Below are 288,358 nucleotides of genomic sequence, written 5' to 3'. Positions count from 1 at the left end.
TTTGTATATTTGTTAAAATATCTTTGAAGTAAATGTTCCTTTGTTTAAAATAATCTGTTAGGGGCAACTAGGTGGGTGGTGGAAAGAGCACCAGCCCTGAAGACACAAGGACCTGAGTTCAAATCCAGACTCAGACGCTTAATAAATTATCTAGCTGTGTGACTTTGAGCAAGTCACTTAACTTCATTGCCTTGCAAATTCCTCCCCCCTCCAAAAGGTAATTTGTTAAATGTTTAAATAGAACATCATTGATGGAGCTAATGGCAGAGACATTAAGCACACCCAAACACCCTTAAGGTTTCCAGTGAACCCTGAGGGAGGGTATTGCAAAAAAAGGAAGGAAGGATAGATGGAAGAAGGAAAGAAGAAAGAAAGGAAGGAAGGAAGAAAGAAGCATCATTGAAACATTTTCAAAAATGAATGCACAAGGGGAGAGAAGGGGAGGGAAGGAAGGAGAGAATTGGAGTTTAAAGTTTTAAAAAATGTTAAAAATTTTACATTTAATTGGGAGAAAATAAAATATTAAAAAAAAACCAAAGTAAAAAAAAGAGAAAGGGATGATTTCAGAGAAACCTGGGAAGACTTATATGATATGATGAAAAGTGAAGTGAGCAAACTAGAACTGTTTATTACAACAACATCAAACAACTTTTTTAAACATAAAAACTCAGATCAGTGGAATGAGCAGTCATGATTCTGGAAGCCCACCAATAAAATATGCCCCTCTCTCTCTGGGGATGACTTCAAGGGACAGAATAAGACATTCATTTTTGGTCATGGATAATGTGCAATTGGTAGAGGGAATTTCTTCATTTTATAAATCCCTACACCAGGGGCAGCTAGGTGGCGTAGTGGATAAAGCACCAGCCCTGGAGTCAGGAGTACCTGGGTTCAAATCCGGTCTCAGACACTTAATAATTACCTAGCTGTGTGGCCTTAGGCAAGCCACTTAAGCCTGGTTGCCTTGCAAAAAAAAAAAAAAAAAACAAAAACCTAAAATAAAAAAAAATGAATGCACAGAAAGTAATAGAAGGAGTTTTGAAGGAAATACAGACTAGCAGAGCAACTCTGGAAGTAATATATTAAATTTTTGTTTTTCAGTTGTAGTCATATCTGACTCTTTGTGACTCTTGGGGTTTTCTTGGCAGAAATAATCAGTAGTTTGGCATTTCCTCCTCCAGTTCATTTGATAGATGAGGAAACTGAGACAAGAACTTGCCCAGGGTCACATAGTCAGTAAGTATGTACTGTGTATTTAAAAGGAAAAGCAAACCTTAATAATAGATTCACTTTTTCATGTATACTGTTCATTGTCACCCCAGCTTTGTATGTGGAAATGCTCATTTTATTTGGTGTTTGTTAAGTTTAGAACAAAATTTTGAAGAATCTATTATTTTGGGTTTTTTTTTCTGCAAGGCAATGGGGTTAAATGACTTATCTAAGTACAAACAGCTAGGCAATTAGGCAGAATTTGAACTCAAGTCCTGACTCCTGGGTTGGTCCACTGTACCACCTAGCTGCCCCAAAGAATCTATTTTAAAGATGAAGATGTTAAATCTCTAGAAGAATAAAGATCTTTTCACAGTTTAGTATATGATGGGAAATAATGTAAAATAAAGGTGAAAAAAGTTAGAGGAAAATTGTGAAGGACCTCAAAAGCTAGGTTTTTTGGCATTTTAATCTTAGAATCAATAGGGAGTCATTTAAGATGCTTGAGCTGGGGAATGACATGGTCAGACTTGTGTCTTAGGAACATTACATGGGCATCCTTGGGAGGATTTAGAAGGGGAGAGATTAGAGGTAGGTAGACTAATTAGGAATATAATTGACCAAGCAATATGTGGTGAAGGTGTGAATGAGAGATGATTTGGAAGTCAAATTGACAGGGTTTATGAGAAGTGATCACAAATCTGAATGACTGGGAAAATAACAGTGCCTTCATGAGAAATAAGGACATGTGGGGAAGGGAAAGCAGATTTGTGAGGACAAGATGAATTCAATTTTGGACATTTTGAGTTAGGATAAGATCACCTTTCTCATGCCAATGTCCTTGGGAATGTAAATGCCCCATCACCACTGGTTCCCCTTCTTAGCAATAAATCACGGAAATCAGTCTTGAGGAAGGCAGTGTTACTTTATTTCTGGCATGAGATTTTATCAGGATGGATTTTTTCCACTAGGTATCCCAAGTGGTATTAGAGAGTGTTTAGATTTAGAGTTAGGAGACCTAAATTTGCATCCTGGCTCCTGCACACTAGAGGTGATCTTTGAGAAGGACCTCTAGAAGATGAAAAGGAAAGAAAAATAGGAAAGAAATGCTGGAGAGACAGAGAGAAAGATAGAGATAGAGACAGAGATGGAGAGACTAGGAACAGAGATGAAGATCAAGATAACCCAGTTCCATGGAGAGAGGCCTAGACACCAATGTAGCCTCCCATGAGAGAAGAAGCTGATGTCTAGAGGAGCAGCAACCTAGACCCACCCCTTTGTTGATATTTTATTTTGGACTCTATAGGTTCCTGATAACAATGAGGACAAAATGTTATCTTGACTATTTATGGGCTCAAGTATAAACTTTTTTATTTTTTTGTTGAGTAAAATTAATCATGTCCTATAAGCAATGTATTGTTAACCTGTATGCTATATTGAATTATTGTAATAACCTAGAAGTAAGTTGCCCTGACTTGTCTTTTCCCTCCTCCAATTTGTTTTCTGAACAATTGCTAAAGTACAGATCATACCATGTCACTCAATAAACTCTAGTAGTTCCCTATTACCTCTAGGAACAAATACAAACTCCCTTCTTTTGTCATCTAAGAGCTTTCATAGACTGAATCCAACCTATCTTTCTAATCTCATTAATCACCTTCATACATTCTATGGTCCAGCCAAATTGACTTTTTTTGTTGTTTCTCACTTAACAGTTCATTTCCTTTCTCCATGACTTTATACAAGCTTTTCTGGAGGCTGCACTCCTTCCTTGCGCCTACCTCTTAGAATTTCTAGTATCCTTCATAACTAATCCACCAATACCTGTAGCATGAGGTATTTCCTGATTTTCTCAGTTGCTAGTATCTTCCTCTTGAAATGACTATATATTTCTTTTGTAAATAAAACCAAGTCCCTATTATACCAAACACTAACCATGAAATGGTCACATTATTGAAATTCACACTGCATATACAACCAATGGACTGGAACCAATGACCATATTTTACATGTAATTAGAACATGAATAGTTTAAGTTTCAATAACGTGACTACTTCACTATCAGAACCTAGCTGTGTTTTTATGTAGGCATATTTTCCCTCCTGATAGAATGCAAGCTTCCTGAGAACAGGGATTGATTTCACTTTGGTTTTGCATCTCTAATTCCTAGCACAGAGATGGTACACAGTAGGTGCTTGGTAAAGTTTTGTTAGTTGATTGATTTATGAGACCCGAAGATTCTTTTCCTTTTTGAGTTGACGTAGACATAAGCCAAATTCTGATACCCCTAAAGGAAATGCAGGGTGGGAGAGAATAAGCCATATAATTATTTCTTGAGAAATCTCTAAGATTGAACCTTTTCCTGCTGAGCCTAGAACTGCAATTCTAGGCCCAAAGTTACTATATAATACTTAGACTAGTGTCCTCAGAGAATTGTAATGGGAAAAAAAAGATTTTGTAAAGTTTGAGATACTATATAAATGTTAATTATTATTATTATCCCAGCGGAATTGTATTTTCCATAGAATATAAGCTGCTTTGAGGGTAGCTACAATTTCATTTTTGTCTATGGTTCAGTTGTTTTTCAGTCATGACCAACTCTTTGAGACTCCCTTTGAGGTTTTCTTGGAAAAGATATTGGAGTGGCTTGCCAATTTTTTTTTCCTGCTCATTTTAAGAGTTAGGGAAACTGAGATAAGCAGGGTGAAGTGACTTGTCCAAGGTCATACAGCTAATAAGTGTCTGAGACCAATTTGAACTTAGAATCTTCTGACTCCAGATATGCCATTTTATTCACTGAACCAGTCAGCTATTCCCAACAATTAGTTTTGTCTTTATATCTATTCCCTAGCACAGTGTCTGGTACATGATCAACAATGACCAGATCTTTGTTGAATTAAACTGACTCTCAGTTTCCTTTCTTACTAAGTCTCTAATAAGATAATACAGGGATAGTGATTTGAATTGTGATTTCTTTGGTGTAGGGATTCATTATTTATTTATTTATTTTTAGTTTAGTGTTTTTTGTTTTGTTTTTTTTTTGCTAGGCAATGGGGTTAAGTGGCTTGCCCAAGGCCACACGGCTAGGTAATTATTAAGTGTCTGAGACCGGATTTGAACTCAGGTACTCCTGACTCCAGGGCTGGTGCTCTATCCACTGTGTCACCTAGCCGCCCCTGGTGTAGGGATTTATAAAATGAAGAAATTCCCTCTACCAATTCAGGTCAGCACTTTGAGATTTATAGTCCCAGGGAGTTTCCTGGACTCAAGGGTGTCAAATATTTATAGAAACTGTCCCATGTTAATTTAGAAATCTACAAATTAACATTTGGTTGTATTCCATTTTTGTATATTTAGTTAGACATTTCCCAATTATGTTTTAATCGAGCTCAGGCCTCATTCTAAAGTTTTGTTGGCCTTGAGATTGATCCTTGTGTCTTACAGCATTGAGAAGTCATGTCATTTCCCCGTACAATGTATTTCACACAATCAGTGTATGTCAGAGATGAGATTGGAACCCAGCTCTTCTTGGTTCTAAGATGAGCTTTCTAATCATTATGCTGTACTGTCTTTATATTGAGATAATGAATGAGACAATGCTTTTTTAAAAAAATTGATATTTTATTTTAATTTTTCAATTGCATGCTATGCTAGTTTTATAACATTCATCCATTTGTAAATTTATAAGTTACACATTTTTCTGCCACTCTCCCTTCCCTCCCCACTTCCCTTGGTGAACAGTCTGTAAAAGTTGCACATTTATATTTATGTTTAAGATATTTACATATTAATCATTTGGCAATATTAATCATTTAATAAGAGGAATTAGAACCAAGGGGAAAGAAAGAAAACCATGAGATAGAAAGGAGAAACATAAGAGAAGTTTTAAACAAGTGAACATAGTATACATTCAATCTTCTGTGGTTCCCCTCCCCACCTCCAATGTGGATGGCATTATCTATAACAGGTCTCCCAGAGTTGTCTTCAATCTCAGAACTGCTAAGAGGAGCTGCAGCCATCATAGTTGATCGACTCACAAAGTTGGTGTTAATGTGTACAATGGAAAAAATAATTTTGTGAGTAGCAGAGTCACGTGCAGAAGTATTGTACCAATATAACCATAGAAATATTTACAGAGCACATGAAAATACAGATATTTGGGGTTGAGAATGAAACATCTGCTAGGATCAGGGTCTCCCACAATCGAATAATTCCTCCATGTGCCCCAGGTAGGTTACACTCCTTATAAATTACAAACTGTCCTATACAAGTGAAGGAACTTTCTTGATACCTCATTCATTTTTATAAATTCAGGGGCCTCTGAGGAAGCTACTGTTTCTCTCTGGGGTCTGCTTCAGAGGAGTGTTCTCCTCTGCTTTCCTCAGGTGAAGTATATTTGTTTCTTTTTCTTTTTTATTCCTGTTCATCCTGGGAGGCTTTGCTAGTGCTGGGAGATCAATTAGCCTATGTACTCCTTGCTTGCAGAGCTCAATTCTGTCACTCCAGTCTATAAACATCGAGTTAGCTAAATATTTGGTTCCTGTTCAGCTATTTTGCCTGTTTTGTCACAATATCATCCTCCCCTTTGGGCTTCTCAAAACACTCTTGAGAAAGAAACAACACACAAGCACAACATACACAATGCTTACAACACATGACCCAGTAGATAACAGTTGTGACTAGGTTGGTGCAATTGGGGTTTTTCTCTAGACCCCAGTTTAGAGAGTGTTTCCCAAAAGTCAACATGCCAGGGTTATTTTTTAGGGGGAGGGAAGTTAACTACAGGTCTATTCATAGAAGGCTGACAGAAATAACTAAAGGAGCCAGAACACTGCTTAGCCATATGCACATGGATTTACTTCTTCCATCCACCATTTCTTCCCCACATACTTGGTGAGGAAAGACAAAGATCTGATTACCTATCATTTGCATGGGCCAAATTGGTGATGCCCTAAGTGCTAGATACTTCATGAGACAATATTTTACCATACCTAGGACTGGGTCTCACCCATTTTCTGAGTGGAGAGAGAAATGGATGTCTCAGTTTTTGCTTATATAAGAACATTGAGGGAATGAAGGAAAGAGGCAGGAGAGGGTTGTACCTCCCCTTTACAATGTCTTCTATCTCTGCAGTCCCTGGATAGGCCAAGCTAGACTTAACTAATATATGTAGAATGGGGCTAAAGCCTGGAAAGTTTTACTGGCCACATATATTCATATAAATATAGGAATGCAGTGATGCAGGGAAAAGGCAGTCAGTGATCTTTCGTTGGGCTAAATTTGGTTCCCGTGTCTTTCCTACCCTGCCATTCATTTATACGAAGAGCAAAAAAAGTTTTGGAATTAAAAACCTGAGGGGTGTGTGTATCTCAAACCCTGAGTGTCCTTGGTTGTTTTTTAGAAGAGCAGCCATGAAAAATGAGTTTTTAACCAGGGACCATGAACTTAAAATCTTTTTTTGATGTTAATATTATTGATGTTCTTTGTAAATTTATGTATTTTATTCTATATATATTTAAAAACATTATTCTGGAATGGATTCATAGCTTTCATCAGATTATTAAAGGGGTTCATGACACACAAAAAGCTCAAGAACCTCTATAATAAACAAATTCTAACAGGGTGCAGTTTAGCAACTAGAAATTAAACAAGAAGTTACAAGGAATTTCTAGTCCTAAATCAGAATGAAACTTAAGGGAGATGCTGCTTTTGGTGAATAGGAAATAAAGATCAAGAGATAGAATTAAGTCTGAGGTTAAGACAAAATTGTCTGAGGTTTCTAGTTAACTGGGTCAATTCTGCCCTGTTCCAAAGAGGTTGGTGTCTGGGGCATTATTCCAGATAATGCTCAGAGAAACAGGCAGACTTCATTATGGAACAAAAGTAAACTAATTAAAACTAGTGAAAACTGGTTTAAAATTAGTTACTATATGCGCCAGAGCTTCTATCTTAAACAAAATAAAATTTAAAAAAGTCTTGCATTAGAAAAGCTTTTGGACTTCAAGTTAAAATAACAATGGTGCCCATACCTGTTTTTTTTTTTTTTGAGAAAGAAGTCCTCAGTTGAAGACATTAGATGAGGACAGAAATTGGAAGGGAAGAACAGCATCACAATTTCATGCCATTAAACTTACCTTTGGCTGAAGCCAAAAGGTTCAGAAATATCTGGCAAAAACTTTACTTCATCCTCAAATGCCTGACAAAGATTATGTATTTGGTAAAGATTGGACCATAAACCCTACAAACTTTACAGGCACAATGAAATAGAGTTGGTAAAAGTCATTAACAGATTCTACATCTACATCTTGCATGAGTTCCTTCTCTATATATTCTTATATGTGACTCTCTAAATGTATTCCCTACATGTATTCACTCTTTCCAATGACATGTGTATTTAAGCAACCCTGGTCTTATTGAGGAAAATATTTTGTTGTTAATTTCCTTACTACCCTATCTAAGTATATGTTTGCTTTTTTTTTGGTTATGAATTAATTTTGTCCTCTATATGGAGGGTAAGGAGAGGTAAACACATTGATAGGGGCTCATGAGCCATTTGTAATAAATGGATACAGATTCATTGATAAATCTAATAGCCTATTTGGTAGACCTTGAACTTAAAATATTTTTTTGATGTTAATATAATTGATGTTCTTTATAAATCTATGTATTTTACTCTATATATTTAAAAACATTATTCTGAGAAGGAGTTTGTAGCTTTCATCAGATTATTAAAGGGGGTTCATGACATACAAAAAGCTTAAGAACCTTTGTAATAAACAAATTCTGACAATTCAGCAACTAGAAATTAAACAAGAAGTCACAAGGAACTTCTACACTGGAACCTAGTTAACAAGAATAATTGAAGTAGGAAGTTACCAGGTCCTTTGGAGTCCTGATCCCAACCAGCCTTGCAATGTTCCAGTGCATCCATCTCTTCTAACCTTTCAACTAAGGGTGGTTTTCTTTCTTTAAGCACAAAATTTACTAGTTATCGATTTGCACTTAGACTTTGCTCCTTCCTAATGATTCTCTACCTTCAAACACTGGCCCTCCCCCACCCCAATATCCCCTTAGGTTCTGAAATTTCTCAGCCACTCCAGCTCTAGCTCAGAGGAGCTAGCCTCTGCCTTAGAGCTTTTAATGAGCCTTGTCTCTCATCAGATTCAATCCCCTCATTTCACTAAGAAGGAAACTGAGGCTCAGAGCTAGTGGCAGAGTTGAGATTTGAATCTAACTCTCCTGGCTCTCATTCCATTGTCTTTCCAGTTATACCTTGCTGCCTCATGTTGATCAGCCTCTGAAAACATCCACTCATCACTTGTACTGGAGCCTGGTCCTTAGACTGTCCTCCCCTCTTCTCAAAGAGCTGGATGACAACATCCTATCATCTGATTGGCTGCAAGGTTGTCATGCCAGCACAAGTGCCCATTGGGATGAATGGGTCAGGAATGAAATCTGTTTTGTCTGATTGATCAATAAACATTTCAGAATATTTGACCTTCTCTCCCTGCCCTCCCCAACCCTCCACTCCCCAGACTCAAATATTGCTCCCAAGCATCGATTGAGCTGTTGCTATTTATTCTTCCGTCCTGGAGCCGTGTTCACCCCATTGGGCTGAAGGGCCTTGACATCCCAAGCAGCTGCCTCTCAGGCTGTGGGCACTCCATAAATATTGAATCAATCAATCTGACAACAGGGAGTGTTACACACCCAGTCTGTCTGGCTCAAGAGAGTCTGGGGCTAGGCCTGCCTATATTATAAATCTGAATCAGAAATGACCTTGGTCAGGTCTACACTGCTTTCCATAAAGGGCCAGGGTCTGGATACCCAATTTCACAGCTTCATCCAAGAAGGAGTCAGTAACCACAGCTTCTCTGAACAGGACCTAGGCCTGTGGTTTTTCTCATTTTCCCTTTCCAATTCTGTTTTATGTATTATCTTCTTTCATTAGATTGTAAATTCCTTGAGGGCAGAGACTGTCTTTCTTTTCGATTGTATTTGTAGTCCCAGCATTTAGCTCAAGGTTGTATAGAGAAAGTGCTTAATAAATGATTATTGCTACTGCGCTATTGCTATCTCAGTATTTGGAGTTAACTCTTAGAAGAGCTAATTATTAAATTTTCTGTGTGTGAGCAACTACACCCTGAATATCAACAAATGCTATAAATCAGGACTTGATTTACTATTTGGTTGATTATCTAGACTTAAGAAAAGGATAGAGAAAATGTTAATTACGAAGATTAAACTTGCTGGCATTTCACTGCTGCTATCTATCCATCTATCCATCTATCTATCTCTATCTATCTATCTGTCTGTCTGTCTGTCTATTTATCTATCTATCTATCTTTCATCAAATTACCTGACTTAGAGATTTGCTTACACTCCATGAGAACAGGGTCACATCTTTACTAAATTCTGTAATGAGACTTATCCTGATTCTCCTATTTGCAAGTGTCCTATCCCCTTCTGTGTATTAACTTTGTTTTATATATATGTGTGTGTGTGTGTGTGTGTGTGTGTGTGTGTGTGTGTATCATTACACAGTAATAAGACAATATTAAATTCTTGTTGATTAACCTATTATGCACAGCTGATACCTAATAAAAGAGGAATTTCCAACATTTTTCAGTCCCCATACACTTTGGATTTCAGTAAATCTTCCCATACCTCCTACTCAATATGAAAAGGATAAATTTTAGAGTTTGCCATGCATTTGGACAGAAGAAAAGTAATTAATTCTCTATGCTTTTTTTTTAGGTTTTTTTGCAAGGAAAATGGGGTTAAGTGGCTTGCCCAAGGCCACACAGCTAGGTAATTATTAAGTGCCTGAGACTGGATTTGAACTCAGGTACTCCTGACTCCAGGACCGGTGCTCTATCCACTGTGCCACCTAGCTGCCCCCTAGCTGCCCCCTAGCTGCCCCCTAGCTGCCCCCTTCCCTATGCTTTCTTGACAAGCTTCTTTTTCCCCCTAGGGGTAATGGATCCCAGGTTGGGAACTCTTGTAAAAAATGCTTATTGAAATGAGGATTGAATTGAGAGAAGATTGCAATTGCACCATGAAGGCCCTGCTGCCCCCAAATCTCTCTCCACTGGCCTGGTACTAATGCTTCAGCTGCTATTAAGTCAAGTTTCTGTCCTCTTTTAGAAGAGATTATATAGAAAGGATGGTCCTGGTTCATTGAAGTATAGACAACAGAAGTGGAGGAGGGAATCTTTCAAGTCTTCCCCTTCACAAACTGGGTGTTTGGAGGTTCTGACAGAGTTATAACAAGGATAGGGCAATCAGAACTTTGTCCTAAGGTGTGAAGTTTAGAGGGAGGGCATTGACAACACTTATAATCCATCCATCAGCTGCTTAAAAACAATAAAGATGGGGGCAGCCAGGTGGATAGAGCACCAGCCTTGTAGTAAGGAGAACCTGAGTTCAAGTCCGGCCTCAGACACTTAATACTTATTTAGTTGTGTGAACTTGGGTAAGTCACTTAACCCCATTGCCTTGCAAAAACAAAAGAAAAGCAAAACAAGAAACAACAGAAGTTGATATCTAGTTAGTGAGAACAGTCAAAATTAGATTCCTGAGAGTTCCTCCTTTATCCCCTGTGCTCTCCATCATCTTTAGAGGTTTTTCCTACAGTGGTATCACAAAAGCATCTACAATTCTTAACCTTTCTTCACCCCCCCATGGGACAATTTCTGTCCACCCTAACTGAGGATTCACTCCAGGTGCAAAATCCTTAGGAATCAGAAATGGAGGACACCTTTGTGATCATTCTAGTCCAATCTTCTCATTTTTTCAGGTGACACTAAGGCTCAGTGAGACAAAATTACTTGTCTGATATTGCACAGTAAGGTTAAAGAGGTAGGATTCAAATGCATAGCATGACGTAGTTAAGAGAGAGAGATAGAGACAGAATCAGAGGGAAAGAGAGAGACAGAAAGAATAAGAGTTCTGGAGTCAGGACTGTCCCTCAATTATTCCCTAAGTACCCGTGGGCAAGTTCACCTGCCCCAGCCTCAGTTTTCTTAACTATAAAATGATGGAGTTGGCTAGAGGGCACAGTGGATAGAGCACCAGCCCTGGAGTTAGGAGAACCTGAGTTCAAATTTAACCTGATATGTACTAGATGTGTAACCTTGGACAAGTCATTTAACTCCCTTGCCTCACACAAAAACCCCAAAAATAAATAAATAAATTGATGGAGTTGGACTAGTATCCTCCAATGTCCCTGTGAGTTCTAAATCTATGATTCCATCATCTCTTGGCTCCCAATTCTTTGCTTTTTTTCTCTCTCTACCAATATGCCCTTCAGTTCAGTTCCAACCATCTTAAGGAACCATTATTTCCCAGCCTCAGGCATCCATTGAGATTAGGGGCCTGGGTGGCTTGGCGGGAAGGATGAATTAGCTTGTCTGGTCTGCCAGCAGCTGGTTAGAGATTCTCAGAAACTCAGAGTTACTATGGTGATGCAGTATGGAGGAACACCAGCCAGGGAAGGGAGGTGGGATGATAGGTGATGGATGTTTGTTTCAGGCCCTGTTCCCATAGCAACAGGTATCATTTTCAGTGACAACCAGCTTCCAAGGAGTGGTGTGCACTGCTTCTAAGTTATTAATCAGGTTCAAACACAAAGGAGGGCATCACACTAGCAAGCATTCACACAGTTTCTATATTAGCAAGGAGGAAAGTCTCGTTTCTCATGAATTCATTCATTCAACAAACATTTACTGAGCACCTATTATGAGCCAGGAGAAGGCGCTGTGTTGGGTTCTGGGGATAAAAGACAAGAATGATATTATACTAGAACTCAAAGATCTAGTATAGGACTCTCCAACCTTCTCTACCCCAGCTGAAATTGAGATTCCTCCTCTGCTCTGCCTTATCCTATAAGGTGAGCCTTTTACCTTCTCTTTCAGGAACCAAGACTCCATGCCACTGGCTCTTGCCCCATTTCTGGAACCCCTTTAGAATTCTCCTATGAGAACATAATGAAAGGATGAGAACCGTCTTAATTTTTTGAATTTGCATTAGCCTAGTGGTACTTAATAATCACCTAATAAGGTGATACAGTGGATGGAGCACTGGCCTTGGAGAAAAGAGGGTAAGGAATTCAAATCCAGCCTTAGATACTTGACACTATTAGCTATGTCGCCTTGGGCAAATCACTTAACCCTGATTGCCTCACATCCTGGACCATCTCCAGGCTTCCTGGCCACTGGACCCAGATGGCTCTGGAGGAGAAAGTAGGGCTGGCAACTTTGCAGAGCAGCCCCTCACTTAAATTCAATTCATGTGCTTGTTATGACATCACCTCCCTTGAGATCATGGTCTTCTTCAAAAACAAAGGAAAAATATCATCTATCTAAAGTTAGCAGTTTGCAAAATGCTTTGAATGTAGTATTTCATCTGATTGTCACAATAGATACTATGATGCCCATTTTATAATTGAGGAAACTGAGGCAGGCAGATGTTAAGTGACTTGTCCAGGGTAACAGAGCTGGTAAATGTCTGAGGTTGTTTTGAATTCTGATCTTTCTGATTCCAGGTCCAGTGCTCTATGCCACAATCCTGTGACTCGGTAACTTGCCTAGGGGCATATAGCTAGCAAGTGACTGAGACAAGTCTTCTTAACTCCAAGATCAGTGCTCTATCTACCATGTTGCCTTGCTGCCTCCAGAAGACCTGTTTTCAAGTCCTGCCTCTGCCATGGACTAGCTGCAAGTCTTTGGTCAAGACATTCTATTTCTCTGGTGCTTTTCCATAAATGAGGAGAAATAGATTGGGGTGTCTCCAAGTTTTCTTCATTCATGGGTCTCCTCTACAGGATAGTCCAATAGAGGTATCAAGCCTTGATTAGTGGAAAGAGTCCTGATTTTGACATCAGGATATATCTATATCTATATCAATGTTAATATAGACATATACAAATAGAAAGATGGACAGTCAGACAGACAGACAGACAGACAGATAGATAGATAGATAGATAGATAGATAGATAGATAGATAGATAGAATCAGGATAGATAGAATTAAGAGTAGGCAAGGAACTTAGAGATGATGTCTAGTTTCACAAATGAAACAAATATGGATTTTAATCCAAGCTCCCACTCTGACTAGTTATATATTCATTTAAACTTTCTGAGTCTTGGCTTCCTCATCTGTAAAATGGACATAAAACTAATAGTTGCACTGTCTGTCTCTGAGAATTACCATGAGGAAACCATTTCTTTAAACTTTAAAGCTCAATTTAAAGGTAAGTTATCACTGCTATGAGGAGAGAAGTTTTTTGACATTGAAAATATTTGCATTTGCAAAAAGATTATGAGAAAGTATTCTTGGGAGAAGAATATTCTTGGCAGTCTCTCCTGCCTATTGTGTATATACTGGGCAGATGCTTACCTAGTCCTGGATCTATAGTCAGGGCATCCCTAAAATATTGGAGTTCTAACTATTGCTTACAAAAATCAAGAAAAGAATGTCCCAGGTTGGGGACTACCATCTCACAACTTTAAATTGGCAAAAAATGAGAGGCCTCAAGGCATAGTGGAAAGAACTAGGAGGCCTGTGATCTATTTAGCATGAGTTCCATTGCTGTCTAGTTATGTGACCTTGGGTAGATCATTTCCCTGTTTTGGGTTTCAGTTGCTTCTCTGATAAAATGGCAGGAAAGGGATAGGGGAGGGTGGCATATAGTTAGAGTATATAATCTCTAAGGACCTTTGCAGCTCTAACATTCAACGAGAAGTCCATGACATCAAACTATTACATTTTCAGGTTGGATATTTGGGCCATGTTTCTTCTGAATAGAGACTGAATTCAGTTCTGTTATATATTATATAGTCAGTCCACATAAGTTGCTTTAAAGATGATGGGACTACTGGTGACCACACAGAAAACCCAGTTTCTAAACCTTTTAGGAGGAGGAGCTTCTACGCTTCTCAACTTGTAATATACCCTTTTCTTCTTTCTTCTGACTCCAAGTTATTCTATAACTTATTCTGGTTGAAAACAGATCAGCAGTTTGGAGGCTGCATATCTTCTTTCCCTGAGTTGTTAGTAGATCACAGCCAGAAGAGATGAAGGGACTGCAGGTGTCTCTCCTCCCCTTCCTGCCCTCCTCACTTCCCTTAGGGTGTCTTCATGGCCTCTCCTTCTGCTGGGCTTAAAGCCCTGGTCTCTGTAAGTAGTACTAAATTTATTGTCCCTTCAGTTCACACTTAGTCTCCTGGAACTTCTCATTCAGTGAAGAAGAGGCCTAGAGAGTAGAAATAATGAAAATGAGTTACAGAATGAAGCCAAGGAAAGAAATATCTTGGGTAATGGATTCTCTCCAAGGCTGGGATTTTACCTGCATCTTCTGTTTTTTTTTCTCCTCCTACCCTTGTTGTTAGATGACTTTGCTAGCTACCCATCCATCCTCTGAGACCTAGATCACTTGCCTGCCCACTATTTATTTATTTATTGCTTTAAAAATTAAAATATCTTAATTTTGTTAGATATTTTCCAATTATATGTACATTTTTATCATTTTATTATTATAATCATTTTAAAGTTTTGAGTTCCAGATTCTCTTCCTCCCTTCTATTCTTTTCCTCCTTAAATTTTTTCATATTTTATATTTTTCTAATTACATGTAAATATTTTATCATTATTTTTTAAAACTTTGAGTTCCAAATTCTCCATCTTCCTTTCTCCCCATCCTTTAGAAAGTGAACAATTTGATGTAGATTATACATGTGCAGTCATGCAAAACATAAATCCATATTATCTATGTTGCAAGAGAAAACACAGACTAGGGAAAAAACCAAAGGAAATAAAGGAAAAAATATGCTATGCAATTTTAAGTTTTAGTAGCTCTTTTCTAAGTTCTGCCATGACAGAAAGGCTTTTGGGTCAGTCCTGGAGACTAATATGCCTGCTTTTTTAGGATCAGTTTTCTAAATAGAGAGTGATTCATCACTACAGATTGGCCACCAGCTAATGAATTCTTTGATTACAGAAACTCATGATCCAAGAATACAAAATGGACCCCAGTCCTGAATGTCACCCTTCCATTTCTGGGTAGAGTGATAGAAAAGGTAGGGTCAGTTTGGTGGCCCAATGGATAGAGCATTGTTCCTGGAGTCAGGAGGAGCTAAGTTCAAATCTAGCCTCAGACACTTGATGCTAACTGGTTTTGAAATCCTGGGCAAGTAACTTAACTCTGATTGTCTTGCAAGAAAAAAAGAAAAGGGAGGGCAGGATATTTCTAGACTGTGAGATCTTTGTCCAATGATCAACCAATGGCCATAATTCTGAAAGAATTTACTAGTGTCAATATTGATATTTTCACTATAAAAGTAGAACATAAAAAGAGGCTGAATTGAAATGGAATGGCCAAAAAAATGGTATGGTTATTTTTATTGTGAGCACAAAAGCAAAAAGAAAACATCAGCTCATGGCATACTCTATCATCATGTATTACAGCACTGATGATATGCACTTATAAAAGGACCACCATGAAGATAATTGCAGCTTCTGGGTCAACATCTGTTGTAGAAGATAAGGAGGGAGAGAAATTCTATAAAGAACTCAGTGAGAGATTTCAATGCCTAGACACATGCCATAAGGGGGTCAGTGACAAAGAAGATCCCATACATACCAAAATATTTATAGTGGCACTTTCTGTGATTAAAAGGAAAAAGAACTGGAAATGAAGCAGATATTTATGAATTTGGGAATGGTTAAACAAACTATGGTAAGTAAATATAAGGATTATTATTATGTTCTAAGAAACAATGAGCATAATGAACACAGAGAGGCACAGGAAGACTTATTTGAACTGATTAAGTCAGAATAACCAAGAAATCAATATATGCAATCATTACAAGACTATAAATGACAAAAACAATGATCTCAAAACAATCAAAAGCTAATTCTGTAAAACTGCTAAGAACAAGCATGGTCCCAAAGAGGAAATATGAGAAGACCCCAACTCCTTAGAAGAGGTATGGAAGAATGAGTACAAAACAATGCTTATAACATGACCCTTTGTTGTGTTCATTTCAAATAATCCTAATTAAGAATGGATCTCTGGAAGAGGTGGAAATGGGAAGGAATACAATAGGATGAAGTACAGATGATGAAGTTTGCTGTGTATGGGTTCTTCTTTCCATATAGATGATGGAAAAAATAAGTTATATCAATAATTCTTTAAATTAAAAAAGAACTCCAATTCATTCTTCAAATGAAACTAACATCTATTTTAGTATTTAGGAACAAAGGCAAAGATGGGCATAAAAGAACACAGTGAAAAATATATATTGGAAAAAATGGTTCAGGATTGAGAAATAGAAGAGTTTAAAGGATAGTAGATTACAGAGCAACCTCCTTTTACATATTGTTTGCCCAGGTTCTGGATAATGGATGATGATCTCAAGATTTTCCAGTCACCAATGGAGTGAAACAAGGATGTGTCCTTGCTTCCATACTTTTCAGCATGATGTTTTCAACCATGTTATCAAATGCCTTCACTGAGCATGACCATGGCCTCAAGGTCAGCTACCACACTGATGGCAAATTCTTCAACTTAAAAAGGCTACAAGCCAAGTCCAAAGTAGAGGGAATGTTGGTACAGATGACTGTACACTCAATGCAGTCTCTGAAGCTGGGATGCTACAAAATATGGATTGATTCTCTGCTGCTTGTGCTAATTTTGGTCTAACAATTAACACCAAGAAAACACAGGTGCTCCATCAACTAGCACCATCACACCATTCATATATAGAGCCATCAATTATACCAAATGGAGAAGTTTTGCATACTGTGGACAAATTTGCTTATCTTGGCAGTGTTCTTTCCAAGGAGGTACACATTGACAATGAGGTTGACACACATTGCCAGAGCTAGCTCAGTATTTCAGAGGGTCCAAAAGAAAGTGTGGAAGAGAAGAGGTAATAACTAACTACCAAATTGAAGATTCACAGAGTTATTGTGCTGACCTCATTGCTATAAGCCTGTGAAATTTGGACAGTCTATCAGTGCCATGTCAAGGAACTGAATCACTTCCATTTAAATTGTCTTAGGAAGATTCTGAAGATCACCTAGCAGAAGAAGATACCAGACATCAAGGACTTTTCTTGAGCTAAACTGCCTAGCATTCCAATATTACTACAGAGAGTGCACCTACTACAGGATGGTCATGGTGTTAGAATGGCAGAAGTATACTTGTCAGAAAGACTATTCTATAGAGAACTCACACAGGGCAAGCACTCACAAGAGGGTCAGAAGAAGTGACACCAGGATACCCTGAAGGTCTCTCTTAAGAACTTTGGAACTCATTGTACAGCATGGGAGACACTGGCCCAGGACCACCCAGTATGGCATGCACTCATTAGAGGGGATGCTCGCTCCATGAGAAGGGCAGAAATGAAGCAACTCAGAGGAAATGTGACATATATAAGTTTAGAATACCCACTTCAGTGTTCACATGGACTATTTGTTCCTGACCTGTAGGAGATCATTCTGAGCTCTTATTGGTCTAATCAGCCACAGTCAGACACACTGTAATTTGTCTCAAACATAGTGATGTCATTTTGGTCTTCTTCAATAATGAAGGACAAGAGATAACTTAAATATCATGAGAACTTGTTTTGTAATGAATCAAAAAATACTAAATATGATGAGCACTGATCACATAAAATGGAATTGATTATATTCTCACAGAGAGGAAGTGGCTTATTTCTCATGAAGGAGTTATTTCTGAATTAAGTATGAGCAGTCAGTTCATCAATTTGTTAGAAGAAAGGTCAGAATCAATGAGAATGAGAAGATGTGGTATGCTAGTCAAAGAATTTTAACCTGGCCATTTATATAAGAAATGGATAAAACAAAAGATATCCACATAGGCTATCATGACTTCCTAAGAAAACTTAACCAATTTAAATCAGTTGCCAAATTGAAGAAGTCATGAGTTATAGAAACCAACTTATCCAACAAACTCTTAATCTGATTAAGCAGAAAGATGACTGGCAAAGGTAACCTAGATGAATCTAAAGGATCTAAAAGTTCTTCTTTTTTCCAACAATGCTTTTTTTCTGATTATATGCAAAGATAGCTTTCACCATAAATCCTTTTGCAAGCTTTTTGAGTTCCACATTTTTCTATCACCCTATCTTCCCTTCCTCCTTCCCATGGCAGTGAATAATCTAATATAGGTTGTACATGCCCAATTATGTTTAACATATTTCCATATAAGTCATGTTGTGAAAGAATAATTAGAACTAAGGGGGGAAAACATGAGAAGGAAGTTTTAAAACCTAAAAGAAGTTCTAAAAAATTGGTATGCTTTGCTCTGCATGGTATGCTTTGCTCTGCATTCAGACTCCAGAGTTGTTTCCTCTGGATGGGGCTGGCAGTTTTCATAACAGATTTCTCAGGATTGTCTTTAAAATCTAAAAGTTCTAAAAGATCTAAATATGACTCTAGAGTCAGGAAGATCTGAGTTCAAATCCAACCTCAGTCATTTACTGGCTATCTGACCATTGTCAAGTCATTTAATCTCTGCCTCAGTTTTGTTATCTGTAAAATGGGGATACTAATAGCACCTACCTCCCAGGGTTGTTGTGAGAATAAAGTAAAATAATATTTGTACAGTGCTTAGCACTGTGCCTTAGACACATAATAGGTGCTTATTCCTCCTACCAAATGACAAAACTGAAATACAGGAGATTAAGTAATTTGTCTAAGGTCAAACAGGAACTATATATCATAGAGACACTTAGAACCCAAGTCCTTCAGACTCCAGAGAAATTATATTTTCCTTGTATCATGTGGCTAGCTTCTTAGAGACTCTCCTCCAACCAATATCTACCACACATTACTTCAACAAGCCTTTATTAATTATCTATTGTGTATAAAGTTCTGTAGAATACAAAAACAGTAAGTCACATATTAATTACTCTCAAGAAGAGGCATATTTTCCCAGGAGAATATGTAACATGTACAACATGTATAAATAAATGCAAAGGAAGGACAGTTGTACCTTCAACATCAATGGAAAGTTGGGAAAAGTAATGATTTTAGGGGGGGAAATATAATAAGTTCCATTTTAGACATAGTGAATTTGAGATTCTGATGTGACATCAAATTAGACATATTCATCAGGTGATTGGGAATTGGAGGGATATGAGAACTGGATATGGAGATTTGGGGAGTCATCCTCCTAGAAAAGATAAATTAAACCAATGAAAGCTGATAAGATCTTCAAGAGAAATAGTATGGAGAAGATGGGGTTCAAGACAGCTGAGGAGGAGTGAAGGTACAGATTGTACATATGCTAAAACTTTATTTTTCCTTCTAAAAATAATTTTAACCTTAGATTTAATAACTATCAATAAAACACAAGTAACACAAAAATATGGAGTATGTATATTTTCACCTAAAATATGACAAGAACCAAATGTATCAACAAACAAAAATTTTTTACGAAGTGTTCATTTTCCAATTATGTATAAACAAGCTATATCCAGGATAGACTGAAGTTAACAATAATAATAATAATATTTGTCCTTCATTTTCAAAGAAAAACAACAGCATCAAGGAAGTGATGCCATGACAAGCATGTGATTTGACTTTGAGTGGGGGGGTGGGGGCTGTGCTAAGTCACCAGCTTCACTTTCTCCTCCAAAGTCATCTGAGTCCAGTGGCCAAATATGAATCAGGACAACTGGAGATAGCTCTGGATATCAAAGTTAAGTGACTTACCCAAGGTCATACAGCTAGTAAGAGACTGGAGTTACAGAAGACTGGAAAAGTACAAACAGGCCAGGTTATAAAGAGTCTTAGACAGAATTTATATTTGTCTTTCTTTTGGAACAGCTAGGTAATACACTGGATAAAGCACTAGGAAGACCTGAGTTCAAATCACAAACTTAATAGCAGTGTGATCTTGAGCAAATCATTTAACCTTTTTGCCTCAGTTCCTTCATCTATAAAATGGGAATAATAGTAGTGCCTACCTCTCAGAATTGTTGGAAGGATCAAATGAGATAATAATTGTATAGGACTTGCTTTTATAAAGTAAGTGCTATATAAATGTTAGTTATTAATAGATATTATGATACTGGGGATGATAGGGAGTTTATTTTATAGCATATGCATGATGCAGTCTATTCTGTACCTGACAGCTGAGGAGAGGAATGACTGGAATGGGAGAAACAAGGCAGAGTAATGGCAATGTTAGATGAGAAAAGATGATAGATATTATATGGGTAAAATGGACAAATTTTGACAACAGACAAAATATAGAAGATGCGGAGTGAAGTTGAGGATGACACCTAGATTGGGAGCTTGGGTATTGTTTTTGAAAAAATTCCAGTTTTGTTATTAGTATTGCTGTTGGTATTAATTCAGTCTTTTCCCCGCCCTGACTTTTTGGTCCCTACTTTTTTTTTATTCCTTATCAGTTCACCTTGTGTTAGAGCTCATAATTTTCTTGCTCATTTGATCTATTAAAATATATTTTTAAAAAATTACTGGTCATTTTGTTTCTTTTTTGCTTTTCTTGTTGTTGTTTTGGCTCAACATACTGAAAAGATAATCTCAATGATGAGCTCCTTATTCTGCCATCTTTCTATTTTTTTTTTTGCCTCTGGGCTTGGAACAGGACTAACAGGTGGTGATGGGATGATTGACAAGAGCATAAGAAGAATATAATAAATATAGTAGACATTTTATATATCACTTAAAATTTTACCCATAATACAAAACTGCACTATTTGATTCTCATAACTACCAAATTACTGAGGTAATTTTATTATTTCCATTTTCCAGAGAAGAAAACAGAGTCTTAGGAAAAGAAGTTAATTTTCACAGAATTAGAAAATGACAGAAGAGGGATTTGGGTCCATGTCTTCTGACACCAACTCCATTTCTCTTTCTATGACATCCCCTTATCCTTCCAAGGATAATATTCTTCTACTTCACTCCTCTCTGAAACCTGTCTTCTAGACTCTCATGGGATCATAGATCTAGAACTGGGAGGAACCTCAGAAGCCATTTAGCTTATCCTTCCCCCCTCCCCCATTTAATAGAGGAGGAAAATGAAGTCTGGGAAGGTTAAGGGATTTTTCTAAGATTACACAAGGAATAAACTTTAGAGCAGGAGTCAGAGTCCATTCCAGGTTCTTCCAGAACTGGTTGGTACAAAGGAATAGTCCCTCCTTCATTCCTTGAAGCATCAGGAAAGAAAAGGTTTCCTTTGAAACATCCTACAGAAAAAGCATCTGGCAGAGGGCCTTGCCCCAGAGGAACTATTTCAAAGAGGAAGGACCTTCCATAAACAAACTGGAAGTTTAGGAGTCTAAGTGCTAAGACTCCAGGACGATTGTCTGGGCTCTTCTGGCTAATGTGACTTGAGAACCCATCATAGGCTTCTAGGTCCAGAAGAGACCTTTAAGCAAATCTACAAGCCTGGCCAAAGTTCCAGATGACAAAGTCCAAGAATAGCAAGGTATCACATCTAGGGACATGCTGCAGGTCCAGAAGTGAGGGAAAGCACAAGTGATACCAGGGTAGTCTGGACAATGGCACATCAGGGATCTGGGAGGCAAGAACATAGGCATGTGCTTCTGATCCCTATATAAACTGCTCAGAGGAAGAACTGGAGTGATTGAGGGCTGATCAACATGGAAATTTCTTAGGGGGCACCTAAGAGGAGGAGGAGGGTTTCTGCCATCCAAGCAGTAGGTGGATGCAGAGATTGTGGGTGGATCCATTAGCCACCACTGGGAGGGGAGAAGGCTCCATAGAGTTTTTGTTTTGAGTTAGAGGGCTCAGTTACTATCTGGGTGACCCTTGAGAAAGAAAGGGAAGAAAATAAGCATTTATATAGAACCCACTCTGAGCTTGACATTGAGATAGTTGTTTTTCACAAAAATTATCTCATTTGATTCTCAAGAAAGTATTATTATCATTCCCATTTTATAGTTGAAAAAAGTGAGGTCAAGTGATGCCCCCAAGATGACATTCCTGAGTGTCTGAGGTTGGATTTGAATTCAAGTCTTTGTTTTTTTCTGATTCTAGGTCCAACTTTCTATCCATTGTAACACTAGCTGCCTCTAACATTTTAGGACCTCAGTTTCCTCATGTGTAAAGTAATGATTTGGTTTTGATGAATTGAGGCACCATAACACAGTAGAAAGAGCACTGACTTTGAAGTCAAAGAACTTGAGCTTAAATCTAGCTTTGGACACCTACAACTTATGTGATCTTGAGTAAGTCACTTGAAATCAGAGCCCCTGAGTTCAAATCTAGCTTCTGAAACTACCCTGTGTGACCTTGGACAACTTATTTGGAGTTAAAAGATCAGAGCTCAAATCCAGTCTCTGACACAAGCTATGTGACCTTGGGCAACATACTTGGAGTCAGAAGATCTGAATTCAAATCTAGCTTCTGATACAACCTTACTTGGAGTCAGAGCACTTGAGTTTCAAATTAACCTCTGACCCTGTGTGACCTTTGACAAATCCACTTAAAGTTTGTTGGATCTTAATTTTCTAATCTTTCAAATAAGAGACTTAGACTTAATGACCTCTCTGGTCTGTTCAACCTCCAGATTGATGATTTCTTCCAGATCTGAAATTCTATGAATGTCTATAGGAGAGAGATAAGTACAGCCTGCAAATTGTGGGGGCAGGAGGAGGTGGCCCCCATGGTGCTTTTTTCTTGGAACTTTTCCCCTTTTGTGGTGATTATGCTGGGAGTGGGGGTGTTTATGGGTGTCTATGACAGTGCCGGCTTCCAGCTCATGCCTCCCCAGAGCCCACACACTGCGTGTACAAGGAGATGGAACAAGAGATGAGGAAGATGTGGAGGCAGGGACATCCTCAACCTGCCTTTCTGAACTATAGCTACCCTGCCTACCCAATTTGGTCCTAGTTTCCAGGGCCTAAAGATGATCCAGATGCCCTGGGTAATTCTCCCTGGGGCTCTAGAAGGTTGCCACTGTTCCAACTCTGGGGAAAAGATCATTCAAGGCAGCATCACATCACGGGGAGCATCAGTGGCCTCACCAGATAACCTCTGACCCTTTCCCACCCCCAGTCAAAGGGGAGACAGCTGTGGGCTCTGAAAATGGCCACAAGTTCAGTGAGTTAGCCTGACATGGTGAAAGCAGCCCACACAAGGTATCCCAAAAGTCCAGTGCCATTCTAAGTCCTGATAGGCTTCACAATACACTAAAACTCTTGACTAATTTACTTGGAGTCTGAGGACCTGTATTCAAATCCAGCCTTAGTCTCTACGTCTCTACCCCAAGAAGCATTAAACTGTATTAAGACTTTTGGGATACTCTATATTTACAGCTGAGTTTAGATCATTTCTTGGCTACTTATTATTTGGTTGGTTGGTGGGGGGGGGATTTTGGGCAATATGCCTTTCTTGCCTGAACCTCCAAGTCCCTTTTAGTTCTAGCCTTCTATGACTCTGTGATCCTATGCACTTATCTGGTTCTGCTGCACTTATCTGGGGGGGGGGGTTGTTCAAGTCACTCTAAGAATCAGCAAAAGACTAGGCACTATTTTACTAAGGGGACTGCTTGGGTGGATGGATCTAACTTGCTTTAAGGCAGCCCCTTCAGTATTATCCAGTGTCTACAGTGAGTGACCTGCTGCTCTTGCCCTTTACCTCCCTTTGTGAGGTAAAACCATGAAAGTAGTTATGAACTGACCAAGGTGGACATATGCTTGGTCAAGTGTTCGTGACCAAGGGAGGCCAAGGAAGCCTTTGGTTAGCACTGACAGTCCCTAAAGGTCTTTATGAATTCTATAGGTTTTAGAGTCATAGGAATCACACAGGTCTGCTGAGTCAGAACCATTGTGTCCCCAATTAAATCAACGAATTAATAACTCAATTTACACACACACACACACACACACACAGTGTATGTCCCAACCTAGTAAAGGTTATAGCTTTCCCATTTTAAAACTGCATTAGGGCTTTTGGGATACCCTATATGTAATATCACTGCAATGTACACATGCAAACATACATACACATGTGAATGTATTCACCTTGTACAACACATGTATGTATATGTAAAATGCATGTTGACATGTGTTTATACAAATACAAGGTTATGCAGATTTGGGAACAGAGGAAGAGAAAGGCACCAGCAAAGGAGACATCAGGAAAGATCTCCTGGATGAAGTAGTGTTTGGGTTTAATTGGGAAGAAAATTGGGGTGGAGGCATATTCAACCATTCAGCAAATATTTATTAAGCATCAACTGTATCTTAGGGGCTCTCAGGAACAATGGATAGCATTTACAAAGGCAACAGAGAAATAGAATTTATATTCTATAAGGGGCAAGGTACAACATGTATCAAACAACTAAATGAAAGTATTTTAAAAAATAATGCAATTCCCAGTGTACAGAATCCTTTCAGAGCCTTCTCCCACATGCTGCACATGGTGCCACCTGCACTCTCTGATGTGGAGAAGCTGGCATATATCCTGTCTTTAGATTGACGTCATGGAAGGCAGTCATGACAACAGAAGCAGCAACAATAACATTCATTGTTTGTTTTGAGGTGTAGCATAGTCTCTCTCCACTGGTACAGAAGGAATAATGGTATGCAATGGAGCCCAGAGGGGGTGTAGTTGGCACCATGTGTAGCTTATGGGAAATGCCTCTTGGATGTACCCGCTCTTTGAAAGCCAAGAGAAGCAGCTGAGATGAGTATAACTGATCATACTATGACTTCCAATGGAGTTGAGGGGAGCTAGATGGTAGAAAGGGTATTTATTGATGGGTCTCATCAGTCAGGGATCAGTCAGGATTATTAATTTAGTCAGTGTCTGGGATTAAGAGGTAGTTTTTGGTCCAAGTTTAGGAGTCAATCTATTGACATAGAATGAATTGACAATAATTTGGATCAAACATGGGACTGTTGGCTTCATTAGGGGGAAGGGAACAGTCATTTATTAAACGCACTGCATTTTAACTACTGTGCTAAATGCTTTACATTATTTCATTTGATCTGCACAACAACAGTAGCTTACTTCCCCAGAAGCACTATAATTATCTCCACTTTACAGTTGAGGAAACTGAGGCAACCAGTATTTAAGTGACTTGCCCAAGGTCACTCAGGTAAGTGTCTGAAGTTGGAATTGAACTCAGGTCTTTCTGACTCCAAGACCAGAACTTTATCAATTGGATTATCTCTTTTTTTTTTTAGTTTTTGCAAGGCAGTGGGGTTAAGTGGCTTGCCCAAGTCCACACAGCTAGGTAATTATTAAGTGTCCGGATTTGAACCCAGGTACTCCTGACTCCAAGGCTGGTGCTTTATCCACTGCTCCCCTTAGCCGCCCCTGATTATTTCTTTATCCTTTTGCCCTTTTAAGTATGTCAATCATCATCTCCAGAAATGTATTACATGTGTTACATGTGTTCTATAACCTGAGAAGGGCCATAAATTTGGTAGGCATGCAAGCTTGTTGAGTTCCATTACACCTCAGATGTGAGTGAATATTCTCCAAAATTAGGAGTGGAAATCAGGGAGGGCAGGATGCCTCTGGTCTTTCTCCATCAAGCTTTAAAGGACAAAACCAATGAAATTTCAGAGTTACCATCCAAGATGAGAAGGAAATTACTTTGATAGTCAAGGAAGAGATCTTATATATGAAATTTGATCCTTTCCCTCATACTCCAAGAGGAGCTTGTGACTCAGGACTGAGGCACCAGTTTCTTGTCACCTGGAATCAGCACTGGACACTGGCAGGGTAGGAGGGTTCAGAAGCACAAATAACAATAGGGAAGACCTCAGTTTCTTCCTCTGTAAACTGAATTAGTTGAACAAGATGATCTCTTGAGTCCATTTCAGCTCTGACATTCAATATTCTAGATCATATATTCTGAGCTTCATTTCCATATCACTTGAGTTTCAAAATGGATATCCCTGGGTCACTCCCATTCTCATGCTGTTACAAAATCCACTCTCACCCTTATCTCTATTTCACAGAATCTCTCTTTTCCTTTAAAAAGTATTTCAAAGTAATACTTAGACGGAGTGGGTATAAATTGATTAGGATTTGATGATACTTATAACTCTTAAAAATTGTATTTGTTAGGACAAATGAAGGGAGTATACTTAGCTAGAGAGTCTGGGTATAAGACAGGTATAAAACAATTAAGATATGAAAAAAGGATTATAATGGGAGAATAAGGGAAGATTAACAAAGGGTAAACAAAATTACAGGTAGAGGCACAAAGGGCCTATTATAGTAGAGTGAAAGAAGGGAGAGGGTGAGCATTAAATAAATCTTATTCTTAACAGATTTGGCCCATTGAGGGATTATACATTCCCCATTGAGTTTAGAAAGTTATTTTACCCTACAAGGAAGTAGGAGGGGAAAGGAGAAAGAAAGGGAAGGAGAGACTGATAGAAGGGAGGGGAAAAAGGAGGGGAAAAGAAGAAAAAAGGGAGGGGGAATTGATAGAAGGGAGGGCAGATTGAGGGAGGTGAAGGTCAGGAACAAAACACCAGTGAGGAGTGGTAAGGTGAAAGGAGAGAGAGAAAAGTACAAAGGGGGAAAATAGGATTAGAATAGATACAAAAGAAACAGTAGTAATCTACTGTTTGATGAACTCAAAGACTCCAGCTTCTGGGATAAGAACTCACTATTTGACAAAAACTGCTGTGAAAAATGGAAAAATAGTATGGCAAAAACTAGGTATAAACTAACATCTCACACCTTATACCAAGAAAAAGTAGAAATGGATACAGGAATGAAATATAAAGGGTAATACCATAAACCAATTAGGAGAACAAGGAATAGTTTCTCTGTCATATTTATGGAGAGGGGAGGAATTTATACCCAAACAAGAGAACATTATAAATTTCAAAATGGATAATGTTGACTACATTAAATTAAAAAGATTTTGCACAAATAAAAACCAATGAAGCCAAGATTAGAAGGAACAAGGAAAGCTGGAAAACAATTTTCATAGCTAGTATTTCTGATAAAGGACTCATTTCTAAAAAAAGAATATAGAGAATTTAGTCAAATTTATGAGTACAAGCAATTCTCCAATTGATAAATAGTCAAAGGATATGAATAGGTAGTTTTCAGATGAAGAAATTAAAGCTATCTACAATCATATAAAATGCTTTAAATCATTATTTGAGAAATGCAAATTAAAACAGCACTCATTCCTATTAGATTGGTTAAAATGACAAAAAAGGAAAATGATCAATGTTGAGAAGATGTGGGGAAACTGGGACACTAATGCACTATTGGTGAAGTTGTTAATTGATTCTGGAAAGAATTGGAATGATACCCAAAGGGCAATAAAACTTTGCATACCCAGCAATACCACTACTAGATCTAGATTCCAAAGAGTTTATTAAAAAGAGGAAAAGGCCCATATGTACAAAAATATTTATAGTAGTTCTTTTTTGTAATGACAAAGAATTGGAAACGTATGGGATGTCCATCAATTGAGGAATGACTGAACAAATTATGGTATATGAATTTGATGGAGTATTATTGTTCTGTAAGAAATCATGACTTCAGAAAAGCCTGGAATGATTTGCATGAACTGATGCTGAATAAAGAGCAGAACCAGGAAAGAGCAGAACCAGGAAAACATTGTACACATTAACAGCAACATTGTGAGATGTTCAATTATGAGGGACTCAGCTCCTCTCTGCAGTTCAGTGATCAAGGACAATGCTAAAAGACTTCTGTTAGAAAATATCATCCATATCCAGAGGAAAAAACTATAGAGTCTGAATGTAGAACAAAACACACTATTGTCCACTTTTTAAAACTTCTTTTATGTCCTTTCTCTCTCATGTTTTTTACTCTTTAGTTCTAATTCTTCTTGTACAACATGATTAATATGGAAATATGTAAAACATGATTGTATATGTACATCCTATTTCAGATTGCTCACTATCATGTAAAGAGGGAGAGGGAAGGGAGGAAGGAGTGTGGAACTCAAAAACTTACAAAAAGCTAAATGTTGAAAACTATCTTTGCATGTAATTGGAAAAAATAACAACAAAAAAGAAGCAGCTTAAGTACCATCATTTCATGAAACATCTTAAACTCATCTCATTTTCTTTTTGCTGAGATCTCCCTTCTTTCAAAGGGAAGCTCTCCCTTAACTGAAGGGGATGAATGGAGTGTTCTGGAAGTATTAGCACTTTGATAGCTTTCTAAGTTCTTTTCAGGGCTGATCATTAGTCTTTGGTGTCCACCTTTTCCCAGCTCTCACATCTGGCTCCAAGAAGTTATAGCATGCACAATGGCCACATTCCATTTCTTTTGATAGACTAAACCAGGTTGAGGATAGCCAACAGGTCTTAAGCCATAAATGAGGATATCTGTTCCAAGAATGTAGACTTCTTCCAGTGAAATGGGCAGATGACAACAATTTGTTCCAATGAACATGAAGGTGGATGAAGCAGATGTTGTAGGGTTTCTGGAGTTTGGTCAGATATCAGATGCCAAAGTCATCCACTGAATCCTGGGCTATTGTCAGTCAATGCCCACTTTTGTCTTGCCACTAGATTTCAGTGGCTCTAGAAGAAAGAGTGAGGTTGATTACTACACAACTCTGCCTCACTTAAATCCATTTCATGAGAAAAATCAAGCCATCATCCTGAGATGTCACTGGTCTTCTTTGAAAACAAAGGATGAACAATAATTTCTATTTAAGGTATCACCATCCTTCTAGTCTCCTACCAGCTGCTCACTCCTTCCCTCCCCCCCCCCCAATCAATCAATCAATCAACATTTATTAAGAAATTGCCACTTCTACCTTCACAACACTTTTGGCATCCAACCTCTTTGAAATTCCTCCTCATGAAACTACTAACTTGGTTTAGGCCCTCATCATCTCTCACATGGATTATTTCAACATTATTCTAATTGGTTTTTCTGTCTCATTTCTTCTGATTCCAAACTATCTTACCCAATGCTATCAAAGAAATTTTTCTTAAAAACAACTCAGACCTATGTATCTCTACTCAATCAATGATAGCAGTTTTACTTAATGTTTAAATCCCTACACAATCTGGCCCCAATATATCCTTTCTAGCCCTAGAGGACACAACTCTCCCTCACCATTTCTTCAATCTAGTCAGATTGGTGTTCTTCACACATAGCACTATCTTCAGTTCCCATGACCCTTCCTATATGCCTTTGACTCATAGCATTTTTCCCATTAAAAAGTAACAAGTAGCACCTTCTTCCTAAAACTTTTTCTTATTCTCCCAAATGTTAGTTCCCTCCTCACCAACTAATCTTGTATTTGATTATTTTGAATTTGTATTTATTCACTTTACCTTCATTCTGTTTACATTTTTTTTCTTTCCTTTGTATTCTTCATTAGAATGTAAACATCTTGAAGTTAAGGATCCTTTCATTCTCTGCCTTGTGTAGATGTTTAAAATACCTTCTTGTTGATTGATTGATAAAGGTAGACTACAAAGAATGAACTTCTCCAGTATGGAGACTGTGGGCTATTCCCTGCCCCTGGAGAAAACAAAGAATGAATGGCATCATCACTGAGGCATTGGTGGGTTAAACCATAATCATCTACATATTCTCTAACGACAACTGGAGGGATAACTAAAATAATGATAATGATGATAATCAATGAAAAATCCCTGAAACATTGTCATCTACAAACATTTGGACATAACATTGACCCATAAAAAGTTAAGAACCATGTTTTTAAAAATGCTATTCATTTCATTAAATGTTTCTCAATCACATTTAAAATAATTTAACATCATTTTTTAAAAAATTGAATTTTAAATTTTCTCCCTCCTGCTTGGCCCTCCCCCAGCACTAGAGAAATCAAGCAATATGAAATTGATTATATATATGAAGTCATGCAAAACAGATTTCCATATTAGCTATGTTGGGAAAGAAAACATGCAACCCCCCCCCACCCCACCATCACCATCCAGAGTTCTGTGGTTCTTTCCCTGGAGGTGAATCATACTTTTCATCATGGGTCCTTTGGAGTTGTGTTGGTCAAAATAGCTAAGTCTTTCACACTTGATCATCATCACAATATTACTCTTTTTAATTTTTTAAATTTTAAAAAATTTTTTAGGTTTTTGCAAGGCAATGGGGTTAATACTTGCCCAAGGCCACATAGCCAGGTAATTTATTAAGTGTCTGAGGCTGGATCTGAACTCAGGTACTCCTGACTCCAGGGCCATTGCTCTATCCACTGCACCACTTAGTTGCCCCCACAATATTACTCTTAGTGTGTACAGTGTTTTCCTGGTTCTGCTTAAATCACTGTATCAATTTGTACAAGTATTCCCATACTTCTCTGAATTCTTTATAGTCATCATTTCTTTCAACTAAATAAAATTTCACATATAAAAATACTATGACTTGTGAATAGTATCAATAAATCTAGTGCACTCTTCTCTGTCATCATTCTTCTAAGTTTCTGTCACCAGGAACCCCTACTTTTGGACATATTTGCATCCTAAAAACTTCTCTGACATTGTTCTTTTGGTACTCCTACCTGTCTAACTATATCTTCTTATTCTCCTTTGCTTATCCATCCCTCACCCCTACCCCCAACCATGGATTTCCTTCAAGGTTCTGTCCTGAGCTGGGTTCTCATCTTCTCTCTCTTTAATTTTCTCTTATTGATATCATCTGTTCCCTTGGTTTCAATTATCATCCCTCTACAAATGACTATGAATATATATATCTAACCCTAATCTCTCTCCTTAATTCCAGGCTCACATCATCAACAATCTGCGTGATATTTCCACCTGGTTATGTTATGTCACTGGCATCTCCAGTTTCTCATGTCCAAAATGAAATTACTCCTTCTCCACTGCTCTCTCCCTACTGCCCTCAATCCTGTTCTTCATCTTAAATTTTTTCTGTTTCTATTAAGTTCATCATTGCCCTTACACTCTGAGGTTATGGGATCTGAATGAATGTTTGAGATTTTGAAATACTTTTTCTTCATTCCGCCATCTATCTAATTGACAAATCTTTTTCCCTCCCCTGAATCCTTCACGCTGTCTTTTTTCTTTCTGTCTATATGATTAACATTCTAGTTTAGACCTCATCATCTCTCCCATGGACATTGCAGCAAACTCCTAACAAACTCATTTGCAGTCTCTCCCTCTCCAATCCATCCTCACACCTGCAAGATCTTAGATCCATGACAGCATATGGGGGGCTAAGTTTATGTAACATCTCTGTTATCTGCAAAGAATATAACCTTTGTCCAAGCCACTGAAGGTCCTTGGGTCTCAGTTTTCTTAAGGGTAAAATGAAAGGGTTAGACTCAATGGCCCTAAGATTCCTTTTAGCTTCAGAGTTGTCATCCTATGTTGAGAAGTCAGACACATATGCTTTTCCTCCTTGGAATGGAGCAAGAGTCTTCTCCTGTCTGTGTCTCAGTTTCTTTATCTGTAAAATGCAGGTATTAAATATTATGAGTTCTTAAGTCTCTCCCAGGTTTCTAAAATGATATTTATGATATTGGACCCTTATTGGGAAGGAAGGGAAATGTTCTAAGGTTTGTGGTGAGAAGTGATGAAGACTGGCTTTTTGTGGGAAAATATTAACTCCTCTAGCCCTTCCCAGACACCTCTAGGTCTGAGGATGGGGGGTAGGAGAGGGACAACATGTTTCAGCATCACAGGGGGCCTGTTTCACTCTTGTTGGAACATGAGTATAGAGCTGGCTTTCAAAGCCATTAAGGGCATGAATTATTCAGTGTGAACTCTCCTGTTCTTTGGGAAACAGGTGTTCTGGTAGTGGAGTCTGATTTATTTAACAGGAAAGTCAGCCTCCAGACCCAATTCCTCACAGGGTATCCTGATAAAAGCCAGCCACAAAAATTCCTGTAGGGGCAGTCCATGCCAAATCTTTCTCTGCCTAGTCTTCCTTATCCAAATGGTCTTAGACCACCCTGGGACCCAGGGAGAGCTGGAAGCAGCCTCAGGGGTCCTTGAGATCCTTCATCTTAGGAATCAAAAGCCCAAGGACATAGGGAGGCAGCCAGCCTGCTCAAGGGACCCACTGAGTGCTGAGTGGGGCACTTCTGAGCAGAGATACTGGCACCCCCAAGGAGAAAATAAACTCAGTCCTCTCAGCATCCTCAACAGCTTGGGCAGAAGAGTATTTCCCAAAGTCCAAATGCTGAACCTTGTTCCTGGAAGAGTTTGAGATGGGGGGAGGAGAGATATGATGTCCTAATTCTTTTAGGGGGAACTATTGTTTTTTTCCCTGGCTGAACATGTAAAAACTGCTTCTGGAATGTCTTTAGTACTTTCTCTTACCAGTACTTCATTTCCCCTATCTCTCCCCTTTCTTTATCTTTCCCTTTTCTCTCTTCCTCCTTCTTTTCCTTCGCTCACTTTTCTGATCTCCTTCTCCTTCCTTCCTTTTCTTCTCCCTGATCTCTCCTTCCCTCCCTTCCTTATTCTCTTCCCTTCCCTTCCCTTCCCTTCCCTTCCCTTCCCTTCCCTTCCCTTCCCTTCCCTTCCCTTCCCTTCCCTTCCCTTCCCTTCCCTTCCCTTCCCTTCCCTTCCCTTCCCTTCCCTTCCCTTCCCTTCCCTTCCCTTCCCTTCCCTTCCCTTCTCTTCTCTTCTCTTCTCTTCTCTTCTCTTCTCTTCTCTTCTCTTCTCTTCTCTTCTCTTCTCTCCACTTTATTCTTTTGCTGTTCTCCCTTTCTTTCTTTGTGCTTTCTTATCCTGTTTTCTTTCCATTTGTTCTTCCATAAAAGCCCAGAACTTTAGGATTAGGAAGATCCTGACATTCATAGAATATCTGAATTGGAATATTCTTTAGAAGCTTTGTGCTTTCAATCCTATGATCTAGTCCAGGTTTTCAAGCAATTGAGGGAAAATGGGGTAGAGTGTAGGACCTGGAATCAATGGGAAGCAAGGGAGCAACATTCACCTCACCTACTTCAGTGTGTGGGTTCAATGGCTAAGCTAAGAGAAAATTGAAGGACCTTTGAAAGATGCCAAGAATAACTATGCTGACCTGACCCAGTCTGGGCTGTGATTTGTAGGAGAGGGAGCTAGCACAAGTCTAGAGAGTGTAGTGGCAGAAGGCTAGGAACCCTGTTGGCTATGGGTACTTGTAGGTGAATGGAGATCCTGGTTTTAGTTCCAGGGCAAAGAGAATAGCTGTAGCTTGTAGTCACTAGAAGGAACACAGGGAGCAAAAACATTTGTAGGACAGTGTGACTGGGGGCCCTAGCTGTGACTTAATGGAAAGAACAGAGCTCAAAAAAATCACAGTGAGAAGGACTTGAGGCTTGGGCCATCATTCCCTAAGTTCCCTGAGTTCAAATCCAGCCTCAGCTATTTACTAGGTGTATGACCTTAGATAAGGAATGGTAGCTATTATTAGTAGTATTAAATGACTGGTTATACTAGAGTTCAGGTTCCTTTAACTATAGGTTCAATGTTGTTGTTTTTTAAATTACATCACACCATTTCTTTTTTCAACACCCCCCCCCCTTCCTTGTTCTTTTTTTCTTGTTTCTCTTCTCTCACATTTTTCTCTTCTTTTCTGTTTATAATCTAAGCTCTGAGAGTAGGATCTTGGATGAGTCACTCCCTGGCCCCAGTTTTGCTGTCTGTAAATTGGAGTTGGACCAAAGGCTCCCTAAGATCCTTTCCAAGCTTTTTGGTGTTTGGAAAATATAATTTGAGGTGAACAGAAAATTATATGGCAAAAGAGAAGAGCATTTCATATCACCTTTGGAAATCAGTTAGGATTAGCAATGGTGCACCTTGGCAATGACCACCAGCTCCTTCCTCCTTTGGAGTCTACTGTCCTGAAAACTTAATTTCTTTTTTTCATGAAAAGAGAGAGAGAGAGAGAGAGAGAGAGAGAGAGAGAGAGGCATGGCCAATATGGGAATATATTTTGATGGACTATGCATGGTTGTGATCAGAGTTGTCTTTTATATTTTTTAAATTTGCTAAATAGAGAGGATTTGAGGAAGATGACAGAGTAGGTCAGAAAAATTTCAGTTCTGCAAATTTCTTCTACACAAATAAGAGACAGAATATCACCTCAGAGTGATCATAGAACAGCAAAAATAAACAGGGAGTTAGAGTAAAGCTATCGTCCTTTTAAGACAACTTGAGAGGACCTTAGGAAGGACCTGGGCAGAGGTTTGGCTCAAGTGAAGTGCAAAGACTTCCAAGAACAATACAAGAAAATCAAGAAAATCATGAAAAGAAAATCAAACAATCAGAAAAAAAAGAGATTCAAAAACTTAAGAAGAAAATAATTAAAAAAACTAGAATTAGGCAAGGGGAAGCTAATGACATTATAAGCCATCAAGAAAGATTGCAGAACCAACAAATTACAAGTTCTGGGGGCAGCTGGGTTGAGAGGCAGTCAGCCTCAGAAACATTCACCTCACCTACTTCAGTGTGTGGGTTCAATGGCTAAGCTAAGAGAAAATTGAAGGACCTTTGAAAGATGCCAAGAATAACTATGCTGACCTGACCCAGTCTGGGCTGTGATTTGTAGGAGAGGGAGCTAGCACAAGTCTAGAGAGTGTAGTGGTAGAGGGCTAGGAACCCTGTTGGCTATGGGTACTTGTAGGAGAATTGAGATCCTGGTTTTAGTTCCAGGGCAAAGAGAATAGCTGTAGCTTGTAGTCAATAGAAGGAACACAGGGAGCAAGAACATTTGTAGGACAGTGTGACTGGGGGCCCTAGCTGTGACTTAATGGAAAGAACAGAGCTCAAAAAAATAACAGTGAGAAGGACTTGAGGATTGGGCCATCATTCCCTAAACCCTCACAATAGAAGATGTTATTAATAACTGCTAAAAACAAAATAAAAATGGGTAAATAAAGGAGAAAGAACTCAATTATAACTACCATGGGAATAGACAAATCTGGGCTCATATTTAGGGGAACATAATGAAGATTTTTTAAAAATGACTCCTTTTTTAGGGATGGAAATTTGGGGAAATCCAGAAGGATTTGCATGAACTGATGCTGAACAAGATGAGCAGAACCAGAACATTGTACTCCCTAACAGCAACATGGAGGTGATGATCATACTTAATGGACCTGCTCATTCCATCAGTGCAACAATTAGGCACAATTTTGGGATATCTGTGATGGAGAATACCATCTGTAACCAGAGAAAGAATTGTGGAGTTTGAACAAAGACCAAAGACTGTTACCTTTGATTTTAAAAAAAAAGTTATCTTATATAATTTTGCTATCTTTTATACTATTTTTTCCTTAAGGATATGATTTCTCTCTCATCACATTCAACTTAGATCAATGTATACCATGGAAACAATGTAAAGATTAGCAGACTGCCTTCTGTGGGGGGGGGGTGAGAGAGGGAAGCAAGATTGGGGGAAATTGTAAAATTCAAAATAAATACATAAATTTAAAGCAGAAAAAACACTCCTTTTTCAATGAGAAATGTCAAATTGTTCCAAGTCCAAAAAGAATTCTTAGAAGAACTTAAAAGGGACTTTAAAAATCAAATAATAGAGATCAAGAAAAAAAATTTTTAAAAAAAGAGCAATCCAAGAAAATCATGAAAAGGTCAACCATTTGGAAAAAGAAATCCAAAAATTTAAGGAAGAAAATAATTCCTTGAAAACTAGAATTAAGCAAAAGACATCAATAAATAATAAGACAAAATCAAAAGAATGAAAAATTAGAAGAGAATCTGAAATATCTCATCAGAAAAACAACTAATGTAGAGAACAGATAGAGAAGAGATAACATAAGAATAGATAGATTACCAGTAAGACACAATCAAAAAAGAATCTTGGTACAATATGTCAAGAAATTATCAAGGAAAAATGTCCAAAAGTTCTATAACAAGAAAGCAAAGCAGAAATAAGAAAAAAAAAACTCCAATTACTACTTGAAAGGGATTCTAGGAGGAAAATTTCCAGGAATATCATAGTGAAACCAAGTCTCAAAGATCTCAGATTAAGGAGAAAGTAAAGGCAAACAACAGCAAAACCAATTTAAATATTGTGGAGCTACAATGAAGGACTGTAAGCTTTGGCATACTATATTTTGTAGAGCAAAAGAGTTATGATCAAAGGTAACTTATTCAGAAAAGTTAAATATAATTCTGAATTTTAAAAATGAACATTTAGCAAACTGAAGCTAGGTTTGTTTACACCCTTGTTGTAAATCAATTAACCAAAACTAAAGGAGTGGGAGTCAAGATAGTGGATTAGAGGCAACCCAGCTGAATTCTCTCAACATTTCTCTCCAAACAACTTTAAAATAACACCTCAAATATAATTTTGGAGCAACAGAGCTTATAAAAAGTCAGCTTGAAACATTTTTCTGACTAAAGAAAACTCAGGAGATTGTCAGGAAAAGTCTGTGATGCAGGGGTGGAAGCCTGTTTAGAGTTCACAAACTGCAGAGGCAGCAACAGTGGCTGTTGCTCTCATGTCAGAGTTGGTAAGGGGATTGGACAAATGGTTAGAAAGAGATTACAGGGGGCGGCTAGGTGGCATAGTGGATAGAGCACCAGTCCTGGAGTCAGGAGTACCTGGGTTCAAATGCAGCCTCAGACACTTAATAATTACCTAGCTGTGTGGCCTTGGGCAAGCCACTTAACCCCATTTGCCTTGCAAAAACAAACTAAAAGAAATAGATTGGCCTTGGAGTCAGGAGGATGGAATTTTGAATTCCAACTCAGACACTTGATACTTCCTAGTTGTGTAACCTTTGGCAAGTCACTTAACACTGATTTCCTCACATCCAAGGCCATCTTCAGTCATCTTGATTTCTATTTGACTACTGGACCCAGATAGCTATTGTGAAGAAATTGAAGCTGGTGACTTAGCAATACCTTACCTCAATCAAATTCAGGTCATGTGCTTGTCATGGCATCACCTCTCTGATTGAAAATGAAGGAAAAACATCATGGAAAAAAGGAGTATAATCTGTTAAGAGAAAAAATAGATATTTAATGAAATAGAGGAAGTTCAAGCTTTCCTGATGAAAAGATCAAAGAATAGAAAATTTAGCAGTCAAACATAAACTCAAGAGAAACATAAAAAGGTAAAATGTTAAAGAATAATTATAAGGTCCTCAGTACAGTTAAACTGTTTATGCTCCTATATGGGAAGATGATATATGAAACAGAGTGCTTGGATGTGAATTGATTATGATCTACAAAAAATGAAGGTGTAAGAAAGAGAGATGCACTGGGAGAAGGGGTAAGGGAGAGGTCGAAGGGGAACATTTTTCTTACATAAAAGAGGCAATGAAAATCTTTTATCTTGAAGGGGAAAATAGGATTGAGGCAATCAGCTGTGCAAAGAAATCTATCTTATCTTGGGGGCAGCTAGTGGTGCCTTGAATAGAGCAAGGCCCTGGAGTCAGGAGGACCTGAGTTCAAATATGGCCTCAGACACTTATTAATTACTAGCTGTGTGACTTTGGGCAAGTCACTTAACCCCATTGTCTTTCAAAAAACCTTAAAAAAAAGAAATCTATCTTAATAGGGAAATGCAAGGAAAAGGGGATAAGAAAATGGAATGGGGATGGATAAAAGTGAGAGAAGATTAAGGGAAGCAGTGTTTAGAAATAAAAGACTTTTGGGGAGGGAAGGGACAGGATAAAAGAAAAAAAGCAAGAAAATGGGAGGGAGGGAAATACATTGTTAGTAATTATAACTGTGAATGAATGGAAGTGGATAGCAGAATGGATAAGAAACAAGACTTCAACAAAATGCTGTTTATAAGAGATGAAATTGAAACAGAAGTTAAAATAAAATATTCTAATATGTTTTTGATTGAATTAAAAAAAGACAGGGGTAGCAACCTCAGATTGTGGTTTTTTAAAATGAATTATAAAGTTAATATTAAAAGTCAGTAGAACCAAAATGTTTTTGAAACTAGATATATTTGTATAAAAAGAATTGAATAAAAAAAACTTACTAGCTGTGTGATCCCAGGCAAGTCTCTTAAACACAAAGAAAAGAAGCAGCTAGATGATACACTGGAGTTAGGAGGACTGGAGTTCAAATCCAGTCTCAAATACTTCATACTAGTTCTGTGACTTTGGGCAAGTTACTTAATGCAGATTGCCTTGTGCTCCCCGCCCCCAAATGTAAAAATAGACCTAAGTAAAAGGGATGATCAGGGAAACTACATTTTGCTAAAAGAAGTAATATCAAAAAATGTTAAAGCAGTTTTCTCTGGTAAAAACCTCATTTCTAAGATATATATTGAGTAGAGAATTGAGTCAAATTTATTTATTTATTGGTTTAGTTTTTGCAAGGGAATGGGGTAAAGTGACTTACTCAAGGTCACACAACTAGGCAATTATTAAGTGTCTGAGGTTGGATTTGAACTCAGGTCCTACTGACTTGAGCTGGTGCTGTATCCACTTCACCAACTAGCTGCCCCTTTGAGTCAAATTTATAAAAATAAGAGCCATTGCTCAATTGATAAATGGCTAAAGGAATAATCAGACAGTTTTTAGAAAATGAAATCAAAGCTATCTGTGGTCATGGAAAAATCCTCTGGGGGCGGCTAGGTGGCATAGTGGATAAAGCACCAGCCTTGGAGTCAGGAGTACCTGGGTTCAAATCCGATCTCAAACACTTAATAATTAATTAGCTGTGTGGCCTTGGGCAAGCCACTTAACCCCATTTGCCTTGCAAAAACCTAAAAAAAATCCTCTAAATCCTATTGATAGGAGAAAGCAAATTAAAACAACTTTGAGGTACTCTCACACCTATCAGAAATGACAAATGCTGGAATGGATAGGGAAATGAATTATTGGTAAAGTGGTAAACTTATAGAGCCTTCCTTGAGAATATTTGAAACTATGCCCACAGGTCTATAAAATTGTGCATATCCTTTGACCCAGCAATACTGTTATTTAATCTCTACCCCAAAAGAGGTTAAAGATAAAAGGGAAAAGACCAATATTTTAAAAATATTTGTAGCAGCTCTTTTTGTAGTGTTAAAGAATTGGACACCATCAACTGGGAAATGGCTCAACAAGTTGTGACATATTGTGGGAAATGAAAAGGGGGCTTGTTTCAGAAAAACATAGATGAAAAGTGAAGTGAGATGAAATAGGAGATCATAGTACACAGTAGAAAGACTTGGTTTTCCTTATCAACACAACGATCCATGACAATTCTGAAAAACTTTTGAAGAAAAAAAATGCTACCTACCTCCAGAGAGAGAATAGATGAATTCTGAGTATATATTGAAGTGTAATTTTCTCACTTCTTTTTGCTTTTTTAAAAAAAATATGGCTAGTATAGACATTTTGCATGATTTCACATTTATAATTTACATCAGATTGCTTGCTTTTTCAGTGGGTGAGGGAGGAACGGTGGGAGGGAGAGAATTTGGAATTCAAAACTTAAAAAAGAAAAGAATGTTAATAATAAAAAATTAAATTTTTAAGAGTTGGAGGAAACTCTTTGGAGTTAAGAATTAAATTCTGAAAAAAGAGAGGATAACTGCATTTTGGGAGATTTGGGGAAAGTGGGTCCAAGGAGTAGTGTTTTACCTGAGCTTGGTAACAAAACAAGGGTCACTAGAGAATACAGACTCCTCCAGGAGCAAATGAAAAAGTATTTGTACTGACATCTGAACTGTTCTTAGTGAATTGACAATTGTGTTCCAAATTAGGGCATTTCTAAGTGATGCTTAGCTTCTAAGTTGGAAAAAACTGGACTCTATCTCTGATGGGTACCTAAAATGATCTGGATTAAAGTCATTGAAGTAGACAGGCCTGAGAGTGTTGTTGCTAATATTTTATTATAATAACATTCATTTCTTTGGAAGTCAATTATACAGCATCATATCACAATAGAGAATTTACAAGATTTTAAGAAATATCAGTTCTGAACAGCCAAAGTTAATGCCAGAAAAATCCATTCACTGGTGAATCGCTTTCACAAGAGAAATTCTCAGACTATTCTCAGGACTATTTTAATTTTGATCTATGGGGTGGCTAGGTGGTGCAGTGGATAAAGCACTGGCCCTGGAGTCAGGAGTACCTGGGTTCAAGTCTGGTCTCGGACATTTAGTAATTACCTAGCTGTGTGGCCTTCCAAAGCCACTTAACCCCATTTGCCTTGCAAAAACCTAAAAAAAAAATTTTTTTTTTGGTCTACAAACAGTTCTAACCAATTTGGTTTTATCTTGTTTCCCAGGTATATTATAAGTGGCAAATTAGATGAGAAGGTACATTTTTACATTGAAAGCAAAGAAAGTTTTGTTGCTCTACAGTCATTTCAATAATGTCTAACTCTTCATGATGTCATTTGGGGTTTTCTTGACAAAGATACTGGAGTGGCTTGCCATTTCTTTTCCAGCTCATTTTACAATTGAGGAAACTGAGGCCAGTGGGGTTAAGAGAATTGCCCAGGGTCACAGTAAAGGAATCCAGGTCTGATGTTCTATTCACTGGTCTACCTAATTGCCCAAAGCAATAGTAGAGGATTGGAACCCATTTCACCAGTACCTCGCATCTGTTCCAGAACTGTCTAGAGAATGGTCTCAGAACACTGAGAGTTGCAAAAATTCCCCAGGGTGACATCAAGAATATTTGTCAGAGGCATTACTTGAACCAGTTTCTATCTATCTAACCTGCTATCTAACCATTATGCCGTGAAAATAAGGGAGGAAAGAAAAACTTCATTAAAAATAGACACAGTAATATAAAAGCACAGGATTCAGCAGGATCCAGTATGGTGTACCAGATACGAAGCACAAGATCTGAGTTCAAGCTCTGACATTGCCATTTACTTTCTGTGGGACCTTGAATAGGCCTTTTTTCTTCTCTAGGCTTTAGCTACCTTATCTGTAAAACAATTATACCTGCAAAACAGGTATACTGTAAGATTGACTAACATAAATACCTCCCAAGGTAATTGTGAGCACAGCACTTTATAGAAAGAGTAAAGCTTCTAATATTAACAGCTCTGAGATTCAGTTTTTCACTTATAAAATGGAGATAAAAGCACTTGTGCTACCTCTACACAGGCAATTAGGTATGTAGTAGATAGAACATGAATCAGGAAGACTCATCTTCCTGAATTCAAATAGGACTTTAGACATTTACTAGCTATGTTACCTGGACAAGTCACTTTGCTCTGTTTCCCTCAGTTTCCTCATCTGTAAAGGCAGCTAGGTGGCACAGTGGATGGGGCATTGGCCTTGGATTTAGGAGGATGGGAGTTGGAAATCAACCAACACTTGCCACTTATTAGTGGTATGACCTTGGGCAAGTCACTTAACCCCTACTGCTTCTCATCCAGGGCCATTTCCAGTCATCTTGATTCATATGTGGCTGGACCCAGATGGCTCTGGAAGAGAATGTGACACTGGTGACTTAGCACAGCTCCCCTCACTCAAATCCAATTCATGTTTGTCATGGAATCCACCTCCCTGATGTTGAAGTCTTTTTTGAAAATGAAGAACAAACATATATAAAATGAGCTGGAGAAGGAAATGGCAAACTATTCCTGTATTTTTGCCAAAGAAACCACAATTGGGGTCAGACATTACTGAAAACAACTTCCTATTTATCCTTAAAGCACTAACATAAAATATCAACTATTATGTGAGACAAATAGACCTAAAAATTTCAACAGGTTCTGAGGACATCAACGATTGGTTGGTTTTTGTCTTTATTGAAGAAGACCAAAACAACATCACTATGTTTGAGACAAATTATAGTGTGTCTGACTGTAGTTGATCAGACCAATAGGAGCTTGGAATGCTCTACCACAGGTTGGCCACAGAAAGTCCATGTGAACACGTGGAGTGGTCTTTGAGCTGCTTCAATTGTGTCTTCCTCATAGAGTGCAGCACCCTCACTGATGAGGGCAGGCCATGCTGGGTAGTTCTGTGCCAGTGTCTCCATGCTGTACAATCAGTTCTAAAGTTCTTCAATGAGACCTTCAGGGTGTCTCAGTATCACTTCTTCTGACCACCTTGTGAGCACTTGCCCTGTGTGAGTTCTCCATAAAAGTTTTTTTGGCAAGCGTATATCTGGCATTCTAACAACAACATTCATATAGTGAGAAATGCCCTGAATTTGGAGTCATATGATCATAAGGTCAAAGATTTAAGGTTGAAAGAAATCTTGGGGCCATTTAACCCCATTTCCCTCAGAGAAAGACCAAAGTGATTTCTCCAAGGTTATTGAGGTTATGAATGACCAACATGGAATTTGGGTTCTTTTTATTAATATTTTATTTGTTTTCCAATTATATACAATAGTAATTTTTACCTATCATTTTTTGTAAGGTTTTGAATTTTACAATTTTCCCCCACTCTCCCTTCCCTCCTCCCATCCCCCCACAGAAGGCAGTCTGATAATCTTTAATTGTTTCCATGCTATGCCTTGATCAAAATTGAATGTGTTGAGAGAGAAATCATATCCTTGAGGAGAAAATAAAATATTAGAGATTGCAAAATTATGTAGTATATAAGACACTTATTTTAAAAAAATTGAAGGTCTATTGACTTTGGTCATTGTTTAAACTCCACAGTTCTTTCTCTGGATACAGATGGTATTCTCTGTCACAGGTACTCTAAAATTGTCCCTAATTATTACATTGATGAAATGAGCAAGTCCATTAAGGTTGATCATCACCCCCATGTTGCTGTTAGGTATACAGTGCTCTTCTGGTTCCCCTCATCTCGCTCAACGCAACATGGAACTTGAACTCAGTACCTCTGACTCCACAGTACCACACTTCCTGTCAGAGAGTTGTATCAAAGAAATAGTTTTGTCACTTATACTTGTGTGAATTTGAATAATTAATTTGACCTCTATGGCCCCAGTTTTTCTATACAAGGAAGATGGTAGAATTAGGTCATTTAGAATGTTCTTTTCAGTCCCAAATCCCATGATTCTTTGAGAAAGCACACTATAAATATAATAATTAATGTTCATAATGTCATAATTATGACAGTCATGGGAAAATGTGAAATTATATTCTATATCCTCCATTTAAGGAAGAATGGAAGGCAAGAATGTAAATAGATAAATTTTCTCCTGGGGCAAATTCATTGTGGAGGAGGTGGCACAGAGGATGTTAGTGGGTATGATGGATCAAAAAATAGTATGATAGGATTGAGGAGGGCCAAAAAATGCTTAAAAAGCAACACTGCTGGAGGGTGGGGGTAACAGCCTATTCCCCAGGAGTTCTGAAAGGGGTTGACCTCACAGCTACAAGGAGGACAAACCTTAGCACCATAACTGAAATTGTCTTGGGGAGGGAGGTTGGAAGTGTGCCTTGCTAGGGAGAAATCAACCCACTATGTTGTCATGTTGCTCACCCTGTCCTAGTTCTAACTTTAATAGAAAGGTATTATTACTACCTCTTGTATTTACTACCTGTACAACCTTGGGCAAATCACTTAACCACTCTAGAACTCAGTCTCCTTATCTGTAAAAATAAATGCAAAAGGACTCCGGAGGTACGATTCAAGTTTTACCTTATTTTTGTTATTATTGTTCAATTTTGTTCAACTCTTTGTGATCCTTTACTGCAGGAGTTTGCCATTTCCTTCTCTTTTTTTTTACAGATAAGGAAATTGAGGCAAATAGGGTGAAGTGACTGCCCAAGATCACATAGCTAGTAAGTGTCTGAGGACATATTTGAACTCCAGGAAGAGTCATTCTGAGGCCAGAACCAGTACTCTATCCATCACACTGCCTAACTGCATAGATACTTACTACCTTAGATACTTAACTAATTGTGTGACCCTGGGCAAGTCTGAGCTCATCTGTAAAAAGAGAATAGACCCTGTGGTCTATCATGATATAAAATGCTTGCTCTATAAGCCTTTGCATTCATTAGAAAGATTTCCATTCTGAAGGCTTAAAAATTTTAAAGCTGCTGAAATGTTTCCATTAATGGGGGAATTGACCTTATGCAAAAATCCCTTTCTAGTTTGATGTTGCAAGAAATATGAGGCATTACCTAACTGAGCTGGGGATAGTGCTGGGTCATTGATCTAGGGAAAAACCCCAAACTCTTGAGTGGGGACAGCAAGTATAAGAGAGAAGAAAGGGAGCCTCTTCTTTGGTCTAGATATCCTTCTGGGTCATTCTCCTGGTGATTCCAGCATTACTTTCCATGCTCCAGTGGTGTACCAAGAGAAGAAAAAATAATAATAGCAATCATTGTTCTGTTGTTTAGTCGTGTCCAACTCTTTGTAATCCCATGGACCAGAGCCTGCCAATATGATCCATGGAGTTTTTCTTGGGAAAGATAGTGGAGTGGTTTGCTATTTCCTTCTCCAATTATAGCAATAGCTAACATTTATATGATACCTTAAGAATAGCAAATCATTTTATGTATTTTAATTGATTTGATTTGATTTGTTCTTCATAGCAACCCCATAAGCTTACTAAGGAAACTGTTGCTGAGAGATGATGTGACTTACCCAGAGACATACAGCTAGAGAATATCTGAGGCAGGATTCAAACTCAGGTCTTCCTGTAAGTCATTCACTCATTCTCTTAAATCTCAACTAAAATCCCACTGTCTACAGAAGATTTTCCCCAACTCCTCTTTATTCCAGTGCCTTCCCTCTATTAATTGTCTTATTTATCCTGTTCATAGATTGATGTATATGTGTGTGTGTGTATACATGTGAGAAATATATTTATATATAAAACATCTGTATGCATATTGTCTCTCCCATTAGATTATAAGCCCCTTGAAGGCAGGGACTTGTTTCACTTCTTTTTATATCTGCAGTGCTTAGTAGAGTGCCTGGTTCATATTAGGCACTTTAAATGTTTACTGACTGATTGATTCAATCAATATTTATTGAGCAACTATTCTGTACTAGAGCTATGAGGATGCTGTGTCTCAGTGTAAACACAAAAATAAAAAGGTCACAACTTCTGCCTTCAAGAAGTTTTCAGTCTAATATGTAGCAGAGCCTATGGCAGATTAACTCATTTAATAAATATTTCTATTGAACTCAGTTCAGGGCAAGGCAGACAGCCTATTGCCTTTCTTCTTGTATTTTTTCCAATAGAGATGTTTTCACTGAGTTATCTATACTCCTTAGAGGGAATCCCTTGGGATAGGGGAGTCATTGTCTCCCACTCTATGAGCCCATATAAAGGTATGGTATAATAAGCTCCCTGTGGATTTTCAGGGGAAATGGTCCCAAGATGGGATTTTCCTCTCCTTCCCAGAGAAGGAGAGAAGGCCTATAATGAACGAGCCCTGTCCACGTTCACAAATAATTAACCCAAAGAAGAGATTTCTCAAGCTCTGGGCCAGCCACGGGGATGTTTTATTCATGGGACTGGCCACAGTTTGATCAATTATGGGAGCTGCTCCCGTGCTGTGCCTGCCTGCCGAAAGCTGCCCAGGCCTTCATCATCTTGACATGGAAGGTTTATTTTGGGATCCCTGAGTCCTGTAGCTTTGTTCCTTTTCCCCTCACTGCTGCTTCTGTCTCCAGCTTACCAGGGCTCCTTGGGGAGCCCCCCTCAACTGTTACCTTCTGACTTTGGCATGAGATCATTTGATTGGGTCCCCCTTGGTGGGCTTTGGCCATTTGCTTCATCATCATGGTCACCCTGGATGGATCTGCCTCTCAAATCCTCAGCCTGCCATAGTGCTTACAATATTGGACCTGGAGTCAGGACAATGAATTCAAATCTTCCAACAGTTACACATTAGCAGTGTGACACTGGGCAAGCTATTTAATATCTCTCATTCTCAGGTTTCTCATTAATAAAATAAGGAGATTCAAATCCAAATGGTGTGACTCTAAATCAAATGTTCTTTCCCCTATACTTTTTGCATAGTGTTTGAAAATAATTTTATTTAAGGAATAGTTGAATGAATGAGGGAATGTATAGGGTAAAAAAGAGAAGGTTTAAGGGAATGACCTTAGCAAATAGCTTTGCCTTCTTGGGCCTCAGTTTCCTTATCTGTAAAATGAGGAAATGTTAGATTAAATAGCCACTAAGTTTCTGTCAAGGCTAGTTCTATGCTCTTATGATGAGAGTTATCTTTAATATTTAAAGGCCTGCCACATAGAAGGCAGAATGGATTTGTTCTGTGACTCCAGAGAACAGAACTAAGTGCCAATTGCTAGAAGTTACTGGGAATATATTTTCTGCTTGAGAAAAAACAATAACTCTAAAATAATTAGAGCTGCCCAACAATGGAATGAGCTTGTCTTTGTGTGATCATAACAATTTATGTTTCTTGAATGCCTTCTGTTTTACAAAACACTTTCCTTACAACAGCCCAGGGAAGAAGTTTATAATCCCATTTTAAATTTAGACAGGTCAAGTGAATAGTCGCACAGTGAATTTCAGAGTCATGATTTCGACTCAGTTGTTCTGATAGCAATTCTGGCAATTCAAGTACTCTACCATGTTGTCTCTCTCAGTTCCTTGCCAGGTGGTCGTCTAGCAGAGGATAGTCGGCTCCTCTGTCTCTATCAGAATACTGTATAAAGGTAGTATATCAGGTAGATGGTTCCACAAAACAGTTTCTTTCAAATTTTCAATGGATTTGTGGTCTTCAGCTACCTGTGATTGGACAGTAGCAGATAGGGCAATGAAACAGGGTTTTACTCATAGATATTGACTGGCTCAGCAGGTTCCTATACTGGAAGCTGGGATTATTCCCTTGAAATACAGCAAGCAAAATCAATATTTACATATAGATAGAGTGGACAATGGCTTTCAGAACGTCATTTGAGAAAAATTAGGAAGGCCAAAAGTTGTTATAACCACAGACTTATCATTATTGTCTGAAGTTCTATTAAAATTCTAATTCTTTGTGTTAAATCTATGTTCTCTGTTTTTTTTTTAAAGTAAGTTCCCCAGGGAGGGGAACACATTAAGCTGTCTTCATCTAATGGGACTCGACTTATTAGGAACAGCTGTCTCGGAGTAGGTCCCTGCCCACTGAGACATAGTAAGTCAGCTTCAAAACAGAGGAGGAGGGAAAGATGGGTCTGGGGCTAGGGCTGCTTAATTTGGGGAAAAAACGCTTGGTTCCTAGCCCCAGAAAAGCCAGGAGGAAGTGGTGAGAACTCTTGCATATCCAGGCAGAGTTCCAGAAGTGAGGGAGAAGAGCATCAAGGCCCAACTTTTTGTAAGTCCAACTTTTTTGAGAAATTATCTCTGCAAAGTTATCAACAAGGTAGAGATTGGGATAGTAGTACCACAGTAGAGATCTACTCAGTAGACTGATAGAACAGGATTAGTCCCTGGCTAGGCCAAATGTCTTCCCTTTGCTTCCCAATCATCATAGAATCCCAGAATTTTAAAACTAGAGGGAACTTGAGAACATGGAACTTGGGAGCTTTAGAACATGGATCATAGGAATAACTAGAGGGGTTTGGGCCAGGGGGAGGAATGCAAAGTTTTAAGGGAGCTTAAAGCATAGAACATAGACTGTTATAATTGCAAAGTAATACAGAATAAAATGTGGAATGTCAGAGATGAGAGGAATCTAGAACATAGAAGGTCACAGAAGAAACTTTTGGACATAGCGGATGGATTATTAGATCTGGATAGGACTTCAGGACATAGAACAAAGGATATGTTAGAGCTGGAACCGTGAGAGAACTTTATAGAAAATGTTAATATTAGAAGGAACCTTAGACTATAGGGCTCAGAAATTCAAGAAGAGTCCTTAGGATCTATAATATAGAATGTTAGAGCTAGCAGAAACCTCAGAGATCAATCTAATCCAGCCCCCTAATTTACATAAGGGAAACTAAAGGACAGAAAGAAGTGATTTACTCAGTTTCAGACAGTAAATGAATAGAGGTTAAAGTCTCAAAGGATGATAAGATTTAGAGTTGGAAAGAACCTTAGAAATCATCTTTTATAGAAAAGAAAAATGAGACTTAGCAAGGTCAGGTGACTTATCCAGGGTCACATAGAACAGAATCAGGAGATTTAGGATACAGAACCAGCTTATCCAGTTTCAGATCTGATAAACTCCATTAAAACATACTGTCTTTCTTCCCTGCCAATCTAGGGCAGTTTTTCCTGGATGGTGATGGTGTTCAGTGGTTTCAATCCAACCCCTCATGATTTCATTTGGAATTTCTTGGTTGATATTGTAGTGATTTGCCATTTTCTTCTCTAGCTCATTCTATACATAAAGGCAAACAGGGTTAAGTGACTTATTCAAGGTCACACAGCTTCTAAGTGTCTGAGATCAGGTTTGAATTCATGAAGATGTCTTCCTGATTCCAAGCTATGTCCTCTGCCCATTATACCACTTAGTTTATCTGGGTGCCCAGCTGTAATTTCATCCACCCCCACCCCCCCCCAGTCATCAAGGGTTCCAGTGCCCTAGCCATTTCTCCTTTAGAGGCACCCTGAGCTAAGAAAACAGTGCCAGACTAATGACCTGCCTCTGGCAGCTCCTAAGGCAACAAATCATCCCCCCTCCTGCAAACAAGCTGGGCAACAACAGATTCATTTAATGAAGACCTAAGGATGGCATTAATAAGCTAGGATGATCTATCTTGTCTATGCAGGAGAAATCAGGCTTCCCAGTCTGCCTCTCTTTCCCCTCTTCTTCCCATCCTCCCAATATGGAGCACACAAGTAATTTCATTAAACATCCTAGAACTGAATGGCATTTTAGCAATCATCTCTGTCCATGACAAAGCATGTGACCTTTCCCTTCATGGAGAGGTAAGTGATGGACTCAAACACGGAGTAGGGGATTTGTTTTGTTTGACTATGCATTTGTTACATGGACTAGGTATTTCTTTTTTTTTTTTTTCAATGGGAGTAGGGTGGGGTATAAGGAGGTAAAAGGGAATAAGAATGGGGGCACAGAAAAGAAAAGAAAGGTACAGAAAAGCATTTTTTTTTTTTAATGCTGAGAAGAGAATCAGTGGAGGGCCAAAAAAGAATCACAAATAAGCAGGGTGACTTTCATAGCTACAGGTTGAAATCTTACACACTGAAAATAAAAGAACACTTATACTATTCAGTCATGTTTGACTCTTAGTGACCCCATTTGGGGTTTTCTTGCTAAAGATATTGGAATGGAAACAGAGTGAAATGACTTGCCCAGGGTCATACAGCTAGTAGATGTCTAAAGTTGGATTTGAACTCAGTCTCCCTGACTATCTACTTGACCATCCAGCTGCCCCCAAAATAAAACTAAGTTGCACATAAATTTCATGTACAACCCTCTTTTTTCTTTTTTAATATATATGTGTGTGTGTGTGTGTGTGTGTGTGTGTGTGTGTGTGTGTGTGTGTGTGTATGCCTATTTTATCTACCATTTTATCTAGTTTTCATTAAGGTCATCATTTTAAAACATAAAATAGAAAGAGGCAGACAGAAGGAAAAAGAGGAAGGTAGGAATAAAGGAGGGGAAGGAGAAAGAAAGAAAGAAAGAAAGAAAGAAAGAAAGAAAGAAAGAAAGAAAGAAAGAAAGAAAGAAAGAAAGAAAGAAAGGAAGAAAGGAAGAAAGAAAGGAAGAATAAATATTTTTAAAATTTAAGTTAAAAAAGAAATATGACTTCTATCATTGTTATCAAATTCAGATAGAAATAGATCCCTACAGGCCACATTTTGACTTAGAAAATACAAGTTAACATTGTTTATGTTGTATTGCATTTTAATTTATTTTGTTAAACATTTCCCAATTACATTTTAGTCTGAGAATTTGTGGGCTGCTGGTAGCTGGAGGTGGGTTTGATATCTTTATTCTAGTCTAATGGGGGAAATGATTTGCCCAATTTCCAAAGTAAATTAGTGGCAAAACTTATACTAGAAACCAGACCTACCTCCAACTCCCATTTCAAAGCATTTCATACCAGTACCACAATTAGTTTTATTTCCGTGATCCAGGTCAGATGTAGACAGGACTAGTTCTGGAACAAATAGATATGACTTCTCTGGGGCATCCTTCATCTTTCTTCACTGTGATCCCCAGTCATTCAGAATTTTCCTGCTGACTCTTTGCTCCTCAGAGCCTCACCACTCTTTGCTTTTCCAACTAGTCTGTGAAGAATAATGTCTTAGAATTCTGTTTCTAGGATTGGAAAAGACACTGTTCATTCTGCTATAACATGAAGCCAAGAGAATTTGTTCCATAATTCTCAGAATGATCTTTTCGGATTTACTCTGTCTTTACTGGTACCTTCTTCTTCCAAATACTAACTAGTATTCTGTCCTCTTCCTGATCCTACCCTTGGGAAATGTTTTAGAATCATAAAACCATATAGTAGTTGAAGAGAGGAACTTGTCTGAATACTTTATTTTATAGAGTGGGACACTCAGGTATAAGGAGGAGAAGGCTCATGTCCAAGGTCAGGTGCAGAGTCAGAGCTAAAGGACCTAGGACCCCAATGCCCATTCTACTACTCTGTAGCTGAACTCAGTCTGGTATCTGCTAGTTCTATATAAGTATTGTCCTTAGATAGGATGCTTTTCATATACATGGGCAGATTAGTAATTTAAATTTATCATCAGTTTTAGAGTGACAAGCTTTTCCCCTTGTTAAAGGCATTCCAGGTATTAGTGAGGAAGGGATTGTTGAGTAGAGACCTTCTTAGCATATAAGGCAGACCTGCTTCATTTACGCCTAAAGCTGTCAGCTCTGAAGAAGCTTCTTTTCTTAGCCCCAGTCCTATAGGAAAAGATATGAGATACCGAGGTATCAACAAATATTTATTAAGCTTCTACAAAGAGCAAGGCACGAAGTAAGCTAAGGCATACTAAGGTATTATGGTAAATAATAGTTTGATTTTCTACTCGCTCTCTTTTTAACAAGGGATGAAACTCTAAGGGTAATGATTTCAAGAACAAGCAAGAGGGTGGGGCAGGTGCGCAGGGAACCCCTCCTTGTTTTCCTTGAATCACATACACTGCATAGGCAAACCCAATTTTGTTGGTGAATGGTTCTGTCTTCTGGTCAAGGGATCTACCACCCTCCTGCTCATTATACATTTCCACCGGAGTCTTGCCCGGGGAAATAGGAATGAGGAGAAAGTAGGATATATTTCCTTCTAGATTTAGATTAAGATGAGGTAGAGAGAGCCTGTCACAAGATCATAGGGTTTTAGAATTCCATGGGACTTTGAGAATAGTTCTTATCTAAGTCTTTCAATTTAAAGAGAAATTGAGACACAAAGAAAACATAAATAATATGCCCACCATTACAAAGCTAACAACTAGCAGAATTGTTTTTTGATCTTTTGATTCTAAATCTAATTTTATTTTGTTCCTCCCCCCTTCTCTGGATTCAGTTGATTGTGACTTCTGTGTTTCTTCTGACTAGGGCCACAAGGATCCCATGGTTCATTCTCCTTATCCTCTGAAGAGCTGAGGTTTTATGTTCAAAGGTCAACCGGGGTCTTCTCTTATTTCTTGTTGCGGTTTCCTTCTTGCGGAAGTTGAGAGGAGGTAATAAGCATTTATAGAGTGCCTACTATATGCCAGATACTGTGCTAAGCATTTTCTACAAATCTATTTTATTCTTCATAACAACCCTGAGAAATGGATGCTATTATTACATTCATTTTACACTTGAGGAAACTGAGGCAAACTGAGGTTAAATGACTTGTCCAGAGTCACATAACTATTGAATGTCTGAAGCTGGTTTGAACTCAGGGAAATGAGTCTGTGCCCACCTTGCTGACTCTGGGGAAGATTGATGTCTTTAACAGGTGTCCCATCCCCTCACCCACAGATCTCCTGTGGCCCTCTCTCAGACAAATGATGTGTCTAAGACTTCTTCCTTCCAACTGACCCTCCCTCCTTTCCCTTAGACTGTCATCTCCTCTCCAGTTACCTCTGCACCTGTTATGTTGATGAGTCCCTGCCTTGGGCATCAGGACTCACTGAGTGACCCAGAGGGTTCACCCACTCAGTTCTTCTGTTACCCTAGGCAGGCCAAGTTCATCTCCTGCCTGCTCCTTTAAGTCTGGGGCTGTCAGTAACTAAATCTGAGTGGAGTCAGAGACTATTAAAGTGGAAAGAAAGAGTCCTTAGGAATTCTTTGAGACTTAGGAATCATTGGAGACCTGGATAACAGACGTCTCTGCTTCCCTCAACCTGACTACGTACCTCTTGTAATCAATTATGAGCTCTGTGTTTGTCCAGCCTAAACTTGACCCTAAGCTCTGGTGACTGGTTGGCACTCTTCTGAGGACTTAGCAGTCATTTAATTAACCAGACCACAGATCTGTCCTACTCACTGTTCAACCCTGTGTGAGTGTATGTGGGGTACAGAGAATTAACAATAACAATGACAATAAATAACAGTAACAAGAATGATTCAAATTTATGTGGAACATTCAGGTTTAAAAAGGACCTTCTGCATAGCAATTAGGGAACTAGATAGAACAAGTGTTTCTATGACTATTTAACAGAGGAAGAAACTGAAGTCCAGAAATTTAGAATCAGCTAGCAAGAGCTATTGTTTTGTATTTAATCTCTTCATACTTATTCTTCTATATGCACTTCTATATGTCCTTGTTATCTCTCCCTCCTCCAACTTAGAGTTTAAGCTCTTTGTGAGTTATTTGTTGAATTTGTATCCCAGTAGTACTGAGCACATTTCCTGGTATATACATCTGGTATGAGGGTGTATTGTATGGGGGTATTTAGGTTTTTACCCATGTAGATTACCTATGTCCATATGAGTTTGAGGGAGGCAAGGATAAGCCTCTCTCACATCTCCTCCCTACCTCACAAGTTTCTCCAAGAGAGACTTTGATTCCTGCAGGAGGGAAGCAAGAGGTTAGAACCATAGGCTGTTCTCCTGAGAGGGTAGAAGTACCAGACTAAAATTAAATTTATGTGACCCCTTAAATATTATTATTCTTGGGCAAGTGTGTCCAACCTGTGGCCCATGGGGTCACATGCAGCCCTCAAAATGATTCATGCTACATCATTATATTTTGTTATTATACTCATTGGTCACATTGGTTACATTGTAGTCCTAAATAAATATTAAATTCTATATGTGGTTTCTGACAAGTTTTTGTTGAATGATAATGGCTTAGAAGAACTAAAAGTTTAGATACCCATGGTCTAGGGGAAGTAATTTTTAGATTTGAGCTAAACTCCTGGTTGTTATTCATCAACAAAAAAGGAAGATCATCAGTTATATTATGCTATGTGATATTATGCTATATGATGCTATGACATGCAAGTGAATTGGATTTAAGTTGGAGGGGGGCTGATATAGTTAAGTTTTGAACTCTCCTTCCAAATGATGCCAGTTCCACAATGAACATATTTAGTAAACATCAAATAAACTCTTTTATCCAAGTTGATAACTAGTAGAAATCAGAGAAAGTATACATAAGAGAACATAATCTAGACTATTAGATTAAATGAGTTCACCTTTTGGGAGTGAGACAGCTCAACTCAAGCAAGGGAAAGTTTCAGATCTCACCCAAGGGGAAATTCCTTGAAGTCTCTAGTGTAGCAAATTGGGGATAGAGACGTGTTTGAAATTCTATATATCAGTTTTTCCCAAAAATCTTTCTCTCCCTTTAGTGATCTGAAGAGAGGTTGTAATGATCTATCTTCCCTCTTAAACCTGTAAACCAGAAGAACCAGGATCTCTCTTCTCTCAAGCTGCTTAATGCTCATAATGAGTTATTGAGTAATCAGTCTCCATTGATGAGGAGTGTCATTGTAATTGACCCTTTGAGCCAAAGGTAACACTGGCAAATATTAGGCACATGCTTGTTGATTGACTGATTGAAGAAACAAGGTCAGGACTTCAGGGAACTTACAGTCTAGTTGGAGAAATAAGACTCATATACTTACATATATATAAACAATAAAAAATTAAACTCAATTTAAAAGACATCAAATAATCATTCTATGCAAGTCATCATGTTTGACTTTAGTCAAGGAAAGATGGAAGATGATATAGTACATCTTTTTTTAAATGACTTTCAAAAAATTATTATTTTATTTTTTCCCCAGTTACAAGTAAAAATAAATTTTGACATTTTTTTTTGAAACTTTGAGTTCCAGATTCAAAGAACATCATCTGCAAGGAAAAGAGGGCTGATACTGATGAAGAGCATTTAGGGTTGAATCCTTTCCTACTACTTGAGTGACCTAGCCCCTTCTTTTACGTGTCGTGATCATAAGTCTCTAAGTCTCAATTTCTTCAACTATAAATGGAGGGAGTGATACTAGATCTCTAAGGCCCTTCCAGTCCTAAATCTATGATCCTATATAATAATTATGTTAAATTGTGTGATACAGAGCTATAGTAATCCAGAGAAAAGAGATAACCAGGACTGGAATCAACTTCCAAGAGTAAATGAGACTTGAGCTAGAATTTGAAAGGAAGGTAGAATTTTGGATAGATGGAGAGAAGGGAGATAGATAAAGGGTATTCCAGTCTATGGGAATAGTATAAGTAAAAACCTGGAGGCAGCAATAAACAAAGCATGTGAAGACAGTGAAAAGATCAGTTTGGTGGGACTAGACAGTGTATGTTGAGAGATAATTGAAAATTTTAGAGTTATAAAGGACTTTATAGATCAACAAGATCAACCTCTCATTTCATATATGAAGAAATAGTCACAGAGAGTGAATGGCAGAGTCAGAATATCAACCCATTTTCTTTTTTTTATCTTTTTTTTTTAGGTTTTTGCAAGGCAAATGGGGTTAAGTGATTTGCCCAAGGCCACACAGCTAGGTAATTATTGTCTGAGACCAGGACTTGAACCCAGGTACTCCTGACTCCAGGGCCAGTGCTTTATCCACTATGCCACCTAGCCGGCCCTTGGAAGCAGTGAAGGAAGACTTCAGCAGAGGTGCTAATTATATATCAACATATCAACAAAGAAATCATAAAAATCTTCAGACTATATTAATAGTAAATTGCCATCTCTAAACTATGCCTCCTCCATTTTGGTCATCATTCCCATCACCTCCTCATAAGTACTGCCCTTGTAAATACCTTGGGCTCTTATAGACCAAATTTTCTTCTTATCTTGCCTTGAACTAATTCTACATATCTTATAGCCAACTCCTGCTCATAACATTCTGGCCTTCCCTTCTATGAATGTGTCTTCCTTCATTAGAATGGAATCTCCTTGAGGTCAGGGAATATCTTGTTTGCTTATATCTGTACTCCCAACACTTGACCCAATTTGTGAGACATCTAGTTAGTATTTAATATCTATCTGTCTATCTATCTATCTATCTATCTATCTATCTATCTATCTATCTATCTATCTATTTATCTACTTATCTAATCTTTCTGAATATCTGCCAGTCTATCCATCCCTCTATGAATCTATCCATCTATTGATTCATCATATCCATCTCTGTCTATCTGATTACCATCTATCTATGTATCTATCTCTCTATCTCTATCTATCCATATTTGCAAAAGAGTCTTTTGATAAAAAATATATGAAGCTGTTTAAAGTTCTGAAATCTATAATACATTTATATTAGCACATTAAAAGATCTAGGAAAAGTTGTATTTCTTAAGTTCTTTGAAACCAAGAACTAGCAATTGTGCAACAAGAAAGCATTAGAGGCATTCCCACTAAAAGCAGATATAAAACAGGGCCACCCAACACCACCTCTCTTGTTTGGACCAGTTTTAGATATCAAGGGAACAAGCTTTAGTAAAGAAGAGATTAAAATGTCACTATTTGCAGATGACCTGAGTTTATATTTAGAAACCCAAGAGAAAAGGAAAGAAAAAAATGATTCTTGTGATATAATTATTAAAACAGATCTATGTAGACCTTTAATGGGAAAGTTTATTACTATTTGAGTTACTTTATATATAGTTCTTGGAAGTAACTGTGAGAACCACACATCACCATTAGTTTCTTCCTGTCCTTCTGTAGGTACAGGTGGCATCTCAGAATACATTCTCAGACAAAGAATCTGTGGGTTTAGTGGAGGTCATTCTCTCTTGGTTGTGACTGCCAACTCTTCCATTAATTGACCAGCTCAGAGTTTATCTCCTGTTCCTTCTGGGTCTACAAAGATAACTCTGCTCTCCTGAACACCAAAATCTTAAGAACTCTTCCCCCAGCATCAAAACTCAAACTGCCAGTCCAGGAAGAAACCTATAAACTAAAGAAGCAACATGGTAAGTCAGGAAGATCTGGGTTCAAATCTTGCTACAGTTACCAGCTGTAATCCTGGAAAAATCATTTGATCTCTCTAGGCCTCAGTTTACTCAACTGGAAAATTGAAAGTTGGTGGTGGAATAAATGACCTCTAAGGTCCTTCTCATCTTTATATGATGGTTGTATGACTTTTAGGAATATTTATTCAAGGGAGGTGGAACCAAGACTGCGACAAGAGCAGATCGTGTCTTAGGCGCTCTCTCATAAATCTTCGAAAATAAGGACTAAATTTTCGAGAGACAGAACCCAAAGAGGGACCTAGTGAGGCAGTTCTCCTATTCAAGGTAACCTGGAAAAGAGCAGAAAGGCTCTGCTCCCCAGGGTTGGAGGGGCAGCCGCCAAAGGGGTGGCTGGCCAGAGGGAAAGAACTTCAGCCACCTGGAGGCAGCCCCAGGGCGCTGGGAGCTGCAGCTCACAGCAGCAGGGGAGTTTCCTGACCTACACCCGGGAGAGTTTCCTGATCTACACCCTGGGGAGCATCGAGCACAAATTGGGGGAACAGCAGGGGGACCTCTGACAGAGCACTCGTGAAGTCCAGCCCTCAGAGCACACAGCGAGCACATGGGTCTTTTGGCAGCCCAGATCCAGGAACAGAAGCAGGCAGAGCTGGTAAGCAGGAACCCCCAGGGCATGAGTCCATTGAGCTGAGGGAGAGGAGTGAAGAGAGACTGCCCAGCTCTATCCTCTGCCCCTGGAACAGGACTCTGGGGCTCTGGAACAGGACTCTGGGGCTCTGGAACAGGACTCTGGGGATCTGAACACATTCAGATCCTGATCACAGTCTAGCCCCCCCCCCCCCAGTAGAACAGCAAGGGCCCCCTCCACTTCAGCCCCATAGCAGAGGGGGGCGCATATGGTCATTCACAGACCAGGAGGGAGGACAGAGCCTCACACACTGAGACTCTTGTGGGAGTTTCCCAGGAAGCACCCCCCAAACAGGCTTAGGCTGGGAAAATGAGCAAGCAGAGAAAAAAGAGGAATACCATTGAGAAATACATTATCTACGATCCCAAGAAGGATCAATATACTCAGTCTGAAGATGAGGAAACACAAGCTCCTGCATCTAAAGACCCCAAGAAAAACAGAAATTGGGATCAGGCTATGACAGAGCTCAAAAAAAGACTTTGAAAATCAAATGAGGGAGTTAGAAGAAAAACTGGGAAAAGAAATGAGAGAAATGCAGGAAAAGCATGAAAATGAAGTCAGCAGCCTAGTCAAAGAAATCCAAAAAAATGCTGAAGAAAATAGCATGCTAAAAACCAGCTTAGGTCAAATGGATAAAAAAGTTCAAAAAGTTATTAAGGAGAAGAATGCTTTAAAAAGCAAAATTGGCCAGATGGAAAAAGAGATAAGAAAACTCTCTGAGGAAAACAAATCCTTCAGACAAAGAATAGAACTCAGGGAGATTGATGAATTTATGAGAAATCAGGACTCAATATTTCAAAACCAAAAAAATGAAAAATTAGAAGAAAATGTGAAACATCTCAATGAAAAAACAACTGATATGGAAAACAGATTTAGGAAAGATAATTTAAAAATTATTGCAATACCTGAAAGTCATGATCAGGAAAAAGAGCCTTGACATCATTTTCAAAGAATTACTACAGGAAAATTGCCCTGATATCTTAGAAGCAGAGGGCAAAAATAGAAAAAGAAAGAATCCACTGATCCCCCCAAGAAAGAGATCCCCAAAAACCAACCCCTAGGAATATTATAGCCAAGTTCCAGAACTCCCAAGTCAAAGAGAAAATATTACAAGCAGCCAGGACACAATTCCAATATCATGGAGATGCAGTCAGGATCACAGAGGACTTAGCAGCAACTACATTAAAAGCTCATAGGGCTTGGAATATAATATACTGGAAGGCAAAACAGCTTGGAATGCAACTGACAATCAACTACCCAGCAAAAATGAATGTCCTCTTCCAGGGAAAAAGATGGACTTTCAATGAACCAGGAGAATTTCAAATGTTCCTGTTGGAATGGCCAGAGCTGAACAGAAGGTTTGATCTTCAAATACAGGACTCAGGTGAAGCATAGAGATTGGAGGAGAAGGGGAAAATATGAGGGACTTAATGATGATGAACTGCATGTAATCCTGCATAGAAAAATGACACTGATAATACTTATATGAACTTTCTCAGTTAATAGAGCAGGTAGAAGGAGATTTTATAGTTGAAGCGCAGGAGAAAGCTGAATTTGAAGATAAAATATGGTGTAAAAATGGAGTCAATAGAAAAAAGGGAAATGTAATGGGAGAAAGAAAAAGGAGAGGGGGAATAGGCCAAGATATTTCATATAGTAAGATTTTTCTTTATTACAATGAGCTATTGCAATGATATGGAAGGGGGAAGGCAAGGGGGAATGAGGGAATCTTTGCTCTCATCAGAGGTGGCTAAGAGAGGAAACAGCATATATACTCAATGGGGTATAGGCATCTTGAGTAAGAAGGAGGTGGGGGGATGGGGGAAGGGGGAGGATATGAGTGATGGAGGAGGGGATGGACCATGGGGGGAAGAGTGGTCAGATATAACACATTTTCTTTTTTACTTCTTGCAAGGGGCTGGGATTTGATGGCCTGTCTGGGACAGATGGATGCTGGGCCTAAGGGATGGTAGGGGCGCTCAGAGCCTCTTGGCCCCAGGACCAGGGATCTGTCTGCTGTGCCACTAAGCTACCCTACAGCAGAGTCAGAGTGAAAGGAGAGAGAAAATATAGTGCATGGTAGTGGAGAAATACGAAAGGAGGGAGTTGCGATCAGCAATGGCAATGGTGGAAAAATATGGAAGTAACTTTTGCCATGGACTTATCATAAAGAATGTGATCCACCCGCGACAGAGTTGTTGGTGTTGGTTTTTGGCTTTTTTTTTTTAGATTTTTGCAAGGCAAATGGGGTTAAGTGGCTTGCCCAAGGCCACACAGCTAGGTAATTATTAAATGTCTGAGACCAGATTTGAACCCAGGTACTCCTGACTCCAAGGCTGGTGCTTTATCCACTACGCCACCTAGCTGCCCCTGAATTGTTGGTGTTGGAACAAAGACTGAAGCATATTTTTTACTATTATTATTATTTGGGGGGGGGTGCAAATGGGGCTGGGTGGCCTGCCTAGGGCCGCATAGCAGGGTGATTGTTGGGTGTCTGAGGCCAGATTTGGACCCGGGTGCTCCTGGCTCAAGGGCCAATGCTCTGCCCACCACCCAGCCACCCCTACTATTATTACTATTTTATTTTATTTTGGGTCTTTTTTTTCCTTTTTTTTTTTTGGTTTTTGCAGGGCAGTGGGGTTGGGGTGGCTTGCATGTCACACAGCTGGGTGATTGTTGGGTGTGTGGGGCCGGATATGGGCCCGGGTGCTCATGGCTCCAGGGCTGGTGCTCTGTCCATTGCGCCACCTGGCCATACCTACAATTATTACTATTATTTTTTTAATTTTAATTTTTTTCTCTCCCCTTTATTGCTCAAGTGAGTCTATATTTTTTTGGGGGAGGGGGTATTTTGTTTACTCTTAAACAAGAATATTTTATTAATGTATAAAAAACATCATTTGTACAAAATGAGAATAAATAAATATTAAATATTAAAAAGGAATATTTATTCAAGAAAAATAAATACTAGACAAAATCTGTAAAATTTGGTGATGAATGCAACCATGAAAGAATTCTCCCAGCCCATCAGAGACCCATCTCTGGAGTGATTCAAGCTTCGACTCTGCTTTTTAGCTAATCCTGTGACCTTGGGTGATCACTTACTGTCACTAGCTTATGTTTCTTCCTCCTTCCTCTGTCTTCCTGATGGAACCCTTAGACTATCAGAAGTATCAAACTCATAGTTCTTGGAAACTGTCCTGCAAAACTCTCTGAGTGATGCCCAGATCACATTAAAATAGAATTGGGAAATGTTTAACAAAATAAATAAAAACATATTGTAACATAGATAAGGTTAATGTGTAGTTTTCTAAGTCAAAATGCATCACTAGGCATACATTTCTATTTGTGTTTGACACTATAAATCTAGATGGTCTCTTAAGATTCCTTCTAATTATACTGATCCATGATTTTGAGAATCTTCACTCTGCATAATTTTAATGTTTATGTAATTGTGACAATACCTGTTAGAGGTAATTAAGCTTAACTTGGACTTTTTCCCAGTCTTATTTTCAGTAAACATAAGACAAAGAAATAGCTGTTACTTGAAGGTTCAGCATTTACCAATACAGTGAGTTCTGTACTACATATAATAGCATGTATCCATCATTTTTTAGCTCAAAGGGTGAGAGGATAGACATCTCTAGCATTTTCTTCCTGCCCCCCTCCCCCTTTAAGAGAAAGACTTTAATGCCTGCCAAGATGGGAAGCAGGAGATTGGAGCCAGAAGCTTGACCACTCTGCTTTCCTCAAAGAGGAATGGGATAAAATTATTCCTTTATTATTATTTTAGGGGATTTATTCAGATTTGAGTTAAGCTTTTGATTGTTGTTTATTATTGAGGGAAGCAGGATCTCAAGTTATATATCTAACACTTCCCATCAGATATGGTTGTGCAGTGAATACATAAAATAAGTAGCAAAGAAAACTCATTTATACGAATTGATAACAAAACAGAAATCAGAGAAGGTATACCTAGGAGAATATATATCAGACAATACAGAGAGAAGAAATTCTATTGGGAGCATGAAAACTCAACTCAACAAAGGGAGGAATGTTGGATCTCACCCAAGGGGAAATTCTCTAGTGTGGCAGACTGGGAATAGGGACATGGTGGAGATTGTCAGCTCTTCTCATATTGGCTTCTTCCTAGAGTCTTTTCCTTTAGCAGCTGAAGCAGGGTTGGCATCTTTCTTTTTCTCTGTGGTGCTCTCTCAAAGTTAGAAACCAAAAGCCCCCAAAGTAATTCTAGAGCCCAAAAAGCATCTCAAGAAAATTTGAAGAACCTTAAGCAATTAGAACTTAACTCTGTTCTCCCCTTCCACAACCTCGACCAGCCCCCTTACACAGGCACAGGGAAATCATCTCCACCATGTGACTTGGGTTACAATTAAAATAGCCCTCATAGAATCTAGGAACTTGAATATATGGTGCTTTCCCAAGGGGAAACACCAGTTTCCCTTACAAGTACTCTGGAACACAAGGCTTCAATACTTAGAACACAATTATTTGCACAGTAAGAACACAAACTTAGGTACATTTGAATTGAAAAAAGTAGGGACTCTCCCTTTTAGAGAGTGGTCTTCTCTTATGATCTAGAAAAATGCCTGTAGCTTATAGTACTTCACAGTTTGAGGTCACAGTAAGGACAGAGGACTGAACTGACTCTCCATCAGTGGTATTTAATGGTCTATTATTTGCTTAATTTCCAGTCTTTCTCTTAGGAGTGGGTTCTCTCTTCCTGGAAAGATTCCTTACTTGTAGGGAGAGATGACAGAGGCAACAACTGTAGAATTAATTCTGTTAAGGAGCAAATTATTTTTCTTGAGTCTCAGTTTTTGTTGCTGTAAAACAAATGTATCTGATTAGTTGATTTTAAGGGTCTTTTTAGCTTTAAAATCTTGCTTCTTCTATGACAATCTGGGAAAAGAGTAAAGCAATTCTGTCTTTATCTTTCTCCCTCTAAAGAAGGTCTGAAATGCTCTCCTGTTGTATATATGCACAACCCTGGGCCCAGGATCATTTTTTTTTTATTCAATTTTTTTTTCCTCAAAAGGAAAAGGTCCATTTCCTGCCTAGCAGGGCAGAGCTGGAGGTCTACAGGGGCCGCTGCCTGTCCACTGTAGTGGTGGCTGCTGGCTAAAACCTGTAATTGCTGTTTCCCATAAGGGCTCTTAGAGATAGCAGGTGCCAGCAGGGCTAGCCTCTGCTCTTCATTTCTCTCTTTCAGCTGCTCTGGGGGAGGGAAGGGAGGAGAGAGAGTGAGAAAACTGGTGATACCCTCCTCCTGGGCAGGGAATGAGCTGCCTAGGATCACCTTTGTCTCTCCTTTACCTCTCCATGACTCTGGGCAGCTAGGTCTGGATAAATGAGCATGGGACTGGATTCCTGGGGATGGTGGCCTTTGTTAAACTGCTGGATTAAAGATTGTACATCTGGAGGTAACCATCAATATCAGATTCTATTCCTAATTTATACAGTCTGGCTGTATGCTCACTCCCTAAGGGGCTAGAAGAATGTTTAATGATCATAATAACTCTTTTGCTGGGACAGGGCTTTATACTTTTCCAAGAGCACTCACATTCATTATCTCATTGCATCCTGAGGAAGCTAGGGAACACATTGCCCAAAGTGGAACCAGGACCAGAGTTCAGATTCAGCCTCAAATACTTACTAACTGTATGACCCTGGGCAAGTCACTTAACCTCTACTGCCTTTGTTTCCTTGCCTGCAAAATGAGGATAATAGTAAAAACCACCTCTCAGAGTTGTGAGATCAAAGGATATTTGTAAAGTTCTGGCACATAGTAGGCACTCAATAAATGCTCATTCCTTTCCTTACCAAGTCTTTGTGACATAGGTTAGGAAGGAAGTATTTTCCTCATTCAACAAATAAAGGAACAGATTTATAAAGAAGGAAAAGGACCTGTTCAAGGTCACATAGCAAATTCCAGCCAGTCCTAGAACCCTTTTTTCCCTTTTCCTTTTTTTGCCTGTTTTCAACATTCATTTTTACAAGATTTTGAGTTCCAAAATCCCTGTTTCTTTAATTCCAATTCAGTGTCCTTTCCACTATACTATTCTAAGGAGTGTTGGAGAGCAAGAGAAGGATGGGATACACAGATGATTCCTTAAAGTGAGGACAGTTTATTTCCCTATCACTCAAGTTCTATTTTCTCAGAAGAATCTGAGGAAAAATCATATAGGATGGAAGAAGGAGGATCTGAATAGAGAAGGGGAAAGAAAACCCTTGAAGAGGGTGAGGGGAAACTATGTAGGATTTCTTTGAAAAAATAAAAATAAAAAAAGGAAAAAGCCCTCAATTCAGTCTTTTGCAAAGGTCTTTTTTTCTCTGGTTTTCCCCTTCTCTCCCATCATCTGTTCAAGTGGATTATCATAGGATCTTTTACATCACTGCTCCCCTCCCAGGCCATGGGTTACTAAGGCCCCAGAGCATGGGAAATGAATGACTTTCAGATTTGGAAATGTAGGTAATCATCAACCAGAATCCAGAAGGAACAGGAAATCTTGCTTTTTAGGTAACCCCTTGAATTGATGATGTCCTAAAGTCTTGTTTAGTTCCAAGTCTGATGATCTTACTTTGTTGATTAAAAAACAGAGCCTTCCTTAATTGTGGATCAGTAAGTAGGAAGGAGAAAACAAGACCTTCAGAAGAGTCAATATTGGCTTCCCTATCCCAGAAAATTTTGAACCAGCAAATTTAACAAGATAAGGAGTGATTCTTCTTTAATTTGACTTTAAATTTTTTTTATTTATTTAAGGCAATGGGGTTAGGTGACTTGCTCAAGGTCACATAGCTAGGGGATTATTAAGTATCTGAGTTCAAATTTGAACTCAGGTCCTTCTGACTCCAGGGCCAGTGCCTAGCTGCCCCCAATCTGACTTTTTGCATCACTCTGAGAGGTGATGGTTTCTCTTCTCAGCCTATAGAGGACAAATGCATAAAAGCAGAATGTTTTCTGTCTTCTGTCAAAGTCAGCTCTTTTATAAACTAGCTTCATTATTTTTGGGGAAAATTTATAAAGCCCCTTATATGTTTATGTAATCATCAAATCATGTAAGTAAATGTGCTTAGCTAACAGCCATTTTTATTGTTTGTTCCACTGGTTAATAATAATATGATAGCTAACTATCTAAGGCACTTTAAAGCCTTTTAAAGCACTTTGCAAATATAACTTCATTGAATCCTTGCCCCCAAACCCATGAGATATGATGAGAAAAGTTAAGAAATAGAAAGATTTGAAGAAGTGTCCAAAGCACAAAGCTCATTTGGGGTCAGTTGCAAAATTCAAACCCAAGTCTAGCATTTTCTTTCCTAGGCCCATTGTCCCGCTTCTTTTAAATAATTGAGAGTGAGCCTCTAAGCTCCTACCCAGGAGTGGGATGCCTAAGTCTCAGATAACACAAGCTCTCTGGAGATTGGAGAATACCGACTGACCTTCCAATTAAGGAAGTGAAGTCTACCTCCTGTCCCAAGACCGGATGAAACCTGGAATCTCTATTGGGCCTCTTGCTTTTCCAAGACGAGTGGCTTCCTGTCAGAAGGAGCTCAAGAGGATCAGAAAGGGAGTGGATGACCGGAGGAGAACAGAGCCAGGGCTGATCATTGAAGCCTAATAATACCATGGGAAGGTAATACAGGGATCAGGAAAAGGGCAGAACCCGGATGATCCTTAAGGTTTGTTCCTGTTCTCAACTTCTATGACTTTAACTTCTAAGGAGGGGCCATGGACTCTGAGAGCAGTGCCAGCATGTTGTGGTGACATGGTGGCTCTCGACTAATAGAATTCTTTACCATTTTCGGGGTGTGGATCACCCTTGGCAGTTGGGCTGCTGAAGTCTATGAATTCCCCTTTTTTCCTGGTCTCCAGGATGGTTCTTTTATTTCCTGAACCCCCTAGATCTTAGAGTGTGAAAGCTGAGCATGCCTCAACCAAATCAAGGGAATACTTCCACTCAAGAGAGAATAAATACATGAAATCAGACCTTCCAGGTCTGTGCCAAGCATTGAGTATTCAAAGATGAACAGCAACATAGTCTTTGCCTTCCATAGGCTCACTATCCAATTGGGGTTGGAGACTAGAAGGAAGGCCATGTGCATGTGTATATGCATCAGTTTGACATGGAGATAAAATAAAGTATTACCAAAGAAAGGTATACACAAAATATTCAATGAATTCCCTTTTCAAAGGAACATTCTAAAATTCTACCTCAGACACTTACTAGCTGTGTGACTGTGGGCAAATTACTTTACCATTCTCTGCCTCAGTTTCTTTATCTACAAAAGAGGGATACCTCCCAGGGTTATATCTTCAAATAAAATTGTAAAGCACTTTGCAAATCTTAAGGAACTATATAACTACCTGTTATTGTTGTTCAGCATGGGAGATATTGGCACAGATTGGGCCAGCATGTAGTGCCCTCATCACAGAGGGTATTGTATGAGGAAGACAATAGTGAAGTAGCTCAAAGGAAACATGAGATACTTAAATTTAGAGAACCCACCCCAGGTACTCAAATGAACTATTTGTGCCTGACCTGTGGTAGAGTATTTCGAGACCCTCTTGGTCTGATCAACCACAGGTGGACACACTGCAACTTGTGTCTAACAGTGATGTCATTTGGTCTTCTTCAATAACAAGGATAAAAACCAATTATTATTAAGTGTATAAGATATATTTAGAAAGGAAATCAACAATATTAAAATAAATTCACAGGTAAGTGACATAGTAGATAGAGCACTGGCCCTGGAGTCAGGAGGATTTGAGTTCAAATTCAACTTCAGACATTTGATACTACTTGTGTGATCCTGGGCAAATTACTTAATCCTGATTGCATCACAAAAAAACAAGCAAAACCAAAATTAATTCACAGATCTTAGACTCAGAACCCTTTTTGCAGTCTAGAGTCAGAGAGCCTGGACTCACATCCTCTGTCTGATACTTATTACTTGTGAGCCTTTGGAAAAATCACTAAACAACCTTGGGCCTCAGTTTCTTATCTGTAAAAGAAGTGGTTGAACTACATGGCCCTGGAGGTCATCTCTCTGCTCCTATGATCATACTATATGAACCTCTGACCTCTGAAGTCCCTTCCAAGTGTAAGAATATGTGATTTTTGTGAATAAGGGAAGACTCAGTCCTACAGGCTATGATTTCCAAGAAGGTCTTCTTTCAACAGCTCATTGTGGGTGGGGGAAGATCCTAGGCTCTCCTAGGCTATGCTAGTGGTCCATAAGCTCTATCAGGTCCTACCTAGACAACAGGAAAGCCTTGGAGTATGGACCTAGGGACTGTGTGTGTGTGTGTGTGTGTGTGTGTGTGTGTGTGGTGTGGTGTGGTGTGGTGTGTACGTGTACGTGTGTATGTATACAATTGTACAGTAATAGCTGGTATCGTGGCCTAGTGTTCAGAGAGCCATCCTTGAAATCAGTAATACTCATGTTCAAGACCTGTCTCTGATACAGTCTGGTTGTGTAATACTGGGCAAATAACTTAATCTTCTAATTCTAAAATTCTAAATTGCAGAGAAGGTGCCAGATCTAGTTTCCTCACCTGGAAATTCCTTATGTTTGTTTGTTCTCATATAGTTTAAATATCTCTTGCAAATGGGCTTGCACTATGAATTTGCTAATTAGTATTTGCCTATGAATGGCATATAGTTAAATAAACCATCCTCCAAACCTGAGGCAAGGTATTCTGGAACCAGCTTGGCCTGGTTCAGAAGAATGGGTTATTAAATTTTCAATATCAGCATTTTATATGTCAGAAGTAGATAAGGCTTCAAATTAGGGTCTGGTTTATTGTTTTGTTGATTGTCTAGTTTTAAGAAATTGGAGAAAATGTTAATAAAGCTGATTAAATTTAAAAGCATGTGGGACACATATTTTTCTTCCTAAAAAAGCTGGTTAAATATTTTCCAGCACACAGATGGATGTATGCATATATCTATATGGGTCTCTGTTTACAAATATACATAAATAGAGGGTGCCATAGTACACAGGGTGCCAGACCTAGAGTCAGAAACACTCATCTTCCTGAGTTCAAATTCAGTCTCAGACACATATTAGTTGTGTGACCCTGGGCAAGTCACTTTACTTTTTTTTTACCTCAGTTTCCTCATCTGTTATATGAGTATCCGGTGTCTTTGCCAAGAAAACCCCAAATAGGGTCATGAAGAGTTGGGCATGATTGTAACAACTGAACAACAAAATAGTAGAGAACCCTATGAATGGTGAGTGGATATAAAGTAGAGTTTAACAACAAAAATTTATTAACTTCAAAGGCTGCCTAATCTCTGATGTAGATACTAATGAGCTGTGTGCCCCTTGGCAAACTATTTTGAACCTGTAAAATGAGGTCAAGATGGTCTCTAAAGTCTCCCTCAGGGCTAATTTTTAGGATTCTATGAAGTTATGGACAATTTGAAGAGGATCAGGAGAGACATGAGCTTGGACAATAGAGGGAAAGTTTGGACATTATTTTGTATTTTTTTTTTAGACTGTCTAATCAGGACTCTCCGAGGTTGGTGATTTCCTTCTAGAAAACTTTAAAACTCTCCAAATAATTCCTGGAAATGATCATATATATTTCACTGCTTTTTTCAGACCTAGGGAAAGGAACAGGGTGCAGATCTAAAAGGGGGGAAGTAAAACCTAAAAAGAGGTATACTGGAGGTCTACGGGGCAGAAGCATGGGAGGGAAGAAAACTTGGGGCCACTTGGGCTTGGAGAGATGTCTGTCCTAGGGAAGAGGTTAGAAAGCATGAAAAGAGCCCCAAGGAACCAGGGCAAAATTGTGAAAGTAGGAACCTGTCTTCATACCTTCACTTCATCTGTCTTCCTTTTATGTACAACTTTTGTGCTTTTGCTTCTCAATCTCCTGCAGGTGGCCATGGGCACTCAAGATCCTCCTATTCCTAAACTTTTCCAATTAGGCCATGATCCCAAGAAAGGTTCAGCTCTGTCACTGAAGCCTTAATCATTGTAAGGCAATGGTCGGGGAGGAGGAAGTTTTAAGGACAAACTTGGGAAGGGACTGGAGGCGGGGAAGAGAGCATGCTGTGGGAAAGACTATAAAACTGGGAAAAAATAAAAAAATAAAAAAACTGGGAAAAACTGAACTAGTATACTTGTTATTGACCCTCTGCTTCAAAACTGGCAATCACTGGCCCTAACTTGGTAGTGATAAAGTCAGTGGAAGAACCCTTGGATTCAGAGTCATGAGATCTGTGATCAAACCCCATTCTGTGATTTATTACCTATGTGTCTAGATAAATCACTTAATGCCACTAAGTCTCAGTTTTCTTTTTTTTTTATTTTTTTCCAGAATAGTCATGTTGCAAAAGAAAATATAGGCATTCCTTCCTCCAAAAAACCTCAAGAAAAATTTTTTAAAAATGAAAAAGTATGCTTCAATTTGTTTTCAGATACCATCAATTCTTTCTCTGGGGATGAATAGCATTTTTCATAAATCCTTAAGAGTTGTCTTGGTCCATTATATTGCTGAGAATAACTAAGTCATTCATAGCTAATCATCTTACAATATTGCTGCTACTTTGCATTCAAATACATTCTACTTTGCATCAGCTTATTTAAGTTTTTCCAGGTTTTTTTGAGAGCATCCTGCTCATCATTTCTTTTTTAAATTTAGTATTTTTCCCAATTACATGTAAAAACAATTTTTAATATTCATTTTTGAAACTCTGAGTTCCAAATTCTCTCCCTTCTCCCTGCCCCACCCCATTCCTTCATCAAGAAAGCAAGTAATTTGATATAGGCTAAAAATGTTCAGTTATGGAAAACATCTCCGTAATAGTAATGTTGCTAAAGAAAACAGAGGCAACTAGTTGGCCAAGTGAATAGAGCACCAGCCCTGGAGTCAAGAGGACCTGAATTCAAATGTGACTTCAGACACTTAATATTTACTTGGCTGTGTGACCTTGAGCAAGTCACTTAACCCCTTTGCCTTGCAAAAAAAAAAAAAAAAGAAAAGAAAACAGACCCTGCAAAAAAAAAAGAAACATCTAGAAAAATAAAGTAAATCTGTATTCAGATGCCATCAGCTCTTTCTCTGGGGATGGATAACATTTTTCATCATAAGTCCTTCAGAGTTTTTTCTTGGATCATTGTATTGCTAAGAAAAGCTAGGTCATTTACAACTGATTATCCTACAGTATTGCTGTCACTTTGTACACAGTACATTTCACTTTGCATCAGCTCATGCAAGCCTTTCCAGGTTTTTCTGAGAGCATCTTGTTCATCTTTATAACAGAAAAGCATTTCATCATAATCACATCATAATTTCAATATTGTTCAGTCAATCCCCAACTGATGGGCATCCCCTCAATTTCCATTTCCTTGCCCCTAGAAAAGACAGGCTCAGCTTTCTAATCTACAAAATGAAGGAAATGAACTACATAATTCCTAAGGTCCTTTTCAGTTCTAAATCTATGATCCACCTCCACCTCATCTAAATCATCTCCCAGAGGGTAAGAATAACAAAGGGAAAATGGGGAAAAGGGAGAAAAGGAGGAGAAGGCAAGGGGACTGCTGATTGGGGAGGGAATCAAAGCTACTCTCTCACCCAAAGGAGAGCCCAGAAGGTCACTTTCCTTTACTCTTCACTCTGCCAAAGCCCGGAGGCAGAGGATAGAAAATTAAGAAAACGTGAGTCCTAATCCAACCTTACAAACATACTAACTCTAGGCAAGTCATTTAACTTCTGTCTGTCTCAGTTTTCTCATCTGTTAAATGCGAAGTCTAATAGTACCTAGCTCTGAGGGATGCTAGGATCATGTAAAGTGCTCTGTAACCCTTAAAACTCTATATAAACATCAGTTAATTATTATTTCCCTTCTGTGTTTCATTTTTATGTATGTTACTATGGGGCAGCTGGGTGGCACAATGGATAGAGCACCAGGTCTGAATTCAAATGTGGCCTCAAACACTTATTAACTGTTTCACCCTGGACAAGTCACTTTACCCTGTTTGCCTCAATTTCTTCATTTGTGAAATGAGCTGGAAAAGGAAATGACAAACCACTCCAGTATCTTCGACAAGAAAACTCCAAATGGGGTTGTGAAGAGTTGGATACGTCTGAAAGGACTGAACAAGATAATAGGAAACCCTATGAGTGGTGAGGGAATATAAAGTAGGGTCAGTGGCAAAATCTTCTTAGCTTCAAACTGCCTAATCCTGATGCAGATACTAATTAGCTCTGGGCCCCTTGGCAAACTATTTTGGACCTCAGTTTTGTCTTCTATAAAATGAGCTGAGAAGAAAATGGCAAAACACTCTAATATCTTTGTTTTTGCTTGGCAATGGGGTTAAGTGACTTGCCCAAGGTCACACAGCTAGTTAATTATTAAGTGTCTGAGGCGGAATTTGAACTCAGGTCCTCCAGACTCCAGGGCCAGTGGTCTGTCCACTGCACCACCTTGCCACCCTACTCTAATATCTTTGCCAAGAAATCCCAGTTTCTCAGGAATGACTAATAGAAAATACAATGTCTTATTGGTGATCTTAGCCTACTTTCCCCAGAATTCTTGGGGAAAGACATGCTGTTGTGGAAAGTATATCAAAGGTGATATGGGTTCTATGTCTGGCTCTTCCACTTATTAACTATGTGACTTTGGACAAGTCAGTTCTTCCTCTCAATATCAGTTTCCTCATTCACAAAAATGAGCACAATCATGACACTAAATCATAAAATTGTTGAAAGGACAGTAGTCTTATTTCAAAATGTCATAGTTATAAAAAATATGAATCATCATTATCATTTCCTACATTCTAAGGCCTCTCCCAATGTTATGTTCTAAGGCCTTTTCTTCTTAACTCTTAGCTTCTGATCTAAGGGCCCTTTGGTCTGATATTTTATGAAAAGAAGGTGATTTTGTAGAGTCGACTTAGCCACCTCTGTCAAACCTCAAGAAGGTTTCTCCCCAGGAGAATGGAACTGAAAAGAGCTGAAGACCACTCTGGGTTTTTAAAAGTGACTTTGTATTAAATTATGTATAGAGTTTTGTTTGCTGCAGGGGGAAAATTTGCATATTCAGCTATCTTTGATGGGCTGAGATACTGCTACTGATTTTTTTCCCATGATTCTACAATTGGAAGTTTTTGACTACAAGGGACTTTTGGGATAGGCAGCAAAGCTGGGTCCCATATCTCCCTTCCAAACACCAAAGGAAGGAGGTGGGAGCCTGGGTCCACCTTTTAGGAAGACAAGGCACAGATGAGGGGATTAGGAGAGCCAAAAAGCCCCCCCCCCCATACAAAATTTTCACTTGTCAGGAAACTGATACTTGGTATTTTCATTTGGCAATTTTGTGTAGTAGAGAGAATATTGGGCTTGGAGAAAGAAAAACTTGAATTCCAGGCTTGCTTCTCAAATTTGTTTTCAGAGAATTCTTACACAAGTCCCTTGTGTAAGTACTACACTAGATAGAGAGTTTGAATTATAATACTTGTTTTGCTATTCGTTTACTCATTGTGTACTGAGTCTCAGTTTCTTCATTTGTCTCTGAGTCTCAGTTTCTTCATTTATAAGATGAGGATAGTTATAACTATATAAGAGGATAATTGGAAAGTTCAGATGAGGTAAACTGGAAAAGTCACTGGAGATAGCAGTTTTAATAGTAAGTCAGGGAAGGTTCCCATTCTAGTCTACTATCAGTTATTGATACCTAAGGATTTTAAGGACCTTAGAGATCATCTAACCTAACTCTCTCATTTTGTAGAAAAGGAAATTGAGGAAACCCAAAGGAGAAATAACTTATTAAAGATTGTACAGGAGGGGCGGCTAGGTGGCGTAGTGGATAAAGCACCTGCCCAGGAGTCAGGAGTACCTGGGTTCAAATCCTGTCTCAGACACTTAATAATTACCTAGCTGTGTAGCCTTGGGCAAGTCACTTAACCCCATTGCCTTGCAAAAACCTAAAAAAAAAAAGATTGTACAGGATATAAATACACAAATTAAACAATGGAGTACATATAAAGATGCTAAAATGCATGCAGAAAAGAAATGATAAATAAGTATATATAAAATTATTTTACATATTTATGCCTATGTGTCTAATGGTAGCCATCTCTAGGATGAGGGTGGGGGAGGGAAGAAAAAAAAGAAATTTACCTGATATATGTTGTATATTTGGAGGAAACAGAAGGTCATACATGGTAGATTTGTAGTTTCATGTGCAATCATCTTTTTTAAGTTTACTGTGTCATGGAAATACTTGTTTGTTTTCTGAAATTGAAAATAAAATAAACATTTTTAAAAAACCACACAATATCCTGGTCCATCCAGAGTTCTTTCCATTATATCTGTTTAAGGTAGGGTTGTTGGAAGTGATGCTAATCAATGTTCAACAAAGAGATCTCCCAAAAAGTGTGCAGAAATTCTTTAAGTTTAATCTCCATTATTAGCATTTCCCCATACTTTCTTAAGTCTAGACAGCAACAAAACAATAAACCAATCACTGATATGGGCATTTCTATTCTTATGTTGAAAATTTAACAATTTGCTCTCCTGAACCTGTCTGAGCTGGGTCCAACACATCCCAAGAGCATAAACTGGAAGTATGACTGGGAAGAAAGAAAAACGAAGAGGACTCTGGTGTCTTGGAGGTGCTCTAGAACCTAGCTTCCCTCTCTCTTTCTCTTCGTTTGTCCTCACGAAGCCAAAGTTTAATGTGGATAATTGATTACCTTTACCAGGGATCTTAACTTTCTAGGAAATAGAGAGATCCTTGTTCTGAGAGAAGCTTAGATGAATGCTCTCTCCCCAGAAAAGGCAGGTGATTTGCCCTAGGTTACACAATGAGTAAACGAATAGCAAAACAAGTATTATAATTCAAACTCTCTATCTAGTGTAGTAGAAAGAGAAAGGAATTTGGTTTGGGGGTCCAGAGTTTGAATCTCATTTCTATTATGTATTACCTCTGTGATCTTGAAGAAACCAATTTGCTGGTTCTGTTTCCTCATAAGTAAAGGAGCAGAGTGGTCTAAATGAACATTAAAGTTCTTTCTGTCTCCACTCAACTCCTTTCAGGTAGGAAGGACCTGCTGTTAAAATTAGGCAACTAGGTGGCACAGTAGAGAGTTGGGCCTAGAGTCAGGAAGACCTGAGTTCAAATCCAGCCTCCAGTGCTTATAGTTATGACTGAACAATTCACTTAACCTCTGCCTGCCTCACTTTCCTCAACTGTCTAATGGGATAATAATTATACCTACCTTCCAGATTGTTATGAGGATCAGATGAAATAATATTTGTAAAGTATTTAGCATAGTACTTAGCACAAAATAAGCTCTATATAAATGCTAGCTCTTAGCATTGTCTCTATTTTGCAGATGAAGAAACAAGTTCAAAGAGTTTAAAGTGGTTTGCTCAATGTTACATGGTAACAGATCTGTCTTTGGAATTATAACCCACATTTTTATGGGATGCTTTAAAATTTATAAAGGGCTTTCCTCATGGCAGTTTTCAATATTAGGTAGAGTAAGAATTATCATCCCTACCTTACAGATACTGAAAGTGAGGCTCCCAGAGTTTTAAATGGTTTGCCCAAGGCACATAGCTAGTAAGGATTCATATTCAGGTCTTCAGAGTCAGAATTTGAATTCAGGTCTTCTACTTCATAAACCAATATCTTTGAACTAAACACTGCTTCCCCTTAGGGAGAAGGTCAAAGTTTGAGCTCAAGACCTAAGCTCTGCTGGAATTGGAGAATGCAGACCCTAAGCACCAGGCATGAAGGAAGATTTCTGGCTATTATCTACAGAAGGGAGGGAGGTCCCACTAGGACTTTATTGGGTCATAGAATTAGAGTTGAAAGGGATGCTAGAGGTCATCTAGTTCACTTGCTTTATTTTTCCAGGTAATTTTCCAGATAATTTGCCAGATTTTTCCAAAAACTGAACTTAGAGACAAGAATTGATTTATTCAAGACCATGTGGGTTATTTTCCTGAGTCCCCAAGTTCAAAGTTCTTTCCACCATTTCATGTGGGGCCTCCTCACTCTGTGCTTCAGCTTTTCTCCACTGTAGAAAGACAAGCTTAGACTAACTCCACAAGGCCCTCCCAGTTCTGACAGTAGATGATTCTCCCTTCCCCCTCTACAAACAGATAGGATTTCCTGAGAGGGGCTGAGCTTCCATCCAACAGAGCCTCTTTCCCCACTTAGCCACTCCCCTGGGGAGGGCCTGAGTACCTCCCAAATACTCAGAAGTCCATTCCTATTGACCTCCATGAGTAGAGTAAACTGCCTAAAGAGGGAGGGTAGGGGATCTCAGGAGCTTTCAGGAGATCACTGAAAGGCATTTATCAGTTCTCCCCAAAGCCCTGAGAGTGATTTCCAGGGTCCTGTGGCCTTGTAGAAACCATTATGAGCAATTAGGGCTGCAAATGAGTTTCCCAGATGCACTCAGGGTCTTCTCTCTACCCCACCTCATCCCCCCGCCCCCAATTAAGAGACATAGATTGTCAAAACTGGAAGTGGCCTTTGAACTGGAGTCCAAATCTTTACTCCAGTAAAGATTTAATTTCACAGAACAGGAAACTGAGGCCCAGAAAAATGGAACAACTTGCTCAGGTTAATGCAACTAGTGAGCCACATAAACTCAAGGCTGCTGACTCAAAGCTTAGTTTACTTTCTACTATATTCTGCCTAAGCTTGGATAGAGCCAACTTTATTTTAGAGTGCTGAGTATGTCTATGTGGAAAGATGGTGAGCTATAAAGCCTATTGGATGTGGGGCTGTCAAATCATAGAACTTAGAACTAGTTATTTGTTGACTAAAAAGAGCCTTAGCAGGCATGTAATTGAATGTCTTCATTTAAAAAAATTACATTTTGAGTTTAAATACAAAAAAGACAAAAAAGAACATTTCCATGTAGAACATAAAAAGAGGATTCAATATAAAACCATGAATTTCCATTTCAGACTGTTAATTTTTTGAAAACTATGTAATAAAGACTTCACATTGTTTTCATAATTATCTTGCTTATTTGTACTTCCAAGTTTTGTTTTCTGATGTGCACTTTAAAAAATTTTTCTCCTTCTCTCCCCACCTCATCCTAGAGAAGACTATGATTAAATACAAATATACTTCACAATATGTACATGCATGCGTGTGTGTGTGTGTGTGTGTGTGTGTGTGTGTGTGTGTAAAACCATACTATGCATACTTCTACCTATCAATTCTTTCTCTGGAGGTGGACAGCATCTTCCTTCCTATGTCATAGTTGCTTTGAGTATTCATGATACTCAAGATGTATTACTCATTCAAAGTTGTTCTTAGGACAATATTTCTGCTACTATGTACAAGGCACTCTTGATTCTGCTCATTTAGCTATTTAATATTTCAAGCAAATCTTTCAGTGTTTTTCTGAACTCAGCCAGCTCCTCATTTCTTACAGCCTAGTAGTATAACATCATAATCATATACCACAACTTGTCCAACCATTCCCAAACATCTTCATTTTTACAAAAGGGCAATGAGCTCAGACAAGTTCTATGATTTGTTCAATATAATTCAAGTTTTAGATGGAAGAACTACAAAACCACTATAATTCCAGTAGTTTTTCTTCTCCCCCCATAACACTGCATTGCTCCTGCATTCAGAAGATCTGGGTGTGGTCTTGATTGCTACATATTAATTCTATAATCTACTTTCTTGACACTACCATCCACTGGGTTGGCTACCTAACTTTAAAACTTGACAAGCATGTCATTCAAATGTTCATTAAAGTCATTGATAAAATGACTGAACAGCTCATAGCCCAAGAAGAGATCCCTGAGGCAGTTCACTAAAGACTTGCTTCCAAGCTGATTTTGACTCATTTGTGTCTTCTTGGATCTGGTCATTCAACCAATTTCAAATTGATCTAATATCTGTTATCTAGGACAAGGACAGCATAAAAAAACTATCAAATTACTTGCTAAAGCATATTCCTGGTCTAATAGTCTAGTTAATCTGTTGAAAGAGAAAAAAGAGGTTAGTCTTGCAGGATCTGTTTGTAGATTCCATTATAGTTTGCAGATTTCATTCTCTTCCCTGTTAGAACATTTGGTTTTCTCCAGGTTTGCAGAACTTCTACCATTGTACAAAATTTTTCATAGGTCATCACCAGAGCATTAAAATTAACAGTTGCTATTCTTTCAATACCTGTAGGATATAGTTTGTCTGGGATGGATGACTTGAACTCATCAAGAGCAAGTAGGTGTCACCAGATCATCTTTTTATAGATTTTGATTTTTGACTGCTTACTAACCACTTGGTTAGTCTAAAAGTCATTCTCTTTGGAAAAAAAAAACAGAAGTGAAATCGGGCTTGAGTAGTTCAAGTTTCTTGATTTTGTGCATCTGTGTGCCACTGTGTATACAAATACAGAGAATGAATCAATCCCTATTCCCAAGCAGGTTACGTTGTAAGGTACATCTATATGGAATATTAATACAGCAAATGACAAGAATTTATTAAATTCTACAAGCCAGAACTTGTGGGAGATACAAAGACAGAGGGTGAAACTATCCCTATTTAAAAGGAGGTTTCATCATTGAAAAGCTAATTGATACAAAGTAAAATAAGTAAAGATAAGAAAACCATATACACAGTGACTACAATAATATAAATAGAAAGAATAGCAGATGTGCAACAATAAAAAATTAATGTTACAAAATTACAAAAAACAAGCATGACCCCAAAGAAAACATAAGAAGACAACTCCATTCCTTTGTAGAAGTTGAAGGGAAATGGTGGTGGTGGGGGGAATAGGAGTGGGGAGTCCACAGCTATGAAACATGGCTTACATTGTTAGATGTTTTTCTTTGTATTACTTGCTTTTGTTGATTTTCCCCTTCTTTCTTTTTCTTTCTTTCTTTCTTTCTCTCTCTCTCTTTCTTTCTTTCTTTCTTTCTTTCTTTCTTTCTTTCTTTCTTTCAAAAGAACTGACATAAGGGATGGTTTTCTGGGAGAAAGGGAGGTATATAGGGAAAACTATGATATCAAACAAAAAATTGATAATTTTTTAAAAGAAACTTACATTATAAAGGGAGAGACATCCAATATCACAACCACATAATTCAGTACTTCAATCAAATTTTTTGTTTCCTCTTTTACCCCAATATAGCTTTTATTAAAAAAAAAACCATGCTCTCCCCCTCCCCCCCCACACACTTTCTTTTTCTATAGCATTCATTGTCAGTCTCAGTTCATTCTGAGTTTTGACCCTTTGACCCTCTTGGACACAGTTCTTGAATTCCTGCTCAGTTACTTGTCCTTGCTGTCATCATTTGGGCATCTCTTTGAAATCAGAAGAAATTGTTAATGAATTTCCAATGAACTCTTCCAACTCTTCTCCATTTTCCCTCCTCAATGATCCCTCAATCTCCTGAATTTTTTTCTCAAGAGCTTCCCTTCTCTCTTGGGCCAGCTTCCCCCACTTAAAATGAATCATTAGATCATTGCTGGTTTGCCTTTATCCATTTCCCAATCTACTTGAACTCAAGGGTCCTTATCAGACTCTGCATGGAGTTGTTATCATTCACTTTGTAATCACACTTCCTTTGGGCCCCAGTTAATGTTCCTTTGAAGGATGAGACAATTATTAAAGTAAGTCACAAATTCTCCAACTGTTCTTGCTTCTGGCAGATAGAAATCACCAGAAGATGCCCCGTTAGTTACAACCCCCACCCTCCTCACTGTGATATTATTCTCCCTTGTTAGATTTATGATCTATTTCTCAAACTCATCTAATTTCTCCTCATTTTCAGGTGTTCTCTAGCATATTCCGGTAATAATAATTCTTCTGCTTCTATTTCTACTCATTATTATCCAGTTGCTCCACACACAAGTTTCTGAATTTCTATGTCAGTAAAGGTAAACTGGTAAATGTTGAACAACTGGTTCTCTGGAAGAGAAACATGCACTTTGAAGTTTTGTCTGCATTATTAACATTTTCCCTATTACTTTCTTAGGTCTAGATAATCAATAAAACAATAAATCAAGCCCTGTTTTGCAGTGTTAACCTATTTTCAAGATATAAAGGCTGAACAATGAAAATTTAATACCAACTCTTTTTTTTCCTTTTTTTGGCAATCAGTATCTTTTACATTTGAATTCAAGTCTTCCTGATTACAGGACCAGTGCTCTATCCACTGTGCAACTTAGTTGTGCCTAACAATCAGTTCTTGAGAGATGGCTCTGGCAGGCTCCAGTATACCCCTTTATACTAGTATACATTTTTAATGTATGATACCATTTTACTCCCGTGCATTTAATAGAGTTAGAAAGAACCTTAGAGGCCATTGCAACCTCTTCATTTTACCGATGAGAATACTGAGGCCAAGAATAAAGTGACTTGTTCATGATTTCATACCTAGTAAGTATCTGAGGTAAGATTAAAATTCAGATCTGCCTACTTCCAAATCCACTGCACTGCCAGCTGCCTGATGTGTATCTTTTGAAGAAGGTAGCAGTGAATTCTAGTCTTGAATACAATCCCAGTAAGTTTTAGTGATACTTCTAAACAGGATATACAGCTAAATATTTAATGACCAGCTCTCTAATTGTTTCTGGGGGTGATAAGTTCTCAAATACTTTTAAGTTTAATCAGTATTATATATTTATTTTATCAATCACTTGCTTAAGTCTATAAATAATTAGCACACCAGCAAATCAAGCCCCAATTTGTAAGTGCTTACACTAAAAATTTAACAATCAGTTCTTGGGTTCAAGCTGACTTCAACATACTTCTGAGTATGAGGTCAAATTTTTTCCTTTACATTAGGATTTTTAGTTTCATTCTTTTTATTACTTAAATTCTTCATTTGTTGATAGAAGTTTCAGGCCATTGTGAGCTATCTTCTCATTGTCTTCCACAAATTATTGATTCCTTTTTTTTTTTTAAATTTTGCTATTTTTCCTTTTAGATTCTATGGAACATACTTTGACTTACCAGATTTGTCAAATGTATATACAGAAATTTTCTTCTCTTCATCCTTTTTTTTCAATTTAAGACTCCAGGTAAATGTTCTTGCTAGGAACCCTACATCAACAGGCTACCATTTTAACATTTTAAACTCTGGTCCAGAAATCCAAATCCTGTTCTCAGATACCATCTTCTTAGTTATATTTATCAAATTTGTTTCACTAGACATCAAGATCTTTTCTCTAATTCATTGTTTTTTCGATTATACCATGAGATGCGACAAGACCTAGGTTCAAATCCAACCCCAGACTTTTATTGACTATTTGTTTGACCCTGAGCAAATCACTTAAACTGTGTTTCATCTGTAAAGTAAGAATAATATTTATACCCAGGTATTTGTGAAGATCAAATGAAATAATATTGGTAAGAGACTCTGCAAACCTTAAAGCACTATAAAACTATGTATTACTATTATTATCATTATTATTGGAGAATAGTGGGAAAGGAAGGGAATATGCATTTATTAAGGACCTATTTTGTGTGAAGCACAAAAAGGCTAAGCACTTAAGAAATATTATCTCATTGATCCTCACAATGACCCTAAGAAGTAGGTGTTATTTTTATCTCCATTTTACAATATAAGAAAATGGGGCAAACAGAAAGAATTTAAGGAACTAACCCAAAGGCACACAGCTAGAATGTATCTGAGTCTGGATTTGAACTCAGATCTTCCATATTCCAGTTATAGTCCATATTATCCATATTCCATATTCCACTTATCCACTACTTCACTTATCCATCTCAGTGGAACAACCTAGGGAGTCACAAGAACTAGGTTCAGATGACTGAGTTGATCCAGCAACTGAATCAATTGGATGATCTTGGGTAAGTCATTTCCGTTCTATGTTCTCATTTTCCTCATCTGTAAAGCAAGGTGGTGGAATCAGAAAATTCTATGACTCTAATGATCAATGACTCTTTTGGGAACTGCCCAAAGAGCTCCCCACCACTGTAGGGAGTATTTGCCTTTTCATAGGGTATCTTGAAGATCCAAAAAGCCTGCTAAACTTAAAGGGGAAAAAAATCATTAGTGTTGGAATTTTAGGCATTGTGATAAACCTGGGGGAAGAGGCATTTTTTAACCCTGGAGAGAACAGGGAAGGGCTCCTCTGAGTCTTTTGTGTACCATATCATATAGGTCTCTACATACTAAAGCTTATGTACAAGGCAGGTCAGCCCCAGCCCCAGGAGGGGGCTTGTATTACAGATACATTACAGCCAAGGAAGTATCTCTCTCCTCCTTCTCTCCAGCTCCTCCCCTCCATTTCAGATTTTAAATTGTTTGTGTATTTTTTTTCCCTTAACATGGGAGCTCATTATAAAATAATTGAGTGCTTGTAACAGTTTTCTCCTTGAGGGTTCCAATTAAGACATCACTTTACTCTCTTCCCTTTAAGACAGTCTTTTATTTCTCGTACGGATCGTTCCAAGGCCTGCTAAAAATACTTTGCTCAGTGGCTGGTATCTCTGCTATTGCTTTTTCCTTTCTCATCTTCCCCCTCTGAAATGCACCCTCTCCTGGCAGACTGATTTGAAGACCCTGGAAAGAGAGGAAGAAGGTTAAGATTTGCTTGGTGCCTCCTGTTTGGTTATATTAGGGACTAAACAGACTGGTAGGCTGGCCTGGAAACCTAAATACCCTGGGGGATGTCAGCTTCATAGGAAAATATGTTTCAGGTTTCAAACAACCAACTTATCAAGAAAGTTGTGAAACATACATTTTCATATGTTGGGAAATGCTAGTATATAGCAAGGGGATGGTGAGACTCTCTTATCTAATGAGGATGCTTAGAAGCCTTTAGAAAGGGATTATCTTGGGCGGCTAGGTAGGGCAGTGGACAGAGCACTGGCCCTGGAGTCAGGAGTACCTGGGTTCAAATCCGGTCTCAGACAATTAATAATTACCTAGCTGTGTGGCCTTGGGCAAGCCACTTAACCCCATTGCCTAGCAAAAACTTAAAAAAATAAAAGGATTATCTTGATTTGGAGAGACTTAGGATAAAGGAAGTGCCTTGAAAAATAATAACAACACATATTCCAATAGTCCTTTTAAATTTTATGAAGTATTTTTGTCATAATGTTAGAGATAAAGAAAATAGTTATTATCTTATTCCCCTTTTACATAATAAAGAAACTGAGGTTCACAGATTGAATGGGAAATAAGTACCACAATGAAGACTTGAAATCAAGCTTTTCTATTCCAATACCAATGTGCTTTTCATCACACCACATTGTACATGCACATAAAAGAGTCTCAAAAAAGTATATGCTGACTGAATGAATAAACATATGGGCACATGGGATGAGGAGGGAGAGAAATAGAAACAAATAATAAATAACTCAATTTTCCTTGTCAATGATGAGAGAAAATATAGTAGATCTTGGTCAAGGGATCATAGATTTAAAGTTTGAAAGGAACTTAGCAAACCTGCTTGAAAAAGCAAGAAAAATAAGACTATTCCAGGGTTCAAAGTATTCCCAAAATTATAACTCATGAGCCCCCAGTGGTGAACTGACCTTTACTAGTAAGCCAATTGATACAATTAGCTAGGAGGAAAGGCATTTCCTGAAATGGCATAACATAGTAGTAGCAAAACAAAACACTTCTCTCCCCATAAACCCAAGATGAACTCTCCTGCAATTACTTTCAATGGCAAAAGGAGGCACACATATTGAGTATATTACTAGAGAAACACACATAGGGAATACATGGTACCAAAGAAAATAATACCTTCAGAGACCCAATGATCTTTGTTTTTTTATGTAGCCTTCATGTTGCTCCTCCTGGATTCAGCATTGTAATGGGCAGATCACTCAGCTGGGTCCCTTTTGCCTATTCTTAGTAGTTCAGTTCCTGATTAACATGTAACAGAGTTAATTCTTTCAACTGCCCACAGATGACTTCTCTCATTCTGGGTCTGAAGAAGCAGTGAGGTATGGATGATCAGTTCTAGGGATCATTTGAGAGCTTTAAAATAGATCAGAAAAGGAAGGACCAGATTTGGTGAGTCCTAATACTAGAACCCTTCCCTGCAGCTTGCTCTCAATGCTGTTTTTATCCACCTTATACTCTCAAATTGATTGAAGGTTTTCTTCCCAAACAGTCCTTACTCTTTTACACTAACCCACCAAAATCTAAAAAGAGTGAAAGTTTTATAAGATGCTAAAAGGAATCTGCCAGTTGATTACAGCATGCAAACTCTTCAAAGTTTCACACATTTGACAAACTGTAAATATAACTACTAAAAATATGAAAGGGTAAAACCTTTTTATCTCATTTTCTGTTACCCCCCCACCTTAGATCCTATACTTACATTAAGAGGTTTTGAATTTATCGAGGGTCTCCTAAATTTCCCTGCACATAGATATTGAAACACAGACTCAGAGATGAAACTTTGGTCACATATTTAGTCAGTAATAGTGCCAGGATTTCACTTCAAGTTTTCTGACTTTAAATACAGTGATTTTTTTTCCTATTATATTGCTTATTTGCCTACTTTGCATATGGCAGGCATGGATAATAAACAACAGGTGATTCAATTTTTTCCCCTTTGGTTTCAAGACCATGTTCAGATTAGAAAAAAAGAAAGGAGATTAGAAAGACTGTGGTTTATCTTTTGTAAATGTTTTGTGACTCGGAGTTACTTGACAGTGCAATAGAGGGTGTCTCACATTAGTGCAGACTTGATCAGCTTGCCTTCAGATAACTTCATGGAGGATTCTTAGGGAGCAGATAACATCTTTCCAGTGAAGAATCCTAAGGAACTACTTCCTGAAAGTGCAAGGGAAGTTCAAAGGTTCTACTAAGTTAACCCATGTGGTAAAGGGGAGGCTCTTTAATTGACTTTGGAGGCCTGTCATCTTCAGAGACTTCCATGCCCCTCTTCACCTCATTGTTTTTAGCTGAGTTCTGCAGTGTGATGGCATCTGGTGGAGACATTATTCTGTAAGGAAGGTGACAGGGCCTCATCAGCTTTTTCATTCATTCATTTCCATTCTGATATATAGGGGATAGAATCTGTGAACTGGTTTAGAGCTTGAGTTACAGAAATTCAGGTTTTGAAATCCAGGTCAGTTATTATAGCCAGACCAGAATCAATGCCTCAAGGAACAAGCAGTGATCTTTGGACATGACATTCAGTACTGCAAGGCCAATGAATGAACTTATTTGGTAATGATGCCATTTTTGGACATGACATTGGTAGGAACTAGTGCTATGTAGAACTAGATCTAAATTTTGATCCTAACCCTACACTTCCCAAACAGCAAAGATGGTATAGGTGGGGATTATGCCTTGAGGTATAGGGAGAAATACTTGTATATTTGTTCTTGTTATATCTGTGAAATAAATATTCCTTTGTAGGGATGGCTAGGTGGTACAGTGGATAGAGCACCAGCCCTGGAGTCAGGAGTACCTGAGTTCAGATCCAGCCTCAGACACTTAATAATTACCTAGCTGTGTGGCCTTGGGCAAGCCACTTAACCCCATTAGCCTTGCAAAAACCTAAAAAAAAAATAGTAAATAGAATTTCAAAATCAAAAGGAATTTAAATATCCCACTTTCCTCCTAACTTAACTGCAATTGTCATCAATATCAAACATAAGATCTAAGGACCTCAACATTTACTGTCAAAACATAAATATTCCTTTGTAAAAGCCAGTCAATGCTATGTGATATAGTTAAAACTATAGTCACTGGACCTAAAATGGGGTAAACACAGTGAATGGTGGCTTGAACCAATGGCAGAGAAAAGAGATACTCTAAAATTCCTCAGGGTACCTGAGAATTATGAGGTGGGGAATGTAGTCTATTTGGCTCTAGGAGAAAAAAATCAGAGAATATATGTTGCATCAACATTCTCTAAGATATGGAACCTATCTGCCATTCAGGATATGACTGAGCAAAAACACTCTAGAATAGTGGAAACCAGCTGAGAATTATAATTCACCAGAGCCTTAGTGTGGCTGATTTTTTCTTGAAGCATCTTAAGGGAAGAGATTTTATCTCTTGCTTTATTAATCAGAGTGATAGATAAGAATTCTTACAAATGGATCTTCAGTTTGGAGGAAGTAAAATACAAAGAATACAGAGAATAGTCAGACCACAGGCTTGATCATGATGGGAGAAGAGACAGTCTGCATTCTCCCCAAGGAAATCTTGTTAATTCTTTCTCTGGGGTAGGGACCCATCCTGGGGAGAAGGTAAGGGACACCATGCTTATGAGATCATGAGGAGACTGGACCGGGGTGGCCCTACTATCACCAGGTCCATGTTAAACAAACTAGTGGAATTTTGAAGTGAGCTATCTTTCCCCAATTCTTTCCACCTTTTGGAGAAAAGCCTGTTTCACAAGTTGTTTGTCCTTCATTCTTGAAGAGGACTATAATATCAGGAAGATGATATCATATCTTGTAAGTGAATTGAACTTTAGTGCAAATTCAACAACCTCACTTTTTTCTCTGGAGCCATTTGGATGCAATGGTCTTATATGGATCGGGACATGTGGAGATGTCCATCCCCCCAAAACAACAATTAAATACTAGATGCCCTATCACAATCTCTAGATTTCGGGTGGTTACCACAAAAAAAAGGATGTTCTAACAGAGTAGGATGGGAATAACTGGCTCAAGGATCCTGGGAGAGTGGGCATTTTACAGAAAAGCCTCAGTGTCATTTGGTGTAGAGGCAGGAGGTTGGATGCAATGGCTCTTCTGGTCCCTTTCAGATCACAAATATAGGCACTATTGTTTGGGGCCTCCCATTGGTATTGAGACTGGGGAAGTGACTGATGGGGCTGCTCTAAAAGAATTGTGAAGCATTCTGCTTGCCTTTGTTGTTCCTTCCAGTCATGTTTCTTTGCTGTCCTTCAGATAACCAATGTCTTTGTGCTATTCCTTGACTGCCCCAAAAAATCAGTCATCAAGACTTTACTGATGCCTACAATTTCACAGAAAGAATGATAGATTTGGACTCAGACAACTTGGGTTTGAATTTTATCTCTGCCATTTGGCACCTGTATAACTTTGGGGAAAGGCCCTTAATCTCTTTGTATCTCAATTTCCTCATCTGTGAAATGAAGGGGTTGAACTAGATAACCTCTGAGTTGTCCTTTCCTGAGTATCCTCTGAGGTCAGCCCTTTTCAGCTCTAAATCTAGGACTCAATGTCATTTTCCCCATTAGACTATATACACCTAGAGGACAGGACCTCTGTTGAAGCTATTGTATATTATCTCCAGTTACTAGCACAGTGCCTTTTGAATATTGTTAAGTGGTTTTTCAATTGTGTGTGATCCTTTAACTCCCCTTTTAGAGTTTTCCTGGCAGGGATACTGGAATGGTTTGCTATTTCCTTTTTCATGTCATTTTATAGATGAGGAAACTTAGACAAGTGGAGTGAAATGACTTGCCCAGGGTCACACAGCTAGGAAACATTTAAGGCCAGATTTAAACTCACCAAGAAGAGTCTAACTGATTCCAAGCCCAGTACTCTATCCACCACCCTACCTAGCTGCCCCACCTTTTTTGAATTGAGAATAAAATCATTGAATCATACCTTATTAAAATTGGAAAGGACTTTAGAGTTCATCTGGTTCATGGATTCTTAACCCATAGACCATTAACTTGTTTTTAAAAATATTTTGATTACTGTATTTCATTATGTTTTCCTTTGTATTCTCACATATTTTCTGAATTAAAAAAATATTCTGAGAATGAGCACATAGGTTTTACCAGAATGTCAAAAGTACACACTCAAAAAGGTTAAGAATTGATCTATTCCAAGCTCTCTCATTAAGTTAAGTAACCAAAGTCCTATAACCATTAAATGCTAGGTCTATCTTCTGGTCCAGGTCAGTAAATAAGCATTTACTAAATACCTACCATGTGCCAGGCCCTGCAGTAAGTGCTGGGGATACAAAGAAATGCAAAAAGAAATCCCTGCTCTCAGGTGCTCAGTTTGATGGAGGAAGACAACATGCAAATATCTGCATAAAATGAAATAAATAGGAAATAATCAACAGAGGATCAATACAGCTAGGTAGGATACCTGAATCTAGACTTGACTTTAGTTCTATTTTCTTAAATTCAGTGCCCTTTTTGCACCATTTGACAAGGTGAAGTTGGGTAAGGGGTGGTTAGCATGAAATAGAGATAAGGACATTCAAAGTCAAGGTGTTAGATCATCAAGATATATGCTCAAAGGTGCCAAGAATAAAGGCAGGGGATATGCAGAAAGGATTTCTGTAAGCCAAGTCTTATCCTCCCAAAAGTTAGGCATGTGGAAGGGTGGCTAGGTGGCGCAGCATTGGCCCTGAAGTCAAGAGGACCTGAGTTCAAATGTGGCCTCAGACACTTAATAATTACCTAGCTGTGTTTCCTTGGGACCTTGGGCAAGTCACTTAACTCCATTGCCTTGTAAAAAAATGAGTTAGGCATGTGGGGATTTCAAACTCCAACACCACTGTAGGGAAAATGTTTGGAGGCAGAGGAGTCTCCCAAATCATTGGTTGAGCTTGGGGTTCCAATCACCAAAAGCCAAAAGAATATTTCTTCTCTAGATTTGTATGACAACCTGTTCAATAATGACTACATTGTCAAGACAGTTTGAAAGACTTGAGAAATCTGCTCATGATAATGAACAACCAGGATTCCTGAGTACCAATGACCAAACATGCTACCCACCTCTCAACAGAGAGATGAACTCAAGGTGCAGAATGAGACATAAAATTTTTGGACATGAGCAATATAGAGATTAACTTTCTTGACTATGCATATTTGTTACAAGGATTTGCTTTTTGCTTTTCTTTCCTTTTTCAAGGAGGGGGAGAAGGGAATGAGAGGAAAGAAACGAAAGAAAGAAAGAAAGAAAGGAAGAAAGAAAGAAAGAAAGAAAGAAAGAAAGAAAGAAAGAAAGAAAGAAAGAAGAACAGAGGGAGGGAGGGAGGGAGGGAGGAAGGAAGGAAGGAAGGAAGGAAGGAAGGAAGGAAGGAAGGAAGGAAGGAAGGAGAGAGTCTTATTGAGAGGAGGAAGGGAGGGAGAATGGAAGAACAATCCTTCTCTTCAGCCTGCTATGACTTGTCTCCACCATTTCTAGGCTCTCTTCCCCCATCTCTCTCCTTTCACCCAAGAAGTGAGCCTTGACAATACACATCTCCCCATTCTGACATTTGGATAGCTAGTCCCTGGGGATCTGAGTTTCTCTCACTACCTTCCTCCCTCACTCCCATCTCATGCAACTGGCTTTGCAGCTAGGTCTCCTGGGGAGGGAAGAGTTGGGATGATAAAAGAGTTAGGACTGAAACATCCTGGGTCCCATGTGGCTCATCTGCAATAGATTGTGGGCTTGTTAACTGTTGAGGGTGCCTGAGGGTCTCTATCCCTTCTAGCATCTCACAGGCAGGTCAGTAAGATGCTGAGTAGAATGGACTAGTAAGAGACAGAATTAGCCCATTGCTGTTTCTGGTAATGACTCCCGTTATAGACTCATTTCCCCCCACCCCCTCCCCTATTCCCTCAATCAGAAAACTCTCCTCAGTTCTAGGTCCCCAAGAGAGAGTTTTCCCATTGCTGCTGGTCAGGGAAAGATTTGTTGTGGAGGGGGCTCTTTATTCGTATGGATTGTCCCTCACACCCAGGTTATGAGCTTCTTTGAGGAGAAAGCTGGATCTTCAGATTGTGGCAAAATTCCAATTGTCAATCAGGGGCTTGGGACTTCTTGGGACCCTTTCCTGGAAATCAAACATCTTTCTTCCTCCAACTCTGCCTCATTTTTTGCCCTCAGCACCTTGGAAGGCAAGAGAATCAATTTTTTTTCAAGTATAAGGCAAATTAGTCCACAAACTTTATATTTGTACTATTATAGACATGCAGTATAATTATAGAGTACAGCTTTATTCAGGTTAGGAGATGAGATTGAGTTAAAATTCAATCTCAGATAATTATAAATTATATCATACAATTTATGGACAAGATATTTAGCTTTCTTAGTCCTCAGTTTCCTTATAGATCTATAGTTTCCTCATCTGTAAAATGAGTGAGTTTCATTAAACAAGGTGTCTTTTAAACTTTTTTATTTTAAAATAAATTGTTATTAATATATTTCTTTTACAGTACCTAAATTTCTTTCTCTTTCTCCCCCTAACCATTTTACTAAAATAGTCAGTCTATAATCTATGATCAGAGGTGGCTAAATGCTGCTGTGCATAGAGTGCTGGTCTTGAATTCAAATCTTACCTCAGGCAAAGGTATAGATAGAGTACCTGGCTGGAATTAGGAAGACTTGACTTCAAATGTGGCCTTAGATACTTGCTTACTTAGTGTCTCTCATTGGTAAAATGAGCTAGAGGAAGGAAGAAATGACAAACTACTCCAATGTCTTTACCAAGAAAATTCCAAATAGGGTCATGAAGAGTCAGACATGACTAAAAAATGACTGAACAACAATGATACTAATAATTGGCATTTACATAGCACTTTAAGGCTTGCAAGATGCTTTTAATCCATTATTTCATTTGAGTGTCATAACTCAGATTATAGAGTGTGGGGAAGTTCCATTTTAACTATCAAACTGTAGTATAACCAGGGCTTGGGGGGTCAATCTAAAAAATAACAAGCTGTCATGTATGGAGAACTTTAACATTTGCACAGAATTTTAACATGCATTAATCTATCTCTTTTGAGCCTTCCTCCCTTCCTTCCTTCCTCCTTCTCTCATTCCTTTTTCTCTTTCTCCCTCCCTTCCTCACCTCTCTCTTTCCCCTTTCCTTCTCTCTTTCTTTCTTTTCTTCCTTCCTTCCTTCCTTCCTTCCTTCCTTCCTTCCTTCCTTCCTTTCTTTCTTTCTTTCTTTCTTTCTTTCTTTCTTTCTTTCTTTTTTCTTTCTTTCTTCTTCTTCCTTTCCTTTCTTTCTCTTTCTTTCTTTCTTTCTTTCTTTCTTTCTTTCTTTCTTTCTTTCTTTCTTTCTTTCTTTCTTTCTTTCTTCTTTTCCTCTTCCCTCCCTTTCTTTCTTTCTTAGATCTGCCTATTTCTCCCAGATTAGAAGTATAGTAGTCACTTATAAATCCTATCCTATTGTTGATTGACACAGAAGCTTTGACCAGCTCTTTTCTCCATCATGGACCTGTTCCCTCTCTCCTAGGTAGCCTGCTCCCATGAGCTCATCATTTTGGTGCCAGTCTTCATGAAGACACATGATTAACTTTAGTCCTGCTACACTCAGAATTTTAGAACCCAATTGATTTGTCCTTCCTTTGTGTAAAGAATTATAGGATGTATTACCATGACCAGTCAACTTTACACATGATTTTTAATAAAAATATGCAATGCTAATGCCAGAATTTTTCTTATTTCTTTAACAGAAACATATTTGTTTTGTAAACTGTCACACTGAAGCATAGAGTAATGGAGTAAGGAAGGTCTGGGTTCAAGTCTCATCTCTGACACATACCATTTGTGTGCCCCTGGACAAGTCTCACTACCTTTTAGTACCTGAACTGTGTATGTGTAAACACACACACATACACATGTATATACATATGTGTGAGTATGTTATATATATATATATGAATATACATGTTTGTGTATATTTAGATATATAGAGATATGTATGCATATATATATCACTAGATATTTTTCAATTGCATGTAACAAATTTTTAAACATTTTTTAAAAAGTTCTTCCCTTCCCTTCTTTACCTCTGTGAGAAGGTAAACAACTTGATATTAATTATAAATGTAAAGTTATACAAAACAATTTCCATTTTAGCCATATTACAAAAAAAGATGGAAAAATAAAAAATGTAAAAAAAAGAAATCTTTATTCAATCTATCAGGTCTTTCTCTAGAGGTATATAGCATTTTTCATCATGAATCCTTTGGAATTGCTATGGATCTTTGTAAGAAAAGGGTTCTTAACCTGGAGTCCAAGAACTTTTTTTTTGGCAAAGCAATGGGGTTAAATGACTTGCCCAAGGTCACACAGCTAAGTAATTATTAAGTGTCTGTGGTCAAATTTGAACTCAGGTCCTTCATGATTCCAGGGTGATGCTCTATCCACTGTGCCACCTAGCTGCCCCTATGTTTTCTTCTAATATTCTGATAACTGTATTTTAGTATGCTATTATCCCTTCCATGTTACAACTTTCCCCATTGCAGTTTCGATAGATTGTATAAGAAATTAAATGGGAACTTTTTTGAGAGTTTTTCTGAAATTGTAGACAACAGGTGAAGACCAGAAGAGGACAGAAAAAGTATAAAGACTCAGAAATGCATAAAATATATGTCTATGCATAATATATATCAGATTACCTGCTTTCATGGGGAGAGTGGAAAAAAGGGAGAGAGGTAGAAAATTGTGGAATCAAAACCTTATAAAAAATGAATGTTGAAAGCGATCTTTGCATGTGATTGGAAAAAAAATAAAATAATATTTTACAAATAAGTTTAAAAAATAAAATATATGTCTAGTATTATATAATATCAACATATTTTATCCTTTAGTAATGTAACACCTTCTCTGGTACAAAGGGAAGGCCAAAATATTTTATATGAATTTTCTAGATTGCAGGGGCACCTGCAAATGTGAAAGGGATAACTGTAATCAGTTTGCTTTGTAAAGTTATATATTTTATTTTATACATCTAGGGGCGTTATTCTGAGAACAGCTATTGATGACATAAAGAACATCAACTCTGGCTATAAGATTATAAATTGCAGGTTAGTTTCCCCAAATGTACTGATAGAGGGTTTCCTGACAGGGGTTTCCCAGACCAAAGAAAATCATAATCAACTTGCTTGTGCTAAAGTGAAATTGTTAAGTATTGGGTAGATGAACAAAGGAAAAAATATTTCAGTGCTTGTTGTAGTCCCAACACTGAGCTAAAAATTGTTGTTCAATGTTTTTTTTTTTTTTGATCATTACTCCATTTGTTCTTTTGGATTTGTTTGGGGATTTTTTGGACAAAGATACTAGAATGGTATGCCATTTCCTTCTCCAGCTCATTTTACAGATGATGAAACAGAGGTAAGCAGTTAAGAGGTTTACCCAGGGTGACACAACCAGTGAGTATCTGAGGACAAATTTGAACTCAAATTGATGAATCTTTTCTAAATGCAGGTCCAGTACTCTATGCACTGAGTCTCTGAGCTAGATAGTAAGCATCAGGAATCCAAAAAATATGTGAGACAGTCCCTACCCTCAAGGAATTTGTATTTTAAAATAAGGAAACAACACAAATGGGGGAATGGTGGCCTGGAAAGAGAACGTTTTGATATCTGAGGAGTCATAGAAATAATGACCTGATTCATAAGATAGCCCACTAATATATCCTTTTCAGAAGCAATAATGATAGCAATGGTGGACAACATTACACACAGTTGCAAATCTTGTTTTGGGTCTCTCAGATGCCTTAATTTGTCTCTGTCTAGAAATCTAAAGATCTAAATTTATGTCCTGGGCAGATAGGTGGTACAATGAATTGAGCATCAGATCTGGAGTCAGGAAGATTCATCTTTCTGAGTTCAAATCTGACCTCAGATATTCCCTCAATATGTGATCTCAGGCAAGTCACTTAACCCTCTTTGCCTCAGTTTTCTCATCTGTAAAATGAAATGGAGAAGAAAATGACAAACCACTTCAATATCTTTGCCAAGAAAATCCCAAAATGGGGTCACAGATTCAAACATGACTGAACAACATGATTTTTGTCCTGGTGCTACAGCTGACCATATGATTTTGCAAAAGTCAGTAGCTCTCCTTGGGTCTCTATTTCTTCATCTATAAAATGGAGAATATAATCTTGGTCCCACAGGGATAGATAGGAAGAGATGAGACCTCTGGGAAAAAGAGGATACTCTAAATTTAAACCCAAGTCAATACTAAAAGCATCTTTAATAGACTTCAGGGACCAAGAAGATAGTCTGACTTCATAGAGGTCAAGACTGGCCAGCAACAGATCCCTTTAGGATTTATCTCATGTTTCTTTCTCCATATGCATACTCTTAATCTGTTGAAGAACTAGTTCTTCAGCTAGAGACTTGAGAACTCATTATTCTTGGATCACAAAAGTTGAGGCCCATTGGCATAGGAAGAAGTGAATTGAAGGACAAAATCTATAGTCATGAGAAACAAGGCAAGACTGGGAAAGTAGGGTTGGATTCAGTGAAAGGAATAATCCCAGGCTTAATAACCTATTGAAACTGGTGACTGGGATACTGAGTCAGAAATCAAAGCCTGGAGAATAAAGAGATCAATAGTCAAGACAAAGTATTGAGATAAAAGCAAATAACTTTGGAACTGAAAGAGGAAGGGACCAAAGGCAAGGTATGAGGACCTTAGAACCAAGGAACTCTTTCCTTAAATAGGAAGTCTCATATTAATTTTTAAAAATCAATGAAAAATATCTGATATCTTACAGAACTTTAAGGTTTATAGAGAGATTTTACATTCATTGATGTTTGCCAGAACCCCGTAAGAGGGACTGAACTGCTCTGTAGTCCTTTCCAGTTTTAGATCAATGACCCCTTGACAGTAATCCTTGGGAGAGATACCATTTAATCCCCATTTTTGAGCCAAGGTAATGGACTCAGAAGTTAAGTAACTTCCCTAGGGATGATAAGGTCAGCTCATTCTGAACTCTAGGTCCTGAGCCCTCATCAAAATAACCTGATGCCTCTGCAAAGGTAGGAGGTCCATGGGTATGTAACACTGCCTATATTTTCAGCTGTGTTCTTTTCATTGATCAGGTTTTCTGTTTTCATCTTTTCATTTTTTTGCCTTGAAAAAATATTTGTTTTATGGGAGGGGAGGGGGAGAATGGGGAAGGATACTGGGAGAAATTCTAGATGGTACAGTAGTTAGAGCTCAGACTAATCTTCCTGAGTTCAAATATAGTTCAAATATAGCTGTAGACATCCCTAGCTGTGTGACAAGTCACTTAACCCACTTTGCCTCAGTTTCTCATCTGTAAAATGAGTTGGAGAAAGAATTGACAAGCAACTACAGGATCTTTGCCAAGAAAACCCCAGATGAGGTCACAAAGAATTGGACATGAGTGAAATGACTGAATGACCTCAAAAAAGAAAAGATGTGAATAAAAATTTATCTTTCCAAAAGAAAAAAAGTCTAGTTTTGGGAGATAGAGCACTTGTAAGGAAAGTCCTCCAATAGATCTTCAAAGTAACCAAGGATTCTAAGAGTCTGGGCAAGGAGATGGGAAATTCCAGGTATATGGGATAGAAGTACAAAGCCATGGAGATGGGAGATGGAGTATCATGTGTGAGGAACAGCAGATGATCATCTTCTCATAGCAAGTACAAAACTTTAAATGTATTTTATAGTTGGGAGTTATTATTAAGATTATTATTCCCTTCCCACAAAATACACTGAAGCACAGCTCCATTTCTTTACCATTCCTTCTTTTCCTCTAAAAGTACCTTCCTCCTTCACTCACCATCCCTCTGAATCCTTTGTGTGTTCAGTTGTTTTTCAGATGTGTCCAACTCTTTGTGATGCTACTTGGGGTTTTCTTGGCAAAGATAATAGAATGGTTTGTCATTTCCTATTCCAGATCATTTTACAGATGAGAAAATTAAGACAAACAGGGTGAAGTGATTTGTCCAGGGTCACTATAGCTAGGAAGGTTCTGAGGCCACATTTGAACTCATGTTTTTCTAATTTCAGGGCAAAGACTCTAACCACTGTACTATCTAGCTGACCCTTCAAATGTGATGTTTGTAAAATGCTTTACAGATCTTAAAGTAGTATACTTTATTGTTATTATTATTATCTAATAATAGGGAGAGCCAATATTTTCTCCATTTCACAGGTAAGGAACCTAAGCCTTGGTGGGATAAAATGATTTGACCATGATCACATGACTTGGAAGGGGCTAATCTGGAAGCAGACCCCCTTTTCTTGTGACTATTAAATCCATATTCTTTCCACCACTAAGAACTTCCTCTGAAAGAGGTAATTGTTACAAGATCATTGACCTAAAACCAGGAGGGACAGGGTGGGATGGAGTGGAGGGGAGAAGGGGGAACATTTAGTCCAGCCCCTCTCATTTAACAGATTAGGAAACTGAGACCTAGGTGGATAACTTAGCCAAGATGAGACAATTTCTAGAGGCCTTCAGAATAAAGTAATCTTGTCTCCTAAACCTTGTAGTTATTGGTCCTTCATTCTTAATATTTAATTTGTAAAGTTGTCCTCTGTTCCTGAGGACACCTCTTGAAGAGGTGATGTCTTGACTCCTAAGTCAATCAAAGCAAGGATTTCTTTTGCAAAATCTAGCTAAATTTGACTTACAAGTCATGGATTTAAATGAGACAGGGCTGCCGTCAGCCTCACTCCTTCCAGGAGGTGAGACATAAATCAAGATGACTGGTGATGGCCATAGATGCAGTGGAAGAACTTGACCTTTTTAAATTAAAGTCTTTCCCAGGTCTCAGTTTGTCTAAGATAACACCCATTTAGTAATAATTGAGGCCCAAAATGGTCTACTTTGCCTTCACAAAAGAATCAGTTTGGGAGGAGACTCTCTGAGTTTCTGACCAGATCCAAAATAGTTGTTTTTAATACTCACTCAGAGTCTCAATTCTTACCTAGCCTTTAATTACTTAATGGGAGTTATCTCAGACATACTGAGACCTAGGAAAGACATTAACTTAGAAAGGTTAGGATTTCCTAAATCAACAAACATAGACTCCATATATCTAGGCTTTGTATCTATACTTGCTTATCCACATACCCTAAGCAATCCTTACTGTCAAAAAGTGGGATTTGAACCCAGGTCCCCTGACTTAAAGGTCAGCGTTCTTTCTACTGCCTCACTATGTAATATATATATAAATTATACACATGTATGTGTTTATATGTATGTGCTTTTGTTTTGTTTGGCAAGTATTAGATTGATTTAGCTCCTTTCCCAGAATTCCCCGGTGTGTTCCTTGGACCCCAGAGCCCAGAGATGCAACCGCCCTAGAGACACTTTTTTTCAGGCTTTCCTCCACCCCCTCACTCCGGTTCTTTCCAGTCTCCTCCTCTAGCCTAAAGGCTGTCCGGGAGCAGCCAGCCCCAGTGACAGTCTTGCTATGGAAGGAAGGAAGACCTCCTCTCCATTCTGGCCAAAGTCAGAGCTAATTATTAGGGCTGTGGGAATGGGGCTCGCCTGGGGCCTTGTGCATAAAGATGAAGTTGATGGGGAGGGAGCGCTGGGGAGAGATAAAAAGTCCAAATGAAAGTGACTCTCAAGGCTTGAAAGCTCAGCTATCCCAGTGGGTCCCCCAGGGGCCTAAGCCCTCCAGCTAGAAGGCACTGCCTGGGTTTTGTAGCTAATGGCTTTGGGAGGGATGAATAGGTCTCAGATTTCATAATCACCCCAGGGGGACTTGGAGAAAACTAGGGCCCTCTTCAGATAGAGCAAGAGTAACTATATAGGATTAACCTTAGAAATGCCACATCATGGCCACCAAGGGAGGGGCCTAGGTGAACTTAAATGGACTCCCACCTCAGTCTCAGTAACTGGCATTGATTCATAGAAGGTAAGGAATGGAAATGTTATTTTACAGATAAGGAAACTGAGGACTGGAGACGGTCACTTGCCCAAGGTCATGTGAGAGTGAAAATTTTGTTGATGCCATGGACATTTGGAGGGAGCAGATTGCTGCAGGAATAGAGAAGTCAGGGAGAAAAAAAAAAAGAAAGGTGTTGTTAGGGCAAGACCCAGCCAGCACTTATTGCCTAGAATATTTACCCTGAGCAGAAAGAGGTAATTCCTCACACTCAACCAAATCCATTAGCAAACAGTTATCTGGAAACAAGACAGGGGGGTTACTTATCCTTCCAAGATTCCTGAGACTGAGAATAATGAGTTTCAGTAGCTTCCTCTGTAAAATATGGATTATAAATCTTGTCTTGAAGTAGGGAGTTAATCCAGAAGATCTCTTGGGTTCCCTTTCATTTTAATGGGGTTTTTTGGGGGTTTTTTTTGTTTTTTGTTTTTTTTGCAAGGCAATGGGGTTAAGTGGCTTGCCCAAGGCCACATGGCTAGGTAATTATTAAGTGTTTTAGGCTGGATTTGAACTCAGGTACTCCTGACTCCAGGGCTGGTGCTTTATTCACTGCGCCACCTAGCCGCCCTGTTCCCTTTCATTTAATTTTTTTTTTATTTAAGGCAATGATATTAAGTGATTTGCCTAAGGTCACACAGCTAGACAATTATTAAGTGCCTGAGTCCACATTTGAATTCAAGTCCTCTTGGATTCAGGGCCACTGCTCTATCCACTGCACCACCTAGCTGCCACCCCACTTCCATTTTAAAGATGATGCTATGGATTATAAAGAGGAGGGATGGTTAAAAGATATACAAGATACTTTAGGTAAAGACAATTGGTGGCCCAGTTTAAAGTCCTGGACTTGGAGTCAAGAAGACTCATCTTCATGAGTTCAAATCCAGTCTCAGATACTTATTAGCCATGTGATTCTGGGCAAGTTACTTTAACCTCTTTTTGCTGCAGTTAGCTCAACTATAAAATAAGCTTGTTGTAAGGACCAAATGAGATAATATTTGTAAAATGAGCAGTATAATATTTGGAATGCAGTTGGGACTATGAAAATGCCTATTCCTTTCCCCTCCAAGCCTGAAGGAGACTCAACAACCAGACCATCTTTCACAAATCAAAGTATGAAGACTTGTACACTATAAGTGGTTAATAAATATTTTAGAGGAATGAATAGATGATATCAGCTATCATTGTGGTAGCAAATCACTTAACTTCTGTCTGCCTTAGTTCTCTCAACTATAAAGATGACTAAAATGGCTCCCAGGGTTATAGCAAGGATCAACTGAAATCATATTTGTAAAGCACTTTGTAAACCTTAAAGAGTTTTATAATTGCTAACTATTCGTTATGACTATTGATAATGGAGACTTGTCATTTCTTCAGGATAATGTTGTTCAATTGTTTGGTGATTTCAGACTCTTTGTGATCACGGCAAGCCAGGCTTCTCTCCTCTACTATCTCCCAAAGTTTGTCCAAGTTCATGCTCACTGTTCCCATGACACTATTTAACCATCTCATCCCCTGCTGTTCCCTTTTCCTTTTGTCTTCAATGTTTCCCAACATCAGGGTCTTTTCCAGTATGTCCCATCTTCTCATTATATGGCCAAAGTAAACAATCAGTTATTCATTCCATATTTGATTCCAATCACTGCTTCTACATTTTCCTCAGGAGACAAGTTAGAGGACTTGCTACCTTTTATTGTGATTCACAACAGTGAAAGGCTTAGTGAAATCAATAAAGCTGAACTCCAAAATGAAGAAATTCCCTCTAGCAGTGCAGGTTGGCACCCTCTCTCTGAAACATAGTTTTAGAGAATTTATCCTGAGCACTGATAGTAAAATGAGCTACTTAGGGTCACACAGTCAGTATATATCAGAGGCAGGACTAGACCCAGGTCTGGCTGAAGCAAATTATCTCCAACTATAACTCCAGACTATCTCTCATAATTGACATTGATATCATTTTAGATATTACAAAGAACTTTACATGCTTAATATACATAAATAGCTATTCTTTTCATTCTCCCTTAGCAAATAAGACTCAGAGAAATTAGTTCATTTATTCATGGTCTCATATCTAAAGTCAGGGTCAGGATATGAATTTAATCTCAGATCACTCCCAAGTTCAGTTAGGTGAAGTAATAAAGTGCCGAAACTGAAGTCAAATCTAGCCTTAGACACTTACTACTGTATGACCCTGGGCAAATCAGCTTAACCCTATTTACCTCAATTTTCACATCTACAAAATGAGCTGGAGAAGGAAATGGCAAGCCACTCCATTATCTTTTTTTTTTTTCAAGGAAATAGAGTTAAATGACTTGCCCAAGGTCACACAGCTAGGTAATTATTAAGTGTTTGAGGCTGGATTTGAACTCAGGTCCTCTTGACTCCAGGGCTGGCACTCTATCCACTACACCACCTAGCTGCCCCCTACTCCATTATCTTTGCCAAGAAAAAAACCCCAAAGGGATCATGAAGAATCAGGCATAACTGAAAGATTGAACAATAACAAAAACTCCCAAGTTCAGCCTTCTTTCCACTGTACCTACCACTTCTCCTTTTTTAAGTTTTGATGAGCCTCAAACATTATTTTCAGTAACCATGCAATGACTGCCCATTCTTTAGAATGCAAATGGATTTGTTTTCCTGATTCAAACATATTATTAGAGGGAAATGTCCTCATGTAGTCAAACTTAAAGATCCTTATTCTCCTTCTTTCTCTTTGCTCAAATTCACCTATTTTGGAAGAAATTCTTCTTTCTCTTAGAGGCTGATTGAAAAAGGATCAAACAGTCACAGAATGTCAGAGCTGAAAGGGGCCTCCAAACATAAATTATTAGAGAGATAGGGGCATCAGAAATCATTGGAGCAGGACTTTTGAGCTAGATAGGACCTTCGAGGCTCTGCTCCAACACTTTCATGGTACAGATTAAAAAACTGAGACCTAGAGTACAGTTTAGTAATTTGCCCAAGGACACACAGGTTAAGCAAGTAAAAGACTTAGTCTCTGAATCCATTTTATGAAGAAGGAAGCTGAAGCCTAGAGACCTGCCCAAGATCACAAGGCAATTCCACAAAATAGCTGGGATCACACCTCACCACCATCCTAATTTGTCATTCTTCATCAGTTCTTTCTCCCTTACATCCCCAATACAAAGGAAATTCTATGTTCTCTCCTGGGCTTCTGACAAGCAGAAGAAAAAAAGAGGGAATAGAAAAGCACAGTCCCCTCTGTTCTTTGCCTTTGCCCACTCCATTGAGATTGGCACAGCCAGCCAAGATCCCAGTGGCTTACACATGGCCAGGTCACAGAAATAGAATCATAGAATCATAGGCCTCGGAGAGCTGCTAGTCCAAGCAGAACCCAGATAAAACTTTTGTGTGCCCAAGGCAAAGTTTGACAATTGTCAAACCCCTCCCTGCTAAATTTGAAATTCCCAACTACCCCCTGGGTACTGTTGGCCCCTGAAGCTTAGAACTTTTACTGAGACATAGGTGACATCACACTGCCATGGAGGGAATTTCCTGGAGATAAAAATGTATGCATTTTTAAAAATTATTTGAAAAAATGTCCTCGGTGGCACCCCCTGGTGTTATGCCTTACTTGGCTCACCTGTGTTGTTTGCCTGTCTATCATAAAGAGAAATTTTCTGGCACTGATAAGTATGTAGTGGAAATGGGCCTGGTTTGGAGAAAAGGGTCAAGATTCAAATCTTGGCTCTGTTGCTTAATACCAGTATTCCCTGGGGCAAGGCACTTTGTAACCTCTCTAGGCCTTGATTCCTCATCTATAAAATTAGGGGTGGGCCTGGGTGGCCTTCCAACTCTAAATCTATAACCCTATAATCTTTGGAGTTGTCATGGGGTCTAGTACACTCCCCTCAAGTTATAGCTGAGAACTGAATGAGTTGTATTGGACATGCCTAGTTTCTCATTTCATGGCCTACTATGTCTCCTCTCTCATTGCAGTTTCCCTTTCTCTAATTTAAGACCAGTAGGTGACACAATGGACAGAGAATCAGATCAAGAATCTGGAAGACCTGGATTAAAATCTAGCCTTAGAGGTTTACCAGCTCTGTGACCCTAGGCAAGTTACTTAATGGGAATAATAGTAGTACCTATATCCTAAGGTTGCTGTGAGGATCAAATGAGATAATATTTGTAACACAATGTTAGTAACACATTGACTCTTTTTTCCTTCCTTTTTTCCTCACTCTTTTCTTCTTTCCCTTTCTTCCCTTTCTTTTTTCTTTTTCCCCCTATTCTTTTTTCTTTCCCTCCTTCCCTTCTTCTCTTTCTTCCTTCCCTTCCTTTCTTCTTCCTTCCTTCTTTCCCTCCTTTCCCTCCTTTGTCTCCTTTCTCTCCTTCCTTCCTTCCTTCCCCTCTATTCCTTCCTCCTCCCTCTCTTCCCCCCCCCCAACCTCCCCTCCTTCCTTCCTACATCCTCTTAATCAACCGGTTGGGTTTTTTTAAGATTTTTTTTTTTTTGCAAGGCAGTGGGGTTAAGTGGCTTGCCCAAGGCCACATAGCTAGGTCATTATTAAGTGTCTGAGGTCAGATTTGAACTCAGGTTCTCCTGACTCCAGGGCCAGTGCTCTATCCACTACGCTACCTAGCTACCCTCAACCAATTGTGCAATCAATCCATACTTATTAAGCATCTGTGATATTCCAGCCTATGTGATAGGTGCCAGGAGCAAAAGCAAAAATGTAATCTCTGCTCTCAAGTTGCTTACAGTTTATCAAAATCTGTCCTCCTTTACACTGTAGCATAAATGGAAAGCCTCCTGGATTAGAGTCATAGACATAATACAAGCTGGAAAAGACCTTAAAATTCAAGTCCAAAACCATTTCCCTCTGTCTCCTAGACTCTCTCACTTTCTGTCTTATCTCAAACAAGTGAGAAAAACCAAAGGCCATAGAAGTGAGGTGACTTATTCAAGGACACATCTGTGATAGAATCAAGTTGAGAACCAAGGTTCACTGGCTCCAAATCCAATACTCTTACCTCCCTGTCTTCCAACTGAGACTAGAATTCTTGTCCTGTCTCAAACACCAAGGAGCATTTTGATCTTAGACATATCCTTTTCCTTCTACAATCCTAAGTTTCCTCATCTGTGAAATGATGGACATCTCTAATGTCCTTTCTACCTTTAAAGTTTCATGGTTTTTATAATAATAATAATAATAATAATAATAATAATAATAATAATATAGCAGCTAGCAATTTTGTAGCACAGCTAGGTGGTGTAATTAATAAAGCATGGGACCTGGGGTCAGGAAAATCTGAGTTTAAATCTGTCTTCTGATACCTGTAAAATGGGGACATATTAAAGGGAAAAAATGGCAAATCACTCCAGTATCTTTGCCAAGAACACCCTAGAAGAGATCACAAAGGGGGTGGCTAGGTGGCATAGTGGGATAGAGCACTGGCCCTGGAGTCAGGAGGTCCTGAGTTCAAACCTGACCTCAGACATATACTTTTAAAAAACTTACTTAGCTGTGTGACTTAACCCTGTTTCCTTGCAAAACTAAAAACAAAACAAAACAAATTAACAACATAAGAGAAAGAAACTCAGATAAATGGGACAACTTTGAAAGTTACATGTTGTGGATAACCTATATCAAATTGCTAGCCTTCTCAATGGGGCTGTGGGATAGGAAAGAAGGAAGGGAGAGAGTTTGGAATTCAAATGTTTAGACTCAAATATTAAAAATTGTTTTTACATGTAATTGGGGAAAAATAAAAATAAAATACTAAATTAAAAAAGAAAGTTATATGTTGAATATACTCTTTATTTAAAATGGAAAGCAAACTCTACATACCAAAGATTCACCCTTCTCTAGATATACCCCTTTCTATTATACAATGTCTATGGTAAAGCTCATTTGATTGATTGTGTATTTAGTTCATAATTTTAAAAATCAAATAAAAGAATAAAGTGGAACACAGTTGAATGAGATGTTATTGTATAGGATGGAGTCAACTGACATGATAATGAAGTAGACTAGAAGAGAAGGAGATGGTGTCAGGGTAGAATGGAGTTGAGATGAATGGAATGGAAATTTCCAGGCTCTCCTCTTTTGAGTGATTCTTCATCCCTAACTTCTAATAGCCAAGTGCTTCAGCTTCTGCTACATCCTCTGTTTGAGGGAATAATGGGAGAGACCTGGTTGTCCCTTTGTAGGCATCCTACCCTGAGATAATCCTTCCCTGTTGAGATGCCTTTTGATGGTCCTATAGAATCCAATCTCTCCAGAGTGGCTTGGATCCCTCCCTTTCCCAAAGGAGGCCCGGTTCTCCTGCACCAGCCACCCCCACCATCCTCCCAGCTGTCATAACCACAGTCCCAATCTGACAGGAGCCCAGAACAAATTTTTGCAGAGCATCTGTGAGAGCTCCCTGGGGATTGGCACCTGGCATGTGGGCACAATGCTGTACCTAGAAAAAGGAAGTCTAAGTGACGTGTGACAGGATCTGTTCTCCCACCCTCCCCCATCTCCATCACCTAACCTGGGGCACTGTAGTTCCTGTTGAGTGACTATGGACTGCTCAGCATTTTGGCAGGCTTGTTCAACCATCAATTTGGAGAGCTATTTATTCTCCTCCCTGCTCTTCTATCATCACCTAAAGGTGCAAGAGAGATCAAGGTCAAAGTGGAAGCAACCATTTCAATGCCACCAAAGTTGGAGAAGGGTCCACTGTTAGTGCCCACACTAGACAACCTCTGGGAGTGGAGCCAGGGTAGGTGTTCTTCACTGGCTCTGGATGTTGACAACTGAGAGTCAATTATTCTTTTTGGGACAGTTTACAATGACTAGTCAGTTCAACTGGGAATATCATCTTGGCTATTCCTGGGATTTCACATTGTCTTCTTCACACAATAAGGGCCTTGTCCCAGGCTTTTTGCTTTTGTCCCTCTGCCTCCTCCCTTAGAGAACTCCACAGTTCTCACAGCCTCAACTCCCAACTCTGGGCTGATGACTCCTAAAGGGCTATCTCTAGTTTTGTCCTTTCTTTTGAACTCTATTCCCTAACTCCAGCTTCCTTGCTAAATCTGTCCACCTGAATCAATCAGTCAGTAAGTATTTATACTTACCAAGATAGCCAAGGGTGCCATTTTCATCTTTTCCATTTTATTCTTTAACTGCTAGTTAGTAAACATTGATCTGGGAAGAGGATCATTTAGAGCAAGGGGGGACCCTAGTGGTCACCTAGTCTAACTCATTTTACAGATGAGGAAACTAAGGTACAGGGAGGTGGTGACCTGCCTTAATGGTAAGTCTCAGAACCAAGGATTCAAATCTAGATCTTGCAACTCTAGCTCAAAACTTTCTTCACTCCTTCATGTTATTTCTTCATTTGTGAAGCAAGAGGAGAATATTTGTGTTGAACCAAGTGGTTCTTTTAGAACAGAATTGGAGCTCTGGTGTTTCTGACTCAAAGATCAATTCTATTTAGCTAGTCCTCTACATTTGCCTCTCATAAAGGATGAGGGAGAGTTAGATAAGGAGGATATAAAGAGAGTTCTTCAGTGAGGTTTTGTTTTGGATACCAGCTTTGTACTGGATATATATAATTGGACTCATGGATCACTAAAATCCCTCATTTCCTTCCCTATTGCAGGTAAGTGGTGGTCAGTGAAGTGCCTGGTCCAAAATGAGGGAAATGATTAACTTCAGAGGGAGATCAAATTGTAGAGTTTTGAAAATTGTATTTCACAGTGGACTTGTATTTAGGAAGTCTTAAATCTGAACCTTAGATACTTATTAATCTCTGTCAACCTCAGTTTCCTCATCTATAAAAGGAGGAAGATGGACTCAATGACTTCAAAGGTCCCTTCTGGATTCAAATCTATGATCCTATGATCATATTTGGCATATAGTAAGTAATAAATAAAAGATTTTTGATTCATTATCTTATATTTGCACAATGCATTAAGATTTGCTTTAGGATTTATGGAACATTATTTTCATTTACAGATTAACCCCTTCCCCCAAAAAAAAAACACAAACCCGAAACTCAGTGAGACAAAAGTAATTTGTCCAAGGTGACACAATAATCATTAAAGATAAGATTTGATCCTGGGTCTCCTTGACTTCACACTTTCCATTATGCTGCATTGTCAATTTTTTGTAGCTGTCTGGAACACATCAGTGAAGATTCTGACAAAGGTCTCTGAGCCACGTGTTGGCATGTGTTCTAGACTGTTGGTCACATGCTTGTACCCTACCTCTGAACTTTGGGTATTGAGCAGGGCAAGCTTATTCCTGTTCAATGCCTGGATCTTTAATCATTTGTTGTTGTTCAGTCATTTCAGTTGTGTCTGACTCTTCATGATCCCATTTGAGGTTTTCTTGGCAAAGATAATGGAGGGGTTTGCCATTTCCTTCTCCAGCTCATTTTACAGATGAGGAAACTGAGGCAAAGAGGGTTAAGTGACTTGCCCAGGGTCACATGACTAGTGAGTGTGTCTGAAGCCAGATTGGACTCATGAAGAAGAGTCTTCCTGATTCCAGGTCTGGTGCTCTGTCCACTGTAACACTTAAAGGACCCATCTTGAATTATAGGATCATAGATTTAGACTTGAAAGGGACCTTAGAGACCATCCAGTTCAACTGCATGGTCATTTTACAGATGAGGAAACTGAGACTTAGAGAAGTTAATCAAATTCTGCTTTGTTATTTCGCTGTGACAAAATCTTGGTGTCTGACCCTGACCTGAGCTGGTGACTGATTCTGCCCTAAACTTCTCTAGAATTTGAAGCCAAGGAAATCTGGGTTCAGTTCCCAACTGTGCCAGGAACTTCCTTTGTGATCTTAGGCAACCAAGTCTAGGTTTCTATGCTTCAGTGTTCCTCTCTTGTTTTACCTTCATCAGAGAGATTTATGAGGATGCAATGAGTTAATGGATTTAAAAGCACTTTGAAAAAAGAATAATTCTATATGAATACAAAGACTTATTATTAGACAATTGGGAGTGCCTAATGGTACTATGGGGTTAGGTTAGGACACTTTTTAATCATTCATTCAACAATCAGTTATTGAGAAGCAACTAGGAGCCCAGTCCTGTGCCAGTCTCTGTATAGGACATAAGGAATTAAAAGACACGCTCAAAGAATGAATGAGCTGCTTGTATAGTCTAGTTAGGGAGGAAATACAGATCTATTTATTCATCTACTCATCCCCATTCATTCAACAAATACCTTTTCAGCAGCTGCTCTGTAGGTAATAAGAGGATTCTGGGGGCCGGGCAGCCAGGTGGCACAGTAAATAGAGCACCAGCCCTGGAGTCAGGAGTACCTGAGTTCAAATTTGACCTCAGACATTTAATAATTGCCTAGCTGTATGACCTTGGGCAAGTCATTTAAACCCATTGCCTTAAATAAACAAAATTTTTAAAAATACCTAAAAAAATAAGGACTCTAGTTTTTAAAGCTAGTTGGGACCTTACAGTTCAACATCATCATCTTACAGGGAAGGAAAATGAGGCCAGAAATAACTTGCACAAGGCCATACATAGAATATTATACTCAGAAGGGTCCTTAAATTCCCTTTTTTATGGGTAAGAAAACTAAGACTATTCTACTAAGATCATCTTTCATTCTGTTATCTCATACCAATTCTTTCCCTCTTAATAGCTCACATTATAGTACAGTGGATTTGGAGTCAAAAAAATCTGAATTTGAATCGCAATTCAGTCATTAGGGCAGTTAAATAGTTGTTGTAGGGCATTTTCATTTTCAAAGAGGACTAATGATATCAGGAGGGTGATATCTTTATTTGCAAATGAATTGGATTTAAGTGAGTCAGGGTGGTGGAAAGTCTCTCCTCCAGACTCAACTGAGTTCAGTGGTAAGGCAGAGGTCAAGAAGACTGGCGATGACTCCAGATGCACTGGGAGATAGTGGTCTTTTTAAGCTAAGATCTTTCCCAGGTCTCATTGTATCTGAGGCAACCTCCATTCAGGAGTTAAAGTCAAAAAAATTGAGGCAAAAGATGGCCTACTTTGCTTCATGAAAGAATCAGTCTGGAGGGGAAGACTCCCAGAATTTTTGGCCATAATAGAAACAATTGCTATTTTCACTGACTCTGTACTATCAAACCACAAACTGAGTAAGTGAGGCTTGAGCTGGGGGCCTATTATTAGCCAAGCAATGGGAGCCAAAGTGATTTGTGATTAAGGTAAAGTCAAACAGCTCTATTTGAATCTCAAGGAACTCATCTTTCTGAATTCAAATCTAGCCTAAGATTTAAAGATGTTTTTCTCCAAGGTGAGCTCTCTATCCACTGCATCACCTAGCTGCTGCTACTTTTGTCCAATGAAAGCTTAGTGCTCGAAAGGTGCACTATGAAGTATGTGAAGATGATGTAAAATAAACCAGGAAATATGGAGATTATAAAGGGCTTTAAATGCCTAACAAAGAAGTTTGCATTTTATTCTAAAGGTAATAATGAATCCCAGAAGCTTATTGAGCAGCTGAGGAGCAGTGCTTTATCTATCTATTTATTTATTAGTTTTTGCAAGGCAATGAATGGGGTTAAGTGGCTTGCCCAAGGCCACACAACCAGGTAATTATTAAGTGTCTGAGGTGGATTTGAACTCAGGTACTTCTGACTCCAGGGCCAGTGCTCTATCCACTGCACCACCTAGCTGCCCCATGGAGCAGTGTTTTAAGCATGACTGATGACTGTATGGAGAATATATTGGAGAAAGGATGTAAGTAAGACTTGTGGCTGGAAGACCAAGCATTGTTATTGTAATAGTCCAGAAGAGAGGCAAAGAAAATCTGATATAGGGTGGTAATAATGTAAAAAGAGGGAAGGGATTAGAAGGGAAAGATGCTGTGGTGGTAGAATTGATGATAAGATGTGGCAAGTGAGAAGTGCAGGATATCTCTCCTACATCAGTCATATAAATGGGTCTAGAGAAAGGGGGGATAGGATATCTTGAGGACATAGTAAAAACTCTAATCCTAATGACTGGGATGATAAGATCAGTTTATTTATAGTGGAAAAAGCTCTTGGATTATGGTATTTTGATATTCAATCATTTCCAACCTTGTATGACACTTCAAGGATTTTCTTGGAAGAGATACTAGAATAGTTTGCCATTTACTTCTTCAGCTCATTTTACGGATGAAAACATAGTGAAACCTTGCCCAAAGCCACACAGCTAGTGAGTGTCTTCCTGACTCCAGGTCTGGTACTCTATCCACTGTGCCACCTAGTTGCCCCATTTGTAGTTGCTATAAAGGAAAAGGACCCATTTATACCAAAAGAAAAAATTCTAGCAGATTTTTTTGTGATGACTAGGAATTGGAAAAAGGGGGTACTTATCAATTGAAACATTGCTGAACAAGTTTATAAATATGGTGGAATACTATTGTACTGTAAAGAATTAATGATGGGAATGGTTTCAGGAAGACTTATGAACAGATGCAAAATGAAGTGAACAGAACCAGAAGAACAATTTATACAGTAACAGCTATATTGTAAAGAAAATCAACTTGGAAAAACTTTGTATCTCTGAACAGCACAATGATGGATCACAATTCCCAAGGATTATCATGAGTAATGCTAAAAATACTGCCAGCTAGAGAACCAAATGCAGATGAAGAACATTTTTTTCTTTTTCTCTTTCTTTTCTTTTTTTTTTTGGGGGGGGGAGGAATGACTGATAAAAAAATTTGCATGACTATATTTGTAATGGCTTTTTCTTTCTTTTCCTTTTGAGGGGGCATGGCTATTGAAAAATTTTATTTTGTATGATTTTATATATATATGTATGTATGTATGTATGTATGTATGTATGTATGTATTTGTGATGGGCTTTATTTCCCTTGCTTTCTCAATGGGTGAGTAAGAGGGAGGAGGGAAAAAAGAGAATTTGGAACTAAAAATAAAATTAAATTGAATTTAAAAAAAAAACCCTTTGACACTCCAGAAGGCTAGAGACCTCAATTTAAGCTATTTATTAACCATGTGACCTTATATATGTCAGAGTACTTGGACCTCAATTTTTTTCCTATGTAAAATTAGGAGGTTGGGCTATCTTATGATCTCCAAGGTCCTGTGTCTGTATTCTCTATTCTAAGGTCTGTTCTAGCGCTGACATTCTTAACTCTAACATTCTACGCTCTATGTTCTCTATCCCAGTCTTAATGTTGGGTTGTTTCATTCCAAGGAGCTGATGGAGACATCATGATGGACTATGAGTCCCATACCTGAGCCAGCCATCTCACTGTGCTCATAGTCATTTTCCTATTTTTCTCAGTTATCCCCCTAACCCCATCTTTCATGCCCACACAGACTCCTTTCCCCTGACTCTCTCCCTTTACCCCAGTGCTCTGGGTTTAGCACATTTCCTTTCTAGAATACAAAGGGAGAAAGTTCTGGGGGAAGAGGATGTATACAAACAAAGTCACAACTTCCCAGCAGGAAGCCCCGCTCACAGCAGGGAAAATGAGCTAGTTTATTCAGGGGGCTCCCCTCTTAAATTCCTGTAGCTGAAAAGGCAAGTTATTCTGCTCTCTTGCCCCCTTCCAGAATTAAGAGACATGCCACCCCCCCATTGCTAGAGTTTGCTCATTTCCTCCCTCCTGTGGGGCTTGGCATCTATGACTCCTGTGGCCAAGGTGAAACCCCCATGAACTTGAACAGTTAATGGAGGGAAGAGAAGGCTTGGGAGAAGGAGGACTGGAGCTCTCTATTCCCTGTTCCTTGCCTATGCTATGGAAAAATTACCCAAACTCTCCTTTCCTTAGTTTTCCTGTCAGATTAGTGGGAGTGGGAAAACTTCCTGAGGATGAAGCAAAGCTGGGGCCAGGGGTCTACAGAAACTGGAGAGATGAAAGTCTCTAATATCGAAAGTGGGAAGGAAGTAGTGAAAAGGGTCCCAGATACCAGTGGAGAAGTTGTTTTCCCTAGGGGTCTCTGGGAGGCTTTTAGGACCCTGCCTGCTGCACTTAGAATGCTGACAGTTCAGGGACTGATTTTCTAGAAGACAGAAGAGCAGAATTCTCAAATGTTGGCTCTAGAAGAGATTTTCAGGATCACCAAGTGCCATTCCTTAATTTTACAGATGGGGAAACTGAGGTTCAGGCAGTTAAAATGATTTGCTTAATATCACTCCACTAATAAATGGAGAAGTTGGAATGCAAGTGTAGCCCTTGACTCAAGTTCAATGCTATCTTTGCTCTGTTAGTCTTTCTAGAACCTAGATGTTAGAGTTCCCTGGGATAGCTTTGATTAGTTGGCAACACATGTCTCAGAAGTTTCTTATGTACCTGAAAGAAGAGATCAAGGCAGGTAGTAATGCCAATAGATGCCAGCATTATTTTCCTTCCCCAATATCCCAGTTCTTTTGGAGAAGGCATTTGGGGTTAGGTACTTGCCCTGGGTCACACAACTAGTAAGTATTGAGGCCAGATTGGAGCATTCGTCCTGATTTCAGGGCAGGTGCTCTATCCACTGCACCACCTAGCTACCATATTTTTTTCTTTTGGAGATAATCAAGGTTAAGTGACTTGCTCTTTAAGTGTCACATTAAGTGTCACACGGCTAGTAAGCCAATTCCTTTTAAGTGAATCTTAGCATCCTTCCCCCAGCTCATACACAAATCCTCTCTCCCCACTCCTTTTTTCTAGGGGCTGATTCTGAGCCCATCCCTCAAGCCAAAGATTTTCAATAGCTCTTGCTTACAGATGTCAACAAAACCCCTTGTACAACAAGTGGGGGATGGGAATGGGGGGAGGGGGGAGGAACAGGGTGCCTGAGGTCAACTGAGGATATCAGGCCAAACAAGGAGAGGAAGATGAAGTTTGATGGGGAAATAATGAGACTGTTTATTTGGAGTTATTTCTCTCCCTTCCCTCTCATCCAGTATTTTCCCCAATCAGGCTTAGAGTAGGGGGGATGAGATGTGGCAAAAGACAGGAAGGGAGGGCTCCCCCAATAACATGGCCTCCCAACAATTTGCTGACCTGCTTCTCCTAGGTCTTCTGCCCTCAGGGATTATGTGGTCACAAAAGCTGAAATTCCCCATCTACCTACCCCTGGCTGACTCCTTTTTCAATCTAAGCCCCTGGGCTCAGGCTCAGATCGCAGAGAGAATTACAAGGACAATGGGCTCCATGAGAGGAACGATATTAGTTTGGGGCTCTTTGGCCTAACCAGGGGCTCTGCCCTGTTCTCCTCATCCTTTAACTGGCCTAGACCTATGATACATTGATAAACTCAAAGAATGCGTCCCTTTCTCTCCATTCCCACTACTCGGATTTAGACCTACCCAGGTCACCTCCTACAGGGATTATTACAATTTTAGAGAGAATAAGAATTAATTCACTGTTTTTGTCTTTGTATCCCTGGATACCAGAGACATTTTTGAATGCTAATTGATCGATTAATCCCAGGTTAAGAACCTTGATCTAGTCTAACCTCTTTATAGATGAAAAAACGGAAACCTAAGGTCATGTAGCTAAGGAATGGCAGAGCTGGGGCAGCTAGATGGGCACAGTGGATAGAGCACCAGCCCTAGAGTCAGGAGGATCTGAGTTCAGGCACTGAGTGACCTTGGACAAGCCACTTAACCCCAATGAATGAATGAATGAATGAATGAATGAAAGCAAGAAAGCAAGACAGGAAGAGAAAGAGGAAGGAAGAGAGGAAGAAAAAAGAAAAGTGACAGATTAAGAATCTGAACCCAGTCCTCTGACTTCTAACCCCAAAATCTCTGCATTGTACTACACTGGCCCTCAACAGATTCCTTAGCTTCATATTTCACTAAGACTTTTGAGAAACTCTATAAAAGAACACTTTCTTAAGGAGCACCCTGTGATTTACATATATATATACTAATATCATCCTTATTGGAGACAAATCTCTTGTCTCCAAGTATATGACAATCCTTGCCTCTCCCACCTTATCAGAGCTAGATAGGACCATAGCTTTATTCTATTAACCCCTTTCATTTAAAATAAAAATCTTTATTTATGCCTTTTCTTACACTATAGTTGTTCTCTAATATATGCCCCCTCCACTGACCCTTCACTTGAAACAAAGAAAAATGGTTACTCAAAACTGATTGACCAAATAAAATAAAATAAAAATCTGACAACTATACAGTTTTCCAACTCATAGCTTTTTCCCTCTTTGAAAAGATGGAGTTCATTTCATCATCTGTTCCCTAAGTCCAAGATTGCACTTAGCAATCAGTCTGAATTTAGTTGCCTTTTAGGCTTATTTAAATTTGCATTATAATAGTCACAGTTTAGAATTTTTTTTCCTGGTTCTGCTCATTTTGCATCAGTTCACACTGTCTTCCCTTGTTTCTCTGAACTCATTTCATTGTTTGTTTTTTAATTGCTCAAGGCTATACCATAACCTTCATATGCTATAATTTCTTCAGCTATTTCCTGGGTGATGGTCTATCGCTTTTTTTTTTTTTTGCTGCTGCTGCCACAAAAAGTTTTCTATGAATATTTTGCTATATGTAGGACCTTTCTATGATTAATCTCACTTGGGTGCAAGTTCAGTGATGGGTTTGCTAGGCCAACAGTAAACTAATGTTTATTATCGTTTTCAAACTTCCCTATTGAAGTCTCTAATATTTTTCTATTCACCCAGGTTCTCCTGGAGTTAACAGAAACTCCTCATCTTCCCCACCCTCCATACACATATGTAACCAATTACCAAATCTTACAATTTTATTGGCAGCTAGGTGGCACAATTAATAGAGCAATGGGTATGGAGTTAGGAAGTCTTGAGCATAAATTTGACCTGACACTAGCTGAGTTTGCAGACCAGACTTGTTAAAAGTCCCTGGGCAGTTGCTACCGTTGCTACTGCTGTTGCTGTTGATTCTTTGTTCTTAAAGAAAACCAATGAAATCACATGAATTGCACGTGAATTGGATTTAAGCGAGTCAGAGCTGAGCAAGTGATTGAACCTCTGGCTGCCTGTTTCCTCAGCTATAAAATGGGTATAATAATGTCCCCTTCCTCCAAAGGTTATTGTAAGGATGAAATGAGACAATAATTGTAAACACAACATAGAACTTTATCACACATTAATACTTATTCTATTTTTCCCATCCTTTTTCTCTTGGACTTCATTTCTGACATCAACCTACTTCTTTACATTCATGTAACCAATAGTTCAGGCCCTCATCTCCTCTCACCTTGTCTATTATAAAAACCTCCTGATAGGTCTCTCTGTCTCAAGTCCCTCCCCACCCCAACACATCATCACAGTTGCTGAAGTTATTTTCCTAAAGCACAGTTCTTTTTTGTTTGTTTGTTTGTTTGTTGTAAGGCAATAGAGTTAAGTGACTTGCCCAAGGTCATATAGCTAGATTATTACGTTTCTGAGGTTGAATTTGAACTCAGATCCTCCTGATTCCAATACTGGTGCTCTATCTGCTGTGCCACCTAGCTGCCCCAAGCACAGTTCTGATCATGTCAAATTCTTGCTCAGTAAACTCCAGTGGCTCCCTATTACTTCTAGAATTAAAACCAAATTCCTTAGTTTAGTGTTTAAAGTCTTTACAATCTGGCTCCAACATAGCTTTCTAAGCTTAATTATAGACATAATTCCCTTCTCTGTACTATTCAGTCCAGTCAAACTGGTTTCTTGCTATTCCTCAAAAATAGCATTTTGTTTCTATCTCTATGTACAAGCCACCCCGCCCCCCCATTCCTAGAATGCACTGCCTCTTTACCTTTATCCCTTAGAAGTCAGGTTCAAAATTATCTACTGTAGGAGATCTTACCTGATTCCTCCTCCCCTCCCCGCAGTGACTGCTGGTGCCTCTTCTCAAACTGGGAGACAGAGTTGAGGAAGACAAGGAGACAGTGAATGCAAAGGTATAGAGATGGGGTGATTTGCTTGAGGAATTAGTGTGGAAGAGGGTAAAGTATAAAAAGACCAGAAAGATGGGAAATGGTTTCTTTATGAAAGAGGGGTTGGATTCGATGAAATACCCATTAAGCTTTGAATCTCTAGTCCTTTTTTTGACTAACATAGTTGGAACAAGGAGAGAGCAAGGAAAAGTAGTGCTCAGATGCTAAGGGGCCCACTCCAAACACTATGGCATATAAGACATCAAAGGGAAGAAATTCATCAGGGTAGTCTGTAAAAAATAATAGCTAATATTTAGATAACTCCTGCTATGGACCAGACACTAATGTTAAGCACCTTAAAATATTATCTCACAATTTGATCCTCACAACAAAACCTTGGGAAATGGCTGCTGTTATTATCTTCTTTTTTACATATTGGGAAACTGAGGCAAACAGAGGTTAGGTGATTTGCATAGGATCATACAACTAGTGTCAGAGGCTGAATCTGAACTCATGTCTTCCTGACTCTCAAGCCCACTGCACCACTAGTTGCCCATATAAATAATCAGAGAAGACTTCAGGGAAGAGAGGGAAGTTGGACAGGAAGTAGTGATGAATTTAGTATTAGAAAATCTAGGTTCAAATTCTGGGCTTCAACACTAGCTATATAGGCTAGTCATGGCTAATATCATCACTCTTTTGGGCCTCAACTTTCCTGAGGAAATGAGACAATGGTACCAACCTCCTAAGATTTCTGGGAAGAAAATGCTTTTGAAACCCAAAATGCATTATAGAAATGTGAATAATTGGACTCAGAGGATTCTGGAGAGCCCTGGGGCACCATCTTCCCTACCTTCCCATTAAGTCCTGGAGTAGATGACCTCAAAGAGGACTTCCAAATCTGTGAAAGAGAAGCTTCCTGAATGGACCTAGCAGGACTACCGGGTTCCTTTTATGATTACCATTCAGGACTGTACTGGAGCAAGCTTGAACTGGTTTCCAAGAACCAATAGTTAAATTTTCATTTTAGGCAATTATACCTCAGAAATCCATAAATGCTATAAATAAGCCTTACTTTATTGTTTTGTGAATTGTCTGGACATTGCTGTTATTGCTCAATTGAGTCTGACTATGATATGGGAGTGGTTCATTATTTTCTTCTCCAATGTGCCCCCCCCCACTTTCAGAGAAGGAACTGAGGCAAACAGGGTTAAGTGACTTGCCCAAGGTCATATAGCAAGTGTGAATTTGAACTCAGATTTTCCTGTCACCAGGTCCCATGGTCTATTCACTGCACCGCTAGCTGCCTCTTGTCTAGATTCAAGAAACTAATAAAGAAAATGTTAATAATATAGGTCAGATTTTAAAGTATGTTGTGTTCCATACATTACTTTTCAAAAGTCAGTTGTTAAGCACTTATCAGCACATCCCCTATGCCCATCCTATTTTCTGGGTATGAAAATCATATTGAATTTGGAGTTGGAACTCCTAGATTTGAATTCTTCTGCCCTACTCTACTATGATCCTAGACAAATCACCTAACCTCTGGACTTCAGTTTAATTACCTGTGAATGAGGAGCTTATACTAGATGATCTCTAAGGACCCTGCCATTTTAGCATCTAGGATTCTATGATACTCGGAGAACCAGGACATCAGTCACATCATGCCTTTCTTTCAGCTGCAGAATTACAGCTAATTGTGGGCTACTAGCTGTTTGTTCTCTCATAATTTGGGGTCAAGTGATTAATTGAGCCTGGAATAACCACTTGTGGACCCAAATAGAGTAATTGTGACAAGATGTACACTCCCCCCAAGTCTTATCACCCCCACTGGGCCCCAATGCAGGGATTCCTCAGCTTGGGGACTTTGGGGTCCCCAAAGCAGCAGGAGGGACTTTCATTTCAAGATTTTTATAGTTTTTCAAAAGTCTTCCAGCAGCTCTGTGAGGAGGAAAACCACAGTGTGATTAAGCATTAAAATAAACAACAAGAATCAGAGCACCAATCATCTTTTGCATTTCATTGCCATGGTCAGAATGCCATCTTTGGCTGGGCAGTATCAAGGATTATTAATTGAAGGTAGGGGGAAGGGTAGGGTGGAAAGTGCCATTGGGGAAGGGGGAACTTCTTGGAGACAGTATTCCTTTTCTCCTTCAAACTGGAAGACTCCCCCAAATTTTGCAGTCTGAATCATCAAAGGGTAGATGGCTTCCCTATGTGGAAGCTGTCTGGCAGCCCCAAGCCCAGGAATTGCTGATCAAAGGCCATTTTTCTCCTGCTGGCCGAATTTCTCATTACCTGGACATCACTGAAATTCATGTCTGATGGGCCTGGGCTGTTCTCTTATTCTCCTTTTCTGACTCATTTTCATTCTTTTTCTTCCTTCCTCAATATTCTTTTTTCCTCCTCTCCATTTTCCACATCTTTCCCCTCTTCTCTTCCTCTGATCCTATCTTCTTTCCTTTTTGTGGAGTGTTTCTGCCTTTGCTCTATTATTCCCCCCCCCTTTCCTCTAGGAATGGTAGCTTAGAATCATCTATCAATTTAAGCCTTACAAAGTGCTTTGCATACATTACCTCATCTGAGCTTCACAATGACCTAGTAATAAGTACTAAAGGTATCATTATCAATTTGAATCACGGCATTCATTATGCTCCTACTGGATATTAGACATTCTCCTTGGCACCTGACTAAACAATTCTTGCCCTCCAGGAGCTAAGGGAATTGAGGGGATTAAGATAGCAAGGGGAAGCTAGGTGGAACAATGGATATAAGGCTGAGTCTAGAGACAGGAAGAATGATCTTCCTGAGTTTGAATCTGCCCTCAGGCACTTCCTAGCCCTGTGATCCTAGGCAAGTCACTTAACCCCTTTCCTCAATTGTAAAATGAATTGGGGAAAGAAAGGGGCAAATCTCTCTAATATCTTAGTTAAGATACTACCGAATGGAACCATAAAGAACAAAAGGACTGAAAAACACAAAACCACACTTAACTTCATCTTGTTACTCAATTCTGGAGCTAGCTCAGGTCCCTTTCTATTCCATTATAAGTCTACTACAATTTCTGTAGGGAAAAACTTTATTCCATTGTTTGAACCTTAGCCAGCATGGCTGAGAAGCTGGACTATTCTTCCTGTGGGTTCCTTAACTCAGGATTTGGGTTACGCTGACCAGTACCCCAGTCAGATCCAAAGATTAAGGAGTTTTCTCACAATTATGTGTTTCAAGCAACCCATATATCTTATCTGAAAAGTGGCCCCTTCTGCTCAGTTATTGTTTCCATGTTCCTTTGATTGTATAGAGATATTTGGGAGGGGAGAGAGGGAAACCTTCCTTTCCTGATTTTAGGGAATTGCATCTATTTGCTCTCTCCCTCCTAAATTGAAAAAAAATCACTAATCTTTCCTCCAATTAGAAATCAGATTACTGAAGTTTATCATGATTGTACACTGATAACTTTTGTCAGATTACTCTCTGACAAAGGAAGGGGGAAGGGAGGGAGGTAGAAAAATGTGGAACTCAAAACCTTATTAAAAATGGATGTTGAGGGGGTGGCTAGGTGGCTCAGTGGATAGAGCACCCGCCCTGGAGTCAGGAGTACCTGGGTTCAAATCTAGTCTCAGACACTTAATAATTACCTAGCTGTGTGGCCTTGGGCAAGCCACTTAACCGCATTTGCCTTGCAAAAACCTAAAAAAAAAAATGGATGTTGAAAACTGTCTTTGCATGTAATTGGAAAAAATAAATAAAGTAGCATTCAAAAAATCAGATTACCTAATTTTATTGTTAGTCCTGGTTAATTGTTTTCTTTAATTAATTCTCCTATTTTGGTTCAAAACTGTATATGAGACTGTTTCTTCCCCTTTATTCAGGATCCAGGATCAAAACTGAAAAAGCCTACTAATTCTAATTTGTTGGGCAATTGTCATGCATTGTTTAATAAATCAATATGTAGAAGTTTAAGCTTATGTCTCCTGTCATTTCATCTTTCACCCACCACAGAACTTACATTCTAGTGCAGTGGAGAAGGAATAGTGCGTGTGCAGATCAATATAAGGTATATACAGTACAAGGTACTTTGGGGGGAGAGAGTATTCAACACTGGGAAGCCTTCTGTAAGACCTCATTTGTGCTATGGTTTGGATGAAAATAGGGAAATAAAGAGGGAGATTATTTTAGACCTCTAGAATAGGTTTTTCAAAGGCATGGAGGTGGGAGATGGATTCTTTAGTACAGGAACAAATAGACCAGTTTAGGTCATGAGTGGGCAGTAATCATCCTGGAAAAATAAGTTAGATTTAAATTGTGAAAATCTTTAAGTGCCAGAAATAAGAGATTATATTTTATCCTGGAGTTTGTAGTTCATTTCCATGGAGAGAAAACTGAAGCTCAATCATGGTCATCCAGCTGATTAGCAGAGTCTCTCCAGATTCTAAGTCCAATGCTTTTTCTTTCTTTCTTTTTTTTTTTTTTTTGCAAGGTAATGGGGTTAAGTTATTTGCTCAAAGTTACACAGCTAAGTAATCACCAAATGTCTGAGGTCAAATTTGAATTCAGGTCCTCCTGACTCCAGGGCTGGTGTTGTATCCACTGCACCACCTAGCCTGCCCCTACCTAGTGCTTTTTATGTTACATCAGACTGTCTCTCTTTTCTTTCTTTCTCCCTCCACTAATTGCCTTCCCAGGCACCTTCAGGGTTTCAAATTCCTGAAGGAGAAACTGTGGCCTTTTTTCCTTTGGTTCCCCACCTTTCTTACTATAACAAGGCAAGTGATGGCAATTGATTTATTGATGATTTTCTTACTTTTAAGAGGTCTGAGAGTTCAAAGAGATCATACATTCTTGGCCTCAGTTTCTTCAAACTAGGGAAACATTTGGCCCCTCTATGGCAACCTCCATGCTCATACCTTTTCAGCTACCAAGGGCTTTGTTCTTAGTCAGAGATACCTGGCTGTAACTGACAATTGCTTTGCTTCCTACCTCAATGGGGTTTTCTTGCTTAAGCCTTACTTTACCACAGGAAATTATCAGTTGCGTGAATCTGCTCGTTTCCTCATCTGTACAAGCCTCAGTTTCCTCATCTGTAAAGTAAAGGTGGGATTAGATTAGTTCTAGTTCAGCACTAAATTTATGACTGATGATTACTGATTTTGAGAGTATGTAGATGAAGGTCAGTTGCCTACCCTGCTCCTGCCCCTTTCAGGGATTTCAGGTCTCAGGGCAAATAGAGGAATTTTGGGTTGGAGCCTTTTGGGGCCTGTGACTAAGGCTAGGAATAAACATTGTCATCATATTGGAAATAGAACAACTCTCTGGGATGATTGCAGGGCCCCCTAGAAGGAGGGTATTTGTTCCTTCAGTCAATATATGAAATTATATTTTTAATTTCTCTATCTCCTTTCTCATAGATGAGATACCCTTAGGATCCATCTCCCCATGGAATTTTCAAGTTCCAAGGTACAAGCCTGTGCATTCTCTATTGTAGTTTCATTCCATCCTGGAAATTGGAAATTATTTATGCTTCATCTGATCTCAGAGCACTTTATGCTAATGTGCATTATATTTATTTTAAGTTCATCTAAGACAGTTACTGTCTTTGAAGCAACCTTCCCAGTCCTACCCTCAACTTATCTAGATCCTTTGCAACCACCCTATTCTGTGTCAATGTTCCAATACAGAGATTACCAACTATAAAAAGCCAAAGCCACCATTTAAAAAAATTAATTAAGAGGAACTAGGAATATTAATTAATTGATTGATTGATTATGAGGAACTAGGAATATTATCTTTTGGGCCAAATCAAATCAGCTGAACAAAAGCAGGCAGCAGATTAGTTTGCCAACCTCTTCTCTAATTTATCTTTAGTTCACTCCTTACCATACTCCCTATAGGCTGTCTTCCCACAAACTCCCAAGTCCTCACCTTATTCCTTCTCACACCCTTTTCTCTGGGCTGGTGATGATCCAGCTTCTTGCCTTACTTAGAAGATTGAGGCCATCTATCTGGAGTCCTCTCCTATCCCTTCCTCCATTCCTCAAGGCCTCTCTCTTCTTCTTCTTTCCCACCCCCAGCATCCTCTCTTCATTCTCTTTCCACTCTCAGAGACAAGAGAATGCTCCTCTTTGTCAAAGTTAACCCCTGCACCTGTGCCCTGGGCCCCACTGCTTCCCATCTCCTCTGAGACCTTGCCTCATTAATCATTGTCTCTCTCTCTCTCTCATCTTTAGCCTTTCCGTCTCTACTGGCTACTACCATACCCAGATCTCTCCTGTTCCACAATAATGTTTTCATGACTCCATTAACCCTTCAAGGTACTGTCTAATCCAAAAATCCAACAAGCATTTATTAAGAGCCTGCTTGCTATATGCCAGACACCTCTGGATATAAAGAAGCAATTTAAATCATCCCTGCCCTATATCATTCCATCTCTCCCTTGTTAAACCTTTTGAAAGAGTTATCTGGACTCCCTCTCTTCACTGCCTTGCCACTCACTCACCTCCCACAGAAGAAGCCACACAGAATCACTAAATTTTAGGGATGTAGGAAACCTAAGGGATCATCCAGTCCAATCCCCTCCTTTTAAACCTAAGGAAACAGACTTTGGATGTTAAAGGACTTAACTGATGTTGAGCCCTTAGTAAATGGCAAAGATCAGTCTTCTGATCTCTTGCAAACTTATTTCTACTTCCCCTATTTAACTGAATCTACTCTCTAATCATCTTTTAATTGCTGAAACCATTGGCCCTTCTTCCCCCTCCCCTTCACTCAGTTTTCCTGAGTGAATAAAATAAAAAAGTATTTATTAAGGTTAAGTAATTGTGGTATTCACCAGGGATGCCCTTGAGGAGTTTATTTTCTAACAGGAGCAGACACAGAGTCCTTTTTGAGCTGTAAATTACAAGAATGATGAGTGAAGTCATAGAGCAGTTGGTTGATGTACCTTTTTTCCATAGAGACAAGATAGGTAGCATGCAGTGGATAGAATATTGAGTCTGAAATCAGGAAGATCTGAATTCAAATCTAGACTCAGTCAGTTGTGTGACCTTGACAATTAACTTGATCTATATCTTCTTCAGTTTCCTCTTTTTGCAAAATGGGGATAATAGTTATAGTAATGAAATACCATTTGTAAGTGTTTGATACAATGTCTGGCTCAGACTAGGTACCTAATAAATGCTTATTTCCTTTCTTAATTAGCAATATTGATTTTTTATTGTTCCAGACCTGGAGGGTATAAGCCCGTGATAGGTTAGGGGAGAATATGAAGCTTGACTGGGGCAGGCTAGATTGAATGGTTTATGTGACTCACTGATCAGGACAGCCCTGGGGCAGGAGTTCTAGAGTTGGGATAGCTAAGTCTCTCAGGAGGGCACTGCAGCAGGGTTGTTGGTAAGATGGCCTTGACCTTTCAGTAGCATTTAGCACAGTACTCTTCTTGATAATTTCTCTTCCCATCTTTAACACCACATGTCATGATTCATAAAGAACCTCTCACCCCCTAAATGTGGGTATGCCTCAAGGCTTTATCCTAGGTCTGCTTTTCTTCTCTCTATACACTCCCTTTATGATTTAAGCCACTCTGATGATTTCAATTATGGCCTCCGTGTAGATGATTCTCATATTCAGTCCCAGCCCCACTTCCCACCTGGAGCTGTGGTACCTTTCCATTTTCAACTGCATATATCCATTGTTTTTTTTTAATCACACAGAAAACCACATATGAAATCTGTGATTTCATTGACCAAGGAACTCCCTGTACAGAAACTCCTTTCACAAATGTTACATAGCAACTAGTCTAACTTGGTAGGTAGGTAAGTATTATGACATTATCTAAGACACATGGAAGCTGTGACTTATCAGGAGTCAGCTTTGCAGTGTCAGAGGCAGGATCTGAACCCAAATCTTCTTAAATCCTAGCTCAGCATTCTATTTATAGCTCATACTCCTCCTTCTACAAATTAATCTGTTTAGTTTTGGAACTCTGTCCAAGAAAAAAACAATCACTCCTGATGAGTGGATGTGTGAATAAAAATCCACCTTCTTCACTATGTCTATTTAGCCATGAACCATTCTTCACATCTCATCAGCCTTCCATCAGGAAACCAAACTCTACCCAGCATGGGCATCAATCAAACAAATATTTATTAAGAACCTGCTAAGTAGCAATGTGGTCTGCCCTCCATCAAATCCAAACCCTTCCCCCACCCCTCTTGCTCTGGGAATCTTAATTAAATCAATGCTATCATTACTATCAGTCACCAATTTCTAAGAAGCACAAATCAATTTCCCTTTACTCAAAATCCCTGTAACTCCTAGACTAAAACTCCCCCTTCTAGCCACTGTCTCCCTATTTGTGTTATTTCCCCCATCAGAATGTTAGCTTCCTCAGGGAAGGGATTGTCTCACTTTTGTCTTTTGTATTCCTATTACCTAGCACAGCACCTGGCCTTAATAAATGCTCATTCATTAATTAACTATACCAAACTCTCTCTTAGAATTTTTGATCTTTACTTATGATCTAATCAGATGTGGGAAACTCTCAGGTGAGAAACCCAATGTGGAAACTCTCTTCACAGATGCTGATGAACACCTCAGTCATAACTTGCTGTAATAGAAACTGTCCACATCATTGAGAAGATGAGTTGCTTATCATCTCATAGACAGCATCGGGATGTGAGCTTAGGCTGATTCCTATATCATTAGGACTGATACCATGGCTGACTCTCTATCCATCTAGTCATGCTGCCAGTAGGCTTTGTATTTTCCCTAGCAGTTCCTCAAGGGTTACTTAATCCTTCCTCTCTTTCCATAACTCCTAGATGTAGGCTGGCATGGGATGACTTCGCTGTCCGTGGTGCTGTCTGTCCTCAAGCACATGTAAACAGGTCTAATCAATATGCCCTAAAGTATATATATGTGTGTGTGTGTGTGTGTGTGTGTGTGTGTGTGTGTGTGTGTGTGTATATATATATATATATATATATATATATATATATATATATATATATATATATATATGTTGCACCTGGGAAGTTGTTTTGAGACTCAAACTATGACCTCTGCAGCAGTGTTAATTCCACCAGGCAGAGAAATTTCAGGTGTTCTAAGGAAGAAGTGTAGTGTTATGGGAAAAGGTTAGATCGCATTTATGTCAAGCGTTAAGGTTTACAAAGGACTTTACATATAACTTCTCCTTTGATCTTCATACAATTATTGTTCCCATTATACAGCTGAGAAAACTGAGGATAAGAAGTTAAGTAATTTGTCCAGGATCATACAACCAGTAAATATATGAGGGGGTCTGTATTCAGGTCTTTCTGCATGCAAGTCCAGCAATTTAAAAACTGCATACACCAGCTAGCTGCACATTCTATGAGAATGTGAGAACTCTGCCATAGCTCATGTGACCTTGATCAAACCTAACTTCTCTGGATCCCAGTTTCCCCTTCTATAAGAAAAGGGCATTGTACTAGATTTCTCATAAGATTTCTTCTAGCTTTAATTCTATATTTCTGTGTTACAAAGATGTGAACAAAATAATAGCTTATCTGGAGTTAGAGTTCTATTCTCATGGGAGCACAGAGGGTACCAAGAAATTTTGTGTGTTATTGACTTATGAAGGTGTTAGGGAACTGATGACTGAGTCTCAGTTCTGTTGGTTCCTAGCTGTCACTTCCCTGGGTTTTCTTATTTATCAGAAGGGGTATCCAAGAAGATTACATCCAAGAAAAATCTCTAATATTCTAGGATTCTGCTTATCTCTTAGAAGTTTGAAGAAAACTTAAATTAAATTAAAAAATTTTTAAATTAAAAAATAAAAAAAAGTTTGATATCTGCTAGAGATTTTAAGAAGCCAGGTAAAATCAACAAGCATTTATTAAACAACTATTATTGGCTAGGCACCAAGAAAAAACTTTATGTATGAAGTATGGAACTCACAAAATTTCCATCTCATTTTAAGAAGGAAAAGAGGGGAGCATTATCATGTGTCTTATTTTAGAGATACTGAGACTGAAGTAGACAGGTGAGGTGACTGGGCCAAGTCCAGGGACTTTGTTGGAACCAGATCCCAGAAACCCCAGGTCAGAACTATATCCAAAAAGAAGTGAATCTGCTTTAATATTAATATAAAATGTAGGACCCACTCATTTTCTTTTCTTCTTTTTATCTCCAGCCACTAGTATTGTGCACAATAAGTTCTTAAATTATGTTTATTTTTTTAACATATTAAGTTCCAAGTTTTTTCCTTCCCTCCAGCCTTTCTCCCACCCATTGAGAAGGCAAGCAATATGATACCCATTATAGATGTGAAGTCATGCAAAACATCACACAATAAGTCTTAATAAATACTTATTGAATTGAATGAAATGGAGTTAAATGCATGACTAGAGTCTTCAGGGGCTAAAGACTAAAGAGTTCCTTGGCAATCTGATTGAGGTAGAGTGCATAATGGAAAGAACACTGTATTAGAAATTCTGGAATCAGGGCAGTACGTGGCACAGTGGACAGAGCACCTACTCTGGAGTCAGGAGGACCTGATTTCAAATCTGGCCTCAGACATTTGGTACTTACTAGCTGTATGACCTTAGGCAAGTCACTTAACCTCATTTCCCCATTAAAAAAAACCCCCCAAGAAATTCAGGAATCAAATCTTGGTTCTGCCAATAACAGTTAATATTTATATGGTACTTACTATATGCTTGGCATATGCCATACATTGTGCTAGGAACTTTACAAAAACTATAACATTTTAATCCTCACAGCAATCCTAGAAAGTAGGTGTTATTTTTATTCCCATTTTTATGGTTGAAAAAAAACTGAGGCAAATACAGATTAAATGGCTTGCCTAGGGTTACAAATTTAATAAGTGTTGGAGCCAGATTTGAACTGACTCCATGCTCATCACTCTACTCACTGTGCCACCTACTGTGACCTTAAATGGAGAATTTCCCTTCTCTGTGCCTCAGTATCTTTCTCTGTAAAATGAAGAATTAGACTAGACATTTCTAAGGTTCCTCCAGTTATTATTTCCTATGAGTCTATGATTCTATGAATTAACTCTGATGTGAGTGACTAATGGATAACACATTATAAAGCTGGAGAGAACCTTCAAGACACCCTAGTTCAATGATATACATTTACAGGAGAGGAAATCAAGGCACAGAGAAGCTAGGAACTTGGATAAGAGAATGAACAACAAATCATTTGTATGTATAGGATGTTCCCTAATTGGACATTCCTAATTCAGGGAGTCTCAAAATTGAAGAAATGGAAAACCACAGGTCAATTCTCCTAATTAATGAGAAAAGCTTTCCAGAGGGGCTTGTCATTTACACAGCCCTGGAAGTGTATGCTCAGCTCGACCTTTCTGCTTTAAATTAGCTTTCACTTACATGCAGAACAAAGGAGGACTTTCTTGCCACATTGTTTTATCCCCTGACTGAATAGCTAGGTGACTGTATGAGCCGAATTCTCCAAGTCTCTGCTCTCTTCTGGAACTCCTTTCCCCAGCTGGGCCGGGGAGGGGAGGTGGACACCGACACAAACCTTAGCACCATGGATGAGTCATCCGTGGCCAGGGTGACTTCAGGACCATGGAGACAGGTTTCTTCCCTACACCTCCCCCACCAGTTTGCTGATGCCTAAAATTCCATCATGACAACTAATTTTGGGAAGATTTAAGACAGTTAAATGTTAAAACTAACCTTATAATATAAAATCCTTTGGGAAACACTGAGTCTTTTCAGCATAGTCTCCTGGAAAGAGTAGGGAGAGGAACTGGATTCAAGTCTTACCTTTGACCTATGTGACCTTGGACAAATCACTTAGCCTCCCTGGTTCTGTTTCCTGGTCTATAGATTGACAGGTATGAACTATATAACCTCTAAAGGTCCTACCAACTTTGAATCTGCCAGTATGTGAATCTTTGAGTGATATGACCTAAGAAATACTAGTTGGTAGATGAATGAGGCATTGACCAAGAAGAGCCACTTCAGTCCAAAGAGATAGAGGGAGAGTGAATGGTGCCATCAGACAGTAGATTGACTTACTGCATTCAAGTAACAGAATTGATTAGACCATAGATTCAGAATGTTGTGGGTTTTGTTTTGTTTTGTTGGCAAGGAATCAGGGAGGGTAGTTGTTGAGAAAAGGGAATATGCATGGCAGCAAAGAAAGGCTATGGAGATGACAAGAATAAGTAGTGAAGTGGAACTAGGGGCTAAGGTTTTCCTAAAAGAATGGTCCAGGAGAGGCACTCATTAATTACAGTTGTGTGACCCTGGGTAAGTCTTTCACTCTTTTCAGTCTCAGTTTCTTCATCTGTAAAATGGAGGTAATAATGCAGGCATTAAGACTCTTGAGATACCTTGTTGTTATTTTTGTCATAGTACCTACTTATTAATTCTGAGAGGAAAAATAATTGTGCAGTTTACAACAGTATAAAATCAGGGCTTCTCAGAATCAGAAGAACTTTTAACCATCTTTTGGTTTGTTTGCTGTTGGATGTTTTTGGAGGCAATTGATGTCAAATGATTTGTCTAGGATCATGCAGTTAGAAAATTTCTGAGATTGAATTTGAACCTGGGCCCTGTTGACTTCAGGAACAATGCTCTATCCACTGCACCACCTGTCTGCCTCTTTTAGCAGGCATCTTGGTCAAGAATCTCTTCTCTAACATTCCCCACAAGAGACCATTCAGTCTTTGCTTAAATAATTCTGGTGAGGGGGTAACTCATTACCTCCCTTGGCAGGTCACCTAATTCTTTACAATGAGTCCTGGGCCACAGGCCCCTTATTCAAAACAAGACTATTGTAGAACACAGTTGTTATTACCTGATTGTAAGCTCATTGAGGGCAGAGATCTAGTCTTATTCATGTTTGATTCCTCCATGCCTCCCTTACACACACACACACACACACACACACACACACACACACACACACACAGAGGATCTTAGTTCAAATACTGCCTCTGACATTGCTTGTGTGACCATGAGTAACTCATTTAACCTCCCTGAGCTTCAGGTTTCCCCATCTGTTAAATGAGTGGTTTGGAAGGGTCTCTAAGTTCTACATCTATGTTACCATGTCAACGTTGATCTGAATTAAGTCATCAGCTATTCAATGAGATCCCCTGTCATCGGACAGAGAGAAGGCTGAATAAACTTCCTGCAGGATGAGAGCCACCATAGAGGAAAGGGGAGAGACAATAAGATAGAGAGACCCAGAAGCACAAGAGACAGACAGAAAAAGAGAGACAGAGACAAAAAGAGACAGTGACACACAGAGAAAGAAAAACAGAGGCAAAGAGAGAGACAGAGAGATAGATAAATAGATACAAACAAAAAAGAGACAGAGAGACAGAGAGAGAGAGAGAGAGAGAGAGAGAGAGAGAGAGAGAGAGAGAGAGAGAGAGAGGATAGAGACAGAAACAGAGTGCCCTAAGAGCTAAGAGACCAGTTAGTTGAGTGACTAAGATGAATTAACAAAGGGAGCAAAACTACTGCAAAAAACTACTGCACCATTTTCTTGCTTACTTTTCTTTGGGTAAGTAGCAGTGTTAATCACACCACAGACCTTTTTATTCTACTCCCCTCCTGACCTTTACCCCTCAAAAACTATGTCCAGATTAGACTAATAGGATCATAGATTTAGATTTGAAAGGAACATACAGTACATTGCTCATCTTACAGATAAGGAAACAGAGACTGAAGATGAGTAGGTGACTTGCTCAGGATCATAGAGCTAGTAAGTATCTGAAAGAGAATTTTAATCCAAAATATCTTGATTCCAAGTCCAGAGTAACCACACCAATGTACTAGGATGACCACTGATCATGGTGGACAGACCCTGGAGGGACATCCATTCTAACTAGAGATCAACTAGTCTGAGGAGTCTCAATCTTTTTTGTGTCATGTACCTTTTTGATGGTCTGGGGAAGCCTCAGTGAACCCTTCTCAAAATTAAAAAAAAATTCATAATGGAAAGAAATGCTAAATTTCAAAGAAAGGTTATTGAAAATAAAAATATCTTTTTCCTTATCCAAGTTCATTGATTCCTTGAAACCTATTCATACACATACAATGTCCATGGTCCCCAGGTTAATAACTCCTGATTTAATTCAATCTTCTTATTTTACAAATAAAAGCAACTGAGGCTCAGGGAAAAAGAGTAACTTGGCCAAATTCACATAGTAAATGAGGAGTGAGGCTGCAACTAAAATCCAGGTCTTCTGTATTCTTTGTCTAACAGAACACCTTTCCCTCCCCAAGGGGCAATGAGAAGGGAAAAGAAAGTGGGGAAAAGTAAAAAGGATCTGTCATGAGGCAGTTTTAAAATTGTGGGGTGAAGATTATACATCTTGTAGCATGTCATCTGTGGCCAATAGGAACCGATGAACTCATCCTTTTCAGGTCACTAAGCCAGCCTGGATGTTACTGCCCTTCTGGACTGTGAACTGCTTGGTATTTCATCTGGTCAATGGTCACTTGTTACATAGAAGGGACTGCTATGTATACAGGAATGGTTTTGTTCTAGATTCCTCCAACAATGGGCAGAAACTGAAAGGGATCTGTTGTGTAGAGTGGTTTACAATATCCAATTCTTTGATAAGTTTATTGTAAGGAGTGGGAAGAGACAGAGACTGAGAGAGGAGAAACAGAGAGGGAGAGAGGGAGAAAGGGAGGAAGAGAGAGAAAGGGAAAGAGAGAGACAGAGATACAGAGAGAGAGAGAGAGAGACTGAGACAGAGACTGAGTCAGAGAAACAAAGAGAAATTAGTCTTTTAAAAACAGGCTTCTGTTGTTTAGCATGATTCTTAATGTTCTCAGCAAGGCAATTTCTCTGTCAATATTTTTATTCTGCTCCAGTTTTCATTTTTCTTTCATTGTTTAAAAATTGATTCCATATTAATTACTAATCTAAGATCCATTAATAATTAAAAATAGATTCGACATTAATTGCACTTGTTTTTTTTCCCACAATAGGACTATTCTGTTAGGGGAATTGGATCATAGGATATAGAACTGAAAGGGACCTCAGAAGTCACCTATTTGCAATTTCAAATGAAGTAACTAAGTGGCATCCTCATCATATACTAACCAAATTTCAGAGTGAGGAATTGAACCTAATTTGCCATGACCCCAAGTACATCATGTCTCCATTGCATTGTGATGGTCAGTCCCTTTTACTTAAACAGGTCCTTGACATTGCTCCAGAGGCCTGGTGGAGGGTTGGACAGAAAACTAGGGATGAGAGAAGAGATCCTAGATGTCTGTGCTGAGTACTTTGAAAGGGAACCAAAGAATAGTTGAACCTATTGGTGCTCAAAATACCCTGAGTGTCATATATACATGCACATACAAAGACAGACACATACATGTGTATACACACACACACACACACACACACAAAAGACTAAACAGTAAAAGGACTTTTTTCATCAGGTAAGTAGAACTTAGTTATGTGCTGGGTAAATATTTAAGAATGGACTCTTAAAAAAGTCATATAATACATTTTGATGCTTAATCTGCTTTATTAATATTTTTCTTTACCACTTTCTTAAGTCAACAGTTAACAAGACATAACCTAATTTGTAGTTTCATAGTTTGGAAGGTATAAATGTTCACACTGAAAATCTAATAATTGGCTCTCTCTCTCTCTCTCCATCTCTCTCTCTATAGCTCTCTCATTCTCTCTCTCTGTCGCTGCCTCTCTCTCTCTCTCTCTGTCTGTCTGTCTGTCTCTCTTTCTTTATCTCTCTGTTTCTGTCTCTCCCTCTCCCTCTCTCTTCAACTGGCTCATGAGAGCTGGTTCAAACTGGTTCCTGCCTATCTCTAGTATGATTTCTCCTTCCGAGAAATCTTCTGCCTTTTGTCAATTGTTTTTGCCATTTGGGATTATGGGCTTCTAATTTTCAAGCTGAAATGGAGCTGAGAGAGCCAGTCCTCTTATTTCACAAAGAAACTATGACCGGGGAAAATTAAAGGATTTGCCTGATGTCACATAGGTAATAAATAGAAGAACTATGATTTGAATCTAGCCCACAGGCTCCATATTCAAGCATCCTTTCCACTGTTCCACACTCCTGGTAAAGTAATCTTTTTTTTCCTACCTGTATACAAACAAGTATGATTTGTCTTGTGTTGAATGTATGAGAAGTTAGAGGTGGAATTGACCAGTCATGGGAAAGTTGAGGCCACTGGGGGAATTATCCAAATGGCCTAAGGGGTGGTCCAACCTAGTAAGCAATGACCTGAATTAAACCTTCCCTGAAACCTATAAATAGGCATTGTCCCTGCCCTGAAGGTCTATTACTGAGCACCCTGCTCCTTCCTGGTGGTCCCATGGGAAGGATGATATAATGGCACAATACCAGGGATGGGTCATCCCAAGGCACCATCCTGCTTGGGGGCCCTGGGAAAGAGATGTTGGGTGACCTAACTGGTCTTTGCCATCTGTGGTTTCTCCATTTGGCTGGTTTCCTCCAGCCATGGGCAGGGAAGAGAGCTTGCTTCTCCCATGAGAGCTTAGTTCAAAATTGATTTGATTTCCAGAGCTACCATCCCTTCCCCAAAGTTTCCATCCAAGGCTACAGGCATCTGCTCTGTGTGTACAAAGCAGCCGAGGGAACATCTCAAGCTACTGATTGGGCAGCTGGGTCTGACAGCAGATGCTTTCTGCCCACCCCCCCCAGCCAACACCCAGTTTCCTTAGCTGTAAAAAGGGACTGTTATCTGCTCTGCCAACCTTCACAAGGCTGAGGTGGGGGTCAGATGAGATAGTGTATGGAAAGGTCAAGAGAGAAGAGTGTGGCTGAGTGGAAAAGATGCTGGATCAGAAATCTGAAGAATAGTTTTAATCCAGGCTCTACCATCAGTTTGCTATGTGACTTTGGCCAAATTACTTTCCTTCTCTTGGACTCAGTTTCCATCTCAGTCAAACTGGGTGGGGGATGGATTAGATATTCTTTTACCTCTGACAGTCTGGGTTTCTGTGGTAGTCAGTCACAAAGTGAGTGAGTCAGCAGCTGAACTGGGAATGAAAGGGGGATGGGAGAATGAGGAGGAAGGGAAGGAAGGGGAACCCAAGACTCCGAGGAATTGAGGGGATGAGGGCAGCCTGAATTAGTTGGGAGGCTGCACTGCTAGGATACTCCAAGTCCCAATAGCTTGGTTCAAGGGGGTCCCAGGCTGGGGTCTGGGAGGCCCGCCACCTGGTGGTGGGACCCTGTCACTGTAGGGCAGCTGTGCTGGGGGTAGGCGGGAGCCACAGGCCAGCAGGAGGCCTCTCGGCAGGAGGAGGAAGAGGAAGACAGAGGCAGATGGCAGGGAGGAGTTGGCAGCACCCCAAGGCAAGCCTCTGGATGGAGGTTAGAAGGCAGAAGGACAAAATGCCATTAGAGCCACTGTCTACCCTTCCTAGGGGGTTGGGATGAGGAGGGGTTGGTGCCTGGGACAGAAAGGATGGTGGTGATGATGGGTATGTATGTGTGCGAGTGCATGTGCATATTTGTGTGTGTGTGTGTATGTGGGAGCATGCACATGTTGGGATGAGGGGCAGAGGGCAGGGGGAAGGGAACTGCTGTGAAAATGACAGAATTATCACAGCCAGTGCCATGAGCCACCAAAGAGAAGATATCATCTATTTTTAACTTTGATGGATGAGAAGCAATCGGTCCCTCCCCTTTCCCCTTCTCCTAATATTAATTATTCCCATTTCCCTGGGCAGCCTCAGTTGGCATCATCCTGAAATTTGGGGTTCATTAAAGGAGAGGAAGCAGGTAGCTGGGTCAAGGGGAGAGGGCAGGACACCTTGAAGATGGAATAGCAGAGGGCAGAGCCAGGGTGGAGAGTTGGGTCTAATTCAGACCCTTCAGGGTATCCTCAGATAGGCAGCCTATCTTACCTTTATGCCCCCCCACCAAAGAATCTATTTCTGGTCTCCCCCTCACCACCACCCTCAGACAGGGTGGAGATTTAGGAGAAAAGGAAAACAATAGGGAGAAGAAAGGGAGAATGAGGAGGGAAGAGGGAGGTGGGTGCATAAAGAGGAGGGGTAGCATCTGGGGAAGACTCCAGGAGCCAGTTTCTCAGGGAGATGATAGGTTTGTGGAGGAAGGGATTGGGATAGTGATGAGTTTGGGAATTATACAAACTGAAAAAGAAAAGAAAAAGTTAAAATCTCCAGTCTGATCAATCAGCATTTCCTAGGAAAGGACTTGGTGTCTTTTTTGAGCCCTTCTTTCCACTTCTAAAATTCGCTTTTCCTTAGATCAATGAGAGGTAGACAGCTCTGAGCTGAGAGAGTGCTTAGTGGAGGAATTCATAGAGGGTTTCCCTGGGTGAGTTGGAGGTCTTCTACCTTCCCTGACCTCTCACCTCAGCATAGGGAAGCTAGCCGTCTGTGCCTCCATCATTCCCATCCGTCCCCTCCCCTCCCAACAACCTCTACCCTCATTCCTCTGCAAACTCTTTTATAAACAAACATCTACAGTTTGTCACTAACCATAATGTGACACTATACAGTCACTCCCTGTGGTGAAAAGGATGATAGACCTGGAGTTGGAGAACTGAGTTCTAGGTATTATTACTTTTTTCCCCTCTAAGTTTTGGCATAGTCTGTTCCCGCTCTTCTCCTCTCCCTTCCATGCCTGGAATACTTTTCCTCCTCACTTCTGCCTCTTGAAATCTCTAACTTCCTTCAATTCAAGTGCTACTTCCTACAAAAGAATATTTTTCTGATTCTTTTAGCTGTTTTAGTCCCCCCCCTTCCACTCCCCAATGGCTTTTTATTTATTTTGTGTAAGTTTTAAAAAATACTTCTCTGTGAACATGTTATCTTCTTCATAGTAAAATTATTTATGTTTCTTTTACATTTTTGTCTCTCTTCCCCCATTTGGTTCCAATTGTACTTGTCATATGATAAGTATTAACAAATACTTCTTACATTAAATTTAATGTTGACTTATTGGGCCTTGGGGTCCTGGATGAATTTCTATCTGTCTTAGCAAAATGTGAAAAGTAATATATTCTCTACATGATTAGGTTATTATAAGGAAAGTTTTTTAAATCTTATAATTCTCTATAAATAAGATCCATTAACAATGCCCATAATGATAGAGCTGAATCAGGAGGGAGCTTTAGAGGCTGTCCAAGCTAATACTCTTGTTCTTCAACTGAGACCCCTTAGGAACTCTCCCATGGAGATTCAATGAGTTGTTCAAGGTTCTAAATGCCAGAAATAGGACTAGAACCCTGGCCTTCTAACTCTAGAACTAGTACTATTAATAAACCCTGATAATCTGTTGGTGTGGTTGAGCTTGATTATATGCTTCTTGAGAGCAGGGTCCTTGCTTATTTATCCTTGTCCCTCTCTTCCCTTCTTGAGGGTTAGCAGAGTGTGTATTGCCTCCCAAGGTTGCTCAATGTTTGTTGAATGAATGGGTAGATGAATGAATGAATGAAAAAAAAGTTTCTAATCACAAAAGATTTAAGTTTGTAAAAATGTGTGCTAAGCCTTAGGGGCAAATTAAAAAAAAAGAAGGGAGTAACAAATGGAATGGTTTAGTTTCAAGTTAGATGGAAAGATCACACACATTCCTTAGGGTGCGGGGGCAAAGGAGATATTAATACCTCTTCCTCAATGTCATATTCATTGATAAAATCTTACCAACTTCAGATACTGAACTTTTTGATGACACTAAGGATTTTGATGATGTGAGCTTTCATGAATGAATGAATGAATGAATGAATCTGAAAGTTGAAAGACCTGGAAAGGGGAAGAATTCTTAGGAAGTGTGATTGTTTTCCACAGAGATTGGAATTCTTTTCAGAGATATGGTGAGTTTGGGGAGAAGTTGGGGTGATTGAAATAGGATGCTAGATGATGGAATCAAAGGACATTTTATTGACCACAAGATTTTTCAAAAGGTGTTTATAAGGTTTATTTAAGGTTTTGGGTTTCAGCAAGGGAATTTGGTATTTAGCAAAGGGAAAGAATCAATAGCCTAGGGACCTTGTTCCCCACCCTCCCACCTCAAAGTAGGCACCATAGACAGAACAGAATGTTCGAACTGGTTCAAGATAATCTAATCCAGTGGGTTCTAATAAATCATTGAAGACCCCTCAAAGAGCTTTTGTTTTATGGGTTAGATCTATAGATATTTACTGTGTTAGAAATGAAAACATTCATATTATGAAAATTGTTATTTAGTTTATAGCTATGAAACTTTTAGTTTAATTATAAACTTTTAGCTTATAATTCTAAAAGTATAAAATTATTATAGTCATTATGAAAATAGGTTCTCTGAGAGAATCTGGGGGAAGGATCTTAGACCATGCTTGGGAAGGCCTGATCTATTCTAATCCCTTCATTTTACAGGAGGAAACTGAAGTTCAGAAGAGAGGGGTGAACAACCTAGTCAAGGTCCCACAGTGAGGTTAGTGGAAACACCAAGTCCCAAACCTTGGCTTCTTGACTTCAAACCAGGGCTCTTTGTATGACTGATCTCTCAGAAGGAATCCATCCTAGAGTAAATGAATTGATTGACTAATGTCATATATTCAGGTCTGTGCTTGGTGCTATTGAGCAAAAATTCCAGTCATGGTCCCGCCCTCAAAGAGTGTTCACAGTCTAGCTGAGAAATCAAAGCATATAGTTGGCAAACAGAGCAAGGCAGTGAAATGCTAAATTGGGTAGCAGAGACTCTCTGTGCTGTAATAATTCAAAGGAGAACAGTACTGCATGGGCAGTCAGGGGAGGCTCCCTGGAAGTGGTAGGATTTGATCTAGGTCTTGAAGGATGGGTAGGATTTGAAGAGAGAAAGGTAGCAGGTGGCACTTAGGATGAGGGGAGGTCTGGTTTTTCATCAATCATCAATTTATTCTAGAAACAAAAGCACAGATATTGTCATATTATAAATATAACTATTAAGAGAGCTGATGCTGCCTGCTTGGAAAATTCAATTTGATTTGGTTCTGTGGTCTGTATTACTCTTTGATCTTTTTTCCTGCTCCTGCCTTTACTAAGTGAGGTTCAAGCAACTAGGAGGCAGAGGATAGAATGATGGGCCTGGAGTAAGGAAGACTTGGTTTCAAATCTGGCCTTAGATACTTCTTAGCTATGTGATGCTGGGCCAGTCACTTAACATTGTTTGCCTCAGTTCCTCATCTATACAATGAGCTGGAGAAAGAATTGGGAAATCATTCAAGTATCTCTATCAACAGAACCCCAAATGGGAGTCACAGAAAATCAGGCATGACTGAAAACAATTGAACAAATGAAGGTCAAGTTTTATAAGACCCTTGATGGAAAGAAGATGAAGGTGTTGGGAGAGAAAAGCAGGCAAGAGGTTCCAGGGTATGTGGTCTTGGCAAAAAAATAAAATGTTAAGAGACCTTAGAACAAAAAAACAGAACTTCACGGCTAGAAGAGACCTTAGAACTCATTAAACTCAACACCTCTTGTTCCAGAGAAGGAAACTGAAGTCCACAGAGGGTAGGGAACATTACTTGCCCAAAATCATACTGACTCAACTGGCTAAGTCAGACCCAGAACCCAGGACCAGAATGCTACCATGTTTAATAGCATGTTACAGTCATTTGAAAGTCCTTCCACATCTCTTATAGTATTTGTTTGTAACAACAATCTTGTAGATTGAAGAGGTAGAATAATATGTATTATGCCATTTTTACAGCATTTTATTATGAAAAGAGCACTGGATTTGAAGTTTGATTTGGGTTTGAATTCTACCTCGGACATTTATTAATTATGGGACAATAGGTAACCCAGTTGATTTCCCCATGCCTCACTTTCCTCATGTATCTACCTCATAAAGTTGTATTGAGGCTCTAATAAAATGTTTTGTCAGAGCTTTATTTTAGGCTTTATTATTGTGCTTAATTATATAAAGTGCTGTGAAAACTTTAAATTGATAGAGATGGCAAGGCATTTTAAAACATTTAATTAAAATTTTTTGTTACAGTATAAGTTCTGAACTGTCTTCCCCTTTCCTTCCCTACATAATACACAAACACACATATGTGTGTGTGGGGGGTACACACACACACACACACACACACACACACACACATATATATGTATATATATATATATGTAAAACCATACTGTACATATTTCTATTTATCAGTTCTTTCTCTGGAGCTGGATAGCAACTTCCTTTGCAGTTGATTTGAGTATAATACTCAGAATATCTGTGTTGTACACAGTTATTTACCATATTACTGATGCAGTATACAATGTTATCTTGGTTCTGCTCATTTCACTCTTCATTATTTCATACAAGTCTTTCCATGTTTTTCTAAAATCAACCTATCCATCTTTTCTTACAGTAAAGGAATATGCCAAGATTGGGTATTTATTAAGTCCTTTCTATATATCAGGCAGGCACTGGGATACAAAAGCATTGGGGATACAAAAAAACAAATGAGCAAGGAAGTTCCTACCCTCAAAGGAGCTTATAATCTATGCAGGGAAGACAACAGTAAAGGGAAGAAGGGTTATAACCCAGGAGCAGAATCCATGGTTCTGGTGGAGGAAGATAAACATGATGGCTAGGGTATATGTAGGCAGCATGGTATTAAAATGGCCTAGAAATGACATATAGTATTAGTGGAGGAAACTGAGACCAAGGTAAAACATCATACAGAGTCACAAAGCACACCAGCTACCAAGTAAGAATTCCAGCCCACCTTGTAAGTATAAATCCAGTACCATCCTTCCACCATCCACAGTCTAATAAGTTCTTGCATTTCAAGGAGAGATTTCTCTGCCAAAATCTCAAAGCTTCTTCTCCATCTCCTTTGCCCACAAAGTATCTCTTTTTTGGAAAGGATGCTATAACCAGACATCTTCTACAGTTCTTTAGACCCTTTTTACTACTTCAAACCTAGACTTAATACAAACGGTAGGGACAACTTCTCTGCCCATACTGAATGCTTCCACTTGACAGAGCTCTGGCTAGTGTTCTCCTTCTTCATCTCTTATACAATTTCTAGATGTTTCTAACAAAGAGAAGGAGAATATGAATGTATGTCAGTGAGATCTTCATCCCAGCCCCAGTTCCCCAAATCACTGATTGTGTGAGTTTGTGCATTCCCCAGGCTTCAGTTCCCCCTTTAGAAAATAAAGGTGTTGAGCTAAATAATCTCCAAAGTACCTTCTGGCACTGACTGCTAAGATTCTTATAAGTGTTTATTGAATATCTGTCATTTTGTTGAATCCTCAGGTCAATGCCTTATACATCAATCAATCAGTCAACCAATAAACATTTATTAATTGCCTACTACATGCCAGCACTATGCTAAGCAATGGAGATACAAAGACCGGGGGGGGGAGGGGGGAAGCTCTTGATCTCTCAAGAAACCTCTGTTAAAGAAGACATGTGTGTATATCCATCTATCCATACATTTATCCATCCATCCATCCATCCATCCATCCATCTATCTATCTAGTTATCTATCTATAGTTCTATAACTCCATCTCTATATATTGTCTCAGTGTAAGAAACAGCAAACTGCCACAGTGGGTAGAGTTGCAGGCCTTGGAGTTAGGAAGACCTGAGCTTGAATCTCATTCCAGATACTTGATAGCTGTGTATCCCTGGGCAAGTCACTTAACCTCTCTGTCTGTTTTCAACCAATGACTTGTCCAGATTTTCAAAGTCATTATGTGTTAGAGGCTGGCCTTGAATCCAGTTCTTCCTGGTTCTGAGACTGTCCATTATTCCATGCTACCAAAAAATATCTTTTTAAAAATATGAGTGAATTTGTAAGGGACCAGATCTGAGGATTCAGAGAAGACTTCATGGAGAAAAGGGTGCTTAAACAGAATTTTGAAGGAAACATAAGACTGAGAGATAGCAGCGAGGATGATGGCATTCCAGGCATGAGGGATGGCCAGGGTAAAGTCATAGAGATAGAGGGTTGTTATAAGGAATAAATTCCAAGAAACCTATCCTGGGCCTAATGAATGTTTGCTCAAGCAAAAGCAATGGTTAACTGACAACAAGTCCTCAGATGATGAATTGCCAATAGGAATGGCTACAGGCAGTGTTCTGGGAGTTCTAAGAAGCAAGAGATCCTTGAGGGATAGGAAGGCTTCTAGGAGGAAGTAGAGCTTGAAGCTGGGTCCTGAAGGATGAATAGGATTGGAATTGGTGGAGAGGAGAAGGAGGACAGCCAGGTCTTGGGGTGTGGAAAGTAAAGGCAAAGAGCCAGGTTTTGTTCTCACCCTTCTCCCCATTAGACTTTCCTCCCCTAGGATGCTTTCTCATATAGTAACTCTAGAAGATGGGGAATGATAGAGAAATAAAAAAAAATTGATCAAGCCAATAAATTGTCCTGCCTTGAGTTGCCTCTTCAGATTAGAGGAAGGACCTTGAGATTATTACTGAAATTGTAGGTTAGGGAGAAATTGCCCAGGGGTTTATGCTCTTCCTGCTATGTGGGAAGGGCTGCTTTTTACTATTAGAAACCTGGTGAGGAAAACTTGTTATGCTTTGGTCTGGAGGATAAGTGGGGAAGAGAGGGAGAAAAGGAGTAAGTGGCCGTGAAAGGCATTGTATGTGTGTGTATAGAAAAGAGAGAAAAACTCAGGTTCTTATCTTGGTCTTACCAATAACTTGCACTATGACTTTCAGTTAATCATATTCTTTCACTGGGACTCAGTTTCCACTTATGTAAAATAATGAGGGTGGACAAGATGCTGTCTTAAGTCTGTGATTCTCTGGTCTGAGGAAGGGTTATCTCAGTCCACAATCCCAGATGCTATACTAGCAGAGACAGCTGGGGAAGAAGGGAGGGTCTCTGGGCCTTGAGTGGAGTGAAACAGGAGTCCATGGACTAGTTAACAGATTATAGAATCATAGATTGTAGAATTGGATGGGACCTTATGAGCCAGTTAGTCTAATGCTACCATTTTACACTTAAGTGATTACCCTTGAATGAGTCATTGAGCTCATACTGTAGTAAGTGCCAGAGATGAGATCTGAAGTACTTTAAAATATTTGAAGGTCCTCTAACTCCAGAGTCACACACACACACACACACACACACACACACACACACACACACACACACGCATGCATGCAAAAAAAAAAAAAGGAAAAATGAGGGAGAAAGACCTCTCATTATTTCATGGAATGATCATTAGGATTGAAGTCAAGGAACTCAGACTTCCCTTCTCTACATCTTCATTTGCACAATAGAGGGATTTGACTAGCTGATCTTTAAGGGTGAAGGTAATGAAGTAGGCTGTGGTAAATTTTCTCATCTGTTCAAATATCTTCGATTTATCCAGTCTCAATCTGTAGGGATCCCTATCAGAATCCCTATCTATATTGTTATACATCTCTAGCTACCTCTTGGTCACCTCAAATTGGATGTCCTATAGGCATCTCAAACTTATATCCAAAAAGAACATTATTTTCCACCAAAATAAACCCAGTCCCTTTACTTCCCTATCTCTGTCAAGGGTACCATGGTCATCACAGTCACCCAGGGTAACAACCTTGACACCATCCTCCATTTCTTGCCCCTAAATACCCCACATATCCAGCCCATTTCTATATCTTTTTCTTTCTATCTTCATGATCTCTCTCTCTCTCTCTGTCCTCTTTTCTCTACTCACCCTGACTATTACAATAACCATCTAACTGGTCTCCCTTCCTCAGGCCATCCTCCACTCAGGCACCCTGATGATTATTCTATATTATAGCTCTGACTGTATTGCTCACCCCCATGGAGCTCCACTTGCATCCCTATTAATTCCAGGTTTAAATGTAAAGTTTCCATTGGGCATTTAAGCCTTTTCATAATCTGGTGTCTTTGTATCTTCCTCCCTTCCAGGTACACTGTGATCCAACCTCACAGGCTTCCTTGTAGCTTTTTTTTTTTTTTTTTTTTTAGGTTTTTGCAAGGCAAATGGAGTTAAATGGCTTGCCCAAGGCCACACAGCTAGGTAATTATTAAGTGTCTGAGACCAGATTTGAACCCAGGTACTCCTGACTCCAGGGCCGGTGCTTTATCCACTGTGCCACCTAGCCGCCCCTCCTTGTAGCTTCTGAAGTAGAATGGACCCTCTCCTCTACTGCATGTCTTTGTCCTAGTTGTCCTCTTTGTTTGGAATGACCAGCCCCTTCCCTTCCACCTCTTGGTTTCATGGAAGCCTAGTCTCCTCCACTGCTAGTCCCTCTGAGATAATTTTTCATTTACACTGTATATATCTTGTATGTACATAGTTATTGGGCTATTTTTGCCTTTCTCTGTATCTCCGGAGCTTTGCACAGTATCTCACACATAGTAATGGCATAATAAATGCTTGTTGACTGATGAAAATCCTAAAACTAGCATATACTTGGAGGTACTTCCAGCCTTGGGGCAAGAGCCCTTCTTCTTTACTTTATCCCATAATAACAATAACTCATACTTATATATCACTTTAAGGTTCATAGAGCATTTAAATAAGTTATCTCACTCGAGCCTTATAACACCCCCATTTTAAAGGTGAAAAAACTTTAATAAAAAGGATAAAGTAACTTAATGGTATCTGAAATGGCCATTCTGACTCAATGTCTAGTGTTTTATCTACTACTAGGTCATGCTGCCCCTAGACCCATTTTTTTTTGTTCTGTGAACCCCTTTCAACAACAACAAAAATGTTATGGATTCCCAGCATAATTTAATATTCTACTTGTAATATTCTCTACAATTATATACTGCCTAAGGTGACATTAAAGAATTTTGAACTCAAAAAGAACCACTAAATGGGAACCACTGCTCCAGACCACTGAGGATTTCTTTCCTGCTTGTCAGGAAAACCTCTAGCCACCCACTCACCCACCCCTCACTTTCTTCAGCTACCCTTTTCAGGACTTCAAGTAGTCTGGAAGTTCTTCCTGATATCTGATTTGAATACTTGCAGGAAAGGCTCAGACCTGCTCTCTCCTCTCACTGAGCAGCTGGTATGTTCCACCTGCTTTTAGGGGACGCGCCTAATCCAGGTCTGTGGTTCAGCTCCAGGCAGGGTGCTGCACAATCAATATGTTTCTACTTAGGTCAGAAAGAAAATCACTAATCTCTGGGTCTACCTGGAGCCCACCTCGATACAGTTCTTTTAACAGTGAAGCCTCTGACCCCTTTGGCTTCAATCCCAAGGACAGATCCCCAGGGTTCACATGTGAGTCATTTCCCTTGCCAATGATGGGGAGGGAGAAGACGGAAAAGATCATTGCGTCCCACCCTCCTCCCCAGAGATTTGTCCTCTGAGAGAGTACCATAGTGTTGATGATCTCAGTCAGTTCAAAGAGAAGTACATTTTGTTCCCCTCCCCCAGTATGAGACCCACCTCCCCATGGAGGTTTTTCCCCTCCCAAATTGTAACTTGTGTACATGGCACATTTACCCATATGGGAGCATGCATGTGAATAGATCCATAGATTTGTCATTTATACATAAATACAAATGTGTCAGTATCCTATATATATGTATTATGTATAGATCCATAGATTGTCATATATAAATACAGACATATCTATGTCAGATATATGGCAGTATAGATATGTGGGACCTTAGGGTTAGCCCAAATGAGAAAGAAGGAGGGGTTTCTGATGCCTTTACCCTCCTGGGAGTCACTGATTCTGCTTCCCAGCTTCTTCTACCTCCCCCCCCCCCCAACATCAGTGCAAAGCATGTCAATACACCTTATAGAAGGGGAAAGTCTGCGGATCCAATCGATGCCAACTCATCTGGACGACATCCTGGCTTAAGAGCACTTAAGAGCCTTCAGGAGCCACACTTTGGCCTAGCAAGGGCTGGTGGGTGAGAGGGGATAGCAGAGAGGAAGAAATAGAAAAAGGGTTTGCAGTGAAACCAGTTTCATAGTGTGATGGTTGGTTTGGTTTTTTTTTTTTTTCCTTTCCTCCCCCTATCTCCCAGATGCCTCCCTTCTAGGCTCTGGGCTTCAGCCAGATCTCCATCCTAATCGGTTATAGTCTTGTAGTCAATTTCCATGTTTCTCGGACACATAATTATATTTAACATTAAAGTAAAAGAGTCAACTTGACAATGGGCAATCTCAGAGAAGATTGTATATGTGTATATTTGTATGTATATAATATATAAACCTATGTGTATGCTGTCTGTGTAGGATAACCCTGGCTAGATGTGACAGCCTTCCCTTGGGCAGGGAAGTGGTTAGAGGAACAGCAGTTTATGAGAATGTATGTGCATTTGTTAAAAAGGCAGGGAAGCCAGTTGGGGCCCGAGGAAAAGGTGGATAAAAGAGCTGAACTCCTTCACTATGGAGAGCCAACCCCCAGGAGGCAGGGGGAAGATCTGAAGAGAGAGACAATAGACCTTGAGCTGCTTAGCAGAAATGGGGCACGTGGGGACAAGGCAGTCTCTGGTGATAGCCCAAGGACTTCCAGAGTAGGACTTTGGGGAGGGGATGGAGAGTAAGGACCAGGTTAAAAGGCCGGATGTATATGGGGCAGAGGGGATGAAAGGGGAAAGTGATTGGAGGAGGAGGGGGAGAGGTTGAGGGAAAGTGTGTATAGGTGTGTCTAGGAGGTAGGAAGTGTAGAAGGAGTTGGACTGGGAGAAAAAGGGAAGGGGGTAGTCAGACATATGCCAAAAGAGAGGAGAGAAAAAAAGAGGGAAGGAAAGAGAGGAAGGGCCATCTGAAAAGGATAGACATGTATATATGTGTGTTGGAGGGACCTCAAGGGAAAGCAGGGAAGGGAAAGATGGAGTGGGAGAATCCTAAAAAATAGAGCAGCCCAGCTACAGAGACCAAGGGTGGGAGGAGGGAAGGCTCCTGTAGTCCAAGGCTGGTGTGTTTTCAGGGAAGAGTTGTTGGAGTAGTTGCTTCTCAAGAACTGAAGCGGTAGGAGAGGGAGTGAAGACTGGTGGGAGGCCAGTCTGCCTCCCTGGATACTTGTGTTTCATTGCTCTCAAAAATAAATAAATAAAGTGGGGATGGGGGGGGGGGGAGAAGGGGGACACAGAGAGAGAGAGAGAGAGAGAGAGAGAGAGAGAGAGAGAGAGAGAGAGAGAGACGAGAGAGAGAGAGAGAGAGAGAGAGAGACGAGAGAGACGAGAGAGAGAGAGAGAGAGAGAGAGAGAGAGAGAGAGAGAGAGAGAGAGAGAGAGAGAGAAAAGCAAAGGTTGGAGCTGGATGGGGAGAACATTTAAAGCCTCGCTGAGCTGTAGCCGCACTCACCACTCAGGATCAGATAGCAAGAAAACCAATAGGCGGGGAGGTGGGGGGGCGGGGGGGACCTCTCACTGAGACACCGAGAGAGCGAGCGAGAGGAGCGCAGAGGGGCCAGGTCGCTGCCAATAATTGCACGAGTCAGGGAAGGATCCAGGCGTCCAACCCCTTCAGAGAGAGTCGGGTCCACCCAAGAAACCCATACTCTGAAACTCCGTCCAGGATGGGCGCTCAGTGCATCAGGAGAAGCCCCTTGGAGGGTGAAGGCTCTTAAGGGAGACCGGAGGCTCGGGAGCAGCTCTCCTCGCCTCGGTATTAGCTAGGGTTTGGAGGGTGACTTTTTTTACCCCCTCCCCCCCTTGCAAACCTTTATTTATTTAAATCGACCTCTCCCTCCCCAAACTGATCACCTATATTATATACATACATATTAGGCTGGGGAGGAGAAGAGGAGGCAGGAGGACGCCCCTGGATTGGGGTGGGGGTGGGTGGGGGGCTGGCTCTGCTCTTCAGCATGGAGGGATTGGATTCGCACCTGAGCCGGAGATGCAGCCCCAGTCCCGGCCCCAGCGGCAGCGGAGACAGCGGCAGCGGCAGCCGCGGGCGTGTTCCGGGGAACAGGAGCGACTGGCTGGATTCCCCGAGCAGCTAACTGGAGGGAGCGCCGGCCTCAGGAGACCGGGCTCCACAGGGGCTCCGGCCGCGGCGAGGTAAGGAGCGGTGGCGGGCCTGACCCCACTCCCGGCTCGCCCGCGGAGAGGGGCTGCGGGGGACGGGCCGGCAAGGGGGCCCCCGAAACCCAGACAGACCCAGAAACCAGGCAGCCACAGCCACAGGGATCTGCCCAGCCCCACTGAACCCGGGACAAGGCCGGCTGCCCTCACTCGTCGGCCTCCTTCCAGGGACTGCCAAGCGTGATTTAGCTCTTGAAGTCTGTGCTTTAAAAGCTTTTGGTAGGGGGTGAGTGGGAGGAATAAGGAATAGGTGCAACAACTAAGCTACCTCCCCTCCTAAGCCGCCCTCGACCCCCCAGCTCTCCCCCACAGCCCCTGTCTGATCCCAGGGCTCTGACGTTGGGGGTGTTGGCTCCCTTAAGATTCCTAAAAATAATCCTCCCCAGCCTAGAATAGGGACGAGATTGTGCAGGGAACATGGGTGGTGGTGGTAGTGTGGGTATTTTTTTATTTTTATTTTTTTGGTGAGTGATCTGGAGAAATGCTGACTGGTGCTTTTCTATTTTGCCTCGATTTCTATGTTTGTCGCTGATCTTCAGCGCCTCTTTGCCTGTCTCTCTCCGGCAAGTTTGAGATTGTAACCTTCGTCCTGGGCTCTGGTGGGAAACTTTGTAATTTTGCAATTGGATGTCTCTCCCCCACACCTACTCCTGTCCGTCCTTCTCTGTCGGAGGTTTGGGGAGATGTGGCTGAAGTGTGTTTGTGTGTGTGTGTGTGTGTGTGTGTGTGTGTGTGTGTGTGCGCGCGCGCGCCTGTGTGCCTGTGTGCATGTGTAGCTATGTGTGATTATGAGATGTGCAAAATAATCTGCCCCGCGTCCCCCAAACCCGCACCACACATTTAACCTGGATCCGTCTCTATGTGACCCTCTCCTCTCATAGACCTTTCAGAGAAGGGCCCATTTTTTCATGAAAACCTGACTGACTTGAGAACGCCTAGCTTCTTGTCCATTGAACACATACAAATTCAGCTGGATCACTTGAATAGTATCATCTCATAATAAGTTCTGATGTAGTAAAAAGAAAAACCATAATTCCCTCCCCCCTCCAATTAGCACCCTGACAACTCCTCTGGTGGAATTGTATTTTTTTTTAAGAAGTCAGCCTTAATTATGGAGCAAACAAACAGCTTTTGGAAAGAGAATTGGAGAGTATTTCATCCACTTCATTTCAGTTGAAACACCATCCACTGTCTTAGTCTTAGTTAAATTCACAGACTCCTTAGTCTAAACCATGACTCTATTACTAATAAGAATGTTCAATCTGGCAGGGAGATTAGAGACAGTCCAGTGAAATAATATTTACAGAGGAGGAAACTGAGGCCCACGGAGGGACAACTGCTTTCCCAATTTGATTTCTTTTGGAGGAAGGAGGAAAACTGACCTGTGATTTTATTGGTAATAGATAATTCCCACAGTGAAAATTTTACCAGTCTTAGCTTAGCAATTTATTTTAATAGTCTCCTGGAGTATAATGAGAGGTTAAATGACTTGTCCAAAGTCATATAACCAATATGTTTTGTAGGAGGACTTGAACCCAAGTTTCCCTGATGCCAAGCAAGGTTTGTTGCTTATTCACTATTCCAAATTGCCAGTCTGTTTATGTAGGATGGGACCAAAACTAAGTCCTTTTTTTGAGGGGGAAGGGAGGTTATTAGTCCCTGGATAGCAGTAGCCCTACTCTGGGTAACAAATGTAGACTCATAAACTGTTAGAAATGAAAGGAAGGAGAACAGGGAATGTCAGAGCTGGTATAGACCTGAGAGATCATCCAATCTAAACCCCACATATGACAGAGAGGACCAAGGCCAGAGAGAATGGTACAGATGGTAAGAGCAGATCCCAAGGCTTCTGATGCCCGTGTTCCTACCATACCTTAGTCCCTGCCGTCTAAATGAGGGCAGCTGCTTTGGGGGGAATCTCGGGCTAAGAGGTGATTCTTAGCAGATCACATAGCATTAGCTCCCTCGGGGCAAAGAACCATCCCCTGTCCCACCTCCCTCCAAACCACCCAGCAATCTTCCCAAGGAACAGTAATCCAGATGGAGTGAAGGGAGAGAAAATTACTCCGAGTATAACATTTTTATCTTTATTTCCTTTTGCCCATGCTATTTTTGGAGCTTTCTCTATGATTAAGGTCATATACAAATATACACATATCAAACCCAAAGTGTTTTCAGTAGAGAGGGATGGGGCTGGGGGGAGAAAGAGAGAAAGGGAGGTGAAGAGATGTCTTTGGCTCTTCCTTCTCGCCTCCCACCCCTCCCCCACCTCTTCTCTAAGGTGAATCTTGGGTTAGCTGCTACTGCCTGTCTCTTAATCTCCTGAAAGAGAATTCACCCACACCGAGTAGAAATCGGCCTCAGCCTCCCGCAAGGGGCGAGCACGCGAACGATTTGTGCATCTTGCCTCCTACAGAGGCAAACAGAGCAGTGCCTTGCCGGGCTCCAGCCTCCGCCTCTTCCAAAGGGAGTCATTCCTCAGAACATGAACCATCACTTTCAGACCCTCCTCTTCCCTTCCCGTCTTCCACCCTACCCCCACCCCCTCTTGCTAGGACAGGCGAGATGTGAAGGCGCCCGAGCCCCAGCCACTCTCCTAACCCTTCATTTACCTAAGTGAACATGATGGGCAACTCATCACGTTACATTGCTTCCTGACCCGACGTGACCACTCCAATGAGGCGCCACCGGCGGCTGTGTCTGAGGGCCTGGACTGGGACTGGAGTCTCAGGGCAGGCTGCCGACTCCCTGGGCAGGTTGGTCAACTGAGGCCAGGCTGTTGGTTACTTTTCTGAGCTATGGGGGGAGAGATAGGGGTGGGGGATCGAGGTTTCACACTTAGAAACTTCGATGGCTTCTGTTTTCTTTTGAGGAAAGCTCCTCCACCTTCCCACACACACACACTGGAATATTTGAGGCAGTCCCTCATTTTCCTTCTCCCCCCAAGCCTCACCTTGGTCACATACTTCTCTTAGTTTATTTCAGGACAGGCTTTCTCGTTGGGATTAGTAGGAATTCTGTGTGTGTGTGTGTGTGTGTGTGTGTGTGTGTGTGTGTGTGTGTTGAGGGGAGTGTCCTGTATTCCCCTTCTACTGGCTTGGGTTAATTCTAAGGGAAGAGGCCAACTCCAGGAGAGGAAGGGGAAGGTAGCTATTTACCTGTACTAGAAAGTACTGACTGGGACTGGGGAATCCAGAAGGCTGTGCAACAGAAAAGAAGCAAACCTTAGGAGTTCTGGGACTCCTGGGCTCCCCTTCAACTCATCACCACTTCCATCTAGGCTAGGGTCAGGAAATAGAAGGGGGGAGGAGGAGGGAAGGAGGTCCAATGGTGGTCTTCTATTCAACCAACACTTATTAGAAATACCTACTCTGGACAGGGAGCCTAGAGAGTTACAAAGTTTAGATAAGAGACAACTTCATCCTTATATGTACCCAATCTGGTCCCTGGTTCCCCAGTCTCTCCTCCATATCCTGCATCTAGCAGAAATGTGTCTGGGAATCTCTTGGGACCCAACTGGAACTCCAGGTCAAGGGACAGAACAAGGCAGGAGGAGAAGTGAGAATGGGTGCGTCAGACTCTTCCTCTTTCTGACTTCCTCTGTTCCTGTTGCCGGTGACAGTGAATGCAAACTGTTGGAGTCAGGAGTCTTTGATCACTGCTGTGACCTGCTTAGGGTAGGAGTGAAAGGTTTTCTTAGCTCAGAAATAGTAGGACAGGGAGCCTTGCTATTCTGTGCACACACTAGGGACTGAATAACTATTTAAGAGTTCAGTATAAATGTAATAATTTCTCCGCTTTGGCTGTACAACAAAACAGAAGTAAACTGCTTAAGACCTTAAGGATTTGCAGGTGGGGCACTTTAAAAACTCCCAAACTCACTTATATGCTGGGAATTCATTCTATGTGATTACCAGATAAAATGGGATTGGACATATCAATCTTCCCAGTTGGCCTGATCTTGGTACTATCCAGGGGTCAGGTATCCCCTACTCTTTTTTGTTGAAGTGAAACAATGAGATAGCAAGTGACTGAAGCCCCATGAGGAATTGGAAAACACTTCAAGGGATTGTCTCAATTTCCTTTTTTTTTTTGCAAGGAGATGGGGTTAAGTGACTTGCCCAAGGCCACAGAGCTAGGTCATTATTAAATGTCTGAGTCTACATTTGAACTCAGATCCTCCTGGCTCCAGGGCCTGTGCTCTATCCATTGAGCCACCTAACAGTATCACACCACCTCCATCAGTCATTTAATAGAACGATTTGGAAAAGTAAAAAGACTTGAATACCAAGAATTGGACCCAGGTCTTTGTACTCCAAGCCCAGGGGCCTTGCAGAATCTATAGTTCTATTCTGACCTTGGGGAGGAGGGCAGGAGGTCAAGTGAGAGGTTGAGTATAATTATCAACTTTAAGAGGAAAAAGGGTAAGAGGCAAAAAACCCAACTTCTCTCCCTAAGGATCTGTCTCTGAAGAATCTTGTAGACTTCTCATATTTTTGATCTGCACAGTCTAGCCAAGCTGAATCTATTGGAAGCAGAACAAGGTGACACTTCTAAAACTATGCAGGAATAATTATAATAACACATTGCATTTACAGAGCAATTTGTGCTTTTAAAAATGCATTGACGTCTTTTCTTCTCAATGGCCATGGATGTTGAGTCAAAGGTTGGGAATTACCCTGCCAGAGCTGGTGCCAGGGGGATGCTGGCACAGCTGTAAACTTTGGTCAGCTACAGAGAACATTGGCAGAATGATGACCTTGAATGTGGGTTCTCTGACCGATTTAAGTTTCCACCCCTGGGCATCACCACCACAACTTCAGCTAGGGCTAGGCTCCTGGAGGTTGTTGGCTAATCCTGTTTTTACCCCTCCAGGGAACTACTTGATAGCCTTGAGCAAATTATGTCCTGGAGACACTTGTTTTCTCTTCCCAGAAAGGAGCAAGCCTTGATTTTTCAGGGATGCCAGAGGGTCAAGGTGAAGTAGGGGGAGGGGACTGAGAGGCAGTCAGTAGCATGTGAACACCATGTGGACTCCTAACCAACTCTGCCATCTTTGTTTCTTATGGCAATTTTTTCTCTCTTCCATATGCATCTTGATCTTTTCCCCTCTTTCCTCCTCTTCAATATTTTCTCCAACTTCCCTTTCCTGAACTCTGTTTTTAAAAACAATTTTTATCTTTCATTATTCTGAATTTGATCAACACAAACAAACACAAATATTCCATATGCAAAAAAGAATCCCAAAAGAGGATCCTATATGAAACTGAAAAATCTCTTTTTTTGATAGAATAAATTCAACATGTTATTTTCATGACTGATGTGATTATCTGTGTATCCATTTGAATTTCCTTCTCATAAATTCTTGTACATGTTTGAATTATTCTCTTCACTCTTTTTTTTTGGTACTTTTTCCTCATCATTATTGCTAGTTGTCTATCCCTTCCAACTTCACCTCTCTGATTACAAATGAACCTTCAATATGGCAAATAAGCTGTCAAACAAAATATATCCCCACAGTGGCTATGTCCAAAGATATGTTTCATTCTGTACCATGAATCCAGCTCTTCTCTATGAAGATAGTTCCCCTTTTCTCTCTTTTATTGTTTTTTTCTTTTTACCTAGGCTTTTCCCATCCCCCCAGCACTGCTTACATGACTCTGGGAGAAGAAAACTTCCTTCTCTGAAATTCTATGATGTCATAACTGACACTAAATCAGAGGTCCTAAACTCCCTCAGCTCTGTTCAAAGACCCACCCCTTCCCAGCATTCCGAGCCCTCCGTCCTGCCCACCTCCATGGTGGTGATGGTGTGGGGGGGAGGGGTAGTTAGAACTGAAGGGAAAAGGAGAACCATGGGTCATATACATCTGGTCCACAGCAGAGGGGAAGCCTGAGGGAAGAAGGTGTATCATGCCAGAGACCAGGAGTGGGTTCTGATGAGGGAAGAATGAAGAAACAACCAAGGGTTGGGCTTCCTTTGCCAGCTACATCTGGTGCCTGGCCCTGGCCTGGGTCTGGGCCAGGGGAGTCATTATGAATGATCAGAGTTGGAGTGCCTGGCACATACCTACCCCCCGCCTTCTCTCTCTTTGTCTTTGTCTCTGTCTCTGTCTGTCTGTCTCTCTCAAAATAACCTCAGTGGCTCTGAGGAGAGGCAAGGCTGAGGGAGACTGGTTAGGCTGGAGGAATGCCATCTGGTCTTGAACACCAGAGGGAATGTTGGGGAAAAGAGGATACTTGTGGATAGTGGGAAGCACTTTTAGCTATGTGAACCCTTGGGGACTGCATAGAGGGAATGGTTAGTGTGTACTTGGCCACGGGCTGTAGATAGTATTCATTGAGCACCTTCAGTGTGGCACTATGAGAAACACCACAGAAATATGATATTGCCCCATGGGGTATACAATCTGACTAGAAACCATACTCACACAAACCAAACAACTAGAGAGAAAAAGACAGTTTTCAATAAAATGTTCAGTTCTAGTATTAAGGGTCAATGTCAAAAAAATTAAGAAAAAGAAAAGTGTTGCAGACTGTAATTTTCAGGAAAGGCTTCACAGAGAAGGAAAAGATAGTTCATTGAAAAGAGCACTAGATTTGGAGTTGGGGAACAACTATTCAAGTCAAGTCAACAAGCATTCTTATTTGAATCTCAGCTCTGTGGGACCTTGGGCAAATTGCTTTAACTCTCTGGGCCTTGTTTCCTCCCCTATAAAATGAGAAATTTGAACCAGATGATCTCCAAATTTCCCTTCATTTCTAATTCCTATGATCCTCTGAGGGACTTGAGCTATCCCAAAGGAAGGGTGGGATTCAGAGAAATAGAGAGGACTTGCAGAATCTATAGTTCTAGTCTGACCTTCTGGAGGAGGGCAGGAGGGCAGTGGCACAGTTTTAGTCAGCACAGGATTTGGAGGCAGGCAGAGAAAAGGACAAAGAGTCTAGCCCGCCTAGAATGGAAGTATATATATATATATATATATATATATATATATATATATATATATATATATATATATATATATCAGAAAGTCAGATTGGAGAAGGGAAAATGGAACCAGGTTCCAGAGAACCTTGAATATCAAGTTGAGTTCTAATTTGGTCAGATCATCAGTGGGGAAAGGTATTTTAAGTAGGCAAATAATCTGTCAAAGGCACAAGATGGATTAGTGGAGGAGAGAGACAAAATGGAGGCAGAGAGTCCAATAGACAATCGTTACAGAAGCATGAGAGAATAGTAATAATTCACATTTATAAAATATTTTAGGGGCAGCTAGGTGGCCCAGTGGATAAAGCACCGCCCCTGGAGTCAGGAGTACCTGAGTTCAAATCCAGCCTCAGACACTTAATAATTACCTAGCCATGTGACCTTGGGCAAGCCACTTAACCCCATTTGCCTTGCAAAAAACCTAAAAAAAATATTTTATAGTTTTCAGAGTTCTTTCCTTCCAACACCCTCTGAGGTCTTATAAGTATCATTATGCTTGTTTTTTAGATGTGGAAACTGAGTGGTGAATGACTTGTCCATGGTCTCACAACCATAGAATATTGGACCAGCATTCTCTCTCCCTTGAATAGCCTTAGCCCCTATGTCTGGAATGCTCTCCTTCCTTACTTCTTCAGAATCCATAGTTTGTTCAAGGCTCAGGAAAGGACCATGAAGAGATTCGACTCCCTTAGCTGCTAATGTCTCCCCTGAAACTTGTTGTCCAGTCATTCAATGATGTCTGATTTAACTTTGTATATCTTTTATACTTACATTTATATAAGCATACATGTATGTATATATATTGTATGTGTATATGTATTGTATATGTATATGTATTGTTTCATTCAAAAAAGGTTAGTTTCTTGAGGGCAAAGATTCTTTCATCCTGATTTTTTTCATTTGTGGTGCCATTTTCTACGATAATGCTTAGCAGCTAATAAATATTGGTTTACTAATATTAGAGCTAGGAATTCGATCCAGATCCTCCATCTACAGGTTCCACTATTCCAACTACACCCCACGAACAGAAAAGGAAATTTTGGGAACTGAGAGATAATTCAAAAGAATTGTTGGTGGCAGGCTTATGGAATTGAAAGAGTCATACATGACTGAACAGCTTTGATGCTAGAGTATTGCCATTAACAGAAATAGGGAAGTTGGGACTTTATCTTAAGGATGAAAGAATGAATTTTGTTTGGGACTTGTTGAATTTGAGATGAATCCAGAGCTCCAGCTAGACTGTAGGTAGGTAACTGAAAGTATTGCATCAAAACTGAGAGATGTGGAGGCAGAAGAGGCAAAGAGGGCCAGACCTGAGCCTTTAAGGATTATTCAGGGAAGAATAAGCAGAAAAGGTAGACTACTACTGAGTAGTGTGAGAAGTACAGCTTTAGAGCTGAATGGGACTTTTTTTTTTTTTTAGGTTTTTGCAAGGCAATGGGGTTAAGTGCCTTGCTCAAGGCTACACAGCTAGGTAATTATTAATTAAGTGTCTGAGGTTGAATTTGAACTCAGGTATTCACTCCAGGGCCAGTGCTCTATTCACTGCGCCACCTACCCACCCACATTGCGCCACCTAGCCTACCTGAATGGGACTTTTAAGGTCCTTTCACCTCATTTTACAAATGAGGAAACAAACCCAGAGATACTTAGTGACTTTCTTAAGCTCTCAAAGTCACCCAGGTATGAAATGAAAGCCTCAGGAGTTGAACTCAGATTCTTTGACCCAAATCCAGACTTTTGCTTTGTACCATTTTACCTCAGGAAGATTCTTTCTGGAATGGAATAAATGGGCAGCTAGATACTCTAGACCTAGAGTCAGGAAGACTCCTCTTCCTGAGTTCAAATATGGCCTCAGACACTAGCTGGGTGACCTGGACAAGTCATTCAACCTCATTATACCACTCTGGTGTGTTTGCCAAGAAAATCCCAAATTCAGGGTTCAGAATAGATGTGACTGAAAATGACTTAACAACAACAAAAGAGATAGGTTGTATAAAGAAAAAATTATCCCTTTTCCATTGGAAGGACTAGAGGAGCCTTTCTTTAAAATTTTACACCAGTAACCATTCACTTCTTCTAGATACTGTCTCCTTCCTTAGTTTTTCTGAAACTACTCCTAGGAATTCTCCTAGTTGACCTTTCTTTCTTACTCTCCTCAAAGGTTCTGGAAGACTTTGTCAGGATAGGTTGGAGTTCTTAATCATTTTTGTATCATGGATTTCTTTGGTGGTTTGTGAAATTAGATCTATGGATCACTTATCAGAAGAACGCTTCTAATGAATAAAATGAAATGCATAGACTTTTCAAATGAAATTAATTCTATTGAAATTTTGTTATGTAGATATGTATGCACATATATGTGTAGGTATATGTATATATATAAAATATATGCATATTTTATATAGAGAGAGAATCAAGTTTGTGGATTGTGGGTTAAGAAACACTAGAATAGGGCATTAGGACAAATATAATAAGATGAAATTCACTAGGGATAAAAATCAACTTTACAAGTTGCTTAGTGTAGGCATGCTTTGTCAATTTATCTGAAAAAAAGATGTAGGGAGTTTAGTGGATTTAGCAGATGAGGCAGTCAAAAAAACTAATTTAATCTCGAGCTTATTGAGGCATACTTCAAGAAATAAAGAAGTGACATCTCTTTAGACTCTGTCTTTGCCAGGTGTCATCTGGAGAATTGTATTCATTTCTGGGTACCATAGCTTAAGAGAGACATTGATGAACAATCCAGAGGAGGACAACCAAGATGGCAAAATCCTGAATTCTCCTAGTTGAAGGAACTCGAGATATTTAACTTGGGAATGATTCAGGGCAATATTGTATTATCTTCCAGTATTTTTAAAGATTGCCATGTGGAAAAAAAGTTTAGATTTGAGCCTAGAAGGGATTAAAGTTGCAAAGAGGTAAATTTGACTTTTCAGAAGGTGATTGAGCTGCATGAAAAAGTCATAGGTTCCCTGTTTTGGATATCTTTTTGCTAAAGCTAAATTACTGTTTTATATGTTGCAGTGGGAATTCTTTTTGGGTATGGGTTTGGGCTTGGTAGCCACTAAGGTCCCTTCTGATTATCCACTTCTTTGTTTCTCTTTATCCTCCTCCTCCTCCTTTCTAAAGATATGTTCTCTCAGGCTCTCTCCATGATGCATTTTTCTTATCTGACCATTCTCTTTTCCTTGGGAAGCACAACTTTCATAATCTCAATCATCATCTCTGTTCAGATAATTCCAAAATCTATATTTTCAACTCTTATTTCCATGACCTCCAATCCCATATTTCCAATTAACCTCCTGTTGGATATCTCCACCTGGAGGTCCTGCCAGCAATTCACATTAAACTTGTCCAAAATAGAACTTCTTAGCACCTACACTAAGCATGATCCGCTACAGCACCATCATCTTCGTGACCATACCAAAATCCTAGTCATATTCTTTAACCTTCGCTTCTCTATATCCAATCAGTCTACCGACAGCTCTAGCCCCTTCTTTCCATTCATGAAACTACCCTCCTAGCTTAGGCTCTTATCACTTCTTTGCCTGGGTTGCTGTAATCACACCCTATCAATCAAACCACAGACATTTATTAGGCATCTTTTATATGCCAGTACTTGGTTAAGCAATGGGGATGCAGGGAGTTAGCATTCTAATAAGAAGGGGGGAAAGGAAACATTTATTAAGCACTTATCTTCCAGGGAGTATGCTACATGCTTTACAAGTATCTCATTTGATACTCACAACAATCCTGGGAGGTAGGTGCTGGGGTTTTTTTTAATACATAATTTTATGTATTCTCATTTTATAGTTGAGGAAATTGAAGTAGAGATTAGGTGACTTGTTAGTAAGTATCTGAGTTAGGATTTGAACTCGGGTCTTCCTGACTTCAAGTCCAGTGATCTATCTGCCTAGGTACCTCAGGTAAGACAACATGCAAGTATAGGAAGAGAGGATACTGAAAGCTGAGGTGGGGGGAAGAGAGAGAGAGAGAGGAATCAGGAAAAGCTTCTTGTAGAAGATGGTTCATGAGCTGAATTTTCAAAGACACCAGAGTTTTCAAAAGGTGGAGGGAAGAAAGTCTATTCTAGGTATGGGACTAGTGGATGGTTCTGCCTCTCTGCAGCCTCATTTCTCTTCAATCTGACCTTTCTTCAGTTGCCAAAACAGTCTTCCTAATCCACAGGTCACTTACATGCTCAAAAATATTCAGTGATTAGTCTTTGCCTAAATGTTGGCCTTTAGGGTCCTCCAGGCTCCTTTTCCACTACTCTCCATGTGTTCTAAATCTCTATCAAATTGACTTCTAGCTGTTCCCCAGTCTCATCCTGCCCTCTCCTGCCTCCTTCATCCATTAGCAAAGGCCATCTGCCATGCTCAGAATAGAAACACTTCTCATCTCAGCTTGTTGAAATTCCTCTCTTCCTCTTAGGAGCCACTTTGGTGCCACCTCCTCTATGAAGCCTTCTCTGGTTCCTCCAGCTGAAAATATTCTCTCCCTCTTAAAATTTTCCTAGAACATCTTTGTGGGATCTTTCTTTTGTCCCTCTTTACACTACACCCTCTATAATACTCATTTGAACACATGCTAAGTATCATTCCCTTCTAATGTAATGTAAGCTCCTTGAGGGCAAGGACAGCTATTTTTCATCTTTGCATTCCCTGAACTTAGCACAATGTTTGTTTTTTGGCATTTGTTTTAGTGAATTCTTGAATGTGGAGAACTGATGGAAATCTGAAAGAGGCAGTTGTGGAAATTGGTAGAAGGGGCCACAAAGTGTACTAGCTTTGGATCATAAAAGGATAAAGAACTAATTTGGAAACAGGATGAAAAACACATTGAGAACTGTCTTCCCAAGCTAATATAGTAACTGACCATATTGGTGAACCAGGCTAGATGCTAGGTTAGTGGGAGAAGTTTATCTTGAAAACTGTCCTCTTTTATGTATAGGGTAGGCCTCTGTTTCTTCATCTGTAAAATGGAAATAATAATAGTCAATCCTACTGACCTCAGAGGGTCACTGTGCAAAAATGTGAACTATCATTATTTTGAAATTTCTGTACTTGACCTGTTTCATTTCCCATTATTTTCTATAGTTACAGAAAATAATATTCTCCATATTCAATAATTCATTACTATTTTTTTAGGTTTTTTCAAGGCAAATGGGGTTAGATGGCTTGCCCAAGGCCACACAGCTAGGTAATTATTAAGTGTCTGAGGCAGGATTTGAACCCAGGTACTCCTGACTCCAGGGCCGGTGCTTTATCCACTGCGCCACCTAGCAGCCCCTCACTACCATTTTAACAAAAGAGAAGTATCTCAGCCTTTGTCTTGAGAGCAAAGTAAGATCATCTACAGTGATGCCAGTCAAGGACTGGGAGCAGCTGAGGAGAAACAGAAGCAATTGCAGTACTGCCATTTCAGAGATCTCATGAGTAAGAATGGAGTGAGAGTCACAAAACCATCAGTGTAGGGCTGGAACACATCTGAGAGATCATCTAATCCAGCCATCCTCATTTGTAGCAAAGCAAACCAATAACAAGAAAAGTGAAATGCCTTGGCTAAAGTCATAAGGTAGCAAGGCCAGGATTCTAACTTGGGTACTCTGATCTGCAAGTTCAGGGTTTTCACAACACTATAAGAAAAAGAAAAACACCTTCATAAGGGCTAAGTCTACTCTGTCTCTCTACAAATAACCCAACTTGTAGGTAGGGAATACTGATAAGAATGACACAAGTCCCTATATCTTGGGGGGTTGGTCCTAGGTGCTCTTGAAAGAAGACTGGGTCTTCCCAGTATCCTCCTCTCCTAGCCTGTGATGTGGTAATCTAGTTGCAGCATTGCAGTTTAGGGCGAGATGCAGTAAGCTCTTCCAGCTGGTTGAGATCAAGAGGCAAAGATCCAGTTCATTGACACTATCATTTTTACTCTAGCCATTCAATGATACTAATCCTCCCCTCTCCTCCCTGTCTCCTTCCTTCACCTCAACTCCTTAGAGGAAGATCAGTGGAAGAAGCAAGAAATAAAGGCCATGGTCCTTATTGCTAGTGACCTCAACCTCACTTTTATGATTTCCTATACAAACTGGCTATGGCAGCTAGGTTCCACAATGGATAGAGCACTTGTCTTAGAGTCAGGAGGATGGGATTTCAAATCCAACCTCAGACTCTTGCTACTCAATAGCTGTCTTTGGGCAAGTCTTTGGTCAAGTCATTTAGCCCTGATTGCCTCACATCTAGGGCCATCTTCAGTTGTCCTGATTAATATCTGGCCACTGGACCCAGATGGCTCTGGAGGGGAAAGGGAGTCTGGTACTCCCTTGCTCATATTCAATTAATGCCCTTGTCCTGGCATCACCTCCCTGATGTATGGTCCTCTTCAAGAATGAAGGACGGGGGTGGCTAGGTGGCGCAGTGGATAAAGCACCTGCCCTGGAGTCAGGAGTACCTGGGTTCAAATCCGGTCTCAGACACTTACTAATTACCTAGCTGTGTGGCCTTGGGCAAGCCACTTAACCCCGTTTGCCTAACAAAAAAAAAACAAACCTAAAAAAAAAGAATGAAGGACAAATATCATAAAAATTGGCTGTTACATGGAACCCCCTTGCCTACTATCTGAGTTTCAATCAAACTTATAATCTACTATACTTTAGACTTCACAGTACAGTGAGAGGTGGTGTAATTGATAGAGATAGCTTTGGAGTCAGGACAGACCTGGGTTCAAGGTTCATCTTTAGCTCATACAGGCTGGATGGAAGACAGCGACTTCTCAGTGTCTGAGACAACTCCTTCAGAGAGTGGTTCTCAAACATTTTTGGTTTCATGGCCCATTTAGGCCCTTGCCTACTATCTGAGTTTCAATCAAACTTATAATCTACTATACTTTAGACTTCACAGTACAGTGAGAGGTGGTGTAATTGATAGAGATAGCTTTGGAGTCAGGACAGACCTGGGTTCAAGGTTCATCTTTAGCTCATACAGGCTGGATGGAAGACAGCGACTTCTCAGTGTCTGAGACAACTCCTTCAGAGAGTGGTTCTCAAACATTTTTGGTTTCATGGCCCATTTATACTTAGAAAGTATTGGAGACCCTCCCCCAAAGAATTTTTTTAATGTGGATTATGTCAAAATTGTCCATATTAGAAAATAAAACATCTTAGTTTTATTACAAAAGGAGAAACTAGGTGGTGAAGTTGATAGACTGCTAGACCTGGAGTCGGGTAGACTCATCTTTAAATTTACCCTCAGATATTTACTGTGTGACCCTGGGCAAGTCGCTTCATTCTGTTTGCCTCTGCACACACAAAAAGATAAAATATAATTTTCTCTTTTTGTCATTGAGAATCTTCCAGGGTATGAGCAATAAAAAGTCAAGTCTGACATTTATTAAATATAGACTTTATGCTAGTCCCTGTCCTAAGTAGTAGGGATATAGAGAAATGCTTCAAGTAGATCAGTCTTAATGGGGAAATACTTGCATACTATGTACCTACAGGTCCATATAGGATAAATTAGAGATCATTTCAGAGGGAAGGCATTAGTCTTGAGGGAGATCCAGAAAAACTTCTTGAAGAAAGAGGGATTTTAGTTGAAACTTGAAAGGTCCATTATACTCTCTTTGGGTCTCTGTTTCTCCTCTCTTTGTATCTATCCCTTCTCTCTCTGTCTCTTCTCTGTCTCTCCTTTATGTCTCCCTCTCTTCTCCTTCTCCCCCTCTCTTCCTCTTCCCCATTTCTCTCTCTCTCTCTCTCTCTCTCTCTCTCTCTCTCTCTCTCTCTCTCTCTGTCTCTCCCTCCCTCTCCCCCTCTCCCTCTCCTTCTTTGTCTCTCTGTATCTCTCTCTCTGTATCTTTCTCTCTGCCTCCCTCCCTCCCTCCCTTTGTCTCTCTCTCCCTTTCCCTCTCTCCCTCTCTCTCCCCCATCCTCCAATTCCTCTCTCTGTCTGTCTCTCTGTCTCTCTGTCTCTGTCTCTCTGTCTCTGTCTCTGTCTCTCTCTGTCTCTCTCTGTCTCTCTCTCTCTCTCTCTCTCTCTCTCTCTCTCTCTCTCTCTCCCTCCCTCCCTCCCTCTTCCCCCCACCTTCATGTCCCCCTATGGCTCTGTCTCTCCTCTCTCTGTGGCTTTCTCTTGGAGAGGTGGAAGAGAGGCCCAGGCACAAGGAGATGGAATGTTGTGTTTGAAGACTATCAAGGAGATCAGTGGCTCTGGTTTGTAAAAAACGTGGAAAGTGGAAAGTATAAGGAAGTATAAGAATACGGACAGGTAAGCAGAGGTCAGGTTTTGAAAGTCAAACAGATTTTATATTTAATCCTGTAAGTAATAGGGAGCCATCGAAGTTTATTGAGTAGGGGAGAGGGAGTGGCATGGTCAGAACTGAGTTTTAGAAGACATCGTAAAGCTTATAAAACATCTCTCCCCCTTCAGTCTACATTCCAGCCCAAATGTCCTACTTTTGTTTCTCACAGATGACAGCCTAGCTCCCATCGCCATGCATTTGCACATAAAAACCATTCTTAGCTCATTTGTTGTTTCTTTCATTTCAGTTGTATCTGACTCTTCTTGACCCCATTAAGGGTTTTCTTGGCAAAGATACTGGAGTGGTTTTGCCATTTCCTTCACCACTCATTTTATAGATGAAACTGAGGTAAACAGGGTACAGTGACTTGCCCAGAGTTGTGCAACTAATAAGTATCTGAGACTGGATTCGAATACAGTTCTTTCTTATTCCAGGTGTGGTGCTCTATCCACTGTATCACCCAGAGATCATGTTGGATTATATAGTCTTTACAGACCCCTCTCAATTCTAAATCTATGATCTCTTAGGTCCATTCTAGTCCTAAACTCGATGATCCCATGAGACTTAATTCTAGTCCCTTTCCGAGCCTCCATCTCTTAATCTGTAAAATGGTTTATAACATCTGTCCTGCCCAACTCACAGGGCTGTTTGAGCTATTAAAATGCAAGGAATTATTATTTTTTATGGAGAGAAATATCTTGGCTGGAAGAGTGGAAGGTGCCTGTGTGTATATGGTAGAAGAAGAGGACTGAAGAAGGTGGGGGGAGGGGAAGGAGGGATTCCTGGTCTTAGCTGGTATAGGAAGACCAGACAGAGCTGTGTGGGCTGAGGTACAGGGAGAAGGGAGTAGACACACCCTACCACCTGCCTGTCCTTTTCTGGGCTTAGATGGAACTGGGCCTTCCTGCTCTCCTTTGTATAAGAAATACAATTCTCTAAGCACATTAAGAAAAATAATGAATTAAAGCAAACAGCTGGCCTTGTAGGTGGTGGGAGGAGGCTGCCTTCTGAACCTCTTGACTTGGTTCATTGGTTTATAGCCAAAGTGGCTGGCCAGACTTCAATGAAGCCTAGAGAATGGGGAGTCATTGAAATTATGGAATGCTAGCCCTAGAAACAAGGCCTTAAGGATCATCCAACTCAACTTTCCCACTTTAGAAGAGGAAACTGAAGCCCATGAGAGGTGACTTGTACAAGTTCACACAATGAGGCAGTGATTGGACTCATACTAAAATCTCACACTCTCCCCACAAGTTTTTTTTTTTCCCTACAAGTTTGATGAAGAGATTGAGTCAAGGAAGTTTGTTACTCAAACTTAGGCCTGCCTAGCAATGCCACACACACAAGAGACACAAGGTCTGGGTTTACTTCTTCGCTTTGTTGTCAGCTTACTTGGAAAAATTATTTCATCTCTTGGGTTCAGTTTTTCTAGCTGGAAAATAGGTATAATAAAATCTATGCTGACTGAGTTTGTGTGGGAAGGAGACCAGGGATGTTATAAAAAGACATGGAACCATGAGTCAGATTTCCAATTTTTTTGGCACAGTAATTGAGAGTCAAATGACTTGTCCAAGGTCACACAACTAATATTAAGGGACAGATTTGAATTCAGGTCCTCCTGGTTTCAAGGTCGGTGCTCTATCCACTCCACCACCTAGCTACTCCCTCAGATTTCCCTTGTTAGTCATCTCAAGATTTGGGGTCTTCCAAAAGAAGTACTTTCTTAAAACATGATTTTCATCATGCCACTACCCAGCTCAAAAATCTTGAAAGACTGATATTCAAAGTCTCTCTTGGTCAGTCCCCCTCTACCTATACAATCCTCTCACCCATATTCTTCTGTTCCTCAGTTTTTCCTCTTCCCCTCCATTTCACCCCCAACTTTCATATCTTCCTACTTTTATGCCTTTTCTAATGCTTTTTAAAAAAAATTTGCAAGGTAATGGGGTTGAATGACTTACACTAGGTCAAACACTTAAATATTAAATGTCTTAGGTAGGATTTTGAACTCAGGTCCTCCTGACTCCAGGGCCATTGTTCTATTCACCATGACACTTAACCTACTCTATTTGCCAATGTTTTCTGCTTTCACTTGAAATGCCTTCTTATCTCCATTTCTGCCTTTCCAAATCCTACCCTTCCTTCATAGTGCAGCTCATTATCCATGTCCTCCATGGAATCTTCCCAATCCATTAACAGTTGAACTGATTTTTCTCCCATAACACTTGTTGGGTCCATGTGGCTTATTTCTTGTGCTATGATTGGTTTACAGGTAGTCTCAAATAAACTATATTCCACGAGAGAATGAAAACCCTTTGAAAGTAGGAATTGTTTCATTCTTTGCACTTTTATCTCTAATTCCTGGAAAATAATGTAGGCTTAAAAATGCTTATGAGGACAAGATTCCCATCTTTTTTTACCCCTCTGTACTAAGCGCTCAATATAGACCAATTAGAGTAAGGAAAGAAAGGAATGGAGGTTTATTGCTAGGTTCCACCAAACATTGATTAAATACCTACTGTAGCCAATATTTGAGTAAACAAGATAAAAACAAAACAGTTTAGGGATTGGGTTTTTTTTGGTAATGCAATGGGGTTAAGTGGCTTGCCCAAGGTCACACAGCTAGGCAATTATTAAGTGTCTGAGACCTGATCCAAACCCAGGTACTCCTGACTCCAGGGCCGGTGCTTTATCCACTGAGCCACCTAGCCACCCCACCCCAATACTTCTTAAGAAGTTTATAATCTCCCCTGCCCTCCTCAACCCTGTCCCTTCTCTACCCTGCCCCGCCCCCCCCCACAATAGATTCATTTCCTACCTAACAGAGTCAGTCTAAATCAGGATTGTGAAATCCCCAAAGCTTGTATTCAGTAGCCTACCCAAATCCATTTTTGGATTTTCTCCTTTCCCTCCTTGATATCCTGTTCCCATCTACCCCAGGTAGTACTCTGGACTTGTCTTCTCCCCACCTAGCAAACACTTCTCTTAGCTTACTGTTCTATTTGAAATAGTTTGACAAACTAATTTAGGATAGTTTTAATGATGGAGGTAAGAGGGACATTTAGTGCCTTAACTCAAAGGAAGGGAGCTCTAAAAATGAAGTTTTAGGTATTGTAAAATATAAGGGGGAAGGAAACAAGAAGGAAAGGATAGAGTCCTTCTCATTAACCTTCAGCATGATGTAGTAGAGAGAATAGTGGACCAGAAGTCAGAAGTCTTAGCTTAGTTGATCAGATCTGCCCCTATGATAAAAGATTATAGAAAAGTTTCATGTAAAAAAAATGATTGTTTGAGCTGTGTCTTGAAGGAAGAGAGGGATTCTGTGAAGGAGATGTAAGGAAGAAATACATCCCAAGAATGGGGAATGGCAGTTCCCCCCCCCCCCTCCTCTTCTGCTTCTGTCTAAAACTATACCTATGGCACTCCTTCAGGCTAAGAAGCACTGAAAATACCTGTTACCCCTATCAGTCATTATCATGGTATCATAAATTAGTTTGTCACTGAAGACATTTTTGCCTGGAGGAGTGATATGACTGAAACTAGACTTAAGAAAGATTATTCTTGTAGCAGTTTGAAGGGTGGAGTGATAGGAGGAGAGTAGAGAGGCTGAAGATTGATAGGAATCAATCAACAAGTATATATTAAATGCCTATAATGTGCCTAGGTACTGGGAAAACAAGTCCAATGAATGAAGTTGTCTTTGTTTATAATAAATATAGCCAACATAATTATATATATATTTACAAAGAGGTTAAATAAAGATAATTTAGGGAATGAGGGAATTAGGAAAGGCTATATGCAGAAGATGCTACTTAAGCTGTGGAAAGACTCATTGAAGGGGCGGCTAGGTGGCACAGTGGATAAAGCATGGGCCCTGGAGTCAGGAGCACCTAAGTTCAAATCCGGTCTCATACACTTAATAGTTACCTAGCTGTGTGGCCTTGGGCAAGCCACTTAACCCCATTTGCCTTGCAAAAAAAAAACAAACCTAAAAAAAAAAGAAAGAAAGACTCATTGAGAAGTTACTGGAATGGCCCAAGCAGGTGGTAATTACAAAGATGTTATCAGTGGAGCCAAATGCAGATATTAAAATTTTGGGATCTTGCCTTAACTATCTGTCATTTTAGGATCTTCTATTTCCTCATCTGTCAAATAGACTAAATAGTTACATTCCTTAGCTTCCTATAGGTCATTCTCTAAATCCAAGAAGGTTCTTTGTAAGAAGGAAATTCATTTTCTTCTTGACTTGGCTCTTTTCTGATCACCTGGAGGAGCTGGAAATTGCCCCATAGTCTGTAGCTGAATATTTTTTGGTAGATCTGTTTCAGAATAAGCTAAGCTAGGGACAGCTAGGTGGTACAGTGGATAAAGCAAGGGCCCTGGAGTCAGGAGAACCTAAGTTCAAATCCACCCTCAAATATTTAATACTTACTTAGCTGTGTGACCTTGCAAATAAAAAAAGAATAAGCCTAAATACCTCCTTATATGTCCTTCTGAGAAGATAGTGATGGGGCTTAGTTGCAAAGCATGGGCCTATGAGTGAAGAGGTATTCACCTGTAACCTTCATCTGCCACTAATTTCCTATACAACCCTTCTCTTTTAGGGGGTCAAATGCTCATGTGAAATGGCGGGGGTAAGATAAGCTAATTTTATAAGAGACTGGGATATATTCAGTGGTGTGCTGGTAAATATTTAACAACCATCACTCCTCTTCCCCCCTCATCCCCAGATGTGCACAAGATGCATGTTTAAGTTTAATCATATGACTCTGGAACAGAAAGTGAGGCTAGTGACTTAATACAGCACCCCCTCATTCAAATCTAATTCTTGTGCTTGTCGTGTTATCACCTCCCTGATGATATGGTCTTTTTCAAGAATAAAGGACAAACGTTATGAACATTTTTCTCCATCATTTTTTAAAGCCTAGATAGTCCACAAAACAATAAAGCAAATCTTGATTTATAATATTTTTCTAAGGTTTAGATGCACACATTGAAATTTTAACAATTGATTCCTGAGAACCAGTATGAGCTAGCTTCAAGCAAACCATTGGATATATCCTGGCTCTGCCTAGAATGATCTTGGGCAAGTAATAGGATCATAGATTTAGAATTTGAAGGGACTTTAGAGACCATTAAATCTGGAAGAACTTCACTATTTTTGCATCATGGTGAAACCTATGGATCTTTTTTCTCAGAAAAATGTTTCTGAATAATTGAAGAAATTGTTTCATTTCAGTTAGAAGCTAGAGAAATTTAAAATGTGATTTTTTTTCTCATATAGATTATTTAGAATATTCCTATGCTTTAGTATCAAGGAACGTCTCCTGTCCCATCTAAATACCTCCCACTTACTCCTCAGAATTCCTTTAACAGGAAACAAAACCAATAAGGCCTATTAGGGATGGGATTTAACCCATAAGCTCTGTTGAAAGAGGCAGTACAAGGACTGACAGAGTAATAGCACTTCAGATTTAATAAGAATTTCACTCCCCCATGATACTATGAGGAATACAAGTCTTATTATTCTCATTTTTTACAGATGAGGAAACTGAGGCTCAAAAAAAAGCCATGGCACTAGCCAGTAAGCCTGAGGGTCAGCATAGGAGCCCAGGTCTCCTGATTCAATGCTGTATAAAATACACTGATCTACTTTTGGTTCTTTCCACAGGCTCTGTGTCTGAGATCAGAGCCTTTCTTGAAATTAGGAGTGAAAGGGCAGGAGAATAGAAATTTCCCAGGAGTGAGAAAAAGGCAAATAAAAGACTGACTGAGGAGGATCAGGACTCTGCTTTATGCATAGGGGCCTATGTGACCACAGCCCAGTGACCTATGTGAGACAAGCCTGTGTTTTCCCTAATACTCCTTACAGGGAACTATAGTTATCATCCCTGCCTAACAGACAGTCAGTTAGTCAGCAAGTATTTATTAAGCTCTTAATATGTGTTAGGCAAGCTAAGCATTGGGCATACCAAAAAAAAAATGTTCCCTGCCCTCAAGAACCTCATATTCTAATAGGAGAAACACCATGCAAACAGTTATGTTTATACAAGATACATACAGGCTAAATGGAGGGGAATCTCAGCAAGAAGACAGAATCATGATCAAGTGATTTTGTGGAAGGAAATAAGTCTTCAATTGGGTAGGTGCTTAAAGATCCCATTCTCTGTGTGCTGATTTGAGCTCAATCAGGTCAGGTAAGAGCTGGGATGGGGTCTCTCTCCTTCTACCCCACTCCCCTCCCTACTGTCTCTGGGTACCCATTGTCTCCTCTGGAGCTGGAGGCCTGATCCATCCTGTCCTCCTGCTCCTGCTGAGTCTCAAGCTGCTGGTCACACCAACTGGCCAACAATACCACGCCAGAGACCTCCCTCTTTGGCCTAAGGAATGCTCCTCTGGCAGGGAATCTGGCATAGGTGCCTGCAGGGACTTGGCAGGTATGACCAGGGCCAGCAGTTAGGGGAGTGGTTGAGTAGAAGGGCAGGCCGAACCCCAGGAATAGGCATTTTTACATTTTAAAGTATCCAAGGTTATGTATGAGCTCTGTTGGAAGCCCTTAGGTGGGAGTGGGTCCAGCCCTTGAGGCTGAGTATAGACAAGTGTTAGAAAGACTAAATTCAGAAAATAGATTTTTATGATTCAATGAATGAATGAATGATGAGGCATTTTTAAGCACTTATTAATGTGTCAAACATTGTTCTAAGCATTGAAGTATTTGAAATGTATATTTAATATTATATCATTATATATTATGTACACACAGATCTCTCTATTATACAGAGACACATATATACACACATGTATACACATATGTATGTGTATGTGTATATGTGTATGTATATGTGTGTATATGTATATGTATATGTATATGTATATGTATATGTATTTGGAGCAGCTAGATGGCACAGTAGATAGAATGTTAGACCTAGTGTCTGGAAGACTCATCTTCCTAAATTTAAATCTCCCCTAGAATCAGACAAAATGCTATATACATATATATATATATGGCATTTTCCTTTAAGAGTTTTCCCTTTGATTAATAATCTGTAAGGGCAGCTAGGTGATCAGTTAGATAAAGTGCAAGATCTGGAGGTAGGAAGACCAAGGTTCAAATACAGCTGCTCACAATCTGTGTAACCCTAGGCAATTCACTTCACCTTGCCTCAGCTTGCTCATTTGTAAATTGAGCTGGAGAAGGAAATGGCAAACCACATCAGTTTCTTTGCCCAAAAAAAATCTGAAATGGAGTCATGAAGAGTCAGACACGACAGAAAATAACTGAATAACAAAATATATATGTACATATATATTTATTTGAATATTTCCCCCCTCAATTAACAAAAATCTTTTCTCTGCCTACTATCTTCCTCTGACCAATGGGGAAAAAAAGTAACAAAACCCCTCAAAAAATTGCATGTTCTGGGCAAAGACAGTTTCTACCTTCAAGGACACATTTTTATGATAATAAGAAGTATTAATTATTATAATTAGTAGTAATTAATAATTTATTTATTTATTATTATTATAATGGGGAGAAACAGTAAAGGGAAAAATGGCTAGGTGGAATTTTATGGTTTGGAAAGATACTGAGATGGTGAATGAAGCCAAAGGGAATAGATTCCTCCTTTCCAGGAGAAAAGACAGTTGATTTGATTATGGTTTCAGAACTGGAAAGGATTTGGGGGATAGATGGGAGCAAGAGAGTGACTGGTAAGGAAAGGTCTAGTGATAGTATGGAAAGTATTCTATCCTGTGATCCATCTTTCCAGTTCCTCAGGTTTCTTATCCTCAGCATTATTTTTGATACTCTCCCCTATCCCATTTAATCCAATCAGTTATCAAGTCATGCCCTTTCTACTTTGACAGTATCTCTTGAATTCAACCCCTTCCTCTCTCTCTCTCCTCACACAATTTATACTTTTTGTTGAGGCCCTTATCTCTCACCTAGATTATTGAAAGCCTCTTAGCTGGCCTCCCCATCTCAAGACTCTCCCCCACTCCAGTCCATTCCATATGTTATTGCCAAAGTGAGTTTCCTTAAATGAAGAGCTGATCATGAGGCTACCCTGCTCAGTCAACTTTAACGGTTTCCTGCTACCTATAGGATCACACATCAACTCCTCTGTTTACCTTTGAAAGCCTTTTACAACTTCACCCCAATATATCCTTCTGGTAATATCATTTGGACACTATGTTCCTGTCCACACTCAATGATCCAGCTGAAGTGGCCTTCTCTCTATTTATCCTATGTATATTTATATTTGTCCTTGTGGTCACTTGTCCCCTGTCCTATTAGAATGTAAATTCCTTGACAGTAGGGATTTTTAGCATTGGCCCTGGAGTCAGGAAAATCTGAGTTCAAATCCATCCTGAGATACTGGCCACGTGAACCTGGGAAAGTCACTTATTACCAATTGCAGGGTCTGGGAGTTGGGGGGAGAAGGATTATTTCATTCTTTGTATTCAGATCCCCATCATCTAACACAGTGTTGTTGTTCTTGAATCTTTTCAGTCACGTTTGAATCTTTGTGGCTCCATTTGGGTTTTTAAGCTTTCCCTTCTTCAGCTCATTTTACAGATGAGGAAACTGAGGCAAACAGGGTAATCACATAACTAGTAAGTATCTGAGTCTGGTTTTGAACTCAGCTCTTCCTAACTCCAGACCTAATACCCTGTCCACGGTATCCACTTAGCTAGCTGTCCATCTGTACCTGGTGCTTATTAAATGCTTGTTGGTGGATTGATTGATTTGAATTGTGTCTGATACTGCTTGCTGAGTAACTGACCTTGGGGAGGTGGAATCATAGACTCATAGGAAAGGAACTTCAAAATCCATCTGAACCAAAAATCTTATTTTACAGATGATGAAAGTTTACCCTATAGAGGCTAAACTTACCCAAGGTTACACAGGTAATAAGTGTCAGAGGCAGAATTTGAATTTAGGTCCTCTGACTCCAAAGCCTTTCTATTGTATGGTGCTACCTTACATAGAAAATAGGGAAGTAAAAGGAAGTAGATCGATTAATGGTCTTCCCAATCCTAAAGTGTCAATCTTCTCACTACTCCTATAAAGCTCAGTTTCCTCTTTGGTAAAATGAACTGGAGATGGAAATGGTAAATGACTTTATTATCTCTTCCAAGAAAACTCCAAATGAAAACCTAAAGAGTCAGACATGACTGAAATGACTGAACAGCAACATAGCAGTATTAGAGTTAGAGAATCATATGTGAATTCTTAAAAATTCTGAAATCTAGTTTGCAGTGTTATAAGTTAGTATTATACCCATAGAGTACTAGAAAAAATCTAAAAGATAATCTAATCCAATATTGTCCACATAAAGAAACTGAGATCCAGTAAAAGTTGCACCAGTGACTTAGGGCCAAAGTTAAGACTAGAATTCAGACCTCAAGCCCCAAGTCTTTTTCTTGAGTTGAGCATGAATTCATTTGTCATATTGGCTAGCTGTTCAACCAGAAGAAAACTGAATCCTGGGAATGTGGGCTAAAACAAGAGGGAGGGGTAGAACTGGGCATGCTATTTATTGGGGTAGCTGAAGCTGGGGAGAGTGTGAGTGCACTGGGAAAGGGGGGGATTGAGAAGAGGGGGTAGGGGGAAAGTCTACAGAAACCAGCTCTGAAATATAATGTACTTAAGCAGTATGGTGTAGTAAGAAAAATTCATTGGTCTGAAGGTCAGAAAGCTCCTAGGTCAAGTTTCATTTTACCTACTTTATGACTTTAGGCAAGACTCTTTGTCTGGAACCTGGGTTCAGATCCCACCTTTGACGTTTACAATCTGTGTAAATCACTGAATCGGGTAAATCACTGAACTTCATTTCTTTACCTGTAAAATGAGGAGATCCCTGAGATCCCTTCCATGTCTAAATCTAAGATCCCGTAATCTCTCAAGATTCCTTCTAAAATTCTCTGATTTTATGACTCTAGGCCCTTGGACTCAGTGGGTACCTGGAGCCCTGTAGAACTCTTGTTAAGATTAAAAAGTGTGGAGGGTTAATCCCTGTCTCAAAATAAATCTGCACCCATGGCCCCAGGCAGGGAAGTTACTGAGGAAGTTGTCTTTGTACACAAAGAGATTGCCTCCTTGACAGATATAATGATATGGATTGGTGCCATAGCCAGAGAGAGAAAAGATGCTCTATCCCAGATGGTAGATTCAAATAAGGCAGAGAGAAAAAGCCAGAGTCTAGCTCTGTTTACCCAGGTGTATATTGTGTGAAGGGCAGCTAGGTGATGCAGTGGATAGAGTACTGGGGTCTGAAGTCAGGAAGATTCTTTTTCCAGACTTCAAAACCAGCCTCAGACACTTACTGGCTATGTGACTCTGTTCAAGTTACTTCACCCAGTTTGCTTACTAGCTGTGTGACCCTGGGAAAGTCATTTCACTCTGTTTGCTTACTAGTTGTATGACCCTGGGCAAGTTTGCCTCAGTTTGTTCATGTAAAATTAGCTGAAGAAGGAAATGGCAAACTGATCCAGTATCTTTGTCAAGAAAATGGGTCAAGAAGATTTGGATGTGGGGCGGCTAGGTGGCGTAGTGGATAAAGCACTGGCCCTGGAATCAGAAGTACCTGGGTTCAAATTCGGTCTCAGACACAATAATTACCTAGCTGTGTGGCCTTGGGCAAGCCACTTAACCCCATTTGCCTTGCAAAAACCTAAAAAAAAAAAGATTTGGATGTGACAGAAAACGACTGAACAACAACAACAACAAATCTTTGCGAAGAGGGTGAGTGGGAGCTGATGTGTCTAAAAGAAGGGACTGGAAGGAGCATCCCAGGGGGCCACGTGGGCCAAACAGACCCTACTGAAGCAGGCATATGGGAGGGAAGGAAAGCAGTGGGCCCAGCATAGCATCCAGGGTCTATTTTAGGAGGAAGAGAAAAGTTCTGAACAGGATAATGAGAAAATTATGGCCCATGTCATAGGAAGAGGACCAGTCAGGAGAAGGGAAAACTTAGGGAGGCTGGGATAACTTTCTTTAAGTTTTTAAAAGGCTTTCATATGAAAGAGGAATTAGACATCCTAATACTGCTAATAATATCTAGAAAACAGTAAATGTTTTAAAAAAATGACAAATCATTTTATTTATTTTCATGACAACCCTGGAAGGTAGATGCTATCATTATCTTCATTTTACAAAAGAGTAAATTGAGACAGAGGTTAAGTGACTTACCCAAGGTCATAGAGTTAGGAGGTATCTGAGGTTGAATTTGAATTCAGGGTCTTCCTGGTTCCAGTCCTGGACTCTCCTGTGTCCTCTAGCTGCCTTGGTGTTCTTGACTACCAAAAGAATAGAAAACTCCTAAAGGAGAGGAGCTATGTTAGTTTGTGTCTGTGCCTAGAAAGGGCTTAGCTCAGTATCTCACATTGTGAGCACTTTAAAAAAAATCTGTTGAATTGGCATCAGTCAACCCATGAGCATTTACTTAGTTTTTAAAATTTAAATATATTTATATTTATTTGCTTTTCCAACAACATCCTATGGTTCTTTTTACCAATTATTTTTTTTGCAAGGTTTTGAGTTTTACATTTTTCTCCCTCTCTCTCTCTCTCTCTTTTCCCTCCCCCTCCCTAACAGAAAGCAATCTAATATAAGCTCTCCATGTATAAACACCACAAGCATTTATTAAGTATGACTCTACCAGGCACTGTGGTAAGGACAAGGGGGGCAAATGTAAATGCCAGAAAATCCTTACCTTCAAACAGCTTATATCCTAGCTAGGGAAACTGTGTGTGTGTGTGTGTGTGTGTGTGTGTGTGTGTGTGTATGTCTACCTAGCAATAATTTAAAGTAATAATTTAATCTTTTTTTAATTTATTAAAGAAATTTTTGGGGGGAGGTGAAGGGATGCTAATAATTGGGAGAGATCAGAAATTGTTTCCTAGGGTCTTTGAACTGAGCATTAGAGGGGACTAGGAATTCTAAAAGAGTAAGGAGGGAGTGCTTTCTAGAACAGCCTATGAAGAGGCATAAGATGGAAGATGTAATGTCATATGGCAGAAGCAGCAAGGTAGATTTGGCTGAACTATCAAGATAACACATGGGACAGCTAAGTGGTTCCAGAGTGCACAGATCACCAGACCTGAAGTCAGGAAGAGTCATCTTTGTGAGTTCAAATCTTGTCTTAGACAGAGTTGTGTGACCCTGGGCAAGTCACTTCACCTTATTTGCCTCAGTTTCCTCATCTGTAAAAAATAAGCTGGAAAAGAAAATGACAAACTGCTCCAGTATCTTTGCCAAGAAAACCTCACATGGGATAAAGAGTCACATACAACTGAAAATAATTGACCAAATCAAAAATGATAGACCAAATTAGTAAAGGGCAGTAATATGTAGTGATTTTGGAAGGATAGAGTTAGAATCAAATTGTGAAGAATTTTATTTGTTTGTTTTTCCAGTCACATGCAAAGTGAGCTTCCAACATCCATTTTTTGTAAAATTTTGGGTTTCACATTTTTCTTCCTTCCTTTCTTCCCTCCTTCCTTTGCTTGACAGTGAGTAATCTGATATAATTTATATAACTATGTTAAATATATTTCCATATTAGTAATATTCTGAAAGAAGAATCAGAACAAAAGGAAAAATAACATGAGAGGATTAAAAAAACAAAACATAAAACAAATTTTTAAAATTGTAAATAGTATGCTTTGATCTGCATTCAGACTTCACAGTTCTTTCTCTAGATGTGGATGATATTTCCCATACAAAGGATTTTAAATGTCAAATAGAGGAATTTGTCTTTCTTCCTTGGAGTAATAGGGAGTCATGGGTTCTTCTGGAGTAACAGGTATGATAAGAGTATATAGGATTTTTGTGGATAGTTATTTCATTTATTGTCTCCTCATCATACTGTGAGCTCTTGGGGAGCAGGAACTGTATTATTTTCTTTGTAATCACTATTACTTAGCACAATGTTTAGTATTATTTAATAATATTAATTGCCTGAGAAATGAGCAGAAGTTGTAAAAAGGAAGATCTTACTTAATGTAAGGGAAAAAATTTTTTTTTCCAATAATTAAAGCTGTTCTAAAGTGGAATGAATGGGCCACTTTAGGACATAACTATTTTCCAATCATGGGAAGTCTTCTGGTAAAGACCAGATAATCATTTGTGGGAATTATGGAGTGAATTCTGGTACAAGTAGGAGGATAATCACTAGGCCTCCTCAGCCATTGCTACAGTTCAATACTCCAAGATCTGTGGGATATTCCATTTATGGGATAAATCAGGCCCTAATTTCTGTTATGACAGGGATCTCAACTTTTGTGAAACATATGAACACCAATATCTAGTCTGAGGAAAGCACATGAAAACAGATGTGTACATTGTCTTTCTTGTTGGCTTGATGGCAGGAGAAATTGCCAGCAGAAGACATTCCCTCTTGAAATTCAATGAACCTAAGTTCTGGGTTTAAGCCCTGCTCTGGTTTTTACAATTTAACTCTAGATGACACCTCACCTTTCTGAGCCTCAGTTTCTTTATTTGTAAAGAGAGGATAATAATGTTTTCAGGGTTGTTAGGAGGAAAATTCCATAGACATTTTTGTTGATTTTTACTCTACTGAGACTAATCATTCCCCTAATAAATGAGGGTTTTCCCTGATAGAAGTTCTTTGACGCCAATTACTGGATCAAGTTCTTCAAAATAAACTTATTGTAGCAATTCTCTTTTTTTCCAATTTGTAGAAATTCTTCATACTGTTAAACTATGCAAATCAATGAACACATACACATAAGGAAGAATAAAAAGACAGGGAGGGGAGGAGAAGGAAGAGAGACATAGAGAAGTGGGGAGGGAGGGAAAGGAGAAAAAGAATGTAAGGAGGGAGAGATGGGGGGAGAGAGAAAAAAGAGAGAGAAGGAGAGAATTGAGGGACTCTAGGCTCTAAAAATAATCGTTTTAAATGTTCAGTCCCTGGGACTCCGATCTTTGTATCCGGTAGCATCTCAGCCTGCCACCATCCCAGATCTGTTGACTACAACTTGTAGAAATTCAGGAAGACTTTAATTTCCCTGACCTTCGGTTTCTTCACATGTAAAAATTCAGGCAGATGGTCTCTGAGCTCTAGATCTATGATCCTGGTTACTCTGCTTTAGGAGAGAAGACTGTACCTTGAAGAAATGTTCTGACTAGATTTCAGTAAAGGGGTGATATGGAACCCACCCAGGAATATCCTGGGGATAAACCACTGATTTTGGGAGTGGGACAGGGAAGGGAGGTCATAATGGTATGTCAAAGCATATTTGAATTTTATGAATCACAGCAAAGCTAACCTGTTTCCAAGTATTCATGTCCTAATTAGGGTCAGAAGCTCTCATTTAAGTAAATCATTAGATTCAAGAAAATAGTGCTAAATAGAAGCTTCATGCCCAGATTTACTAATTGTTCTTACTTCCCTTCTTGTATTCTATATTCCAGTCAAAAGGGTCTACTCTCCCTGTTCTCTCCCTCTCCCTTCTCCATGACTTTGTCTCCCATGTCTTCTTCCATCTCTATCTGGGGAAGTCCTTCTCTTTTTTCCAAGGCTCAACTGGGATGCTTCATAAGGTCTTCTTAGGACCCCAAGCTCCAACTCAATGAAAATGAGCTTTCCCATCTTAGATATAGCAGAGCACTCTGCCTAGATGGCTTTTTTTCCCTTTTGCATTTATTACATTCTCCTTTATGTCATGGCTATTTATATACACAAATAATGCACACATAAATAATACATGCGCTTTCCACCCCACCCCCATCAGGTAAGTTCTTTAAGAGCAGAGTTCATATTTTATCCATTGTCTCATATGATACCTTCCACCTAGTAAGTGCTTAATAAATATCAGATTGTATGTAGAATCTTCCACAGAAGAAGTATTGGATGAAGGCACCTTTGGTAAGAGCCAAGATGGGGGGGGGGGGTGCCAAGGTCTTTCTACTCCATCATCCAGGTCTAAACTGGAGAGGGGTCATATTTCAAATCTGGTCATGGCTTGAAACCTACCTGTCCTTTCCTTTTCTGCTTCCTCCTTGTGTGGATTGGAATTTCTTTGTAGATGACAAGCCTATTGATTAGAATGCTATCTATGTTCCCTGGCCTATTTCTGGGCTTTTCAAGAGAAGTTAGCTACCTTGTTTTCTCCTCTCTGCTTAGGTGTTTGGCAACCATGGCATCTTCTGGGATTTTAGCAAAATGTGTGGATTCTATTGGTCAAACTCAAGGGATGGAGGAGAAGATTACCTTTTTTTTCCTTTTTCTTTTTAAACAAAGGGTAGGAATCAATGAAGACAGACAGATTCCTAAAAGCAAAATATTCTTCTCATCCCACACCCACACCTCTACCCTGGGATTCTGAAGATTATTGTTTGTGGATGAGTCTAGGTCCCTGAAGCATAAGAGAAGGAATATCTTGTGGCATCTTTTCCTTTGGTGTAGAAATTAGGTTGAATTAGGCTATATATGGGAAAGTTTTCCCAGAGAGATGTCTTTTTGTTTATGTTTGGTTTTCATAGAATCACTGAATTTCTGGAGCTGAAAAGAATCATAGGCCATTCCCATCTTTTTATTAGAGGAAGACTGAATCATAGGATCAAAGAATATAGACTCTGAGCCAGAGGACCTTAAAGATCATTGAGTCCAACTCCTCCTTTTATATATGAGGAAACTGAGGCACAGAGAGGTTAAGGATTTAAGGATCAAATACTTGTTTGAGATAAGATTTGAATCAAACATTTTATGCTCAAAGTTCAGGGTCCAGTCTATTATTCTACATCACCCTAAAGAGGCTTATCAACTTCCCAAAGATTACAGTGAGTTTTTAAGCAGAAGAACTTAACTACCAGTCCAATCCACCTTCCATTGATGATGTTTTTCCTTTATTCTCAAAAAACATGACATCAGGGAGGTGATGCTATGAAAAGAAAGTGAATTGAATTTTGAGTAAAATAGGGCTATGCTAAGTCACCAGCCTCACTTTCTTCTCTGGAGCCATCTAGGACAAGTGGCCAACTATGAATCAGAAGGACTGAAGATGGCCCTAGATGTGAGGCAAAGAGGATTAAGTGGCTTGCCCAAGGTCCCACAGCTAGTAACTGTCAAGTGTCTGAGGATGGATTTGAACTCAGGTCCTTCTGACTCCAGGGCTGGTGTTCTATCCACTGCATCACTTAGCTTTCCCAAGTAGAGTAACTTCTTGATTCATAGAAAATGAAAACAAGTTGATAACCCCCAGATAGGCCAGTTTCTTTTCCTGCCTCTTGGCAGTATGAACCCAGAAGCCCTACCCACCCAAGTTGACTAGAGCTTTCCGCTCTAATAGCTACCCTCTGGCCTGTCTGGTCACCACTGAGCCATGGTTTGGACCTTTCCCAGCTATTTATCTTTTTCTTTTTGCATTTTTTATATCTTTTATTTTTAAATTTGTCTTCTTTTTCTGATATATACTTCCTTCTCCAACCCTCCCCCATAAAACAAAAGCAGTTCCTGGAAATTAATATATTAATCTAATCTGACAGTACTGTATGTGCACTGTTTCATACCCATAATCTTCCACTTCTGTTAAAAAGTGACAGAGGTATAATATTTCTCAACTTGAGAAACAAACTCATTCATCGTAATTGTATGATGATCAGTTTAATTTATTTTATTCTTTCCATTTTTGTAGTCATTGTATGTATTATTCACTGATTTAGATTACTTTACTTTGCATCTTTTCATGTAAGTCTTCCTGTGTTTCTCTGATTTATTATCATTTATTCTGATAGCCTGGAAACATTGCATTTCATTCATGTGCCCATGATTTGTTCAACAATTTTTCAATCAATGGTTTCCTATCTATTTCATCACATTTATCCCATTCTGTATCCCCATCTCTCCAATTTCACTAAGTAACTGATAATCTAATAAACTGCTTTATAATAATTTAGTGATAGATGCTAATGGATATTCTTCCGATGAATAACACATGCTTCCTCTTCAAACCCTTAACCCAAAAGAGAAAAGAAGAAGCTTTAATGGTATTGGAGTAGAAGAGTGGGGAGATGTTTGGTGTGAAAGTGGGGCAACGGTTTATAATGTCTGTCAGAGCCCATTATGTAGTAAGCTGCCATTTCTTTCATATCCATTCATGTCCATAATGTCATCAAAGCAGCATTTGCCCTTTTTTATTGTTTGATTTTACCAGATAAGCCAGATCTATTCCTGAAACTTGGCTACTACCAGATCAATAGTGGTGGTGCATTGAGTTATGGTAACAGAACCATAGTGACTGGACTTTAGAATGGTGTGACTCAGTGAAGCTCAGATAATTTGGCATGAGACTCATCCAATTTTTTTTCCAGGAAAAAAATATGATTATTAATATAATCATAGTAGTCAACCTTTATAGAGTACTTTATGGTTATAAAGAGTTTTATATCTGTTCTTTCATTTCTTCCCACAACAGATCTGTGAAGTAGGGAATATCCTCATTTTTATTTATTTAGTTAGTTGGTTAGTTATTTTTTGTTCTTGCAAGGCAAAGGGGTTAAGCGACTTTCCCAGCGTCACACAGCTAGGTAATTATTAAGTGTCTGAGTTTAGATTTGAACTAAGGTCCATCCCGACTCCAGGGCCTGTGCTCTGTCCACTGTACCACTTATTCCATTTTTATAGATAAGGAAACCAGTTCAAAGGGACTCAGCGATCAAGTCACAAAACTAGTTAATAAGGGTCAAAATTTCAGTCCAGAATTTCTAACTCTAAGTCCATGTTCCATATTTATTTAAGCGCTTGTTGTATTTTAATATTTTAAAAGATACATGATTTCCTCTAAGAGTGATATAAATAGGGCTGGCTAGGTGTCGTAGTGGATAAAGCACCGGCCCTGGAGTCAGGAGTACTTGGGTTCAAATCTGGTTTCAGACACTTAATAATTACCTAGCTGTGTGGCCTTGGGCAAGCCACTGAACCCCATTTGCCTTGCAAAAACCTAAAAAAAAAAAGAGTGATATAAATAAAAACATGCAAGTATAAATTAAGTACTCTTCTCACTAAACTTCAAGTATTATCAATCATAGTTTAAACTAATTCCAGTTTTGACTATAACTTATTGTTGCTAAGTTTCTTGAGCCTTTTTTCAGATTCTAGAGCCCCAAGTGTTTACTTTTTGTCACTTCAAAACTTTTCTACTTCTCCTTGCAATGGACAGTCATTGATGGCACAGATATCCTACCATGCTGCTCACAAAGTGATCAAGTCCAACCATCTAGAATCTTAGTAGTTGAGAGAATACTGTTATCTGTACCACAATGTAGCTGCTTGCTATGGTGGCTCTCTGTTCCTTTTTTCTTTCACAGCCAGAAGAGGAAGCAGACAGAATTTGTCTTATATAATACCTAAGGTCTGCATAAACCTGATGACTACATCCACCCAGTTAGGATGAGGTCTTGTTTGTTAGTCCCCCTTTACTCATTCTACTCACTAATCTCACTCAACATCAGCTACTCTACTAAATGATTCCTTTTGAAGTCTCCAGCTTGGATAGAGGCTATTTTGCATAGAATACTAAAAATTATGCTGTAACTAACCTACTAACTCCTGGCTTCTTTCAAACATTTTAAAGAGGCTATTTGTTTTCTACTTGTTACCTTTCCCTTTACCAGTATATTAAATCTTAGGGGTTGCCCAAGAATCTTTTTTTTTTTTCCCTTTTAAAGATTTTATTTATTTTGAGTTTTAGAATTTTTTCCCTAATCTTACTTCCCTCCCCCACCCCCCACAGAAGGCAATTTGCCAGTCTTTACATTGTTTCCATGGTATACATTGATCCAAATTGAATGCAATGAGAGAGAAATCATATCCTTAAGGAAGAAACAGAAAGTATAAGTGATAGCAAGATTACATAATAAGATATCAGGTTTTCTTTTTTCTAAATTAAAGGTAATAGTCCTTGGTCTTTGTTCAAACTCCACAATTCTTTCTCTGGATACAGATGGTATTCTTCATGGCAGATAGCCCCAAATTGTCCCGGATTGTTACACTGATGGAATGAGCAAGTCCTTCAAGGTTGATCATTGCCCCCATGTTGCAGTTAGGGTATACAGTGTTTTTCTGGTTCTGCTCATCTCACTCAACATCAGGTCATACAAAATCCCTCCAGGTTTCCCTGAATTCCCATCCCTCCTGGTTTCTGATAGAACAATAGTATTCCAATGCATAAATATACCACAGTTTGTTAAGCCATTCCCCAATTGAAGGACATTTATTTGATTCCCAATTCTTTGCCACCACAAACAGGTTGCCCAAGAATCTTAAGATAGACTCCTTACCCTGATTTCTTTCCCTGTATCTACTAAATCACAGAGTCCGACATGAACAACAACAAAAAATCATTCATACCCACAAATATAGGCAGGACCATACATCTGTGAAGGCACATCTGCGTGGACATATAACCACAGAATTCTAGGAGGTGACCCATATCCTGAGAAAACAGCCTGAGACCCATTTGTAGGCAAACTGCAGAGTGGAAATTCTTAACCTGTTTTTTTATCATGCTCTTCAAAGTCTGGTGAAGCTTCTAGATTCCTTCTCAGGCTTATTTGTTAAAGTGTGTGTGTGTGTGTGTGTGTGTGTGTGTGTGTGTGTGTGTGTGTGTGTGTGTAATTACAAATGAAGACACTTCTATTAAAATAGTTATCAAAATATTTTCTGAAAACATACCCTGGTTAAAAATCCCTTGCCTTAGAGACTGAAGTTACTATCACCACAGTGGGAAAAAGCTACAGTCTGGCATCCTAGGGAAGCCCCTGTTGAAACTGTCCTGGGGATAGGGAAGTCTTATTTTTGCTCAGCCTCTTCCTCTCCAACCCTACCCTCTCTTCTCTCCTGGGAGTGCAGATCCCTACCCCAGACAGATACTCCCCTTCCACTCTCCTCCCCTCCTCTACTATCCCCTCCTGTCTCCTCTTCTCCCTTCCGGCTTTGCCCCAGCTTTCTCTTCATTCCCAGCCCTGTTGAAGCCTCCACACACACACACTGCAGCTGCTCAAGGCTGCTATGTTACAGGCTGTTTGAGATGCTGGGGAAGCAACATGCTCATAGAACAGCCGATTTTCCCCCCAAGCCCTGTAATCAGTCTGTCAACTGAGGAATGAGCACTTTGTCAAACCCCCACAAGGAAGCATCCAGGCCTAGTGCCTGCCTGGATTGGGGAGAAGCACCTGAAATAGGGCCAGGATTCAGGATTAATTTGGGAGGGATCTGTGTGTGCCTGTTCATATATGTATGCATCTTTTTTGGGGGAAGGATACGCTTTTAAGTGCGTGTATATTGCCTTAGGATATAGATGGATGAATATGCCGCTAATGATTTTATTATGTGTAAGGATATATGAAGGCAGAGATTCCCAAACTGGGATGCCTGAACCCTCAGGGACATTTGAGAAAGTTGTCAAGGAGACCCAGGAAATACTTGGTAAATGACTATATTATCCAATTGAAATATCTCAGAAGGTCTGAAGTGATTTCCAATCAACAATGTTTAAAAATTTTTGGTGTGCCTGATAAAAGAAAGAAACTTCATCTCCTTATTTCTTACAGGCATATGCATAGTGGAAAAACTAAAATTCTGAAATTTAATGGGGAGTTTGAGAAAGTTTACTGAAAAGTCAAAGGTTATAGCATCTGCTGTGAACCAGTCACTGTGTTTTAAGTGATGAGGATGCAAAGAAAGACAAAAAAGTAGCCCTGCGCTCAAGGAGTTCACTGTCTAGTAGGGAAGATTCAAACAATTCAAAACAATTAATTGAAACAATTTAAACAATTAATCAATATGCCAGATACATTGGATATAAACAACTGAGAAAAAATATTAAGGGAAATTGGGAAGGACTTCAGTAAAAGAAGGTATTTTCACTGGGGCCAGGGAAGGAATGCTGGTGAAGACTTTAAGATACTGTTGATTATTCACTATGATTATTATTGTTTATCCCATCTAGGTCTGGACTCTCCAAAAGGGAAGGTAGTACATATATATTTGTGAGGATGTAAACATGAAGGTGAAGAGGTGTGGCTATGCACACATATGTGCATGCGCATGTCTCTGTGAGACATGGACCCAATTTCTTCTTACTTTTTTTCTGAAAGGTATCTAAGAGATTAGGGAGAACTACTTTAGAAACTTGGATTTCGGTCCTTCTACTAACACTAATTGGTTGTGTGATCCTAGACAAGTCAACTCTCAGTGCCTCCATGTTCTTCATATGTAAAAATGGGTTTGATCCTTTTAATCCTCAGAGGGCTGCTGGGAGGAAAGTGATTTGAACTCCAATGTAAAAGGTGACCTGACCACATATTGGAGTGTAGCTGATCTGGGTAATCCTGGTGCCTTGGTCTCAAGGCATTGGACTGGGGGAGGTAGGTAGGGTATGCATATAAATTTTCTTCTTTATAACAATATCCCAGGATCAGCTCAACACTACAAGGGCTTCCTAGGCTTGGATGACTGTGAGCCCCTGGATTTAATATGATTTGGTCTAAGGAGTGCTACATGAGGAGTCAGAAGACCTGAGTTCAAATCCTGTCTCTGCCATTTATATCTGTATGACCTTGGACAAAGTACTTAACTTCTCTGGGACCTCAGTTACCTTATTTATAGTATTAGGGGATTGACCTAGATCACCTTTGTAAAACTGTTTCCTATGCCTGGATTGATCTTACTTTTCACCTCTGCCTTTGAGAATCCTGCTTTTTCCTGAGAGACATTCAGCTCCAGCCTTCCCCTACACAAGGACTTCTCTAATTACTACTATTGTCAGTGCTCTCCTCACTCAAGTAGTACTTCACATTTACTTTGTACTTATTTTGTATTTATTATCCATTTACATGTAATTTGCCCCAATAGACTATAAGCTCCTTGAAGACAGGAATGGTTTTGTGTTGATTCTTGTTTCTCCAGAATCCAGCATACTTTCTGACATCTAACACTAACCCAATAAATTTCTTGTTTCCTTGCAATGAACAAGGAAGGAAATTAGGAAAGAAAGGGGAAGGGAACAAATATTCAGGATTTAAAAAAATTATCTCTTGGGGAAAAGGGGGTAGGAACTATTATTAAGGAAATTAAGACATAGGCTTGATGTTGAATTTGAAATCAAATCTTCCTGATCTCTGCCAGTTTCAACTTTAAATCTACAACCATAAAACTGAGGAAGGGGAAGGAGTATATGCTCCTTGCTCCAACCTGCTCCTGGCAGACTGACCCTCCTGATACCAGTGCAATCTATGCACTGGGCAAACTGTGATCAGAGACCTGCAATAGAAAGACATCAATTCATTTGTTTCAGTAGAAAAAATATTCCTCTGAGAGTCATGGTTTCTAATTCTGGTTCTGTATAACTTTGCATCAATGATATTGCCACTTGGGAGCTTCCTTAGCAGGTATAATAACTTACATTTCACTACCACTTCAAGGTTTATAAAATCTTCCCCCCCCTACACACACAAAACATTCTTATGAGGTAAGTAGTACAAAAGATACTATTATCTCCATTCTGCAGATGATAAAATCCCGACTGTGTGATCCTCTTCAAGTCATTTCCTCTCAAATCTCAGTTTCCACTTGATTGAAATCATATTGTTTAAGCTGCCATAGGGAACCACTGAAGCTTTATGAACTTATTTTCTTGTGAAAGTGATAAGGTCAGACCCATGCTTTAGGGATATCCATTTGATAGTTCTATAGAAGGTGATTTAGGGAGAGAAGACTGAATACAAGGAGACCAGTCATAAGACAAGGACTCTCTAGTCCATGCAAGAAGCGATGAAAGCTTGAATTAGGGCAGTTACATTGTAAGTGAAGAGATGTTACCAATAGTAGGTAAAGAATCCCTGTTGTTATTGTTGTTTCAATCACATCTGACTCTGTAACTGGTTTGGAGTTTTCTAGGAAAAGATACTGGAGTAGGGCAGCTAGATGGTGTAAGTAGATAGAGCACCAGCCCTGAAGTCAGGAAGACCTGAGTTCAAATCTGGACTCAAATTCTTAATAATTATCTAACTGTGTGACCTTGGGCAAGTCATTTAACTGAATTGCCTTGCAAAAAAAAGAAGTAAAGAAAGAGAGGATACTGGAGTGGTTTGCCATTTCTTTCTCCAGCTCATTATACAGATGAGGAAACCAAGGCAGACAGGGCTAAGCGCCCTGCCCAGGGTCACACAGCTATAGTAAGTCAGATTTGAACTCATGAAGATGAATATTCTGACTTCAGGCTCAGAACTGTATTCAGTGCCACCCATATATAGCTATAATGATAATGTAAAATACATTTTTTTTTTTTTTAGTTTTTGGGTTGCAGTCCAGAGACCATTACTTGTTCTGACCCTGATAGCTTACTTTTTCTCTACCCTCTCTCTGTGTCCAACCACTCTCTACCTTTCAAGTAAGGGAGACAAGTGGACTTGAATTGCCATGAATAATATACATCCAGTATCCCCCACTCCTAGATAATTGAGAATTGAGTGTGTAGATGATTTGTGTTCTGTTGGCACTCTGCCTACTTTATGAAAGGCGTTAATAGTCCTTGTCTAAGGCCTTTAGGGTCATTCCAAACCATTAGAACCTGAGCTGAAATAGAACAAACCACTCCCTGTTCATGTGGGGATTCTTCTGTTGCCTTCTCTCCAAACTTCAAAGCCATCCAAGGGAGAATGTCCCCAAAGTACCATCAAATAGACTCATTGCTCTGGTTTTTTCTTCAGCCTGCAACAAATCAGACAGCTCTCTACTTTCAGTACTCTTATCCCACTTTCAGATGGAATTGACATTTTCATTGGCTCAGGGTAACCTATGATGTGAGTGGAACTGATCTGCTTTAGAGAAAGTCAAGACAGAACAGGGAGGAACCAGTGGAATTTATGTGGGGATTGGTTCCGAGGAGGGTAGGTTGGGGCAGGGGTTTGGGACTCAATCTGGAGCTTTCTGCTCCCTCTCAAATCTTCCAAGGACCAGTCACCACCTGGTTATTAAATGGTTAAGCTCATTCCCCAAATATCTCTAGTTTTCTTTAATAAACCTAGAAGCAGCATTGTGTAACAAAAAGGGTAGAGAACCAGAGAATCTGGGTTCTAGCACTGATTCTATCAACTTGCAATAAGACCTTGGGCAAATGACTTTCTAAGCCTTAGCTTTATCTGTAAAAGGAGGGGTCTAGAATGCAGAACCTTTTAATGTCTCTTCTAGCTCAAACATTATAGGATTTTTTGAACTGTCCAAATTAAATTAATGAAAATTATCTTCAACTTTTTTCCTTTATTCTTCCCTTATGTTTTTTTTCCTTTCAGAATTCTTTCCCTTATTCCCCACCCTCCCAAGGAATTGAGATTCCCAGAATGTCAGAACTGGGAGAGACCTTCAAAATCACCTAGCTCAGCCCTCTCTCATTTCGCTGAGGGGGAAACTGAGGTCCCCAACTGAATTGTCCCCAAATAACCCAACTGATAAGGTCATATATTTAGAGGTTTAAGTTATCTTAGAAAGTAGCTAGGTGACTCAGTGAATAGAGTCCTAGACCTGAAGTTAGAAAAACCTGAGTTCAAATCCAGTTTCAGATACTTACTATGTGACTCTGGGTAAGTCGTTTGATTAAGAGGAAGGAAATGACTCTAGTATCTTTGCCAAGAAAATCTTGTGGACAGGATTGTGCTATGGGTTCATGGGGTTACAAAAAGTCAGAAATGACTGAACTACAGCAAAATCAAAATTATCCATTCTGTGAATCTAAGTTTTGTAGTGAATAGGGCACCAGACCTAGAGTCAGGAAGATTGAAATTCAAGTCCATCCTCACATACTGGCTGTGAGACTCTAGACAAGTCACTTCACTCTCTTTATCTCAAGTTTCCTTATCTGTAATGAGCAAGAGAAGAAAATGGCAAACTATTCTAGCAATTCTGCCAAGAAAACCCCCAAATGGGGTCAAAGAGAGTCAAACTTGGTAAAAACAATTCAACAACAACAACAGAAGAAGACATCTATTCCAACTCTTTCATTTTACAAATGAGGAAACTAAGGTTCAGGAAAATTAAATAATTTGCCCAAGTTCACATAGATGGTTATGTGGATTTGAACAAAGTGTAAGTCAGGTCTTCTGACTTCTAATCCAACACCCTTCTTATTTCTCTTCTGGTTGTTTGTCAATTTTTAAAAATTTGGACTGGAAAATATCGGATACTTTAAAGTCACCCCAGTCCTATTTAGTACCACCACAGAATCACAGTGTTGCAAGATGTTCTTCTTATTATCATTATTAACCTTCAATTGGCAAGCCTCTAACATCCTCTCTCCTCCTCCCCATTCATCTTACAAAATTGGAAAACAAAGATAACAAATCTAGTTATCAGAAGAATAAAACTCATTAAAGAACTGGAACCTTCCCTCATTTAATGTCAATATATGTTACAAATGCAGATAAAATGAGAATGGTCCTCAGGCTAAAATACTTTGTTTACACAGTAGTTAGCCAATGATACTTTGAACCAGTTGCTTTCCATTTTTCTCAAAAGTCTTGCTACATCCAAAAACATCCCAAAAGCAATCATTTAAAATGTAAACTCCTTGAAGGCAGGGACTGTTTAACTTTTGTTTTTATATCCTTAACCCTTTGCACAGTGGGAAATAAACCCTGTTGATTGATTGGTTGATTGATAAACTAACCTTTAGGCCAAAGCACCATTATGAGTATACCTATTTTCCATCAGAGTAGGACTTTTGTGGGGAACTAATAATATTTTGAGACAGCTAGGTAGTGATGGATAGAGTGCTGGGCCTGAAGTCAGGAAGACTAATCTTCCTGAATTCAAATTTGGCCTCAGAGATCGTGTGACATGGGAGAAAGCAATTTAACCCAGTTTACTTTAGTTTCCTCATCTGCAAGATGTGTTGGAGAAGGAAATGGCAAACCATTTCGGTAGCTTTGTTGAGAAAAACCTCAAATGTGTGACCCTGGGCAATTCATTTATCCCTACTTGCCTCAGTTTCCTCATCTGTAAAATAAACTAGAGAAGGAAGTGGCAGAACACTCCATATCTATGCTAAGAAAAGTCTAAATGGGATCACAAAGAGTTGGATATAACTGAAAATGACTGAACAACAAATAATACCCTATACTTTCACTTTTCCAAGAAACCTGCATTTAGAATGCTTAAAAGATGAACAAAGCAATCCTGTGTGACAATAAGCAATATTATTTTTTTACATGCTCTTGCTAAGCATGGTGGACAACAAAGGTAAAGTTTCCTATATGCAGACCACACCTTCACTTTCTTTGTTACATGAATAATAACAATAAAAACTGCTGGAAACCAGACCTGTAACTAGGGTGGGTCATTGAGATTTTTGCCTCAAGGTAACAAATTTAGTGGGTTCTAAATTTAGCCTACAATGATAACACACGAAGTCCTTTAACAGCAAAAACCAATAGAGCTCAGAACCTAGTTAGTAAGAATAATTAGTTAAAATAAGTTAACAGATGTTACCATAGGCCAAGCTCTTTCTCTTTTCACTGCTCTCCCTTGCTAAATTGAGTATACACTTTTTTTTCCTGTGACACAATGGTGTTAAGTGACTTGCCCAAGGTCACACAACTAAGTAATAAATGTCTGAGGCTAGGTTTGAAGTCAGGTCCTCCTGACTCCAGGGCCAGGGCTCTGTCTACCATGCCACCTATCTTCCCCTGAAGGTGAATTTTTGCTGCTTGCCATGGAGTGAGATTTGTGGTATTTGTCCAATTGCAAAAGTTCCTGGTTGTGACTCAGCCTTTGAAAAATGAATAGGACAGATTTTCTCTGTGTATTGTGAAGCTTGAACGAGACAATGAATAAAGAACACTTTACAAACCTTAAAGTTCTGTATAAATGCCCTTGTTTATTGCTATGATATTTTTATTATTATCATTATAGCATTCAGTTATCAAGCCTCTAGTCTGATGACGATTTATTCTCTGAGCCTTCCCCAGAACTCCTGATTAACCCAAGCAATGTTTCTAGAGCCATACAAGGGTATGCTAGTAAATATTTAACATCCAGGTTCTCCAGAATAAAAAAGTATGCAGGGGCAGCTAGGTGGCGCAGTGGATAAAGCACCGGCCCTGGAGTCAGGAGTACCTGGGTTTAAATCCGGTCTCAGACACTTAATAATTGCCTAGCTGTGTGGCCTTGGGCAAGCTACTTAACCCCATTTGCCTTGCAAAAAAAAAAAAAAAAAAACCTAAAGAAAAAGTATGCAAATATAATTCTAAATGTGTTCTATTAACTCCATCCCTTTGACAAAGCAATAAATCAAGCACCAATTTGCAGCATTGTCGATTTTTGAAAGAAAATTTAACAATGGACTCCAGCACACCCCTTTAAGCCTAACTCCTAATTTTTCCCCCAGTCCATATTTATTTACTCAGGTCCAACTGTATTAATTATAAAGGAACTTGGTGACAAAGCTAAGACTCAGTCAAGTCAATAAGCATTTTTTAAGGACTCATTGTGTTCCAGGCCTGAAGGTTAAGCAATCTTTTTTTTTTCTTTTACAAGGCAATGGGATTAAATGACTTGCCCAAGGACATGCAGCTAGGTAATTAAGATCAGATTTGAATTCAGGTCCTGCTGTCTCCAGTGATGGCACTGTATCCACTGTGCCACCTAGTCACCCCTAGATTAAGCAATCTTGATGCAAAAACATTCCCCATCCTTGAGGAGCTCCTGTTTTGAAGTAATTTCAGAGGGATGATACTGGAGGAAAGGGGAGGGAGTAGGGATGGGGAAAGGCCTTTTGAAGATGGGTTTTGAACCGAGTTTTGAAGAAAACTTGGGAATCCAGGAGGTGACTAAGGATCCCAGGCCAATGCATAAAGTTGGAAGATAAAGATTGTGTTTGAGGAATAGCAAGGTGGCTGGTGTCACTGGATCATAGAGCACTTGGAGGAGAGTAAAAAGGGCAAGTAGACTGGAAGGGTAGGTAGGAAGAAGTCAGTTTAAAGCCAAGAAGGGAATTTTTTATTTGAACCTGGGGGTAATGGTGAACCATTGGAGTTTACTGAGGAAGGGCATCAGATCTGTGTTTTAGGAAGATCACTTTAGCAGATGAACAGTTGAACAACTCATCATGATCTCATCAGAGCACAAGTATTAGGGACTCGGGATCCATCATCCCAGAGGAACCAGGAAATGTCAATGCTTCACCCACAATGATAGATCACTAGTCATAGAATTTCAACTAGTAGAAGATTATTTTAGGGCAGAAGAATATTTCTCAGCACCCTTTAAATCACATCATGGGGAAAACTAGGTGGTACAATGGGTAGAGCACTGGCTCTGGAGTCGGGAGGACCTGAGATCAAATTTGCTCTCAGATAGCTAATACTTGCTAGCTGTGTGACCTTGGGCAAATCATTTATCCTGGATTGTCTTGCATAAATAAATAAACAAACAAATAAATAACTCTTCCTTGCAAATTAATAAATTAGCAGATACATAATAAATAAGTCACATCATGAAAGTGGGTGATTATTCTATCTGTGTATAAAACCCATGCTACTCATATTGGATGGGCTTTTCTTTCTTTGACAACTAATCATTTATCATATATATCAGACTGTATTAGGACTAGAGATACAAATAAAAGGAAGTTGATGTTCTAATGGCATAATGCTCACCACTATCTGGGATCTTAGACCACTCGTCCTCATTGCCAAATTTAAACTAATACCATCACTCAAAAAACCACCTGTCACCCAGCCCACAAATATATATATATATCCCATAAATCCCATGTTTCTGCTTTCTGGGGAAGAGAGGGTGGGGGGGGAGAGAGAGAAAGAGAGAGAGAGAGAGAGAGAGAACGAACCCCAAAGAAAATAGTTGAAACAGATCAAACTGTGAGCTCTGAAATGTGCCAAGCAGAAACTTGGAGGACAGCCCAGAGCTTGACCCAGAGAGGTCCCTCCATCCAGTAGAACCTGGCCACCAGGGAGCTGGTCCCCAGTGACTGCTGCCACCCCCAACCACAGTGGCCATGACACTCATTAAGGAGAGTTCATAAGTCTTTGGGTCCTAGCACCATGGTCCAACTCAGATTCCTCTGGCCTTTCTTCCTCTTCTATGCTCAAGGGAGGGAGGACGAAAGGAGGGCCTGGAGGAGGAATTTGGGGAGCCAGAAGCCAAGGGAACTGAGAACAGGATCAGAGAAGGTCAGTCTGGGGGGGGTGGCAGGAGCCCAAAACTGCTTCCCATGCTCTGGGCTTTACCATCAAGATAGTTCTAATCCGAAATCATCCTTGCCCTCTCAACTTTTTCCACTGTGTTTTCACATTGGCTTCTCTGGTCCACACCCCCACTCGCCTCCCTTTGGTTTTAGTGTGTAGGGAGGTTAAGGAAGAAGCTCTTGCCCTAAGCCTGGTGTGCCAGATTCTTCAATCCTCCATAGCAGTAATTCCCAACCTTACAGTCTGTAAACTTGAATTTATTTGTTTTTTATTTGTTGATAACTGCATTTCAATATAAAGGCTTTACTTTGTAAACCTCTGTTTTTTATGCATTTAAAAGTGTTCTCAGATGGGGTCCAAAGGCTTCACCAGACTGCCATGGGGGTCCAGGATGCAAAAGAGGTCAAAATTACCTGCTTTAGCGCAGTCGTTCACATTTCATGCTTTGAGAACCCCTGGGGAGGTTCCTGATGAATATCTATTCTAAGGGATTTGTTACTTAAAAAAATTTTAATGGTGTCTTAAGCAGGAAATAATTGTAATGAATACTGAGTAGTATAATAACCCTATGGGGTTAGTACTTAGAAGCAGTATATTAACTCTGTGAATCTTGGGAGTTCACAACACAATTTTTAATGGAAAGGGATTTGCAGAACAACAATAACAAATCATTGGGAACCACTGGTCTAGAGAAATGACAGAGAAGGATTAGAAAGAGACTTCAATGGGGTATTCCTTACTCCAGTGTAGAACTTTATGATAATAATATCAGTGGGAGATGGTACTTATAGTACATAAGTGATATTAATATGCAGTAACAGTTTGTATAATTGTTATCATTTCATTCTTGAGTTATTTTGTTTCCCCATCTAATTTCTGTGAGACCCTTCAATTCTCTCCGTTTCAATACAGATGTTCTCTCATTTGTTCTCTCATTGCTGGTGAGTGTAAACAGGGCAGAAGTCAGAGGATCAGAGAATTTGAATAGACCTTAGAAAGTTATCTAGGGGCTGCTAGGTGGTGCAGTGGATAAAGCACCGGCCCTGGAGTCAGGAGTACTTGTGTTCAAATCTGACCTCAGACACTTAATAATTACCTAGCTGTGTGGCCTTGGCCAAGTCACTTAGCCCCATTTGCCTTGCAAAAGCCTAAAAAAAAAATAAAATAAAAGGAGTTTGGTAAAAAGTTATCTAGTATAATCCCCCTTCTGTGAAAGAGGAGAAGGCCTAGAGATATTAAGTGACTTGCCCAAGGTCTCACAGGCAGTGAAAGTAGGGAATAAGAACTGATTAAATGACTACTGTGTTCCTATGTTCATCCCACTGTGCTAAGCATTTTCCAGATATTAATTTATTTTATCATTACAACAACCCTATTATGCTATTATTATTCCTATTTTGCAGTTGAGGAAACTGAGGCAGGCAAGGATTGACTTGAGTTAGTAAATATCTGAAATGAGATTTCAATCCAGATTTCTTTGGTTCTGACACATGGATTTTGTCCAGGATCATCTGACAAATTAATGATCAAGCTAATTGGCAATATTGCTGATTCAAAGGATATATGCCCAGTTTTATAGCCCTGTGGGCTATAATTTGTTCTCCATATGGTTAGATCCCTTCACAGCTCTACTAATAATGCATCAGTGTCCTTATTCTTCCATGTCCTCTCCAGGAGCAATAGTTTTCCTTTCCTGGTATGTTAGCCAATCTGATAGGTGTCTGATGATAACTCAAGAGTTGTTTTATTTGGCAAAGATCTTGAAGCAAACCAAAGGTAAATGACTTGTCTAATTCTATTTAATTATTAGTAATTTAGAGAATTTTCAATATGACTATTGATAACTTTGATTTCTTTTTCTGAAAACTTCCTCTTCATATCCTTTGGCCATTTGTCAGTTGGAAAATGACTGATAAATTTGGTTCAACTTTTTATATAGTTGAGAAATGAGATTTTTATCAGTGCCTTGCTAGAATTTTCTAAGTTTCCTGCTTGCCTTCTAATTTTGGCTGCATTTATTTTATTTGTGCAAAAACTCTCAAATTTAATGTCAAAATTATACATTTTACCTCCCATGATCTTCTCTATATCTTGGTTAGTCATGCACTCTTCCCTTATCCATAGATCTGACAAGTAATTTTCCCTATATTTTTCTAATTTGCTTCTGATATCATCCTTCATATCTAAGTTATGTTCCTACATGGTATATGATGTGAGATGTTGGTCCATGCTTAGTTTCCACTAGACTATTTTCCCATTTTCCCCTGAAGTTTTTAGCAGATAGCAAATTCTTGCTCCAATAACTGGGATCTTTAGTTTTATCAACTACTAGGCCACTGAGATCCTATTTTTTTAATAGTATACCTAATTTAATCCACTGGGTTTTTAAATCCAGTATCAGATTATTTCAGTGATCACCATTTTGTAGTATATTACGAAGGCAACAAGGTGGGTACAGTTGAAAGAGTGCCAGATCTGGAGTCTGGAAGACTGAGTTTAAATGTGATCTTAGACACCTACTAGCTATGTGACCCTGGGCAAGTTGCTTAGCCCTGTTGGTTTCAGGTTCCTCATCTATAAAATGAGCTGGAGAAGAAAATGGTAAACCACTCCAATATCTCTATCAAGAAAACCCCAAACGGGGCCACCAAGAGTCAGACATGAATGAAAAACAACTGGAAAAGTATTCTGGGAAAATTTTTTAACTCCCCCCCCCCCCAGCTTTCATTTCCTTATGAACAATAATAGAATCTACCTCTAAGGTTGCTGTGAAAATCTTTAATAAACTACAAAACTTTTCAAATATTGAAGTGCTATATAAATGTTAGTTGTTATTTATTATTACTAGCTTGTCTTTTTGAAACCTAGTCCCTTGTTTCAGTTCCCTTTTCACCTCTTCTACCCCTCATCTATGTAAGTTTCTCCCTTCCTCATTCCTATTAAACTCTCCCAGAGCTGGACTGTCAAAAGGGGAAGGAAAATTAGAGATCATTCAGTCTGACCTTTTCATTTTATAGAAGGGGAAACTGAAGTCCAAAATTCATCACAGGATCTTGGGTTTAGAGGTAGATAGGGCTTTAGAAATTATCTAATCAACAAACAAGCATTTATTAAGTGCCCTCTATTTGCCTGACACTGCTATATGATTGGGATGGTAGTAAAAGGAACTAATCAGCCCCTGCTTTCAAGGACCTTTCATATGAGAAGCTGAGAGAGGGAAAATTATTTGTCCAAGGTCACACAGATAGTAGCAGGAATGGGATTTGACCCCAAGCCCTCCGATTTCCATCTAGAGCTTTTTGTATGATACCAAGCAGGCTATTTATGAAATGGCTTGCCTGTGATCACCTTGCCTGCTCTATGATCACCATGCCTATGGTCAGTGAGAACCAGGACTTACCTTCAGGTCTGTCTGTGAGCTCCTAGTTCAGAATGTCATGCTTATAATAATAACAGTGAATATTTCTATAACTTAAGGTTTCAAAAGTGTTTAAATATGTCTATCAAGATGCAGTCCAGTAGCATTGTGAAGAGAGCCCTGGGCCTGAAGTCAGGGAACTCTCAGTTCATATTCAGCCTCAGATACTTACTAATTGTGTAACCTTGGACAAGTCATTTACCTTTGGTTTGCTTCGGGATCTTTGCCACAAAAATTCCAAAAGGAGTCACTAAGAGTGGGACACAACTGAAAATAATTGAACAACAGCACCTGCCCTCAGGTAATCATTGTAAATCAAATCATTATAAAGTGCTTAAAATAATGTTTGGCACACAATAAGTTGGGCATTTAGGTGGTACCAGTGAGCACAGAGTGGATGGGTCTGGAGTCAAGGAAGAGTTCATATCTGACCTCAGATACTTCCTAACTATGTGACCTTGGGCAAGTCATTTCACTCTGTTTGCCTCAGTCTCCTCATCTTTAAAATGAACTTAAAAAGGAAATGGCAAACCACTCTAGTATCCTTGCCAAGAAAACCCCCAAAAGGGTCTGAACAAAAACAAAATACTATAATAAATGTTAGTTATTATTATCATCCTCACAACATACTATGGTGGCAGGTCCTATTACTATCCTCATTTTATAAATGAGGAAACTGAGGCAAAGAGAAGTTTAATGACTTACCTAGGGTCTTAGATCTAGTAATTTTCTGAGGCAGGATTTGAACTTAGGTCTTCTTGAATCCAAGTCCAGGACTCTACCACCGCACTATCAACCTGTAGAAGTATATTTGTGGTAGAGGTAGGAATCATCCCAGAGACAGTTCAAACCAATTCAGAGAGCCCTATTGTTAAATTTTCAGTGTGAGCATTATACTTCCAAAACTTGTAAAGCTACAAATCAGGACCTGGTTTATTGTTTTGTTGCCAGTCTAGACTTAAGAAAGTAGGAGAAAATATAGATCAAACTTTTTAAGATATTAATGTGTTTGTTTTGGAGAACTGATCAGTTTTCCAGCACTTTCCTGGGGTTGGGGTAGTGTGATGACCCTCAAAGATGGACACTTAGGTGTGTAACTTCAGTTGACTTGAGGCAAGATTGAAGAAGTTTAAAAAACAAAAACAAAATAGCATAAGGGCTAATGATGATCTGAGTGACTCTGGGTCCTACATTGCCAGAGATGAACTGGATCATAGAACTTAGATATGGTAGGGACCAGGGAGATCATCTGCTACCCTCTCATTTTACACTTAGAGAAACTGAGGCCCTCAGAGGGCAAGTGGTATGATTCAAGGCCAAAGACAGAAAGAAGCAGAACCAGTCTGAATCCAGAATCAATGGCCTTCCCTCTGTGTCATGCCTATCTTTACCTCTCTTTAGTTGAGAAGAGAAGAGGCCAGTCCTTTGGGACAGATTCCAAGGGAGTTCCCTCCTCAATAACTATAACAATAACAAATCTGTGCCCTAGGCTTCCTTTCTCTTCTTAATTCAAGACCCTAATGAATGATAAAGTCTGAAATGATCTTGACAAACATAGATTGTTCCCTTCTCCCCTCCCCAAATTCTAAGACAGAAGGAAGAATGTGAATTCTCTCCTCTGAAAAAGGTCCCTTTGGATCTCCTGAAGTGGTTAATATGTCTCTAAGGTTCTTCCCACTTTGAAACCTATGGTTCTATGATCCCGTGATCATGTATCTAAGAAGACAGTGGTGCCATCCATCATGGTAATAGAGCTCACCTCTTGCCAACTTGCCAACCTTTTGTCCATGATCAGAGTACTTTACATAAATTTCATTGTCCTATGGCGTAATCCTACTTACTCTCTGAACATCTATAATCATTATACACATTTAGCTCTAGAACCCTATTGAAGCTCACCCTAAAGCCTTCAATACTCCTGAATGACACTAGAGGAAGATCATAGAAAGACAGAGTTGGATGGAACCCTGGCTCTTATTAAGTTCTACTCTCTTCTCCACCTTAAAAAAATAACAAATCATGAAATCAAGGCCCAGAGAAGCTAAATAATTCATTTCTAGTCCCACTGGGTTTTGGTGGCAGGAGTGGAATGGCAATTTAGGTCTGCTAACTCCAGGGTTTCTTGACCCATGATTCTAGAGGTAGAGGTGAAAGTCAAAGATCACGTTTTTTTGAGGCAGAGGTTCATGGGGCACAGAATGTATGAGTCCTGATTCTTTCCATCCAGTTATTTCTTGTCCAGTATTTCTTGTCCAGAAAACCATGAAGAAGTCAGAAGTTTCAAACTAAGCACTTTTCAAATATTATTTCATTTGATCCATACAACAACCCTAAGAGGTTGGCACTATTGTTTTTCCCATGTAACATGAGAATGAGGAAGAAGAGGCAACAGAGGTTGAGTGACTTGACCAGATAAGATGTATCTGAGGGTGAATTTGAACTCAGGTCCTACGGATTCCAGGCCTGAGGTCTATTCAGTACATCACCTAGTTATCTAAAAGATGAAGATAGAAGATAGATGGGGAGGGCAGCTTGGGAGAATGAGGTCATCATGAATAATGAATAATAAATTGGTATTTCAAGGAGTTTTATATATGACTTATTTGATTTCTTGAACAGCCTGCGCCCCTGAGTTGGGGGCCCAAGGCAAAATCACTTATACATATACTGTACATAGATACAAATCTATCTTGTGAGACATTGGAGATACAGACACAGGACATCCCAGCATGGTAGCCTGCATCAAAGAAGGTGTTCAAAAGAAACATGAAAAGTATAAATTTAGAAGCATCTTCACTTTAAATGTTCATAAGAACTATTTGAGCCCAACCTCTAGTAGAACCTAACAAGCTCTTATTGGTCTGATCAGTCACAGTCAGATGCTTCGTACATTGACCCTGACTTAATGCACCATTTTGGTCCTCTTCAAGTACAAAGGACAGCAACCAACCAACCAAGAAACAAAGCATTTTACACATATTATCTCATTTCATCTTCACATAAACACAGGGAGATTGGTATCATTATTCTCCTCACTTTAGAGATGAGGAAACTGAGGCCAAAAGATTGAATGACTTGTGCAAGGCCAATAAAGGCCTTATCATCCTAACCAGATCTTTATTTCTATCTGTCTACTCTACTGCAAGAGATCTTGTCTCCAATTCATCCTTCATTCTGCTTCCATAACTGTCATTTTGAAATAGAGATCTGGCCACAAGGTTGAAAATCAGAAGGAGTGGTGGCTAGGTAGCACAGTGGATAAAGCACCAGCCCTGGGGTCAGGAGTACCTGGGTTCAAATCCAGTTTCAAGGTTGGACTAAGGTCTCTTGCTATCTGGGATCCTAGGATTCCAAATTGTTCCGCTATACATACTCTTTAAAGTGAAGTAAATTTGAATTTCTATCTAGGATTTTAAATATCTGAGTCAAAAAATACTTAATAATTACCTAGCTGTATGGCCTTGGACAAGCCACTTAACCCCATTTGCCTTGCAAAAACCTAAAAAAAAAAAATCAGAAGGAGCCATAGGGCTTTGCCTAATGAAAAATTTCAAAGGGGCCTTAGATGTTTAGTAGTTGTATGACCTTAGGCAAGTCACAACCTCAAATCCCCCATTCGAACAATGGATAACAAGAGCACCTCCCTCATAGATTTAATATGAAGTTCAAGATTGTATATGTGCATATCTATAAATATATGTACATATATGTCTATATAATTTGTTTACTTACAAAAATATAGCACCATATAATTATTTGCTATGATGATGATTTATTGATGTAGCTTAAGATCTGTTCAAGATCTGTTCTAGATGTGCCTTGGAATTCTATTTAATTTCTTGACCTAGAGTTTAGATCAAGAAATGGATTTGATCATTATGTAATTTTGCTATTTCTTGTACTTTATTTTTCTTCTTTAAGGATATGATTTCTCTATCATCATATTCAACTTAGATCAATGTATACCATGGAAGCAATGTAAAGACTAACAGACTACCTTCCATGGGGGGGGGGGGAGCAAGAATGGGGGGAAATTGTAAAACTCAAAAAACTCAAAATAAAAGTTGATTGATAAAAATGGATTTGAGCAGCTAGGTGGTACAGTGGATAAAGCACTGGCCCTGGAGTCTGGAGGACCTGAGTTCAAATTCTACCTCAGACACTTAATAATTACCTAGCTGTGTGACCTTGGGTGAGTCACTTAACCCTATTGCCTTACCAAAAAAACCCTAAGAAATGGATTCAATGTTCTAGTTAATGCCAATAGAGCTTGTTAAAATGTTGAAGAAGACATTCTGGCTCAGTTCAAGGTTGGACTAAGGTCTCTTCCTATCTGGGATCCTAGGATTCCAAATTGTTCCGCTATACATACTCTTTAAAGTGAAGTAAATTTGAATTTCTATCTAGGATCTTTAAATATCTGAGTCAAAAAATACCTTAGAGATCATAGGATCATTTGTTGTTGTTGAGTCATTTTCAGTGGTGTCTAACTCTTCCTGACTCAAGTTGGGGTTTTCTTGGCAGAGATACTGGAGCAACAGAGGTTAAGTGACTTGCCCAGATAAGATATATCTGAGGGTGAATTTGAACTCAAGTCCTACTGATTCCAGGCCCAAGGTCTATTCAGTACATCGCCTAGCTAAGAGATGAAGATAGAAGATAGATGGGGAGGGCAGCTTGGGAGAATGAGGTCATCATGAATAATGAATAATAATTTTGGAGCAGTTTGTCATTTTCTTTTCTAGCTCTTTTATAGATGAGGAAACTGAGGCAAATAGGATTTAGTGACTTGCCCAGGGTCACATAGCTAATAAGTATTTGAGTTTGGATTTGAAGTCAGGTCTTCTTGACACAAGGTTTAACACTCTACCCATTGTGCCACTACATTCTGATATTTATAGCTAGAAGGGACCTTAAAGGTCATCTCCTCCAACCCCTCATTTGACAAATAAATTAACTGGTCTTATCAGCTGGTTTTAAAAAAAGAATCTTCTCCATCATCTTAATCAGTCAATCAACAAATGTTTGTTAAACTCCTACTATCTGCCAGGCAAAGTCCAGGGAAATATAAAGACAAAGAGTGAAATAATCTCTGCCCTCAGGGAATTTACATTAACCACTGGTCATCCAATTTACACTTGAAGACCTCCTCCTTCTGCTTCCAAATTAACCCTTTCTTCTTTTGCATAACTCTAATTATGTGGAAGGGCAGTTAGGTAGACCTCAGAAAGAACCACAGAAAGACTTATCTTCCTGAAATGTGGTCTTAGTCATTTACTAACTTATGACCCTGGGCAAATTCCTTTTCCCTATTTGCCTCAGTTTTCTCATCTATAAAATGAACTGGATAAGGAAATAAGTGGCGAACCACTTTTGTATCTTTGCCAAGAAAATCCCAATGGGGTCATGAAGAGTCAGACACAAATGAACAATTATGAGGAAGTTTTTTTTTCTTAAATAGGGCCTATCCATTACTCCTAGTTCAGCCCTCTGGGTCAAGTCAAATAAGTCTAAACCTTTTTCAAATACTTCAGGTCTGAGGACCTGCTTTCAAATCTCAATCCTTCTAGTGATGTGAACTTGGTTCAGCCCCATGACTTCTCTGGGTCTCAGTGTCTTCATCTATTAGCAGATGAAAGGGTTAGATTAAATCATTTCTAAAGACCCATCAAAGCCTAGACTCTGATCCTTTGTATTTTCCTGTAACCCAAATCTGCTTTTCTCCATGTTTAATATTTTCTATTCCTTGAAAAGATCATTGTATAATGTGATTTTGAGTCTTCCTTGTCCTCCCACAGACTGCTATAGTCAGACCTGAGATGTAGCCCCCACATCTTAAAACAGTGTTCTGAGTGTTATCTGACCAAAATGGGAAGAGCTGCCCCATTGCCCCAATCATTCTGTCTCCTTTGGACTTGAGTAATTATTAGGCATTCTTTCTGCATTTCTCTTCATATCCAAAGTAGATTCATCAGGCCCTCCCTTCATTTGGCCCATCACTTCATTTGTCTGACATATAGAATTGTCTAGGCATAGAGTGGACCAGCTGGTAGGGATGCACTCAGCAAGACCAGTCCACCATTCCTTAGATAGTACCATCCTATGACCTAAGGGACCCTTTGAGTGACAATCTCCCAGCCTCTCTCCAAGTGACAGAGAGAAAGGAGGGACTCCAGGTGTTGGGATGTAGATGATGAATGGAAGGGCAAAAAAGCTTTGTTTTTCTACCTTCTCACTCCCCTTGTCAAAAAGCATGGAGACACAACTCCCACCCCCACCTGCTCTCCTCTCCTAAGTGGTGGGAGGCAGATTCTGTGGCAGTCCTTTCCCCTGAGACTATGGATTCAGCTCGTACTCTTCACTACCACCACCTCCAACATACCATTAATAATTATAACATTTCCATAAAGTTTCACCATGTTCACAGTGCTTTTGCCCCAACAACTATAATTTAATTAGCATTTATTATGTGGTCTGGAATCAAGAGACCCAGGCTCAAGTCTTTGTTTTGCTATTTCTCAGCTATATAGGATGTTGGCTATTGAGGACTGGTGAATTGTCCCCCTGGGTGTGGGGGTTGTGTGAATGATGAACTGGGCTAGAGGATTGCTGGGCAATGTCTTATTGTGGCTCTTCTTTTAGAATTGAAAGCAGAGTTTCTTAACATTTTTGTGTCATCTAGCACTTGGGCAGACTGGTAAAGCCTTGGAGACCCTTCTCTGTATAATGTTTCTTTAAATACATAAAATAAAATACATGGGTTTACAAAGGAAACCAACTATATTGAGATGCATTCAACAAAATACTCTAAAATACAAGCTCCCAGACATCAGTTAAGAACCCCTGCTTTAAAAGGTTTCATTGGATTTTTGTACCCATTGTGTTGGCCAGTTCCTGTGGGTGGGCTCTCCTCTTTTTATGTATTTCCTCCTTCAAAGGGACCTGATCAAGGCAACTGGGTTCAAGGCAAAGGCTGTGTGTGTGTGTGTGTGTGTGTGTGTGTGTGTGCTTGAGCATGCAAGCACATAGATGCAGGTGTGGGCGGTCATGCTTTTTTTTATAAATGGGAGATTTTTCTGTGACAGTGAAAAAGGTAAAGATAAGAAAGATGATTTGCATTGTGGTTGAGCATTTCAGCAGGCCTGGCAGCTCATATTCAAGTGGGAGCTGGGTGGGAGCTTGCTTCAGAGCAAGGTGAACAGGGATTTTACCTCAGAAACTCAAAGGTAAAGAGGGGGATTTAAAAGTGGTAAAGAAGGGGCAGCTAGGTGGCGCAGTGAATAGAGCACCAGCCCTGGAGTCAGGAGTGCCTGAGTTTAAATCCAGCCTCAGACACTTAATAATTGCCTAGCTGTGTGGCCTTGGGCAAGCCACTTAACCCCATTGACTTAAATAATTTTAAAAAATTGATAAAGAAGAAGCTGCTCCCATGATTGAACATCAGAATAGGGCATCAATGTCAACAGGTACTTGTCCGTCTTCCTAACAAAAAACTATAAAGTCTGGAGACTTTATAGAAGGTATTCCTAGAGATGTTTCTCCAGTAGTTGGGGCATATTATTCTGAATCTGACTGCTTTTCCCTTCAGATCAATAAAAAACATTCAGGGAGATTGAGAAGGTGGCTAGATTAGGATCCAGACTGTGGTAAGGATTAGGGGGAAGGAAGATTTAATCTGGGCCAGAATTAGATGATCAATATGTGTTTGACTTGAGGGCAGTCTTTGGCTAATTAGGGTCTTTCATCGGTGACTAGGTTCAGTCTGTAGCTAGGATTGTGGAATCAATCTATGTTTGGGGAATTGGGATCAGTCTAGAGATGGAATAATATCATCCACCCCAATGCCCCTGCCTCTACCTCTTATTCAATTGGTTGTCAAGTCTTATTGTCTCTAGTTACCAACATCTCTCATTATACCTATGGCCACCATCTCAATTTGTCCTTGAGTTTTTGTCTGTATTACTAGAACAGCCTCCTAAATGATCTCCCTTTCTCCAATTTTTTTCTCCACAATTCTAGTATTCAAGGTCCTCTATCCTACCTCCACAATTTGGTATCAACCTAGCTGTTCAGGCTTATAAAACTCTCCTTCACACACTTTTTGGTTTAGGGAAACTGAGCTATATACCCTTTATCTCCTATTCTCTTCTTTTCTTCATATGTCTTCATATTTATGCTTTTCTCCTATATATATATATAATATATATTATATATTTATATAAAATGAAAACCTCCCCCCCCACTCTTCCCATCTCTTGAAGCTCCTTTCTTTAATGATCCTCTAATGTACAGCTATCATTTGGAGTCTTTGCCCCATGTGGTCCTTAATTCTGTTGCTTCTACATGGTGTTACTCTTTCTTCATAAGCCTTTCAAAACTCACTGCTTCCATGAAATCCCCTCCCCCACTTTGACACATGATGTCTCAATATTTCATGTTTGTTATAATATTTTGGGAAATTAGAAGCAATATAGTTTTGTCCCATCATTTTACAGATGAGAAAACTCAAGTACAGAGGGGCTAAGTAATTTGCCTAAGGTAACCAAGACTTCTGCTTACAAACATGCTCATTCTTTCCTAAACCTCAAATGAACACTCGCTTGATCCATCTATCCTCACTAGGCACATCTCATATCTTTTTTCCTTTTTGTGACTAAATTCCTTTGGGAGTCATCAATAACTGATGTCTCCACTTCTTCCCTGTCATTTTCCTCTTTACTCTAAAATCTAGCTTCATACCTCATCATTGGCAACTACTCTCTTCAAAGTTACCAGTGATCTCAATTGCCTAATCTGATGGTCTTTTTCTCAACCCTCATGCTTCTTGACCTCTCTGTAGTCTTTGACATTGCTGATCACCTTCTATTCCTTGATACTTTCTTCTCTAAGTTTCTGTGACATTATGCTCTTCTGGTTCCCCTCTGATCACCTCTTCTCCATTGTCTTTGCTGTATCTTTATCTGTCCTGGACCCTCTTCTCTTTTTCCTCTGTACCATTTCACTTGGTGATCTTAGCCCCCATGGATTCATTGATCATCTCTATATTGATGATTCTCATATCTACTTTGCAATCCTAATGTATCTGCTGACTTCTAGTCTCACATTCCCAAAATGGGTATACCATAGGCATCTTAAATTAAATTCAACATGTTCAAAATTAAGCTTATTATCTTTTCTCCAAATCCTCCCCTTTTCCTAACTTCCCTATTACTATTAAGAACACCACCCTCCTCCTAGTCACCCAGGCTTCCAACTTGGGTTTCATTCTCAACTCCTCACTTTCTTTCACACCCCCCCCCTTCTCCAATCAATTGCAATTTTTCTAAGTTCTACCTTTACAACATCCCTCATTGATGCCCATTATTTCTTGCTGTCACCAACCTGATATGATCCCTTATCACCTTACTTTTGGGCTATTGCAAAAGACTGGTCTCCCTGACTCTAGTCCAACCTCTTCTCATCTGTCAAATTGTTCTTCCTAAAGCTCAGATCTGATCATGTCTTCTCCTTACCCCCACATCCATTCAATAAAGTTCAGTGATTCCCTATCACTTCCACAGTCAAATATAAAATCCTCTGCTTGGCGTTCAGTGCTCTCCTAACACCCAGTCTTCTTTCATCTTACTGCTTACCTCCTACTTTTCAATACTGTAACACTGGCATCTTGGCTGGGTTTTTTTGCACAGGACCCTCCATCTCCCAACTTTGGGCATTTTTCACTGATAGTCCTTTATTCCTGATCTTTTCTCCCTTCTTATCTCTCTTTTTTAGCACCTTCAGCTTCCTTTAAGTCCCAGCAAAAACTTTGCCTCCTAAAAGAAGCCTTTCTTTATATTATTTTCCTTATTGCTAGCACCTTCCCTTTGTGAGTATTTTCAGTTTATCCTATCCCATTCCTAAATAATTGTTTGTATGTTGTTTCCTCTAGATTGTAAGCTCCTTGAGGTCAGGGGCTGTTTTTTCTTTCTGTATTTCCCCAGTGCTGAGTACAATATCCAGAATACAGTAGGTGTTTTAAAAATGTTTACTGACTGACTTAGTGACCAACCCTAGGTCCTCTGACATCTAAGGCAATGCTCTTTCCAGATAAATCTTTTGAAGGAGGTTCATATGAACATCCAAACCTGTGGAAAAGAAATAAAAATAAAAAGAAGAGCCAATCTCTCAATTAGCACCTGCTGCTTAGAATCATGAGCTGTGACAGCTGGGAGCAAACTGAATCTGAATCGGACTCCTTCACTTTGCAAAGAAGGAAGTTATTATATAGTCATTTTTCAGTCATATCTGACTTTTTGTGACCCCATTTGGGATTTTCTTGTCAATGATCCTGAAGTAGATTGTCATTTCCTTCTACAGCTCATTTTACAAACAAGGAAACTGAGTCTGAGAGCTATTAAGTGACTTGCCCAAAGTCGTGCAGCTAGTGTCTGAGGTCTGATTTGAGCTCAGGTCTTCCTGACACTAGGTTCAGTGATCCATTCACAGTACCCCCTAGCTGCCTGCAAAGAAGGAAATGAAAACTAAAGTGTCACAGCTAAATTAGTGGTAGAACCATGTCCAATCCAGGCTTTCTGACTCAGTCTAGTCTTCTTTCTGCTATTCATTAGCTCTCCTGCCTGTTCCTCTCAGCAGTTCAGAGATCAAGGACAATCCTGAGAGACATGCTATGATCAATGCTATCCATATCCACAGAAAAAACTGGAAAGTCTGAATTCAGAGCAAAGAATACTATGTTCACTTTTTAAAAACTTCTTTTATGGTTTTCCTTTCTTTCTCATAGTTTTTCCCCCCTTAATTCTAAGTCCTCTTTTATAACATGACTAATATGAAAATATGTTAAACACAATTGTACATGTACAACTTTTACCAGACAATTCGCCACCTTGGGAAGGGAGGGTGGCAGAAAAATGTGGAACTCATAAATTTGCAAATGGATGAATGTTGAAAAGCTACCTTTGCATATAATTGGAAAAAATAAAATAAAATTTCAGTTGGGAAAAAAAATTCCATTTCTGATCTGGGGGGGAAAAAAGATCTCTCATGATAGAAAATCTAGACACCTAGACTCTAGACTCCAAGTATCTGGAGACTGGAATCAGGACTGCTGGCAAGGGGCATGGAGACAACCATATAATTGTTTCTATGCAGAACTGGGAGACTATTTCCAGGGCTGCTTCTGTCAAAGAGGAAAAACTACTAATGATGGAGTGGCACCTTCCAATGGATCATTTAAGAGTTTCAGGGAGCAAAGCTGTTGGCATCCAGATGGCCCAATGGCAGGCAGAGATAACTTTTTAATGAGAGAACACCAGGATGCTAGAGAATTTAGGAAGGAGAATACCATATTTCCCCATGTATAAGACATACCTTAATTTTGGGGCCTTGAAATTTTAAAAAACAATGTATTACATAAAGTTATTGAACTCGTTTTATTCACCATAAAATTCACACAACTCTTCATCACTGTCAAAACTCCCATCCCTTAGCTCGTGTTTGATGATCAACCCGTGTCTTAGGAAAAGCTCTGACTGCTCTCCTGCCTGTGCTCTGGTCTGTGCCTGACCAAAAGCACTCCCTGAGCAAGTCTGGTGTGAGGACACATGCATAGTCCATTCTGTTTCATGAACCTGAAGCACCAATTGTGTCCTCCTTTGAAATCAGTCACTTCTTTTTCATCAACAATTCTTGCCTCCTGCTGACCCATCTTTGTGGACACAGGAATTTCAATGACCCTTTGCTCTTCCATTCATCTCTTCAATTCCCTCTCTACATCAGGTCATTTTGCTGGCTTGCCTCGCATGGTCTTCTTCTGTTAGGACATTTTCAGTAGGGTCACTTCTTCCCATAACTAGTCTCAGATTGTTTTCTCAGTTGGAGGAGGACTAGACTTACATTCAGTAGCTTGATTTCCATTCACTTTTGCAAACTGGATCACTTTGCACTTGAATTCAGCACTGTATAAAAATCTTTTCTGAGCCATTTCTGAGAAGAATGTAGCAAAATGTAACCTAATATATCAGTAAGAAATGTGAAACAATTAACACAAAAGATAACAAGCTTGAAAAAGCAGAAAATGCAAGTAAAAAAATTTATAATCATGGTATAAGGCACTCCCAGTTTTTAGACCCCAAATTTTTAAAAAAAGGTATGTCTTATACATGGGGAAGTATGGTAAGTGCCAGAAAAAGGATGGTGGAGGCCAAGAAGCTTGAAGCAGCAGCTTCCTCCCATTGGCTCATCATTGGCAGTGTTGAAATTTGGGGCCAAGTTTCTGACTCCAGTAACTAACACAGTGCTGAATTTGGAATCAAGAAAGTGGAGTTTAAGCCTCCTGATGGCCTTTATATTCTTGTTGCCTTTCATCTCAAGAACTAGGATCCTGTGAGCCCATAAGCAGAATATGCATTAGAATTGGGTGCAGAGGAGGCTGTGGTTAGTTCTATCCTAGCAGGTTTTGTCTGCCAAATGGTCTTGCTCTGGGTTCTTGTCCCAGAGCATTGCCCTTGAGAGCATCAAACCACTGAGTAATCTGGGGGCTTATTTTGATGGCTCTATTTGCAGAAGAGTGGGTTTCCTCTGGTTAGGGCCAGTATCTCACCTAGATTAGGGTTGATAGAGTCAACTTCCTGTGTTAAGCCCTGCCTCCCATCAAGGCTATGATGCCAACATTTTTCATTAAAGGCTTCAGTTCTTTGGAGAACCTACATCAGAAACAGAAGAAGCTCGAATCAGTGGGTCACAAGGGCAAGCATTGGGAAATTGGGGAGACTTCCACCTTTGGAAGGTAGGGTATTTCTTCTCTATTGGCTTTTTCAAAATGTTAAATCCCCAGAGAAGATACCCCTGATGTTTTACCTACTTGAATTTCTCTGGACAAGATGAGTTTCAAAAATGGATCCAAATGTTGATCTCTTGTCTCCTAGTGAAAGTATTGAGTCTATACCTGCTAATGAGAAGGAGGAGGCATTAAGCAAGTTTCAGTGGATGGAAAATTTCTGTTTCTTTGAGGCCAGGGGCTCCTAATTTTTGAGTGTGTGATGGAACCTTTGGCAGTCAGGTGAAATCTACAGATCCCTTCTTAGAATAATGCTTTTAAATCATAAAGTAAAATCCAAATGGAATACAGAGGATATTATATTAAAATTAAGATGTAATTTTTTTTCCTATCCAAGTTGATAGACTTTGAAATCTACCCACAGACCCCTGCTCAACTTTTATCTTTGCTTGTTTTCTCTGTTAAAGGAACAATTTTAGACCTAGAAAGGGGGGGGGGGGAGTAAGCCAAAATGGCTAATAGTAGGGAACTGAAACCAGTGATAAGTAAGGATGTAGAAAGGGAGCACCTTAGTTGCCCTTGATGAGTTCAGATCCCTAGGCCCAAATGAGTTACATGCTAGGGTCCTGAAAGAACTGGCAGGTGAAATTGCTGAGACACCGTCAGTGATCTTTGAAAGGCTGTGAAGAAGGCCAATTGTTCCAATTTTCACAAAAGGAAAAGAGAATGGCATCAGCAAACTAGAGGTCAGTGAGCCTGACTCCCATTCCAGGAAAAATTCTAGAATGTATTATTAAATGGATGGTTAGTGAACCAACACCCAGAAAAGTAGGGACCAGGATGACTTCATCAAGAGCAGATTATGGCAGACTAAATTCATTTCCTTTTTTGATGTGGTCACTTGACTGGTAGATCAAGGGAATGCTGTAGATATGGTTGACTCAGACTTTAGAGATGCAAATAACAAAATCTCTTGTAGGTATTCTCCTGAAAAAATTGGACAAATGTGGGCTAAACAATGGTACAATTAGGTGGGTTCAGAATTAGTTAGATAGATGGACCCCAAAAGTTATCCTTAATGATGTGATGTCAGTATAGAATTTGGAACTTACAGAGATCTGTGCTTGAACCTGAGCTATTTGATGGGGTTTTTTTTTATCAATAACTTGGATAAAGACACAAATTGAATCCTTATCACATTTGCAGATGACACATAGTGGGAAGGAATGTGTCACATATCAGATGGTAGTCTGATTCCTCAAAGATCTGGCTATATTTTTGCCAGATGAAATTTAATGAGGATTAATGGCAAGTCATATCTTGGGTTCAAAATATCAACTGTTCTACATCAACAAAATAAATCATCAATTCTACCATCTAATTGGATGACAACTGTGGGTGGGGGCAGATGTGGCTTGACAGTCCTTTTGAAAAAAAGAAGTGATATTCTTAGTGAATCCCAAGCATTTGACACAGTGTTTGGCACATATGAAGTCCTTAATAAGTGCTTGTAGAACTTTTACCAGACTGTTCCCCACCATGGACATGGCAGGGGGAAGGGAGGGTAGTAGAAAAATTGCCAATGGATAAATGTTGGAAACTATATTTTTGCATGCAATTGGGAAAATAAAATAAACTTTCAAAAAATAAGTGCTTATTGATCGAGTGACAAGCTAAATATGATTCATAACACAATAACAACCAAAAAAAGCTAATGTAATCATGGGTTAATAAAAGAGTTTTCCTGTCCAGGACTAGGGAGGGGATGGATGTACTTGGGTCTGGTCAATTCACATCTAAAGTATTATGTTTAAGAAAAGGTATCACATTTTAAGGACATTGATAAATTAGGGCATGCCCAGAGGAAGATGGTCAGGAGGGCATTACACTTGTGACATAAGAAGATCCATTTAAGGAACTAGGGATGTTTAGCCTGGAGAAGAACAGAATTGGGGAGGATCTGATAGTTCTCTTCTGGTTTTTGAAGGGTTGTCACATGAAAAGAGGGATTAGACTAGTTTTGCTGGAGTAGAGAACTAGTCACAGTGGGTGGAAGTCAGCAAGGCAAGATGAAAGCCCCCTAAGAGTTGAAACAATCCAAAAAATAGAGTGGGGGGTCTCCCCTCATTGGAGGTCTTTTGGGCAAAGACTAGATGACAACTCGTCAGGTTTAATGTAAGAGGGATTCTTATTTAGATGTTGTTTGAACTAAAGAGCCCACTAAGAACCCTGCTTAGAACTCTCAAATTCTGTGATTCCATGTTCCAAAATACCTTTCAGTCCCAACACGTCCATTCCAGTTCCACTACTTTGTAGTACCAGTGCCTTTCTGAACCTGAAACTCTGTGTTCTGATGTTCTTCCAAATTTGACATTCTATGTTCCGAGATCCTGTTCAGATCAGAAGGTCAATCTTCCATAGTCTAAGCCTCTTTAGAAGCAAGATGGCAGTATTATACCTGAATTCACTTACTATGTGACCTGGGTTAAGTCATTTAACCCTCTATTTGCCTTAGTTTCCTCAATTCTAAAAAATGGAGGTGATGATAATGGCACCTTCTTCCCAGAGTTGTTGTATGAATCAAATGGCATAATATTTGTATTTTTCTTCTTTTATTTATTTTCCCAATTACATGTTATGAAAGTTTTTCAACTTTCATCCTTTTGCATATTTTAAAGTTATACATTTTTCTGTTACTCTCCCTTCCCAACCCCCCTCCTCTCAATCTGGAAAAAGTTATACATGTATATTTGTGTTAAATATACTTACATATTAGTCATTTGTATATAAGGAATTAGGACTAAAGGAAAAGAAAGAAAACTATGGGTAGGAAGAAAAACATGAGAAGTTTGTAAAATTCAGATTCTGTGACTTTTTGTTGCTATTGTTTTCCTCTGGATGTGGATAGTGTTGTCCAGAACAGGTCTCCCAGGGTTATGACATAATATCTGTAAAGTAGATAGCATATAGTAGGCAGTATCATTGGTAGCTGGTTGGTTGTTGTCATTCATTCTCAAAAAGGACCAAAATATCATCATTCTATTAGAGTGAAATTGCGGTGTGCCTGACTGTAGCTACTCTGACCAGTACATTTTGGAATGCTCTACCACCTGGAGGGCACAAATAGGTCATGTGAACATTTGAGATAGTTTCTCTAAATTGGTGCATCTCATGTTTCTTTCTTTCTATTTCTTTTTTTAATTTTATTTTATTTTTCTAATTACATGCAAGGATAGTTTTCAACATTCATCCATTTGCAAATTTAGGAATGCTACATTTTTCTACTACCCTTCCTTCCCTTCCCCAAGGTGGCAAACAGTTTGGTAAAAGTTGTACATCTACAATTGTATTTAACATATTTCCATATTAGTTATGTTGTAAAAGAGGCATTAGAACTGGGGGGGGGGAACCCTGAGAAAGAAATGAAAAACATAAAATAAGTTTTAAAAAAGTGAACATAGTATGCTTTGTTCTGCATCTGCATCTCACATTTTAAAAATATATTTTATGTTTTATATTTGTATTTATAAGGTCTAGTTTTGACACTGTCATGTATTCTATATTCTAAGGTGTCTTTACTATGCTTGTCATCTGAGTTCTATAGGCTAAATTTCATTCTGCCTCTAACATTCTACATTCTAAGATTCTTTGCAGCTCTGATGTTCTATGTTTTACATTTCCTTCCAGTTAAGTTCCTTGAGGGCAGGGTGTCTTATTTTTAAAAGTCTTTGTATCCAGAGGGGCAGTTGGTAGCACCATAGGGCACAAACTGCCAGGTCTGAAGTCAGGTAGACTCATCTTTCTGAATTCAAATCCAGCTTCAGACACTTAGTAGTTGTGTGACTCTAGGCAAGTCACTTTACCTTGTTTGCCTCAGTTTCCTCAACTGTAAATGAACTGAAGAAGAAAATGGCATACAGCTCTAGTATCTCTGCCAAGAAACCCCCAAATGGGATCATGAAGGGACACAATGGAAACAACCCAATAACAAAATTCTTGGTCTAGCACATTGCTTGGGTTCAGGAATCTACTCTATAGTGTAAATATGATTACTGTTGAGTGAATGTTGGTGTGGAGTATAGAATTCTGATTCTATAGAGAGAACATTTTACATTGCCCTTCTTGTTCTTCCTAAATGGTACTAAGGCTTAATGGGGGAGAGCCCTACTTTCTCACAAGTGCCTTATATTTCAGTGGCTCTAAGTATGCTATTAATGCTCAGTAAAATCTGAAATGTCTCCTCTAACCTCTTAAAATTGAAAGAACCTCTTAGATAAAACTCATTGGCATTTTAGCATCCCTCAATGTTGCCCAAGGTTGAATTGTATTTATTAATAAAAGAAAATTGAAGCAAAAATGTCATCTAATAAAATATGAATAGAGAGAAATGTTTTAAGGAAAATAGAAACATAGAGCTTGCTTCCCTCAATTTCCCAGCCCTCCTTCCATTCCCCCCCCCCAAAAAAAACTCACCAAGGTAGCCAGAGGTAATTAGATTTGTGATACGGAGTGAAGATGAAAGCTGTTTTTGGAGACCTATTGAATAAATCATGATGAGCTGCACGGGCCTAATGTATCAGTGGAGTGTAGAATGTGCAATTAGTTGGCTAATTATGTTGAAAATCCAATTGAATGCACAGAGAGGGTGCCACGCCCCCTTGACTTCCCAGGTGCATCTCAGCTCCTCCAATTAGTCTTGGATTTCTCCAGGCCACCTGCTCAAAGGACCAAAGTTGATTTTCCCTCCCCCTTCTCCCCACCCACTACCCCCAACCTGGTCTCTGGCTTTGCTCATCCTGTTCATAGAGTACAGCTGATACCAGTGGTGGTAAACCCAGGGACAAGCTGCTGTTAACACTGCAATAAACATGCCAGAACCCCTGAATATATGGAAAGTGACACTTTCTGGGTGAATCTGGAAGGATAAAAGAGATTTATCAAAGATGTGCTCACAGTGTTAAGTGACTTGTCTTAAGATAGGAGTGGCATGGATTTGATCACAACGTTATGCAGTCCCCTAGCCCATATAATGTCAGATATTGCCAGTGTAAGCAATATATTGAGTAGAAAGCACTCTTGATGAGCCGGGAAGGACAGAGAAAGCAAAGTACCCTGGATGGGAGGCAGCAGTTATGATAGATGGAGTCAGGAAGACCCATCTTATTACATTCAAATCCAGCCAAATATTTACTAGTTATGTGACCCTGGGCAAGTCACTTCACCCTGTGTGTCTCAGATAATTCATGGGGAAAATATGCTGGAAAAAGAAATGGCAGATTCCTTCAAGAAAATCCTAAATGGGATCACAAAGAGTCAGACATGACTGAAGAACAACGTCCTGGATAGGACACTGAATGGGGAACTAGGAAAGCTGAGTTCTAACCCTGTGTCTACTACTAGTCAATTTAGGCAAGTTACTTCACAGGGCCAAAGTTAACTCTTCAGCAATGTAAAAAGATTGGATTGGATGACCTCTTAGATTCATTCTCTGAGTTGATGAATCTATGATTCTGTGAATTGGGATGTGTGTGTGTGTATATGTGCATGCGTGCGCACATGTGTACATGCTCAGAATGGAGAACTGAACCCCTGAATCCTGAATGACTTGCTTTATTTTATCTGGATGGATGCTGAATTGGGAAAAAGCACTGACCTGCTAGTCAGGAGTCTTGCCTTCTGAATCCAGAGTGGCTATTAACTTGTTGAATGCCTCTCTAGACCTTTATTTTTCTGTTTTATAAAATGGGCTGGTTGGATCAAATATGCTTTAATTCTTAAAGACTAAGTACCTTCCAATTCAGAGCTTCTGTGATTCCATGACATTGGCCTCCTTGCCTATTGTGTACTAATTCTAAGTTTTTTCCATATATACCTCAAGTTTAGACTAAAGGACACACTATAGGGGCAGCTAGGTGGCACAGTAGATAGAGCACTGGCCCCGGAATCAGGAGGACCTAAATTCAAATATGACCTCAGACTTGGAAAAAAAAAATTACCTAACTGTATGACCTTGGGCAAGTCATTTTACCCCATTACCTTGCAAAAATAAAGAACACACTAGAAGCATGAGAGAAAGTTGAGAAGAAAGAAAAAGATTCTCTGAACTTACTTACTGTAGGGGCTATTCCTCTACCTTCCTTCCCTCCTCTTTTCTTTTTCTTTTATTTTCATACTAGAATGGTTTTCCATTTTCTTCTCCTGATCATTTTTCAGATGAGAAAACTGAGGCAATTAGGGTAAAATGACTCAGCCAGGTCACATAGCTGGTATATGTCTGAGGTCATATTTGACCTCAGGAAGATGAGTCTTCTTGATTTCAGGCCTAAGATGCCCAACTATGCTGGGTGAAATTCTTGGCAGCTCTCATTCTATCTACTGTACCACCTAGCCACCCAAAGATTTAGCTCTCTGTCCCTATGATTATTCCATCTCAGTTGTCACATATTGGCATGCCCAATTGCCCAAAGTCACAGTGTTTGGTTCTTATTCCTCTTTCTTCCATTCTAAGATACTTTCTCCACTGCCTGGTTGCTGCTTGTCTTGGTCTCTAGTTGGGTTTGCCCAGCCCAGTCCTGAAGTCTGATGGCCTCTACTTGCTTCTGATGAGCCCTCTCTCCCTTGCCTCAGAAGGTTGCTAAGGAAGGATGTCTGGCAACTATGCCATCATATCCCAGAGCCAGCCCTAGGGTACAGAGAATTGCAAGCTCAGTATGAGTCAACAGTATGACACGGCAGCCAAAAATAAATAAATAAATAAAGAAGTTAAGGAGATTTCTGCTATATTAATAGAGGTGCAGTACTGAGAAAAAGCAAAATGACATATTCTGTCCTCATTGGACTCCTCTCATGGTACTGTGTGCCTCTCTGGGTACCACTTTTTAGAAGACATTGAAAAACTGAAGTATACACCAAGGTACCAGGGTACTACCACCTAGGACTCTGTAGAAAGAACTTGAATTGTAAGAAGAAGGCATGAGAGCTATCTTCAAGTTTAGAAGAAGCAAGATACAGTGGAAAGAGCTAACTTTGCAATCAGAGGACTTGGGTTCATCTCCAAGCCCTTGCTTACTAGCTGTGTGACCTTGGACAAATCAGCTGCCCAGTCCTCTCTGGGTCCTAGTTCTTTCAGTTGAAAAATTGGGAAGTTGGACTAGATGAGCTCACTCAGAGGTCCCTCCCTTCTCTAAATCTGTGATTCCCAAAGGTGCAAGGGTGGTCATGTGAATCTAGGATTAGTCGTGTTCTTCCTGACCTCCAGAAGGCAGATTTTGCAGGGACAGATATCATGGATAGAAGGAGAAACATGCTGTCAGGGCCGAGTGTAGAATGGATTGCCTTAGAGGAAGTCAGTGCTTTACTCGATGAAGGTTTGAATCTCTGAGCTAGGAGGTCATACCCATTGAGGCATTAGCCATATTGGATTCCTGCTCCTGGGTGCAGGGGAGTGACCTCAGAGGTCCTTCTCAACCCTGAGATCCTGCGGGAGGGCTGTAAACTTTGGTATCTCATCCCCATCCCCACCCCCACCCTATCATAGGAACCAGACACCTGGCAGTGACTCATGGAGCCAGGCAGAGGATAAGGAGATGACTCAGGTGGCTGCCAGCAAAAAAGACCAGAGGCTCATGCATGTACAATTAGCCTCTAGGCAAGGCTGCCCCTTGTCCAGTGCACAGGCTTCTCCAGCTCCTACCACTTTCATTTCCAAGTTATCTCTTCCTAGTTGAGGTTGCCCTCAGTGCTGACTATAACCTTATGATCTGAATAAACATGTTGAGCTAGTGGGATGTGGTGTGATGGAAGTTGGGATGAGTCTCTGGTCCCAGGCTGAGTTCTGGTGGTCTTGTCTAGAGAGGTCTAATATATGGGTCATCAATATAATAGATGCCAGTAAGGTCCAATGAGGGCTAATGAGGGCAATGGAGCTATCATATGCCCTAGCTAGGATAAATTTTGAGATATAATCACAGTGGATCCTGGGGTGTGTACATACATATATATATATATATATATATATATATATATATATATATATATATATATGAATATAGCTTTGGAGCTGGAAAAAACCCTAGACTAGTCCAACTTTTTCATCCTGCAAATGAAGAAAAAGACTCAGAAGACCCATGGTCACAGGATTTGAATCCAGGCCTTCCTGACTCTAAGTCTAGCACCTTAACTATTATACCAAGGTGGACTCAAGCCCTGAAACTGATAGTAAATGATTGGATGACCTTGGACGAATCATTTTTGTCTCTTAGCAACAATTGCTTCACCTCTAAAATGAGGTGTACTAGATTAGATGACCTCTGAGGATTTCCTGGGCCTGCATCTCATCTTCAGGGAGCTGTATACATCTAAGTATTTACATGTGTATATGTCTGTATACATATCTGCTATCACAAACGTGTGCAGGAATGCATTACTCAATTACCCAACTTTAGCAACATCAGAGGAAAAGATTCAGTCACCATGACAACCCCCGACGCCACCTGTCTTCAAGAAATTTTTTTCTTGTCTTTCACTTTGTTGGGTGAATTGGGGCTTGAGCAATCCAAAGACAAAAAATAACCAAACAAAAATAAGCTGAAAATATTTTTAAAAAGAAAAGAAAAAAAAAGGCCTTGGAAGGAAAGGAAAGTTTTGTATTTGACTCAGAGGCAGCTGTCAAAACATTCCTCCTGTCCCTCTGCTCTCAGCCCTCTAGCTCCAACTTCTGTCCCTTCAACTGAGTGTGCCCCAATCCAGAAGCCTTCAATCCTGAGGGGCCAAAATTAGCTTTCAGTAATTTAGCAACAAGCATCAACTAAGCTCCTACTATGTTCTGGCACTTAGTATAAAGGAAGACCAAAAAACAGCCTCTGCCCTCAAGGAACTTATGTACAAGAGGGAGAAGACATGGACTCAACTTTTATAAAGATGTATACAGAGTAGATGAAGAGTGATCTTAGAACAAAAGAGAGCTAGGAAAGAGGAAGATTTATGAGCTCTCCAGAAGTCCCAAAAGTTAGAACTGGCAGAGACCTAAGAGGTAACACCATCCCTGCCTTCCTCCCCAAGGTGCTTGTATATTCTTTGCTCACAACTATATGATCTTCTTTTAGAATGTAAGTTCCTTGAGAACAGAGAGACTGATTCATTTTTATCTCAGTACCTTGTGTAAGAAAGACTGGCAAGAAAGTGGGGCAGAGAAACTGGCCAGACACCATACATAGACAGTAGGAAGGTTAGAAAGACAAGGAGAGGGGCGGCTAGGTGGCGTAGTGGATAAATTACTGACCCTGGAGTCAGGAGTACCTGGGTTCAAATCTGGTCTCAGACATTTAATAATTACCTAGCTGTGTGGCCTTGGGCAAGCCACTTAATCCCATTTACCTTGCAAAAACCTAAAAAAAAAAGAATGTCAGAACTGCCAAAACTCAGAATAAACAGAGTCTGTGGTTAATGTTAAGGACAACATAAAGGACTTTTTAAGCCATTATTTGGGGATAAGAGGAACAATTAAAGAATGTATAGTACCACTGTTCTGGGTAGATAGGAAAATAACACAAATGAGAGAAGATAGAATTATTCACAATTTATTTTGCTTTTGTTTTCTCTATGAAGAAAAAGATCAGGGCAGCTAGGTGGCGCAGTGGAAAGAGCACTGGCCCTGGAGTCAGTCAGGAGTACCTGGGTTCAAATCTGGTCTCAGACATTTAATAATTACCTAGCTGTGTGGCCTTGGGCAAGCCACTTAACCCCGTTTGCCTTGCAAAAGCCTAAAAAAAAAAAAAGACAAGGAGAGACTCAGTAACTTTTTCTGCCCCCTTGATTAATGAAATCTCCAAGTGGAAAGATTGATGGGGGAGAGGGGAATAGATTTGATGTGAAAATGTTCATTGAGAAGATCCTACATTGCAAAGCATCCAGGAAAATATAAGGTACCCCATTTGAAAAAAAATCTTTCTTCTCCTTTGTTAGTTTTGATCTGCACTGAAAGAATTTGCTCAGACCATGCCAACACCACTACCAATAAGCTCCCTCTTCATAGAGTATTTACCCTTTAAAACTTGTCAAAGTACAGTCCTGTCAGTTATCCTCAAGAGGCAATGCTGGCCTTAGTGGAGGAGAGTGAGTCAGTCTGGAGGAGGAAGAGAAAATCAAGGGGCCAGTTGAAAAGAAAAGAGAGATTGACAAAAGAGGTTAGGTTTAAGAAGAAAACAACCACCTCCTAAAAAGCTCAATGATAAAAAAACAAAAAAAAAGGACTGAATTGGAGGAGCTAAAAAAATTTACAGCAATTGTACTCTCCTTCCTTCCTTAAAAAAATTAGTTACTCAAAAAATTTTATTTTCTATTTTATACTATTCTCTACCCCTATCCCCTTGTCCTATAGCTAATCCCTGCTAGATGGCACAGTAAATAGAGCACTGATCTTAGAGTCAGGAGGACAGGAGTTTGAAATCAGCCTCAGATACTTGACTCATTACTAGATGTGTGACCTTGAGCAAGTGATTGCCTATGATTGCCTCACATCCAGGGCCATTTCTGCCCCTGGACTCAGATGACTCTGGAGGAGAAAGTGAGAATGGTATCCACTTCATTCAAATCCAATTCATGTTTTTGTCATAGCATCACCCCCTTGATGTTGTGGTCTTCTCCAAAAATGAAGGACAAGCATTATTAACTTATCACATATTTGCCAAACCCCAAACCCAGAATACTCCCAGTATCTACCTTCTTTGATGCTACTCAGAAGCTACTGAACAGAAATAAAGAAAATCATGAAAATGTGCTTTTTGGCTCGGTTACAAATTTATGTTATCTCAACTTGACTCTCACTACAGCAAGGTAATCATTCTGCTCTTCACTGATTCACTATTGATTCTCCATAGTGACTGTTCCACATCTCTTTCCACTAGCCTCCTTTTCTAAACTTCCTAGCTGAGGACCTTACTTCAGACTTTACTGAAAAAAATTGAGGTCATTTGTTGGGAGATTCCTCTTGTAAGTAGCTAGGTGATGCAGTGGAAAGGGCTCCAGACCTGAAGTCAAGAAGACTCATCTTCCTGAATTCAAATCTGGCCTTAAACACTTACTAGCTGTGTGACTCTGGGTAAGTCACTTAACCCTGTTTGCCTCAGTTTCCTCATCCGGAAGATGAGTTGGAGAAGGAAATGACAGGCCACTCCAATATTTTTGCCAAGAAAATATGAAATAGAGTCAGGAAGAGTCAGACAGGTTTGAAACAACAGAACAACAATATCCTTCTTTGTTACCATTCCCCAACTCCCATTTCTCAGACATATTCCCCAACTCCTATCTTTGCCAAGGCTGACCCCCCTACACACACGCTTGATTCTAAACCCTCCTGTCTTCTCCAGTAGATTGCCCTCTCTTTGTTCCCACCTTATCTTTCATCTTCAATAGCTTCCTTTCCACTGGCTCCTTCCCTGATGCCAGCAAACATGCCTACACCTTCCTCAATCTTTAAAAAAAAAAACCTCATTTGATCAGATTATTCTTCATTACTCTCTTCTCATATATCTCCTCCTCAATGTAATTGCAATGTGCTTTCACTTCTCACATTATCTTCTTGTTCTTCAGACTCATCATTTATCTGAAATTGTCGTCTTTCTGAACTGCCAAAATCGAATGGTCTTTTCTTAATCCTTACCCTTCTTAACCTCTCTGCAGGATTCAATTCTGTCGATCAACTTCTGCTTCTAAATTACTCTCTCTTCTCTAGAGTCTAGTGACACAGTTCCCTTCTGGTTCTTGTCCCATCTGTCTAACCAATCTCCTTCAATCTTCTTTGCTGGTTCAAGACCCATGTCACTGCTCTCTTAATTGTGTGTGTCCCCTAAGGCTCTTCCCACTTAAATGATGCTCTCTCCTCTCTCATACCATTCATTTTTCACCCTGTTGCTTGAATAAAATGTTCATATACTACTCTGATGTCTTTCTTGTGCTCCAACCTTTTAATATTTTCTCAATGACTATACAGTCCATCCAGAGGCAATACCTTGAATGAGATAGTGACGCAAAATACTTTATAAACCTTTATAAACCTTCCAGTTATTATTAATATTAGCCTCTAGTCTAGTGATGATGTCATTCTTGGAGCCTTTTACTATCCTCCCTCTGAACAATGTTTATAAAGTCAGAGTGAGGGGGGAAGGAGAAGTGGTGTTGATATATATATATATATATATATATATATATATATATATATATATGCACACACTTTTATGTTTAATCTGAATTATTAACACTTTCTTAAGTCTGCACAATCAACAAAGCAATACATCTTGGTGGGTAGCAATGGTTGATATCTTCTGTGTGAATACTCACTCTGAAAATTTAATGATTAGCTACAAGCCAGTTGACCCTGGCTCCAGAACATCCCTCTCTGTCCAACCATAGTCCCACTTGAATTCCAGTTGAACCAAATTGAATGCCCTCCTCTTCTCCCTTTTCTCTGTGCCTTTTCTTATGTTTTCTTCTGCACCTGTAATGGACTTAGGCTTCAGTTTCTGCTTCTGGAATATAAGAGGATTGAATATTCCATCTTCATGCTCTGGACATTTTTTTCCTAGCCATCTCCCATGTCTGAAATGCTCTCTTCTTATCTCTGCTTCCTAGCTTCTGTGACTTCTTTCAGGTCCCATCTAAAATCCCATCTTGTACAGGAAGCCTTAATCAACCCCTCTTAATTTTAGTGCATTCCCTCTGTTAAGTGTTTCCTATTTATTCTATACATAGCTTGTTTGTATTTGTTTGCTGTTAGATTAGTTTCATCCATCCATCTATGCATACATACATCTATCCATCCATCCATCCATCTGTCCATCTTTTGTCCATTCATCCATTTTTCTCTCCATTAGTCTGTCCATTCAGTCATCTGTCTAAAGCCTGGGTCTCCCTAGTTTGCCCAGGCTGGAAGTTCATGGCTAGGTCCCTCTTTGATTAACACAGCAACTTTGATCTGCTATTTTCTAAATGGAGACACCTTGTCCTTCCTTTGTCAGTCTGGTAGTCCTTCCTGGGGTTAATAATATTAAGATCTTAGTTTGGATATCTTGATTGGTTTAGCCTACTGCAGCTCAGTTACCAAGCTCAAGAAAGTCACTAGCTTCAGCTTCCCCAGCATTAGGTCTTACAGACATATTCCACCATACCTAGAAAGGCTTGTAATTTCAACTGTATAGGGGACTGAAAATGTGGAAACACTGCCTCCCCACATTCATCCATCTAGAACTGAAATGTTTTAGAAAACTGCCATGCATTGAAAGGTTAAGTGACTCAAAGTAGGGATTTTTGTGCTGGGGGCAAGCAGCACCAACTCTGCCATTTGGTCCACGAAGATGCTACATTATCTCTTAGTCTTGTAATCAAGTGACAGACAAATTTGTGTTTAGTTACAGCAAGGTCCAAGGTCCCTGGTTTCAAGGAGCTTACAGTCTTTCCTAGAACATGAAACCCACGCATAGGTAATCACAGAATGTTGGAACCAGGAAGGATCCCAAGGAGCATTCGAACCAAGCTGCCTCATTTTACAAGGAGAGAAACTGAGTCCCTAGAGAGAGAGAGAAAGGGACTGGCCTAAGGTCTTGCACTGGTTAGTGCCAGATAGGTTTTTTGACCTCCAGTACAGCTCTCCTTCCCATTGCATCTTGTTTTTCTTTTTGTTTCCCCAGGCTTAGCATTGTGCTCCATACATTATAAATACTTAACAAGTGTTTTTTCATTCATGAATCAAATTAGTGGAAGTACAGTAAATATTAGTACATGCAGGGCCAACTTTAAGAGCAATAAGTATTTGAAAAAGGAAGAGGTCAGTGAAGACTGAAGCTATTGGGTATGGCTTGATGAAGTTGGGGACTTCAGCTGGGCCTAGTGATGCAGTGACTTTTAATGACCTTCAGGGTCAGATTCATGCTCTGCCAAAGCCTATATCCGGTCCCCTGTCCTCTTTCCTGCATCCCCTAGGGGAAGTTGGTTTGACTAAGTTGGCCTCTCTCTGACCCACATTGCCTTCAGTCATTCCTGCCCCCTCTGGGTGGCCCCACTCTGGAGCCTCCCTGAGCATCTATGTTCCTATGTCCAAAATAGCCCGGCTTAGATTCCATCACAATAGGTCAGCAGCCTGGGTTGGCTGCTGCCCTTGGACCTGGTGATGCTCTTAAAACTGACGTGGGTTTTGTTCCAGGGATGGGGGAGGAAACGGGAGGGATATGGACTATGCGGCTGCAGAATGTTCAGGCCGGGTAGGGACAGGGCAACAGATCTGTCCCTCTCTTTCACCCTCCACCCTTCACTCCTGGCCAAAATAAATGCTGTGGGAAGAAAGGGCCCTGGGGCCTGAGGCCAAAGGGAAGATGATCCTGTAAACTCCAGTTTTGAAGAAAAGAGGTACCTGGTCCCTCACTGATGACAATAGAGGGCAGATTCTATGGAGTCAGGATCTAGATTCAAATCCCACTTCTGCTACTTATTGTGTGATGTTGGGCAAAGCATCAAACATCTGCTCTGGGCATCTGGTTTTTTCTTCTTTAAACTGAGACTTTTGGATTAGTCATTCATAAGACCCTTGTCAACTTTAAATCCTATGCTTGCATGATCCTTTGCTGGAGTAAAAAGAGCCCTCGACCTAGCTGGGGGACTGGGTTTGAGCTTAGCTGCAAGTTCTTTCTGAGACTGTGTTCTCCTAGGGTGACAAGTCTGGGGTAGGTTATCTCCAAAGTCCTTTTAATACTCTAAAGTCTATGAACTGGTGATCCTGAGGTTCAGCTCTTCCACTTCCACATTAAATTCCATTCTGCTGATGCTATTTAAGTACCTATTTATTATGGATAGGACTCTGCTAATTAGCTTGGAATGATCTCCTCTCCCTTTTGAACCTTAGTTTCTCCACTTGTGAATTGGGGATTTTGGAATCGATCAATGATTCTTAACTTTTTTTTGTTTTCTCTATTAGATTGTCAGCTCCATGAGGGCTGTCTTTTGGCTCATTTTGTATTCCCAGCTCCTAACACAATATCTGGCACGTGATACTTAATAAATATTTATTAATTGGTTAATTATCAACTGACTTTTTTGTGTTGCGATCCCCTTTGGCAATCTGGTGAAACCAATGGAGCTCTTCTCTGAATAATTTTTTTAATGGTTAAAATAAAATATAAGAATTAAAAGGAAACCAATGACAGTTAAAAAGTTTAAAAATAAAATCAAGTTCCCCAAACTAAGGGTAAAAATCACTGGACTAAATAATCTTTATGATCTTTTCCAGGTCAAACTTATTATGAATCTGAGATTCACTGAGGGTAATGGCACTTAGGGGGAGAGGTGTGAAGGAAGGAGAATATTTAATGAAGTTAGAGGTGGAGGGCATCAAAATATCAAGTCCCATGTTATGAAGGGATTACTATATATGTCAAGTATTCTCTAAATGCTGGAAATACAAAGAAAAGCAAAAATGTTCTCTGCCCTCAAGAAGCTCATAGTCTAATGGGAGAGACAATATGAAAACAGTTAAGTCTAAACAAGATATACACATATTGTCATTCAGTTGTTTTAGAGTGTCCAACTTTTTGTGACCCCCATTTGGGATTTTTGTGAAAAGATATAGAGTTTGCCATTTCCTTCTCCAGATCTTTTACAGATGAGAAAACTGAGTCAAACATTATGTGACTTGCCTAGGGGTCACATAGCTAGTGTCTAAGTTCAGATTTGAACTCAGGAAGATGTGTCTTTCTGTCACTAGGCCTGGTATTCTATATATAGTATCACCTCGCCACCCTCAGAGAGAGAGAGAGAGAGAGAGAGAGAGAGAGAGAGATCTATACACATATATTTATGTCATTATCCTTAGTGAGTCATAAAAAGTTAGAGCTGGAAAAGATCCTAAAGATTAGTCCAGGGATTTTTACCCTTGTTTCCATGAACTTTTAAAAAAAAATAATCATTTCAATATTCAAATATTGGTTTCCTTTGAAATTTTCATATTTTATTTTAATAATTTAAAAACATTACTTTGAGAAGAATCCATTGGCTTCACCAGACTGACCAAGGATAAATATATACATATACATATGTGCATATATGTATACATATGTATATATTATATAGATGTGTATTTGTGTACACATAGATACACAAATATATTTATAAAACACATATAGTACAAATGGAAAGTAATCTCAGAGGGATAGGACAAAAAGTCCAGGAATGGAGCAGGGGAAACTAGGAAAGACTTCTTGCAGAAGAGGTGGGATTTTACCTGAGTCCTGAAGGAGACCAGGGGAGCCCCAGACCAGGTCAAATTACAGAAAGAGGGACTATAGTTGGGAAAACCTTGGGCAAAGTCCAGGGATTCAGAATAACAGTAGACAGATTGCTAGACTCACCCAATAACTTCCACCTGCTTGACCCCCATCCCTCTTACTCTCCCCACCACCCAGCTGCTAAGGTGGGTAACTTGGGACAGGGTCTACCCATACTCTCCAGACAGCATCCAGTCTGTTTTCAGGCAGACAGACTTGTGCCCTCCCTATGGGGGCTCTCATTGAAATGCTGACATTTATCTTATTGTGGGGACTTTCTCAGATTACAGTGTTCCATCCCAGGGAAATGAAGGCCAGCCCCCCTGCTGATTGCAAGAGGGAAAAGAGTGTGATGCTAATGGGGAGAAGGATCAACATTTTAATGAGGAGTCAGAGCTAAAGAGGATTCTAGCCCCCTGCCTGCTGCTTTCTGTCCTTGTTCTACCCACCACCTGAGTGTGATTGGGACACTGGGACAATAATGGCTTTCCTGGTCCTGGGGATATGGATATGCCTATATAAAATTGGTCAGGGATGAAGCAAGATTCTAGAATGTTCTTAGGGCTCAGAGTCTCTCCCCTTCCCTAACCCCACAGGAAGCCAGAGTATTTTCTTTCTCTCAGTTTTTAGGAGACTTTAGGAAGGCAGTACCTACTTCCCCTTCTGTAAAATGACAGTATTGAATTAGGTCTCTTTAGTTCCTTCAAAGATGGATATATGTTTCTAGGGGCCCCTCCAGCTCTGATGTTCTGTGTTCTATGTCTCTAAACCCTCCTAGTCCTGGACATTCTATATTCTCAGGTTCCATTTAGCTTTGATGTGTTATTTTCTTATCTAAAGTTCTATTCAACCTTGATGTTCTGTTTTATGTTCTAGTGTGTGTGTGTGTGTGTGTGTGTGTGTGTGTGTGTGTGTGTGTATGTGTGTGTGTAAAACCTTATTATGTACAAATTAAATGGAGGAAGGAGATCCTCTCTCTCTGCAGGACTCAGTTCTGTTGAACTTAGGGGCAGGGCAGGGTCAGCAGTTTGGGGAAGCTTTTATAGAAGCAGGCACCCTGAAGGCCCAACCGGGGCCTTACTGATATCAGGAAACTCTTTGGGAACATTTGAAAGGGTGCAGTCCAGCTTCCTCCTAACCCTATACTCTGTTACAATTGGATAAAAGACAGGTAGTGTGGGGGCCTGAACCCCCCCCCCCCATCTTCCCTTCCTTCATTCTCTGGCAGTCCCTTCACCTTCAAAATCTCTCTCCTTTGGGATTATCCCTGGAGTTGCTTCCATGTTTCCGTGTTCATTCCCATGAGAATTTTCTACACCCAAATAAAGTCATATGTACAAAATGGAAAAAAAAATTGACTATATATTTTCCCTGACTATGTCATTTGGTGCCACCCTGTCAATGATGGAGGTGGAGGTTGGAGAGTGGGAAGGGGTTAGTGTTCAGAGGTTCCCAAGGCCTTCCTTTCCCCTTTAGGCTGAGTTCCGTCATGGAAAAAAAAAAGGTGAGGTCCTTTCTATATCTGGGGATGGAAAGGGGCCATGTGGGGAAGGGAGAGAAGGTATTTCCCAAGGGTACGGGAAGGCTGAGTGGTCAGAGAGAACTGAGAGAATAGTCTTTTGTTGTCCTTTCAATTCTCATCCTTGATTTCTCTTCGGCTTTGACTCTATGAGCATCCTTCCTATTCTGCCCTCTCCTCTTCACTGAATGTACCTGATACCCTTCTACCTCTTGTGTCTTCACTCATATTGCTCCCTATACCTAGACTAGGTATGAATGCCCCCCTCATCCTTATCTTTATCTAAGCAATCCCTTCCTAATCTTTTAACAACCTGTCTCCTCCAGGGAGCCTTCCTTGATCACTCCCAAAATGAATAAAAACATAGTGTTTTGGTTTGCTCCTCACTAAGGTACTTCTCATGTATTTGTATGTGTCATCAGTCTCAGTTAGTATCTGATTCTCTCCTAACTAGTGATGCAGTAGTTAGAGGGATTGTAAATTGATACTGAAGCCAAGAAGGTGTGAGTTCAAATCCAACCAGAATACATACTGGCTATATAACCTTGGGTGACATTCTTAGGTTATAAATTTCAGAGAAAGTGCTTAGCCTGCATTGATAAAGTTCTCTATATCAAAGAAATCACAAGCTAAGGCCCTTTCCCCTAACTCCATGATAACATAAAGTGATTGTCTCTTATCTAAATTTTTTATGGCCCCTAGCTCCTGTCTGCCATGAAACACAATGCTGTTTGATAAAACAAAATAAAATATTTAATGAATGATGACCCTGAGGGCCCATTATATCTAAAGTACCTTCTGGATCATCACAGAAAGATGAAATTCTAAACAGTATGATCTAAGAGTGGGAAATGTTCTGTTGTTTTCTAGTGGGAAACTGGTAATCAACTTATTACAAATTGCAAAGCATTTTCCTACCTCTAGGGCTTACCTTGATTGGGTTCTAAAACATGATTCCTTAAGCTGGTTAAGGCAGTTGTGGCAGACATAATAGACAGAGTCAGCGTTGTACTGATAAATATTTAACAACTGACTCTGAAAATACAGTACACACTCTTAAATTTTATCTGCTTTACTGGAATCTTATCCAGCACTTTCTTAAGTCTAGACAATTAACCAAATAATAAATCAAGCCCTGATTTATAGCTTTTGCTGCTTTCTGAGGAGTAAGGTCTCAGTGAAAATTTAACAATTGACCCTCTTCATCTAGTTTTAACTATCTTCTGAACATCTCTAATAGAGCCAGTCCAGAGCCAATAAAATCAGGGTTCAAATTCTGCCTGTAGCATATACTGACTGTGCGATTGTATACAAGTTACTTAACTTGTCAGAGCTCTCCAATAGTATCAAATTCAATTAGATCTCTGTAGGCAGCATATTGACTTAGAAAAACCAAAAATTAATTCTATGTTACATTGTGTGTATATATATATATATATATATATATATATATATATATATATATATATGTATAGTTAAATATTTCCCAATTATATTTCAATCTGGAGTTTTGTGACTTGTTTGGCAGGGAGTTTGACACCTCTGCCCTGGGTAAATCTCTAAGCTGCTCTTTGATTAATCAGCACATATTATTTTAAGTGTCTCATTTGTCTAGGCCTTTGTGTGGGGCATTGACTTCATAAAAACAAAAAATGAATCTGCCCTCAAAGAGCTTACATTCTAACCATGGAGATGATTTGTACAACTATTAGTATATTGTTGTTGATTGTCCTTTGTTCTTGAAAAAGGGAAGTGATGCCATGACAAGCAAATGAATTGGATTTGAGTGAGGAGGGCTGTGCTAAGTCACCAGCCTCACTTTATCCTCTGAAGTCATCTAGGTCCAGTGGTCAAATATGAATCTGGACGACTGGAGATGGCCCTGAATCTGAGGCAATCGACGTTAAGACTTGTCCAAGGTCACACCACTAGTAAATGTCAAGGGTCTGAATTCAAATTTGAACTCATGTCCTCCAACTCTATTCTCTATACCATCTGGGAGGGAGAGCTCTAGCAGTTAAGGGAATCAGGAACATCTGTAAAAACACTTGTAGAAAGTAACTTTTTGAGATTTTTGAAGGAAAAATATTCTGAGAGGTAAAGGTGAGGAGAGAGTGCTCTCTAGCCGTGGGGCACAGCTATGACCTGGAATTGGGAATTTGAGTGTTGTCATGTGTGAGGAATAGTAAGAAGACCAATCTGGTTGGATCAAAAGTATAGGAAAAATGTAATAATAATATACCAATAATAACTAGCATTCATATAGTACCTTGAATTTTGCAAAGTACTAAAGGTATGATCTCATTATACTCATAACAATACTGGAAGGTAGGTGTTTTTTATCATCTTCATTTTACAGAAGAATAAACTTTGGCAGATAGTTGGTTAGGTGACTTGACTAAAGTCACACAAATCAATAAATGCCTTGGGGAAGATTCAAACTCCGATCTTACTGACTTTCAGGCTCAGCACTTTACCTATTGTGCAATCTAGCTGCCTTGCTGTATATATAAAACAAGGTGGAAAAGGTCTGTTTGTTGCAAAAGATCTGAAAAGCCAAATAATTGTTTATATTTAATCCTAGAGACAATTGGGAGTCCTTGTAGTTTAATGAGTAGGGAAGTAACGTGCTTTAGGAAAGCCACTTTACCAACTGTGATGGATTGAAATGGGAAAAGATGAGGCAGGAAAATCGGTTGAGTATCAGAGCAGGTATCGATTGGCATCGGCAGAAAGTTTTCTCATCTCAATGTTTCTATTCCAATGAAATCTCAAGTCCACTACAGAAAAAGGGAGGAGGGTGATTTCATTCATTTGGAGATCTGGTACACTCCATTGGTGCAGTGAGATGGGGGGGACACACCAATTCTGAGTTTCTCTTTCACACTCTTAACATCTCCTCTTCTAGGCTGTCCAGTGATAATGTCCCCTAGTCCTGCTCCCCTGGATCTAGGTGGCACAAGTCCAATATTCTCAAGGGATACTCCTCAAATTAAGTCAATCCACAAACTTGGGATTTACAAATAATGGTAAAATTACAGTCCCTGCCCTTAAGGAATTTACATTATTTTAAAAATCTATTTCTATCGATATCTTTAGTTTTTACATTATCTAGATTTTTCCTTGTATCCTTCCCTTTTCTCATTCTAGAGAGCTATCTCTTACAACAGAGTCTGTTTTTATAAAAAAAGAGAAAGAGGGGGTGGCTAGGTGGTACAGTGGATAGAGCACCAGCCCTGCAGTCGGGAGTAGCTGATCTCAGATCCAGCCTCAGACACTTAACTACTTAGCTGTGTGGCCTTGGGCAAACCACTTAACCCCTCTGCCTTGCAAAAACCTTAAAAAAAAAAGAGGAAGAGGAAAAATAAAAACAGATCCATACATTTTAAAAATCTGATAATTATACAATGTTCCCCATCTCTAAACATTATCCCCCTTGCCTCCCACAAGAAGTAGAGAGAGATTTCTTTTCATTGGGGTGAAATTTGTTCTTTGTAATTTTTCAACATTCATTTTTAATTGTCTTGTGGTCATTTCCACACACACACATTGTTATAGTCTTTGTGCATATATTTTCTTGGCTCTGCTTATTTCACTCTGTATCAGTTTATGTAAAGCATTCCATGCATGTTTCTCTGTATTCATCATATTTGTCATTTTTATATCACAATAACATTTCATCCCATTCATGTACCACAGTTTGTTTTTTCATTTCCCTATTTGTCAGTGATTTTGTAGTAAATAATTGGAAGTGGAATCTTTCAATCAAAGGGTATGGATATCTGACCATTTTATTTACATAATTTCAAAGTGTTTTCCAAAATGGTTGTACTAATTTACTGCTCCACTAATAACACATTAGTGTGCTGTGTGTATACTCAACCCAGAGGTTGAGACATCATTTAATCACATAAGTAGAAACAAGAGATATAAAAAATAACTAGTAGGTACACTGAGAGGCATGCTGACTTGGAAATGTGAAGCAATTTTCAAACTTTTTGGTCTCAGAACTCCCTTTTATGTTTAAAAATTATTGAAGACCCCAAAGAACTTTTGCTTATGTGGATTATATCTATCAATATTTACCATATTGAGAATCAAAACTGATAACTTCAAATATTTATTAATCTCTTCAAAAATAATAATAAACCAATTACATGTTAACATAAATAACATTTTATGGGGAAAACCCTGCATTTAAAAAAATTAGTGAGAGTGACATTGTTTTATTTTTACAAATCTTAAATGGATTCTAAAATCTGATTTTGAATTCAAGCTGTTATTATTTGGTTTAAGTATATGAAGAAAATCTTACCTCCTACATTTTTATAGTTGGAGAAGGTAGGAATAATTTAATAAAATTATTGAAAATAAGTTTGACCTTGGGGACTCCTGTGTCCACAGTTTGAGAACTGCTGAATTATTGTATGGTAGAGGTTGGGGCTTTGGTATAGTAGATTGGAGTCAGAAAGAGCTGGGTTTGAATCTCACCTCAGATCTTAAGTTGACTGCATGATCCTGGGCTAGTTATTTAATCTCCCTCAGATTCAGTTTCTGCTTTGCCATAAAAGTGATATTATCTGTGGTATTTACCTCACAGGGTTGTGAAGCCCAAAAGATCATAAAGAATTGGAAAGAATCTTAGAGGTCATCTCGTTTTATGAGAGCTAGCATAACTTGCAAAATATCACCAAGACGCTGAATGGCAGAGGTGTGTCTTTGAATTGTTGTCTCTGTGATGCAAAATCCAGATTACTCTTCTTGACAAGGAAGTCTCCTGAAGGTTTAAGATCTGGGGTGACTAGTATAGGAATCAGCTGAAAAGAGGGTTTTGTCCTCTTGAGTTAACTCCATGGTTCTCCCAACTAGAATTCTATCTCTGAAGAGGGACTTCCCATGGTCATATACTGATATTGTTGTTTAGTCATTTTCTGTCGAGTCCAACTCTTTGTAACCTCATATGGGTCATTTTTTTTTTTTTTGGATAAAAGTCCTGGAGTGGTTTGCCATTTCCTTCTCCAGCTCATTTTACAGATGAGGAAACTGAGACAAATAGGATTAAGTGACCTGCCCATAATGACATAGCTAGTGTCTGAGGTCAGATTTGAACACAGGAAGGTGAGTCTTCTTGAATCCTGACCATTATTCTATCTATTGCACCACCAAATTGCTCCTACATGTATTCCTACTATCATTTTATAGGGTCAAGGCAAGCCCAAAGCACTACTCTTCCCCACGGGACCCATCATAGATCAGTGATCTAAGAATGTAGTTAAACCTTTTCAGAAGTTATTGACATCTGAGCCTGAGCTGGGGCTTAGGGTCACAAGTTCCATTCATTTCCTCCTTAAGCTTGGGGCAGTATCTGATTTAACTTTGTTTAAAGCTCACATCTCAAGCTTTAAGGCCAAATAGTTTCAGATAAAGATATCCATATCCAACAACTGCTCAGTTCATACTGGTTTTTTCTGGGACTCTGGGAACTGATATTAGTGCCTGGATCTTTAAGTAGGATAGAAGATCAAGGAGGACTAAATGAAAGAAAAGGGGAGTTCTGAGCAATTCTTTCTAGTGAGGGAGATTTTTTGATTATTAACCCTAATTGAATAGTTTCCTCTAACACAAACTCATCCAATAGAAAAGGAAGAAAACAAGGAAGAAAGGAAGGGAGAGATGGAAGAAGGAAGGAAGGAAAGAAAGAAGGGAGGGAGAAAGGGAAGGAGGGAGAAAAGGGAGGAAAGGAGGGAGAAATGAAGGGGAAGGAGAAAAAAGAAGGGAGGGAGAAAGGAAAGGGGAAGAAAAGAAGGGAGAGAGGGAGGAAGGAAGGGGGAAGAAAAGAAGGGAGAGAGGGAGGAGGGAGGGAGGGAGGGAGGGAGGAAAGAAAGGAGAGTAAGGAGGGGGAGGGAGAGAGTGGAGAGGGAAAGAAGGAAGAAAGGGGGGCAACTAGGTGGCACAGTGAATAGGGTACCAGCCCTGGAATCAGGAGTTCAAATCTGGTCTCTGGCACTTAACAATTACTTAGCTGTGTGACTTTGGGCAAGTCACTCTTAACCCCATTGCCTTAAATAACAAATAAAATTAATTTAAAAATTGTAAAAACCTTAAAATATAGGATTAAAACAAAAGTGACTGAAAGAAGGAAGAAAGGGAAGGAGGGTGGGGGAAAGAAGAAAGGGAGGGAAGGAGGGGGGGAAGGAAAGGAGAGAAGGAAGGAACAAGTTAGGGAATAAGAAAATAGCATTTTTATGTGCCATTATGTGCCAGACTTTTACTAAATATACTAACTGCTTTACAAATATTATCTAGTGAAGGACTTCATAAGCTACAGAATCATCACCCATATCTTTGGAATACATTGTGCCAAGACCTTGGGCACCATGAGCTCAACAGGCACCCAGGGAAAGCCACACCTCTGGAGTCACACTCCTTTGCCACCCAAAAAGAGTCTCTCCTGCCTCTCCTTCCTTCCACCCTAATCCTAAAAGGAACAGTTTGGGGGATCCTTGCTTTCCTCAGCTGTTTGTAGGCAGCCTCATGGGGTTTGATGGGGTTATTGATAGCATCTGTTGCCATCCTGCTCCCTCAGCTCAGTCTTCTTCTGCCTTCTTGTCTGTGGCCACATCTAGGACTACTTCTAGATGCTTGGTAAAGAGTTTGGTGCACAGGACGAAGGGGCATGGATGGCCGGGCTCTCAGCTGGGAGGCCATTCACTTCAGTTACAATAAACACACAGTTGTATGTCTACTGTGTGACAAATGGCATGCAAGACCTAAGGTAGAAATAAACAGGATTGGGGTCTGTAAAGTCTAATTGGATAGGTCAGACAGGTATATCCTATCTCTGATGCTTACTCCCTGTTTGACCTTAAGCCCATTTCCTCATCTATAAAATGAAGGCTTTGTATGAGATGACCTCTGAAGTCTCTTCTAAATCTCTATCTATGATCCTATGAAACAATCAGAAAATTGCACAGTAAATAATTGGAGGCTAAGCTAATTGTAGAGTATAAGTGATTTAGGAGCTCATTGGAAGAGAGTGTAGGTCAGGTAAAATGCAATGGACTGAGATTCCAAGGACCTGGTCCTGCCACTTAACTAGCTATGTGACTGTTAGTAAATCACATAACTTCAGGTTCACAGTTTAGGGCATGATAACACCTGCCCCACCATTTCAGGATTGTCATGAAGACGAAAAGAGATGGTATATAATGTGGAAGTAGTTTATATGTTTTGAAATATGATAGAGATATAAGATAGAATTATTATTGTTGCTAAGAGTGATTTAGCTGGACCCTTAAAAAGGGTAGAAATTAGACATTTCTTTGTGTAGAAATGTGGGAGAAGATATATTAGAGAATAGCTAAAGGAAAAGAACATGGATAGAGGCAGGACTGTACTGGAGGATATTTAACAAGCAGCTGGGGAGGGATATAAACTCAACATTTTTATTTTAATCAGTATTTTTAGCAATTTCTCTATCACTTTCTTAAGTTTAGACAACAAAACAGAAAATCAAGTCCGGATTTTAGGGTTTGGCAATGTCTAAAGTATAACTATTCACACTGAATATTTAGCAATTAGATCTTAGGGAAAGCTAGATGGCACAGTGGATAGAGCACCAGCCCTGGAGTTGGGGGGATCTGAGTTCAAATCCAGCCACAGACACTTATAATTACTGAACTGTGTGATCTTAGGCAAGTCACTTAACCCCATTGCCTTGAAAAAATAAAAATATAAAATAAAATAAAACAATTAGATCTTGTGAGCCTATATGACCTGGTAGCGGTATAACACTGAATAGAAACCTGTAGCAGAGATTTTTTGGGGAGAAGCTCCAGAGAAATATGAAGCAGAGCATACATAGAGGGGAAGGCAAGAATATAGGTAGAAAATCATCAGGTTTGGGCAAATTAAGGAAGACCTTAGATTCCTACCAGAGGAGCTTGAATTCTCCTTTGTAGGTAATAGAGGAACATTGAAGATTGTAGAAAAGAATATGAACAGTGGTGTTGAATTTGGAAGGGTTCCTATGTGAAGCATGGATCAGAGATGCTGAGACTGGAGGCAGGTAGACCAGTTCGAGGGCTGCTGCAATCATTGGTTTAATTCAGCAAACATTTATTAAGTGGCTACTATGGATATGGTGAAAGGTGACAAAATTCCCCATTAGGGTGGTGTCCATGGGGGTGGAAAGGAGATGACTGAATGAGAGACATTACTAAGGAAGGGTTAAGACTTGATGACAGATTGATTAATAATGTCAAGGATAGGGAGGGGCAAGGGATTATTATAGACTTCCAAGGCTGGGTCACTGATGGTGTCATTGACAAAAATACAAAAGATGGGAAGGGGAGCAGGTTTGCGAAAGATGATGAACTGGATTTCAAGCACCAAGAATTATGGACCAGAGGCCCACAAGGAAAGCAGGTCATTCATTTGCCTTGAAGTCTATAGATTACCTAGACTCTGAGTGGAAGGGTTGGGAGATATCCCCTTCTTTGTTTGAACATCTATAGCTTGAGGCAGGGTGGGAGTGGGGTGGAATCTCTAAGAATATATGCTAAATATATACTGTATGTACTAAAGCCAATTTTCATTCTGATACCCTTTTTCCCATTCTTCCACCCAGCCTACCCCAATATCACTATAAGATTATAATAATAATTTTTAAATCCCATGATACAAATTTAGTTTATACTTTTCAGAGTGGTTTCACAAGTACAATCTGATTTTATCCTCTCAAGACCCATGAGAGAGAGAGAGAGAGAGAGAGAGAGAGAGAGACAAGGAAGAGAATTATTAGCCTCAGTTTATATATTAGAAAATGGAGACTTAGAGAAGACAGCAAATAGGGTCACATAGTACTTTAAGTCTCTACCCTCATAAATCCATTCTCTTCCATACAGCTGCCAAGTTGATTTTCCTAAAACCCAGATCTGACCCTGTCATTGCCCTACTCAAGAAATTCCAGTGACTCCCTAATGTTTACAGGATAAAATACAAACTCCTCTCTTTGGTATGAGCCATTCTAACCTAATTCCTAACTGTATTTTCTTCTTCAACTTATTTTATAGATGAGACACCTGAGGTAAAGAAGGTCAAGGGACTTATCTAGAGTCATGCAACTAATAAGTGTCTGAGGCCACATTTGAATTCAAGTCTCTTTCCCCAGGGCAAAGATCTTTGATTTCTTCAACTAGCCTTTCTAATGCAAGAAGACCATTATGATTGTCCTCCTCTGGTGGGGAGGTCTCCAATTTGTCAAAGGTCTTCCTAAAATGTGGTGTTTTGTAGTTTAGTCATTTTTCAGCCCTGTCTAACTCTTTGTGTCCCCATTTGGAGTTTCTTCAGCTTATCTTACAAATGAAGAAACTGAGGCAAACAGGGAGCAGTGACTTGCCTAGGTTCACAGAGTTAGTATCTGAGGCCAAATTTGAACTCAGGAAGGTGAACCAGACCTGGCACTGAGACAGTGGGGTTAAATGACTTGCCCAAGGTTACACAGCTATTAAGTATCAAGTATCTGAGGTAGGATTTGAACTCAGGTCCTCCTGACTCCAGGGCTGATGCTCTATCCACTGCAGCACCTAGAGTAAAAATGATGGGGTTGGACTAGATGACCTCTGAGGTCCCTTCCAGCTCAGAGCTATGATGATAAGCTGGGACCCAGCTCTCAAGGTTTTAATTGGAGAGTGGGAAGGTACCTTGGGATTCAAGTAGCCCAGTTCTTCCCCTTTCACTCTAAAGATGAGATGATAAACTGAGGCACAGAGAAGTGATTTACCTTAGTCATAAAAATCATAAGTAGTTGTTCTGGAATTAAATCCTTTTATTTTTCAATCCAGTGTTCTTCCTACTTGCCACTCAATACATTATCTTTGGAGCAAGGCAATCCATATAATTCTTTTTCATTGATTAAAGGAAGGCCCTGCTGGCATTTGATCTTGGATCCAGAACAGATGTGCAAATGCAGCCTATTTAGCATTTAAATGGATAACCTGGTTTGGACTCCTTACATTCCTTCTTCTTCTAGAATTAGATTTCTTTTAGACTCTAGAAGAAATATGTGGGGGGGGGCAGAAGAAGAAGAAGGAAGATGGAGAGGGAGGTGACTCTAGACAAAGGGGTGATAGTGGAAAGCATAGTTTTTAATATGACTCTGGAACCCAACAGTGCTTAGCCCAGAGGATTTGTATCAGAGAAGTCTCTGACTTCAATGCTTGGGTCACTGAGGCTCAGAAAAAAACAATGGTTGGAGGCCCAAAGGACTTGTAGCTGACAAGACAAAATAGAGAAATCATTCTCTCGGGCTGAATAATCTATATTTTTAATGACTATGTGGATACCCTGGATGGACTGACTCAATGTACTGGAGTTTGGACAATGAGGGCTAAAGCAGGGCTGGTATTACAAAGCCCTAGCTAGCTGTGTTCCCTCTGTCAAAAGTACCTTATTCACCATCACTCCCAGACTTGGGAGTCTGTTGGCAGGGGGACCTAATAAACCAAAGCGGGTGTTTCCTCAGCTTATACTTAAGAATTATCATCAAGGAAATGGGAATGATGATGATAATAAGCAGTGTCTATATAAGCAACTAGATGATGCAGTGGAGAGAACATCAGGTCTGGAGTCAGACCCTAGCTGTGTGACCCTGGGCAAGTCACTTCATCCCATTTACTTCAGTTCCCTTTTCTGTAAAATGAGCTGAAGGAAATCACAAACTATTTCAGCTACTTTTTTTTGCCAAGAAAACACCAAATGGGATCATAGATAGAAACAATTCAACAGCCACAAACAATATAGTACTTTAAGGTTTACAAAGCCCTTTATAAATAGTATCTCATTTATTCCTCCCAACAGCTCTAAGGTAAGTGCTATTATAATCGCCATTTTACAGATGAGGAAATCAAGGGTAAGAGAAGAATTATGTGACCTGCCCAGGATCACACAGCTAGGGAGTGTCTGAGGCAAGATTTGAGTTTAAGTCTTCCTGGGTCCAAGTCTAGCTCTCTAGCCACTACATGGCTTAACTGCTTCTAATTGTTTTAATTAAACTTTTTTTCAATCAAAAAAAATCCACCTCCTTTTTCTTCTATATTTTCTCCCCTACCCTACCCCCAATGAAAAAAAAAAAAAGAAAAGAGACCTCTGCCACAAATATATACAGCCAAATAAAACAAAGCCCTACATTTGACACATACCTAAATGGTAACATAAAATAAAAATATTATACACATAATATACAATAATTTAGTTGTTCAGTCATTTTTCAGTTGTAACTGACTCTTCATGAACCCATTTGGGATTTTTTTTTCCAGTTTTTTGCAAGGCAATGGGGTTAAATGGCTTGCCTAAGGCCATACAGCTAGGTAATTATTAAATGTCTGAGGTCGGATTTGAACTCAGGTACTTCTGACTCCAGGACCAGTTCTCTATCCACTTCACCATCTAACTACCCCTGATTTGGGATTTTCATGGTAAAGATACTGGAGTGGTTTGCCATTTCCTTCTCCAGTCCATTTTACAAATGAGGAAACTAAGGCAGAGTTAAGTGACTCTGCCTCAGTTTCCTCATCTTCCTGATGAATCTTCCTGATTTTAGGTTCAGTCCCATAATGATGAAGTGACTTACTCAAAATTTTACAAGGAATAAGTGGCAGAATCAAAATTTGAACCCAGACTCTAGAACTTAGAAGACATCTCAAGTGAAATCTCTCATTTTGTTAGGTCAAAAATAGCCTCAGATTCAAGAAAGGACTTGCTATTGAAGGTTTGGCTAATAAGTGTCAAAAGCTGAGACATAATCACATGTTATACAATAAAATTATTAGGATCCCACCCCACTTTCTGCATACTTTGCTACTTCTTCCCTCCACCTCCTTCAAGGACCTAATCTGTGCCCACTTTCTTTTGCCATGGCTCCCCATCACAGACCCCCTTGGTGCAGCTTCTTGATCACTGCACTATCTTCTAGGAAGGTCCTGCCTCATCCTGATGCCTCATCCCTCAGTGTGTGATGCAAGACTCTCTCCTCTGGTAAAAAAGGATCTCAGGCAACAGAGAGCAGGTGGGGCACAGATTTGGGGACCAGGGAGGCCAGATCAGGGACCATCTGCTCAAAAGCTCACATGGAGAAATGGTGCTTTGAGAGACAGCCTGGCCAAGTGGAAAGAATGGAGATAGAAGAACTGGGTTCAGACCCTACAGCAACACTTCATAGTTATGTGGCTGTGCAAATCCCTCAACTACTCTGAGACTCAGTTTCTTCATCTATAATAAGGGGATGATGGTCCCTGTACTACCTTTCTATAGGATTGTAGTGTGATAGGTGCTTTGCATACCTTAAAGCATTATGAATATATGAATTATATATGAATATATGAATTATTACAAAGATCATGAGATCCTTGCTCAAGAACTAAATGGAAACTCAGATCATCTAGTCCTTCCCCTTCATTTTACAGATTAGGAAACTGAGGTCCAGGCAGATAATTTTAGCATTTGTCCAGGTCACATATGTGGTGAGTGACAGAACTGGGACTTGAACTCAAGTCCCATGACTCAATTTGGCATTCTTTCCATTGCAGTAAGGCCTGAACAGTTCTGAGCCCCTCAAACACCTCTTTCAGAGAGACAGGGTAACCCTATACATAGTTAGTAAATACTAAATGCAAGTTGTCTATTTGTGTATGTAATTGTAATTACAGATTGTATAATTATAATTTCTATATTTATAAATTGTATATAGAATTTTAGATACATCCTGCATATTTTAAGATTATTCAGTCATTTTCAATCATGTCAAATTCTTCATGACCTCATGTGTGATATACTTAGCAAAGATATTGGAATAGTTAGCTATTTCCTTCTCTAGCTCATTTTACAGATGAAGAAACAGAGGCAAACAAGGTTAGGTGACTTACCCAGGGTCACACAACTAGTAATTTGAACTCAGGAAGATGACTCATCCTGACTCCAAGTTTGGTGTTCTATCCATACCACCACATATGTGTATATAGACAGATATAGATATAGATAGATATATGTATATAAATTTGTATGCTTATATGCATGTTTTCTCTCACCTTTAAAATGGAAGTTTCTTGAAGGTAGGCAGTTTCACTTTTATCTTTTATCTCCAAGGCTAAGTGCAGTTTCTGCCACTAGAAGTTCAATAGCATTTGTGGATTGATTTTTCCAATTTGCCAAATGAGGAAGCAGGATCTCAGTGAGATCTTTAGAGTTTAAAGAGACCTTAGCTATTTCTTGTCCAATTCCCTCATTTTACAGAGGAGAAAATTAAAGATTAGAGAGGTTAAGAAATTTTTCCAAAGTCACACGGCTTACAGACAGATTTAGAATTCAAATCCAGAACCTTGGACTACAAATCCAATTCTCTATTATATCACACTGAAGCTACTAATGATGAGTTTACTGGTCAATTTGTTAATAGAATCCATGGCTTCAGATGGTTAGTTCACTCTGTCATGACAGGGTTGATTTTAAATGCCCTTTGGGAAATGGGTCACCTGCTAGCTGTCTGTGGACTTCCCAGTCTCCCCAAAGGAGAGCAAAAACTCCCTGTTAAGTTTAACAGGACTGGCAAAGAGACTGATCTCAGGAAAGGGACAAGGGAAGGGAGGATAGTGCTTTTAACCAGCCCTGATTCAGGGGCTTATTTAAGATCTTGACTCCTCTGTGATCTCCCCAACACCCACCCTAGAAATGGAACAAGGCCAGGGACTTCCTGCCCCCACTGCCTCCTCTTTTGGGGAAGGGATGTTCTTAAGATAAAAATACATTCAGAAACATTCCTTGGCCAGCATCACGACCCCCTCGTTTCAGACACGAGGAGTGAGGAGAGCAGAAGGAAAGGCTTAAAACCTGGTGAGAGCTCCCCCACCCCCCAGTACAGAATGTGCAGTTCTGTTATTATGCCTGTCCTTGATTCACCTTTGAAGATACAGGGTCAACCTTCTTTCTTTAAAGAATTCTTGCTTAGCTGGTTGACCCCCTGCCTTCTCAAGAGCAATAGATCTATTCCCCTGTCTCCAGACCTGGACAGATATTCCTTTAGTATAGAATAGGAATAGAGATAGGACAGACAGGATCTATGATTTCATGGATTTTAAAGGGTACTTCCTGATGAAATGTATGTCAGCACTTTTTTTGGATCTTATAGTCAAGGAGAGTTTTCTGGGTACTGAGAGATTATGTGATTTACCCAGGTCATCTAGTTAAGATGTTTCAGAAGCATGTTTTGAGCTCAAAATTTCCTGACTCTGAGTACAGTTGTCAAGATATTTATACCATACTGTCTCTTTAAGTACAGCATGTGAAAAAAGGTAAAAAGTGGGCATTCTTGTGTGTTATTTTGAGTCCCTGTATTGGAGAAAGAGCTTTGGACTGGGAAGTCAGGAGATCTTGGATCCAATCCCAGATTTGCCACTATCTTTTTATTTGCTGCTTGGGCAAGGAGAGGTAGCATGCTTTGTGAATGTTGGGAAAGACTACAGGAATATTACCTATTGTTATTTAGCCTCTCTGGGTCTCAATTTGATCATCTGCAAAATGGAGTCATAAAACAGAAAATGTCACTAAGGTCACTTCTAATCCTGCTATTATATGGTCTATTGAAATAGCCTCCCAATTCATTCTAATGATTCCTGTCTCCCCCAACCCCTTCCCTTCCAACTCACCTTGCTTTACCTCTGGGGTTTTCAAATGGAGAGTGTAGATTATACCTCCCTACTGCTCACAACTGTTCCCTGGGTTCCTGCCTATATTCCACAAACATGCCTATTTTCCAACCCCTGGACCTTTCTTTGCTCACATTGCTCCTTTATGTCTAGGATGCCACTTCTGCTTGCCTGCCTGCCTCTTTCTTGGACCATTTGAAATCTTAGCCTCATCACTCAAAATTGAGTTCAAATACATTCTCTTCCTTTAGCCTTTTCACCAGACATAGATCACCTTTCTCCCTGGGATCCTAGAAGCAGAGCTGGAAGGGACCTCAAAGGCTATTTACTCCTACTCTTGCATTTTGCAGTTGAAGATACTAAAGAGGGTGAATGATTTTACTGAGGTCACATAGATAGTAAAGGACATAACTAAGTTTTAATCCTAGATCTTGTAACACCATAATACCATGCTGTCTCCCTCTCACAAAACATTCAGAGAGGCAGTTTAAAAGAAGCCTGAGCTTGGAATTAAGAAAATCTGTATTGGGAATGAGCTGTGACTTTGAGTAAATCATTTTACTTGTCTGACAGTTTCCTGCCCTAAAAAGTGGGATAGTGTCTTAACTCCTTATCCCTCAAGATTTCTGCCAGGAAAAGGTTTTGTAGCGTTGAAAAGGTCTTTTAAATATTTTTACCTCTCCTGTACATTAATATATTTTAAATTATTTTTATTTGTCTATTGCCTCTCCTTACTAAAATGCAAGCTCCATTTTGTGGAAAGAGTCAAATGGGTTCAAGTTCTAAGTCTGACACATATCACTTAGGGGAGTCATTTCCCTTACTGTGTCTTGTTCCCCTCTTGTAAAATAAGGGGGTTAGATTAGATGATCTCTAGAAACCCTTCATAACTATTATATTCCCAATAGGGACCATATTGTATTTTTCTTTGTCTCCCCCAGAGTTTGCCAGTGAGTTTAACACACAGAAGGCCTGCTCTAAATGGAGTTTGATGCTGATCATGAACTTGGTACCTTCCTGTCTAGGTCCTTGAGGGACAGGGTTAGCTGATCCAGCCTTCCTCCCAAGGAGCCAGCTGTGTCTCCTTAAATTGATCTGAGCTGCACTAATTTTCTTTGAACAGGATTTCCTCACCTGGTTACACAACCAGAGAATCAGAGGTTCTTAGTGTTGGATATAAACATAGGAATCAGGCGGCTAGGTGGCGCATTGAATAAAGCACTGGCCTTGGAGTCAGGAGTACCTGGGTTCAAATCCGACCTCAGACACTTAATAATTACCTAACCGTGTGGCCTTGGGCAAGCCACTTAACCCCCATTGCCTTGAAAAATCTAAAAAACAAAACAAAAACATAGGAATCAATTAGTCTAAATTTCCACCTAGTATAGAAATTCCAACCAATAGCATTTCTGATAGACAATCATCCAGGTTTTTTTTTTTTTCTTGAACACTTCCTATGGCCGGGAACTCACTGCCTATTAAGGCAGGCTCTTCCATTGTTGAGCAGTATTGAATGCTACAACAGTCTTCCTTGAGTCAAAATCTGCTTCTTTCTCATTTCAGCTGGTTGTTTCTTGCTTTACTTTCTGGGGTCAATGAAATAAGTCTTCTCCCTCTTCCATTTGTGATGGTTCTTCAGAAATTTAGACTATTATTGTGTCCTCACAGAAAAGATACTTCATTCTTTCCCTAACTCTACATTGATTGGCCTTTCATAGGAAAGGGAATTGGTAGTGTCAGTGGTGCTGAGAGGAAACTAGCAAACTTGAACTTGAGTTTGTGGCATCTTTTCTGAATTATTCAGATATAATATTCAGAAATAATACTCACTTTTTTTAAAATTTGTTTGTTGACACATTTGAAGGCACTTAAATATTTTTTTTTATTCATTCATTTGTTTGTTCATTCTTGTTTCAGGATGAGAAACTCAGATAAGCATCTTTAGCCTTTAGTTTGGGATTCTTTTTCCCTCCCTCTCTGATTTCCTGTTGTAATTAAAACAAGTATATTTGACACTGTACCACAGAGTAAAAGAGGTAGGGGTTGGGTATTACTGAGTCCTTGCCCAATATTTTTCCCACCATAAAGACTGTTTTGTTACTGGGACATAGACATTGTGTTAGTTCTTTCCAAGATTCCTGAGAACCAATGATTTCATTAGTATTGGTGCTCTGCCTTGCTGCAAGAGGATGGTTGTGGGGAGTGTTGGAGAAAGCAGGAGATTTTGTACTTTTTTTTTTGTAGAAAGACTACTATGCTGGCATCTTACCGTATGATCTTCTATCACATCCCACTACTGTTTGGCCTGGACCACCACTCCCAGGTACCTTTCTCAGGCCCTCTCCTGGAGTCCACATCTCCCACCCACCCCCAGTTATTGTGTTTAGAAAGGAAAATTAAACATTTATTGTTGTTGAGTTATTTCAGTCATGTCCAACAACCCCCATTTGGTGATTTTTTTGGCAGAGATACTGGAGAAGTTTGTCATTTCCTTCTCCCCCTTCATTTTACAAATAAGGAAACTGAGACAAACAGGATAAAATGACTTATCCAGGGTCACACATTTAGTAAGTATTTGAGACTGGAGATAGGAAGATCTGGGTTCAATTTTCCCTTGGTTACACATTATCTGTGTGACTCCAGACAAATCACTTAACATCTTCTTTGCTATCAGTTTTCTCATTTATCAAATGAGAAGATTGTAGTCAAAGGTTTCTAAGGTCCTTTCCAACTCTATCGCTTAGGTCCTATGATCCTGGTTGGAAGAAAGAGAAGAGACAGACTCTCCTGCTATCCTCACTCCTGTTAGTCAGATTGTCTTCTTTGCAATAACCATGCCCCTAGATGCTGATCACAGCTCAAATAAGTTAATAGATTTAAAGCTGGAAGGAATCTTAGAGGTCATTTGGTCAAAGTCCCTAATTTTACATATGAGATAACCCTGACCTTGAGTTTATATATGAAATAGACCAGGTCTTTATTAGTAGGTAGTCTTCCTGAGTCACTGTGACTAAAAACTTCCATCCAGATGGCCAAGTTTCTGGAGATGGATCTTTCTGAACTCAAACGAATCTATTCCTGAGAGGACAGACATACAGTTGAGTACCAGGATTTTAGTCAAAGTTTTTCCAGCTTCTTCTAAAACCTGCTAGGGCTTGCTCTCTGCCAACAGTCTTTGAGAAGCCAGGGTCACCTTCACACAACATTGAGGCACTTCAGGGGAAGGATCATAAAAAATATCATAGAATAATAACACACATTTCTACATTCTCTGAAGTATACAAATTGTCCTGTGAGGTTGATGCTGCAAATATTATTATTATTATTATTATTATTATTATAAATAATAAAGGAACAAATTGAGAATCAGAGAGATAAACACCTTTCTTGTGGTCACACAGCAGCTAATAAGTGTCAGTCAGTGCTGTGAACGGAGTTGGAAGGGATTTTGGAGGTCATCTCATCCAGATCCTTTACTTTCTAGATGAAGAAATGAAGGACCGGAGGAGTTAAGAGATCTGTCCTAGGTCACTGTTACTAAATATCAGAACCAGGTCAAATTATCACTATAGAGCTGGGGCAAGGCTTGAGTGGCATCTAGTTCAAATTCTTCATTTCCCCGATAAGAAAAGAGGGAGGGAGGGAAAAAAAAGGAAAGGAAGGGAGGAAGGAAGGAAGGAAGAATGAATGGATGGAAGATAGGATGGAAGGATAGAAGGGAGGGAGGGAGGAAGGAGTGAAGGATGGAGAGACGGAAAAAAAGAAAGGAGGAAGGAAGGAAAGGAAAGAAGGAAGGCCCTTTGGGGAAAAGGAGAAGGAAAGACCAACTTTATCAAGTCCTTAATTCTGCTCAGAGCTGCCCCTACAACTACTTCACTCTCAGAGATAAAAACCACTGGCCCTCACCCAACCTACCATCAAGAAACAAAACAGGTCCCCTCAAGACTGAAACAAAGAACTGGTTTCAGTGAATCAGCTGAGAGTACTACAGTCTCTCAATGCCAGAGAGGAGAGAACTAAAAACACTGAGATGTCCCTTCCCTGACAAGGAAATATTTGTTCCCATTTCTCCCTGCCCTGTTCTCTCCTGTCTTCTGACACGTCTGAAACTGATAATGCCCTGAGGTAAACCTTGAGAATAACTCAGGTAAACTAAAACTCAATTTTTTCAGATTAGGCAGGTGACTAATTCAACTTAATTAGTTCAGAACTTATTGGAAAACTCCCTTTGATGGAAAGGACTGATAAAGGGAGACACAAACAATACTGACAAGTTGCTAGAGAAAGAGAATGAGAAGCAAAGAAGAAAGACCAACACCTTGGCCCTGGGGTGGGATCTGTTTGGAAAGGATTGACTGGAGGAAAATGTGAAGAAGGTACCTCAGGGATCCCCACAGCCAGGGTCAGCATAAAGAGCTGTACTACCATTCAAGGATGCCTTCTGACCCTTGCAACATGTGTCTCTCAAAGGGATAGGAAGTGTTTCAATTGTTCATTCATTTTTTTTTCCAATCATGTCTAACACTTTGTGACCCCATTTGGGATTTTCTTAGCAAAGATTTACCATCACCTTTACCAGTTCATTTTACAGATATGGAAACTGAGGTAAACAGCTAGTAAGTATCTGAGGCTGAATTTGAACCCCCAAAAAAGTCTTTCTGACTCTGTGACCCAATGCCTGATACATTATGGCACCACTTCACCCCTTTTAGGAATAAACCAGTGACTTCATTGATGTAGGAAAATTGTAATGGGGAAACTCCCTCTATAAATTGATATCAACAACTGCTCTGTAAATTATAGTCTTAAAAAATTGCCTGGGGAGGGGGATTGGGGGGTGGGGCATAATCAATTTGCCATGGATCACACACAGCCAGTATGGGCTAGAGATGGGACTCTAACCACTATACCACATTGTCTCTCCTGGATTATCCGACATTAGAACTATGATTTATCAAAATAGAGATATTAAAACTGGAAGGGTGCTTGAAACATATGGTCTAACCTTCTGCTTGTTTTTCAACTAAGCCTAAATGTATATGTAGCATTTCACACCCAAAGCCCTTCACTTCTAAAAACTGACCATCCTTTCAATAGCGCAGGTAGATTACTGTAGAATTATAAAATCCTCAGAGGTGTTATAAAACTCAAATTAAATATGGATTTTACAAACTTCACAATGCTTGAGTAGTAGTAGTAGTAGTTACTACTACAACTGCAACTGGGCTATTAAATTCAATAATTAAATATGATTAATTATATTAAATATAACTACATAATTATTATTAGCCCACAATCTAGGCTTCTAGTCTAATGATGATTCCATTATCTAAGCTTTCTACTGCACTCCAGCCGAGCTTAAGCCATGTTTATAGAGCAACATAGAAGTGAGCTAGTAAATGTTTAACAACCAGGCTCTCCAGGAAAAAAAATGTATTTACACACACTTTAAAGTTTAATCTGTATTATTAACATTTGCTCAAGTCTAGACAATAAGCAAAACAATAAATCAATCCCTGATTTGTAGTGACTGCCAATTTCTGAAGTGTAAATGATGCTCATACTGAAAATTTAACAACTGTAAGCCTGTTATAGCTGGTTCCAGCTTCTGCTACCACCTAAATTGCCTGTCTGGAAAGGACCTTGGAAGGTAGAATATAGAAAAGGTAGAATATAGAATGTCAGACTAAGAATAGATCAAGGAATCATCTAGACTAGGACTCCTTTTTTATGTCATGGATCCCTTTCTCATAAAACAGTTTTAAATGCAATAAAATATATAGAATTATAAAGAAAACCAATTTATATTGAAAAACAGTTTTGAAAGTATTCTCAAAAACAAGTTCACAGACACCGGTTAAGAACCCATGCATGTAAATTTCCTCATTTGGCAGAGGAAGAAACGGAGATCTGAAAAGAGAAAGCAATTTGTTCACGATCCACAGATCAAATAATGAACAACATAGTTAAGACTCAGACTCGGATTTCTTGATTTCCAGTCTTGGATTTGCTGTCTCCCTCTCTAGTCTGTCATGGGCACCTCAGGGTAGGATATCCATAGAGCCAGCCTCTCAGATTCCCTCCTCACTTCCAATCTCAAGTATGAAAAGTCCAAGAGATTCATCAGATCGCTGGGCTGATTCCCTACTGACCCCTTTGTAAGACTGGTGAAGAGTGTCTTACCCTTCTATGCATGTGACTATGTGGCCGAAGAAATGGTGATAAAAGGCCAGAAGCTTTAAGGACCTGCTGGAGAGCCTTCCATTGCCTCCCTCCCTCTTTCCAGTGTTCCTCCCAAAGAGGAAGAATGCTCTGAGGAATGAGCATTATTAAATATTGGCAAAATACTGACTATGGGGAGGGAGCTCTCTGCTTCAGACAAGTTAGATGGATGACATCCATGCTCTGAATTACTGACATCAATCTGACTGAAATAATACAGGCAGAGGAAAATTAAATCACCAGACATGAGCATTAGCATGAAGTAGTAGAAAGAGCCCTGGTTCTGAAGTCACTGAACCTGGGTTCAAATCCTCCCTCTGATATTAACTGTTTTAACCTTGGGCAAGTGACTTAATCTCCCCGAGGTCCTTCATGGGCCTCAGTTTCCTCAGTTGTAAAACTATGGTGTTGGTCTAAATGATTTTTGTAGAGCCCTTCTAGAACTATGTTCTGAAGACCTAGGTTGACCTTGAACAAGCTGCATCCCTCTGAGTGTATTTCCTCATCTGTAAAATAGGGAGAGGGACTACACCTTTGATTTTCTTGATACAGGGAACTCCCAAGCTGAGGAAATTTCTTCCTTTGATGCAGGTTGACACCTCTCGAATATATATAGTCTTAGGGCATTGCACTAATAACTTGGCCTAAGCTCACAAAGGCAAAATGTATCAGAGGCAAGCATTTGAAACCAGGTCTTCTGCTTCCTGAATTATGTAAAACATTTATGTTTGTAAAACATTTCATGACCTTAAAAAGTTTAAGGATATGGGAGAATTTTAATAACAAGGCTCCCGGCTGAAATGTGCTCATTCTGGTGGGTGTAGGAGTTACTGATCCTGAACCAAATGAACCAAATGCATTCATTGTTCCTGAGAAGTTTCAGTTTTTCTCCAAGTTTAATGGACTCAGGGTGATTAATTCCCTGTCAAATTTCTCTCCATCTATCCACATCTAGTCCTGCTCAAGACTCATCTTCTCCTGATAGTCCATCTCACACTCATATACAATCTTTATTTTCTATGTTTGACTCATTGGACATTTTTGATTTAATATCTAACTTTTTAGGTGGTATGCATTCTCCTCCTGAGCAGTCTCAGTCAGTCAGTGCATGAATACATGCTTCATAAAGTACCTACTAAGCTTTGGAGGTACAAAGAAAAGCTCAAAAAAATGAACAGTCCTTGAAACTCAAGGGTTCACATTCTAATGAGAGACAGCATGCAAGCAGTACATACAAGAAATGGGTGGAGTAAATGGGAGATAGCCTCAGAGGGGAAATCAATGAGAGCAGGGATCGGGAAGTACAAAATCAAAAAGACTCCTCTAGAAGGTAGAACTTGAACTTGGTCTTAAATCAAGTCTAAAGGCAGAAACCAGGAAGGAAAATATTACAGGCTTGGGGGACAGCCAGTGAAAAAGGCAGGATGAGATAGATGGTGTTACTAGATGAAGAGTGTATGGAGAGGAATAAAATGTAAAAAGCTAAGAAAGTAGAAAAAGACCAGATTGTAAGGTGGTTTAAATACCTATCAAAGGATTTTATAGTTGATCTTGGAGATGCTAAGGACCCACTTGAGTTTATTGAATAGGGGAGTGACATGGTTGGATCTGTACTTTAGGAAAATTACTTTGGCAACTGAGAGACTTGAGGCAGGGAGACAAACCAGAAAGCTATTGAAAGAGTCCAAGTGTGAGGAGATGAGAGCCTACACCGGGTATTAGCCTGTCAACCCATCAAAGGCAGAGAACACACCTTGACATACCTTCCACATCACCTAACTCAGGGCTGTGTATAACAGATCTCCAGGAAGACTTGTTGAAATAATGAATGAATATAAAGTAGTCTTTGGAATGAATCAAGGAGAGACATAACCATCATTATCACTAGAGTTAAAAGAAATCTCAAAGATTTGTTGCCCTTTAGTCATTTTTTTCAATTTCAATTTATCTGACTGGAATCCCATTTGCAATTTTCTTTTACAAAGATACTGGAGTGGTTTGCCATTTCCCTCTCCAGTCATTTTACATATGAGGAAACTGAAGAAAATAGGGTAAAGTGACTTGCCCAGGGTCATAAGCTGAGATATTTGAATTCAAGAAGCTCAATCTTCTTCATTCCAGCCTGGGCACTCTATCCACTGTACTACCTAGTTTCCCCTTCCCTTAATTTAGAGAAAACTAAAAGTTGATCAGTCAGCAAACATTCATTATTTGGAGAAGAGGAAGGGTGCAAGGCCTCAGAGCAAATACCCTAGAATACCTAGAAATACCCTGCGGACACCAGTATTTCTCCATTACCATCACCATGCTATCCCTTTAATGCCAGGTCCTTGAGCCAAGGTCATAGCCATTCAATTGGTCCTTGAAACAGAACATAAATTCAAACAGCAATATCAACAGTAATATTCTAGTCTTTCATATCTATGGGGCATCTTTAACTTTCCAATGCACTTTTATATCCATTATCTTTTTTGGCTCTTAAAACCACCCTGGGATTACTATCACGTCCATTAACTCATTTGTCCCATCATAACAACCTTTTGAAGGAGATTGGATAGGCAAGGATTAATGTCTCCATTTTCTGGATGAGGAAACTGAGTGTAGTGAAATCATTTTATATCCTCAGACTTAACCAAGTAACAGTATTCTCAGAGAAGTTCAATGACTTGCCCAAAGTAACTTAGAAATTCAGATTCTTTTCAATATCACAATTTGACCTTGACTCTTGAATCAATATTGTGGTGCTAGAAGCAACTTGACTTGCTTGCCATAGCCAGGAAGTCCCCCAATACCTGGACCATGAAAAGAAATTTACCTAGGCTGCTCTTGGGAGAATGTTAGCATGAGAAGTAGAAAAGCCCAGTACTGTGTTATGGTAACTGCTATGACTTTGGACAAACATCTTTGAGCCCCATTTTCCCCATCTGTCAATATTAATCCCTGCCTGATCTCCTTCACAAGGCTATTATGAAGGGGAGAATGAGTTAAGGCTATAAACAGTTTAGTTCACAAACTATGGACTTCCATAGGTGCTATTAACTAGGTATATGGAGTCCTGGTCTTGAAATCAGGCAAGTTTGAATTCTGCCTCAGACATTTACAAGCTCTATGACTTTGGGCAAGTCACTTAACCTTTCTCAGCCTCAGTTCCCTCATCTGTAAAATGGTGGTAAATTATAGCATATATCTCACAGTATTGTTGTGAAAATCAAATTAAAAATTTTACAATCCTTATATTCTATAAATATTAGTGGTAATAATAATGATGATGTTAAAACTTAACCTAGGATCTCCTGATGGGAGGGCCATAAGGGCAACATTGCTGTGACTTGGACCACTTTTTAAACATCTCAATTGCTTCAGGATGTGTTGTGTTTTTCCAGTTGACTTGGCTCTGGCTGTGTCTTGTAATGCATGTCATGAGTTCTCGATTTTCCGCGGGGGGTTGATTATCTACTTGGTGGAGTATCTTTCAGCAGCAAGGTTTCTCTGCCAGTCAACTCCCCCTGGCTCTGGAAAAAAGAAAATTGACTAATCACTGCCATTCCCTGCCTCTATCCCACCTTCCTGATTCCCTCTTTAACCATTATTCTGTGCCTTGAAGCTGCTTGGTGGAGAAAGAAAAAGAAAAGAAGAGGACAGAGGAGAATTCTCTAAGGCTTATAAACATTAGAAACACTCGAAGAAAACTTAGGAACCATAAAATTAGAAACTTGATGAGCCAGCCCCAAGGTAGTGTCTCTAGCCCAGGATTCTGGCTATGATGGCAATATATACCTCTAGTGACAGGGAACTCAGTAGACCCCCTAAAGACTATTTTGAACAGTTCAAATTGTAAGGAGGCTTCTCCTTATATTGAGTTGAAATCTGTAAGATAGCATAATGTAATGTAAAAATCACCAGAATGGGAATCCATGGCTCTGGGTTGAGATACTGGTTCTCATGCTAGCTGGGTAACTTTGAGCAAGTCACTTAATTTTTCTGAGTCTTATTTGTAAAAAGAGGACATTGGACAAGATGACCTCAAATGTCATTTCCAGTTCTAAATCTGTGATCTACCTATTGCTCCTACTTTTTCCCTCTGAGGTTAAAAAAAAAAATCTTACCCCTGTTCCATGCAACAGTCCTCCATACACAGCCATTGTTGTTTTAGTCTTGTCAGTCATGCCTGACACTTGGTAACCCTTTTGGGAGGTTTTCTTGGCAAAGATACTGGAGAAGTTCACCATTTCCCTCTCCAGATAATTTTACAGATGAGGTCAAAAGGGTTAAGTGACTTGCCTATGTCACATAGCTAGTAAGTATCTGAGGCTGGATTTGAACTCAAGTCTATTCCTGTCTTCAGGCCCAATATTTTATCCACTGTACCACCGGCCTACCCCCAAATGTAGCCATTGTGATGCCCTAAATCATTTCTTCTCAAGGCTAAGCATCTCTAGTGCCTTCAAATAATTCCCATAAGGCTTGATTTCTCATCAACTCACCCTCAGCTTAATGTCCTTCCCAAAGTGTGGAGACTAGTAGTGGAGACAATCCAGCTGGGATCTGAGCTCTTAATATTTACACTGGGCTTGTTTTATATTTTCATGTATTTTTATTTAGGCAGCTATGTGGCACAGTAGGTAGAATGTCAAGCTTGGAAGCAGAAAGAACTTATTTCAAATCAGTTAGACACTAACTGTGATTCTGGAGAAGTCTTTGCCTCAGTTTCCTCATCTGTAAAATGAGGTGAAGAAAATGACAAACCACTTTAGTATCTTTGCCAAGAAAACCCCAAATGGTGTCACAAAGAGTTGGATAAGACTGAACAACAAAAAAGTACTTTTATTTGTTTTGTTAAACATTTCTCAGTTACTTTTTGAATATATTTTGCTGATATTTTCTTTGTCTTACATTGCCATAGTTATTCCAAATATCCCTCCTCCAAAGAGCCAAACCACATGATAAACATTACTTTTAGAGAGAAAATATCAACACAACTAACGGATACTTTGAAAAAGTTCTTTGACATAAGCAATGCATATAAATAGTTTGAGGCTGTCTTATCATATTTCTTCATTTGAGTCCTGCTTCATCTTTATAATTTTGTTACATTTATTTGCAAATGATATATATATATATATATATATATATATATATATATATATATAGTTGTTCTTTCCCTTTATATTGTTAAATTTACTGTAGGTATCGTTTTCTTGGCTCTGCTTCCTTTACTTTGCAACAATTCATATAATCTTTCCATGCTTCTCTGTGTTCATCATATCAATTCTTTTTTAAAAAATTTATTTATTTAAGGCTATGGGGTTAAGAGTGACTTGTCCAAGGTCACACAGCTAGGCAATTATTATGTGTCTGAGATTGGATTTGAACTCAGGTCCTCCTGACTCGAGGGCTGTTGCTCTATTCGCTGCACTATCTAGCTGCCCCATCACATCAATTCTTTTTTTTTCAAGGCAAATAGGGTTAAGTGGCTTGCCCAAGGCCACACAGCTAGGTAATTATTAAGTGTCTGAGGCTGGATTTGAACTCAGGTACTCCTGACTCCAGGGCTGGTGCTCTATCCACTGTGCCACCTAGCTGCCTCACATCAATTCTTAAATCAAAATATTATTTCATTACATTTGTGTAACACAATTTGCTTATCGTTCCCCAGTTTTTAGGCATCTACTTTGTTTCCAATTCTTAGCTATCACAAATAATGTTGCTGTAAATATTTTGGAGTATATAGGAACTTTCTTCTAATCTATGACTTTATTGGGGCTCTCCATAATTGCCATCTTGCTATCACATTTTTTTCACATGCACTGTCTCAACTTAAATTTATACTACTACTTTTTTTTAACTCAAGCATGGGACTTAAATTAATACTTATCAAATTCCATTCTGTTAAATTTGACCTACTCTGACTTTCATACATGTTAATGATAGCAAATCTAGAACTAGGAAGAACCTCATTTTAGGTTCTTTATAAGAGCAAACTGAGACCCAGGAAATTTTAGTCTCTTGAAAAGCAAACAACAAGGTCAAGATTCAAACCCAGGTCTGCCAATTCCAAAGCCAATACTCTTGAGTTATACTATATGCCCATCTGCCACCATTATCAGCATGCATCTAGCCAAGGGAAGACAAGGATAATGGACTAGGACAAGAATAGATTCTAGAGATTTCCATCCAGGTTGACCTCAATTCATTTCTCACCATTCTTGAATTTGGCCATTCAACCAATTCCAAAACTACCTAACATTACTATTCCTTAACTTACATCTCTGCTTCTTGTCCAAAAGAACATTGTGAAACTCTTTCAAACTTGATACTGAAACCTACCTCCAATCCTAAGTTAGGGTCATCCCCTTGATACACAGCTTCTTAACAAGAGTCCTTAGCAATAAACACCAAAGGCTCATCTTTTTAAAAAATTTATTTTTTTGTTTCATTTTAAGTTCATCCATTTTTGAGGTTATTGATTTCGATCATCTTGGATAACAGTTCTGATGTGCACTCCTGCTTCTTAGTTAGATCATCAATCAATGAATAATTAATCAGCTCTTTTTTAAGTGCCTCCCATGTGCCCAGCACCCTTTGTTAGGCTCCCTAAGGAGAGAGTCAGAGAAAGAAAAGAGTCTATCCTACTTTTAAGTGGTCTACAACCTTGAGGTCAGTCAATATGAATTTATTAAATGCCTACTATGTGCTAGGTGTTAGAGAGACAAGAAAAGTTCTCCCCAGGAACCTTACAGTCTAATGGGGGAAACAACATGAAAACAGCCATGTTCATACAAGCTACATGCAGGATAAATTGGAAATAATCAACAGAGGCAATTAATTAAGGGAATTAAGGGAAAACAGAAAAGGCTCCCTACAGAAGATGAAGTTTTATCTAGGACTTGAAGGAAGCCAAGAGGCAGAGATGAGGAAAAAGCATTACAGACATGAGGACCAACCGGCAGAAATTCCCAGAGTCAGGAAATGTACTTGTTTGAGGAATAGCAAAGAGTTCATTATCTGAAGAGTGAGTAGGGATGTTAAGGTGGGAAAAAACATAAAGAGGTGGGGGAAGTACTTATAAAGTACTTTGAACTCCAGGAAAGGGGAAAGGTAAGACTAGATAGATTAGTAAATACAATTCTGGGCAGTGTGTACCAAGTATGGAAACAACTCTCAGAAGAGCTAAGAGGAATAGATTGTGATAGTCAAGAAAAGTTTTATGAAGGAGATAAAGATTGAGTTAGTCTTGAAGGATGAATGAGGCTTAGATATGTATGACAAGTATGACTGGAGGGAAAGAGGTGAGAAAGTACCAAGTGTGTTCTTTACAGAATAAATAGCCAAGTCTGGCTGAGCAGGAGGGAGAAAGAAGAGGAAAGAAGCTGATATCAGCTTGGAGTGGTAGATTGAGACCTAGTCAGGAAGAACCTTGGAATTAAATTTATTTTCTTTTATTATTAATTTATTTTCTTTTAATTTAGTCAAACTGATACTTTTATACCATTTTAAGGGTTTTAAAGAACATAACAGCTCCATATGGAAGGTTGTTTAAGATTTATTTTCCTCTTTTTTACAAATGAAGAAACTCAGAGAAATTAGAGTTCACATAAATAAGCATCAGATGGAACTGCAACCCATCCTCTTGTTTTTAAACCCCATGCTCTATTCATAATATCATTCCTCCTCTTCATTAGTCAAGGGGGAATTATTAAAGGTACCTGAGCAAAGGATGAACCCTTCCAGAACAGTGAATTAGTGAGATCACTTCACAAGCTGATACAGGTTGGATTGGAGGGAGGAGACAGAGAGATGAGGGAAACCAGTAGGGGGCTGGTCCAGCAGGGATATGAAGGTCAGCTTCTGAAAAGGAAGATTAAAGAAGATCTGGATACTATAAGAAGTAGCCTATAAGATATTCTGAACCACTAATCCATCTTCAAAATTTTTCCATCAAAAAAGTATATAACTTGATTACATTAAATTTCCTTCTTTGTGAAAAAAACTTTATTAAAATAAGCCCCCATTCCACTTAACTATGCATATAATATGACCAGATCATCTTAAAAATATTTATTTTCATAGGAACTCTTATTTTTAACTCTTGGCATGGTCAAAATTTAATATTACTATGTCTATTCAAGAGTTTTGGGGGGCATTTTTGTGGCTATTAATGGCTTTTTTTGAATGAAGTTGATATTTCCAAATACCATAATAATTTCTTTTTTGTTTGTTTTGTTTTGCAAGGCATTGGGTTAAGTGACTTGCCCAAGGTCACACAACTAGGTAATTAATTATTAAAAGTCTAAGGTGAACTCAGGTCCATCCTGACTGCAGTGCTGGTGCTCTATCTACTGAGCCACCTAGCTGCCCAACCATAATAATTTCTAAAAAGGAAATTATATTGAAGATTTCTGCAATAGAATTCTAGGTTGTGTTGTGTTGTGTTTTTGGGGTTTTTTTCGGCAACTCCTTTGAGTAAGGAATTATCTGAGCCATGGTCTTCTCCACTGACATGGATAATTTCAAGTTTTATGTCAGTAATTTGCTATATTATAATAAGGATAAAAGTAATCAAGTTTGCACAGTGTTTTCCTGTGATAGGTAGCAAGTGTTACCAGAAGTAGCTAGCCTGATGAGTATTCCTGATTCCCCAGGCCTTAAAAGAAGTCAGGGCAGGCTTTATGAAAATTTTTCCCTTTTCTATTGACTTTGGTGCCTAGGTGTGACTGATAGAAAGAGGTCAGTGGGTGCAGTATTCCTGCAAATAGAACTATGAACATGGGGAGAGCATAGAATCATGGAACTTTTGTGATATAAGGCAGTGATAGCTAGATATGGCGATTACTAAATGATATATAAAAATCCAACAGGTTCCTACATTGACTTAGAAAATCACATGTAAATATTATCTATGTTCTATTCAGTTTTAACTTATTTTGTTCAATATGCCCTTTTTATTTTTTCATTGAAATATATTCAGTAATTTTAAACTTAAAATATAGTTTTAAATAAAGTTTGGAATTGTCTGTAAAATAAAAGTTCTAATTACGTTTTAATGTAAAGTTTTCTAGATTACAATGTAACCTACTCCACGTATTTGACATTTCTGATATAAAAGATCTTATCTATTATCCACACCAACCCCCTCATCTTAGAGAAGAGGAAAGGAAAGGAACCTATCCAAGGTCACATAATTAATCAGTGGCCCAGTCTTTGACTCCTGAGACAAGGAATCAGGTGCCTGCTGTACTGGTCTGGATAGGTTCACTTAGCTTCCCAAAGTGAGGGTTAGGGAATATAATCATAGACAGACCATATTTATTTGTGCACTTCTTGATGCAGAAGTATCAATTCTTAATACAGACTAAAATCTAAATCTTTTACTTTCCATTCAAGGCTATTTTTGACCTGGTACTAATCCACTGCTCCAGGATGATTTAAGCTTCTTTCCTACTCTTCCTCCCCTCTACTCCAGCTAAACTGGACTGTTCATTCTCCAAAGAACATACTTGGTACTTTTCCAGCTCTACATCATCGGTCATATTCACCTTCACATGTTCAAATCTCATCCATCCTTCAAGACTCAACTCAGTCCTCATCAACTCCATGAAACCTTTCTTGACTGTCATTGTACCCACAGTGATGGCTCTCTCCTTTTACCTCCTCCTGTCATTGTATCCAAACTTAGCCTATACCATCTGGATAGAATGTAAGCTTTTTGATGGCAAGGACTATTTCAGCAGCTATGTGGTTTAGTGGATAGAATGCTAGACCTATATTCAGAAGACTCATCTTCCTAAATTCAAGTCTAGTTTTAAACACTTAATTAGTTGTGTGACTATGGGCAAGTCACTTAATCTTGTTTGCTTCAGGTTCTTCCTCGATAAAATGACCTAGAGAAGAAAATATCAAACCACTCTAGTATATTTGCCAAGAAAACCCCAAGTGGGTTCAGGAAGAGTCAGAAACAACTAAACAACAATACTTGTTTCATTTTGATCTTTATATTTCTGTTATCTGGACTAGGGCCTTGGTACGTAGTAGAAGCTTAATATGTGTTTGGGTGCTTGTGTCTTGATTAACAGATACAACTCCTAGGCAAGAAGTTTTTCCTCTATATCACAATATAAAAGGATGAAATGAAGAGATCATTTGCAATAGGTGGCATAACGAGGAGAACTTGTGACAATTTTTGGAAAACTACCTTCAAGTTGGGTCATGTATTATGAAGTTTTGGTCTTACCCAAGTAAGCTATATGACCCTGAACTAATCAGCTAATCTCTCTATGCCTTTCTTCTGTAATCCAAGAATAGTTAACATCCATTTCCACCTCCCAACCCCTTCAGAAAGATACCACCACAGGGCTCTGTAAGACATCTTATGGCTCTCTTCTCTGAGAGGCAAAAACAAGCATTGAATTTGTGATCCAAGTGAGTCTGAGCAAATAATTTAATCTCACTGGGCCTCATTTTCTTCATGTATAAATTGAGAAAATTAGACTCAAGTAGTCACTGAGACCTCATCTGCATCTATGATTCCCTTATATAAAGGATGGAGGGACATTCTTAAATAGGAACCTGTTCCCAAGAGCAATCTTCCCAGAGATCTTCACTTCATGATTCCTGATCTGTGAACCTTGGTCATCACCTGCCAAACAGCCTTTCTAAGGACATGGTTTCCCTCTTCTTCCCAACACTGTATCTGAAGGAAAGGGGTGTGGTGAAACTGGATATACTTCTGAGAAGGGCCAGGGTTATGATTCATATAAACAAAACTTGAAAACAAAAAAATCTCTTCTTCCCACCCCCATCAATCCTGAGTATACCAGCCTATAGCTACTTGTGTTTTTTTTTTAACCAGGTAAATTAAGCCATCCGTCTTTATGGTTTGCCTGGACTACCTTGCTTCACACCATCATGGGCATAGGTAGGAAAAGCCACATGAACCAACACTTCACCAGTAGGAAATTTTGATATTTCAAAATCTATCACTCAATCTTTAATTTATCCATTCACATCAGTGCCATGCCTGAGCAGAATAACCTTACCTAGTATCTGGTTATATCCAAGGAAGTGGCTGAGATATCCCAGAAAAAAAATAGAAATCTATAGTCCCAACTTTGCCACTGTCTGACATTGACCCACTTACTTTCCTTCTCTATTCTCTATTTTCTCATCTGAATAATGATTGGTGGTGAAGGGGATGGGATGAGTTGAGCTCTAAGGTATTTTCCAACATTATATACAGTCTATATTATATGTCCAATGGTCTCTAGAATCTGATTTTCTACAATCTACACTCTATACTCACAATTTTCTACAATCTACACTCATAATCTGATTTTCTATATACATAGTCTACACTCTACACTCTCTGTTGCATGTCCAAAGATCTCTTCTGAGCTGATTTTCTACATTTCAATTTATAAAACATAGATATTATACAGAAATGGAAAGAATCCTAAGAGATTTGAGTTCATATTCTGCCCCAGAGTCTTGCTAATTGTTTGTCTGGATCCAAGTCACTTAACCACAGAGAATCTCTGTTTCCTCATATGCAAAATGAGGATAATGTTTGGATTATCTGCCCTATGGCATTGTTGTGGGTAAAATGTTGTGTAAACTTTAAAGTGCTAGAGGATTATAAATTAGCATTCTGTATTCTCTATTCATTCAGTTAACACAGGGTCATAGATTTGAAGCTGAAATGAATATCTGAGGTCATCCTATTCAACACCTTCACTTTATAGTTTCAGGAAATCAAGACAAGAGAGATTAAGGAACCTATTCTCACAGGAAGCTTGTAGCAGAACTGATAAAGCCCCAACCTCAGCCTCAGCTCTGATGGTCACTATGCTAAGCTCCCTCCCAATGATGACATTCTCACTGCTATACTCTATGTACCCTTCCAGCTCCAACATTCTAGGTTGTATATTCTAAGGTCCCAAATAGACTAATTCCATGACTTAAGTCCCTTTCCATTTATGGCATTATAGATTTTCATAACAAAGTCTCTTTTAATGCTAACATCTTATTTTTTAATTTTTCTTCCAGTTCTGATATTCTAGATTCTGTGTTCTTTAGCTTTAGCATCCTTTTTGATATTCTGAGTTCTATAAAGCTCCCTTCTAGTTTTTTTAAAATTCATTTTACTTCATTTTTAGGCTTTTTTTTTTTGGTAAGGCCATGGGGTTAAGTGGCCTGCCCAAGGCCACACAGCTAAGTAATTATTAAGTATCTGAGGCTGGATTTGAACTCAGGTACTCCTGACTCCAGGGCCAGTGCTCTATCCACTGTGCCACCTAGCCACCCCATCCCTTCTAGTTTTAATAATCTTTGTTCTATGTCCTAAGGTTCCTTCCAGTTTTATCACTCTGTGCTCTTTGCCCTAAAGAGCCTTACATTCCTGCTATTCTAAGTTTCATATTCTGAGACTCCTTCTACAATAGCTCTGAGGTTTTAGAATGCTAAAAGAGGTAGTTGAAAACAGTATTCTTGCTACTGATGGCAGTGGACCTTGGTGGGAGAGTTAAAGAATTGTTTCCTAGGTTTTGGGGGGGGAGGGTAAGGAAGGGGGAGGAATAATGACAGCCTGTACAAGTCACTGCCTTTCATCCCCATCAGAGAACAAGAGATCCTGATAAGAGGGAGATCACTGGAATTAACTGAGGTCACTCCTAGCTTCTGGGACATCCCCCCCCCCCCATTAGACTGATAACAACAACTTCAACTTCACTGTAACTAGTGCTAGCTTAACTACCCAAGGCAATCCTGCAAAAGGAACTTAAGCACTCAGCCCAAACAACTGGAAATAAAATTGAGAAGGCAAAGTGAAATAAATCACCATCCTTTCATCTGAAGAAGAGGATGCTTAGGGAAGAGGACTTAGCAACTGTTTCCATGTGTCCAAGGGGTTGTAAGGAGACTGACAATCACAGGGAATAATCTCTTGAGATTTAGAGAAGGAAGGTAAAAATCACAACTAGCCTTTACAAAATGTTTTTTATATAGCATTAGCATAAGATCATAGCTTCAGAGTTACAGAGGACCCCTAGAGACTACTGAATCCTAAACCAGACATTTTATAGATGGGGAAACACACAACATACAGACACTGAGTGATTTGCCCCTGTCACACAAGCAAGATTTTTTAAAACTCTTCCTGAAATATTTATTAAGATTTAAGTGTAGAATAATGAACTGGGACATATATGTAGAGAACTATATGTATAAATCCATTTCCCCCTCATTTATATATGAAATTCTATTATACAAGCAGTACAGGAAGTGTGAAACAATAGAAACAATCTGTCTTCAGCAAATCTTTTACTTTCAAAATAAATCTCCTAAAAGTTCAATAGCAAGGAAATAAATGCTGCATTGTGCTAGTGATGCACTTTAAAAATCCATTATTAGTGATTTTATTTTGTTTACTATTTTTTTCCTCCTAAAACTCAAAACAGACATTTAAGTATCTGAGGCAGAATTTGAACCTTTCTAAAGTAACCAAACTGGTCCAGTCATTGACACCATTTTGTGCCATTCCCATTTTTGCTCAAACAACCCCTCTCACAAGTCATGCCCTCTTTTTCTTTACTTCTGAATCCTATCCATCCTTTAGGGAGTAATTAAAGGCCCACCTCTTGCATTACTTTAAGTTTGGTCCTCTCTCTATTGAAGGGCATCTAATTCAATCCCCACTCCCACCCCCCCACCCTTAGTCCCTGTCATTTTACATGAGAGAACTAAAGCCTGAAAGGTTAAGGTTAGAAAGCCCCCAAGAGAACCATGATCCCTCAGTCTTGCTCCACCTGCCTTCTTTCTCTACATGTATTGGAATCTTCCTAGAGTGGCAAAACTGATCCACTCATTGTCAACCAAAGCACTTAGTGTTCTCTTCATCTCCTACCCTTTGCTAAAACAATTCCACAGAATGCCCTCTTTCTCCTCCCTCTTTGAATCCTACCCATCCTTCAGGTTCCAGTTCAAAATTTACCTTTTCCATGAAACTTCCCCAGCTCATTGCAGACATTGGGAGTCCCTCCCTCCTCTGAGCTCACAGTATTTACAGCCTGTACCCCTCATTTGGTAATTAAACCATGTATTTTCATGTGCCATCTTTTTCTCAGGGCAGTAGAGTATGGAGTTACAAAGTGCAAAGAAGCAAATCTAGTACAAAAAACACTCCAAATGGAAATCACAAAGAGTTGAACAAGATGAAAACTAACTTAACAGCAACAAATAATTATAATGTAAGGGACCCCTCAGGGTCATCTTCTGATTGATTCTCTGAAAGCTACTCTTCCAGTTGTTTCTGATAGGAGGTCTGGTCTTTATTCCAAGCTGTTCCTTGGGACATTCCTTCATGATATGTTGTCAATTGGCTAGGCAGTGCTCTGTTTTGCTGGAGCTTGGAATCAGGAGGAAAGGAATTGGAATGCTACCTCTTTCATTAACTGCTTATGTGAACACAATCATGAGATACAGTTTCCAACTCATTCCCAAGGACTCCCTGGTAATTTAGAAAGAAGAGGTATTAGACTGACTACCAAACTGAAGGTCTACCGAATGGTTGTGCTGACCTCATTGCTATATGCCTGTGAAACCTGGGACAGTCTACAAGTGCCTTACAGAGAAACTGAATTGCTTCCATTTAAATTGTTTTAGGAATATTCTGAAGATTACCTGGCAGAAGATACCAGATACTGAGGTCCTTTATTGAGCTAAACTACTAAGCATTCCAATATTACTAAAGGGAGTACAACTATGGTGGGCTGGGCACATTGTTAGAATGCCAGATGTACGTTTGCCAAAAAAAAAAAAAAAAAAAAAAAAGAACATTTTATAGAGAACTCACACAGGGGTCAGAAGAAGTGATACCAAGATACCCTGAAGAACTTTAGAATTGATTGTACAGCATGAGATACCCTGGCACAGGACTGCCCAGCATGGCATGTCCTCATAATTGAGGATGTCACACTCTATGAGGAAGGCATAATTGAAGCAGCTCAAAGGAAATGTGACATCCGTAAGTTTAGAGAACCCAACCCAGGTGTTCCCATGGACTTTTTATGCCCAACCTGTGGTAGAGCATTCTGAGTTTATCTTGGTCTGATCAGCCACAATCAGACACACTTTTATTTATCTCAAACACAGGGATGTTGTTTTGGTCTTCTTCAATATGAAGGACAAGAACCAATCATATGTGCACAGCCAAGTCACTTAAGGATGTGGAGAGTATGGTACAAAATGGGTTTGATTGAGAGTTAGAGAATCTTAGCTCTGCTACTGATTACCTGTTTTACCTTGGGCTAGTTGCTTAATTCCTATGAACCTCTGAGTTTCCTCAGGACCTCTAAATGATAAGATTTCCTTCAGAATCAAAATCTGTGATTCTATGGACCTCTCTGAGCCTCAGCTTCCTCATCTATAAAATGGGGGACCTGATATCTATCTTTTTTTTTTTTTTAGGTTTTGTTGCAAGGCAAATGGGGTTAAGTGGCTTGCCCAAGGCCACACAGCTAGGTAATTATTAAGTGTCTGAGGTCGGATTTGAACTCAGGTACTCCGGACTCCAGGGCCAGTGCTCTATCCACTGCGCCACCTAACTACCCCAGGGTCCTGATATCTAAAAGGCATACCACACAGGGTTGTTGTGGAACTCAAATGAGATAATGGACCTTATATGCAGATTTTAAGCTATGTTCCTATAGCTCCCTGAGTTCCCATAGTTCTCTGAGTAGTTGCAATATTACCCTACACAATAAATTCCAGTAGTACCTTATTGCTTCAATAACTGAAACATAAATTTCTCTGTTTGGCATTTCAAGGTCTTTATAACCTGGCTCTAACCTTCCTTTCCACTGTTATTACTCTTTATTCCCTTTCCTTTATGCTATGGTCCACCTAAACTGCCTTTACTATTCCTCTTACTTAACATTCAATCTCCATCCTTTGCATTCATTGTCTGTCCCTTAGACCTGGAATTCACTCCTTCTTCATTCCCTCTTGAAATTATTACTTTCTTTCAAGATTAAACTTAAAAACTAGTTTCTACATGAAGTCTTCCCTGATGCCCCAGGTAGCTAGGGTTTTCATCCCTCCAGTCCCCAAATTACCTTGTTTCTAGTTTACATTTTCCTATGCTATTCAGTGTTAACCTTTAAAATTATGAGAACCTTAAAATATAGGGTTAAAAAACATAACAACAACAAAAATGGTTTAGACATGAAGTTTTATTCTCTGGTATTTATCATTACTGTTAGGTGTAGGCCATTCTAACAAAGACCACCCCAAGCTGAGGGAGATCAGAAATTTATACAGCAACAAGGGGAGGGGAATAGAATACAAATAAAAAGAGTACACAAAACCTTAAACTTGTCTGAAGACAATTAAAGAGATCCATCCTTCTACAATGTGATTTTGCCTGAGGAAGGTAACATTTTTTTTTTTGAGTTTAAATATCAGGAGGTCAAGGCAAGTACTCTTCAAATTATTAAGGACACAATTCTTTTCTGGACTAAGGAAAGCAGGATGAGTGTTCCTTTCAAAGTCTTAGGAGGACACATTCCATTCCTCACTATAGTTAAGAAACAGATCTTTGAACAGAAATAGTTATAAGACTTATAGTTATAATTATTATACCTAATGCACCTCTTTGTCTTCACCTCCCCTGGTTAGATTGTTAAATTCCTTGAGAGCAGGACCTCTCTCTTTTGTCTTTGCATCCCTAGTAGCCAGGCCATCTGGCATCATAATATTTGCTGCCGTTCAGTTTAGGCATGTCCAACTTTACATGACTCTGTTTCTTGGCAAAGATATTAGAGTAGTTTGTTGTTAATTTCTTCAGCTCATTTTATAGATGAGGAAACTGAAGTAAATAGGGTAAAATGACTTACCCAGAATCACATATCTAATAAGCATTTAAGACTGTATTTGAGGGGTGGCTAGGTGGCGCAATGGATAGAACACCTGCCCTGGAGTCAGGAGTCCCTGAGTTCAAATCCGACCTCAGACACTTAATAATTACCTAGCTGTGTGGCTTTGGGCAAGCCACTTAACCCCATTGCCTTGCAAAAAAAAAAAAAAACTTAAAAAAAAAAAGACTGTATTTGAACTCAGATGCACCTGATTCCAGGCCTGGAGATCTATGCATTGTGCCACCAAGTTGTCCTAGCACATAGCATACACTGAATAAATGCTTTTTGATTGATTAATTCAGATAAATGTCCATTATTATTAGTATCCAAGACAGTCTCACCCTTATTCTGGGTGAATATGAAAAGGGGGCCTATGAAAGGAGCCTAAAGCCTGTTGTAATTTTAGCATCCGATCTCCTGAAATCAAAATAAGTATACGTTACCCAAACTTGATCCTGGTTTCATCCCAGCAAATAGCTGAAACTCCCTGGCCACCATAGTGTAGCTGCTGGCTACTTGAATTTGGTTCTGCCTATGAGGAATCATTATTCAGACACAGGAAAGCATGGGTTTGGAAATAAAACAAAAATTTATTAAAAAGGTTACAAAACATAGGAAGTGGGCCCTAGTCAGAGAAGACTGCAACCTTGAGCCAGGGTGCAACCCAGGTTTTTATGTCTTGCCTCTCATCCAGAGGGCAAAAAGTGAACTCTTCTCCCCAGTACTGGACCCTAAAGAGATCAGGACTACATCAAGAATGGGGAGGATCTCCTCCAAGCAACTTTTAAGATTACAATTGTTTCTGTTACAATCATAATTCTCTACTTCAAGTCAATTTACATCTCAAGAGTCAATTTACATCTCCACCCAGATTCTTTCTGTTACATTCACAATTCTCTTCATCTTTCCCCTGAATCAATAGAACTTCTTAATGACTTTAGTATCTGAGAGACTCTTTCCTGAGTCCTGTCATTTTCCAGGGTGTGACAACACCCACCCCACCCTTGGAGTCACATGCAGAGCCTGGTTAGGTCTTTCAGTCCCAGCCTTCAGGGGGGCAAGACACACCTTAGTTCAAATACCACTGCATCCTTCTGTCTTCTCCAAACCAAAGTCATTCCAGTCTCCAAGAGGGAAGGAATTCACATATTCCTGAGGCAGACAACTGAACTGAGAGGTGGTTCTCCGTTGTGAGTTCCTGAGTCCCAAATGAAAATCAAGGCCCTCAAGAATAAAGGGATGAAAGTTAAGTACAAAGTTTCTCAGCTGGGGCTGTTGACTTTTCCTAAGACTTTAGAGTCATACCTTTGTCTCTTGATGTTGTTTTTGTAATTGATTTCTTTCAATCTGATCTTTTGTTTATCTATAATATATTAAAGATTGGGTGTTATATTTTGCAGGTCACCTAGTGTATACATAGTGTGCAAATAAACTCTATAATATCAATTGATATATATATATATATATATATATATATGACATAATAAGCAGTGGTTTATGTCACTGGGTCTATACTTAATATAGATCTATTCTTAATATCTCAAGAGGTAGCTTTGGAGCTAGGAGATCCAGGATCAATGTTATAAAACTTGATAAACCTCAGTTTCCATATATGTAAAATGGAAAAATAATATATATACCTCTCAGGATTGTCATAAAGTTCTAACTAGAATATACATAAAGTACATTTTAAATTTATATGAGCATAGGTAAGCTACTGCTGATGTTATTTCTAATTGTTAATAGTGTATTAAATATTTCATTTGTTATTGTATAATGCAATATATGTATATTTATAGTATATTTGCATATGTATATGTACATGCATAATATACATATACTAGGGCATCCCAAAAGTTTTAGTGCAGTTCTAAGTCTTTAAAATACTTTGACAAGGGCAATTAGGTGACCAGTGGATAGAATACCAAGGCTGGAGTCAGGAGGAGCTAAGTTCAAATCCATCTCCAGACACATACCTTCTGTGTGACCCTGGGCAAGTCACTTAACCCTTATTGCCTTCTTCAATGGGAAATAAAGTTCTTTAATGGTTTTAAATGACTTTTCAAAGTCACTTATTTGCTTTAAACTATGCTGGGACTTTGTAGACATCATACATACAGGCATATACATATACACACACATATATATATTTATATAAATGTATATCTAAGAATTCATATGACATAGCATATAGAAATCTGGTTTCACATCAGGAAAATCTGAATTCAATCCAGCTCTGATACATGGGCTTTGTGAACCTGGACAAATCACATAATTTTTCAGTATTCTGGGCACTTCACTAAGACTATAAACAGCAATGGAAGCAATTTCCATTCCTTGTTTTCTATTTGGATAATACCCTGTCCGTATAGAGAGACAGATGATAGCTAGCTAGCTAAATTGATAGCTAAATTGACCTCACCTCTGTAGAAACTCTTTTCAATGATGCATGTAGCAACTGATCCATCCTATTCTGTGCTTAAATGATGTCTGGTACTTAGAGAACATTTGCTCATGATCACACCATTAATAGGTGTTAGAGGCAGCATTCAATCCTAATATTCAGCATTCTATCCACTGCACCACCTGTTTATATGCATGTATAAAAATGTATACATAGTAGCTTTACAAAGTCATGTGTGTACACGCACATACATATAAATGTATTCATACACACACATACATATGTAAGTATGTTTCATGAAAAACAGGTTTATAGATGTCTATATAAATATATGCTTTCCAGGGATCTTTGACAGGTATACCTTTCAACCAACCATCATCTTTGATAATGGTAATGATGATGATAATTAATGTATATTTAGTCTTCTTCTAGTCCTAACTCTGCCACTATGTCACTTCTTTCCCTACATCTCAGTTTCTTTAACTATAAAATGAGGGGGTAATAGAATGCTTCCTGAGGTCCCTTCTGTCTCTCACATTCCATGATTTTATTTCTTGTTTTCATCTGATCTTAATATACTATACTACTTTGGCCACCTGCCAAGTATGTTATTTTTATCTGTAGTGGTGGTTATTGTTGCTGTTATTTTTAATCAATTTTGGAGATAGCAGTGTTTTATAACTCTGCTCTTACCCTCTTTGTATAGATGTGTAGATTTGGTGTATCAGTTTCTTTATGATTGATGGTTTGCTAACTCTGACCCATGTTTCATTTGCTGTGTCTGCCCTTGTATTCTGTCCTCGTAATCACACACACACACACACACACACACACACACACACACACACACAGAGAGAGAGAGAGAGAGAGAGAGAGAGAGAGAGAGAGAGAGAGAGAGAGAGAGGGAAACAGAGAGTTTTGTTATTTTCTATTTGTGGCTTAAAACAAATAGTAACAACAGTGGCTGTTCTTGGGATGCTGTCCAAAAGTGGAATGGACTGCTTTGAGAGAGAGTATATTATGCTACTTCACTGGAGGTCTTCATATAAAGCCAGAATGATCATTTGTCTGGTATGTTATATAGGGAATTTTTCACTAAATATGGGTTCATATTACATGATTTCTGAGGGATCTTCCAGTTTAGTAGTTTTGTGATCCAAGAAATTAGATGGTAGAGGGGACAGAGTGTTGGCCCTCAAGTCAGAATGCTTAATCTTGCTGGGTCTCTGTTACTAGTTATGTGTAAAAAGATTGGGTGGAACTTGGTGGCCTCAGGCTTTCCAGCCCTAAATATATCATTTGGCTTCATTGTTTCTTTTTTCTTTCAATTGATATGTATTTTTTTTCTTTCTCCTACCCCAATCTCCAATATAAAATTTAAAGAAGGAAGGGGAGAAAAGAAGGGAGGAAAAAGACCTTTTATAATGAATGTACACAGTCAAATCAACAAATTTGCATTTTGGTTATGTCTTATTCTGTATATTAAGTCCATTATTACTCACAGGAGTCATTGCTCTTAATTCTGCTCACAGAGGCCAAGCCAGACAGAGTCTATCTCCTCTTCCACATAGGAGCATAAGGCTAGGAGTGGAAGCAACTGCAAAAGTGATTTAGCCTAACTCCTACATTTTAAAAATGAGAGTCCTTCAGATACTTGAAGATAGTTACCATATCTCTCCTGAATCTTTTCCATGCTAAAGATTCCTGTTTCTTTCTTTTTGTTTTTCCCCCCAAGGCAATGGGGGTTAAAAGACTTGCCCAAGGTTACACAGCTTGATAATTTTTAAGAGCCTGAGGTCACATATGAATTCAGGTCCTCCTGACTACAGAGCTGCACCTAAATGCACCCTAATTCCTGATTTTTCAACTAGTCTTCATATGAAGACTCTTCACCATCTTGGTGAAGATTAGAGCTGGGTTAGCCCTAGAATAACAATTGTATTTAGTGAACCATCTTCACAAATGCTGGTTGGTTGAAAAGGACCCTCTTTTACCTTCTCTCTTTTGGTGAATGCATGTGTAATTAATTGCCTTCCCTCACTTCATGGCTTGGTCTTTCCTGACTTCTATATGGGGGGGGGGGGAGGGATTAAAGAGAAAAGGATAGAAGAAGGGAGGGAGGAAGGATGGGAAGGAGGGAGGGGAAGAGGAAGATTTCTTTCCAATTTCCATTGTCTGTTTTTGATTGTTTGTAATTCTGTCCTGCACAGGCAGGGCTGTCTGAATCTCTTGGAGCATCCCCAACCCCAGCTGTCCACCACCTCGTTAGTACTTAATAGCTGTTGGTCTAGCCTGACTGACCCAGAGCTGTACACAGGAGCATTTGGCCTCAGCCCTCAGGATGACGAAGTGGACTTCCTTCAGGGCCTCCGAGTCCTCCAAATCTGCAACCCAGTGGTGTTCCTTTAGGCAGAGGCGGCGCCTAACACTCCCAGTCAGTGGCTCTCTTGGTGGGGCCTCAGACAGAGGTACAGGGGCTGCCTCCAGCCTACCTGTCAGGAAAAGAAACTGGAGATTGTCAACTTCCTGGCCCAGGGCCATACGCCCTCCAGCTTTAAGTGACCATGCCTGTGTATCTGGCCACAATGGTGAGACCCATAACTTTGAGCTTGCAGTAAGTAGAATTGGTATATAAGGGAAAGCTATTAGACCACAGTGGTTTGTCCTTACTGCCTATGGGCTATGGAGATGTGCCATGAAATCACCTTGGCAAGAAAGTTTCAAGGAAGATTGAACCCCATCTGTCTGAACTCAATGAACCAATTAATCAACAAGCATTTATGTAATGTTGACTACATGTTAATTAGGTATAGTGCTAGATATCAGGAATATAAAAGCAAAAATGAATCAGTCCCTGACCTCAGGAAGGTTACATTTTATTTAGAAAGGAGGACCCCCCCATACACACACACACACACACACACACACACACACACACGCACACACCCTCATAGAATACATTTTTTTTAAGGACATAAAGTATTTTGGGAGGGAGGGCTGCAGCTGTGGGAAGGGGTAGGGGATTAGAAGGGGTTTCATGTGGAAAGAATTTCAATAGGCAGAAGCATGAAAAGGGAGAGTAGTTCAGCCATGATGAGCAGCCTTTTGCCAAGTCACTAATATGGGAGGATGGAGATCACAGGGATTACCAAGAAGGTCATATTGACCAGAGGGTGGAAAGGTCAGCTCTAGATGTGTGACCCATTATGTCTTAAGATCTCTTCCAATCATAGGTCCTTTACTTCTATACTGCTCCATTACCTGAAGCCCAGCTCTATCTTAAATTCTATACATATTTCAACCTGAGTGCACATTCTTTCCATGGCAATGATAGAAATTTCTATTGATGAACAGTTTCTAGACTATATTTTAGGAGGAAGTACCAGATACTGCAGCTGATGGGTTAGAAAGGGGTCTAACAGGTTGAATAGGCTGAAAGAAAACCTCCCTCATCTTTAGATGCTAACAATCTCTCCATTTTAGCTTGCTGGAGATCAAACTTCTGTTGATCTTCAGCTCCTGGGCAAATAGCAGGAGTGAAATATTTGGTCCCAGGAGATAACCATACTAATATCAAACAATAAGGAACCAAGAATTGTAGAATGTCAGGTCTGGTAGAGACCTTAGTACACAGAGTTTCAGAACTAGAAAGGAACTTAGAACATAGAATGTTAGTGTTGGGGAAGGATTTTACAGGGATTCCAAATGGGTTTTTGTGTTCTAGATCCCCTTTAGTAGGCTGGTGAAGTCTATGGGCCCCTTCTCAGAATAAACTTTTAAATGAATAAAGTGTATAGAATTGCAAAAGAAACACATAGATATGTGTAGAATATATATTATTTGAATTTGTATATATGTGTGTATGCAAGTACATACATGTAAATATGCATATATAAGTTTGTATGTTCATAGACTTCATCTTATGAACACCAGATCTACTCCAACTCTGTCATTTATGGGACAGAAAACTGAAACCCAGAGAAAGTATATGATTTGTCCTCATTATTTAAAAATAATAATAAAGGTCATATCTTGACCCCCCCCCCAAAAGAGATAAAGAAGTGCCTTGGTCCTTTCAGCAGAGAGGCAGGGGCCTTTGGGTATATAATGCCATATACCCTGTCACATGTGATCACTGTCAATTGATTTCATTGAAACATTACAAAGGAGAGCTCTTTGGTCAAGAATGAGAAATGTAAATCTAGAGCAACTATGAAGTCAAAACAGTAGATATCAATAAACTAATTTTCAAAAAATAATAATAAAAATTAAATCAGATTATGTGTTGAGCTAAGAAATAACATGAAAAGGGTGGTTCCTGTTCTTGATCATTTTGGTCTCCAATTGCAAGCAGTTCCATAGATGTAACTAGATACCCAGAGGGGAGGAGAAAGGGGGTGACAGATAGCTTCCTTCCTTTGCTTTGGTGACTGCTTAGAGCAGGGAGCTGATCCCAAAGAATCAATAGCTCCACTCCAGCCCAGCCAACCTAATTAAACAGCCTTGGGGTCTGGGTGGGGGGAGGGGAGGTGAAAGTGGGAAAAAGCAAACACTAAGACCAAATCTGAAATTAAAACTTCCTAGTTATTTACCATACTGGGGATTTCAGCTATCACCTACTCTGAGGAGTTGAAGCATTGAGTTTTACCCATGTTTCCCAGTTCTTTCCTGCCCTTGCCTCTACCCTCTGTCCCTTTTTGACTCACTGGGCAGCAGGTGGTTAGTAGTTTCACTATCTGGAGCAGAGGTGCAAAATTGCTCCCCTTCCTCGCCCTTGACCTTGGGGCCCCAGGGCCCAGTGATGTCAACAGGCATGTGACTGGGAAGAGGCCTGGCAGGGATTGGTGAGGCCCATGTGATGGATCCAGACTTATCATTTAGTGCCAGGCCATGCAGCTGGGTTAGAATGTACTCAGTTCACCCTTGTGCTCAAATATTCCCAGCCAAGCCCCATTGAACACGATTGATGTGGCCTGGCAACAAGAGGGGCACACCAGAGTCAAGAAAGAAAGTTTCGAGGCAGAGTCTGTGCCTTCCCCAAAGTCATAATCATGCTGTTAAGTGTGAACAGAGGAAAGGCCAGGTGATTGGGAACTGGAAGACCTGGTTTCTGATCTCACTTCTGATGCTTAAACTGCTATGTGACATCCCATCTCTAGCATGAGTTTCCTCCTCCATTTAACTGGGGAGTTGGAATCAGGGGTTTTTAACTTGGGATCCACAGATGAGGAATACATGGATAAATTTCTAGGGGGCCATGAATTCATGAGGGGAAAACATTTTATATATGTTTTACTGAAATTTAGCATTTCCTTCAAATTTTTTTTGGTTGTTGCAAAGCAGTGAGGTTAAGTGATTTGCCAGAGGTCACACAACTAGGTAATTATTAAATATCTGAGGCCATATTTGAACTCAGGCCCTCCTGACTCCAGGGCCAGTGCTCTATCCACTATGCCATCTAGCTGCACTTCCTTCAAATATTTTTAAAACATTAGTCTTAAGAAGGAATCCATCCACAGGCTTCACCAGACAGTCTAAGAGGTTTATGATACAAAAAAGGTGAAGAGCCCTGGCTGAATGATTGTTAAGATTAACTTTCTCATCTGACATCCAATGTTCTATATTCTCAATTCCCTTCAACTTCTCCTTTGTGTTCTAAAGTAAAACTAATTACTATACTATTAATTAGAAAGAGCCAGTCTCTGTCACAACTTGCCTATGCGATCCTGGGTAGGTCACTTTCCTTCTCAGGACACTAAGCAACACTGCAAGTGCCTGTCTGCATTGGTAGAAAGAATTTCCTCTCTGGAAATTGCCAATACTAATTAAGTAATTTCTTTTTTTCAAAGGTCCTTTCTGATTATAAAATTATATATTCTATATCTTAGAACCCTTTTCAACTCAGACATTATTCCTTAAAGTACCTCCAGCTCTAACAGTTAAGGAGTCTGTAACCATACTTGGTGCCAATCTCTTAAAAAAGCAATTTACTGTTCAAGCTTTATCAAGTCCTTCTCTGCCTGTACATGCATGTATATGTGTGCATATAGGCACAAAGAACATATAATGTATATTGCTTCTGGGGCAATATCTGTGATTTTAGCACATGTAAAAGTATAAAATGCATGTGTGTATAGTGATGGACAGAGATGTGGTTGGGGTGATGAAAGACTTAGTGAAGGGAGGGTCTATAGTCTTGTCTTTGTCTCTGGTTAGTCATAGAATGGTTTAGTAAAGAAAATATTGATTATGGTATTAGAAGACCAGTTGTAGTTGTGGTCCCAATAATTAGCTCTATCACCTTAGGGACATTATTTCACCTGTCTAAGCCTCAGGTCCCTCAACTATAAAATGGAGATGATGATAATAATACATGCCCTTTTCTTGCCTTTTAAGGTTGTTGTGAATGGAATACTTTATAATATTTAGAACACATGGATTGTTATTATTTCCATTATTTTCTGAGTAAGTCTGGCTGAATTAGTGGGCATTTGATTCCCTGATGTATAAAATGGGGTTGTGACATCTGCCTCTTCAGTGGAATTAGAGATAATAGCCATGAGACACATGGGGCATCTCCTCCAGGCATAGAAAATACAAGCATGTGTTACATTAAGGTCCAGAGACAGTCTAATCTTATAGTCAGAGACTGACAGAGTCCTAGTCCTTGAGCAGCTATCTACTGCTTTTCTAGATGATGGTAGGCAAGTCTCTTGACTTCTCTGGTTCTCAGTTTATCCATCTGTCAAATAAAGAGACCCATGAGATCTTTTCTAGCTGAGATGTTAGAAGTATATATTGTCTACTAAGATAATGGGGAGTCCAAGGCAAAATGAAACAATATATAGATTCCTTACCCTCAAAGAACTTATATTCTATAGTGGAGATGTTCAAAGACTGTGAGTATATAAACTTTAACTCCATGAAAAGTTGATACTGGCCCTCTTAACCTGCTCACCTCCACCACTACCATTGCCACAAGTTGATTCAAGTCTCTTCTATACTCTGGTTTATTTTCTTTGGTGCCTAACTGCAGCCTTGTCTCTTTGTTTCAGGCACTCTCTCCAACTCACTGGACCTGAGCCCTGGCCACATCTGTAAAACTTTGGACTTCTCCCAGAGAGAAGCAGAACCTAGTGGGTCATCAGGGGCAGGGGATAGTTCAAAGATCCAAGAGACCTCCCTGGCCCACAACACCAGTTCCTCAGGGATGACCGCAGGGAGGGTCAACCCTTATAGTATAGTGTCCTCAGAAGAAGACGGATTGCATCTAGCCACAATGCCAGGAGCCAATGGCTTTGGCAATGGCAAAATCCACACACGCAGGAAGTGTCGCAACCGCTTTGTCAAAAAGAATGGTCAGTGCAACATTGAATTTGCCAACATGGATGACAAGTCTCAAAGGTACCTGGCTGACATGTTCACAACCTGTGTGGATATCCGGTGGAGATACATGCTGTTGATTTTCTCTCTTGCCTTCCTGGTTTCCTGGTTGCTCTTTGGGGTGATTTTTTGGGTCATTGCTATTGTGCATGGGGACCTGGAGAGATCTCCAGATGAGAGGAACTACAAGCCATGCATTCTCCAGGTACATGGCTTCATGGCCGCATTCTTGTTCTCCATTGAGACGCAGACAACCATCGGCTATGGCCTCCGTTGTGTGACAGAGGAGTGCCCCATTGCTGTGTTCATGGTAGTTGTACAGTCCATCGTTGGCTGTATCATAGACTCCTTCATGATTGGGGCCATCATGGCCAAGATGGCCAGACCCAAGAAGCGGGCCCAGACCTTGCTCTTCAGTCATAATGCAGTGGTAGCTATGAGAGATGGAAAGCTTTGCCTTATGTGGCGGGTGGGGAACTTGAGGAAGAGTCACATTGTAGAGGCTCATGTCAGGGCTCAGCTGATCAAGCCAAGGGTCACAGAGGAAGGGGAGTATATCCCCCTTGACCAGATTGACATTGATGTAGGTTTTGACAAAGGCTTAGATCGCATCTTTTTGGTGTCCCCTATTACCATCCTCCATGAGATCGATGAGGAGAGCCCACTGTTTGGCATCAGCCGACAGGACTTGGAAACTGATGACTTTGAGATTGTGGTGATCTTGGAAGGGATGGTGGAGGCCACAGCAATGACCACGCAAGCCAGGAGTTCCTACCTGGCTAATGAGATCCTCTGGGGTCACCGATTCGAGCCCGTCCTGTTTGAGGAGAAAAACCAATACAAGATCGACTATTCTCATTTTCACAAAACCTATGAAGTCCCATCTACCCCCCGTTGCAGTGCCAAGGACTTGGTAGAAAATAAATTTTTGCTCCCAAGCACCAACTCCTTTTGCTATGAGAACGAACTGGCTTTCATGAGTCGGGATGAGGACGATGAAGAAGAGGATGATAGTCGAGGTCTGGATGACCTGAGCCCTGAAAACAGACATGAGTTTGATAGACTTCAGGCCACAATAGCTCTTGATCAGAGATCTTACAGAAGGGAGTCAGAAATCTGACCCTTGCTGGTCCAGTCTCTTTGTCTTCTCTTTTCTCCTACAGTCCACCCAGGTTTATGCAGAACATTAAGTGCCATAGGGATGGTTGAAGATTTTAGTAGTGTCTTAGTAGTTTCACATGTTTCATCGCAATAACCTTGGAAGGGTTGATAGGGAGAGGGATAGGAAGTCACAAGCACACCCCTGAGGGTTTAGACTTCCAGCCCTAACTGGATGGAGGGTCTTTCCCCAAGGTTCAGTCAGTGGGCTCAGAAGGGAAAAGGTAATGCTCCCAGGGGCTGGACCAGGCCTCATTCAGCACCCAAGGCTTTTTTCCCCCTTGGATGCTTGGTAAGACTGCATATATTGAAGTCAAAGGTCACAAAGAATCTCAGTGTTGAACAGCCTGGAACCGAATCAGGTTAGAATGGACTGAGAATTAACCTTATGTTTGACCAGGAGACACAGTTGAGTTTGCCTGGGGTAGGTGCAGTGCTGCACAATGGTTTTTAACTTAGGGGGGAGACATCAGGTTTTTAATTTTTCAACTTAGTGCTGGTGAGACTGTTTACAAAACAAAAACAAAAACATATATATATTAAATTAAAATATAATTCCAAAAAAGAACATTTTTTAATTTAAAAAAACACAACAGAACAGATCAACAGAACTTCCCTCCCCCCAGTGAAATGGAACAGCCAAAAGGAGACACCCCCCCCCCCAGGATCTAGCTGAAATGGGTCAGGGATGCACTGGAAGACATCCTGGGGCTCCTCTTCTGCCTTGAGATGGCTCTACCCATCCCAGGGAAGTGGACACCAGTTCCCACCTGTGGGGTCAGCAACAGCAAGCACAATTAACTACACCATAGCTCATGTTGCTCATAAGGAAATTTAGATTTCATTTGTAATAGAAAAGCAAAACCATATTAATAATAATAATAATAAAATAAAGACTAAAAAGTATGGTTTGGGGGGGGAGCGTTGGGTCAAGGGAAGGGATTGGTCTAAGATCTCTTTGCACCTTAGAGATACATTTCAGTGTGAGTCATACCCCAGTGAAAGTCATTCCCCTTTGTGTGTTTGGAAGCCACTATTCATTGTTTCCACAAGTCTGCAAATGGCAGGGATTTGCATTGTTGGGATTTGTTTTTATACTTGTTTTTATTTTTTCTTAACTCAATCACTCAACCAGTTGAACCCCAAGAAATCCCTGTTACTTCTTAAGTTGAGCAAAAAGTAGATTATTGCTTATTCTGTCTTGGTCTCCTCAGACAGTGTGATATAAAGGGAGGAATTCTGGGTAATGAGTTTATAGACCTCTGACACTCAGGTAGATCACTTAAATCTCTCACTTAAAGGTTTCCTTTGTCTGTAGAATAAGGGGGACTAGATTGGATTACTTTCCCTGGTCTCATCTAGTTCAAAAATCCTAGGATCTTTCTTCAACAATTGGCAGTTTTGGGGGGTTTATGAATTACCACCTTGGATAATAGTGCCTTGTAAGAAGGAGTGTCTGTCAAGTTTCCCAAATAGCAAAAGGAAAACCGGAAAGGAAATTGACAAAATTAAAAAAAAAAACCATTCTAACTCAAATCGTCTTCACTCTCCAGGCACTCTGAAGTGGGTCGTGCCTTAGAGACTTGTCTGGCTAAAGTTTCTTTTCATCTAACCGTGATTCACCCTTTTTAAATGTTCCATGATGTACCTCCTAAAAAAACAAACAACCTCTTTCTCCTTTGCCATTCTTTATATAACCCACCTTCTTGACTGTGACTGTGGTACTAAGATATCAGCAGACAAGACACACACACACACACACACACACACACACACACACACACACACACACACAGCCTACCCCACCCCACATTTGGGGGGAGGTTTATAGAAGGGACTGGTCCAGGTGTCCAGTGTGATATTGGAGATCTGCCACCCCATCCTCTTTCTATCCCAAAATGCTGTCTATTTTAGAGAAAAGAAAAAAAAAGCAGGGAGGATTTATGCTATTCACTGCCCCTCCCCTGAATGTCCTGGCAGAGGCATTCCGAATATCATCCATTACTAAGTAGAAAGGAAAAGAATTTAGGAAGGGAAGAGCTGGACAGGTTATCCCTAATCAACCTAGGTCAGATGGTATCATTCTGAACTGACCAGAAGTAATAAGCAACCTGGCTGAATAGAAAGATGGATTTGGAGTCAAAGAACCTTGAATTCAAATCCTGGTTCTGTCACTTAGTGTTTGTGTAACCTTGGGCAAGTCATTTTACCTCTGTGGGCCTCGGTTTCTTCATCTGCAAAATGGGGATGTTAGACTAGTTGCCCTCTGAAGTCCCAACCAGCTCTCAAACAGATTCCTCTAAAAATGTTCAGTGTTTATCCTTAAAGTCTCCTTTATTTGTTTCCTGCCCTGTAGCAGCCCACCCTTTTAGAACCTACTAATGTCCAAAAATGATCACCTTGTTCAGGCTTCATATGTAACCTCCTTGATAGTCTATGTAATTTAAAAGAGGCATTCAGGAAGAAGACAATTCTTAGTCTAAAGGAACATATATATATATATATATATATATATATATATATATATATATATATATATTATATATATTTTTTTTTTAAGAAAGATTTTATTTATTTTGAGTTTTACAATTTTTCTGCCATTCTTGCTTCCCTCTCCCCATCCCCCACAGAAGGCATTCAGTTAGTCTTTACATTGGTTCCATGTTATATATTGATCTCAGTTGAATGTGATGACAGAGAAATCATACTAAAGGAATATATTTCTAGTAGAATTTGAGTCACTGGGGACAGAGATCAATTTGGACAAGGGGTTATTCCTAGCATCTATGTAAGTAGCCAGCTCTTCTCCCTATATACAAGGCCATTTCTTATTTGACTGATTCCGAATATAAGCCAGCTGGTTGGCCACAGGGACCCTGAGATAGAGTTACAATGTTTCAGGCCTAGTGACCAAGTGCCATCTGTCCCAGCTCTGACCCAGGAGGCTTCAGAATCTTGATCCAGCAAAGCTTAGCCTTCCCACCCAGATCTTGGGTGATGGAGAGTCCAAATCCTACCACCTTGGAATGTTTGTTCTGGAGGTTGGGTTCATTTTCAACTTTCCCCCTTACTGGGAAAAAAGAAAGTCCCTAGAATATCAGATCTTAAAGGCAATTGAGAGATAATATAGTCCATTCAACAGAAGAGGCTAATCAGGACCAGAGAGGTCAAGACTTGCAAATGGTCACACAGCATATTAGGGTCAGGGTCAGAACTAGGACCTCGGATTTCTGACTCCCAATTCACAATTCAGTACAATTGATTTTTTTCTCCATTTCTCTCTCTCTCTCTTTTTTTAACAGGAGATGAGGGAACAAAGGATTCAGGGGAAGGGGTAGGGGAGTGTAGCATTTGCCTTCCCTTGCCAATCATACAGGGTTAATCCATGTCCCTTCACTATCTCCTTTATCTCTAAGCACAGCCCTTCTCTTTGTTTCCACCTGCTTATAGCTAAGCTCAACTTCTTCCCTTGAGCTTCCCCATGACTGAGAACCACATGATATTGGGTCCATCTTTGATATTTCCAAGGCAGAAAATAGATGTCTGCCTAGTCTCACCCACTCCAGCTGTCTCAAGACCTGGCCACAAAGGCTGGAGATGACCTCCCACTTCCTTTTTTACAGTCTGGGATAGCTTAAGCAATAGTAAAGGGCGGGAGGGAACTTCTTGGGGGGGGGGGGGGGTCAGCTTTGGGGAGGAGGGATAAAAAGGGACAGGGTTCTCCTATTTATTTTTTACTGCTTTTAAGTTCTTTCCAAGGTGCAAAAATGCTGCTGTAAGTGTTCTTAGAGGCTTGATGATTTCTTAATCTACAAGATGTGACTAAAGAGTAATAAGACTGATTTTTTTTGTTAAAGTAACAAACATACCAGAATTTATCCATCCAAATTTGATTCAATCCAACTGAATAGATATTAATACCTACTTGGTGGGGGCAGTGAGGTGAAACAGGATAGAATTCCAGGCCTAGAGTCAGGAAGACTGATCTTCCTGATTTTAGTTTTGATCTCAAGACATTCACTATATAACCCTGGGCAAGTCATTTAACCCTGTTTGTCTCAATTTCCTCAACTGTAAAATGAGTTGGAGAAGGAAATGGCAGACCATTCCAGTATCTTTGCCAAGAAAGTCCCAAATGGGATCACAGAGAGTCAGATAGGACTGAACAACAACAAACTTAGTGCTGACCAAGCAGTCAGTCCCCTGGGAGGCCACCCACTGCCATTTCTCCAACCATTGTTGGTGCTCCTCTTTGGGACTTGCCATCAGAGCCAATTTATAAGCCAAGAAGAACTTAGTCATAAAATCATGCACTTAGATCTGGAAGGGATCTTTGAGTTCATCTAAGTCAACCCTCTCATTTAACAGTTGAGGAAACCAAGGCCCAAAGAGTTGAAGTGACTTGCCTGAAGTAGTCTGTCACAGCTAGGATTTTAACCCAGATCCTCTGAATCCAAATTCCGTGGTCTTCCCACCATACCACAGTGCCTCTCATGACTTGACAGTCATCATGAATGGTATGATTTGAGTGGTATGTATATGAGTGTTTTTAATCCCGAACAAAAATTTCTCAGTCTGATCCCCAACCTTAATTACAAGTCCTGACACTGGGGAGACCATTTTCAAAAAAAAAAAAAAAGAGGGGAAAGAATAGGAGAAAGATAGAAGAAAATTTGCCTCCCATGAGGATATGCTATAGAATGCTGAGCAAACTCTAAAGGCAGTTTCCAAAGTGGAGCACCCTCTGAGTAGTTCTCCTTGGGTTAAAGATTCAATTCAATTCAACAGTACTGAAGAAGATTCATTTGGATGGATTGATTCTAGTCTGTTTCTCAGCCATCAGCCTCCTTACCTCATCATCACCAATCATTTCTCATGGTGAATATTTGTTTTAAAGAGATAAAAGAGATACCTTTAAGTAAATTATTGCTTTTTAAAGATTTGATTGTATAGTCTGAAATGAGATAAATAGAATTATATATGTATATATTTATACATATACATATATGTGTATGTATGTATGTATTTTAACTTGGATGGATGCAAATTTGTCTGGGAAAGGTAGGCCAACCTGATACCTGTCTTCCAGTTTCTATTTTCATCTACTTCTCTTTCCCAAAATGGAGCATACCAAACTGGGAAGCAATGGTCCAATATAATGTGAGGTTCTAGAAATGGAATATGATGACATATGATGTATAAACATAATAATACAGATTGAGGGTAAGAGGGGTCTCCCTTGAGCCCTATATGTGACTGACAGTCTCCCTACAATCTCCTTTTGTGAGACAGAGTTTCTCAATAGGGGAGGAAGAGAAAAATCAATAGAACTATCTTCCAAATTAAAGAGTTGCCTGGAAGGACTGTTCTGGATTATTTTTCATTAGACTAGAGTTGACAAATATTTGATCAAGCCAAGGAAAGAAGCCTAATCTTTGAGAGGCATGGTCTAGAGGTAAAGTCAAAGCCTGACCTTGGGGCAAAAGGCATCATTGCTTTAAAAAAAAGAAAGATGGTACACCTCTGATCTACACTTCCTTGGATACTAAGACTGGTGAATTCAGACATGGAACCCCCATCTCCATGACTACTGCCTGAGAACTAGTAGCATTCTCTTTGAGAGAGGATCAGAGTTTGGGGGAAAAGGATAGAGGGAGTTCTGGGATTCATAGATTTTGAGAACCAGAAGGGATGTCAGAGGTTATCCAGTCCAATCCCTCATTTTCATAGGGAGAAACTCCTGAGGCACATAGAGGGGAAATTACTTGTTCAAGGTCACTCAGTTAGTGGCAAAGCTATCTCTTAATCCCAATTCACTCTTTTACTTTATCCCTTAGGATCCATATAAGTCAAACTTAGAGGGACAACAACACTATTGCAAGAGTCAAGCTATAGAGGCAACTAGGTGGCACAGTGGATAGAGCAACAGCCCTGGAGTCAGAAGAACCTGAGTTTGGATCTGGCCTCAGACACTTACTAAATGCCTAGCTGTGTGACCTTGGACAAGTCACTTAACCCCATTGCCTTACAAAAAAACAAAAAAGTCAAGCTATCTAAAATTATTGGTCATTTTCCAGTGGCAAGTCTGAGGAGGGAGGAGGAAAGGATAATCATCAAACTCAGCTCCTCTTATCCCTAGTAAACCTAATTAATTCAGCAATTTAGAATAATGGGAGTTCACACCCTTTGGGTTTTACCTTGACTTTGAGAACCAGAAAACTTGCCTTCTGGTTCCCGATTGGCCACTAATTAGTAAGTCAATTCCCCTTTTACTCTGTAAAATGAGTTGTACTAGATTATCTTTAAAGTCAATTCCATATGACCTATGTTCTATGATCCTACCAACACACATCTAATAAGTACCTTCTGTGTGTCCTCTAATAGATGTATATGGGAGTAGTGGAGTGAGAGACACAAAAGACACAATACGTTTTGCTCTCAAAGAGTTTATAGCTTAAGCTTTTTGATTCCCAACAGTCCTCCCAAGAATGGGTAACTATTTTTTTATATTCTCCAAAGAAAGGTGGAAGTCTTCAGATTTCAATAATGGTAACTTTTTCCATGGTGCCCTTATCTCCTGACTTCCTCCCACAAAGAAAAGAGACAAGACTGAGACAAAACTAAGGCAAGCATTTTCTTTCCCCATGTGTTTATAGAGGGGGTGGTGGTATGGTCACCATGCCATTCAAAATCCTCTCCCAGGAAGTGGCTGCATCTATTTTTGGCATTGGTTGGTAATGAACCAGAAAGGACTATCAATTTACAACTTCTTCCCAGCTTAATTCTCTAATTACATCCATTGAGCAGAAATTACAATCCCACCTGCCCATAAGAGACTACATACCATCAATTAACAAGAGTACTTCCAATGGAACTGTCACTTCCCTGTCTCCTATTGAGGCAGTCCACCCATGCCAGGACTTTCCCATGTCCAGTTGCTTCAGTGAGCCCCTCAGCTGTCTCTGGAAATATCTAATTAACTAGCTAGATGCTGTTTGCATCTTTATAATAAAACAGCCAGAGATATCTATTGAGGGACCAGACCCTGGTCCCTGTTGATATCCTAGGTTATGAAAACAAATAGTTCTTAATGAAGATACCACCCTGCTCCTTTCTCCAAATATCATGTCCACCCTCTGGATGGCAAGAAGGTTTCCTGTCTACCCAGGCGACCCCTGAGCAATCCAACTGTCTCTACTATAAGTCTGTATAAAGGGAATACAATTTGCAAGAGCACATAGGGACCTGGGAGCAAAAACTGTGATGATGGCCTGTCTTCTTTCCTTCTTCAATTTATCTAGCACACTTAGATGATAGGTCTGAGACAATCACTAATCTTTAACCTTTTCCTATTCCCATGTGTTCTGGTGCCTGCTTGACCTATAAACTTTTTTAGGGGGTAGAAGATTAATTCAGAGCTGCCGTTTTTGTACCTTTAATCAGGCAGAACAAATGCATTTATTTTTAAACTCTTCTACCTTTTTTGTTCCCTTTTTTGCTTGCGCTGAAAACCAAAATAGTTTCCCCTCTTTATTACATTTAAAAAGAGAGAGGTGATCAGAGCAGCAAAATACATATAAATGTGTAACACACACCATTCTATGTGTATGTATGTGTGAATGCATGTGTTCATCAAGAGGTGACACAAGCAGAACAGGCAATGCAATCTTTTTGCCTGATTCCTTAGCATCTCAGTTCTTGAAACATGGTCTGTGGCAGGTGGAGAACAGAGCATTCAGCTCTGAGTTCTACAAAAATCCCTGAATCTGGGTTTGTTTTGCTAAAGGAGAGCATGAAGCCAGTGTCCCACCTAAAATAAAGAAAGCTAATTAGGGGCTATGAATGTGTGCTCATGTATGGGTGTGTGTATGTGTTCATGTTTTTGCTGATCAACAGGCTGGAGTGGTCTTCCCTCTTCCCCCTGGAGACCCCACTGAGTTTGCCTGGCTCTTCACCTGTCCTCTGTCTCTCAGGCATCATTAATCTGTGCATCCCCCTTCTCCAAGATCCCCTGAGGAGGTGATGTTGGGGCATATGAGTCCTGGGCTGGGAGGGAAGCTGTTCCCTGGGGGGGGGGAGGTCAGAGAAATTAGCAAGGGGGCATTTTCCACCTAGAGTGTGTTTTATTGCACATATGTTTCAGATATGTGTGATGCTATATGATATAAAATCTATTTTAAATGATAAAATCGGAGAATTTTCATGTTATTTTAAATACATAGCAACTATCTAAAACCTAGAAAATAAGCCTAGATGACATTAAATGCATTTTGAGCTCTTGAAAATCTTCTGTGTCGGTCTGTATGTTTTAATCATTTCACCCACCCACCCAATATGGCTCCAGCTGTTCTTCCCAACTCTTCAGATTGTTGATTTGTCAAATAATTCCCTTGCTGAAATTTCCCAGGAGCAAATTTCTGCCCAGGAGAAAAGATTCCCTTTGTATGGGATGTTCTCTCTTCAGTCAAACATTAAAGAAATCTTATAAGCACTGTGCTAAGCTCTAGGGATGCAAAGAGGCAAAAGGTGCTCCCAATATAATGAAGACAATATGCAAACAAAAATTGACAAAGCATGATGCTATCATTCTATACCCAGAATAAATGGGGAATAGTTAACAGAGGGAAGGCACTAAAATTAAGAGGCTTCCTGAAAAAGATGAATCTTTAGATGAAACTTAAGGGAAACCAGGAGGAGTTGAGGAGGATGATCCTTTCAGGCATGGGGGATAGTCCGAGAAAATGTCCAGAGCTAAGAGAATGGAACATCTTATATGTGGAACAGTCAGAAGGCCAATGTTACTGCATCAAAGAGTATGTGTTAGGGAGTGAAATGTAAAAAGACTGGAAAGGTAGGAGAGGGCTAGGTTGGGAAGGGTTTTGAATATCAAACAAAGAATTTTATATTTGATCCTGGAGGTGATAGGGAGCTAGTGGAATTTATTGAGTCAAGAGTGGAGGGAAGGGGAAAGAAGTTATGACATATACATCTGATTTAGGAAAATCACTTTATTGAATGAATGGAAAATAGATTGGAGTGGGATGAAAATTGAGGCAATTATACACATCATTAGGCTATTGCAATAGTACAGGCATAGGTAATAAGGATCTATACCATAGTGGTGGCAGTGCCAGAGGAAAGGAGGTATATTTGAGAGATGTTGCAAAGGTAAAATTGATGAATCTTTGCAAGAGATTGATTATGGGGTATTTGAGATAGTGTGGAGTCTATGATGACTTCGAGATTGGGAGTCCAATGGACTGAGAGGATGGTGTTGCACTCTACAATTTGGAAGATTTAGGGGGAAAGAGAATGCGCTCTGTTTTGGACATATTGAGTTTATGATGTCTATTGAACCTCTAGTTCAAGATATCTGAAAGGCAATTATATATATAAAATTGGTATTCAGCAGAGATTTGGGGGCAGTAAGGGAAGATTTGAGAATTATCAGAATAAAAATGATAATTAAGTCCATGAGAGCTAATGAGATAACCAACTGCAGAGGTATAGAAGTAGAAGGAAGAGGATCCAAGACAGAACCCTAAGGAATACTAGCAGTTTGAGGGTATGATCTGGATAAAGATCCAGCAAAGGAGACAGTGAAGGAGCAGTAAGATAGGTAGGAGGAAATCCAGGATAGAGTAGTGTCCTGAAAGCATAGAGAGAATAGAGCATCAAGGAGGAGAGAGTGAGGACTGAGAAAAGGCTACTATGAAATTTGGCAAAGTCATTGCTAACCGGAAAGAACAATTTCAGCAGAAAGAACAGAAGCAATTGCAAGAGGTTAAGTAGAGAGAAGTGAGAAGTTAAGAAGTGAGAAGGGAGAAAATACAGGTATTATGGAAGAGTTTGTCTACAAAGGGCATAGAAGAGATAGGATGATGTTAGTGGCTATGAAAGTATCAAGTAAGGGTTTTTAAGGATGGGAGAGAGATGAGCATGTTTGTAGACAATTGAGGAATCAGTAAACACAGAAAGTTTGAAAATAAAATTGGAGATGACAATCCTGCAATCTGTTGCAGGAGATGAGATGGAATAGTATAACTTGAGCAGGTAGAAGAGTGAGCCTTGGTAAGAAGTAAGTCTAACTCATCATGTAAGATAGAGATCAAAGAGAAGAATGATAAGAAATGAAGAAGGGGGGGAGGGAGTTCACAGCAATTTGTTTTATTTTTTTCCATAAAATGAGACAACATTCTCAATTGAGAGAATGGTAGGAAGGGGAACCAAGGAAAATTTGAGAAGGAATGAAAAAATTTAGAAAAACTGATATAGGGGCGGCTAGGTGACGTAGTGGATAAAGCACCAGCCTTGGAGTCAGTAGTACCTGGGTTCAAATCCGGTCTCAGACACTTAATAATTACCTAGCTGTGTGGCCTTGGGCAAGCCACTTAACCCCATTTGCCTTGCAAAAACCTAAAAAAAAAAACTGATATAGAGTGTAGGATACTGAATTAATAAAGTATAGAGATGATAGGGCGCATGCAAAAATGTGGGCTCAGTTTAGTGGCCCCACTAAGAATCATTATATTACTTTCTCTACCATCATTCAGTACATGTGTAGAAACAAAGGCAGAAGTGGTGGGAGTCATCCAAGATTGAAGCTTGGTAGCACATAACTTGCAAAATGATAAGGGGGTTAGGGATTCAAGAGAAAAGGGTAGTTTAGAGTTGCATTAATTCACCCAAAGGATCAAGATGAGTAGAGAATAGCAAGGATAGGGAAGATGACCTGGGAGATAATTCAAGGTTCAATGAATTAGAAGCTATGGTATGAATTGAAGAGGAAAGTTTTTTAAGGTGAGTAGAGGAAGAAGTAAAGTCAATAGATTATAGTCAGATAAGGGGATTTTGGAATTTTTTTTTTTTAGGTTTTTGCAAGGCAGTGGGGTTAAGTGGCTTGCCCAAGGCTACACAGCTAGGTGTAAGTATCTGAGTCCAGATTTGAACTCAGGTACTTCTGACTCCAGGGTTGGTGCTCTATCCACTGTGCCACCTCGCCACCCCTGATTTTGGAATTCTTGAATATGGAGGTGGTATATTATGAGTGATGGTAAGAACAAAGATGTGACCATCTTTTTGTGTGTGTAGCTAAGGTAGGATGGAGGAGAAATTCATAGCAGGTGAGTAGTTAGAGTTTATAAGGGTGAGTCAAATGTCGAAATACTCTAGTATGAGGATAAGAGTAAGGAGAAGAGAAAAACTGTGAGTCATGTTATCGAGGGAGGAAGGGGAGTGATCTGGAAGAGTGTAGGCAAAAGCTACTGTAGACAACAGTTGATTGAGTCGTAGATATGAATAGCATGAAGCTCAGAGGAGAAAAGATTCCTGAGTTATGGAGGTGGGGGAGACCTTGAAAGTGGCAATGTAGTAATGGGAGGCTCTTAATCAGTGAGTCAAGGAGAAGTCCAAGGGGGTGGGAGAACCTGCCTATACTAGAATGTTGGAGCTTCAAGGATCAAAGATCAGCTGCTGCCCATAGAAATATTCTCAGTTTAATTACCCTTTGACTTTGGCAGAAACTGAAAGGGTCAGGTATATTTTGGTTCTATTTTGTTTGTTTCCCGATTTATCCCTCCCCACTCCCACCTTCAGCATTTAGACATGCCTTTAAAGACCTTGCACATAGTAGGAGGGCCTGAAAAATTATTGATTTGATTTGAAGTGAAAAGTCATTCATTCAACCACTAAGTTTAAGCACTTGATATGTATCAAATGCATATAAAGATAAGTAAGTCATAGGTTTGGAGTTAGAAGGACCTCAAAGATCTTCTAGTGCAACATCCCTATTTTATAGAGAAAGAAATCAGTCCCAAAGAATGAATGAAAAAGTATTCATTGATTTACTGTGTACCAAGTATTGTGATTGAGGGTGAGGGGTCCAAAAAAAAAAAAGACAGACCCACAAAGAACTTACATTCTAATGGGGAGACACCACACAATGAAGGATGGTGCTTGGTTGACTTACCCAAGATCTCATAGCTAATAAGTGTCAGAAGCAGGATTCAAACTCACATTTTCTGATTTCCAATCTATGGCTTCTTTCACTGAAAATCAAACAGCAAAGTTAGCAGAATTTGCATCCAGATCTCCAGTCCAGTTCTCTTTGCTCTAAACATTGTTGCTTTTTCCTAAAGCTTCTTCTTAATAAGTCATGTCAAAGTCATGTTAGTTCAGGTTGATATATCCTTAGGACCATGGATTACTGGGAATAAACAAATAAATATATATTTCCATAACATATTCAGGTGTACAAAATGTTTCTCTCATAACTGTGGAGATAACTGATGCAAGTGTACTTATTCCCATTTTGCAGATGAATAAAATGAGACCCAGAGACATGATCCCTATGCTTGAGGGACTCATACATACTATATCCAAGTTAAACTATTAGATTTTCTCCTGCCTGCCCATAATTGCTTACGGTGGGCAAGGAGGTAAGGGGAAGAGGCTCCATAGGGTTCTAAAGGCTTTAAGATAGAGAAGCATTTTAAAGACTTTTTGTCTTGGTGTGTTTTGGATGATTAGTTCAGGCTAAAGGGGGAAAAATGCTCCTTTAAAGAGGAAAGAGCCATGTGAGAGGAAGGTGAGAGTCAGCATGGCAAAGAGGGAAAAACCCAATAGCTCCAGAATAAGAGATCCTGCCTTGAAAGCTTAATTATCGATGTGTCTTTGGGCAATTAATCTTAATAAAATTTAATTTTCTCATTTGTAAAATGAGAGAACTGGGCTAGATGGTATCTTCTGACTAGTTTTAGAATTCTACACTAGATTAGGGAAATGTTCACTTTTCAAAACACTTGGGACAAGGGAAAGCTGAGAAAGTAGTGATCAAATTGGAAAATGGAACAATAAGATAAAACCCAAACTGGTATATAGAAAAGCTAGTCTTCTTTCAGAAGGAAGATAGAATGAACTGGACAGAGAAAGAGAGAGTAGAGGAAAAATGAAGCCAGAGATACTAAAAATTATGGATGAACCACAAGGTCCTATATTGATGCTAATATTGCAAGGTTTCTTAGAATGCCAGTCACAAGGAACTTTTGGTTGGTTGTTCTTAGCCTCCAGTTTTAAGTATATGGGTATGAAGATTATAAACCAAGTTAAACCATGATTAACTGGCAAATCCAAATTGAGAACCTGGGACAATGAGTCAATCAAGGAGAATAAGGAGATGCTCCTTGACAGATGAAAATAGTTTGGAAAAATGAAAGTACAGATTAGATACATTCATAAACCAGAAGGTCCTTAGAACATGCTACCTTAGAGATGGACAAGTCAGAACATTAAGCACAGAATGTCAGTGCTATAAGATCCCTTAGACCAGAGTTATGAAAAATGCAACATTCTCAAGTGCAACCTGAAACAGGTTAAAATGTAATTGAAAAATATTTAACAAAATAAATAAAAATACCACAAAACATAGATTACATTACATTTTTAAATATCAATAGGCAGCTCACAAGGATCCTTATAAGGAAAGTAGTTACTTCTCTTTGAGTTTGCACCACTGACTTAGAAAAAAAGGATATTCGAGCTAGACAGACCTTCAGAACACAGCATGGAATATTGGAAAACAAGGAATCACAGAATTTAGCATTATCAGAACTAGAAGGGAACTTGGTCTACAGAACATAGAATTCACAATTAAGAGTTCTTAGAATATAGAATGTAGAGTGGTGGAGCTAGAAGGCAACAAAGAACATCAGAGCTAGAAAAGATCTTAGATTATAGAACATGGAATATCACAGGTAGAAGAGACCTGAGAATATCACCCCTTTCTGCCTTGAATGTCCACTCCCCTTCTTTACCTTTTGAGAATACAGAACACAGAATGTTGTAGCTGGAAGAAACCTTAGAACAGACAATATCAAATCTGGAAGGAACCTTAGAATATAGAACATAGAATATCACAGATGGAAAGGACCTTTTTTCTTTAGTCATAGAACCTTTTCACAGTCTAGTAAAACTTGTGGAGGTTTTTTTAGAATAATGATTTTTAAATACATAAAATAAAATACCTAGAATTACAAAGGAAATTGATTATATTGAAATAGTTATCAAAGCATTAAAAAAAAGTTCACAGAACCACTGAAATCTATCCATGAAGTCTCAGTGTTAGTAACCCTTAATCTAATCCAGCTCCTTCAAGATTGACCAAAGTCTGTGAGTATACACACAAATATACATACATACATACAAATATATTTACACAATATATATGCAAGAAATAAATATCTATATCTAATTACATACCTATAACTATATAGATAATTCTCTCTATATAAATACATACAAGTATATTTATACTTATATGTAAATAGAAATCTATAGTTCACAATATGTCAATGTGTATATAGTATATAAAATTACACACAAACACATGCACACACAAAGACACAGACACATACACACACATCCCACTAATTTCTTTTTGACCTTCTCCCTGAGATTTTGTTTATGTTGGGCCAGAAGAAGAAACTTTAAGAACCTAAGGTACTGGGAGTCTTAATTATACTGATGCTCTTCATCACCTGTTCCCAAATGAAAGTATTTTGACTCCAAGGCTAATTCTGACCTCCAACATATGCAATAGTTTTTCATCTTCTTGACAACTAAAAATAATTCCCCAAATTAAATCAAATTAGCTGATATTCAAAAGGTGATGATAACACTCAAACTGGCATATTAGATGTGGTGGGGAAAGTCAAGGTTGAATAAAATGGAGAAGCAACTTGTTGAAGTATTTTAAGGAAGATCTGGCCTCAAGAGCCTGGAAAAACTGAATTTGGGGCCCAATTGGCAAAAACTACCCATGGGTTCCAATCTCTCAGAACCTTCAAATAACTCTCTAAGGCTATTATTAAATGGAGAATAGTTGCCGGTTTTAAACCGGAGGAAGTTCTTTCTCCCTGATGAAATGCCAGTCTAGACCAAGAAGGAAGCAAAGAAAAGGCATGTTCTGATTTCTACAAAGAGACTTTCCTCACAGCTACGCAGGAAGTTGCACTTCTGGCCCCATTTTATAAACAAGGTACCTGAGGTTTATGAGATTGTCATTTGCCCACCTAGTTAATATGTCAGATCTCAGGTTTAAATCCAGAGTACTACTGATTAGGTCCAGTATTTCTTTAAACCAAACTGTAACATACTAGAAGCTTAGCTTTTAGGTGGGGATACCAGGCTCAAGCTTTGCCTTATCTCCCTAGAGTATTGGCCTTGTAATCAGGAGAATAGGAGTTCAAATCCAGTTTCCGATAGTTACTGTGTGACCTTGGGCAAGTTACTTAACCCTTACTGCATCCCATCCAGGGTCATCTCCTATTGTCTTGATTCATATCTGGCCACTGGGCCCAGATGGCTCTGGAGGAGAAAGTGAGGCTGGTGACTTAGCATAGTACCTTCACTTAAGTCCAATTCATATACTTGTCATAGCATCACCTCCCTGATGTCATTGTCTTCTTCGAAAGTGAAGGACAAACATTATTTCCCTATACCATTCCCTAGGCCTCAGGTCCCTTCACTGATTATTGAAACCCTATCCCCTCTTCTAAGCTCACCTCCAAAGCTGATTTTTTTCATCCCCCCCACCAACTAGAAGTAATTTCTCCTATATCAGACCTTGCTTAGCACTATATTTGTGCCTGTTTTATGCACTTATCATATTTGAATTTATATTATACTCATTTATGGACATGTTTTAGGTCTTCTGGGGAAACTGGGTAGTGCAGTGCACTGGGCCTAGAGACAGGACGACCTGAGTTCAGACTTGAGTTCAAATCTCATCTCAGACACTTACTAACTGTGTGACTCTGAGCAGGTCACTTCGTTTGCTTTAATTTCCTTATTTATAAAATGAACTGAAGAAGAAAATGGCAATCTACCTTGGTATCTTTGCCAAGAAAATTTAAAAAGGGATCACAAAGAGTTGGATATGATTGAAAATGACAACAATAATTTAAGTCTTCTATTAGATTTTTAGTGCTGTGGGACTTGGAAATTGTCTTCTTTACCACAAAGCTTTGCAAATAGCCTCCTCATTATGGAACTAGCTTAGTAGCACTTTCGACAGCTGAGCAGCACAGTAGATAGAATGCTAGGCTTGGAAAAAGAGGACTTATTTTTCTGAGTTCAAATTCATCCTCAGATAGTTACAAGCTTCATGACCCTGGGCAAGTCACTTAATCCTGTTTGCCTCAATTTCCCCATTTGTAAAATGAGTTGGAGAAGGAAATGGCAAACCACTCCAGTATCTCTGTAAAAAAAAATCTCAAATAGGTCACAACAAAGAAAAATAGCACTTAAAAATTTTATGAATTGAATTTAAAAGGTAAAAAGGTAAAAATGACACCCAATAATAAATACACACAATCCTTTAAGAGAGCTACTATTCCATTTTACAGATGAGGAAACTAAAAACTAGGAAAAAAAAGGCTTATTTACCCATTCATGGTCATAAAACTAGGAAGTGCCAAGGCACTGATCTGAACTCATGACTTCAAGTCTAGTACTCTTAAGATTGTCAAATAAATAGTACAGACAATAAATAAGAGCTCTTGAGATTCAAACGGACTGCAGAGATTAGGGAATCCTTCCTGGAATAAGTGGAATTAGACCTGGACTTTCTTGAATGAGAGGCATTTAGATGGACAGAAAGAAGGTAGAGAGAGCTTTCTAGACATAGGGATAAAAGTGCTGAAGCAAAAGAAGCACAAGATATGTTTGGAGAACAGCAAAGTCCAAACATTTCACTCCAAATTCTTATGTATTGAGATTGAAATGTCCACAATGGGAGAGAATATGGGCAAAATAAGTCCATATGAATGAAGAAAAAAGTCTTTATCTAGCACCTACTTTGTCTCCTTCAATTTGTTAAGTTGGGGGTATGAATATAATCAAGCATATAAAGGAAGACAATGGGTAAACATCATTATCATCATCATCATCATCATCATCATTATTATTATTATTATTATTATTATTATTATATGCAGGAGTTTGAATTGAAAAGAGAGCCTGTAGGTGGTGATGGGTATATTCATGGATTAGAGCTGCCAGGGAAGCTTTAGAGTGGCCTGAACTCACCTATCCCAGCCCAGAGTCCTAGGGGCAGGAGTCTAGGTTCCAGTGGGAGAGGGAAGAAGGCCAGATTAGCAGCATGGTTTGGAGCTGTCTGGGAGCTGTGCCAGTAATATCTCCATCAAAGCACTATAACAAGGTGTAAGCCATGTTATAACCAAAATAAAGGTGTTCACTTATACAAAATGATCCAAGCATGCTCTTTATATTGATGGTACAACTGGTAGCATTGTCTCCCACATAGTCTTTGACTCGATTGATAATGGAGACAATGATGTTCTACCCACAAACGCAGAGACTTTTCTGAAGCCCTTTTGCCCCCAATATCTGCTCTAGCTAGTATTCATGGGGCCATGTGAAGGTTTGTGCAGAAAAATAGGCCAGGAGACAAACCAGATTAGATTGGTAGGGCTTAGGTTAAAGCCTCAATTGGGCTTTTGTTAGCCCCTTGGGAGACAGATCTCATCCAAATACTGGGTATCAGTTTCTGAAAAGAAAATTACAAGTTCTTCTCTTCCAAAATTTCCAGTTAAGGGAGATGAGACTTTCTCCATCTGAATAGGCGTTGTTCAAAAATTCAGATGCTTGCTCACTGTGGAAAGAGAAAAATAGGTTGGAAAGGATGATTTCAATGCAAGCTGGTTTGGTCCATTCCAGGAATGACTTCTCTCTATTAGTGCTTACAAAAGCTTCCTGGGCTTAGATGAATGAACAGGAAGAAAATTTTCCACCTGTTCTTGAAGAGATTGTTTAACATGGACTTACAAAGGGACTTATTCTGGCCCCAGTCCTGTCATTAATTAGGTGTGTGACATTAAGCAATTCATCCATCTTTTCTTGGCATCAGTTTTCTCAGCTGTCAAAAGAGAGGTTTATACTCAAAAACCAGATTTGGAGTAAACTCCAAGGGCCTGGATTCAAGCCTTAGCTCTGTGACACTAGCTATGTCACCTAGTATAAGTCATTAAACCTATTGAGACCTTAGTTTTTTCATCAGTAAACTAATGGGTACAGTCAGTACAGTCAGACACAGATAGAAAGGGGGAAGGGGTAGTAATCTACATATAAGGATTGCTGGACGCTGCATATTGACTTAGTTCTAAAATTGGGCAGCTAGATGGCCCAATGGATAGTGTCAACCCTCAAGTCAGAAGAACCTAAGTTCAAATCTGACCTCAGGCATTTACTAGCTGTGTGACCCTGGGCAAGTAATTTCACCTTTTGCCTCAGTTTTCCTCATCTTCAAATGGAGAAGGAAATAGCAAACTGCTCCAGCATCTTTGTCAAGAAAATCACAAATGAAATCACAAAGAATGAGATACAATGATGATAACAATAATAATTGCTTCATTGTATTTTTATTTATTTTGCTTTTTTTACACTGAATTCTTTTGGTTTATTTATTTTATACTATTATAATAGCTTTATTATAAGAGTAAACATAAACCCTCCTCCCACCCAAGAAGATGAGAAACCTAAAGAATAGTGAGAGAGAACTCACTCATTCCCCCTTGCCTTCCCCCATTCCACTCCATTGAAAAAACTTTTTCTTGACTTGTATGTGAAATATCTTAGCTCCTTCTCT

The 288,358-nt window shown here is 39.5% G+C and overlaps 1 protein-coding gene across 2 annotated transcripts; it reads left to right on the top strand.

Moving 5' to 3' along the window:
• The first annotated feature begins 142,262 nt into the window (after positions 1 to 142,262).
• On the top strand, positions 142,263 to 272,200 carry LOC141498383 (ATP-sensitive inward rectifier potassium channel 12). 2 transcript variants are annotated; one of them, XM_074201505.1, is made up of 2 exons: positions 142,263 to 142,363; positions 268,209 to 272,200. In XM_074201505.1, the coding sequence occupies exon 2, from the start codon at positions 268,364 to 268,366 to the stop codon at positions 269,654 to 269,656; it is 1,293 nt and encodes a 430-aa protein (XP_074057606.1). In that variant the 5' UTR covers positions 142,263 to 142,363; positions 268,209 to 268,363; the 3' UTR covers positions 269,657 to 272,200. The 2 variants fall into 2 exon arrangements, with proteins under 2 accessions (XP_074057606.1, XP_074057607.1); XM_074201506.1 differs by lacking the exon at positions 142,263 to 142,363 and adding an exon at positions 263,349 to 263,741.
• Positions 272,201 to 288,358: the final 16,158 nt, after the last annotated feature.

The sequence above is a fragment of the Macrotis lagotis genome, chromosome X (assembly GCF_037893015.1).
Source record: "Macrotis lagotis isolate mMagLag1 chromosome X, bilby.v1.9.chrom.fasta, whole genome shotgun sequence".
Classification (NCBI taxonomy): domain Eukaryota; kingdom Metazoa; phylum Chordata; class Mammalia; order Peramelemorphia; family Peramelidae; genus Macrotis; species Macrotis lagotis.
The sequence above is the reverse complement of the archived record's forward strand: the minus strand, read 5'-3'. Positions and strand labels throughout refer to the sequence as shown.

Coding starts and splice junctions, on each gene's coding strand:
- LOC141498383 (XM_074201506.1), top strand. CDS start 263,495: ATGACGAAGTGGACTTCCTTCAGGGCCTCCGAGTCCTCCAAATCTGCA. Junction 263,742..268,208: donor CTGTGTATCTGGCCACAATG/GTGAGACCCATA, acceptor TCTTTGTTTCAG/GCACTCTCTCCAACTCACTG.